Here is a 288,358-nt window from a genome sequence, read left to right on the forward strand (position 1 = left end):
TATGCAAGTTTGAGTTTGGAGAGGAAGGGCTCTGATTAGTTTTGTATCTATTCAGTATCTATTCAGTCTGCCAAGTGGGAACCCTACTTACTAGACACAACCAATGTCAGTGTGTATTGAGAGTCCTGAAGCAATGGTGCACATCAAACAAATGAGGTATTTGACTATCGTAAACAAAACACGAAAATATATTTTTTGCAAATACAGCAGAGCAAGATGGGCCAGAAAGAGTTGGGTACATGCGCGAGTAAGTTCTGTATTTTAGATGATTTTATCCTCGCTTATGACTGCCTCATTTCCATAGTTTATTGTTTTCCTTCGTGGTTGTGCTTTGGATCGACTCGCTCTCGACGGGAACGTGGAATTCCCACCATTGTCCCAGGGCTATGTTCGAGCGATTGAGCAGCACCTCTGCTCATTTTGACTTGTTTCACACGTGGTCTATAATTAATGTAAAATAATCGATTACCAATATCACGGGTCCGTGCTTACCGCTCGCTTAATAATCAATGTAATCGATTGATCGGTGTTTATCGAGTGGTTGGTTGACTGTTGTACCGGCAGTCCCCGTCGACCGCGTTGCTTTCCAGGGTTTTGGGTTCAATTAATGGGGTCGGGGGGGGGGGGGTCAAGAGGGGCGGGGCTGTAGCAGGGGGGCGGGGCGTGTGGGGTTAGTGGGCGGGGCGTGTGGGTTGGTGGGCGGGGCGTGGGGTTAGTGGGCGGGGCTGTGGTAGATGTCGACGATTCGAGGGGTGGGGGCGGGGTGTGTACAAGGGGGCACCGGGGTGAGTGGGGGGGGGTGTTGGAGGCGGGGGGGGTGGCGGTTTATTTTTGGCGGGATTTTGTTGCGCACGAGACCCGACGGTTTGTTGCGCCGCAACGTCGCTGAGCGAGCGACGCGCGTGACGTGACGCGGCTCACCAGAAGAAGCCCCTCCCCCATCACCCCCTCCCCTCCCCCATACGACAGTAAGCGGGCGGACCGCTACGGCGCGCAAGGGGGAGGGTGGTTGGTGAGGGGGGAGGGTGGTTGGTGAGAAGGGGGAGGGTGAGGGGGGAGGGGTGGTTGGTGAGGAGGGGGTGGAGGGTGGTTGCTGAGGGGGGAGGGGTGGTGGAGGAGAGGGGAGGGGTGGAGGAGGGTGGTTGCTGAGGGGGGAGGGGTGGAGGAGGGGAGAGGTGGGAGCACAGCGGGGGATGGGGGGGGGCTAAAAATCTGAGAGCGACGACGACGACGGTTGCGGCGGCGCGCGCGCGTGGCCAAAGCGAGCGAGAGAGGAGGAGGAGGACGAGGGGAGGGGGGAGGGAGGGAGAAGGGTGGGGGCGAGGGCGGTGTGAGGGGGGGGTGAGAAAGACGAGGAGGCCCCGCCCCTCGGCCCCTGCCGCGATGGCGAGGAAACCCCTTGGACGAGGCACGCGAACTACATGACGACGGTGAGTCCCTCACAGCGGCCCGATTATAATTTTGTGATAAAATTTTCAAGGAGGAGGAGGAGGGGAAAAAAAGGGCTGGGTTCTCTCTCTCTCTCTTATGTGTTGCACACGTACGAGGGAGAAGCGGCGGGAGGAGGAGGAGGAGAGGAACGATGAGGACTGACGAAGAGAAGCGGCGTTTTAACAACAACAAAAAATAATATAATTATATAAACGATGGGGGAGGCTGCTGGCCGTGGTGTGGTTGGTGTGGGGGGGGAGGAGGAGGCGGTGGTGGTGGTCGTGAAGAGAGCCCCATAGACGGCTTCTGTTTAAAATAATTATAATAGCGGTGTGGTGTAGACGAGGTAGCGAGAGGGGCGGGCAGATGACGGCAAATAAAAATAAACTTAAAGGGAAGGCTTCCCACGCAGAACACACTCTTTAAACGCGACCCCCCCTCTCATCGTATATACACGTTAAGAATTATCGTGGAGTTAATTAAATAAAGCGTCTCCTACGAGGCGAATTGTAACGTGAATTTTTTTTCAACGCTGTTTAAATGTTTTACATGACGTGTGTGTGTTAGTGTGTGATGTTGAGCAAAAGTGTACGTTTTGTGTAATTTTCACGGTGTTTAAAAAAAAATCGTTTTAAAAACGCAACGAGGGCCTCGTCTTATGGAGTCTCGCCGACTGCTCGGGTTCGTTTCCTTGTTTGTTTAAATCGACAAAAAAAGGCTTTTGATGCACGTCATTAGCCGTGACAAACGTACGAGAATGTAGTTTTATAAATCGTTTCGTGTTTAGCAGAACCAACAAAGGTCGCGTCCACAACGCGTCGTGGTCGTGATCGCCTCCATTAAATGTCGGCTGCGAACGACGAGGCAGGCGACAAACGCACAAGACGTGAAACACAACACGACACGTAAACATTCACCTTTTAACAATTCGTTACCACTATGACACGAGCCGTAACGTCTCGTGAGCTGTAATCGCATTTAAGGCGCGTTATGTAACCGAGCTGCCGCAAGCTCTCAAGTCCAAAGTTATTGAGCTAAAAACGCGTTTTTTTGGTGCGTGCTTGTGAAGAAATGCCTAAACAGTCGGATCCGTCCCATGGTTTTAAATAAAGATAATAGAGGAAGAGTTGACTTGTTTAATGTTTTGAAACGATAAAGTTGCGCTTGTAAATGCGTCTTAAGTTTTTGGTTAAGCAGCGAATGCGGTTGCGGGTGGAGGCCATCTTTGGCTGCTGTGGCAGTGAATATCGAGAGGGCCTTTGTCTGCGTTCCTCTTAACTCTTATTAAAGCCTTGTGTTGTTCTGTTTGACTTTGCGTGTGATTAAAGCCATTCAACAGCGAGGGGATCTTTCCTTTTAGGGAGATAGCGCTGTCCATTTCATGCAGGATGTTTCTTTGGTGCTGTGAGTGCATGGCCAAACAATATTTTGCAAACGTGTTAAGGGGAAATCCCATTTATTTTGTGTGTGGTGCATGAATTTATGTGAAACGCATCAATGTTTAAACAAAAATGTAGGTGACTTTCAAGTTGTTAGGAATGGAACGTTGAACATAAAATGCAGCGACTGTACTGAGGGTCCAGACCTGCATTAAAGCACCCTAACATTTGCTGAAGAAATCCTGTTAAGTGTTAGTTATTTTGGTCATATACAATATAGTCAAAATGTTTTGGTGCAACAGAGTGAATTTTGTGGTTATTGGCTCTTCAATATGTGCCAAAATGGATAGGTCTGATTTTTACATTTATGCATGATATGAGGCTACGTGAAATTGTAGCCGGTTTTAACAGTATGGTTCTCGGGATGGGAATGTTTGGTTGCAATTTCACCTGTTAGTAGATGCTCTGATAGGAGAGGACCTATGGATTCCTCAGACTTCCACATAAGCATATATTGCATGGGGGAAAAAACATCCGGCAGTTTTCTTTAATTTTAAGGTCATGTCCAACTTTTTGTAAAGTATGACTCCTTTGGAAAGAGTGCTGCTAGGTGCATGTACAGTATTCACATTACTGTATGTGGTATGAGCCCATTTTAGATGTAGAATGGCCCACGGCTTCCTGCTGCCACTTGCGACATACCACGATGGAATACCCTACGTATCTGGCACTGCAAGCATTTAAGCAGCACATTTCAGGTACTGGACTCGTGGATATTTTCAACCTCTGTCTATTTAAGGCCACCCCACAGAAACGATCACCCCTCTCTGTACCTGGGTTGCTCTCTCTATGTATCTTGGTGATATCTGTCTGTTTATATGTCTGTCTATAGTTTTCTGGTTAGATTCTATGTCGCTATTTCATTATATCTGATGATGATTGCTTGTGTTGCAATCGAAACGTCGTTTGCTATTATTTAATTTATTATTTTATCTTTATACATGACTTTACCGAAAAAACCAAAGAATAATTCCTGCAGTCACGAAAGCTCCAAAATTAAGATATTTTCAACCTACTAATGTGCTTCTAATTTTAGCACACTCACTAATGGCGACTGTTGTTTTTGGATATCAAGGTGTGTTATTGTGTTACCTGCCATATTTGCCCCTCAGCAATGGGTTTCCCAACCCTGATGTAGAAAAATGTATCTAATTTTTGTTTTATTTAACCACCAATAAAACATTTTAAGTCCACAAAGCTCCCATTGTCATTGAGAAGTGACCATACAAAACCTAATAAAGTATTTGTGTTAGGCCCTCAACAACCACAAGATAGCAAATGCGTATTAGCATATCTCATTCTATCGTGTATACAGTATTTAGTATTGTATTTATCTTAATTTAAGTAAAAATTGGTTAGGCCAGTTATAGGTGAGCTGATTAAAACTACACACAACATACGTGGTAACATGGATTCATACAATTTGGATGCCTTGGTTTCAAACCCATGATCTCAAGGGAGCTTGCTCAGTACTCATAATGAGGTCATTATCCCGCTGTGTGAGCTATCCACCTTGATGGGCGCACAAAGTTGCATTTTTAAAACAGTGTGTGAATGTGGTCCGGGTTACAAACTGAAATTTATAGCACTGGCTTCCCAAGTGTGACCTGTGTTTCACTAACGAAAAAGTTGTCGGTGAATGTTCTTTAAAAATGGTAATTTGGTGGCTGAATGGAACACTGAAGTGCACTTGCTGCAGAGATAGTTTTCATTGGGTCATTTTCAGTGCTGAGCTTATGCTAGTAGAATTTTTTTGACAAGGCCATACAGTTCTTATCATGTTAATTTTAGAAAGCTCACTTATGAAGCACTTTCTCTTAAATGTGTAAGAATACGACTTTGTTCTTTAGCTTTCTAACTCATAAACATACTTGATTTTAATAGCAAAATAACTTCATCTTTTTTATTTTAAAGCTGAGATTACAGTCCGCATAAATTTGTGGCAAGAAAATAATGATTGCGTAATATTTTACATAATCCTAACCTCTAAACCTTTGCCTCTAATCCTAAACCTCCAACCATAACCTTAAACACCCTAACCCAGTGGTCGTCAAACTTTTGGGTATGGCAACAACCTTGCCACCTGACCCCCAAGCCGCTTTATGACTTGCATATGTTTCACGAGCATATTGATCAAACTACAGTGGACATTATTTGAGTTTTTTTTCCTCTGGCTACAACTCTAAAATTTGTCTCGATTGCTGGCAATGTGACCTACTCAACCCCACTTTTTTATTATTATCGTTCAATATTAACATCCCTTTATGTCCACTATACTAGCTTAAGATGATACCAAATAATATTTTTAAAGAAGTTAACTTTTGGAAGGAGGCACCTCTGCCATTTATTGCTTTGAGGCAGTATTTACCAAGAGCCAACTATCATATATGAAAACTTATACTATAGGTATTATTCATAAAGTCCATACATTATATTACAATAGTGACGCAGGCTGTATACAGAACTACAAGTGTTGAGATGTCCCTCTGATAAACTCCACATGCTGCTCAATTTTGATCTAGTGTAGCTGTAATCTCGTGACACACCATTAACCTAAAGAAGGCTATGCCGTGCCCTTGATTATTATATTCTCTCGCACGGCATCCATTCTGCAGTATGCTCACCCCATTCCTGAGAGACGTTTGTGTCCTGGGTGGGCATGATGCGTGGGTTGAGAACTGCTGTCCTAACCATTTTCCCGAACCTCTTAACCCCAAAGCAATAACCTTTTTTTTATCAACCCTAACCCCGTAAACCGAACGATGACTGCTAACTCTAAATCCTAACCATAACCTATAAACTAATTCCCTGAATCCTACACAAAAATCAAAGAAGTGTCTAAATATTTTATAAACTGAAATCTCAGGAAGGTGAGATTTTAACGAAAACCACTTGATCTATGATGGGATACGAATAAGCAGAAACAGTAGTTCCAGAGACTTCTTTTTTTTCTCCCCCATCTGCAGGGTCAGGTAGTCATTTCCCTATTTAATACCTGTGATGTCTTGAGCACCACGAGTGTGGTTTTCAAAATTTAAACCCTGGAAGCTCTTTTTTTGAAAACATGAACTCCTCGTATCAAGCTTAAAACATTTATTTTGCTACACTTTAAAGTATACTCAACGATGCAAATTGGCTCTTAAACGTACATTGTAAAGTTGTCACCATTTGGCATATTAATTAAGGTGGGTCAGGTGACACGATTTTTCTGACTGGATTGTATGCTGTCCTTGATGGATTTTTCCAAGTGCTTGGCATAGTTTCAAGCTCAAGGTCATATCTAATTTCTAAACCGGTGAACCGAAACAATAATAATTGGCACTTTAATTGCTTATACATCTGACAAATTAATGTTTTTCGCTATGTCGGGTGGTGAAGGGTCTATTGGGACAAATCTGGCCACATCAGCTTGTGGCCTAACGCAGTAATTATGAATCAATAGGGATGTTCTTGGGTGTTTGGCATTTAGGGCCTTTGGGTCGTTTGCTCAATAACCATGATATGAATACTCTGACAAATAACACAATGAAAACTATTGCCGTTTATTATTAAATATCCTCTGTTTAAATGTATGGTTATAAATAAAGGCTAGGTGATGGTGACTATATTTTAAATGTACATTGCGGTACTGGAGAGTTTTGAGAGGTGTTTTGAAAGACAGCACGTTATTTAGATGTCTAATTATTATTGAAGTCATCTATTAATTTGGCAACTAGCAGCGGTTCCTTTTGGTGCCATTGTGAGGGCTAAGATTGCCACTTTTAGTATATCAAGCAATTTGCCTAATATTGGCCCAGTTAATATTTTTCCTTGTAATAGAGGCCTCTCAAGCATAATGCACTTTTCAACAAAAGTCTACTTCTAACTGCATATGACTGAATGACATGGAAAACTGTTATAGATAGAGGGAAAACAACCAACCTCGGAACAGGATAGACTTGTTTACATCTTGTGTATTTTCCGAAGAATATATTTTGACCAACTTATTTCCCATTATTTTCATGAGCAACTTAATGTGTTTTGAGAGAAACTTTCAATTTGGATCTACAGATGGATTTAAAAATATAACATTGTCAAGATTAAATTGTGTTTATTCAGCAAGCATGATCAAATTATGCATAAAGACCAATACCTCATCAAATCCATAAAAGTACTCCACATCTAATTACGTCTCGTGTTGGAATAGCAACAGTAATTAAGCCTTGTAAGTGAAAAGCTTGCTGAATTCAAATGAACCTTTATCTTTGTTAAAAGTTGTTTTTAATTGATGGATTCCCATGGGCAGGATTTTTTTTATGAAGGTACTGAATGCTGCTGCCCCTCAGCCTACATTAAAAAAGTTGGCATCCCTGTGGGTATGATATCTTAAATGGTGTGCATTTTCGAAATTGGGTTTTAAAACATCACACCCGCAACATGTTAACGTGTAATGCATTCCATATGGCTTATGGTAGACATTGATGGATTTTTGGGAAACTCGACGAGACATTATTTGCGTACACTGCACAGTTTGAAAATAAACAATTTTCTGGTTGTTTGAAATTGCAAGCCATACATGGATGCTAAAGCCCCAATAGTAAATAGAATTTCACAATATTAACGTTTGTGTTTATTATAATTTGCAGATATTTAGAGGTTTGGCAGTCTATTGAGGGCATGGCAAGAAATGTAATCTGTGGACATATCTAGAACCAGTAATTTTACAAAACTGCTCAAGTTTGAGCAATTTTCGATTTTCTGTGCAGTAGTGTTTGAAAGTAAGATATTATGACTAACACTTTCGTGAGATGTGACAGTCCTCGATTGAGAGAGTCGTGTCTCAGGCAAAATGAGTAATAGGTTAATTAAGACAGTGGCAACGAGACTGAAACCTCTGTCATCTGCTTGTTGACATTTTTCAATACGCCTTTTCGCTGGCCTTGGCAATATGGGTAGCTTAACGAGCATGGACAATTCTTAAAATGTGTTGGGCAATATTTCTTGGATATGCATGCCGTCTCATGTTCCGCTATAGAGTTTTCATTGGCCCTTTGATGCACTTCATGAAAATTGTTTGTCGAAACCATTATGCAATCAGCTTTTTTGTCTAAAGCTAGATAAGCTGTGTGTCTCTCCCAATAGGACAGTTTATTGTTGTGCGCATGATAATGTACATCATCACCTATTTCTCTGGTAGCATCCTTTAAATATTGCACGATCTGTTGACTTACTTTCAACATGCTCTTGCTAAATATACGTGGTGTGTGTGATCCTTTTTTTTACTCAACTTTGAGACCGTTGACAGTTTTGTGTTGTTTCTTCATGCTTTATAAGCACCAAGCACAATTAAATTGTAATGGTTACAAAGTCACAATGTAAGCGTTGGCAGGTAGTGAATGAGCCACAGAATTCACAAGTGTATTTGGAGTGTTACGTTCTCTCTCTATTGGTGCATCTATACGCCAAGTGAGCTTCACCAAACTGGAACTTGTATCCTGGCTGTAGCACCAATGTAATGGATGAGGCCCCTAACATGATGTTGGCTTGGGATATGGTAACTGTAAAACATTGTTGGGCATGCTAAACATGCAAAAGCCACATTGTTGATCCTGTCATATATCCTGATTTTGAGCCTTAAATTTTCATGAATGAGCAAGATCTAAGACTTAACAAAACTAGGAATGCAGTCTATTAACTGGATAAACTGCATTTTTGTAAAGTCTGGCTATTCTGCTCATACGTCACGGAAAGTTAGCTCTGTTATCGGTTGATTTTAGAAAGACAGAATTTAAAAAAATCCCTTGTCTGTTCATGAACACGTCTTTTAAAATTAAAAGATGGTAGTCAAACAAGTCATAATTTTGTCATGAAAGTGATATTTGGTATTAATGCCTGAGTGTATAAATAATACAGTAATGTAAATGTACATTGCCAAGTGAGTTTTCAGCTGTGTGGCAAAATATTGACATTTTTGGACTGACAATGGCATTTCATTAGAATTTTATTTGAGTAATCATGAACATGAGTTGTTAATGAAACAGCGAGGTCTTGTTCTGCAGGGTAAGAGCTTGATGATTTTAAAATCAGAGCTTTTTTTCCCGACTGGACTTTAGAAGTTTTGCCATTTTTCTATTGGGCCATATCGCTTTATTTTTTACTCTAACCCACGCCAATGCATTTAACAACAGCACAGTAAGCTCATTCACTCCAGCGGACCTTTAAGCCGTCGCTAAAAGTGAACGTAAAAATAGTGAGCGTCCGTGGCAATCTTAATCTTTGCACGCAAAACGAGTCAAAAAAAAATTCCCACGACCGACTTTGTCAAAGAGAGAGAGGACCCCCCCCTTGCAAGCAACCGGGTTAATGGCCGCCGCAGGATTTTTATTCGGCGCAAGCTTCGGGTCTTGCTCGCCGTGTCGTCCACGCCGCGCTGTGGCTCAGGCCAAGTCACGATCACGCAGAGACCGCCCTCCTCGTTGTTCCCCCTCCCTCCCTCCCTCCCCTCTAAGCCCATCCCCCACGACCCCCCTTCCCCACTCCACCATCACCACCACCATACCGAACCAGTCACCCACCCCACCTCCTCTACCCTCTCCCCATCCCCCCCCACCCGCACGGATTGTGACGTCTCCACCTGACCCCTCCCTCTTCCCTTTCGCAGTTGTCATGGATGATGACGATGGGCGGTGTCTGCTCGACGTGATCGGGTAAGTAACCAGAAATAAAACGACTCTGCGACTGTGCCTATGTTTAGTGTTACGGGGTTGCGCACTTTGCGTGATGTATTGCGACATGCAGCGTGCGAGGCAGCTGCATCGGCCGTCTTTTCGGGTTTTTTTAAAGTACTGTACAGTAACTTGAGCTTGCCTTGACCCTCTTGTTTGGCCATTTGTAAGCTCTTGTTTTTTTTATTGCTGCTCACGCGCAAACATCCGTATACATTGTTGTCTACTCGGCACTGCACACTGGGGGGAGGGTGGGGGGATTTATTTATGAACTTTCACCGCTTGAGGTTTAACGTGGGGGGTGGGGGGGGGAGGTGTTGAGCGAGTGGTTACGGGGAAAAGAAACGCATTTTGCCTCTTCCAGTGCGGAGTGAGAAAATGTCAGTCGGCAACGTCCAGACCCCGTGCCTCTTTTATTCCCACCGCGGTTGGACCCTCTCGAACCTCGCACAATGATGACCCCCAGCGTCACGACGCGGGCTCGGCGTAGGCGCGGGGGGTGGTGTGTGCCGAGGTGGCGGCGACGTAGCGCGGGGGGGGGGGGGGATGGAAGAGTTGTGGGCTGTGTGAGCATTAATTCGCTTGACCCGAATGAGCCAAAGTGCGTTTGGCGGAGGATTCTTTTTTATTCCTGCTGCTGCTGCTGCGAATGGCGGTGCCGTGTGGGGGGGCTGCAGTGTGCGCAGTGACATGAGGTGGTGTGACGTCATCGAGGCGTACAGTCCACGGCGAGGCCTGGAGGCTTGCCAAGCCAGATCCGCACCCAGGCTGCGTTTGCCTTGGCCTCGACTAATTTTTACCTCTTTTCCGCCGCCCCACACTCCCTCCCACTTCCTGTTTTTTATTTCAATTTTTTTTTCAAATCTGGATACATTCGGTTCTGTTTGTGGCTCGGTGCCTGGATATTGGTTACGCGAGGGATGTGTCGTGCGGTGTTTAGAGGGCACAAGAAAGCTCTTGCCTGGCTTAAACAGTCCTGATGGTACATACAGTGCAGTGCTGTAATGGCCCTTGTAAGAACCCCCATTACAAGCTACGTATACGGCATTCTAACAAGGCAGAGTGGAACTTTAACATGTGATTTTTTTATCTGGACTTCCCCAGCCTGGATTGACAGCTTTTTATTTCAAATATTTTTCCTGATTGACACACCATCAATATTGTTCATAATTTCATAATAATGTCTGCATTTAGGGTCTCTTGTGTTGGGGTAAATGCTGTTAGTGATTACCTATTAAGACTGGCATAGGGTATAGAGGGGGTGGTGTGGCCAATACCAAACGTACCCCCTTTGTCTCCCCAGTATTGATGTTTATACACCGCACCAGATAATCATTTGAGTCTGAGTCAACCTAGGGAAGGCCCAGGACTGGTTCTGATGTCACTTCGTCACTGATTATTTGGCACAGCCAGAAGTTCTAACATTGGACATTGTGTTTAGAGTGGAGTTTGCTCACTACTGTGCCTATTGCTTCCGGGTCACATACAGTACACGATACAAGTATGCCCGTATTTTATAAATTAACCATACAGCTTGAAACTAGACGGCTCGTGAAAATGTTATCATATCCTTTCGTCATATAACAACACAAAACACCTTATTAATGTGCACAATGATTTACCGTTAAAGTTATGCCTGGTAGATGATTACTATAATGTATTGTTTCAGTCTGGAAGCCTTGTATTTTCATGTACTGTATGAAATAAAATATCTGAATGGAACATTGCATTCATGTATGCATATAACATATAGAACAGATTGGGTCTGTTTTTCAGCTCGTAGTTGATAGTGTTTGGTCTAAAACTGCACATTGGCATATTTTTTTCTTAACAGTATCCCATATGTATAATTATTTTAACACAAAGGAATATTTTTTTCATCGGCCGGTGACAGCAGCTGTTGTGTGTGATAAAATAATTAAACACGACCTGCTAATTGAAATAAAAATAGTTTTCAAGTATAAATCGTAGTCCAGGCCTGAAGTCGAGTTACAAATGTCAATCTCGTTTTGCCTGGATAGATCAAAGAGACGTAACCTAATGATCAGGCTCAATCGTTCCTGGTGGCTAGGAGATCGCCCCAGATTTTGAACATTGCATAACGTAAGTAAGAGTATTGTTTCCACCATCTTGTTGGCCATTTCTACCATTTTATTCGCCATCATTTAGAGAGAAAAAAAATCCTCTTTCAGTTCAAACTTTGTTTAGTGTAATACATCAATGCAATCGACACTGAGTGCTAATTGTATCGTTACTAATCCGAAGTCATGAGTTGTTAAAGTTGATTGCTAATATAGTGCATGTGGTGATATCTCTTTGGAAATGTGTTTTGATACAACAGCATGCAGTTTTCCCGGTGTGTCACTTTCTCCATTACAAATGTTCTGAAGCCTTTACTCGGTACCCATCTCTCCATGTAACTAGTGTGACAACATCCAACAATGTCAAAGTGCAGTTTAGATTGCACTGGGTTATAGATTTGTAAACAAGGCAGGTTTCACATCGCAGTTTTTTGTAGTTCTCTGACAGAAGCAATACATGTCTAGGCTTTATCTGCTACTTCTACCATATACGCAAACACCTACAAAATTGTGCATATAATAAGTAAACCCGTAAAAACAAAGTTTTTCACTATAAATGATTTATATGCGTGGCGGCTAGAGTCCTCTCGTCCTCTGGCTTGAGATGGCTGCCACCTATGGGTCAGATGATTGTCTGCCAGTATTAAGCAATTGGTAATTAAATATTTAATTTGTTTTCCCTAAACAGTGTAAAATTTTGGAAAAAAAAATTTCACGAAGATTAATTGTCTCGCACAACGAGTCTGTGCAAAATGTCAGCTCGATTGGATCACGGGAAGTGGGTTAAAAAACGACCGAAAGATTTGCACTGTCGTAAGCACGCAAGCACGCAAGCACGCAAGCAAGCGCACTTAATATAAAGGATTTAAAAATGCTATGTTGTTTTACATGTCACTCATATGGATATATGTTGAACTTGTTTGCACCGTACGTAGTCAACTGTGCTAATTGAAGGTGCGGGGGAAGGACAACAAACTAAACATAAAAATCAGTTCTAAAGAAATTAGTTTTCAAACAGGATGGTTTAAAAGTGCATAGCTCCAGTGGCTTCCTAATATCAGAAGGAAGAGCGTTCCAGACGGCCGCAGAAGCACATCTGAAAGCATGCGATGAAGTGACTGTCTTTGTTCGATGGTTAGCTAAAAGCCACTGTGAGGGTGTTCAGTGACAACACATAACTGAGGCCTATGGACATTACTTACACTTTACTTTTTTTTTCCACTTAAACTTTGGTACCAGCACATTTCACCTTACCTGATTAATTTTTGTTCCTTTGATTTCTCTTGCAGGGATCCACAGGCCCTGAATGACTTTTTGCACGGCTCTGAACACCCGGTGAGTTTCAGTACTTTGCTCAGCAGGAGCGTCTTTAACTCGCATTGCCCTGTTAAAGGATCGCCAACTCTGCACTTCTTACACCTTAAACAGGAGTGTAGTGCGCTTGGCAGGGTAGTGAATCATGGAATCTGGGGAAATGGCAAACACAGTCAAGTTGATACTGTAAAGCCTTGTTTCTGTAGTCGTCAGCTTGATAACCACATTTCCAAACAATTTTCTACATTTGTCACGTTCATTGCAATTTGCATTCGCCTGTGCACTGGCATTGGTGTGACATTTGCATGAACTTAGCAGAATTGACTTTGATTTTTTAATTTGAAGCTAGCTGTCTGGTGAGAATATGGAGAACTACCCACCCATGAGTGGGGGATCCAACTGGAAGCAGTTGAAGTCGTAGCGAAGCAGTTTACAGTGGAAGTCGCAATCCCATGATCTCGCACGTGTATTTCACTTGTTCTTTTGACGTCTGACATATAATTCACTCGGCTATAAATTGTGTCATGTAAATCGCAGATGTGGTTAAATTTGGCTAGGACATATGTTCTGTTGACCTAAAATGGGATATTAACTCCGTATATGAAAGTATGAGTGTTAATGTGCGTATTATAAACCACACTTTGATTCAAGTGTCGGCAAATACCCATTTGTTAGATTTTTTTTGATGTCTTCATTCCAAAAGGTGGGGCAAACACCCAAGTTATGTTTTTTTGAAGATTTCCTTTATTTACATTTACGATGCATGGTACATTCAAGTAATAAACATATTGTCCGGCGTTACAGGTCGTACGCATCCTTATTTACAAAGACTCATTGTTGGGATTTGACAGGGTTGGCCGTTCTTTTCTCAAAATAAACATGGGTGGGGAAAAAGGGGTGTTGGAGCGGTGTGAGGAGTAGCTAATATGGGAAGGCAAGGAGCTGAGCATGTTGGCTCGGGTGGTGGTGGAGGGGGATCTCACACAATTAACAAGGTAACTGTCCTAGTGACCCTGGGCCCGATGGGCTCAGACGTGAGGGGTGCTTAAAATGGTTATTTAAGAATGGGTCCCATGTTCTTTTTAAGTCTACCTTTTTTACCTTTGAGGATGTATGCCACCCAAGTGATATGTTTTTGATCATTTTTGTAAAGGTATGGAATTGTATCTATCTATCTTCCCACGTAGAATAGAAGTTCCCTCTGGAGAATGATGGACAACCTGTCAATGAGAATGCATCCTGTGACAGCCACCTATAAGGCCACCTCGTTACATTATTTGTAGGAAGAGTTTCCACTGGCCAGACTGTACCACGTTTAGTCCCGAAGGTTTCTTTGGGGGGTGGGCGGCAGGACTATTTCAGATATTATTAGCCAATGATGTTAGCTGTGGCCGAGAATCAAGCTCGGGTCGTTTGTTCATAGCGTAGGGCGCTAATCATTGCTCCACCCTACATTCATGAGAATTGTCAAGTTGTAGCAGGTAGTGTTGTGTCCCTTTGTGTACTTTTGTGTAACAAGCAATGCCGCAGTTAAATAAATTGACTATTTTTTCCATTCTGGATTTTGCGATTTGTGGACGAGATTCGTTTCTCATAAATAAAATGATTTTAACCCCCTTGTGGATGTCATATATAGAACAGTATGTACCTATAGTGGTATAAATATTATCGACATGATTGGGAAATAACCAATTCTTACATTCGCTTTATAAGTGTGCGTACTGGTAGCCTCGGAATTTATGTAGCATTACAACTCTACAGCAATCTACTGCTGCTCTGCTGCTGCAACAGGTAGTGCTTTGTTTCCGAATATACTTGTCTAAAACGACCCTAATGGGCAATGCCTTTAGTATTGACAGTTCACTCTGCATCCCAGCGTGTGCTCATTTGACAGACAACGCCACAGCACAATGGGTGGCACCGCGCGCCCCGCGACGTTACGCACGTACGGTAGAGCGGAGTAAGCGGCGTGTGTAACGGACAACATTGCTGCTGTGTTTCGGCAGGAGCTGGACCATGATGATCTGCTAGGGGGCGACGGGGCCGGTCTTTTCGCCGAACTCGTGAGTGCGCCCGGCCTCGTTTACTCCATTTAGCACATTAGGTGGATTGCCTCGCGCGCGCGCGCGCGGAGAGCGCTTTTGTCCCCTGTAACGCCATTAATGATTTTTCCTATTCTGACCTGACGACCGTTTAAATGACACAAACACTTGCGCTTGTGCATTTATACATTTTGCAGGCTGTTAGCATCGCGTTTCACGCAGTCTTGTTCCTCGCCTCACAAAGCTAATGCGGCCCCATCAAGGAGATGCGTTGCTCAGTGTATGCTGTACTATTCAAATAGTTAGTTTTTTGTACCTTTTTCATTTTAGCCGAATGATTCTCTTAGTGCTCATTGAGTTAAAGTCTTGTCGCAATTATGGGACTGAGTGATAGGGGCAGTGTCTGTCTAAACCGTCTTTTATAGGTTGAGGTGCTTTATTCTATGGAGGTGTTTGTTGTGCCTCCCTTTACATCGATTCTGGCGGCTTTTCGGATCAACTTGATTTTTTTTATTTGAATAGAATCCCACGCTCGTTGTCTTGGGAATTTTCAAATTTAGGTATATGCCTTCAATTGAGACAAAAAATGCAAATGTGGTGATTGTAGTAATTTGATGTGCTCCAGCAGCAAGGAACATAGAAAACATTCGCAATAGGTAAACGTTTACCACAATGGTAACAATTGAAATATTGTAAAACTCATATACTGTAAATAAAGAAACTGAAATAACCTCCCTTTCATCTTGTTGAAAATATGGGTGTGACTACCAGATGAAATATACATATGTATGTTGAACTTCTGTCACACCGTACATACCCAACCGTGCTTATCAGAGGTGCGATGTCACTGCTGTTGTTGTGTAATGTCTAGTAAATGTGGCCACTGTAAAAGGGAATTTGTACTTGCGATAGAGGTTAAAGTGACTACGTACAAAAAACCATGGCTGACCTTATATCAAACCAGTATCCTCCACTCACCTCTGCGGCTGCGCACCATATACACAGACTCTATCGTGATGTTTTTTTCTCTCTTTTTCTGTTTCGTCAAACACAGACGTCGGGCTCCCCTGGGAACCACGTGAACAATGGGCTGGGGGAGGCGGCGGGAGGCGGGGGAGAGGACCCCTTCGCCAGCACCCTGCGCTTCCTCGAGGATTCCGACGACGACTTTGACCCCAGCTCCGTGCCGCTGGCGCAGCACACGTCCGGCCAGCCGTGCGACATCCTGCAGCAATCCCTGCAGGAGGCCAACATCACCCAGCAGACGCTGCAGGTGCACACACGCGTGCCGACTCTTGCACTGTGTGGCTCGCCAGTTTGGTTGTGTTGATGTGAACGGACTTTGTACTTTGGTTGACTGTCCCACTTCACTAAAAATGTAACGATTTGATGAATTCTAATGAAATTTACGAATTAATTAACAAATTTATATTTGTTGTTTGGCCTTGTAATGCATGTCGACTCTTGTAGTATCTGCAAAGGTTTCCATGAAGCAAATCCCACATGAATTGGAAATAATCCATTCTTCAATATAATTGAATTGGTGCTGAAATGAATAAAAAACATCTATTGATCGGCACCCATTTTAAACTGGAAGATGCTGGAAATCGTCTCCCCGACGTGGAAATGTCAGCACAGTGCATGGCCAGCGTGACACGATAGTGACAACGGTGGCACTGTCAAGGCTTGCCCACATTGACCTTGGGTCTGGTTCTGTTGTATTGTGCTTCTAATAGCCAATTTACATCAGCCTTACAGAAATAGTTGTCACCGACCTATCAACTCGAACAAAAAGTAGAAAATTGTTGTTAGTTTCAGAGTGCATTATTTCAACAATCTTTCGGTATTTTACAAGGTCAACAACATTTCGGGTAATGTACTCGTAGTTAATGTGGCAGTTGGTAAAATTACCAGTGGTACAAATTTTCATTAAACTTTATGCTAAAAGCCCATTTTGAGCCTTGTGTGTGAATCATGTTTATTATGCAAATGATATCCATCTTGTGCCCGAATGTTTTGAGCTATAATAGAATAATGAATTAGGTAGTCAATAGTTGCAGCTCTTCATTGAAGTCTGTATCCTCCGCATAAGCATTTTAATGAGCGAATCATATCCTTATAGTTCACCTTAAAGTTGGTTCATTATTGTAGAGAGAAACCTATATTTACATGCACCTGTCTTGAAATTATTATAAAATTTTACGAGATACTAATAAAGAACAGTAAAAAAATGAAAGCTTCTTGCTGCTCAGATGAGTAGTGGGGAGTTGCACTCATACCCCTAGGCTGCCTTGAACCAGGTGTAGAAATTGCACATTTTCGTGGCAGGGGCTGGTCTCTTCATGGGACAACTACTTTGGGCTTGCTACAAAGCCACACATATTTACTTGCGCTGATAGTTAACAAATGATAATCTGTAATCAACTCGGGCTGTCTCGCTATTTATGAAGCCCATGCAGTGTTTATTGTCTATATCATGCTGCAGACGCCATTTTCTTTTGACAGCTTGGCTGACAAGACGGTGGTATGATCGCATTTGGACACGATGAACCCACACTGTTTTGAAAATTACATTGTATCTGGCTAAGTTGTGGAATTTCATTGGCCAATATGTGAAAGTCTACTGGTGAATCTTTTGACATAAAAAAAATATTTCTTTGGGACATGTTTATTCACAATTATGGCCAGTAAATATCTTTCCTGGTCTTCTGAATGAATCGTTACATGCCTCTAAATATATATAAACATTTTAACACGCATGTAAAGCATTTGTATTACACAGACCTTACTTGGTCGCATGCTTTTATCACATCTGGGATTCTGCTGTGTTGAAATTTATTTGTGCCTTTATTGCATGTGCAGTATTTTTTGCTATTTCTGTTTCAGCAACATATACCCAAAGGGGCATATATTTAATAAACAGGCTTGGATGGCTTCCTTTTTGAATAATTCATAGTGTGGCCATACAGATATCCATTACCACTTACGACAGCTCTTTGTTGGAAAGGGCTCATGGGTCGCTGGTTGGGTCTACATTGACAACGTTACACATCACTGGCCTTGGTGCAACATATACACGCACATCGTTAAATATACCAACCCTTTGATAACTGAAAAAAATTCTCACAATTATGCTCATTGAATTTTCTGTGACGTATATACACGTCATTTTGAGTAACATTTAAAAGTTAAGTTTTCAGTGGAAACACGAGTTAAGGGAAATGGATTAACTCCCACTGCAATTAATGTAATAGGCCTGCTGAGGTGTTACATAGCATTCAGCAGCCCATTACGCTACAAATAAATAATCCATTTCCCCTTGCTCACACAAGCAGTGGGTAGTGCTTGCTTCTCTTGGTGTTTCTGAGTTGGTGGTGGAGAGTCCATATATGGTAGGGAAGAGCCTCTCCATAGGATAACTACTGATGACTTTCCCACAATGTGATACTAATTTTGTAGCCTCCATCAGAACAAACGTCTGAGGAGAATTCTAACTGGGACTAAACTCTCAGCCTTTTAATGTATGTATGTTGAACTTCTTTCGCACCGTGCGTCGCCATCCATGCTAATCGGAGGTGCGGCGGGGGGGAAGGACAACAAACTAAACACAAAAATCTTGAAAGGATCGTACTAAATGTCCAGAAGATAGAAAAACATAAAATAAAAAAGGATACAAGGTGTTTCTGAAGTGTCAGTACCAAGGCATTATTTTTTATCAGAAAAATAACCTGCAAATCGCCAAAAATATGACTCACTGTTTCAATACCCTTCACACCCACTCGCCATGCTCTTTGAGTTTGCAGCATTTACACGACTGCAGTTCATTTGCTTGACATGCCTGAAAAATACGCGCCCTTCAAAGCCAGCCACATTTCATTGTCGTGCTTTTGAGTTAAAACTTTGCTTTCCTGCCCCGCTCAGGAAGCAACGCTGGCGCCGTCCGCTTCGTTGGAGAGCCAGGGCGATGGGGTTGTGGCCGGCGGCGGGGACCCAGCAGGGATGGCACCACACACGCCCGCAGCCGCCGCCGCCGCTGCTGCCGTGCCACCCGTGCAGCCGTTTGTTGCCACGGCGCACCCTCCCGCTGACGGCGCTCAGATCTTTGCTCCGGGTGCAGCTGTTGACCTGGGCGGGCTTGGACAGCAGGCGACCATCAGCCTGGTGCAGCAGCAGCAACCCCAGCCCGGCGCGTTCACAGGTGCAACACAATTACCCTACTGAATTCCTCGTATTATTTATACGTCTCTCCGGAGAGTAAAACTTGTCCTCGGCGTCAATAAAGTTATACAAATCTGGTCACACACTCGCCGAATTTACAAGATGCACCGCCAACTTTTGCTGTAAAATGACACGTGGGGAAATAAATGTGTTGATAGTTACTTTTAGCTATAAAAGAAGAGCAGTTAGAATTGGTTGACTTCTCCAGTGATGAACTGTGTCCTCAAAATATTAGGCCAACTCAGCGGTGGTGGGGGGGCTTCCCAGGTGGTCCGTTTTCTATACAAAATCAAACGTTATTTCCATGAGACTCGTTGAAGCTCCATTTGGAGCTTATATTGCGTGTGTTTTTTATACAACAGAAATATAAAAATGCGATAAGGGTAAAAAAAACATCAACTGCCAAAAATCATAATCCAATTCTCGAAGGTGCAATCGATAGCTGATCAACAGTAGTTGATATGTAGTACGCTACTAAACTGGGACTGGCTTACAAGTAACATTGTTGCGCAGCGTGGAGATGCAAATAACAAGTCGACATTGCTTTCCACTCATCTTGGTTCTTTCGGTAAAGTCACGTAGAAGGGAAATAATAAAATAATAAAAATATTGCATAATAAAATAATTCTCACGACGTTTCGGCCACAACGCAAGCAGCCGCCCTTTCCACTGTTGAGCTTTGCGAGTGCAGTTTTCAAAATTCTTGAATTTCTTCTGACATTTTTAGTTGTCCCAGCCAAAAGCATCCCCCCCACCCCATGATATTTGCCCACATTTCAAGGACCCAAGATACAAGGTGTCCCAACAGTCAGTGTTCAGGGTTATTTCATTATTTTAACACTGGCATTACATAATTGAATTATTTGTTGTTTAAGTGAATAGTTTATCTATTATTAATATCTATTTTTCTTCGTCCTGTGGGGTTACCTTACATCTGTCAATAATGAACCTCAAGCAAGAACACTTAATTAATTGAGACTAAATATTATTAATGAATGTTCAAAGAAAACGCTTCTAATATAATTCATACATACAGTGATGTTCATGGAACATTGACAATGTGATGAATCGTGGACAATGTGATGACTCATTTAGAGTCTCCTGTGCATTAATCTATAAATCGTCACAGCTTTCACCTGTTCACTTGTTTCTGCGTATTTCTGCATCTTGTCTGCCTGTGCTTCACCTGTACATTGCCTTGTCTGACCCTGCCTTTTCCAGGTGGTGTACCTCAGTTCATCCATCAGCTGGGCATAGGCAACGTGGCCCTGCAGGCTGGTGCTTCGCCCGCTGCGCCCATCCAGGTGCTGGGTCCCTCTGTGGTGGCGCTGGGCCAACCGGCTGTCCCACCTGTACCGCCACCCTGTGCCAGCCCCCAGCAAGCACAGCAACAGGTGGGTCTCCCTGTCAAAGAATTTGGAGGGGGGTAGGTAGGAATTTCCCACTAGAATCTGTTCGTCGTAGCACACGCCTGTATGTATGTATGTTGAACTTTCGCGCCGTACGTGTTAATCGGATTCGCGATTTGGAGTCACTGGTTCATGAATCGTGTCGATTTGGGAAACTCATGAACTCGTTTGGCTGTGAGCTGGCTGGACAATATTGGTTCATAAAATTAGTTTGCAAACCTGCCCTTCTTGCTGTGTTACTGCATTGTCATCGGCTTGTCAGGCGGAGCTTTGCTCTTCCGTCACAGACACAAACTCGCCAGTGCTTACGGTTTCCACCTGTCCTGGTTTTCACAGGATTTTCATAATTTAGGGGTTTTTGTCCTGGGACATCTTTAAGTCTTCCCTAGACATGAATAGTCCTGGTTTTTGTCAATTATAAAATAATGCACCACTCAAGACAATACTATACTCTTATGCCCATGATATTTCCTGTGTTTTTTACATGGGGGGGTGGGGGTTTGCTAATGATGTGGACTTGCCTAATGTTAAATGATGTTTCTACTAAATTTTGGCATGAGCATTTCACATTTTTTGTTTTATTGCTATGTGATTAATGATTAACACCTTGATAACCGGGCATATGAGAGAAATACCCCTTATGCGATGAAGCAAATGAAAATATATAATTTCTGTGTGACCTCATGACTTAGCTTGGGCCTCCCATAGGTGACTCATCTTATAATCCATCTCTGCTTCAGAGGCCGAATAATACTGATTACATATGCAACTATATTTAAATTCAGGAAAGCCTTAGTCTCAAGACTAATCTTTCTATATTTGAATGTTTGGCGAATTCCTGTTAAGCAGTATTTGAATGTTGGAGAAAAATAGTGTTCAGCGGAAAAAAAACCTAAGTATGGGATAACACTCTAATAGTCCAAACACAGACAGGTTCTTGAACCTGGCTTCTGAATTGCAGTTTGGCTATGTCGCAGGTCATCAGGTCTGGGAGCATCACTCAATGTTGAGCCACTGACCCTTGCCTCAAACGTACTGGTTGAAGGCAGCCAAGTGGCATTCCAGGTTCAACCACCTCATTTACCATGTTGGTTTCAAGAGGTGATTATGCGCTCACCCTTATTGTTTCTCTGCATACCAAATGAGGGACCTTTGTCTCCGTGTGTCCTGTGTGCAGGGGGGCCTGGTGATTCAGAAGGGCCTGTCGGTGCAGATCCCCACCGTGAATGGCAGCCCAGCGTTGTTTGGAACCAGCCCTTGGCCCGGTGGGCGCCCCCGGTGGCCACCAGGCTGCTGCCACGGCGGCGACTGCAGGGGCTGTGCGCCCAGCATTCGGCGGGCACGTCGCGGTCGTGCCCACTTCTGCGGCACCCCAGGCTGTGGTTTTGCAAAGGCCGCAGACGCCCATCCAGCCCAAGCCGGGACCCGTCACCATCCAACCAAAGCTGGTGCAGATCAGTCCCAAGAGACCACCGGTGCCAGGCAGCCCTGCGCTACAGATGCCCGGCAAGGGTCAGAAGGATGTGACTGTTCAGCAGCAGCAACAACAGCAGCATCAACAGCAACAACAACAGCAGCAGCAGCAGCAGTTCTTGCAAACAAAGGCCGGGCAGAGTACTGTGCTGCAAAATCACCAGAGTACCACTCAACAGCAACAACAGCAGCAGCAACAGCAGCAGCAGCAAGCATCAGCCATCCGTCCCCCCATTAGTCTTCAGATTGTGAACCAGGCAGGCAGTTTTGTCATCCAGCAGCCTGGTGGTACCCAGGGCCAATTCCTCATGCCCGTGTCAGCTGCGGGGCAGACACTTGGTGTTAACGGGCAGCTGTTCAACACGCAAGCCATGAACCAGCTGCTCAGCCAGACCACTGTGAGCCAGCTACTCGGCAACCCCACCGTTTCGCAGTTACTCTCCAACCCAGCAGCGCTGTCGGGGGCACCGATGGCGGCCGGGCAACTCATCTCGGCGCACGGCGGTCTTGGCCAGGTGCTTGGTGGGCACATCTTGACGCAGCAGGGGGCGGCGCAGTTGCTGGCTACCAGCTCGATACAGCTGCAGCATGGCCAGGTGGCCTTCCAGATCCCTGCTCATCAGCCTGGCATGGTGGGTGCTGTGTCCCAGTTCACCACACTGCCTACGTTTTCAGCGCAGCAAACGGTGGTTTCAGGCATCGGTGGTGGGTGTACGAGCGTGCCTGGGCAGCTGACTTTGCTGGGCGGTGGCAACCTTGCCACTGGAGGCCCCCAAATAACCGTGCCCACTGTAGCGTCGTCACAAGCGCAAGCATTGGTTTCGCCACAGCAGCAGCAACTGTCAGTGCCCATAGCTAATCAGGCTCCTGTTTCTATGGCTACAACTGGACCTGTTGGCAGTGACGGGATGTTGGGATCGCCTGCATCGTTATCTCAGCAACAGCATCCAGGACTAACACCGGTGGCATCGGTGGGCTTGAGGCAAGTCTCCATGTCCCCGGTGGGGATGTCCCAGAGCTCGGGCCGGATTACTCCTGTGTCGGATCGAATGACTCCAGCGCAGGAGAGGATGACCCCTCAGGGCGGCTCCTTAGCTGGGTCCGTTCCCCCGGCTCCAAGCCCAGACTCTGTCCAGCATCGATACGAACAGGTAAGGGATAATCTTACATGTATGCAGGAAAGCATTCTTGCAAACTCAAATCTTGGCGGGTGTTGACATCATGAATTTTTGTCTGAAGGTGATACACTTTAGGGTCCCCTTTTTTCAGAGGCTTGTGTGGTTTTAATGTGGTTACCATTTGTAATGTGGAAAATGTATGTTATATTTAATTAAATATGAGTAAGGTGTTGCTAAATACTTGTGGGAATTGTCGTTATGAATGAGTTCTGTGTCGTGTACATGACAGCAGTGGCACCTGAACTCAAAACCGCGCTTATTTTTAGCCCGACCTGTGCATGAATGAGTCTGAATTTGGTATAGTAGCCTGTCTTAGCATTTACACAGGCTTTGAAGCCCTTTCATGTTTGTTTCAAGAGAGTACAGCTCATGAGGTTATTCTGTTACGTTTTGAATATTTAATTAAAATATGGAGCCTTAGGAGACTATAAAGTGTCAGGTGATTACTCCAAAAGAAGCCAAGGATTGGTGTGAACTGGCAGGCACCTCTTGGTAGCCCCATGTTGGCCCTTTAGAGCAGGGGTCACCAACCCCCGGGCCGCGGACCGCTACCGGCCTGTTAGGAATCGAGCCGCACAGCAGGAGGTGAGCGGTGAGTCTGCACGTGGCCCGCCCCCATTGTTTTATTTACCACTTCCGTTCGCGCCTCTTTCCCACACTTCCGCACTTGTCACAGTTTTGGTAAGCCCGCAAGCTAACCCCAAGCCAAGATGAGTAAAAAACAAACGTTGCTGGAGAGCTTCTTTGAAAAGGGGGAACGACCCAATGATGAACCCCCCCCCCCCCCCCCCCGGTCTATGAATAAATTGTCTTCCACGAAAACGGTCCCTTGTGCCAAAAAGGTTGGGGACCGCTGCTTTAGAGGGAAAGGCTCCACGAGCATCGAACAGCCTTTCTTTTTCTTGAGCAGGCAATGCTGTCGTGAGGAGCAAACCTTTCTGGGACTGACCTGGCGGGTAGGGACAGAATCAAAAATATTAATTTAAACTGGAGGAATCCGATGAGCTATAACGCTTTTTTGCGCAGATGTCCGGTGGTGGCTGATAAGAGCGTTAAAACAACACAATACAATAACACGATAGTTGTACAAAGTACAAGTAAGGTAAACAAATCACCCAAAAACATTCAAATGAAACTAAACCATCCCCATTCGACCAGGCAAAGCCTGCTGAGGTATTAACTTATTTTTCAGAAGTGATCTGGCCGCAAATGATAGCTCAATAAAGTGCCTTGTGGAAATTTATAGAAGCACAATAAAATAAAATAACCTCAATTCATGAGACGAGAGTGTCCTTCCAAGAGTGATTCCCGCTTCACAGACTGAATATAGGTGTGACCTGCTCCCTCCACGTCCTTTCCACTGTGCAGGGCTGAAATAAAGGTAGGAGGGGGCGCATAATGTTATTTTGAGACTGCCTGAAGGGTGACCAGCATACTCGAGAGAAGCTGGGCACAGGTCCTCTTGTTTGAGAGGCCCTTGCTGTAGTCTTGGATGAGTTATGTCTCTTATACCACATTCACTAATGGAATTGCAAAGGGTTCTATACCTGGAAGTGGGTGCAGGAGGTTTTCGAGACACAGACAGGTACAGGAGCAACTGGAGGGGGAGGGACAGCATCATGATGTACAGAACATGCGGACGGCTGCCTCACATTAGAAAAACTATTTTCACTTGCCTGGATTGGCCTAACATGGTTTGCGAAGGGGGATGAGCCGATATGTGGGCTCACCCTCCCTTCCCTTCCTCCATTTTATCTGCAACTGGAGAAAAGCGATCATATAATACGCTTATATTAGTTAGAACAATTTACTCGCTCGTGCATACATAACGAGGTGGTCACATTGCGTTTTCATTTCGATGCGTTTCCACAGACTGTGACCAGCCAGCAGAAGCCGGTGATTGTGACATCGCAGGGTTCATCTCTACCTCAACAGGGGGGGCAACCTCTGGCACCACCGCAACCGGTCTCCGGCCAGACACTCTGCCAGCCCCAGGCCGTGGTGACGCAGGCCATGATGGGCCCAGCTTCTGCCGCCCCAATGATGGGAGGCCAGCCTCCGTCGCAGGGAGTGTTGTGTCAGCCAGGCCTCCAGTCGGCCACCGAGCAGAGCCTGCACGCTCAAGCTGCCATTGCTCAGCAGCTGCAGTTGCAACAGCAGCAGCAACAGCAGCAGCACATGATGGTACAATCACACACGATGGTGGCACAAGTGGCTGGTGGGCAGCCTCAGTTGATGGTGCAACAACAACAGCAGCAGCAGCAAGTGATGGGACAGCAATCTCAGGTGATGGCCCAACAGCAGCAGGTTCTGAGTCAATCTCAAGTGTTGGGACAGCAACAACAGGTGCAGCAGCAGCAGCAACAAATCTTGGGACAATCGCATGTGATGGGCCAGCAGCACGTAATAGCACAGCAGCAGGTGATAAGTCATCCGCCGCAGGCGCAAGCCACGCTGCAGCTAAGGTTGACGCCAGAGCAGCAGCAGAGACTGCAAAACTTGATACTGCAGCTGAAGAATCTGAGTGGCGTGCCCAACCCGAACCAACAGCAGAAGATGCTCATGCAGCACATTCAGCAGGTCAGTATGTGGCGTCACTTGGAGGCACGAGGTCCACATTTAAGTGGCTTGTAGCAGGGTTTTTTTTCTGGTTATGCACAGTAATGAGACGAGAGCTTGCAGGAAGCAACCCATTGGCTAATAGTAGATCGTCTATATAGTATTGGGCTGATTGGGATTGGGGCTACTTCCTGCCTGCAACTGAAGCATAGATGTTGAACAATACTTGTCTTGGAAAATAATATCATTTCGGGAATATAAAAAAATGTGGCTTTAAAGCTGGAAGGTGGCCTTAAAATTACATAAAGCTGCTTCCAGTTAAAAATATACTACTTTGTATTCCCGAATGTTGCTCTCTTGATTAGTATCCATTATGTGATTGTGTGACAAGTGAATGTATCAAGGAATTAAATGTGGAAAAATTATATAAAGCTTGAAAATTTGGGAATTTTGCCGACTGCATTGATTTGGTCTAGTGTGCCTAACCTTAGTAGGACTGCATTCACACCACTGGCGGAGCCAATGGGGGGGGGGTGGCACGTGACCCCCCAATGATCATTGGGGTTTATTAGTAATTAATCCGCATTTTGCGACCCCCACTGCCACTGTGTAGCATATTATCATGTGCCAGGGACTCTATGAGATGATAGGACAATAGTCTGAGTCCATAAATGGCAGTAAGTAATGGCAGAGCAGTTATAAGTGACTCACAAAATTGTGCGCAGTTGCGTATATAGTAAACGACTTCCCTGAAGGTATTCACCTTCAGCGAGCACGATGCTGATCGCACAACGTGGTTCGAATTCGACCCTCGATCGATGGCTGCGCCATCGCCGCACACGCGTCGAATAAAAAGCAAGGGACAAGTCCTTACTAACAACTATCATTTTTAATTGCTGGAGGGGTTACTCCCCCTACCTGAAAATCCTGGCTCTTGCCATTGATTCACACTGTCCACTTATGGGGTCATGCTTTTGTGTTATGTGGCCTTGTGGTTTATATATATATTTATGTCGGCATTAAAAGTATTTTTTTATTTAAGCTATGTAGTTAAAAGTTATGTTTGCAATGCTTTTCACAAGGTTGTGGCGCAACCATTGCTTTTCTTACGATGGCTGTCGGCATGTTTCTCACAGTCTTGAATACCATGCCGTAACCAGCACACCATAGAGCATTCGAATTAAAACGAGAGCACCAAGAAATTTACTTCGAGGCCCTTTACTCTACCACACTGGGGCCCTGGCATCATGTCTATGCACGTCACCCGCAGCCCTGAGTTTCTCGGTACTTTATCATACTAGGGCATGGTGGTGGTTTTTTCACGCTGCTTGTGTCCTGGGCCCATGGAATGTAGTTACTTCAAGGGAGCTGTGGTGGTGCTCTTGGGGGGAACTACCTTTCCCGATTGGGTTATTTTACGTGACAACCTCTGAGGCAGCAGTTGTTCTGTCACAAAAAATCTCGAGTACATAAAATACTGAGGTGCTCTTGACTAGTGGATCACATGAATGGATGTGATGCTGGGGCGACCCCATTATAGTAGAGCACAGGGCCCAGAAAGGGCCATCTTCTGAACGATGAGAACATTTTATTTGGTTACTATGGCGTGCTGGTTATGGGATGGTGTTCAAGACTTTGAGGAACTGCTATTGGGCACCTACACAAACCAGGTTTAAGAAAAACAAAATTTGTTATTTATGCAGTTTTGCCCAAGTATGTTTGTGAATCCCTTGGATATTTCACAAATCCACTTTCATGTCACCCCTCCTGCAGCAGCATAATGAGACATCTCTCCACCTAATCCTCCCCTCCCCTCTGATACTCCAGGAACAACAAAAGATAATTCTTCAGGGGCGGCAACAGGCCCTGCTGCAGCCTACGCCGGGGATGATGAACCCAGGCATGGCTGCCCAGACCAACGCACAGCCCCACCAACAGACTATCATCCTCAGCAGCCCAATGGCACATCAGCATCAGCAGGCACCTACCATCATGTCGGGTGGTCAGATGCAGGCGATCGCACAGGCCCCCACTGCGCCTGGGCTGGCTGTCAGGCCAGAGATGCAGCAGGGAACACAAATCGGCAAAACTGTTATCATGGGTAAGATACTCATGTGGTGGAGGGGGGAAGGAATTTTATTTTTTACGTGTTTTTTTACCTGAAAATGTATTCCATGTGCGTTACTGGTATAATTTAATCCGACAAATACACTTAAATTCACAGCTCATTGAGCAGTGTTAATTGAGCAGTGAATCATCCAGTGTGAGAGAATGGTATTGGATAAGAAAAACAGTCTGACCATATTAGACGAAAGAGTGCTCTACTAAGCAAACAAACAATTTGTCTTGCATACTCTGGCACATTGGAAAATACCCTACCGCTTCAGCTGTGTGCCTTCAAACAATATGAATACTTTTTTTCCTAATGTAACCCAAGTGCTGAAAGAACCACTGCTTCAGAATGTGTACTTGCATGTTTTAAACATGATGTTTCAGTCATTGGATGTGATACAGCAGCGTGATGGTGCTGTGCGTTGCCTTGTGTACAGCAACCCAGCCTGGCCAGATGTCCATGGATGGCAAAACGATGCTGCTGGGGACTTTGGGGACGAGCCAGTCGGGAAAGGGCCAGCCCATGCTGCTCAAGCCTCTGGCTCCACAGCAGACATCTCAGGATGTGAGCCATACTTAGCTGCATTCAACTTGCGCTCAGACAAAGCACCTGTGATCAGTACTTAATGGTAAAGTAGCGTATTTGTATAAGGGATTTAACTTTTCTGAAAAAAATTTGCACAATAATTACTCGTTGATGTAATGTCATTCATTTATTTGAGATTTATATTTTAAGATCTTGTAATTTTCTTTCAAAAAGTATTTTGCTTGTGGGAGAGCTAAGGTACCCAGAGAAAATCCATGCATATAGAGAGTAACTGACTTTATTGCTCTCAGCTGCCCTACTTTTTGGCCCCGTATGTTTGAGAGTTTAAAAAAATGCACGTGTTCTATCCACCCATGATTTTAGATCACTTTATTTTATGTACTGCCATTGTGTTAAAGAGCAGCATAGTTTAGCATTTTGCCATTATTAGTAGAAACTGTTTTTTGCCGATACAATTAATTAGGACCCTTGTTTTTGACTTAAAAGTGTATTTGTTATATATAAATGTCCTTTCGCACTGTATGTAGCCAAACGTGATAATCGGAGGTGCGGGGGAAGAACGACAAACTAAACACAACAAATAGTTGTAAAGAAATTCGTTTTCAATTTAGATTTAAAAGTGCATCGCTCCAGTGGCTTCCTAACTTGAGTGTATATTTGATTTGCCAGAATGGGCCAACATGGCACCATGCTTTGTGAAATTCAGTATCCAGAATAAAATGTATGTATGTACGTTGTATTTCTTTCGCACCGCAAGTAGCCAACTGTGCTAATCGGCGGTGCGGGTGAAGGACGGCAAACTAAACGCCAAAAGCAAAATGTTGTTATTGCGATCTAATGTGGTGCACTTCACTATTAGAGTGCATGGTTTAAGTGCTTTGTTGTAATTTATTACAATTTGCATTGCAATACGTATTGCACTAAAAATCAACACCTGAATTACATTAAACACCTTGAATTACAGTTTCCTCTCGATTTTACTGCTACACTTATGATTATGCAATATGCTATGTTGCATTATTCTGTTACTCAAGAAGTAGTATCCTTCCAATAAACTACAAACTGCTCACGTTTGTTGGGCATATTCCCAGCTGAGCATTTCAACTTGGGTGTGAGAACTGGCCAGGCCACTTGTGAAAGCTGACTCTGGTGTTGACACGATGGACAGGTGAAATCTGGCACTATTGCCCGGCTGCCCCCAGGGCTGAGGAAGGGACCCATACAGATCCACATGTTGAGCAAGGGTGTGGCTCAGTTCAGTGCTTCTGCCACCCTTTGCACAGCCCATGAATCCTGGAACACCTTTAAAGCAGTCAGTGGACTTGCGCATTGTGCTCCATTTCCCTCCACCTCGGAAAGATCTGTTAGTTGTAAATAAGAAGGTCGTTTGTAGCTCGATCGGTTGAGACCCACTTGTTGGTTGTCATCGTCATGTACTGAATCGTGTCTGTCTGCGGCAGGAGGTTCACATGGGAGGAGTGAAGCGGACAGCCCCTGTACAGCTCACCAAAGAGAGCCTGTACGTATTCACTTTCAGGCTCAATATACTTCACGTCAATATACACGTCTTGCACTTATACAGCAGAATGTTATACATCACAAAGAGAATACAGATGGTTATCTGTCGGCTTAACTCATACTAATCCCGTGCACGTCCACACTGCTTTGGTGCTTGCCACAGGCCCCCCTAACACCCTATATAAACACGTTGTCTCGTAATAACTCTCTTCAGACGCCTCAGTAATTTTGCTGGAGCAGTCAACATCTGATGACGGTTGCTTGTGTTGCTTCCGAAACGTCGTGATTTAATTTAATTAATTTTAATTTTTTACCTACGTGACTTTACCGAAAAAAACAGTGAATCCTTGCAGGCACGAAAACTTCAAATCTAGAATATTATACAATTTTGCTTGTTGAAGCATCTAAATATTTTGGGGTAACAATACTTGGGGGAACGACTTAATTACGAGGGAGGGAGTGACAAAGAAAGAGGAGTGGTTTTTTTTCTTTGATTTTGGGGAGAACAAAAAAAGTATGAAACTAAATAGCGAAATGTACCACAGAGACACAAAGTCATAATTGTAGACGAAAATAAAGACTACATTTTGGATTTGAACTTAAGGGAGTCGACAGTTCCAACGTTTAACAGTGTATGGATAATTTTATTTGATGTCGCAACAGAAATTGATTATTGCTGGACAATTTTTTTGTGATCCATAAATGTGCTTTATATAACCCACTATTTTGAAAAGGTTATCTTCTAACTACTTTTATTGGCCGTATAAAGAGAGTTTAGTACCGAATAAAATGTTACTACCTCAGGTGGTAACGACAAGTGATATATCTGGTCTGGCCCCACTATAACAAAAAAATATTGCCGGAGCAGAGGGCACAGGAAGGAGAGTAAATCAAGAAGAGATAGGAAAGCAGGTGGCACAACGTTGTAACGTTTTCCTGGCCCTCTGTCTCTTCACGGCTCGTTGACTGACATTGCTGGGCACACTTTCCCACAGCTTCCTGGAGCAGCTGCGTAAAGACCAGGAGGCTGTGCTGCAACCCGAGTACCGGCGGCCATTCGGCTCGTACCACGACGCCGTGCGCCGCCTGCTGCCCTACCACCTGTACCGTGGCACCATGCCCTCCATGCATGAGTTCAGCAAAGGTGAGGCACGAGTTTAGTGTGTGTGTGTGCATTGGCACTGGGGAGCGGTAGTGTAGCGGTTAGCGCGCTGCGCTATAAACCTGGCGACCCGAGTTCGATTCCCATTCAAGGCCAACACCAGTGAGGATTATCTGAACCGGTCCTGGGCCTCTCCTAGGTCGAATCGGCCTCAAAGGAATACCTTTGAGGCCATGGTGCTGGCCACCCACCCCTGGTGTACCATGTCGCAAACAGCACTTGCCCTAACTGTCTGTTATGCCTGTACGGGAGATATTTGTCTATTGCATTGGCACTGGCGAGACAAAGGCGGCTAGATATGGTGCTGGTTACACGATACCCTTGTGTGCTGTCTTCACGTACAGCACCTTCCTAAATAGTCTGTATAGGCTGTGCACGGGCGTGGTCTTTGTCTTTATGGGTAGGTTATACTAACACACACACAGCTGAAGGGTAGTGGGGACTTGGTCTTGCTGTGGTTCACGCATTGTACTTTGAATCTTAATTCATCTCTCGGTCACATAATATTGGGTGGTAAGTGGTATCAGAACCTCGTCTGTTCTTGCCTTCGGTTTATTTGGCCTTAAAGGATATGATCAACATAAGTATTGGGGAGACAGATTGCCAAGAATATTTAATATTTGGAATCCCCTCTTGTGCCTTGTTAACCTAAATAATTGCTCACCGCCTTCAGTAGTCCATCAAGCTGACAACGGGAATATTTGTGTTCATATTTGTACATTTAATTTTGCTTTGTAATTATTGACTGTCAATGTTCGAACCGCAGTGGACGAGGAATTTGAGACGGTCTCCACTGAACTGCTGCATCGTACACAGACCATGCTCAACAAGTACCGGCTGCTGCTGTTCGAGGAAGCACGGGTAAGAGCTTCAGGATTAACAAGGACCCAGTGTGTAGCTAGGATCTGTTTCTCAAATGAGGACTTCTTAATTAGGGGTTTGCAGGCTCTTCGGTGAATGGTTGTGAAATTTACACAGAAGAGTTTCGGTGGAAAAATCCTGCATTTGTGCATGACTTATTGGCATGATGGCACCACTCTAGTTGTCCACTAGTCTTGCATTAATGATAATACTGGTAGGAACCTCCTGGTTACACCAACCCACAGGAGATTATTGTGTCCGTCGTGCAGGGAGGGGCTGGGTGGGGAGGGGAGGGTGGGGAGGGGCTGGGTGGGATGGTGGGGCTGGGTGGGGAGGGGAGAGTGGGGAGGGGTTGGGTGGGAGGGGTGGGGCTGGGTGGGGAGGGGCTGGTCACCCCGTGGTGCCCTTATAAAACTCAACGTTTAACCTACTCACGCCGGCTTGTGCCCGCCCTCACAGTCGGGCATATTTGCGGAATACACCACGCCGCCGGTGACCCTGACCATTGACCGAGCAACCCAACGTTCCTACCAGCTCCCTCCGCAGGAATGTGTTAGTCATCACATTGCAGTACATCGCTGGAAGTGTCTACACACAAAACCTATATTAAAGCATGCTGCAGATAGCAAAAATATTGAAAATCCTGTCTCGCACAATCGTATTTGGTGTCGGCTAGGTTGGTGGTTGGTTATCATCCTGTTTGTTTTACTTTCCTTTGAGCTTCTGCACTACATCCATGGTTTAGAATGCTTTAATGCTTTGCCAATATATTTTTTTACGTCATTTATGAATTAATAATGAATTGCATGCTGGTGCCATGGCCTACATCCCAATTCGGAAAAAAAAGAACTGCAAGCAAATTATTATTTTACAAACGTAATACTCGCTTTGTAATCTTGGCTTGTCGACAGTTGCCACCGATTTCCTTGCAAAAGAATGCGTGCGTGAAAAAAGAATATTTTGAAGTAACTTTGCCTCTCTGTGTTTTCCTCACTAGTAGAGTAGAATACACTGAGGAAGCTGCTCCTCAGTACAATGGTTGTTCACATTCTAGCATGTTATAGAATGCATCGCGTCTCATCGAGTTCTTGTGTTGCCCTGACAGAGAGAGAGCCCGTCTGCAGAGATGGTCATGATGGACCGAATGTTCATCCAGGAGGAGAAGGCCGAGCTCATGAGCGACAAGCGGCTGGCCCTGGATAACCCTGGTATGTACGGTAGTAGAGGAGAGGAGGGATTGCTTCCCGCACCTCCGATTAGCGTGGTTGTCTATGTACGGTGCGAAAGAAGTTCAACATACGTACATATAGCCCAGATCGTGTTTGCATCATGGTAGCCAAACGGGATTTGGAAAGTTTTGGGTAAGATTTTCATGTTGGGAACAGAGGTTTTTTTAGTCTCTACATGTATTGTCAATTTTGTGTGGTGTGTGTTTAGTATGGTGGTTTGAATGTATATGGGTAAGTTATGTATATATTGGTGTGTATATTTTGAATGTTAGTTGTATGTATGCTTGTTCAAATCCTCCATGTAAGTCTGTACAAGACGCCTCGCTGATTATTTGGACACGTTGAACTGTTGTCTCCACAGCTGCATACCTGGCCTCTCTCTCACGCACTACGAGTTCGACCACGACGACGACGACGACAACCCCATCAACCCCATCAACCCCGTCGCAAGCCCCGTCGCAAGCCCCGTCGCAAGCCCCGTCGCAGGCCCCGGCGCAGGCCCCGGCGCAGGCCACGTCGCAGGTCCCCAGCGTGGCCAGCGCCGTCACCTCAGCGAGTACTGTTACGGAGCGAAGCTCCACTCAAGTGACACCCATTCGCATTGTCATCAAGCAAGAGCGCATGGTGGGCTCGCCTGATCGGGCTGTCGCCAGTGCAGCCGATCGAGCCTCCACATCCGTGCCAGCATCCAACCGGACGTACGTAGCCAGCAGTAGCGGCGGCCTCAAGCTGAAGATAAAACAAGGCGACGGATATGGGGTGGTGATCAAAAACACCGCAATAAAAGCAGAGACAACAGCCACGGCACAACCACCACTGCCTCCGCCGCCGCCACAACAACAGCAGTCGATGGCAGCCCCAGCCCTGCCCTCTCTTCAACCAACACCACCCGCAAAGAGGCCGTCCGAACCGATTCTGCCCATAGCAAGTAGTGGGCAGGTGAACGGCTCGGCAGACCTCTCCCCACTGTTGTTGCCTGAGGTACGGCTAGGGGCGAGGGGCGCAAGCGGGCATAAGCTGGCTCGCCTGTCCTTGCCGTCCGAGGAGGGGCGCGGCCGCCTTGGCCAGACCGACACGCTGCTGAAGGTGGCGAGCGGGCAGAGGGGAGGCGTCATTAACTCAACGTTCACTTCCTCCTCCGAGACGGCCAAGGGTAGCATTGCCAGTCTGCCTGCTGGCGCCTTCAACTCTGCTATGGGCGGCGCCAAGGACGGCCTGGCCGTCGTCAAACCCGTCGGAGTGTTTCACGCTTTGCCAGCGACCGTCGACTCCTCCAAACCAACCCTCGGAAGTGGCAGCAGTGCAAGCAGTATGCTGACATTCAAGCCCGGCAATGGCATGAACACTGACCACACACCACCCGCGGTGGCCAAGCCCAAGCCGGACACGGTACCTGAACGCTCTTTGGAGCGCACAGTGCTGCAGCTCCCATGGGAGTTGCCAGCACGCCTCCGCCTTAAAGTGGCGGACGAGGCCGTGAAGATGGCGGCCGTGGCGGCCGTTGCACCGAGCCTGGGCGACGAGGACGATGGTGACGCCAGCTTTTCGAGCGACAGCTCGCAGGACGATGGACTGACAGAGCACCTGCAGAGTGCAATCAACAGCATCCTCGACCTGCAGAGGCCACAGGACCGAGGCGGAGGTGGGCCCACCGGTGTTGGTGGTGGCGTAAGCGGCGGGGGTGGTGTGCCCAGGCCGCCCCCGCACTTACGGCCACTGCCAGCCATCGTGCCCAAACCGCCGCACGGGCTGCCCCACAAACCCTTCCCCGTGGACTTCCCACAATTTTCGCCAGGCCCCGCACCCGGTGGACCCTTGGACTCGGCACTGGAAGAGGCTGTTAACAGCATTCTGGACAGCTGACGAATCCCACCAACCGAGGTTGGTGAGAAATGTTTTGTGCAGCCACCGCCGTCCGCCCGGTGCCGCAGAGCCCGTCGAGAAATGGGGCGGAATGCGCGGCATACAGGCAGTAGGGGGTGGCACACGTGGTCAAATTTCAACACTCGTGTCCGTCGGTCTCGTTCTCTCTTCGCAATCACGTAAAAACCAGCCTGCGAGTTTTTCTTCGGGAGGTGGTGGTGGTGAGGGGCTGGGCCCTTGCAATGGTCAACCGAGAGATGGGAAGGCGGGAGGTGCAGCAGCGTCGCGAGGTCGTTGAGTTACTTGTCGTGGTGCCCAATGATGATTTGTTGTAACGTGTAATGCGGTTGCAAGATAAATAGAGTAGAACTTGAGCAGACGATTTGCCATGAGCCACTTTTACTCTACTTCTTTTGTGTGCGCAATGGTGCGTGAGTGTGCATGAGTGCTCATTTGGATGTTTATAAACTATGGGAGTCTAGGCAATAGGAAAGTGTCTTTTAAGAAAACAGATCTGACCTTAAGTCAGCTTATCCATACATTTTCTTATGAATGTCAAGTATCATAAAAGCTGTAAGTTTTATTTCTTAATAAAGTTGCATTTATTTTTCAGTTTTATTCACAGCAAATCATGCCAAGGTGGCGGCACAGGGTTGGCACGTAGTACATTTCCATGATGCCAATATAATTAGGAATTGTCTGTTTTTTGCGTGTTTTCAATGTTCTTATTTCTCATTGCACATTCCAAATTCCCATGTTTAAAACATCATGCAAAAATATTTATGTAACAAAAGCAGGTCCGGTTATGAAACAATGTAAACATCCCATTTGATGAGAGATTACGAGAAGGTTGTGAATTTGCCTCTGTGTTGCGATTTTTTTGCCTGCTAACATTTTTTGCCCATGTGATGCATACCATCTCTAGGCTTCCTGGAACATTACACATCTTGACCACAAAACTAAACGCATTGGCAAGACATTTGGTTTAAGCAAATTAACATTTACTCCTGTGTGTGCACACATTTGTGCCTTACACAGTATTGTGTGCACAAGTTTCCTTTTACAGAAATAGAAATGACATTTAACGTAATCTATAATATGGCTCTTCAGAATGTACTGACTTTTTTCCAACCACAAGGTGTTTGTAAAAGTACCATGTGATAAAAACTTTATTTGAAGCTTTTGTGACTGCAGGAATTACTCTTTGGTCCTTTAGGTAAAGTCAAGTAGAAAGAAACTAAATTAAATAATAGAATACGACGTTTCGATTGCAACACAAGCAGTCGTCATCAGGTACAACTAAATTTGAGAGAGAGACAAAACACAGACACGAAGACACACAGACAGTCTATGTTATGTGTCTCTCAGAGTCTCTGTGTTGTCTCTCTTTGCTTGTGTGTCTCCGTGTCTGTGTTTTGTCTCTCTCAAATTTAGTTCTACCTGATGATGACTGCTTGTGTTGCAATCGAAACGTCGTATTCTATTTAATTTATTTTCTTTCTACGTGAATTTACCGAAAGAACCGAAGAGTACCATGTGATAACTAACGTAATCTATAATATGGCTCTTCAGAATGTACTGATTTTTTCTCCCAACCACATGGTGTGTAAAAGTACCATGACATTACAATTCCTAAATTCACTAATACACTCTCCCAGGTTAAAAAGTTTCCCATTTACCACCAACAAACCAAACAAGTTTAGAAACTAAAATGTAGAAACATGCGTATTAATATAGAAAAAGGCAAATTTTAGTAGCTAAAATGGTAATCGTTTCGCTACAATACCAGTAGGTGAATAATTCTGCAGCTTACTCTCACGTGTGATACACTCTTGCGTGCCTGTGCACTTATCTGAGGAGCATCAAGTAATTCTAACACTAGTATGTGATCTAATTCTAGATTTGAAGCTTTAGTATGTGATCTGTAGTTTCTCAGATGCCTGCAGCATTTTGTTGAGGAGGCCATGGAGTGTGCAGTTGATTCGTATAAACATGTGTCACTGTAAAAATTTCGAGGTTTTAATTTAAGCAGGCATAATTGTTCAAGAGCACCAGATAGCATGTATGGTCTAATTTCATCTGCTGAAGGGACAGACTGGGCATGTAAGCATTTATGGAAATAGCTTATGTTCACCTTGGTAAGCATGGATTTTTTCGATTCATGAAAATTAAATGCACTTGTTATAAGTGCAATTGTGCAGATAAGACGGAGGTTAATGAGATTGCAAACCAGACGAAAGATCTTTTGCAAATTAATGACCTAGTGCAGATATGTTAAGGTGGTAGCTTTGACTCCAAACCCCCAAAAAGCCTTTTATATGGCACCTGTGTGAGATTATTACGACCACAAGCAACTAGGTGATGCTCTATTTTGGTTAATTGTACGTATCATTTAGCAATGACACGTACAAATTCAATTGTTTCTTTCGAATTAACTTATAGTATCTTACAATTTAAGTGTTGTTGAGGCACTACCAGAGTATACATATGGCTAAAATGGTTATGAATAAGATTAATGTATAAATACAGTGTAATCTTACATTGTTACTTACAATGTAATGCAGTAATCAGGTATAATACCAAAAGCTAGACATTCGTTTTGAAATTGCATTTCTGTTTGCTGACCGCGTGGTGGAGCCGAACACTTTCCTCATGGACGTCCACGTAGGGTTGGGTTTTTTGTTCATCACTCGCCAGTGGGGGGGGGTCCAGTACCGCCTGCATCTTGTTTTATTTGCAATGTGCTCCAACCGTTGCTGAACGCGCTGGACGATCTTGGGTGGTAGCCCTCGCATGCTTGTGGACAATAAAGCACGGGGCAGAAAATACCGTCTTCCCAGACGAGAACTGGCTTTGAACGGAAAATTTGCCAGTGCATTGACCATGATATCTCATATACAACATCTGCTCGTGCTACTGTGCTTCTCTCGTTGAAGCAGATCTGAAGCAATGTGTATTGGCCAAAATTTACGAGAAAATGTTTGTATTTTGTTATGCGCCTGCCCCACTGGGTATCTCTTCACTGTGCTCTGAGTGTATGTGTATCTGTTTCTGGTGGTTGTTTTTGCACGGCTCCACATGGGTACTTCACTTTCTTGGACTGTCGGGGATTCCACATCATCAGAGAAATATATTGGTGAAATGGTTTCAAATGATCAGCTCCCTCAAATGTGCTTCTTTAAAGCAACTTAGAAATGTAGGAGCTATGAAGTATTGTCAAGAGCATTGATTGTGAATGAGCGTGGAGTGTAACGAAAGTGTCGCTGTTAGCGTAACTTATGGACAGTATCGGATCGGTGTATGCTTTGGTGTAGGTTGTCGAGTGAGTGACTCGAAGATGACCGATATAAGTCCTTACCCCTATCAATCGTCATCCTCAAAAAGTTTGGGCACCTCTTGTCTCCGTCATTTACAATTTGGGCTTGAAAGCCTACGTCAGTGGCTGTTGAAGAATAACTTGAAGGTTTTCCTGAAGTGAAATATCTGCAGCTGAAAATATATTTACCTGGTAGTGTCTTGTGTTGGTGGAAAAGTTTACATAAACACTTTTTTAGAAGCTGCATAAAACAAGCAACAATTAAATATACTATATTGTATGACAGATTAATATTTGCCAATTAACTGTGTCTTGCTTTTAAAAAATGCATAAGTTAAAATATTTGTTGACACTTGCAAGGATTTTGGCAGATTTTGGCAAACCTCGGCGGTGATGCCACAGAAAAAGTTAATTGACGATTACAGTTCAAATTTATATATCAATTTAATGCTAAATAATCTCAATATTTACAGAAGCTTATTAAGAGACGTTGAATAAGCAAAAGTGTAATGTGAAAAAGACGTCAAAGGACAACTCACCAATGTTCTGTTTAACCACATTTGTAATACGTGGCGTCCTCCAGTGCCGAGATGTTCTGTAAATGGGAAATTGATGGTCATGAAGTCGTGTTCATAAACTTGGCTTGCAAACTAAAGCCAGCATTTGTTTAATCCTGTGCTGCATGCCCATCACAGCCTTGCTTACCCCCCTCTCCCCCGTAGCAAATTCATACATTTGGGCCTTTGTTATTGTGACATCCTGAATTGTCCTGTTTAGTTATATCCGCTGTATATGCAGAATATATAGGAAATCTATGTCTTGCTGCCACAATGGGAGGTTGGATAATTGGAAGCTATGTTAAGTAATATTATTTCAAGAAATTCCTCAATTATAAGTTAGTCCCCCCCCCCATAATAGGTTTCTACATTGGGCTATTTGGCCAGTTCTATTTTTTTAGTATTTTGAATGTGTAAGGAAACTGGAGTTCCCAGAGAAATTAATCAAATACGAGGAGAAAGCAAAGTATCGCACAGATGGGTTAACAAAATCTAGTTTAACTGCCATCTTATGGCCTTTTAGCACAGCAGGATTAAGAATCTTACAATTATACGTGATCCACCAATCCTCGCCTCCAAATTGCAGAAATATAGGCATGCATTGTAATAATGTTGGTCCCTTTAGAAGAAGCCTGCATCTGATGTAATCTAAACCACAAATCCCAAGTCCTAATCTTAAATCTATTTGTCACTCTTCAATCTCTAATCCCTACCCTTCGGAGCAAAGAACAGAAATGTATTCTTTAATGGATGAATGTAAACATTTGGACTTTACCTATCAAAATTGTTGAATTGAATTGTGACCAAAATTATCCTACTTCATGCCTCAGAACAGGAAACGCTATGATTGTAGCTGTGGCGAGGTGTGACTAGTTAAGGTCTCATTGTTTGATTTTTCACCTAGACTCCATTATTTCTTGTGCACGTTAACAGTTGATTCAATCAAGAAGCCACCACTGTAACCCGGAAATATTGGGGTTGCACATCACTGTTGAATTGTGCTCATTACACCTGTAAAAATTAATAGGATTAGCTTGTCACTACAGCTGCTGTAACATTAAATAATCCACTTTTAGTCTGTGTAGCTGCTGTTTCCACGAGAGTTAAAGCTTATATTGTCAAGTGGCTTCATTGAACTTGTACAATGAATAACGGGTTAGTTAAAATAATAAAACATTTGCAACTGGGAGGAAAAACATCTCAATGTTTTGGCTGCCTGGCCTTCAGACAATGATATTGAAAGCTCAGTTATGTATAACCTTTATCCGAGAGTTAAGACTGCCTACGCCACCAATCGGTGTTTTAACCAGTTCCTTTTTCGAGACAACCTCAGTGCAGAAGCACAAGTGATGGTGGGAGACTCATTCTCACGTAAAAAAAAAAATGGTCGATATAAAATTAACGTGAAAAGCCATTTTTGTTGGTCATAGAATTATGAAAACTGGATGTTCAAGGGAACGGAAGGGGCTGTTGGGACATAGTCATATTTAGTTATTTTTAGCCCCCCAAAAAAGATGTATATGGTAATATATTTGCGTGACCACTTTTGCTCTTGTTTAAAATAACTTAGGTTCGCAAAAAAAATTCAGTCACTAACCGTTATTCCGCCATAGTGAATGCCAAATCGGATTATAACATTTAACGTCCTGATGTGTATATATATATTTTTAAAGAAATAACAAGATTCAAATACGTTTAAGGATTCAAGTTGTGGTCAACTATCATTAGCATTGATCGATTGCAAACATTGTAATTGTTTTACGTAAAATTGCTTAATTGGATTGTCCTGAGAAGCCGTGCATTTGGTTGTAGTTTCCAGAATGTGCTGCATTCTTTGGAATCTACATAGAGCCGACTTTATGGGGCTATGGTTGTGTCCATCACTCCAGTCTATTGGGCATCTTCACTATTGTCTCGGGAGAATCTCACCGAATGGCTTCATTTATGAATCTGGTTTAACTGGCCCCCAATGCACATTGTGAGCATTCACTTTTATTTTGGCTGAATTGTGCCATATTTGTATCTTTTTGTCTTTGAATGTTTTTGTTTCGTTTTACCCGATGTTTTTTTAGCAATGCTTTTTTGTTACCTTAATTTAATTTGCCAGAGTTTGATACTAATGTGCAGTAATATCAGCTGTTCTCATCATTACACCTGCTTCAATTCACAGATCATTTATACGTATAGTCGTTCTCACAGGAGCCTAGTGCTTATCCCACCACTCAACCACAGTCATCGATAAATTAACATGAAAGAGTAAGCTGAAACATTGCTGAAAACACAAATGAACAAACAAGCAATGGTGGGCTTAAAGAGTGACATTAACTGTACTTGTGTTCTAAATCTTGCACCCATGATGATGGTGATGGTTAGCGACGACAGCGGATGACCTCGTGGAAGTGACGCGACTTGAGGCGTTGAGGTGTAGGTTCATTGAGACGGTACGGTTTTTCTGGCCTACTTGACGAGCGTGTACAGGCAAGCGCTGTGTAAACTCTTTATTTTCTCCGGTTAGATTGTACTTGATTGTCGTAGCTACGAAACACTAAAAAAAATGTTTGTTTCACCGTTCTCTTAAAATGCTGGCTACTGAGCCCATTTTCCGTTGAACGTCCGAGGGGCGGCAGGAAAATAGAAAAATAGAAAAGAAAAAGAAAAAAGCGCGCTTTTCGTGCGTGTTTTAAGCCATCAGCTAAAAGTGTGTGTCGTTGCGTCTGAACTGTCAAGCCTGTGGCAATGCTGTACATAACTAGGTTGACTTAGAGCCTGCTTGTACATAGCAGGTCTGCCTGGTGATAGCTTTCATTTTTGAGGCCTTTTGTTGTGTCTGTGTTTTAAATTGTTCATATGCGAAGCGTCTCATTATAGTTCTACAGAGGGTTAATCTATATGTTTGTAACATTACTTGTGACCGTTCACTTCTCTGGGCAGATCAAACATGTTTTGTACACATTTTTACTGAGACCAGTATTTATGAGAAGACATGTTTTTGTAATAAAAATGACTTTTTTATTTATGCTGTACTATGAAATAAGATTTAATTCTTGATGGATGCGATTGCTCGTTGTGCCTTTTTTTGGTTTGTGGGATGCACCAACCAACCAAACACATGACATCATTGGAAAGACAAACACTAATTTTGGGAGTTAACAAATTTTTGTTCACTTTAATTGAACTCTCGCGGCAATTACCATTCACTATCATTGAGTACTTTGTAAGTTACATGTCTTCCAAAGAAGTGGTACAATTCAATAGAGTTGGAATTATATAGCGTGTCAACGCGACCAAATATCAAAACGCTGTATAGAATCTGGGCGTGTTTCTATACAGCACGTTTGTTTTATACCGGCAGAGGGGAAAATGAACAGTTACGGAGAGTCAAGAACACGGGTGCCTCGGAGAAAGGGACCTTTCAGACAATGGGGGCAGCAGAGGAGAATGAGCGAAGCCATTTACAACCGTCGTTCATTGGGACGAGTGTGGAGGGGAGTCGAGTGAGATGAGCAGGGTGTGAATCTATCGATTATCTTAAATATGGTACGTAATTGGATTTGGGGCCAGGAGAGGGTTCAGAGTATTGTATTCGGGTGATGTATAATGCACAGGCATGGACTAGAAGTTGCATTTTGGATCGTGCTGTCGAGGAGAGCTTTTGCAGTTTGTTGAATAGTGATGCAATGAAGACATTGATGAACGTCCCGGCCGCTGGGGTTGGGAGATGTTGTGTAGAAGGAGGCACGAGCACCTGTTGAATTGAGAAATGTGAAGAGAGGAGCAATAACACTTCAAGCTTTCACACACTGTCAGTATGTCAGTTTAGAAGGTGCACGGAGTTTGCCGAGAATGGACTTTCCAATGAGGAGTACGGGTACTTCTGTTTTGGTAACAGGACGCTCGCCTGTTATCCAGCACTATGGAGGCGAGGGTTGGCGGATCGTTCGAAAGTTGTGAAACTTCCCCCGAGGTGTCGAGGTGCCATACCCTCGCTTGCCAGGAGAAGGCTCTACAATACAGCAAAGTACTGCTCAGACCTGTGGTCGGCAACCAAAATAACGAGCCATTTTTTTCAAATTTTGTTTAAAAAAACCCTCAATTTGAAGAGCCGCAATGTGAATACGAGACGACGTGGTTATTATTTTGTCGAGAATAAGTCTGCATGATAGACTGCCAGTACGCTCACTCAGTTTAATAACCATTGCTACAGTCTACATCATAGACTGCAAATACGCACACCAGCTTAAAAGCCAGGCTGCATTCTACATTATAGACTGGCAGTACACTCACTCCGATTAAGAACCAGGCTACAGTGTACATTCGTTTTTTTTGTTTTTTCATTAAAACTTTTTTATTCACTTTCATTTTTACTATTTTTCTATCTACGTGACTTTACCGAAAGAACCAAAGAATATGGACCCCTGGACTGTTGTGGAATTACTCTCCAACACACCGGTGGGCTGAAGTAACTACTTGGTGCGTTGTTAACGTGACAACCCATACTGGCTGTGTCGGGTGGTGGAGGGTTACGACGCAATCGTGATTCACCCAAAAACCTTCATTATGAAGACTTAACTATCTGCATCCCCGATTCTTATCACGGTTGGTTACGTATGATGCGAAAGACGTTCAACATACAGTACATACCTTCTGTATTGGATAGCGTTGCTCGTGTGCGTGGATTTTCTCTGGGTGCTCTGGCTTCCACTTAAGCAATAATTTGCAGAAAACATCCTAATATATAGAGGAGTGCAGAGCTCGGACAATTGTTGGCGCTGCCTCACTGCTCGGCTGTCTTCCAGCTTGTGAATTCTCAGCAATTGTGAGATGCGATTTGCATTAATGACGATATATAAAAACTAAAACTATGTATATTATTTATATTCTTTGGGTCTTTCGGTAAAGTCACGTAGATAGAACAATAAAATAAATCAATAATGTGATCGAAACGTGATATTTTCTTATTTTTTATTCACTTTATTTTCATTGTATTATTTTATTGTTCTTACCTTCGTGACTTTACCGAAAGACCCAAATAATATTATAAGACCCAGTTCAACACATCGTAGGCTTTCGCGACCAATATCCATAATAGAGGGTTTTTTTGGTTAAATGTGGCGGGTTTAACGACACATTTACGCGATCTAATCCCAAAAAAAACTCACAAATATAAGATCCAATCCAAGATGATACCGCATCAGGGCAGAAAGAAAGTGGACAGCGAGGAGGTTGGGCTATTGTGTGTCGATGGTGATGTGGATCTCGGAGTCGTGAACATTATCATTTGATGGTCGACATCAAAAGCGGAGGTGATTTTGCCAAGTGGGAGGATCTTGTGGGATTGCCCCCAGAGCACAAGTTTCTTCTTTCATTCCAAATTACACTGTAACCTCCCAATTTGGATTGTAAGAACAAAAAAAATGTACAAAATCTTTGCAGCTTGTTCCAGAGGTCCGTAAAAGTGAAAGTCCGTGAATGAGCACGTGGTTCGAGACCCTGACTTTGACGTGATTCCTCTAAGACGATTCGAACGATTGTCAGCCCCCACGAATGTGATGTTCAAGGCGCAAGCCGCAATGCAGTTGTGGCATGCCCGCTCTGGACCATGCAGTTGTAATGGGTTCGAGAAACACTTGTAGAGGGCACGTCTTTATTTCCACACAGCACGTGCTTCCTGACACTTCTTATACAGTTACCCTAGCCTACTCCCCGAGGTCTTTCTGCTTTGCCTATCTACGTAGCGTGCCTAGCCTCGTCTCCGTTCCCAGGTCCTCCGGCTATGGTTACCCTAGGGGAGGCTATCTGACCCGACCCAGCCAAGGTGCGGGTTTAGACCACTGGCTTCCTCGGACCTCGCCCTTACAAGGGCGTAGAGCCGGGAGTCCGAGAGTCTCACCATTGGCCCGCACAGCGACCCGGCCCTTGCAAGGACAAGCGGGGCGAGGGGGTCCAGGGTCCGAAGCTGGTTGGGCTTCTGGCTTCTGTCTGCGACTTGCCCAGATCGGCTGGGGAGAGGGTGCCCTTTTATGCCCCATGTCCATGTTGGGAGGGCCGAAGGGCTGAGCTGTGTGGGATCCTGAGCCCCCAGCAGCCCCTCCCCTCTTGGGCTGGCACTGTAGCCCCTCCTTTCGCGGTACGAGGTACCGCCCTTGATGGGCCCCGTCCACCATTGCAGGTAAGTGCGGCCCATCTACGGCACTACACAGTAAACACGTTCCTCCTGCGGAGGGAGCTGGTAGGAACGTTGGGTTGCTCGGTCAATGGCCAGGGTCAACGGCGGCGTGGTGTATTCCGCAAATATGGCCGACTGCGAGGGCGGGCACAAGCCGGCGTGAGTAGGTTAAACGTTGAGTTTTATAAGGGCACCACGGGGTGACCAGCCCCTCCCCACCCAGCCCCACCCCTCCCCAGCCCTCCCCACCCAGCCCCTCCCCACCCTTTCCACCCAGCCCCACCCCTCCCATTTTTGGATGTACGACGGACGGACGGACACAATAATCCCCTGTGGGCTGGTGGAACCAGGAGGTTCCTACCAGTACTAAGCAACTGTAGTCTGCGCCCCTTTTGAGGGAGGAGCATTCGCAAACAATTAACACGCTTCCCGGAGCCCTCTTCGTGGCGAGCAGAGCTCGACATCGGCATAGAGATCCCACGGCGGCAGCGCCATACGTCAGAATAGAATTGCTAAATTAATTAGGGGCCGCCCATAAATGACGTCACGAGATTTTGGACGATTTTTTACCCCCCCCCCCTTCGTCACACGGCTTTACAAAAAGTCAGACCCCCCCCCCCTCAAATATGACGTCACAAAGCTCTGCCCTCCCCCCCAGGAGCGGTTTCATCATTAGGGCGATTGGGCGAAGCACCACCAATCACATTCAAAATCTCATTCAACCACAGAGTCACGCTAGCCGTCACTGTGCCTCTGGATATAGTCCAATCAGCGTCATGTCACGTTCTGTGGAGTACCGCCTCTTTTTGGGCGATTTCCCTCCGGCTGAGAATCGCCCCGAGTGGCCCCATAGACTTACATTCTAAGATGTTTTTTTTTCGAACGGCGGGCGCTGCAATGCATTTTCTATGGCTTCCGGGAGGGCTCGCACTAACGTGCTTACGTCATCATACGTAAGCACGTTTCAGTCAACAATATTATTTGTCGCCACCTAGTGTAATCTTTAATAAAATAAACTGAGTGGATTGTAATAATAGTGAGTATAGAAACAAACAAGGAGATGTATTGTAAGAGTCACCTTATTTTTCATTAATATTAAAGTAGTGAAGTTGCCTTTACATGCTTAAGCTGTTAATTTATCCATTGCATGGGTGGACCTTATCCTTATCAATCATCTAGACATTTGCCCCCCCTGAGAGATTTTGCAGGAGCCGCCACTGCTCCCCCCCCCAAAATAAAACATGCTTCAAATCGCTTTAAACTATTGTCATTGTTGTGCGTATTTAATGTGGCGCTGCACTCTGATGTTGTAGGAGAAAACAATTATTATAAAGTCTATTTAATTTAGTAGAACGTGTTGTCTATATTTATTTAAAGTTGCGCATTTTGATGTGACGTCACATTTTTAAAACCCCCCCACATCGTCACACATCGTCTCAAATGTCTAACCCCCCCCCCCCCTCTACTAGGTGCGTGACGTCATTTATGGACGGCCCCTTATTCTGCACTTTATCTGCTACCTACTACCCGCCTTTCACCAGACCGCGCTGGCCAGCCTGGTGCAGTATGATGGTTCAACAGCTCCTCGTGGTCTCGCACAGAGGGCCTTCATCCAGTCGTCGCAGTGGTGGGGAACGTCCGGCCCGCGGGCCGTGTGAGGCCCTCGAAATCATTTGGTGTGGCCCTGCCAAGGCAAACGCAGGCGGGACTCGAAATTCAATAAGTCTAGGAGCAAACCTGGACAAGCAGTTGCGAGCAGCAACATCATCAATACCAGCTAACATCACACGCCTCGCCAAAGAGAAGCAGTTCCAGCCGTCGCGTTAGGGGCGAGTTAATTAAATGTTTGACCAAATTTCACGGGCTAAAGTTTTAAGTTGATAATTTTGTATGGCCAGCGAATGTCGCTATAAATATCCAAATGGCCCTTGGCAGACAAAAGGTTCCCCGCCCCTGCAGTGAGCAGTGGATTGCCGCAATGAGTTTCTGCAAACGGAATTGTCGCGCTGTGGCACGGCAGGTGGCGCTGTTGGCCAACACAATCCCAACACAGACGCCACTCGGAGTTGGCCTACTCTTCCACGATGACCGTACGGCTCGGAAGAGGCGGGAGGTCCCCACACTTTGCCCCACCACGCGTGGCTTGCCGATCTTCGGCCTCGTGCCAAGTTACATTATTTGGTGACGCTGCTTGCTGCGTTATCGGTGGTGCACATTTTGTAACACACTCGTCAATAGCAGGAGGCTTCATCTTAAAAGCGAAAATAAACAACTGGCGACGTTTCGGACAATGACCCTTAATGTATTTGCTATGAAGAAGGGCCATCGCCCGAACCGTCACCTATTAACATAGTGCAGTATCAAGTTGAACGCGTGCTCGGCTCGCCTAATTAATAAACATGAGCCAGCCTCGAACGGTCGGTTCCGATTGGCCGATTTCACACGACCTACTTAATAAACACGAGGCTCTCACTTGGAGCTGTCATCCCATTGGTGTACAACGCGTAACGGGCGCCCCCCCCCCCCCCCCCCCCATGCAATATGTTAATAGCTATCTGAAAACCAGCGCTCCTATTGGCTGGCGGTCTCCTTGTAGGCGGGGCTACAGCCTTGGTGGGCGGTGACAATTTTTATTGCGCAATATTGTCGATTTCTCGTGAGACGTCTTTATTCTTGCACAGGGAAATTCAGTTTTCAGGTCCATACGGCGTACAACCGTTTCAATACGTGTGTAACGGATTCCGGAGACACTTGTAGAGGTAACTTCTTTATTACAATACAACACTCCAACCTTTCAACTCTCCAACAGTCCTGATACTCTGTTACAGCCTAGGTACACAGCCTAGCTACTCTACTCTGGCTACGCTCTGGAACTCGCCCTCACAAGGTCGTAGAGTCGGGAGTTCCAGAGTCCCAGCGCTGGCTCTCACAGCATCCCAGGGTCTTCAGATGGCTGGTCGTGGGTCTTGGGTCTTGAGTTACAACTGGGCCCCGATCGTCCAGGGAGCTCTCCTTTTATGCCTGGTCCAACGAGGGGTGGGGCCGTGTGCGCCACCAGACATCCCACAGAGCACACACAGCCCCCCCCGTTGGCGGCGCCCAGGGGATTAAGCGCCTGGGAACTCAACGCCTGGCGCCCAGAGGCTTAAGCGTCTGGACCCCATGGGAACCCAGCGCCTGGCGCCCAGAGGCTTAAGCGTCTGGACTCGCCTGGGATCCCAGAGCCCCCAGCAGCCCCTCCCTTCTTATGTCACTACATTACCCCCCTCTACGTAGCCTCCAGCCGTCCCGGCTGTCAATAATTAGAAAGTTTAGATTAACGAAAGGGAGAGAGAGAAAAAAATATGCGAGCCTCAACAGGAAAAGAAAAGAGAACAAGAAAGCAACCATAAAAACCATAACCAACCTGTACAACTCTACACTATATACAAGCATCAATCAACAAGAAGGTGAAGCAATGACACGTGAACAAACGACCCGCGGCACACCTAGCCCTCCTCGGGATCCGCATAGAAAACGGGGAATTAACAACAACAAATATACAGATTCCGACGCGTTGGATGCACAACCAACACCGGTAATCGAACTGAAATCACACAACCACCGCATGGATGGCAGGGATCCACACCACTCTGCCAACCTCCCATCAGTCAGGTGGAGAGAAGGCGAAGACCAACATGTCGAGCATCCCTCTACACACACTTATCCGGACGTCTGTCTACGTCCCGGGTCGAGAAGTCGTACTTCAGGGCCGACCCATGTACTGGGCAAAGAAGTCGCACTTCAGGGCTGCTCCAGTATCTACATTTTTAAATATATATATAAAATTTACATGACAACCAAAATAAATCTGCCTGCTCCTGTCCATAAATGGTGGCCGCACACGCGAACCGCATCTCCAAGGCATCCCGTGTTTGCGTCCCAGCAGCCCTCAATGAGGACCACCACCGACATTACATGTCAACCGTTTGCACCCCCCGCCTTTCCAACGTGGCGTCTCCATCCTAAAACCGCGCACGTCGGCCATATCGGGGGGGACTTCAACCCAGTCTCTCTCCAAGACTCGCATCGCAGCATATAGCTGTACCGACCGATCTGAGACCCAACCTCTCTCCAAGACTCGCATCGCAGCATATAGCTGTACCGACCGATCTGCGACGCAACCTCTCTCCAAGACTCGCATCGCAGCATATAGCTGTACCGACCGATCTGCGACCCAACTTCTCTCCAAGACTCGCATCGCAGCATATAGCTGTACCGACCGATCTGAGACCCAACCTCTCTCCAAGACTCGCATCGCAGCATATAGCTGTACCGACCGATCTGAGACCCAACCTGTCTCCAAGACTCGCATCGCAGCATATAGCTGTACCGACCGATCTGAGATGACCCATTGTTCACTCCCTGCACAACATGCACCCTAACAACTGAGGGATACAGTCCCAACGTAACGGGACAACTACACCTGAACACCACGAATCTCCAGCCCACTGTTTCAACGCGCCTCGGAGTGTTTCAATCTCCGGGCCGTCAGGGCGAGCCTACTGCTCCAGACGTACCACGGAGGGTCTCAACCTCCGGGCCGTCAGGTCAAGCCGTCAGCTATTCCATGACGGGACCACACTCTCCGAGCCATGTGAGCACACAGCCCACTAGGCTAGACATGCCACGGAGTGTCTCTATCTCCGGGCTGTCAGGTCAAGCCGTCAGCCATAGCATGACGGGACCACAACTCTCGTGTTAGACACGCAACACCCGCTGGGCCATTGTCACCATCTCAAGATAAATGCCCCATACAGTATATACATCGTTAACAATGACAGCACAAGCTATACATTAACAATCACGAACAAAGCTCAATACAAACCACATTGTTAACAATCACAAGCAAGTTTCGCACACACATTGACAACACTCACGAGCGAAGCTCCACACAGTTTACCCAACAACAGTCACGACTCCCCGACGACAACGAAGAAAATATCAACAAAAAAATCATTAATCCGGAGCGCGTAAAATGTACGAAGTGTCAGGGGCCTGGTCTCCCGACCTCCAACCTTTGGCCAGAGCAGCAAAGGCGGCGACCTGCGTGTCGGTCCATGTGCCGGCCCCGGCGCTGGTTACAGTAAGAATGGCGCCCTCACTGTCCGGTCGCAGCGCTGATGACGCGGTATGCTAGGTTGCCAACAGCTGTCGTCCGGCGGTGAGGGATGCAGCGCTGATGACGCGGTGTCGTCGGGTTGGCACACGCTGGGCCCGGAAGTGACGTCGCTCCCAGCGGTCACTGCTCCTCTGGTGGCAGTGATGTCATTCCCGGAAGTATCCCTCACATCCGTGGGGGGAATGGCGGCGGCGGCGGGCTCGAGCGAGCGCCGCGCCTCCTCTCTCCCTCCCGCCATCGGCCGCGAGCACCGCAGCTCGCCCAGGAGGGAGGCGGTGGCGCAGAGCAGCTCTGCGAGGCGAAGCAGCGCCTCCTCCATCTCTGCTCCCGACGCTGGAAAGGGGACGGTCGGCGGAGCAGACAGCTGCTCAGCCGGCGGTGCGGCGTTGTTGTCGGGCGGCGGTGCAGCGTCGCTGTCGGCCGGCGTTGGCCGCCCCATCGCTGCCTGCTCCTCTTCATCGCCGTCAGGACTGAAGGTGCGTGGCTTACTTCTTGTCTCCATAGCCACTTCTGACGCCAAATGTAACGGATTCCGGAGACACTTGTAGAGGTAACTTCTTTATTACAATACAACACTCCAACCTTTCAACTCTCCAACAGTCCTGATACTCTGTTACAGCCTAGGTACACAGCCTAGCTACTCTACTCTGGCTACGCTCTGGAACTCGCCCTCACAAGGTCGTAGAGTCGGGAGTTCCAGAGTCCCAGCGCTGGCTCTCACAGCATCCCAGGGTCTTCAGATGGCTGGTCGTGGGTCTTGGGTCTTGAGTTACAACTGGGCCCCGATCGTCCAGGGAGCTCTCCTTTTATGCCTGGTCCAACGAGGGGTGGGGCCGTGTGCGCCACCAGACATCCCACAGAGCACACACAGCCCCCCCCCCCCCCCCCCCCCGTTGGCGGCGCCCAGGGGATTAAGCGCCTGGGAACTCAACGCCTGGTGCCCAGAGGCTTAAGCATCTGGACCCCCTGGGAACCCAGCGCCTGGCGCCCAGAGGCTTAAGCGTCTGGACCCCCTGGGAACCCAACGCCTGGCGCCCAGAGGCTTAAGCGTCTGGACCCCCTGGGAACCCAGCGCCTGGCGCCCAGAGGCTTAAGCGTCTGGACTCGCCTGGGATCCCAGAGCCCCCAGCAGCCCCTCCCTTCTTATGTCACTACACGTGTACGGGCAAAAAAATATCTATTTGTTTGTGTTTCTGCCTTGCGATGAGACGTTGCAGGATGAACGTTAAGATTTTTTAAGGGGCACGGGGTGACCAATACGGTCTGAATTGGTCTGTAATAAAGTGTGGCACTGATAAGGGGTTGACAGGCATGCGCTATCTCGTGTGCTATGTTCTCATTTCTATTCGCTTCCTTGCTGTTTGGGTCCTGACACCGGAACGACCACCACCATCGATTTGCGCGGCGGTTTGAACATACGACGGCTCGAGGTTCCGACAAGGCAACTCGAGATACAGACAGGTTTGTACTGGTAGGAACCACCTGGTTCTACCAGCCCACAGGGGATTATTGTCCGTTCGTCGTGCAGGGAGGGGCTGGGTGGGGAGGGGAGGGTGGGGAGGGGCTGGGTGGGGAGGGTGGGGCTGGGTGGGGGGTGAGAGGGGTGGGTCTGGGTGGGGAGGGGCTGGTCACCCCGTGGTGCCCTGATAACACTCAACGTTTAACCTACTCACGCCGGCTTGTGCCCGCCCTCACAGTCGGGAATATTTGCGGAATACACCACGCCGCCGTTGACCCTGGCCATTGACCGAGCAACCCAACGTTACTACCAGCTCCCTCCGCAGGAATGTGTTTATGTTTCTAGGAAAGGGGGCGGCAACAAAGCGAAACCGCACGAGGAGACAGCTGCCTGCCGATAAACGCACTCGGCACACACGCGGTACACACACAAGCGGTACACACACAGTACACACGTGGAAGTTCGTAAGTCGGGCGTTCGTAAGTCGAGGAGTCCCGTATTTATTGTGCTTTTGCGGTTTCGGTGGCCCGGGTGAATCTTTCTCGATTCGGATTGTAACATAGCAGCAGTCTTTGCTCCCTGGCAGACAAATGCCCCCACCTCCAGGTGACTCTTGCAAACGACACTCGACCTGGTCTCTTGAGTTTTCTCACCTGGTGAACACAATCAGACTTGGGGCTATTGTCATCGACGGGACAACACGTGTGACGAGATGTTAACTCCCTCGCCTGGCATGCAGGAGGTCCTGTGAGTTGTTTGCGTGGTCTCCCCGTGGTCTCCCCCGTTGTCGCGTGGATTTTTCTTCGCGTCCTCCGGTTTTCCCCCTCCACATTTAGAATCAACATCACGCGTTCAGTTGATTTGGCTGCTGTAAATGTCGACGTGGTGATAAGCCGCCACATCGTTGAGCAATCAAATTGTGGCCAGGTCGCTTCTGAAAAAAGGAGGTAGATAGCTCCAGCGGACCTTACCTGGTAAAAAAAAAAAAAACAAGTTGTTTATAGTTTTTCTTCGGGTCTTTCGGTAAAGTCACGTAGATAGCTTCAAAGAAAATAACAAAAAAAACAACAAAAAATACGACGTTTCGGTGGCAACACAAGCGGTCGTCATCAGGACGTCATCAGGACGACTACTTGTCCTGAAGACGTCCTGATGACGAACGCTTGTGTTGCGACCGAAACGTCGTCGTCGTTTTGTTATTTTCTTTGAACCTATCTACGTGACTTTACCGAAACACCCAAAGAATATGAATTCCTGCAGTCACAAAGCTTTAAGTCAAGATTTTATTGTTTATAGCTTGAGTAAATGCAGACAGGATCGCAAGGTGGCGCAGTGGTGACACGTGTGCCTTGTAGCAAGTCAACCTTTGTTCCACACCCTACTCGGCCTTAAATAAAAAACGAAATATAGGTGACGTTCAGGGCAAATTGCCCTTTTGCACAGCACATCAATGTTACCGTAGGTATGTTGAACTTCTTTCGCACCGTACGTCGCACAACCGTGCTGATCGGAGGTGCGGGGGAAGGACAACAAACTAAACACAACAACAAGCAGTTCTAAAGACATGAGTTTGCCAATCTAGACGATGATGATTTAAAAGTGAATAGCTCCAGTGGCTTTCTAATATTGGATGGAAGAGCGTTCCAGACGGCCGCAGAAGCGCATCTGAGAGCGCCACGCGACGCGGTGAGACCGTCTTGGTTCGATGGCCAGCCAGAATCCGCTGCTGCGAGGATGACCGCAGTTCGCGTGACGATGGTTTCTTCTTGATTTGAAGCTTTCGTGACTGCAGGAATCCATACTCTTTGGTTCTTTCGGTAAAGTCATGTAGGTAGAACATAAATCAAAATAAATCACGACGTTTCGGGCGCAACACAAGCGTCCGTCATCAGGTGGGACAGCATGGTCTGCTGATTTATTTTGATGATTTATTTTGTTTTATTTTATACTTACGTGACTTTAACGATGGTGTATGCTCCTTGACGAGATCAGCAGCGATGTTTTGTGGCGAGCACTTTGTGTGTCACGAGTGCGACCTCGTTATAATGTATTGGGTTCGACAGCCGCAAGGCAACACAGCACGACAATGTACTCAACATTTCACATCAATCCCAAGGCTAAAGGGTCGTCCATAAATGACGTCACGCGATTTTGGACGATTTTTGACCCCCCCCCCTCGTCACACGGCGTCACAAAAAGTCAGACCCCACCCTCAAATATGACGTCACAAAGCTCTGCCCCCCCCCCCAAATAAAACATTCTTCAAATCTCTTCAAACTATTGACATTGTAGTGCGTATTTAATATGGCGCTGCACTCTGATGTTGTAGGAGAAAACATTTATTAAAAAGTTTATTTAATTGAGTAGAACGTGTTGTCTATATTTATTTAAAGTTTCGCATTTTGATGTGACGTCACATTTCTCACCCCCCCCCCCCCCCCTCGTCACACATCGTCACAAATGTCTGACCCCCCCCCCCCCTAGGTGCGTGACGTCATTTATGGACGGCTCCAAAGCAAACATTCCTGCAAATCACTCAAATGGCATTATACACAGCAGAAGCAGCGACATCATCCGCCACTGGAAAACAACAACAACTTAGGATCCGATTGAAATACAAAAAATATAGTTTTGTGACTCGCATACCTGTGAACCCCTTATCAGTGCCCTACCTTATTACAGACCAACTCAGACCGTATTGGTCACCCCGTGGTGCCCTTATAAATCTCAACGCTCATCATACAAAGCCCCATCGCAAGGGAGAAACACAAATCGAAAAAAACACATTTGCCCGTATTTAAAAGTGTGTATGGACCTAAAAAAACTCAATTTCCCTGCACAACAATAGGGGTGATCAAACCGAATGGGTTGACACGTTATTACGGACCAGTTAAGACGTTTCCCGGACACATAATCGAATTGGTAGCGACGATTTAAAGTAAAAAAAAAATTATTTAAATGATAGTAATAGGCTTTGACCCTTTCAACTGGTACAAAAACTGGCACCTTTATACAAGGCATCATGTTTGCAATAACCACAACACAAGCAGTCAAAATGCAAACAAAAAGAAACAACTCTGATAATGATTCATTATCAGAGTTGTTTCTTTTGTTTGCAAATCTGAGTCTGTCTGTGTGAGTCTGTATACAGCTGTCAGTTTTTGTACCAGTTGAAAGGGTAAAAACCAATCAGTTTCAAAGACAGTGCATAAATTATCAGAGTATTGTTTTTTGTTTGCATTTGACTGCAAGTATTGTGGTCAATGTAGGCATGATTCCTTGCAAAAGGTATCAGTTTTGTTGCCAGAAAAAAGAGGAAAATCCCTATTAGTATATTTTGGTACTGGCAAAGGAGGTCCCATGATGTAGCTGCTCACCCCGAGCTCTCATTACTCTGATAATGCGCTGTCTTTGAACTGTGCGCCTTTTGGCGTCATCTGGTCGAACACCATATGAGACTAGGCTCTAAAGAAAGCTGTCTCTGGTGTGGACCAATCAGTTTCAAAGACAATGCATAAATGATCAGAGTATTGTTTTTTGTTTGCATTTGACTGCAAGTATTGTGGTTAATGTAAGCATGATTCCTTGCAAAAGGTATCAGTTTTGTTGCCAAAAAAAGGGGGGAAAAACCTATTACTATATTTTGCCACTGGTAAAGGAGGTGTCTCATAGTGTAAATCTTTAAATGATCCCTTACACCCCCCCCCCCCCCCGGAGTGAGGAGGGCGTGGTCACGAGACCGCGGGGGGAAGGGGTCGTGGGTCCTCATCCGCCCGTGCGGGATGAGGAGGAGGAGGGAGGAGGAGGAGGTAGAGGGAGGGAGGGAGGAGGAGGGGAGAGGGAGGGAGGGAGGAGGAGGGGAGAGGCAGCGGAGACTCCCGGAGCAGGCGAGCCCGGAGGAGCGACCGGGTCCTGCGACCCCGGGCGCTGTCCCCTTCTTCGTTGTGGGGGGAGGAGGAGGGGGGGACACGACCGGGGACATGAACCAGGTTGGGTGCAGCCCGGCACGGCCATGACGAGCGTCAGGGTGGTCGTCAGGGTGAGGCCTCGCAGCAAGAAGTGAGTTGTGGAAAAACACGTGCGTGTGTGTGAGTGTCTTGTGCGTGTGTGTGAGTCTGTGTGTGTGTCTGTGTGAGTCTGTGTGGGTCTGTGTCTCGTGCGTGTGTGTGTGAGTCTCGTGTCTGTGTGAGTGTGAGTGTCTGTGAGTCTGTGTCTGTATGTGTCTCGTGTCTGTGTGTGTGTCTGTGCGTCTGTGTGTCTGTGTGAGTGTGTGTCTGTGTAAGTGTCTGTAAGTCTGTGTGTGTCTGTGTGAGTGTCTGTGTGAGTCTGTGTGTCTGTGTGTCTCGTGTCTGTGTGTCTGTGCGTGTGTGTGAGAGAGTCTGTGTCTGTGTGAGTGAGTCTGTGTCTGTGCGAGTCTGTGTGAGTGTGTCTGTGTGAGTGAGTCTGTGTCTGCGTGAGTCTGTGTGTCTGTGTCTGTGGGGGTCTTTGTGTGAGTCTGTGTCTGTGTGAGTCTGTGTCTGTGGGGGTCTTTGTGTAGTTATGTGTCTGTGTGATTCTGTGTCTGTGTGAGTCTGTGTCTGTGTGTGTCTGTGGGGGTCTTTGTCTGTGTGAGTCTGTGTCGCGTGATTCTGAGTATGTGTGAGTCTGTGTGATTCTGTGTCTGTGTGAGTCTGTCTGAGTCTGTGTGATTCTGTGTCTGTGTGGGTCTGTGTCTGTGTGAGTCTGTGTGATTCTGTGTCTGTGTGGGTCTGTCTGTGTGAGTCTGTGTGATTCTGTGTCTGTGTGAGTCTGTGTCTGTGTGAGCCTGTGTGAGTCTGTGTCTGTGTGAGTTTGTGTCTGTGTCTGTGTGAGTCTGTGTCTATGTGAGTGTGTGTGTCTTTGTGAGTTTGTGTCTGTGTGAGTCTGTGTGAGTCTGTGTCTGTGTGAGTCTGTGTGAGTCTGTGTCTGTGTGAGTATGTGTCTGTGTGAGTCTGTGAGTCTATGTCTGTGTGAGTCTGTGTCTGTGTGAGTCTGTGTCTGAGTCTGTGCGAGTGTGTCTGTGTGAGTCTGTGTCTGTGTGGGTCTGTGTCTGTGTGGGTCTGTGTCTGTGTGAGTCTGTGACAGTGTGTCTGTGTGAGTCTGTGTGGGTCTGTGTCTGTGTGAGTCTGTGTGAGTCTGTGTCTGTGTGAGTCGGTGTCTGTGTGAGTCTGTGTGAGTCTGTGAGTCTGTGTCTGTGTGAGTCTGTGTGTCTGTGTGAGTCTGTGTCTGTGTGAGTCTGTGTCTGTGTGAGTCTGTGTCTGTGTGTGTGTGTGAGTCTGTGTGTGTGTGAGTCTGTGTGTGTGCGAGTCTGTGTGTGTGTGAGTCTGTGTGTGTGCGAGTCTGTGTCTGTGCGAGTCTGTGTGTGTGTGAGTCTGTGTATGTGTGAGTTTGTGTGTGAGTCTGTGTGAGTCTGTGTGTGTGTGAGTCTGTGTGTGAGTCTGTGCGAGTCTGTGTGTGCGAGTCTGTGTGTGGTGTGAGTCTGTGTGTGTGCGAGTCTGTGTCTGTGCGAGTCTGTGTGTGTGTGAGTCTGTGTGTGTGTGTGTGAGTCTGTGTGTGTGTGTGAGTCTGTGTGTGTGAGTTTGTGTGTGAGTCTGTGTGAGTCTGTGTGTGTGTGAGTCTGTGTGTGTGAGTCTGTGTGTGTGAGTCTGTGTGTGTGAGTCTGTGTGTGTGAGTCTGTGTGTGTGAGTCTGTGTGTGTGAGTCTGTGTGTGTGAGAGTCTGTGTGTGTGTGAGTTTGTGTGTGTGTGTAAGTTTGTGTGTGAGTCTGTGTGAGTCTGTGTGTGTGTGAGTCTGTGTGTGTGAGTCTGTGTGTGTGTGAGTTTGTGTGTGTGTGAGTCTGTGTCTGTGTGAGTTTGATGCGCGGGGAGCGGCGGTCGCAGCGGTTAGCAGCGCTGCGAACCCGGCACCCGAGTTCGATTCCCGCTCACGGCCAACACCGGTGACGATTACATCTGAGGCTGCCCCTGCTAGGTCGTACCTGGTGTAGCGGTGTGTACAAACATCGCCACCGGGGAGACAAAGGCGGCCGGGCGTGCTGCTGGCCACCCACCCTCTTCGTGTGCCTTGCCGATCTTCATAGATGATCGCTAAAGAGCACCTGCCCCTGCAGTCCGTTAAGGCTATACGGGGGATCTTTATATTCTTTGGGTCTTTCGCTAAAGTCACGTCGGTAGGTTCAAATCTTTGTCTTTTGTGTGAGTTCGTGATTGTTGGAGTGCCGTCACAGTTGAATCTGAGTTGATCGCTTTTCACTCATTGCAGCGGTCAATCGTCGTCAGCGTCGCACTTGAAGCCGCGTGGTGAGAGAAATCGTGGTTCCGAAATTGATCATTGTCATCATCATCATAAAGCGCCATCGCATGCTCGAGCAGCAACAATTTGGGTTGAATTGATTGTTCGAAATTTCACGCTCGTCACCGTCACCCGTTTGCCATCACCATCTTCTGTCGGTTGTTGTAACCAACACAGTTGAGCTGAAATAATGATGATGATCATCATCATCATCCCATGTTCCAGACCGCACCATTCATCAGCCTGAATTGACTGTGTTCCAAACTTTATAAGTCACCGTTGTCATCATCATCCTGAAAATGCTAATTGCTTAATTATGAACAATTTTGCTGGGTTGATGAGAATGTTTCAAAGTTCCAGACATCACCATGCAGGCTTGGTACCTCGTGATAGGTGTCTGGTGTTTGAACATCTTTCCGGGAGGGGAAGAAAAAACAGATTACATTTCATCACACCATCATCGGTTTGCTCAAGCGGTGCAGATGAGCTGAGACGATCAGGTTCCAAACTTCGTAATCAGCAACGGCATCATCCAGTTGCCATCATAATTTGTCTAACCAACAGAGTTGAGCTCAATTCATAACTATCATGATCTAATCATCAGTTGTTTCAACAGCACGGATGAGTTGAATCATCATCATCATCGTAGTCGTGGCCATCTGCACGGTTAGTGGTTTGTGTGATTCGCACGGTTGGTTACGTACGGTGCGAAAGAAGTTCATCATACATACGCGTGTGCGTATCGTGAGAAGCTTTGCAAGTTAACATTGCAGCGATTTAAAACTGTCGGGCGTTGACTCAGCCCATCATCGTCATTCCTCCAGGGCCGATAAAATACTGCCATAAGCATCACTTAGTGATGGGGGGAGTGGTTGTGTTGTTCTGTGGATAGCCTGGTACCCGCCACGGGAACGTGAAATTTCCACCACTGGCTAAGGGCTATTCAGTGATGATGAGCGCCTCCCCAATACTCGCTTGGGCATTTATAATCTGGTATTTGCCCTGCGTTATGGTGCCGCGTCCTATGTATGCCCCCCGCCTTCATCAACGCGCGCTGTGACACCAGCGTGGTGAAGTATGGTCGGATAACCCCCACGAGTCGTCGGGCGCGGGGAGGCCCTCATTCAGCAGTGGATTGACAAAGGTGCCCGGCATGTTTGTGGAGTGTGCACGATTTCTGTAATATGACATTGGGTCAACATCAAGATCAGGCGAGTTAAACATCATCGTGTCGATGTTTAGATGTTATTGCTTTGCTCGGTGCCGTGCGCAGTTCCGATGCCGGTTCTGTGGCAGTTGTGGAAATTCCACGTTGCTATGACGGGGGACTAGGCATGCCACAGAACCACTTTTGACTGAATTCTCACAAGGTGATGCTCTCGGTATTTTATGCGCCCTGGAGAGATGATGAGATGAGGCGACCGCTGATGCCGATTTGAACTTAACAAAGACAAAAGATCCCCCCTCTAGACGTTGTCACACTGTTGGGGCAAGTGCTTGTTGTACCGTGTGTACGTTAAACTTCTTTCGCACCGTACGTAGCCAACCGTGCGGGGGAGGTGCGGGGGAAGGACAACAAACTGAACACAACACGCACTTCTAAAGAAATGACTTTTTAATATAGAATGAGTTTTCAAACTAATTGGTTGTTCCATACATGTAAGCATGTCATACAGTGGCGAGCTGTTGACTGCCTTTCCTGGTATGCAGGAGGTCGTGGGGTTTGATCCCGGCCCTGACGGCTGTATATTTGCAGTTTGCATGTTCTCCCCGTGGTCGCGTGGATATTTCTCTGGGTCCTCCAGTTTTTCCCTCCACGTTTAGAATCTACATGAGTTTCGAGTATTTTGCGGTTGTAAATGTACACGGGATAAGCCACTCTATTGGGCTATCATTTGTGATAGCCAGGTCGCTTCTTAAAAATAGCTATATAGCTCAGTGTGCCTTACCTGGTCAAATAAAAAATTGCTTACTTTTTTGTTTAGTGTAAATGTGGAGTTTTTACTAAAAAAAATAGTTTAGTTTAAATGTTTTTTTTTACTTTTTAGTTTAGTTGAAATGTGTGTTTTTAACTTTTTAGTTTAGTTTAAATGTGTTTTGTTTATTTTTTTTTACTTTTTAGTTTAGTTTAAATGTGTTTTGTTTACTTTTTTTTACTTTTTAGTTTAGTTTAAATGTGGTTTTTTTTCTTTTTGTTTAGTTTAGATTTTTGTTAACTTTTTTTTACTTTTTAGTTTAGTTTAAATGTGTTTTTTGTACTTTTTTGCTTAGTTTAAACTTGTTTTTTTGTACTTATCCCTGAGAGATGCTGCTGTTGTCCCTTCCCTGTTGACAGGGAGGTGCAGTGCACAGAGGAGGTGATCGTGGACGTGAAAGAGAACGTGCTGTCCATCAGAAATGTCAAGGTACGCCACACTGCTCGCCGACAGTGCGAAGGAGCGGCCCACCACTGCTCGTATCACCGCATCTTTCTCCACCATCTTTCAACGTGACAAAGGTCGCACTCGGTACACGCAAAGTGCTTGCCGCAAATGAACCGCAGCACCTCGCTGATCTCGTCAAGGAGCGTAAAGCATCATCACGCGAACTCCTGGTCATCCTCACAGCAGCGGCGTCTGGCTGACCGTCGCCGCATCGCGTCCTTTCAGATGCGCTTCTGTGGCCGTCTGGAACGCTCTTCTGATATTAGGAAGCCCCTGGAGCTATGCACTTTTACATCGTCCAGATGGAAAACTCATTTGTTCGGAACTGCCTTTTTTTGTTTAGTTTGTTGTCCTTACTCCGCACCCCGATTAGCACAGGTTGGCTACGTATGGTGCGAAAGAAATTCATCATACATATGTATCATCGTCACCATCGGTCATGATCTATCCACTGCTGCATGAAGGCCTCCCCAAGCTGTCGGCCATCTCGGTCCTGCGATGTGAATAGCTCCCCCACTCCGTATAGCCTTAAACAGACTGCGAGGTAATAATCCATCCTGCACGGGTTGAATTCATCGCTCCAGCTCCACGATGGACGTGCTGCCACGTGCGTTCACGAGCTGGAATCATTGCTCCATCTCCACGGTGGACATTGTCTCGGCGTGTTCCGTCCTTTGGCTACCACTACATCATTTGTCGCCACGGTGGCGAGATGTTAACTACCTCGCCTGGTACGCAGGAGGTCGTGCGTTCGATGCCGACCCTGACGCCTGTTGCATATTTGGAGTGTGCGTGTTCTCCCCGTGGTCGTGTGGATTTTTCTCCGGGTCATCCGGTTTTTCTCTCTACATTTAGAATCAACGTGCATTTAGAGTATTTTGCTGCTATAAATTCCCACGTGATAAGCCACTTTTTCGAGCTATCAAGACCTATATAGCTCGGTGGGCCTTACCTGGTAACATTAAAAAAGTTTAATTTCGTCTCGGCCTTTGTGGGGTCATGCGTTGTGCTTACGCTGCTTCAGCGAGAAGTAAAAAAATGTCGCTCAAACGAGCAATGCGGCGGCACTTGAGCCAGTGGTGGAAATTCCACGTTCTCATCGCGAGGACCAGTACATCCACACAGCACCCGCTGTTTCCTTTTGGGATAGCACAAAAAGTAAGCCCTCGATATAAACAAAGCATTGTATTTGATTTTGAAATCTTGAAGATGCTGGGGATTGTTTTAAGTATTTATTTGGGCACTCGCCGTTGATGATTTGTGTTTGACATTCAGACTTGGAGCAACGGCGCAAAAGTAAACTCCTCGATATGAGCTCAGTTTTATTTGAATATGTTGTGAAGAAGGCATATTAAAAAATGTATGTAAAATCAGCGACATTACCAAAAATGTCGCTGATTTTTCATACATATATTGTCTTTTAAGGCCACAGTATTATTGACTCGTGTGTTCAGATTTTTTTTGTCAATTGTGCTTGTGCACCACTTACAAGGCAGCAACAGCAGGAGCATCACTGACCGATTTGTTCAGCTTTTGTTATGATGTAAAAATTCCGAGATTCCCGCGGTTTATCCTCGTGTTCTTTGCTCTCCCCGCCCGGCGCGTTGCGACCGCCGGCGACCGTGGCTCAGCCTTCCCGGTGGAGCGGCGTCGGCAACGGTGGGAGCCGAGACCTCGTCACGGAGTTCCCCTTCGACCGCTGCTTCTGGTCCGTGGAACCGGCGGCGCCGGACTTCGCCTCCCAGCAAACGGTAATGATCGGCGGGCGCGCGAGATCGGCACGCGGGTTCCCTCGTGGTGCCGGACCAGGGAAGTTTCCTCTGCTCCCTTTCGCGCCGCTGTACTGCGACGCCCTCTTTGCCTGCGATGTCTCGAGTGCCGCGATGGGTTTACCCTCGCGCTCGTCACCTGCCCGTCTCGTCGCGCCCTCCGCAGTTATTTGACAGATCTCTTCTATGAAGGGACTCTCTCCTCCACGCTGGAGGCAGGAGCTTGACTTGAAACCCGTCTCTCTTGAACAAAGTAAGCTGTTGGTCACGCGGATTGGTCCGCTGGATCATAATGCGGACTTTTTATTTTCAGCGCCACGGTTGGAATGTTAAGCTGTCCAACCAATATTTTGGTTTTCTGAAATCACCGTTCATTCATTGAAAATAAGCCGTGTGAGCCCCTGTGTGCCGAGCATCGTTCATTCTGCCTGTGCACACCTGCGAGTGTTATCCCCTGGTGTTGTTTTAGGACTTGTTCTCCGGTTTCCTCCTGCATACGACAGGCGCCTTACAAAGGGATTGGCCAAACATTGCAGTGCAGGATCCTCTTCAAAATGGGGTTTTAAAAAAAAAAATCACCGCAGCTTTTCTGGAAAAACACAGGACGGTTTGAACTGCTATTTATTGTTAAAATGTAGTTTTAAACGTAGAAGCGAGGGGGTATGCTGTAAGTTTTTTACTTGCTGTGTTTCGTTTGCCACGCGCGATGCGGCCACCAAGGGCAGTGAGGACAGAGCCTCTGTCAGTCGAACTGTAAAGCTGTTCCCACGCTGAATAGTGCCTTCCACATTCCCACGACAAGGCCCAGTCTCATCTTCAGAGCCACGCGGTTTATTCCCACGCTCACCTATCGCAGTTGCGTCGTATGGAATGAGAATCAGCGTCTTTATTTAGACTGGAGGAGGAATCCGATGAGCCGTGAAGCTCTTTACCCACAGATGTCCAGTATGGACGGGACAAAAAGGTTACAACAGCGAACGAATACAAAAACAACGATAGGAGTGCGAAATAGAGAAAATGTTAAGCAAGTCACTAAATATGAACAAAAAATCTATTTATTAAATAGGATTGAGCAAGGTAGCAAAAACAACAACAAAACAGTCCCAGACGACACTTTTAAAAGTTACGTTGTGTGTATGTACAGTTTACATTCGGCGTTCTTTCGCACAACACAGCGGTAAATAACAATGGCAGGCGACGAGCAGCGCCTGGACGCGTGCCACGTTCCCACAATGCTCCCCCGCAGCCCCCACCCCCTCCGCACGACCCTTCTCCCGAGCGGCTTCACCTTTGGAATGGTTGTTGGCCACCGGGCCTGGTCAGGTGGTGGCCGAGTTTCTGACCGATGGCGCCGGCCGGCAGTTCTTCGTGTCGGCGATCGGCTGGCGGGTGGTGGGAGTCGGGGTAACTACCCCTGAGGTGCCACAACAACAACAAAATACCTGGGACATTAAAGTAAACAATTTATTTTTATTTTTTACCCGTTAAGCCCCACTGAGCTACACTGTATAGCTCCTTTGTCAGCTCGCAGAAGTGGCTCGCCACGTGGCCAAATACTCCGGAGAAAAATGCCACGCGACCACGGGGAGAGAGACACTCAAACTCCAAATATACAGGGTCATCGCGGCGAGGAAGAATGAGTCGAACATCTCGACACCGCCGGATGAGGGCACGACGGTCATTTGACAGTGGGCAAGGCGGCATCATCGTGAGCACGCCCCGTCTCAGTCGTCGCTTGATGGTCACCGACTGCACGGCGTCGTTTGGCTGAAGTAAAATAATGTACATGGGCCACATCGTGGGATGAAGAAGACCATCTGACGATCGATACCGGAAGAGGGAAGGAGCTGCATGTAAACGCGTCGTCCGCGGAGTGCTTTATATGCTTTGCACAACTTGCAACAACAACGAGAAAAAAACAACCGGTGATCTGTGAATGTCCCGGGACAACTCGCAGACGATGCTGGGTAAAGCAGAGACACAGGTGGCAAGCTCAAGGTCTCCGGAGCCAAGCGCCGGGGCTTTTATTGATGTTTAGTGTGGGCCGGGAGGGGAGGGGGTGGAAGAGGGGGGGGAGAATGCACCGCTGGGATGAGATTTGTGACGGTTGAGTCCCAGAAGGGGACCGGTCCGTGCCCGGGTTTGAAAAGTGCTTTGTGGTGTTTCCGTTGCCGTTGGAGACGACCATGTGGCCGCGGCGGCTGCCGCTGCTGCGCGGATTCCGGCGTGCAACTGCAAAAAAACAGAGAATTACGCCAGTGTTGCTGCGAATTACATTGAGAGACCAAAAAACCAACCGCACTTTCAGAGACGTCACGTGGACGAGTTGGGATTTGTAAGCGGGCGACGGCGACGCGTGCGGCGGGGCGTCCACCGCGGAGACGGAGCGATGAAATCAGCTCGTGCCGGATGGATTATTTATTACATCGCAGTCTATACCGGGCGGGGGTGGGGGTGGAACTATTCACATCGTAGGAGTGAGAGAGATGGCGACAGCTGTTTGGGAGGCCTTCATCCAGCAGTGGATGGTTCATGGCTAATGCTCAGAATCATAATATTTATTGACACTGGAGTAATACGTCGAGCTATAGGAGCGGGTAAGAACGTTACGACAACAAACAATACGAAAACACGATAGGAGTGCAAAGTATGGGAAAGGTCAACAACTGATCTTATTTTGTATCTTACCAGGTAAAGTCCACTGAGGTATTAACTTATTTTTCAGAAGTGACCACAAATGATAGCTCAACAAAGTGGCTTATCACGTGGAAATTAACCTCAATGCGTGTTTCTAAATGTGGAGGGAAAAAAACCGGAGGACCCGGAGGAAAAAAATCCACGTGACCACGTGGAGAGAGACACGCAAACTCCAAATGCGATGATGACGATGGCGTTGCTCGGGATGACCTGGAGCTTAGTGCCACCTTGCCCCGGTCTGCGAGCAGCAGCGGTGGCCGTGTCGGCCCTCTGCGCCGTACACGCGGTTTGTTGCGAGTGGCAGCTGCTGCTTGTCGCCCTCCGACGTCAACGTGAAACTTGAACTTCGACGGGCGACGCGACTGCCCTGCACGTGACCTTGTTGCAACCGTCGAATGTTGCGTAACATCCTCCTCCATTCGACACTTCAACTCTCTGGCTGTCGCCTGATGAGGCTGGTTGTAATTACCGGCGAAACGTCGCGGCGCTCGAATTGTAAATGTTGTGGGTTTACTCTCCAAAGCAGAACTAGTAACTGTTTTGGCATGTTTTGTCTACATAACAAACCATACTAAATAGCTGTGTCGGCTGATGGCGGACTTAAAGACACAGTTATATTCATGCGATCTAACCCAAAAAAAACGTATATTATGGATAATATTGGTCATGAACGCCTTCTTGTTAAACTGCAACTTTGTTGCTTGTTTTACAGTGCAGTTGTACATTTATCGGGGCGTTAATACTCAGTCGCAGCCCGTGTTAACGTCTAATATAATATATTTTCCACGCGTACTGGCGTTAAGCGGCGAGTCGATTGTCGTCGGTGTTTCGGTTCGCCGCCGAGTTGAACGGCAAATTATCACGGCCAAGTTTAGCACTCGGATACGCGACGTTCCGCTTGCAACTGCGCCAAGCATCTTCAGGACAGAACCCAGGCAGTAGGAATTCAAATCCAGGAAGTCGGAATAAAATCCAGGAAGCCAGATCATTTCACGGCCGAACCCTACAATCTACTACGAGTCGATAAAATATTGTCTGCAAAAACCTACTCGTTAACTTAGGATTGTGTGTGCGTGTACAAGCGCATGCCAAGACTCTCTGTACACCAACCCTGTCATAGACACAGCCTAGGGATGTCACCATGCATTTACATCAAAATTAAAAACATTTCTTTAGAACTTGCTTATTGTGTTTCGTTTGTTGTCCTTTCGTCGCACCTCCGATTAGCACGGTTGGCTACGTATGGTGCGAAAGAAGTTCAACACACATACACATTATTCACGAGAGATGTTTATATTTATAACCAGGTGAGATTGCACAGGAGCAGCGCGGTGGTGTCACCGCTTGCTTCTTGTTGACGATCAATACCTCCATTTATATATAACCGCGCTTCAGCTCCAATGAGTCTCTTCTTCTCTAGGGAGACCCGGAGTAAATTACAGGCAGATGGAACATATTACAGAGGGGGAGAGAAAAAAACAATCTGATTTAGCAGTGGTGAATGACAACAATGAACACGGGGAACAGAGTCCAGTGCGGATCATAAGCGATCACACCGCCCGAGGTGAAGCGATGTCGGAGTTGAAAAGCAGCTGCCGGCTTGCCAGCTGTGAGATGGTCGATGTTTCGCTCGGCATTGCTCCGGAAGAATTGAATGATTCCCCCTTGAGATTTGGATTTTTAAAACATGTTGGGGCTCCTGTTGCAATAGAGGAATGCGTTCCTTTTTTAAAATCAAAATTTTGTCATTTAATTTGTATTTTTTGTATGGAGTTTGTTTCATTTATACAGTTTTGTTAGCCTGAATACATACGGTATCACATCACATCATTAGCAACAGTTCCAGCCCTCTTGTTAATCTAGTTTGGATGAAGACCTGCCTCGTGTCAATTCATTCAGCTGTACTTCACTAGGCCCGTCAGTGTGAGTTGGTGAGTTGGCGAAGGGGGGGGGGGTACTCATGACAAGTACAGACAGATGTCACTTGCCACTGATGTGTTAGCCCTGGCAGGGAGTCAAATTTGGGCTTGTATGTTTGTCTGTATGTATGTTGAACTTCTTTCGCACCGTACGTAGCCAAGCGTGCTAATTGGAGGTGCGGGGGAAGGACAACAAATTAAACACAAAAAGCTTTTCGAAAGAAAATAGTTTTCAATCTCGATGATTTAAAAGTGTTTAAGCTCCAGTGGCTTCCTCATGTCGGAAGGAGCGTTACCAGACGGCCGCAGAAGCGCATCTGAACGTGCCAGATGCAGTGACTGTCTTTGTTCAATAGCCACTGCTGCAAGGATGACCGGAGTTCACGTGATGGTTTATGCTCCTTGGCATAGCGCAGTGGATGTCTGTTGAACTTCTTTCGCACCGTACGTAGCCAACCAAGTCTGCGCTAACTACTGTGCCACCGTCCCTCCCTCGGTGAACATCTCGTTCTAACAAGCAAGCGATTCTCGTGTACACGTTACTCTCCTGCATATCGTGAGCATCTTATTTTCTGAGCCACAATTCCCGCTTTTGCCGACTTCCGTTATATATTAGAGTATAGCCCCGTCTTTTAAGCCTGGCTGCTTCGGCCCTGACGTCAGGGTCATGCGCGTAATAATTGTTGTCCTGCCACCACGGTCCAAATGTGTATCCAGTATTGGGCACGTGATGATCACAAGGCCCGGTCTGTGTCCCTGGCGACGTCCACGAGGTTTTGCCTGGCGGCGCTGGCTCGCTATGCACGCGAGATGCTGCAACCCTCTGGGTTTCCCCCCTACACATTTAGAATCAAGGGGCCGCCCATAAATGACGTCACGCACTTGGGGGGGGGGGGGGGGGGTCAGACATTTGTGACGATGTGTGACGAGGGCGGGGTTTGAGAAATGTGACGTCACATCAAAATAAGCAACTTTAAATATAGACAACACGTTCTACTTATGATAATTGGTTTTTTACCCTTCTATCTGGCAACAAAACTGACACCTTTTTTTACAAGGAGTCATGTTTGCATAGACCACAATACCTGCAGCCATAATCTAGAAATTAAATAGAAATGACGTTCTACTGAATTAAATAGACTTTTTAATAAATGTTTTCTCCTATAACATCAGAGTGCAGCGCCACATTAAATACGCACTATAATGACGATAGTTTAAAGCGATTCGAAGCATGTTTTTTAGAATGCGGCGGACAGCGAGTGTGGACTCGTCTTCACGTTCGTTCACTCCGCACGGGATAGAGTGTTGCACCCTCGCACGGGATAGAGTGTTGCACCCTCGCACGGGATAGAGTGTTGCACCCTCGCACGGGATAGAGTGTTGCACCCTCGCACGGGATAGAGTGTTGCACCCTCGCACGTGCGGATTTTCTCCGCTGCGCTTCATTTTCCTCCACGCAAGTTGTTTTCGTCAGTTAGACGCCGCTGCCGCCTGTCCCACTTCGTTGTCCCTCGCCGCCCGCACCTGCGATGAGCACGGCGGGCCACGTTGCTCGTGCCTCTGAATCGCCCCCCCCCCCTCTCTCTCTGTGTGCGGGTTAGGGGGAGGGAGATAGAGGGGGGATAAAGGAGAGGGGGGGCATGGGGGGGTCGGGCTGGACCAGGAGTCTTGTGCCGCAGCTGTGATGGTTCGTCGCAGCAGCGGCAGCTGCTTCACGAGCACGCCACTGAGCAACGGGCGGCACTTGTGGTGGTTGATGGTGGTTGGTGGTGGTGGTGGTAGTTGGTGTTTGGTGGTGGTTGGTGGTGGTGGTGGTAGTTGGTGGTGGTGGTGGTGATGTTTGGTGGTGGTTGGTGGTGGTAGTTGGTGGTGGTGGTGTTTGGTGGTGGTGGTTGGTGGTGGTGATGTGTTGTGGTGATGTGTGGTGGTGGTTGGTGGTGGTGATTGGTGGTGGTTGGTGGTGGTGATGTTTGGTGGTGGTTGGTGGTGGTGATGTTTGGTGGTGGTTGGTAGTGGTGATGTTTGGTGGTGTTTGGTGGTGGTGATGTTTGGTGGTTTTGGTTGGTGGTGGTGGTTGTGGTTGGTGGTGGTGGTGGTGTTTGGTGGTGGTGTTTGATGGTGGTGGTTGGTGGTGATGTTTGGTGGTGGTTGGTGGTGGTAGTTGGTGGTGGTTGGTGGTGGTTGGTGGTGGTGATGTTTGGTGGTTGTGGTTGGTGGTGGTGGTTGTGGTTGGTGGTGGTGGTGTTTGATGGTGGTGGTTGGTGGTGATGTTTGGTGGTGGTTGGTGGTGGTGGTGGTGGTTGGTGGTGGTGATGTTTGGTGGTGGTGATGTTTGGTGGTGGTTGGTGGTGGTGATGTTTGGTGGTGGTTGGTGGTGGTTGGTGGTGGTGATGTTTGGTGGTTGTGGTTGGTGGTGGTGGTTGTGGTTGGTGGTGGTGGTGGTGTTTGGTGGTGGTGTTTGATGGTGGTGGTTGGTGGTGATGTTGGTGGTGGTTGGTGGTGGTAGTTGGTGGTGGTTGGTGGTGGTTGGTGGTGGTGATGTTTGGTGGTGGTGATGTTTGGTGGTGGTTGGTGGTGGTGATGTTTGGTGGTGGTTGGTGGTGGTTGGTGGTGGTGATGTTTGGTGGTTGTGGTTGGTGGTGGTGGTTGTGGTTGGTGGTGGTGGTGGTGTTTGGTGGTGGTGTTTGATGGTGGTGGTTGGTGGTGATGTTTGGTGGTGGTTGGTGGTGGTAGTTGGTGGTGGTTGGTGGTGGTTGGTGGTGGTGATGTTTGGTGGTGGTGATGTTTGGTGGTGGTTGGTGGTGGTGATGTTGGTGGTGGTTGGTGGTGGTGGTGGTGGTGATGTTTGGTGGTTGTGGTTGGTGGTGGTGGTTGTGGTTGGTGGTGGTGGTGTTTGGTGGTGGTGTTTGATGGTGGTGGTTGGTGGTGATGTTTGGTGGTGGTTGGTGGTGGTAGTTGGTGGTGGTTGGTGGTGGTTGTTGGTGGTGGTTGGTGGTGGTGGTGTGTGGTGGTGGTTGGTGGTGGTAGTTGGTGGTGGTTGGTGGTGGTAGTTGGTGGTGGTTGGTGGTGGTTGGTGGTGGTGATGTTTGGTGGTGGTTGGTGGTGGTGATGTTTGGTGGTGGTTGGTGGTGGTTGGTGGTGGTGATGTTTGGTGGTTGTGGTTGGTGGTGGTGGTTGTGGTTGGTGGTGGTGGTGGTGTTTGGTGGTGGTGTTTGATGGTGGTGGTTGGTGGTGATGTTTGGTGGTGGTTGGTGGTGGTAGTTGGTGGTGGTTGGTGGTGGTTGGTGGTGGTGATGTTTGGTGGTGGTGATGTTTGGTGGTGGTGGTTGGTGGTGGTGATGTTTGGTGGTGGTTTGTGGGGTTGGTGGTGTTGATGGTTTGGTGGTTGTGGTGGTGGTGGTTGTGGTGGTTGGTGTGGTGGTGGTGTTTGGTGTTGGTGTTGATGGTGGTGATGTTTGTTTGGGTGGTGGTGGTAGTGGTGGTGGTTGGTGTGGTGGTGGTGGTTATGTTTAGTGGTGGTTTGGTGGTGGTGATGTTGGTGTGTTGGTGGTGGTTATTTGGTGGTGGTTGGTGGTGGTAGTGGTGGTGGTTGGTGGTGGTGGTTGGTCTGGTTGTAGTGGTGGGGTTTGGTGGGGTGGGTGGTGGTAGTTGGTGTGCCTGGTGGTGTGTTGGTGTGTTAGTTGGGGTGGTTGGTGGTGGTTGTGGTGGTTGGTGGTAGTTGGTGGTGGTTGGTGGTGTAGTTTGGGGTGGTGGTGGTGGTGGGTGTAGTGGTGGTGGTTGGTGGTGGTTGTTGTGGTGGTTGGTGCTAGTTGGGGGGTTGGTGGTGGTTGGTGGTGGTGGTTGGTGGTAGTTGGTGGTGGTTGGTGGTGGTGGGTGGTGGTGATGTTTGTTGGTGGTGCCGCGTCGCTGGCAATGCGGGGCGACAACGCCGTCTTTGTCTGCCCGTGTCGAGGTCGAGGCGGCGATGTTGACTTGGCGCGGGGCGCAGCGGGTGGCGACCGCTCAAGGTGTCGAACCCCCCCCCCTCTAGACCCCCCCCCCCTCTAACCCCCCCTCTAACCCCCCCCTAGACCCCCTCTCCCCGCCTCTCCTCCCTCCTCCCTCTCCCCCCCTCCAAGCGTCCGTCTCCAGGTGTGGTGGTGGTGGTGGCGGTGCACTCTGCTGCAAACCCCGTCTTCTTCTAACTTACGGCAGCTGATGTTGACGATGTTAGACGCAGAGCGGCGACGACTCCAATTTGACGTCCAGGGTGGTCAAGCCGAGATAGCCGCGTCAGGAGCGGCTGAGTGGCATCGCTGCGATGTCTCCTTTCGCGTTTGCGGATCAATTCCTGACGACGGCGAACATCAGTGGCGATCATCTGAACTGGTTCTGCCCCCCCCCCCCCACCCCGTAGGTCAGATCAGTCTCAAATGAGTAGCCCGATGTAAACTGCACCAGATACTCATTCAATCACAGCAAACAGAGTGGTTTAGATGGCCTACAATGAGCTCTTCATGTCGTCAAACACGCAGGACAGCGGCCCTCTTCATGATCTCCGTGAAGGAATTCACACAAAGACAAAGATACACACACAAAGACAAAGATCCCCCGTATAGCCTTAACTGTTGGCGCAAGTGCTGTTAGCGAGCAGCACCTGTGAATGCCGGAACGGTACACGAGGGGGTAGGTGGCCAGCACCACGCCCGGCCGCCTTTGTCTCCCCAGTGGCGATGTTTACACACCGCACCAGGTAGTCATTTGAGGCTGAGTCGACCTAGGGGAGGCTCAGGACCGGTTCAGATATTCGTCACTGGTGTTGGCCGTGAGTGGGAATTGAACTCCGGTCGCCAGGTTCGTAGCGTAGCGCTCAAACCGCTACAATACCGCTCCCCCCGCACACAACCACATACACAACCCCCGCACATACATACAGACACACATTGCACACAAGTCGACGTAGATCCACATTCTGTCTTGGAGACTGTGAAAGTGATTGCCGTTAGCGAGCACCGGGCGAGGCCTCTGGCACGACGCGTGGTGTGGGTGGTGGGGTGGTTAGCAACACGCCTTTGGCCGCCTTTGTCTCCCACAATGATCATGTGTACACGCCACACCCAATACTCATTTGAGGCTAAGTTGACCTAGAAGCGGCGTGACCTGAAAAGGCTCAACAAACACCACTTGCCAATGATGTTGCAGAGTTTGCAGTGAACTCTATACACACACAAAGACAAGGATCGCCTGGTATTATAGCCTTTACAGACCGTTGGGGCAAGTGCTGTTAGCAAGTCTCTATGAAGGCTGATAAGGCACACGAGGGGGAGGGTGGCCAGCACCACGCACGACCAGGCTCTGCAAAAATAGCCAGGAGGAAACTACCCATCTCCGTGTTGGCCCCGTGCTTGGGTGGCTCTGTTGTGCCAGTGGAAAACCACCCATCTCCGTTTTGGCCCCGTGCTGGCGTGGCTCTGTTGTGCCAGTGGAAAACCACCCATCTCCGTGATAGCCCCGTGCTGGTGTGGTTCTGTTGTGCCAGTGGAAAACCACCCATCTCCATGTTGGCCCCGTGCTGGTGTGGCTCTGTTGTGCCAGTGGAAAACCACCCATCTCCGTGTTGGCCCCGTGCTGGTGTGGTCTGTTGTGCCAGTGGAAAACCACCCATCTCCATGTTGGCCCCGTGCTGGCGTGGCTCTGTTGTGCCAGTGGAAAGGGGAATATTTGACATCATATCGAGAACCTATCGAAGAACCGGTGCAAGCTGGTTCGTGTGTCTCGCGTTCATATTTTTTCTTTTTGAAAGTGCGTTTGTTCGCTGCGGCGGCGTGCGGCTGTGAACGAACCCGGTCGACTTCTCCGAGAGCGAATGTAGGGCAAAGAAAAATATATAATTAAGGGCTCCCCTTGCTTATGCTCATTCACCACCCCTCCCCCGCCAACTCTGTTTCCCAGCCAAGACGACAGCCTTCCTTGGACCCCAACCAGCGCAGGTTTACGCTGTGCGTGGCCGCCTCGCTCCCCCCAACAACACAGGCGACGAAGCAGCGCCCGCGAGCCAGCTCGCTTGAGCTCAGTGCAAACGTTTATTTCGCTTTACGCAGTGGAGACTCGGAGAGGTTTCCTTGTCTCCCGCCTGCAAGTGAGACATCGCAAAGCAACGTCGGGTAAACTGTGGGAGTGTTGTTATTATTGTTCTGGTCTTGCTGAAGTTCAAGGTGCGCCACGGTGGCGAGATGTTAACTGCCTCGCCTGGTGTGCAGGAGGCTGTGGGTTCGATCCTGACCATTTATGCCTGCATATTTGGAGTTTGCATGTTCTCCCCGTGGTCGCATGAATTTTTCTCCAGGTCCTCTGGTTTTGTCCCTCCACCTTTAGAATTAACGTGCATTGAGTATTTGGCTGCTATAAATTTCCACGTGATAAGTCGCTTCGTTGAATTATCATTTGTGATAGCCAGGCCACTTCTGAAAAAGAGCTATATAGCCCAGTGAGGCCTTACTCGGTCAAATAAAACATTTTAAAGCTTTCGTGACTGCAGACGTCTTTCCGACAGACCTGTTCTTCACCTGAGGACGGCTGCTTGCATTGTGGCCGAAACGTCGTGAGAATTGTATTTTATTATGTTTTATTTTTATTATTTTATTATTTCCCTTCTACGTGACTTTACCGAAAGAACTAAGAAGACAAGTAAAGCTTGTTTAGTTTATCCTATAAAATTGTTTCTATTTTGTTAAACCAAGTGAGACCTCTAAGACACCAGGATGAGTCTCATTGACAACAATGGGGCATTAGTTTGCCAGCAGTAGTAGGGGAGGGGAGGGGGTGATTGCTGCTATGCACAATCCCAATTTAGTAATTTGCGGTGTAATTTTTAGAATTTGGCAAAAATGTGGACTCTGACGCCGGCACCCAGTATCCGTCTCGCTCGAATGACATCAGCGGATCTTTAAAGTTCGCTGTGCAGCAGGCGGTGAGTGAGCATTAAGAGCGGCATTACGAGCCGTATTGCGTGCCATATTGCGCGCGGTATTACGCGTGGTATTAGGCGCGGCATTATCGCGGCTGTAACGACCGTGGTAGTAATCTGGGTGGCCGCTGACTTTTTCGTTGGAGTTGAGTTTCTCAGCCTGATTTCGATTTAAAGCTTTCGTGACTGCAGGGATTCATCTTCTTGGTTCTTTCGGTAAAGTCACGGAGAATGGAAATAATAAAATAATAAAAATAAAACATAATAAAATAATGATCACGACGTTTCGGCCACAACGCAAGCAGCCGTCCTCAGGTGAAGAACAGGTCTGTCGGGAAGACAGCGTCTGAATGAAACATCCCAGGCTTGGAGCGTATATTTAAGCTGGGTTGGAGGGGGAACGTCGTGAGAATTATTTTATTATGTTTAAATTTTATTATTTTATTATTTCCATTCTACATGACTTTACCGAAAGAAACAAGAAGATTTCTCAGCCTGGTTCGCGATGGCGGTTCACGATGACCCTACCTAATTTTCACGGGGTCAGAGGTGTTCATTTGTGAAGGGGGTGGTTGGTTGGTCGTTAACGGCCTTGCCCAATGAGAGTCTTGGTCGGTTCTTATGCTTCTGGGTCGCGATATGATTCTGGAGTTGATTCTCTTCAAACCTGCCCCCCCCATCTTTACTCCACCAGTCTAGATGTCACATCAGCATCTCATTTGCATGTTATGATCACGAATCGTAAATAAATCGTCGATTCTCACATGCACGATGCAGCGCACATATCGTGAACGTGACCCAATGTTTGCACCCTACTATGCTGCCTCGCCTATGTTGTCCACCCTCACAAACCCACCATGACCAGAACGGGGAAGTATAGTCAAACGACCCCCACAGACCAGCACGGTGTGTACGTCGTGAGTAGGCATCGCGTGTACGTTGCTGTTTGTACATCGCGTGCCTCGCCATCACAAGGACACCGGGCCGTGGACTTTGCTATCACCTCTCTCTCTGTGCGGCGTGTAAGTGGCGGTTATTTAGTTTCATCGTCGGGAATTGTGGAAACCTGTGCAGGGAGTTGAGTCTGCTCGTCTCAGGTTCTGTGTGCGGCCGTTTGTTTCGGCCTCTGCTGGTTCTTTATTCTGCTTCTTGTCTCCCCGTGCCCCGTAAAACGCCGTGTCTGTAATCTCACAAATTGGCTTGCGAGTCTGCACAGCTGCGGATGCTTCTTCTGGTCAGGGGGAGAACCAATAGGGGAGCACTGTGTTACGTGTGTGTGTGTATCTGTGTGTGTGTTACGTGTGCACGTGTGTATCTGTGTGTGTGTGTGGGGAGCGGTGGTGTAGCGGTTAGCGCGCTGCGCTACGAACATGGCGAATGCGGGTTCGATTCCCGCTCACGATTCCCGCTCATGGCCAACAGCGGTGACGGTTATCTGAACCGGTCCTGGGCCTCCCCTAGGTAGACTCAGCCTCAATTGATTACCTGGTGCGGTGTGTAAACATCGCCACTTGGGAGACAAAGGCAGCCGGACGTGGTGCTGGCCACCCACCCCCTCGTGTGCTGTTCTGGCCTTCATCGGTGCTCGCTAACAGCACTTGCCCCAACAGTCTATTACAGGCTATACGGGGGTTCTTTGTCTTTTTATGCTTGCACGGAGGAGTGGTGGCGCAGCGGTTCAGCTCAGTTCAGCTGGATTAAGGCCTCTCCAAGCCATCGCCACCCCTCACATTCCATCTTCTATTAGCAGCCGGTTGGTTTAATCGTGGCTGATGTGATTCCTAGCCTAGGGCCAGACTCAGGATCGGTTCCAATATCACTCACCACTGATGTGTTACCCATGGCCAGGAATCGAACTCAAGGCTCACGTGCGCGTGTTGATATCCCGCTACGCCACCACTTCCCAACCAACACACAACAGAGACTAATACAAAGATGACAAACACTGTTGGGGCAAGTGCTGTTGGCGAGTTCCAAACACCGCACCCGCACAGAACACAATCGCACACAAACTAAAATAGATTTGTTTCCAATCAAGCCCCGAGTGCAATGGCCCAGTGCCCTAATTCTGTGACGCGGCCTCTCCACCACGCGCCCGCCTATGGAACGGCTGGAGGCAGCTGTTTCCTGTTAGTATCAGTGAAGTCTGGGCCCCCCACTCCTCCCGACCTCTCTCATTTTCACCTCCCATTTCACCCCCCTCCTCTCACCTCCCCCCCCACCTCCCCCACCCAGCTTGCCCAAGCCAGGCGTGGATTTGATCTTCTAACCCAGAGACAACCACACGACCCCGGATGAATCAACTGAGCATCACACTTAGACTTGAACCTCCATCCGAACTGAACCTCGCCGAATTATCACCGCTGGTGTCGGCGTGTGGTTACAGCACACGGGGGGCGGGGGGGGGCAGGCGTGGCACAATTTGTCCGCTAATCATTTTCAGATGGTCTCCGCCGCGCCGACGGCCGGCGCCGTTTGTTTGGAGGCGCAAAACAAAGGGCGTCTTTTGTGATTCCCTCCCCCGTCGGCAGCAGAGGCGATGGACGGTATCTTGTTGCCGAAGGTCGGGCAGCAAAATGAAATGGGGCGGCGGCGTGCGCGCTAGGTCTGCGGTCGGCACGCTCGCCGATGAGCGGTCAGCGGTTCGATCCCCGCAACTGGCAGCCGATGAAATTTCGACGGACGTTGCTGGCTGCGATGTAGCTCTCACCATCGATTCAGATTTTTTTTTCGTGCGCTCGTGAAACATTCGCCCGATTGTCCTCGCGAGAAATAGTTTCGTCCGGGTTAGGATGCTCATTATTCACAGGGTCCGGAGCAGCGAAGCGTCGTGTAAACTTATGTACATTTTGCTCGCTTTTCTGCAGAAGTGTTTTTTTGCTGTTAAACTAAAATCCGGTGGAACATTTTCCCACGAGACGACTCGGTTGTTTGGCCGTGTCGGGTTGTGGAGGGCACATCGCTGCCATTGGCATTGTACCCACACGATGATCTAACCCGAACAGAAACTAATGTTGAACCACGAGGAGGCAATGAATGAATGGATTCATGAATCGAATCGTGACCTCGGGGGAGGGATGACCTCGAGAGCTGGGAGACTGTCAAGCGAGATCATGGAGGTTACTGTGTGTGTCTACTCGGCAGCAGCTGTGGGATCTGGCGGAGGGTGGGAAGCGTTGGCGGTGAGGTGTGGTGGTGGTGGTGGCATCAACGGCGTTGGAAACGGTGACATTGTGATCTTGACTGCTTTCTTGTTTAATTGTCGAATGTTTTGTTTTGATTGGAGGGTATTTTGATGTTGTGAGTCTATTGGATTCCGTGTGATACTATCTATCTCTAAGTGGTTGCGTTTCGAGTATTTTGCTGCATTAAATTTCCACGGGGATAAGCCACTTCGTTGAGCAATCGTCTGTGGCCAGGTGGCTTCCGAAAAGAGCTGCATAGCTCAGTGGGCCCTCTGCGTGCGAAGCCACCGCCCGGCGCGTTCCAGTGGGTTAGACCTGCGGCTGAGTTTGTGGCCTCCTCGACCCCCGTAGCCGCGGACCCGAGCCGCCACCGGTGACGGCGAGCGTTGTTTACGCTCCGTCAAGATCGTGAGACGTCTCCAAGTGGCGCGTTGTCCGACTTGAGCGATGGCCCCACGCCGATTGTGTGCCGCGAGGTCCGGTGGCTTTGCGCACGGCCAAAATATTTATTTTAAAACACACCTGGCGGCCAGCGTTGGGGGGGGGGGGGGTGTAAACACAAGAATATCGGTTTAGAGTTTGACATCTCTCTCTGAGGTCGGGGAGCTCGTCTCGTGAGTCTGGCTTCCTGCGCGTGTTTGGGTTGAGGGGAGGGGGATTCCTGGCGGAGAGGGAGAGAGAGAGAGCACGAGAGAGGAGGGAAGGGACGTGGGAACGAAGGAGAAGCAGAGAGGAAGATGAGGTGTAAAACAGGGATGGTGTGGATGGAGGGATAGCGAGGATGAGAAGCGAGAACGAGAGAGAAAGAGAGAGATGTGGAGAGTGATGGGGAGAGGGATGGAGGAATGGAGAGCGCGAGTGAGATATGTGGAGAAGAATGGGGAACAACAAGGGAGGGATGTAGAAAGGAGGGAAGGATGGAGGGAGCAGGCAGGGAGGGAGAAATGGAGAGGGAGTGGATGGAGGGAGCAGGCAGGGAGGGAGAGACGTGGAGGGAATGGAGGGAGCAGGGAGGGAGGGACAGACGTGGAGTGGATGGAGGGAGCAGGGAGGGAGGGAGAGACGTGGAGTGGATGGAGGGAGCAGGGAGGGAGGGAGAGACGTGGAGTGGATGGAGGGAGCAGGGAGGGAGGGAGAGACGTGGAGTGGATGGAGGGAGCAGGGAGGGAGGGAGAGGCGTGGAGTGGATGGAGGGAGCAGGCAGGGAGGGACAGACGTGGAGTGGATGGAGGGAGTAGGGAGGGAGGGACAGACGTGGAGTGGATGGAGGGAGCAGGGAGGGAGGGAGAGGCGTGGAGTGGATGGAGGGAGTAGGGAGGGAGGGACAGACGTGGAGTGGATGGAGGGAGCAGGGAGGGAGGGAGAGACGTGGAGTGGATGGAGGGAGCAGGGAGGGAGGGAGAGGCGTGGAGTGGATGGAGGGAGCAGGCAGGGAGGGACAGACGTGGAGTGGATGGAGGGAGTAGGAGGGAGGGAGAGACGTGGAATGGATGGAGGGAGCAGGGAGGGAGGGAGAGACGTGGAGTGGATGGAGGAGCAGGGAGGAGGGAGACGTGGATGGATGGAGAGCAGGGAGGGAGGGAGAGGCGTGGAGTGGATGGGGAGCAGCAGGGAGGGACAGACGTGGAGTGGATGGAGGGAGTAGGGAGGAGGGACAGACGTGGAGTGGATGGAGGGAGCAGGGAGGGAGGGAGAGGCGTGGAGTGGATGGATGGAGCAGGGAGGGAGGGAGAGGCGTGGAGTGGATGGAGGGAGTAGGGAGGGAGGGACAGACGTGGAGTGGATGGAGGGAGCAGGGAGGGAGGGAAGACGTGGAGTGGATGGAGGGAGCAGGGAGGGAGGGAGAGGCGTGGAGTGGATGGAGGGAGCAGGCAGGGAGGGACAGACGTGGAGTGGATGGAGGGAGTAGGGAGGGAGGGAGAGACGTGGAATGGATGGAGGGAGCAGGGAGGGAGGGAGAGACGTGGAGTGGATGGAGGGAGCAGGGAGGGAGGGAGATGATGGAGGGATAGAGAGAGGGAGTGAGCCAGGGAGGGAGTGGGGAGCGTCAGTGCTCGGGGGAGGCCGTTACACAATGGCCGCTTTTTGGCTGGGGGTATCCGGCTTGGAGAGCCCGGAATTTAAACGGCAGCAACCCGCCAGCCAGCGCCCAACGGGGGAGAGCGAGAAAATGTAACGAAATCCAGGCTTCGCACACACTCACACATACGCACACACATACACACGGTCACACGCACACACACTCACACGCACACACACGGTCACACGTACACTCACACGCACTCACACATATGCTCACACACACACACTTACACACGCACACACACACGGTCACACGCACGCTCACTCACACACACGGTCACACACACACACACGCGTGCTCACCTGGGAGTCACACAGACCACATCACAACAGATGGCATTGTGACATTCCCATAATTGAGCCGGTGCAAGGTCACGCCCGGTGGAACCACGCCTCGCGGTTTCCGGTTGGGGAATGAACTTAAAATAATTTTACGTGGTAATTTTTTTTTTTCCCCCTTGATAATGTTTATCCAAGGAGGGGTGAGCGGTGGCGCAGCGGTTAGCGCGATGGGCTGTGATCCCGGGACCGGTTCAGATGTCACTCGCCACTGACGTTAGCCGTGAGGCGTTGGCCGGTGATCGAACGTCCTCGGATCGACGGATTCAGGAGCGCAGCGTGGTAACCACCCCTTGCCCCGCATCACGCGGTGGCATTGCCAGATCAATCGTTGTGGCACTTTCACAAGAGACCTTGATGATTATTTGACGCGACTGCGGTTTTTTTTCGGAATGTTTACAAAGTCGGCGGCTCGTAATTCTTTTTGGAAATGTATTCAAGTTATGGTGTGCCTTGCGATGAGAGCGGATATGGGACTTGTAACCCTGACACGCTCCCAGGCTGCTGTATGAGCACAGAAGTTATTTCCTGTTCACATTTTTCAGGCTGGGTTTGTGACGACCCCCCCCCCCCCCCATCATTTCAACTCACTCTCTTCCCCCTCTCTTTCTCGAAGTCGACTTGGCGCTCGAGAAAAAGAAAACGACCGTCATTCTCTTTTTGCGAAATTATTAAGAGCACGCAAAGACCCCCCCCCGACCCCCGTGTAGCCTTAACAGACTGTTGGGGCAAGTGCTGTTAGCGAGCAGCTACGAAGGCCGGAATGGTACACGAGGGGTGGGTGGCCAGCACCACGCCTGACCGCCTTTGTCTCCCCAGTGGCGATGTTTACACACCGCACCAGGTACTCATTTAAGGCTGAGTGGACCTAGGGGAGGCCCAGGACTGGTTCGGATTACCGTCACCGGTGTTGGCCGTGTGAGCGGAAATCGAACCCGGGTCGTTGTGTTCATAGCGCAGCGCACTAACCGCTGCACTACCGCTCCCCACACACATTTACACACACACACACGCGCACCCACCCACACTACCGCACACACATTCACGTGCACACACACGCGCTGACCCACCCACACTACCGCACACACATTCACGTGCACACTGCCTCTCACGAGGTCTCTCCTCTTGCATCTGCTGCCTACACGCTCACAAAGCGCGAGCTTGTTAAACGCTGCGAGGCCCTCGCTCGCCCGAGCGGCCGATTCGATCCGCGCGGAGCCAGGGACCCCCGGCTGGTTCGGCTGGGCTGGGTGGGGGGGTGACCGTGGGTGACCATTCGGCCGCACGTCCACTCCACTCCACCCCCCACCACCACCCCCTTGGACTTGGACTAAACAAAGCGGGTGGCTGTGAACTGGGGCGGCACGAAGCCATGTGCAGTGGTGGTGCTGCAGCTATGGGGGGGGGGGGGGGGGGTCGGGGGGGGGGAGCTGCTTCAACTTTTAAATCGAAGGCTGCGTTTGTGGAACGTTCAGAGGCGTGGAGTCCCTCGCCCGCTCTCTCTCTCTCTCACACAGGAGGCGAGCGATGGTGGCAGTGCTCATCGGCTTTAACGCGCGGCCCTGAGACGGTGGTCGAAACAAAATTCCACATTCCCATCATGGGGTGGGGGAGGGGGTGCAGTCCTCCCCTCTGTAAGATGAGCGCTGTTGGCTGCCCGAGGTAGAGGAAAGTGGTCGCAGTGGAAGTCGTTTTTGATGCCTTCCAAGGAAGGGGGCGGCAACGAAGCACAGCCGCACGAGGAGACAGCTGCTGAGTAACGCACTCGGTACACACGTGTGTGCCACGTGGTACACACACAGTACACACAAGTGGTACACACACAGTACACACAGTCCACACATAGTACACACACGGTACACATGTGTGTACTGTGTGTGTACCATGTGGTACACACACAGTACCACGTGGTACACACACAGTACACACGTGGTACACACACAGTACAAACACGGTACACACGTGGTACACACACAATGTTGTACCACGTCCGACTACATAGCCGCACCTCCGATTAGCACGGTTGCCTACGTACGGTGCCAAAGAAGTCCAGCATACTTACTTAGCCGCGTGTGGAGTGAATTCAAACCGCATCGTCGAGTGAATTTTGGGTAGAATTAGGTGAGCCCGAAATGGCACAAACCGCACCGGCATAGAGCGAGGGAAAGCTGTACCAATTATATTGGCGCCTAGAGCAGAGGCACTATGAACTTGAGTCGGCTCTTGACTGGGATTGAACTTGTATCCAACCGACTGAGTGCAGTTTATTTTTACGCGATCTCACCCAAAAAAAACCTTTATTATGAGTGCAGTGTTCCGCCAACAGTAGTATTGTGTCATGCAGGTTTTTTTGTTTAAACTTGTATTTCCCGAATGCCGGTTTAAAATATTGAACCGTGTAAAATTAAATACCAGTTATCTGGCCTTGTGGTTACTGCCTTGAGTTCAAATCCCAGTGTGTGTGGGGCTACTCAGCCCATCATCACCATCATCACCATCATCAGCTCTCCAGGCTTGATAAAAACAAGGGAGTACCGCCTTTGTGCGACATCGACAGACAGCGGTGGTCTCATCGGAGGCTCCATCGCCGGAAGAATGTGGAGACCGCCGCGGTGGGTTGTGGGAAAAAAAAAGACTGTCTCAAGCCCCACAAGTCACTGACAATTTAGTTGCCGCAACGTTTTCTCTCTTCAAACAAAACAAAAGTGTGTGTGGGGTGAGCGGCCCCTTCTTCATCTTCTCGTACGCTGGGGCCCAAAGGCTTGGAACTCAATTCCCAGCAAACTGCGTGCCGTGCAAAAAAATCAAATATCTTTAGGGAAAAAAAAGTCTGAAATGTTACCTTTTCAACCTGGCTTTGAATTCTCAGAATGAATAAAGTGGCGCGCTGCTGCTGCTGCTCTGTATTGTGAACAGCGCAATGTAAGCGGTGACCGTTGCATTTCCTGTTTCTCGACCCGCAGTCGTGGTTTTCAACGCGGGTGAAGGGGGCGGGGGAGGGGGGAGCAGAGGCCGCGGCGTGGACACTGTGCAGGAGAATCTGTTTTGAACACGCGCTACGGGGAACGTCAGCGCTACGTCGGACAGCGCGACCACGCAACGCGAAACGAATGCCCCCTACTAACGCGGAACACGCATCGCGCGCGCGCACGAGATCAAACAAAATGCCTGACTAACACAAAACGTGCACAGCACGAAACGAATTCCTTTGCCAACGCCGCATTGACTGGAGGTGGAGACGCGTGACTTTCTCCCTGTGGATTGCGGCCTTCTTAACTTGGGATTGGGGGTGTGGGGTGCGGGGGAGGTGCGTGGGGAGGCACCTTCACAACAAGGTCGAGAATCACTGCCCCATGTTCTCGACACACAACTCTTGTCATTTCATACCGCTCGTGCGACACGCCGCTGACGGCGCGTTGCCGCCTATCGCTGCCCTCACGTCTTCCCGAGCGCATCGTGAGCCCCCTGGGCTTTGTTTCAGATGTTTCACGCCGTCGCTTTGGCTGTGCTTTGGCTGTGCAGGGAGTGTGCGCGCGTGTGCGTGGAGTGTTTACGCCTCTCTCGGTGGCCGCACATCACGATGAATCCGGCGACGCGTTCCCTTTAAACTCGGCGCATCTCTCCGCGTTCCCAAAAATGGACGCGCCGATGATTGTTTCTCGTGTGGAAGTCGCCGTTTCCGCCGATTTCTCTCAGCCGCCCCCCCGACCGATCCCCCCCGCTTCTGAGATCCCAAGAGGGCCCAATTCGTCTATTTGGGAACACAACTCCGGGCAGGACAAATAAAAACACACGAGCTGGAGGCGGGGGCGGAGGTGGACCCGCGGAGTTTGGGAGCAGGAGCCGTGTCGTGTTGTGAGGTCGCCCGAGTGCTCACCTCCGATTAGAGCGGTCGCCCACGTACGGTGCGAAAGAAGTTCAGCACACGTGCGGTGGATTTATACGGCGTATAAGTACAACCGCATGTACCAGATTTCGATCATCGGTGTCGCCACCATCCGTTGCGATTCATTAACAGCTGACATTTTGAAATTCCCTTTGGGGCGAAAGCTGAATGTTCAAGGAGTCCAGCGGAAGGCGATGCTGACGACAAGAAGAAGAAAACAAGCTTTCTACCGAGGTTTACGGAGCCTGATGTTTACGGAGCCTGATGTTTACGGGCATCTTGGGAGATGGGGAAGGCGGCGATGTTGTGTTGGGGAGGAGGTATAGTTACGGAGTGTGCAGGCAGTACAACTGCACCGAGACCCTCGAGCCGAACGGTTACGAAGAGAGAGAGGGGTGGGGGGGGGAAATTGAACAGGGCGATGCCCATTTCATTCCTTGCAAGCAGGATCCGTGCCAAACACGCTGCGCCCCAGGGTATGGGGTGTGAGGGCGCGCGACAAGACGGGGAGAAGAAAAGCCGGCGGTGCTGGGGAGAATGATGCCTCGCGTTGCGCAGTGCAGTCACAGGCGGAGGAGCAGAGGAGGAGGGTCTTGGGCCTGGCCTTAAGTAGGGCGAGTGAGTCGACTGTGAACGACCACGATGAAGGGAGTTCCAGACGAGAGACGGAACGACTTCCCTTCCTTGGGCAGAGGCTGGCAGTTGCGTGTCACGTGCGCACCGCCCTGCTGCTGTGCGCGCGGAGGGATTGCGGTTAGGAGTTGGCTGACAGAGACAACCTTTCTTGAAATAATTGGATCGGCGAGATTGTGTGAAAACCACGGAGGTCTGGCCACGAGCGTTGGTTGGAGTTTGAAGCAGTGAGTGTCAGGGTGAGGGGGTGGGTTTAGTAGTTAACATCTCACCACAGTGGAAAGATGTTAACTGCCTTGCCTGGTATACAGGAAGTCGTGGGTTCGATCCTGCATGTTCTTCCCCGTGATCGCGTGGATTTTTCTCCGGGTCCTCCGGTTTTTCCCCTACACATTTAGAATCAACATGCGATCAGAGTATTCGGCTGCTATACATTTCCACGTGATCATAAGCCACTTCGTTAAGCTATCGTTTGTGACAGCCACGTCGCTTCTGAAGCACGGTCAAACAATTCCCCCAAGTGACCCCAGGCGGCGCCCGGGAGGCCTTTGGGTCCACACGACGGGAGCCTGCGTCGTGTAGAAGCGACGGGAGCGTGCGTCGTGAAGAAGCGACGGGAGCGTGCGTCGTGAAGAAGCGACGGGAGCCTGCGTCGTGAAGAAGCGACGGGAGCGTGAGTCGTGAAGAAGCGACGGGAGCGTGCGTCGTGTAGAAGCGACGGGAGCGTGCGTCGTGTAGAAGCGACGGGAGCGTGCGTCGTGAAGAAGCGACGGGAGCCTGCGTCGTGAAGAAGCGACGGGAGCGTGCGTCGTGAAGAAGCGACGGGAGCGTGCGTCGTGAAGAAGCGACGGGACTTCGTGAAGAAGCGACGGAGCGTGCGTCGTGAAGAAGCGACGGGAGCGTGCGTCGTGAAGAAGCGACGGGAGCGTGAGTCGTGAAGAAGCGACGGGAGCGTGCGTCGTGAAGAAGCGACGGGAGCGTGCGTCGTGAAGAAGCGACGGGAGCGTGCGTCGTGAAGAAGCGACGGGAGCGTGCGTCGTGAAGAAGCGACGGGAGCGTGCGTCGTGAAGAAGCGACGGGAGCGTGCGTCGTGAAGAAGCGACGGGAGCGTGCGTCGTGAAGAAGCGACGGGAGCGTGCGTCGTGAAGAAGCGACGGGAGCGTGAGTCGTGAAGAAGCGACGGGAGCGTGCGTCGTGAAGAAGCGCGGTCGCCACGGCGCGGGCAGTCCGCTCCGTGCCGCACCAGCATCGCCAGCATCGCCACCACCGCGGGGAGTTTCAGCAGCAGCGGTGGCGATGGCTTTTGGAAAACTTTGTCTAGTGGTGGATTGAACATGGCTGATTGATTATGATGTGTGTTGGACTTCTTTCGCACCGTACATAGCCAACCGCGTTAATCGGAGGCGCGGATGACGAGGATGATGATGTGAAGTGACCTCGAATGGACGGACAGGTGGACATAATATTACCCGAGCTTAATAATAATCGCCTCTGGAGTCCGTGAAAAAAATGAAACGATAGCATTTTAGGGTGGTGTTTTTTTTTGTTCCTTTAATCAAAACGACGTTTACCAGGTAAACCTATAGCCAGGGGCGGTTTCTTCATTAGGGCGATTGGGCGACGCACCACCAATGTCATTCAACCACAGAGTCACGCTAGCCGTCACAGTGCCTCTGGATATAGTCCAATCAGCGTCATGTCACGTTCTGTGAAGTACCGCCTCTTTTTGGGCGATTTCACTCCGGCTGAGAATCGCCCCGAGTGGCCCCATAGACTTACATTCAAAGATGTTTTTTTTCGAACGGCGGGCGCTCCAATGCATTCTCTATGACTTCCGGGAGGGCTCGCCCTAACGTGCTTACGTCATCATACGTAAGCATGTTTCATCCAACAATATAATTTGTCGCCACCTAGTGGAATCTTTCATAAAAGAAACTTGAGTGGATTCTATTAATAGTGAGTATAGAAACAAACAAGGAGATGTATTGTAAGAGTCACTTTATTTTTCATTAATATTAAAGAAGTGAAGTTGCCTTTACATGCTTAAGCTGTTAATGTATCCATTGCATGGGTGGACCTTATCCATATCAATCATCCAGACATTTGCCCCCCCTGAGAGATTTTGCAGGAGCCGCCACTGCCTATAGCTTCAGCCGGCCACCGTACAAACGGGCGGACTTTTGTGTGCCTTGCCGTGACAATTTGTGTTCAAACGCAGCCTTCCCCCCCCCACCACCCCCGATCCTTTTAAAAACAAACAGGTTCCCTGCGCGCCAGGCCGCCGTGGCGTTCAGCTCACCGTCACCGCGTGCCCGCGCGCTAATCCCGAGGTTTACAAGAGAAAGAAATAAACCCCGTCCGCGTGCGGCGTTCAATCGGTCGTGGAAAACCCTTTTGGGCGGCAAACGCAAACGAGCGGAGTTGCTTGTGTGTCAACGACTGCGGGCCGAGCAAATCCGCCCTGCGTTTAATTCCATCGTTGAAACTTTTTTGTTTTTTTTGTTCGGGGGCTCGGGTCACGCACATTTACAGAAGCGCCCTCGACGACGTTACGAAAGGGAAGAAACAATGTTACGGAGGTGCCGTGTGTACTTAGAAGCTGCGGTTGTTATCGTTGCGTGCACGTTCACGGAGATTTGGATTTCAGCTCGTACGGGCTTGTGCTCGTGATCACGCGTTTAGGTCAACACAAGCCATACGAATGGGGGTGGTGGGGCGTTCGCAACGCACATACAGATTTTGACTTACAACTTTCGTGACTGCAGGAATTCATATTCTTTGGTTCTTTCGGTAAAGCCACGTAGATACAAAAATGATAATAAAAATAAAGTGCTACAGTCTACATTATAGACTTCCAGTACACTCACCTAGCTTAATAACCAGGCTACAGTCTACATTATAGACTGCCAGTACACTCACCAAACTTAATAACCAGGCTACAATCTACATTATAGACTGCCAGTACACTCACCAAACTTAATAACCAGGCTACAGTCTACATTATAGATTGCCAGTACACTCACTCCGATTAAGAACCAGGCTACAGTCTACATTAGTGTTTTATTATTTTTAATTTTTTATTTTTATTCACTTTTGTTAAATTATAACTTTTCTATCTACGTGACTTTACCGAAAGAACCAAAGAGCACACACACACAGATCTACAGAATCATTGTTCCCTGTGTTTAAAGAGACCTGTGGACATGTGTGCATCTCTTTAATATGTATATAGGGATATGTTCAGAGATATTGGCCTGTATTTGCAAGCTTGTCTGCCTCTGTATGTGCCCGTATGTCAGGGTGTGTATGTATGTGGGTGTGTGCGTGTGGGGAGCGGTAGTGTAGTGGTTAGCGTGCTGCGCTATGAACCTGGCGACCCGGGTTCGAATCCCGCTCACGGCCAACACCAGTGACGATTGTCTGAACCGGTCCTGGGCCTCCCCTAGATCGACTCAGCCTCAAATGAGTACCTGGTGTGGTGTGTAAACATCGCCATCAGGGAGACAAAGGCGGCCGGGCGTGGTGTTGACCGCCCACCCCCTCGTGTACCGTGCCGGCTTTTATAGCTGCTCGCTAACAGCACTTGCCCCTACAGTTTGTTAAGGCTATATGGGGGATCTTTGTCTTTGTGTGCGTGTGGGGAGCGGTGGCGGAGCGGTTAGCGCGCTGCACCTCGAACCCAGGGATGACTACCTGAAGCTGTCCTGTGCCTCCCCTAGGTCAACTCAGCCTCAAATGAACACCTGGTTCAATGTGTAAATATCGCCACTCGGGAGACAAAAGGCCGAGTGTGGTGCTGGCCACCTACTACCCCCTCGTGTGCCGTGTCGGCTTTCATAGGTGCTGCTCGCTAACAGCGCTTGTCCCAACAGCCTGTTGAGGCGAGAAGGGGGATCTTTGTATTTGCTGCGTGCTCATGGTTGGTGCTCTATGGTAACATCCTGGCGACATGGGTTCAATTCCCGGCCATGCACCGGCAAAGTGGCGTCCAAACGTGCCGTTTGGTGAATGCCGGGCGCGGCGTGCAAACATCAAGCGCCGGGGAGACAAAGGCAGCCGTGGGTGTTGTGCGGCGTTGCCCTCAGTCGGCTGCTCGCTAACAGCACCTGCCCGTACCTGCCCACGTGGCGATCGACGGGGGGAGCGTCGTCTGTGTGCGCGTGCACCGTTTGTCCACGCTCCGCTCCCCAGCCCAGCGACACGAGATCGATAATATGATTATTACCAGACAAGCACTCGGGGAGACAAAACGTGGCTGGTGGCTGTTCCGGGGGGGGAGGTCGGCAAGCCTAAAAACCTAAATATTTATTTCGAACTTAATTTTTCAAGAGCGGCACTGCTTTATTCAGAACCACCGAGACGGTGGTGGCCCTTAGGGAGCTGCAAGTTGCCGAAACCTCCTGGGCTACGCCATCTCCGTCGTGTGCCTCGTCGGCGTTAATCGGTGCTCGCCCCAGCGGGGGGGTCTCTGCGATGGCTACATGGGGGATCGTCGGCTTCATGCGGAGCGGGGCGTTTGATCGACGGTTGTAGTGTCTGAAGGTCTTCACTCAGCAGTGGATGGCCGACGACGACGACGATGGTGGTGGTGGCGAGTGGCAGAGCGTTGAATGCACCGTGCCACCTTCCTGGCCAGCTGGGTTCAATTCCGGACCCGTGTTTGCGTGTGCATTTTCCGCGGTGGCAACGGCTATCCGAGTCTGATCTGAAGTTTGCCAGTTCAACTATGCCTTTGTACGAGTGCGGCAGAAATAATTAATAATTTCAGATAATACAGTATAGGGCCTTTCATAAAATCTCAAGGCGCTTTATATCAATGACAATGGGGGTGTGGGGTTGGGTAAGAAGAAGTGGCTCTGAGTTAAAATATCAAACGCCGACTGACAGAGAAATGTCTTTAGGTGGAAGGAGTTCCACAGTGCGGGTGACAAGGGAGAGAAGGCCCAGAGACTCCCACAGTGCGGGTGACAAGGGAGAGAAGGCCCAGAGACTCCCACAGTGCGGGTGACAAGGGAGAGAAGGCCCAGAGACTCCCACAGTGCGGGTGACAAGGGAGAGAAGGCCCAGAGACTCCCACAGTGCGGGTGACAAGGGAGAGAAGGCCCAGAGACTCCCACAGTGCGGATGACAAGGGAGAGAAGGCCCAGGCAGTCCCACAGTGCGGGTGACAAGGGAGAGAAGGCCCAGAGACTCTCACAGTGCGGGTGACAAGGGAGAGAAGGCCCAGAGACTCCCACAGTGCGGGTGACAAGGGAGAGAAGGCCCAGAGAGTCCCACAGTGCGGGTGACAAGGGAGAGAAGGCCCAGAGAGTCCGACAGTGTGGGTGACAAGGGAGAGAAGGCCCAGAGACTCCCACAGTGCGGGTGACAAGGGAGAGAAGGCCCAGAGAGTCCGACAGTGTGGGTGACAAGGGAGAGAAGGCCCAGAGACTCCCACAGTGTGGGTGACAAGGGAGAGAAGGCCCAGAGACTCCCACAGTGCGGGTGACAAGGGAGAGAAGGCCCAGAGACTCCCACAGTGCGGGTGACAAGGGAGTGAAGGCCCAGAGACTCCCACAGTGTGGGTGACAAGGGAGTGAAGGCCCAGAGACTCCCACAGTGCGGGTGACAAGGGAGTGAAGGCCCAGAGACTCCCACAGTTCGGGTGACAAGGGAGCGAAGGCCCAGAGACTCCCACAGTTCGGGTGACAAGGGAGCGAAGGCCCAGAGATCGCGTATGAACTTGAGCTTCAGCGTGGGTGCGAAGATCAGCTCTGGGGAGACAAAGACGGCTGAGCGTGTTTGGCGTTAGCTGTAGCTCGCCACCCCCTGCTGCTGTTGCTGCTGTGGCGGCAGCAGCAGCAGTAGCAGCGGGCGCTCTCCAACGCGCCCCGGCCGCGTGCGCTTGCTGAAAGTGAGGCTCTTTGTTTTCTAGTTTTCACAACTGCGTAAAGTACGGACAGCCCGTGGTGCGGCTCCCGTGAAACCCGAACGAAAAGGAGCTGCCGCGTTTTCTCTCGCTTAAACAAAAAAGACAAGAAAGAGGGTCGGTAGTTGAACTGATTCAGAATCAGAATCTTTATTTTATTCCGGAGAAATCGATGAGCTGTGAAGCTCTTTATCACAGATGTCTGGCAAGCGGCGGGGGCAGAAAGTTACGACAGCGAAACAGTGCGAAGAAGAAAAAAAACGATCGCAGTGCAAAGTACAGGAAAGGAAAGAAAATCGGTCAAAATAAATCCGTGTGGCCCCCGAGGTGTGGAATTCACTCCCATCCAATATAATATTGAAATCCCACCCTAGGAATTTTTTTCTCAAAGGCCCTTTCTTCATGTTAATTTGGTTATGGGGTTTGGGAGTGTGTCTGTGGAGGGGGTGGGGGGTGTTATTTGTATCCGTGCTTAAATCATGAGCCCTGCGTGCTTATGTTAGGTTTGAGAATTGCTTTTAGTTATATACTTGCTTGCTTTTAGCTCTGTGCAGCGCCTTGCGACCTCTGGGTGAAACGCGCTTTATAAGTGTAAATTATTATTATTAAAGTAGATAAAGCACGCGGGCTTTAAGTACACCCCATTCACAAGCTTGGGTAAGGCAGCAAAACAACAGCAAGAACATACTCTTTGTTTTTTCGGTAAAGTCACATAGGTGAAAACAAAATAAAATAAAACTAAATTAAATCACGACGTTTCAGGTGACGGATGCTTGTGTTGCTTCCGAAACGTCGTGATTTAATTTAGTTGTTGAAATTTTATTTTATTTCGTTTTCACCTACGTGACTTTACCGAAAAAAACAAAGAATATGGATCCCTTGCAGTCACGAAAACTTCAAATCTAGAACAGCAAGAACAGTCCCAGACCACACCAAGACACCACACCAGTCAGGACAGGTTGGCCAGGAGGGCCGAGGGGAGACAGACTAGTTTAGATGTCACTCGCCACGGACGTGACAGCTGTGGCCGGGAATCGAACTCGGGGTCGCCGGATTCATAGCAGCGCAGTGTGCTAACCACTGCACCACCGCTCCGCAGACCCGTCGGTGCTATCCTGTACAGTACAGATCGTGACAAGTCCACGTGACCGACACCCAGGGTCTCCTGGAGCTGCTGACCTATAAAAGAAGCCAAGCATCTCTCCCACCAAGTGTTGTATTCAAGTGTCGTGAAGTGCCTGCCAGGCTAATGCACATGCCCTTTGACTTGAGTGTCAGACATTGGTCCTCGGTAGCAGTTCTACACAAGAGGCCTCGTCAAGTGCCTTATCTTCAATGTATCAAACGCAACGGCGTCCTATGTGTGAGGTTTAAGCACAATTGCTTTATATCGCGGGCAGGTTGTAATTGCTGTCGATAGCCCGGTAGTAAACGCTGCCCAAACGGTCTGTCCCGATCACGTAGAGTAAGTCGTCGCTTGACGCGTGTTCACACAAAGCGTTGTCGCTACAACAACGCGGTTCTTCTATTCGGGAACACTTTTTGTTATAACGGGGAACGCGCGCCGTTATAATGGGGATACTGGACGGAGTGTACCCTCACCTTAGTTCTTCATCCCGCCATCTCGCTGCATGCGCGTACTTCTTCGTATCTTGCAACCCCCACTTTTTACATTCTTTCTCACGGGGAAATAGCTTTCGCTTAACGCGACACTCTTTCAGGAACGCATCTCCCGCCTTAAGCAAGGAATTACGGTGTTTAGCCTGCCGTAGATACCACTTGGGATGTGCATAACTGAGTTATTTTCTTTCATGTACAATTTAACAATTAACGTGACGTATGTATGCGATAACTTCCGAACAGGTAGCCTCATCCTAATGGAAGGAAATCAGGACCAGTGACGTCTTGCCATCGCAGGTTATATTCGTTGTTTGTGTGGCCCAGTGGCAGATCCAGTGAGCAAAGCTCGTGCTGCAGCACGGAAACTGTTCGCACACTTTTGAAACGAAACCGATGCATTGCGCCTCATTGACTTCCTTACAATGTCATTTTGGGGAAAACCGTTGTTAATGTTCAATGAAAATGAGCAACCGCTCGAGGTCAAGGTCGAGAGGGCGCCCACTGGAAAGGTGCAGCGGTGAGGCCAAGTTGAGCGCGAGCTGTGCTCCGTCTTCCTGTGTCACGCTGGACTAGGATAACGTCTCCCCGTCGTGGGCCTGGCCAGCGCGGGTTCCACGCTCCGCACGCGCCACAGGCGGGCTCCTGTGTGGGCGATGATGCGGGCGAAGTGGGGAGGCAGCCGTGCTGTGAAGTGATAGGGCCCTGTCCTACACAGAGCCGGATTGTCTTCTGAATGTCAGCCATTCCTATGGCGTGGGTTGGCGTTGATTTTTTTTGCAAATTTTAATGATTTGTTTCATAGGCCAGGTTCTCTCCGTTGAGCTTGCACGCAGCTCATTCACAAGGATGTCCTTGTGTCGGCCGCAGCGTGCGTGGAAACCAAATTACATTTATTCCATGAGGTTACGGTCACCTTAAAGGATAATGTTTTGCAATTGACTTGTTTATTAACCCTTTCCCGTTCCGAGACGTTCGCAAGCTACAGGGTGGATGTCCCGTTTACCAGCTGAATATCGGTACGCACAAGCGTTTGGCGTGAATTTTATTTAAAGAGGCTGTACTGCTGTTGTTTTGAAAGACGTTGTACTCACAGCAGAGAAGTGTAGCGATACAACCGCACTCTACGATAGCTGGCGACAGACTGAGCCACACGGCCTCCTGCGCGTGGCCTCTTGTGAGCCTCGGTACTTCTTCCGACGTGAAGACGTACGGATAAAGTTATTTTAGTTTAGCGGGACGGAATCGGAAGAAAAACCGTTGACGTACACGTCCGTCATCAGACTGGGAAAGGATTAAGAAAGACAACGGTGGGCTGGTTTTGGTCTACTAAGTTTCATCAGCAAGGTGTGTTCTTATAAATAATTTCTACAAGGTAGGTGAATATTCGTGGTTCTTGCGGTAAAGTCGTGTAGAAGGGAAATTATAAAATAATAAAAATTTAAATAAAAAATAAAATGCTCATGACGTTTCGATGGCAACACAAGCAATCATCATCAGGTGTGAAAACCACACCTAATGATGATTGCTTGTGTTGTTATTTTATTATTTCCCTTCTACGTGACTTTACCGAAAGAACCAAGAATATGAATCCCTGCAGTCACGAAAGCTTTAAATCGAAATTTAAGGTTGCTGAATGTTACGGATAGGAGGGGTCATAACAATGGCAGATAGCTCTTTACATGCACTTGTGAAGGGTGTTTTAACGAGCAATAAATGAATAAGTGGGTTGGAGTGGTGATGTGGTTGTTCGAGCATTACACTATAAACCCGGTGACCTAAGTTCGATAGCTGACATCAATGGCGAGTGGTGTCTGAACCGTTTCTGACCTCATCCCTCGCGTCAAACTGCACTCACCAGTGTGGTGAAGTATGGTCAAAACTCCCCCATGCCTTAAAGGTGTAGGGAAGGCCTGCATCCTTGAGTTACGATGATGATTATGATCGAGATTAATACAGGTATGGGTCTATCTTTATCAGTAAAGATTAAATACGTTATAGTCCATCAGCCCATGATGCCTCTGGACCAAAGTTTTACAACCGCGTTATTTCAAGTTGCCAAACTCTGAATCGGTTTAGACTTTGAGTCTCATCGGCAGAGGCAGGCCTGTTACACTAATAATAATGCAATGCAATGATAATAAAGCACACTATTTCACAGACATAATTTACCCAGGAGCCAAGCTCAGTGTCACTCGAAAGCTTAGGGCGAAAGAGATGCACGCTGAACTTCTTTCGCACCGTACGTAGCCAACCGTGGCTAATCGGAGGTGCGGCGGACAGGACAAACAAACTAAACACAAGAAGCAGTTCTGAAGAAATTCGTTCCCAATCGAGATTTGAATGTGGATCGCTCCAATGGCTTCCTAATATCGGAAGGAAGAAGAGCGTTCCAGACGGCTGCAGAAGCGCATCTGAAAGCGCGCGGTGTGGATTGAACGCTGCTGCTGCTGCTGCTGCACATTTGGACCATGGCCGGGGGCTGCCACGGAGAAACGACGCCCGGCAGTGACGGGTCCCCGGCCCTTGGTGTGGAGAGGCGGTGGAAAGCGGGTTGTGCGAGCCGCACTGCGACGTTGCCTGCTGCCACGGGCAGGAACCCTCCGCGAAAACCCCGCGGGGCCCTTCACGGAGCAGTTGCCGCACGGCACCTTCCACAAACCGCACGGCCCCGTGGTCGCGGCAAGTCGCGCATCGCCGTCACGGCCGTGGCTGGAGGAAGCTGTCCGACTTGCAGGCACTGTGCCTGCCTGGCTGCACAGTGTCCCACGACCCCCCGTGGGACTTGTGGCATTTGTCATGCGATGCGCGATGACCTCGTCGCGGTTGTGTTGCCGCCGTGTGGGATCTAGCGGATGCGCCGTGCAGCTCTCCGGCGTGTTGTCGGGGCAGTGGCCGTCGTGCGGTGTTCAGCACGATGTCCGACGTTTCGCTCCCAAGTGATGGGAGCTTCTTCAGGAATTGAATCGAGCAGCTCGCTTTCCCACCCCCCCCGATTGCTTGCCTCCAACGTTGGGAGTCTCTCCGGGTAGAAATCCGCAACGTTCCATGAACCTCATCCTGTAAACCGCAAAAACCCCAGGGCCACCACGATCGTGAGCGCACGCGCGCGCTCAAGCGGCGACAACCCTCGACAGGGGAAACAGAACAAACAAAAAAACTCCCTAAACGTTTGCAATTTCCTTAATTTTTTTTATCTAAATCTTATTTACCTCTCCAGACATCTACTCTTCAGTTTACTTTCGGCGTGGCCCACGAAGCCCTCGGCAGTCCACAAGGCACGGGCGGCGGGGTGCGGCGGGGGGGGCGAGTGCGGCGGACTTTTTCGAAATGGCCGCTACCGGTGTCAGCGGCGCCACTAAATGTCACGGCGGCGATTGTGAGCGGCGATTCACGAGCGGCAGATTTGCGGCGCAAGGAGGAGGGAGGGAGGGTTTGGCCACGGCGGGGTCAGCGCAACCGCGAATCGATCTCCCGCTATCCGCCGCCACAAAAACTTTCGCCTCGGGCCACGCTCCCCGCCCACCGCGTTCGCCCGTAAATTAGCCACCGACGCGCACCCCCAGACCCCGCCGCAGAATCCCAGCCCCTCGTTTGTGTTTTTGTTTGGGTCCCGGTCGTTGTGGGCGCATAGCCCGGAGTTGTCGAGGCGACCCCCCCCCCCTCCCGCCCCCCCACCCCTGATATTCAGGGGTTGACGTCAATTTGTTGAAAGGAATAACGCGGGCGCGGCAACGCACGGGAACACATACACATCTATGCGCACGCGTAAATAGAAAACAAATATTTCCAGAAGAAAGATAAAACCGTTTTGGAAAAGTGAATATGAGATGATCCCCGGGGCTATCGCGTGAAGGGCACAATCGAGTAACGCGCAGCGTGTTGAGTTTTAATCGGTTTTGTTTGCGATATTTTTGTTTAAGTGAGAAAAGTTTTCATGTTCACTGTTAAAGACATGAAATCTAGAAATTGTAAAAAAAAATGTTTACAGCTCTCGGTGAATCCACTGCCGGATGAAGGCTTCCCCACGTCACGTTCGGGTGGTGGGGGGTTTTATGACCATACTTCACCACTCGGGCCATGGCGAGTTGGGAAGGCGGTGGGTGGGGATTGGGGTGCCCAAGACTGGTTCGGATATCGATCGCTGCTCGCTGGAAATTGAACTCGGGTCACCGGGTTCACAGCACATCGCGCCAACCGCTGCAGTACCGCCACGAGTCTATCTTACGCTCTTGATTTTGCCGTAACTAGATTTAGATAAAGTGAAAACTATTTGGTGGTGCAGCCTTTGGCAGTGGTGCACAAACCCAACCTACAAAAAACTCGAGCAAAAAACCCTTGTCCACAGCGCCACCACTCCCCCCACATACTTAGACGTACGTAAGCAAGTCGTGTAGCTACGAACCTTCCCAGTTGGATTATAATGCGGTTCTGTTCTTGCGTGTGGCAGCAGCAATACGGCTCGGGAGCTCGATGCCACCAATGTCGAGGTCTGCTGCTGCTGCTGGCCGCGATGAGAGAGCTTCAGCAGAGAGGGAGAGAGAGTTCGTGTCGTTTTGCTATTTCTCCTCCGTTGAAGGGGCACAGACTACAGCGGTATTCACGAATGTGTTGACGTTTTTAGATGTTCATAGAAATGTACGAAACAAGCTTGTGAGATTGCCACATGCAATTTTTATTATTATTATCCTGCAGTAAATGTGAAATTTGTGCCCATTTTTTTGATTGCCAAGATGTTTACACCGGGTTCACAGCACATCTTGGCAAGATGTTTAAATTCACTCGCCGAAGCCCTGGCTGTCCTGAGTTAACTTCCGCCGGTTCTGAATATCAGACCCCCCCCCCCGCTCCCTATTCGCTTCATTGAATTTACTTAGCAGCATCCTCATACCTTTGTGTGCACATGTCGTGCTATAAAACCACAGCGCGTTCCATTTGAGAACAATTTCGGGCTCAATAGGTTCCCCTTAATGCGCCCGCACGCGCGCATGTGCGGGCGTGCGCGTGTGTGTGTGTGTGCGCGTGCGGGCGTGTGCGTGTGTGTGCTCGCAACTCCTGCGCGCGGATATCGAGGAATGTGGCAGGAAAACGTTATCGACAAATTCGTCCCTTTTGTTGTGTGAATTTGTCACGGGGCAGAGGTCCCATCGTGATTTTAAATCACCGAGTCGGGGCCGGCAAAGAGAAAGATTGGTGTGGCACTTGAATGCATCGGGGTGGAGCGGTGGCGCAGTGGTTAGCGTGTCGCCACTCGTGAACCCTGACGAGCCGAGTTCGATTCCCGGGTCGCCAGCTGACGCGAGTGGCGGGGGATATCCGAGCTGGTCCCGAGCCACCCATTCACAAATCCACACCCAGTGTGGTGAAGTACGGTCAGATAACCCTCCATGGGAATGCCTTCATCCAGCAGTGGACTAAGAAAATACAAAGTTAGCGACATGCTTTTCAAAATGTTTTAACTCCCGGTGGGGAAAAAAAAAAATTGCTCATTTTATTCGATTTAAAGCTTTCGTGACTGCATGGATTCATATTATTGGTTCTTTCGGTAAAGTCACATAGAAGGGAAATAATAAAATATGTTTTATTTTTATTATTTTATTATTTCCCTTCTACGTGACTTTACCGAAAGAACCAAGAATATACCTCATTTTATTCAATTAAATGCCATTCGGTGTTCTTCCGCCGCAAACCGTGGTAGACTCGGACGCTTGATGCGTAAATGGAAAGTTAGGAACTCTGTGGCGTCACCCAGAACCCACCGCGAGACGTGGAACGACTCGGTGCCCGATTCACAAGCACGGAGGAGGCATCGTCGCGGCAAATACACTCCGGCTGAGCCACCTCGGTGTATACCTAGAGTTAGTTTAACGCGTCGTAGTAGTAGTGGTAGTGGGGCTTTCGCGACCGATATTCTCTGTAATAGACTTTTTTTTGGGTTAGATCGTGAAAATATAAATGTGTCGTGAAACCCGCCACCACCCGACACAGCTGATTCGTAAGGTTTGTCATGTAAATTAAACGTGCCAATTGGATACTAGTACAGCACACCGGTGTGTTGGAGAGTAAACCCACAACATGTACTCGAATTGTAAATGTGGGTTTACTGCCCAACACACCCCTGTGCTGAACTCGTAACGAATCGGCATATTTCATTTACGTGACAAATCTTACCAATCGGCTGTGTTAGGTGGCGGCGGGTTTAACGACACATTTATATATTTACGCGATCTAACCCAAAAAACCCTCTATTGTGGATAAAAAGATAGTTGTTGCGGTACATCAACATTAGCCATACGACGAAGAGGTGTTCCTGTATTCAAGGATTGTGGGCTTCACAATTGAACGTGGGATCTCATAAATTAGAGGCTGTTAAAAGTAACGGCCAGACAATTTGTTACAAAACAGCCACCTGCTATGGAACCTGCGCTTTAACTCGATTCCTCACAATGGCTGCACGCCCTCTGCGGCGAATGGCATTTAAGGTATGGCTGTGGGGCTATTCTCTCTCTCTGTCTCTCTCTCCCCCCCTCTCTTTTGTTAGGATGACATTTTAGGAGCAGGATTCCACCTCAGCTATGAGCCCTTGAAAAACCGGATCCGTTGGAATGTCGGATTAGGAGGGAGATTTTTTCCTCTGGGATATGCGTCCAGCCGTCTGTTCGTTCTGTCCGTCCATCTGTCCATCTGTCCGTCTGTCTCTCCGTCCGTCTGTCCGTCCGTCTGTCCGTCCGTCTGTCCGTCCGTGTGTCCGTCCATCCGTTTGTCCGTTCGTCTGTCCGTCTGTTCGTTCTGTCCGTCCATCCGTGTGATCGTCCATCCGTTCGGCCGTACGTTTCGTCCATCCATCCATCCGTGTGTGCGTCTGTCCGTCCGTCCGTGCGTCTTCCCCGCCTTTGTGTTTCTTGCTCGTGAAAGCGCTGGGGCTGGAGGAATGAGACACCGGCCAGCCGAGCCTGTTGAGCCACCTTCATCAATAGCTGACGCACTTTGTAGGGGGGACCACACGAGGAGAAGAAGGAGGAGGTGGTGGTGGTGGTAGTGAGGAATCTAACAAAAGGAGGAAGAATAGCGATATAATCCTCCGAGCGTTCACCTTTATAGCGGCTCTGGAGCTCCTCGCTGTGTGTACGTGAACGCCAATCGATCTGTCCACACGTTTAGTTCGTCGATAATCGCGCGAATAAATGCTCTCAAGTCGATTGTAAATACAAGGCATAACCTGCAAGCCACAGCACCACGTTTGATTCCTGGTAAAGGGCATTTAAAACAAATTACTGATTCCCTTTACCATGGAAATCATCAGCGAGTCTCAACGCGCTCTGTGAGTAAATCGAAGACTCTCTTCCTGTGTGCGACCGAGGGCTATGAACTCCAAACCACGGACCGCATAACCTCGCACTGCCCCAAATATACACGTGTGAAGGTGGTGAGTGGGTGGGTGGGTTGGCACATCTGCCATTCAAAACTCTCAGACAGAGCAAATTTAATTGCTCAATCGCTGCCAACTCTGTCTCTCGTAGTTGCTCTTCGTTGGCTGTACTCAAGGAATAAGCTAAACGGTCCGGCATTCGGAATGCTTGTCCAATACCCGGAGAAAGCCCACACATCTTTGTATGTACGTATGTACATGTTGAACTTCTTTCGCGCCGTACGTAGCCAGCCATGCTAACCGGGGGTGCAGGGAAAGGACAACAAACTAAACATAAAAAGCAGTTCTAAAGAAACGAGTTTTCAATCTGGATTTAAAAGTGCATAGCTCCAGTGCATGTTTCAGTGTGGGTGGAGCAGTGGTATAGTGGTTAGCACGCTGTGCTCTGAACCCAGCGCATACAAGTTCGATTCCTGGCCATGGCGCACCACCTCCTTCACCGAATACGAGTGGATATATTGTGTGATCTGCACGGATAGGATCAATAATCCATTGATGTATTACCATCTCCTGGTGACCTTTCATCCCAAATACATGTAAGAGTTATGGGCTGAATTCTACTTTGCCACTTCCACTTTGCCTGCTAGCCATCGAACAAAGACGGTCACGGCATCGCACGCTTTCAGATGCGCTTCTGCGGCCGTCTGCAATATCCAGATTGAAAAACTAATTTCTGAAGAACCGCTTTTAGTGTTTAGTTTGCTGTCCTTCCACCCGCACCTCCGATTAGCACGGTTGGCTCCGTATGGTGCGAAATAAGTTCAACATCCATACTCGCTGCCTTCACCAACCGGCACTAACCAGGGAAGTATGATAAAAAAATAACCTCCACCATCCATACGGCATGGGCAGGCCCTCATCCAGCAGTGATCTGGCACAGCGGGCTGTATGTACGTGTGCACGTCTGATGTACGTAACTTGCAACGTTGTACCCGTGGCACCACCACCACGGGATGGGGAGTAGAGTCAAGGATGGGGGAAAAGAGAAAATGGGAAAGGGAAGAGAGAAAAGAACGATTGTGAAATGAGAGGCAAAGGACGGAAAATGAATGGGATAACGGAAGCAAAGGGTCACGAGAGGTGAGGATGGGGAGGAAGAGGCTCCACAAGCGCCTCGACGCTGCTGCACGGAGGAGTAGCGGCGTCTGTTTTCACAGCGGGCGGCGGGGGGAGGGGGGAGGAGGGGGAGGGGTTTGGAGTGGGGGTGGCCTCGCACAAGCCACGTGGTTTACGGGAGGCTCCAGCTGGTTCAAGTGCAGAGATGGACGCACGTCAGCAGCAAGATATTTCAGAGAATGATGGATTCTTGAATGTAATTGCAATGCTGAACTGTGACGATTCGCCAAAATCCTCGTGGAGGCAATGGAATAATTCCACCGTTACTAGCAACACTTGGCCCTGCGGCTACAAGGCTTAAAGTGCGCGCGCGCGTGTGTGTTTTAGGTCAACTCAACCTTAAATGGTCGACTCAGCCCTTAAATGGGTACCTGGTGCGGTGTGCGAACGTCAGCACTTGAGGAGGCAAAGGTGGCCAAGATGTTCCAGGAGCTGGGCCTGCCCGTGGTGGAGTGTTGGCCACCGACCCCCCTCTCGTGTGACATTGCGGCCTGCACTTGCCACCAACATTGTGTTAACGTCCACCTGGGGGATCTTTGTCTGCGTGTTCGGTGTGCGGGGCAGATGTTCCAGGAGCTGGGCCTGCCGGTGGTGGAGGCCGCCGTGACCGGCTACAACGCCAGCCTCTTTGCCTACGGGCAGACGGGTTCCGGGAAGACCTACACCATGATGGGAACACCGGTGAGGTCATCCCTCCAGTCATTCCTCCATTATATTCATTCACACGAAATAATTATCATCATGATCGTGATCAACAAGCATAACCAAGGCTGCGATTTTGGCATGGTCATTATTTGGTGAGGATTTTCGGCCGATGTGTGTGGAAAAAACAATAATAATAATCTCGTAATAATGGAATGATTTGTATCGTGTGCAAATTTCGCGAGACAGACACATCGCTGTTTGATAGCTGGATTGCTTAATTACCTCGGCAACTCGAAGTGGCTTACAACTCACCTCCTCTCAAACATATTAAGGGTGCCCGGTGTGTGTAGGGACAGCCCTAGGCCCCTCCCAGCCTCATCCCCCCCCCCTCACCCCCCACCATCCCCGAGGCGCTCACACTGTCCCACATCATGACCTACGGAATGTTTGAAAGGAAGTAAAGAAAGCGCCCACATTTAATGCTTTTCCTAAGCCAGTTCCAAGATTTCCCCGGCAGACTTGATTCAAATCCACGATTTCCGTGACCGTGACCTCCGTTGCGATTTCGTAGCCTCAGCCGTGACGTGATCCATCCACTGCTGGACGAAGGACTCGCTGAGCCCTCGCCCGTGACACACTTCTGCGATGCGGCAATTGCGCCCTGCACTCGCGCACTAGCTGATTCAATCGCTCCGTCTCCGCGGAGGACGGAACCCTCCCCCACGCGGGCACGTTCTCTCTCGCTTGGCTGCGGCTCCATCGTAAATTTGTCGCGCTCCGGCCGCTGTCCCCTTGGGTGGGTAGCCGTGACGTGTCCCCGCCCGAGCCCCCACACGGAGTTTTCTTGACGGTCAATAATTGTCGTCTCTGACCTGTGTGCGCTCCCTGCATCCACGCATTCATCTTCCTGCCTCGCATAAATTAACGTAATTGCGTTATGTCCCGAAAGTAGATACTGAATGTTTGGAAATTGTTTGCTGTTACTCGGATGTTCCTCGTACGTGGTAACAATATTGAACGTGTCGAATATTTAAAAACAATCCCTGCCCAGTGAGGTTGTAATGTGAAAGTTTGGTTTGTTGCTGGGCCATTATGATTGTATTTGCTATTTCATCAGTGAAAATGATCTTCCTGGAAATTAAGTTTTTTTTTTTATTCACGCTTTGTTATTGTAAAGGCCCACTCGTGGTTATTTTCACGTCAAAAGTTTTTGTGTCGCTAGTTTTGTTTCGGGACAGAAAAGGATTGCGGATGTTTTATTCATCCATTTTGTGCTCCGTTTATTTTACAGGAGTCGCTGGGCCTGATTCCACGCATTTGCGAGGTGATTGTTTCAATTGTCGAAATTCAACAAAGCACTTTATTCGGTCTGACGCGTGCGGCTTGAAACGTGGGGCAGCGCGTTCATTGTTGGAGTGTGCCACACGCCGGAAAAGATGAATGAGGAAACTCAACGAAAACAAATTATTTGGTGACGCTGCTGCTGCTGCGTTGGTAGTGGTCGTGCACAAGGAACAATTAACAAACAACATCAAACAATTTCTAACAGGCAACGTATTTGGGCAATCGGCCTTCTTCATAGCACATGGGAAGGGTCATTGCCTAAAACGTTGCCCATTATATGCTTGTCCTTTCAAGCCACACGCTGTGTTATTGACGAATGTGTTGGGTTTAAAAAAAAATCTAAGAGTTCAGTTTGCTCACAATATTCAGAAAAACGTCAATGCCGAAGGTATAATAAACCTGGATTTATAATTCCCGTAAGCAAATGCTATGAATAACAATCGATTATTGTGAAACTTAACACTGCTCCTGCAGTTATATTGAGCACGAATCTATTAATTAGAATAATAATAATGCCATTTTCGAAAGCACCGTAGCAATGCAAGCCATTGCAAGACCCCTGATCTCATACTGGCCCTATGCATTGAACTACTTAAATAACTGCTATTGGTAATATCGTAACTACCGCTACTACCGCTGATGATGATGGGAATACACCTTCCATGGCTATTATTCACATCACTGTGCGATGATATTGCTTCTAAAACTACAGCAATGATAATTATTGTGGGGAGCTGTTTCGTCGGGCCTATGAGGAACCCTGAGCCTAGCTGCGCGGAGCCTCCGAATCGTGACTGGGTATTTGATGATTTGTGAAAATGTGCACGTTATAAATAGTGGCGAGATGTAAACTGCCTCGCCTGGTATACAGGAGGTCATGGGTTCGAGCCTGACCCTGATGCCTGTATATTGGAATTTGCATGTTTCTTCCAGTGGTCGCATGCATTTTTCTCCGGGTCCTCCGATTTTTTCTTTCCACATTTGGAAACATGCCTTTAGAGAATTTGGCTGCTATACATTTCCGCACGGTGATAAGCCACTTGGTTGAGCTACCATTTGTGGCCAGGTGGGTTCGGAAAAAGAGCTACATAGCTCAGTGGGCTTTGCCTGGTAAAATAAAAAAATAGTTTATACATTATAGCTTATGCATTGTACGGCTTCGAATCGATCTCAGAGCATCTTCCTGTTCCATTGCATTCTGGGCCGTGTTTGTGTCTGTTGACTGCGACCGTCGGTTTAATCGGCATCTGTGATCCCCATGTAGGGCCTCTTCACTCGCATCGAGCGCGACACCAGAGCCACAACCACCTACAAAGTGGAAGTGAGGTACTGGGTTTTGTAAATACCGTATGTGCACACACGCACTCGCACGTATCTAAACGAGACGTAAATTTGCCGTAGAGCCTTATGCGACTGTAAACTATGTTTATTTTACCAGGTAAGCCCTGCTGAGCTATGTAGCTATTCTTCAGAAGTGACCTGTCCACAAATGAAAGCTCAACGAAGTGGCTTATCGTCATGTGGAAATTTCTAGCAGCCTAATTCTCTATACGCATGATTCTAAATGTGGACGGAAAAACCGGAGAAATCCACGCGACCACGGGGAGAACATGCAAACTCCAAATATACATGTCGGGATTGAACCCACAACTTCTTGCATACCAGACGAGGGAGTTAACATCTCGCCACCGTGGCGTCCCCAATAACAACAATAACAACTGGCGCGTTAAGCGCTCGTACGTGTGACGGTGTTAGTTGTTCGTGCTATGTCGGGTCAAAGGATCTCGCGACAGAACTTTGGCCAGATCACTGCGTGGCCTAATCCAGAAGCTCAGCAATGGATCGCAACGCCGGGCCGCCCTGTTGCGCGAGCGTTGACCGCACGCGTTCTCCCCCCGCCTGCATCCTCCCCCCGCCCGCGTCTGCGCAACCGCCCCTCAGCTTCGTGGAGATCTACAACGAGGCCGTGCGCGACCTCCTCAAGCGGCCGACGCGGCGGAGAGCCGGGTCGAACCTGCGCGTGCGCGAGCACCCCGAGCGAGGGCCCTACGTGCAGGGTGAGCAGGCCCAGCGGCCTCACGCCCCTCTCACCTCTCGTCTCTGGCCTCCCGTGTCTGCTAATCATCCTGTCTCCCATCTCATCTCATCATCAGCAGGTCGCCCATTTTCTGTCTCTGACATATTCTTCTGCCCCCCTCCCCTTCTGTCTCCACCTCCCGTCTCCCGTTTCCTCTCACCCATGGTTTTGTCTCCTGTGTCTGCCCCTGTCTGCTGTGTTTGTATACGTCTTCATTCCTTATTTCCTGTCCCCCATCTCTCGTCACTCCAAGCTCCTGGGTGGCGTCGCCTTGTCTTTGGCTGTCCGTCGCCCGTCTCCCATCGCCCGTCTCCCATCGCCCGTCTTCCGTTCCGCTCTCTATGGCCCCCACGCAGCCTTCTGAGCGGTCGCCCGCAGTGGCGCCACGCACCGCTGACTCGGTCGAAACACGTCGAGTTCTCGGCGATTGTCACCGCTGAGGCTCCTCGCGGTTGATCTCCACGGTGTTGAGGATGTTCCACGGCCGGCACGAAGGATCCTCACTCACGCTGTTAGTTGGTTTTCCTGTCGTAGACATTTCGCAGTTGATTGCAGCGCCTCGCAGGCAGTTGCTGACGGTGCTTCAGGTCTTAGCTCATGGTCGACACTAAACCGCATCCGCTGCACAAACCGTAGCAGATGCGGATACCCGATGCACAAATGGGAAATTAAAAACTCTCCGGCAGTAGTGGTGCGACTGTGGTCGTCCAGAACGGAGACCGCACGACGTGTAACGAGGCAATGCCCCGACCCGCTGCTTGGAAGCTCCCGAGGGGTTGACGCTGTCCCCCTTGCCTCGCTGTGTGCGTGCTGCTCCCTCGCCAGGTCTCTCGCGTCACCTCGTGTCCTCTTACGACCCCGTGGCCAAACTCATCGGCGACGGCAACGCCAACAGGTCAGAGGTCGCTCTCCCACGCCTGCCGGTAGTAACCTACAGCAGCTGTTATTGTTATTTAAAAAAAAAAAATTTTGTACGGTATTGCTAAACGCAAGCAACGGACGGCACAATCGAAGTTAGAAGTGACAAGGAGTGTAGCACGTGCATTGAATCGAGTGCGGTTATTACTATTACTATTGTAAGAGATTGGGGAATGAGAACGATGGGGGCAGCGAATTCCAAAGTGGGGCAGTGTGAGCCAAGAAGCAGAATAGGGAGGTGTTGTGATCTGCGGAGTGGCGAGTGAGTGGAGGAGCGGGATGAGTGAGTAGGTGAGGACTGTGTGGTTGCGACCCACTGTGTACGTGGTCGAAAGCGGTGTGGATGTTGTGGCATGGTGGTCGTCCACCCAACCATTGTTAACTTTTTATTTTACCATTTTTATTTGACCAGGTAAGGCCCACTGAGCTGTACGGCTCTTTTTTAAGAAGTCACCCGTCAACAGATGACAGCTCAACAAAGCGGCTTATCACCGTGTGGAAATGTATAGCGGTGGCCAAATAAACGCGTGACGTCCATTCTAAATGTGGAGGGGAAAAACCGGAGGACCCGGAGACAAATCCACACGACCACGGGGGGCCAACACGCCAAATATAGATCGTGCAGACTCGTTCTCGCTCGGCTTCCGAGGTGTGGCGAGCTCGGGGGCAATCAAGGGTGGGTTGCTCGCAGGTGGGTTGCACGTGAATCAAATAATAAATTTGATGCCCCCGAGAGAGCGAAACCATGGACCATGCACACTGTACACCACGTAGAGCACCTAACGTGCTGCAGGACCGAACGGCATGGACCGTGAGTGTCACACCACGCGCTGTAGAGGAAGGTTATTGAGTGCGTGTGTTTGCTTGTGTGCGCGTGTGGTGCAAGCCACCCACCCCCTCGTGTGCCGTGCCGACCTTCCTAATTTGATGCTCGCCAACAGTACTTCTTTCCCCAAGAAGTCTGCTATGGCTATATGCCTTTGTGTGCGCATGGGGAGCGGTAGTGTAGTGGTTAGCGGTAGTGTAGTGGTTAGCGGTAGTGTAGTGGGGAGCGGTAGTGTAGTGGTTAGCGCGCGCTGCGCTATGAACCCAGCCACACTAAGTTTTATTCCTGGTCCTGGGCATCCCCCAGGTCGACTTGGCCTCAAATGAGTACCTGGGCTTGATGTGTAAACATCACAACTCAGGATACAAACACAGCCACGCATGATATGGTACCGGTCACCCATACCAACAGTCTGTTAAGGCTATACGGGGGATCTTTGTGTGTGTGTGTGTATATATGGGGAGTGGTAGCGTAATGGTTAGCGCGCTGCGCTACGAACTTGGTGACCCGAGTTCAATTCCCGCTCACATCCACCACCAAGGACGATTATCTGAACTGGTCCTGGACCTCACCTACGTTGGCTCAGCCTCAAATGAGTACCCAGTGCAGTGTGTAAATATAACAACTAGGGAGACAAAGGCGACTGAGTGTGGTGTTGGCCACCCACCCCCTCGTGTTGCCGTGCCGGCCCTCATAGGTGCTCGCTAACAGCACTTGCCCCAACAGTCTGTCAAGGCTATACGGGGGATATTTGTCTTTGTGTGCGTGCGTCTGCCTCAGGATGATCGCGAGCACCCACGTGCACGAAGCCAGCAGCCGCTCCCACGCCATCTTCACCCTCCACTTCACCCAGGTTAGCGCGGTTGGCTGTGTACGGTGCGAAAGAAGTTCAGCGTAGGCACAGGCGCGCTCGCTCCTCCCGGGAAGCCTCTGGCGGTGGCTGTCGAGTGCGCAGGCGGCGCAACTGCACCGGGGCCCAACGCTTTGGAGGCACCCAGGCGCCGGGGCTACGAAGTGCAGGGAAGGCCGCAGGGCGAGCGCTGTCGGTGGGGGCCGGAGGTGCCGGCTTTGGCGTAGGCGGCGTAGGAATCTGCCGAGTCCGGTGGCAGGCGAAAGTTGAAACTCGGGAGGGTCGAGTCCTGCGGTCGGGTGGCCGCGATTGGAGGGCGCGCGTCACGCGACTTGCTCACGTGACACAGAGACGCCTCGGCCGTGCGCGCGTGCAGAACGCGCCATCGGCGGTACGCGGAGCCGAGCGGTGAGAGGGGGGCAGCTGTGGACCATGGTTGGGGGGGGGGCTGGAGGCCCCCTTTAATTCCTGGCAGCAGGGCCCATGCCAACCGCGCCACCTCCGCGGGTGGCGCTGGGAGACTCTCACGGCGTGGCTTTGTTGCAGCGGCGGTTGAAAGGGTGCCACTGGGACGCGGGCAAATCTTAGCGGCGGGGACGGATTTGACGATGATGCTGTATCCGTGTCTGCCCCTCCCCGCCTCCGCCTCGTGTGCTGCTTTAGTTTTTCCCATTGTAAGTGGAGACCGCCGATCACCCCGGCTTCTCGCTCGGGCACGTTCACTCGGTCGATGGTCTCAGCCAAGCAGCCAATGACTCCACTAAGCAAACCGTCAAATTTTACAAATTATTTTATAGGCTTGGCAAAGATTAAAGCAGACAAATCAGATGCGTCGTGGGATTCTTATAGGAGTTTGTTAGAAATTTCCAGAACTCGAACAGCAAACTTAAGCCATGTATAGATAGTATCCTTGGAATTCTGTCGAAATACCCAAAACTCAAGATAACTGAAGTGACATTTTCAACGTTCTTAGGATGCAGTGGAAACACCCGGGACTCTGATAACCAAAGTGACACCTATAGGATGTCATGATTCAATTATTTTTATTTGACTTTTATTAATTTAAATTTTTTACCTACGTGACTTTACCGAAAAACCCTAAGAATATGAACAAGCAACCACATTTAAAGAAGCCCGATGATTCTACTGGGCGAGTGGGAGGAACGGCGTGCACCAGCTTCCACGGCTGCCTTGTTTTCCTCGCCTCAGACACAAATAAAACAAAATGGTAAACTAAATAATTTTCATATACCAGGTAAGGCCCACTGACCTGGCTGCCACAAATGATAGCTCAACGAGGTGGCTTATCGCATGGAAATTTACAGCGGCCAAAATACTCTTAAACACGTGATGTTGATTTAAAATGTGGAGGGAAAAACCGGAGGACCCAGAGAAAAATCCACACGACCACGGAGAGAACGACATCAGGGCCGGAATCTAACCCACGACCTCTTGCATACCAGGCGAGGTAGTTAACATCTCGCCACCGTGGTGCCCCTGACTTGCCCAGGATTCATGAAATGTCCAAGTTTCGAGCAATCAAAACGCAACTGAATAACATCATCAAGGAATTAGGGGGGGGGGAGGGGTGGGAGAAAGGCTTCCGCCGGACCCCGCAGGATGCCTTGCTTCTCCTCTCCTGGCCGCTGAAGCGCCAGCACGCGGAGCCACGTGAGGTGCGCGGGGGCCTGCCGAGTGCCTGTAGCTGGAGGGGCGCCCTCAACGGCGCCGGCGGCCGCGGCTGTTGAGCTCGCGCCAGGACGGGCGCAATCGCCCGCAGCTGAGGATTCGTTGCGCTGAGTGGCAACTCGATAAGCGGCCGGCTGCTCCCTCTTATCAGTGCCGCCCCACGGCCCCTGACAAGCCCGGGCTTGCACTTCGGGCTTGCGCTACGCGCGCGAGAGAGGGGGGTAGAGCCCCTTCCTCCCTACCCCCGCTGTTGACCGGGCGCCACTTGCGGGAAACAAGCGTGGGGGTTCGAGGGGGCAGTTAAGGTGTGATTCGTGCGTCGAATCGCCGCGCGTTACAATTGATTGTAATTTGTGTAAAGGTTATCGCTTATGTGGAGAAGTCACCTTTTGAGGCTACTGCAACGAACAGGCCGGAGTACAAAAGATGAGAATATATGACACTCTGTTTGGCATTTGACTTGTTTATGGTATTTAAAGCTGGTGAACTGCCATTAGTTAATAAATGAACAACTTAATAAACAGATAATGGGTTGCTTCATTGCTAAACATAATTATGCTTTAGTTCATCGACTTCTGGGCCGTCTGGACCAATGCTTTCCTGTAGCATTTCCTTATTAAGCAGCAAAAAAACCCTGCACCGGTTTCAACCTTCTAGGTCTCATGGGATCGGTGTTTTTTTGTTTGTTATTGTACTCAAGAATTTTCACTTCGAGCTTTCATCTGGCCCTGTCAGACCCCCTCCATCCCCTTGGGAATGGTCCCATTGCCCTTGTTCGCAATGTACGTGCCGGCCTCAGAGGCAGATTGGAAGAGGCACCTGTTGCCAGTAGCCCGAGGCCCTCCGTGTCGGCGCGTAAAGAAGCATGGATTCGGAGTACCACACGCAGGATGGATGCAAACAGGACTGACCGTTAAGGAATCGTAGGCGGGTCTGCGGCAAGACACGGCCACAGAGAAGGGATTATGACCAGTGGGTGAGACTCTGAATCGGAATCGGAATCTTTATTTCTCCTGGAGAAATCCGATCGGACGTCCAGTTGGGGCAGGTCAGAAGGTTACAAGAACAAACAGTACAACAACAACAACAACGAGAACGATCGGAGTGCAAAGTGTAGGAAAGGAAAAAGCAAATCGCATCCTTAAAATAATGACGGAGTGGTGGCCAAAGAGAGGGTGGAGCGATGAGCTCAGGCCATGAGTGCAGGACCGTTCGCTGGTGGCGACACCTCGGTTGAGGCCTTCATTCAGCAGGGGATAGACCATGGCCCCGTGGCGATGACGACGATGACGACGATGAAGATCGGTGACCGCCGTCGCTGACTGCCCGTTGCCCTTGCCTGGGACGATGCTGCTGTTGAGCGTAAATGACAATTTGTCAAAGTAGGGAAATGAGACAGCGGGAGGCACACGGGGCCCCACCCTGTCGGCACACAATGAGGGCGGCCTCAGCAGCGGAGGCACCTGGCACTGGGGCGCCGATAGCCGCCACCCTCGTGCTTTAAAGGGCCCCTGAGAACAAAAGGGCCCACGCCCAGAGGTGTTCACTGCGGTGAATGAGCACATTCCTCCGTACATCCCGATGGCTAGAGTTGCTTAATATTCTAGGCCGTCTTATCAGTCCATGTGTCCATCAGTCGGTCGGTCTCACGGTCTTCAAGATCCTCCACGGACTCGCCCCTGCCTGCCTCTCATCCCGCTCTGTTCTCCCCTCTACACTCTGTCCGCTCCAGCAGCTAAGGTTTTCTCTGTCGGAGTTCCCAGTCAACCTTCATTCAGTGGGGGGTCACTTGTGCTCTTATGCTGCCCCCATGGTCTGGAACATCTTTTCTCTCCGGCCATCCATTCTGCTCCTCCACCGCCCTCCTCTCCCCTGCCCGTAAGGATCGTGAATCTAAGAACCGTACAGTGCCGCAACCTACCCGACTCAATCCGAGATGCATCGTAGAGTTTGGCACCGAGCATTTGAAGGAATCATCCCGTACTTTATGGTAACAATTTAAGACTAAACTATCGAGTGTCCCTAAGGGCGGCGGAAGTGAACACGACGACCCAGCGTGCCGGGCTGCTTTGTGTCCCATCCCTCGGGCTCATTAAACCGGGCCTTGCCAGACTAATCCCGAACTCCGTGGAATACCTCCGTAGCCCCGTTGTGCCCCGCTGTGCAATGGGGTCTCAAGCCAAAGGAGCCGTTGCTGCCGCAGGTTCCTTTATTTCCTGGGCTGCACGTGAGTGGGGGGCCCCACCCGGCTGGGTGGCCGATGTACGGAGCCAATTGGATTGTTAATGAGCGGGGAGTTGGCGACCCTCGGGCTTGGGTGGAGATCCTCTTCATCTGAGCCTAAACGATGGGGATCAGGGAAGTAATGAGCCGAGTGCCTCCCCCCCACCCCCGCCCCCCCACCACCCCACTACCGCCCCCACCCCACCACCCCCCCCACCACCGCCCCCCCACACCCCACTACCACCCCACCACCCCACCACCCCCCCTATCCCCCACCACCGACCCCCACACCACCAACCCCCCACCGCTCTCCTCCACCCCACCACCCCCCCACCCCACCTCCGCCCCCACCACCCAACCAATACCCCCCCCCGTTTGCCCTAATGACAGGATGCGTGGACCAAAACAAAACAGTTACAGGGCCTCGGCCGAAACCTCGCTAATAGCGGACGTGCGGCGAGTAGCCGAGTAAAAACCGATCCTCGACGCGAACGCTGCAGTACGTGCAGTCGTATCGGGGCTGTGAGAATCGAGTATATCTCCGTGCAAAATCGATGCGACCGTTTTCATTCAGACCAATGTTCGGGATGAATGAGACGACGCAACTTGGGGCAAATGAGATGGTCCAGATGAGACGGCGCTTACAAGACGGAATCGATGATGAGGTTTCTGGACTATAGACGAGACGTACCGGTGTCTGATGGAGTCTTCAAGATCTATCACTCCTGCCGTCGAGTTCCAGTGGCTATTCCCCACGTCTCTGTGTGTGCGGCACAGGCGCCGTGGCGATGTCACCGTCACTTAGCGGCGAATGGCGCCGGGTATTGGTATGGGTCGCTGTCGATACGACGGAGAGGCCAGGACTTCGGGTCTCGCTTTACGTACCTTCGGTCTTCATGCTTGGGGTCGGCAAGGACCTTCACGAGGGTGTGTGCAGGCCTCCGTAAGGCTACGTGTGCAAGGAGCTAAATCCGTTACCCGTGCGCCTTTATCGTGTGTTAAGTTTGTCTTTAAACTCACGGAGCTTCAGTTTAACAGGGACAATAATCAAGCCAGGCAGTGTGACCTTCAAAATAGCTTGAATGTTGAGTGGCACCCAATGTGCGTGTGTATTCAACAAGCATTTCCCATGTCGCCTCTATGGACCGTGGGGGCAAGCGCCGGTAACGAGCGCCTCCTAAGGCCGGCGTGGTGCGGCAACATCGGCTACACCACCACCACCACCACCAGCCCCTTGGCTAACGGTGCTTCTCCCCCAGAGTTGCTTAAACGCTGTGCGAGGGGGGGGGGGTCGTTGTCTTGGTTGTTAAGTGTGCACGTGTCGACTTGTGAGTGTGTAATTGCAACGGGAAGCGGTTGCGCAATGGTTAGCGCGCTGCGCTACGAACCCAGCGACCCGAGTTCGATTCCCGCTCACGGCCAACACCGGTGACGATTATCTGAACGGGTCCTGGGCCTCCCCTAGGTTGACTCAGCCTCAAATGAGTACCTGGTGCGATGTGTAAACATCGCCACTGGCGAGATGAAGGCGGCCAGGCGTGGTGCTGGCCACCCACCCCCTCGTGTGCCGGCCTCCATAGTCGCTCGCTAACAGCACTTGCCCCAACGATCTGTTAAGGTTATACGGGGGGGGGGACCTTTGTCTTTTGTTCGTGTGTAAATGCAGGCAAGCCTGCACAACAACCTGCCTTCGGAGATCGTCAGCAAGATCAACCTCATTGACCTGGCCGGAAGGTGAGTAAACGGCGTCAAATTCCGATTCCCCTTGCTAGATATGCGACTCATACTCGCGATTGCCGCCTTTCTTACAGGGAACATTTTATTTTTATTCCTTTGTTCCGGTCCTTTTAGGCCGTTGGGCCACAATCGTTTTTTTTTCTCTCCGCTTGTTTACCCAGGACAACCTCACTTTTCGGGAGGGTCCTGCCAAGTTTTCACAGTGGGGGAGAGATGGTTGCTGGGTAAACTCCAGTGGAGTAAATTTGCGGCGTCGTTTTCGAATTTGGAGAATGTGGACCCCGACGCCGGCGGCGCGTTGCCCGACTCCCGCGACTTACGTCCGGGGATTGCCAGAAAGGGTAAAACCTATTTCTTATATTTGATACTGGCGAGGGAGTTCCCATGATACGTCAGGGGATCTCTAACGCCAGTGGTTATTATTAATATTACGGTATTAATCGGGGTGGTCCCTGGATTCGAACCGTGAACCTCTGCAGCCAGCGGCGTACGTGCTTCCGCCGGGGAGCTTCACGTTCCCTTCACTGCCGTCCCCTGCCAGTGGTCGTCCCACGTCCGATTGTCCGTCCCACGTCCGATTTGTCCGTCGCTGCGTCTATCAACGAGACAGCTGTAACGATACGAACCCGGCGACCCAAGTTAAATTCCTGCTCGCGGGCAAGTCTCAGTGACGATTATCTGAACCGGTTCTGGGCCTCCCCGAAGTCGAATCGGCCTCAAATGAGTACCTGGTGCGGTGTGTAAACATCGTCACCAGGGAGATGAAGGCGACCGGACCTGGTGCTGGCCACCCACCCCCTAGTATGCCGTGCCGGCCTTCATAGGTGCTCGCTAACAGCACTTGCCCCAACAGTCTGTTAAGGCAACACGGACGCTACATATTAAGCATCCGCTTTGTCTGCTGCTTTGACCGTCGCTACGTCTGTCAACTGAGACGACTGCAACATTACGTCGCTTCCATGGAAAATGTTCCGCATTGCGAAGACCATGAAGAAGCTGGAAGTCCCGTAGCTCGCGAATCCGCCAAGGACATTGCGCCGGCAGAACTCCTCCACCAGCAAAATGCAGTGCCCAGAAGACGACGGCAAGCGCAAGCCTGCGGTTGATTGATCCTCACGCTGGGGCACACCGCTGGCCTTGGTTCAACGTTGCCACAAGCACGATAGGAAACAAATGCCACATCCAGACTTATGTTTTCAGAACGGAAAAATATTTATCGGCATCGTCATTCGCAGGCATCGTCATTTTCAGCAGCAGCAGCAGCTCCACCACCAGTGTCGTGAGCAGTAGTAGTAGGAGAATCATAGTCATCATAGTCATCATCATCAGCAGCAGCAGCAGCAGAATCATCAGCAGTGACAGGATTATAGCAAGTAGGTCATAAGCGGCAGCAGCAGAATTCTCTTCATCCTCATCATCTGCAGCAGCAACAGCGTCATCAGTAGATGCAGCAGCAGCAGCAGCATCTCAGCAACAGAATAATCAGCAGCAAAATAATCAGCAGCAGCATCATCCCTTTCAGAGATGATTCCGAAGAGCGATTCCCAGTTCACGCAGCCGAATCACCGCAGTCGCTTGTCCCAGGGGCAAGACGTTTCGGAGCGGACAAACCACAGCAATTTAGCAAATCGTGAAATACTTTTCAGAGGTGACAAGAACCCCCCCCCCACCGCCCGAACAACAGAAAGGGCTCTGAAGGCAATGGATGGGCGTGCCTTTGCCAGCGTCCCGGTTGTTATGTGGGATGCATGCCGGTGGGGGAGTGCATCGTAAATTACATCGGCCGACTGGCGTAACAATCAATATTGGTTTGCTTCTTGTTTGTCGAAGGCATTTGCTTACAGACTCGGTAGCGTCCCCCCCACCACCACCACCTCCTCCTCCTCCACACATCGCGCCTTAGCAACCGAAAGTTTCGACCCCCAATCGCCGGCACCCACAAACTGTGCAAACAGACGCGGTAATTCTGTTAGGTGCCGGGGCAGTAAAACTTGCCTGGAGTTGAAAGTTCTGGGAGGAGGAGAGGGAGGGGAGGGATGAGGAGGAGGAGGGTGGCTTGGGTTGAGCAATTACTTGTGTTGGAGAGCTGTACCTGCACTCACTGCCAAGGGGGCCTAGGTTTGAGTCCGGGTTTTTGGCCAGCTGTGGCTGGACCCGGTTCTCTTGCGCGTTCGCGAGGTGGCGATTTCTACCCCCGCCACGAGGCTTGCACGGGTAGTCAAGCGTCGATTGGGTCGTCGGTCCAAATGGATTGCCACATTCACAGACACATGCGTCTATTACATCTCCCGCTTGGGACAATCGTACACTTCGTGGGTTGTGCAAACGAGACGTGAATGTTCCTGTCAGGCTACTGGAATAATGCCTGTACAGACAAGATTAAACAAGAAACACTGCAAATGAGACGATCAAAGCGAGACAGGAGCTGAATCTTGAATGACAATGAATCCAGGCCACAGCTGACGTGGAGAGGGATACCTGTGATCTGGTCTTAAGATGCCCCCTTCGGTAAACCCCCACACTAGCCAGCGTGGTGAAGTATGGTCGAATAACCAAAGTGACTTATCTTGATTTGAAGTTTTTGTGACTGCAGGGATCCATACTCTTTGGTTCTTTCGGTAAAGTCACGTAGGTAGAAAATAAAACAAAATAAATAAAAGCACGACGTTTCAGGCGCCTGAAATGTCGTGATTTAATTTATTTAATTTATTTTGTTTTATTTTATACCTCCGTGACTTTACCAAAATAACCAAAGTGACTGTAATGCACTACAAACCCGGGCACCGCGGTGGTGAGATGCAAACTCCCTCGCCTGGTACACAGGAGGTCGTGGATTCGATCCCAACCCTGATGCCTGCTGTATATTTGGAGTTTGCATGTCTCCCCGTGGTTGCGTAGATCTTTTCCAGGTCCTCCAGTTTTTCTCTCCACATTTAGAATCCAAGTGCGTTTAGAGAGTATTTGACTGCTCTACATTTTCACGTGATAAGCCACTTCGTTGAGCTATCATTTGTGGCCAGGTCACTTCTGAAAAAGAGCTAAAAGCTGAGTGGGTCTTATCCGGCAAAATTAACATAGCAGTAGTTAGTACCTCAGTTTGATCCCTGCTCACGGCCAACACCAGTGACGATTATCTGAACCATTCCTGGGCCTCCCCTAGGTCGACTCAACCTCAAGTTAGCACCTGCACATTTGTGATGGACAGGACGCATTTGTGATGGACGAGTGAGATGTGTAAACATCGCCACGAGGGAGACAAAAGTGGTCCTCCTCATCCCGTGCCGACCTTCAGCGGCACTTGCCCCAACAGTCTATTGAGGCTGAACGGGTGATCTTTGTCTTTGGAGGCCTTCGTCCAGCAGTGGATTGACAAAGAGATGTGAATCAATGTTTATTTTGTGCTGTATATTCGGAATATAACGGCTCGCTCCCCAGCGGTTTCGATTGCCATGTGTTCGGAAAGCCGCGATAACAACCCGGCGATCTGTTCTTGCTTCGATGGTTGCCATCTCATTTGTATAATTTGTCATTATTTACATCTCGTTTCTACATTTTATTTGCTCCTTTTAAGCGGAAAATTTCCACAAAAGCGTGGAATCCGAAGCGTCTGTCGCGAGTGCGGGAATCGATGATATTTAACAATCGACGTGTCCATGCATCGTTGCGTGCCAGATACATAGCCGGTGTACAAGTAGGCACGCAGCGTACACGTAAACTTAACGCACGCGTGCCAGCTCACCAAACCAGCATTTAACACACATTAATTTACCTTTTAGTGTCAACGATTAATAAACGTTGAGGGTTCGACCGTCTTTACATTGAAATCTGCCGAGAGATGCGACCACCAACCGACCCCCCCCCATTGCAAACGCGGCATCGCCACCACTCCATTGGCATCCGCTCTCAGGGATCCGTCGAGTGTTTGTTGAAAGTACGCGTTCGATCCAGCGTGTCGTTGGAAGAAACTTGCGCAGATTAAAAAAAAACAAATTATTTTGTGCTGCTGTTGCTTTGACAGTGGTGCACAATCACCGATTAATGATAATAAAAAAAACTCAACACATTCATCGCTAACGCTGTGTGGCCTTGACATAAGAATATATAATAGGCGACGTTTTGGGTAATGGCTCTTCTTCGTAGCACTTGAATTATCTGCTAAATGAATCATGTATGCACTATGTAGAAGGTACATTTCCCGAAACGTCGCGTATTATATATTTATTGTTCCTTTTCATGCCACACACGGTGTTATTTCCCAATGCGTTGAGTGTTTTTTTTCTCCCCTTTCACAGAGTTAAGGCGCTTTGAGTTGACGATCCCTGTGTTGCACTGGCCCCTAGTGGTCAATGCTGGGAATTGGTACCAATACCAACACGTGGGTTCAGGTGGCTCCGTTGTCACAACTTGCCTTGCGAGTCTCAGCGGTGACAGAGTCGCTCATCAGCTGGTCCAAGTGTCGCTCAATTAATATGCACTCGGAGTGGCCTCTGCGCTGCACGTGGCCTCTCAATGAGACGAGACAAGGGTTCTCTACCGTATCGCGGGGGCCATATTCACAAAGCTGAACTGGCCTCCTGGAGATTGCCCCCCCCCCCTCCCCCGTTCAACTCGTGACAATGCCTGCACCGGCACATAGCATAAACACCGTGCTGGCCACCCACCACCTCGTGTGCCGTTCCGGCCTTCGTAGGTGCTGCTCGCTAACAGCACTTGCCCCAACAGTCGGTTAAGGCTACACGGGGGATCTTTGTCTTTGTGTGTTGGTGTGCATTGACAGCGAGAGAGCGGACCCCAACTACAACAAGGAGCGCATCACCGAGGGCAGCAACATCAACCGCTCGCTCGTCACCCTGGGCAGCGTCATCTCTGCCCTGGGTCAGCGACTTGTCGCAGCACGCACAACGAGCGCGGAGCCAGCTCCCAAGCACCATGCACCTTCAAGCAGCAGCTCCAGGCCCTCACCTGATCAGTCTCTCACCCATCCAGACTCTCACCTGTCCAGACTCTCACCCATCCAGACTCTCACCTGTCCAGACTCTCACCTGTCCAGGCCCTCACCCATCCAGGCTCTCACCTGTCCAGGCCTTCTCACCTGTCCAGGCATCAGTCTCTCACTCACCTAGGCTCTCGCCTGTGCAAGCTCTCGCCCGTCCTGACCCTCACCTGTCGAGGCTGTCACCTGTTCAGGCCTTCACCTGTTCAGTCATCAGTCTCTCACCCATCCAGGCCTTCAGCCATCCACGCTCTCACCTGTCCAGGCTCTCACCTGTTCAGGCCCTCACCCATCCAGACTCTCACCTGTCGAGGCCCTCATCTGTCGAGGCTGTCACCTGTTCAGGCCCTTACCTGTTCAGTCATCAGTTTCTCGCCCATCCAGTCCCTCACCCGTCCACGCTCTCACCTGTCCAGGCTCTCATCTGTTCAGGTCCTCACCTGTTCAGGCCAGCACACGGATGACGTTGAGCTCTGGCTCCGCAACTCCGAATTCTCGATTGGACATTGCGTCTGCATCGTGAAACTTTGGGCGCTTTGTAAATGGTGTTTATCGTCATTAGCATTAATTGTGCATGGCAATAACGGGGATTGAGTTAGGGAAGCAGGTGCACGGTACGTCACGGGCAAGCGGCCTTTTCGAGGACATGCTGTGTGCGGGCTGATTCGGGTGTGATGTTATCCTCCTCGGCTGGTATGCAGGAGGTCGGGGGTTCAATCCTGACCCTGACTCCTGCTGTATATTTGGAATTTAAATGTTCTCCCGGTGGTCGCGTGCATTTTTTCTCCGGGACCTCCAGTTTTTCCCTCTACATTTAGAAACGTGTATTGAGATTATTTAGATTATTTTGCTGCTATACATGTCCAAATGATGCGCCACTTTATTGAGCTATCATTTGTGGCCAGGTCGCTTCTGAAATATAAGTTGGGGATGGTTTAGTTTCATTTGATGTGATTTCTTTACCTTTCTTGTACTGTGCACTATTATCGTGTTTTTGTCTTGTTGTTGTTGTTGTTGTAACGTTCTTACCCACCCCTCCTGGACATCTGTGAAAAAGAGCTTCATAGCTCATCGGATTCCTCCAGCATAAACAAATATCCTGATTCTAACAGCCCCGCCGCTGCCTCCGTCTCCCCCCACATGCCCTCCCGGCACAGCGGAGAACGCAGCTCTGGGTGGCGGCGGCGCCGCAGCAGCAGCAGCCGACGCGTGGGGGGCGGCGCTGAGCGAGCCGGAGTCGGGCAAGCTGAGGGGGCCGTCCGCTGGTGGGGGGCGGTCCAGGCCGGGGGGCCCCGCGCGGAGGGGGGGCCGCCTGTGCCACGTGCCCTACCGGGACTCGGTGCTCACGCGGCTGCTCAAGGACAGCCTCGGCGGGAACTCGCGCACCGTCATGATCGCCAGTGAGTGGTCGTGGTGTGGCAGTGGTGTGAGTGTGTGTGTGTAGTAGTGGTGTGTGTGTGTGGTAGTGGTGTGTGTGTGTGTGTTCATGACGGTGCCAGCAGTGATCCTGGCGGTGGAGGTAGCTGCAGCAGCGGTAGTGGTTTTGTTGCTGTGGTGGCCGTGGCGGTGTTGGTGGTGGCGGTGTTCATGGTGGTGGCGGCGGTGTTGGTTGTGGTGGTGTTGGTGGTGGTGGAGGCAGCGGTGGTAGCGTTGATGGTGGTGTTGGTAGTGGTGGTGGCGGTCGTGTTGGTTGTGGCAGTGGTGTTGGTGGTGGCGGCGGCGGCAGTGGTGGTGGTGGTGGCAGCGGCGGTGGCAGTGGTGGTTGTGCACTCCCAGGGCCTCAGTGTCCACCTCTGCTCCTTGCAGCTGTGTCCCCGGCGTGCAGCTCGTACGGGGAGACGATGAGCGTGCTGCGCTACGCAGCCCGCGCCAAGAACATCGTCAACCGACCCAAGATCAACGAGGTGCGATCCCTCTCACCGTGCCAAGCCGGCAACACCGAGATCCTGGGTTCCATTACGGCGATTCGGCCGCTGCCCATGGCTGAACCGGGTTCTCGCGTGACCCGAGTTGGTGCCAGCCCGGTCGTCAACGATGGCACGAACAACCCACGGCATTCAGTTTGGAGCATTCCTTCATTGAGATAAATTCCATCTCTGAGTAATCGCAGTGGCTGAGTGGGCGGGTGAGAAAGTGTCGCTGCTGCTGCTTGCTGTGTGGACCAGTGCTCACTTGAAGGGACCTCAAGAGGTGGCTCTGTGGTGTCCACTTGTGCAGGCCGTGACATGACACCGGTCACACAATTGGGATAAAATTCAGGAAAAAAACTACGAAAAAACGTGGAAAAAAGATTTCCTGCCCGCTATTACCTACCTGGCTGCTATGGTGGCGAGTGCTTAACTGCCTCGCCTGGTGTACAGGAGGTCGTGGGTTTGATCCCGACTCTGACGCCTGCTGCTGTATATTTGGAGTTTGCAAGTTCTCCCCGTGGCCACGTGGATTTTTCTCTGGTTCCTCCGGTTATTCCCTCCACATTGATCAACACGCGTTTAGAGTATTTGGCTCCTGCCATACATTTCCACGTGATAAGCCACTTTGTTGAGCTATCATCTCCTGCTGTGAAGTGAACATTTGTTTAGCCCCTCCCCGTGCGGTACATCAGTCGTGGGTGTGTAAGCTCACCATCGGAAGCGGCGATTTCAAGTTCTGCTTGGCGGTTGATTTGGTGCCCCATTACCCACCTGTCCAAGTGACACTGGTTTGCGGGGAAGTCAGTGGCAGTTGTCCTATGGAAAGAACTTGTATTGGTTCACCGGCCCCTTGAGCCATCATCCAGTCAAGCCCTTGGACCTGAATTTGTGTATGTGCGTGCGTGTGCATGGGGACCGGTGGTATAGCGGTTCGGCACACTGCGCTATGAACCTGGCGACCCGAGTTCGATTCCCGCTTGCGGCCAACACCAGAGACCGTTATCTGAACCGTCCGTGGGCCTCCCCTAGGTCGACTCGGCCTTAAATCAGTACCTGGTGCAGTGTGTAAATATCACCACTGGTGGCTGGGGATGGTGTTGGCTACCCCCACCCCCTTTGTGTGCCGTCCCGGCCTTCATAGGTGCTACTCGCGAACAGCACTTGCCCCAACAGTCTGTTAAGGCTTTACAGGGGATCTTTGTCTTTGTGCGTGTGTGAACGTACGTGGCTGTTACGCGCGTGTGCCCTCACGCTGTGTAGGACCCCAACGTGCGCATCATCCGCGAGCTCCGACAGGAGGTGGACCGGCTCAAGGCCATGCTGCTGAGTGTGGAACCGGTCAGTGCGCGGTTTGGGCACGCATCACCATCATCATTGTCATTGGCGACAGCAGTATGTATGTATGTTGAACTTCTTTCGTACCGTACGTAGCCAACTGTGCTAATCGGAGGTGCGGGGGAAGGTCAACAAACTAAACACAACAAGCAGTTCTAAAGAAATTAGTTTTCAATCTAAATTATTTAAAAGTGCATAGCTCCAGTGGCTTCCTAATATCGGAGAGAAGAGCGTTCCAGATGGCCGCAGAAGTGTATCTGAAAGTGTGCGACGCAGCATCATCAATATTATAACTATGATAATAACGTTTTATTTAAATATTGCCACGCTCATTGACGCCGGTGGCATCTCGGAGGGCTTCGCACGCGATGAGCGACTCGCATCACATCTCGGCACACTTGAAAGGGCCACCCCCAGTGGCAGCTGTCCCTGTGTGGCCCAAGGCGACCCAGCGCCTGGCCTGTGACTGGCCATTAGCCTGCCACTCGTGGGCGATGGTTGCTGTCTGTAATCCGGAATTCAGTCATTTGTGGTATACAGTATTCCATCGTTATTCTTGAGGGATACGTTCAGGAAATTCTCACAGATAATGATATTTGCCTATGAAAAGCTATGTTTTAAAAAATAATTACCTTAAATAAATACGTAAAGAATCACTTGATCGCATCACTTTCTTTCTCTCTCGATGCAGTCGTGTGCAGTTCTCCAGATGTTATTCGCAGATAGCCAAAATCGCGGATCTCAAGTTCTTGACTAACGAGGGAATACTGTGACGTTACGAATTGGGAAAGTATGGCCCATGGCACTGGCCCACGGTGGCCTACCTGGCTCGAATGACGTCATGGGATCTTTAACGTCCACGTTGACGCAGACGACGCAAAGTATTTCACTTGATAATACACACTGCAGTAATAACCAGGGCAGCTTGTTGGATTAGAACCGCGAACCTGTGCAATAAGCGGTGAGCGCGCTACTGCCACCACTTCTAGCAGCTGCGTTGTTATTGTCATCATCAGCAGTAGCACTGCCATCATCGCTATCACGAGCAACGGCGGCAAGATCACCATCATGATGATGAGCAGCAGTAGCCATAGTAACTGCATTATCATCATTGGCAACAGCAGCAGCATAATCATCATTATCACCAGTTGCCGCAGTAAATGTTGTCTCTTCTTTATTGGCAACAGCAATACAATCATCATCGGTATCACCATCATCACCATCATCATCAGCTACCGCAGCAGTAGCAGCACGCTGCAGCGTCACGATCGTCTTCACGATCGTCGTCGCGGTCGTCGTCACGATCGTCGTCGCGGTCGTCGTCACGATCGTCGTCGTCACCTGATCAGAGTGAGAGTTTAGACCCGGGCCCAGCGGGCTGCCTCTCACTCCCACCGTAGCCCAAGGCTCGGCAACCTGCGGCAACCCGGAGCCGCACGCGGCGACTCTGGGGCTGCGTGACCCCATTATTTATTAAGGGGCACCACCATCACGTGTCCCCCACAGTGCATTGCGGCTCTTGAAATGTGTTCTTACCGAACGCGGCTCCCCTCGCGACTTTGGTTTTGCCGACCCCCTTTGCCCTTAGAGGGACCTGGCGCCGTTGCTGAGCGAGGAGCGCGACAGCAGCCTGGCCGAGATGCTGCACGAGAACGAGATGAAGGTGAGCGGGAATGGGGTCCACCATCCCCCCTCCTCCCCCCTCCTCCCCCCTGTCTGTCTCTCCCGACGAGCCCCAACCACCCCCCCCCCCCTTGTCACCAGCTCGCCCCATGCGCATGGGGCCCAGTCTGTTTCTGTGCCGCAGCCCCGAATGGAGCTGCGTTGCAACGAGTGAACGGAAGCTTCGTTCAGGCTTCTCGCCAGGGTGCCGCGGTGGCTATGAGATGTTAACTGCCTCGCCTGGTATACAAGAGGTCGTTCGTGGGTTCGAACCCAATCCTGACGCTGCCTCTTTAGTTGGAATTTGGGCGTCTCTCTCTCTCCTCGTGGTCGCGTGGATTTTCTCTCCGTATCCTCAGGGTTTTCCCTCCACATTTAGAATCAACATCACGCGTCTAGAGTATTTGGCTGCTATAAATTTCCACGCGATGAGCCGCTTCGCTGAGCTCTCATTCGTGATAGTCGGGTAACTTCTAAAAAATAGCTTCATAGCTCAGTGGGTCTTACCGGGTTAAAATAAAAAATAGTTGAATAGTTTCTAGGACAGACTGCCACCGGCTTGCATTAGATTTGTAAACGGTTAAAACGTATGCTGCTCCTGCCCTCTAGCGGTGATCTAATAATAGTAGTAAATTATTAGCCCCTTTGGTAATCCACTTGTGGATGAAGGCCTGGCCCTGTGCACGCCGTTCTGTGCGGTTTTGTGAAGAGGGGAGCACAGGACCGGTCCAGATATCGCCAGATATCGCGCACCGCTGGGGTTAGCCGTGGCCAGGAATGGAGCTAAATTATTTGGGTTCTTCGCGCAGTGTGATCACCGCCGATATAATGATACTTTCTGTCCAGTATAATTTTTTTTAACCTAGGTCAAACGTTATTGGACGTACATAGTTTACCATCAACACCATAGGTGGTTTGTTCCACCGATCAGAATGAGCCCTCACGACGAAAATGACAAAAATGCCATTATCTATATTTATTTTATAATTTCGCAGCAACCTCGCGTCCACTTATGGACGAAGGCCTCTGATTAGCACGGGGTTGGCTACGTATGGTGCGAAAGAAGTTCAACATACAAAAAACACAAAGATCCCCCGTGTAGCCTTAACAGACTGTTGGGGCAAGTGATGTTAGCGAGCACCTATGAAGGTCGGCACAGCACACGAGGGGGTGGGTGGCCAGCACCACGCCTGGCCGCCTTTGTCTCCCCAGTGGCGATGTTTACACGCCGCACCAGGTACTCATTTGAGGCTGAGTCGATATAAGGGAGGCCCAGAACCGGCTCAGATAATCGTCATTGATGTTGGCCGTGAGTGGGAATCGAACTCGTATCTCCGGCTTCGTAGCACAACGCGTTAATCACTACACTACCGTTCACCATACACAACAACAACCGCCATTCGCCACCAAGTGGCGGTGACGTCACTACGGCGCCTGTGCCAGGCCATGTGCACCTTGAGGCCACGCGAAGTGTCGAACACCCGCTGGCAGGAGGTCACGGGACAGACCCAGGTGCCACGGGTCGACTGACTGAGATGACTGCCCAGAGCTCCCCACGCACGCACGCACATTCAGAAGCCGACGTCATGGAACTATACTCTTAGGTTTTTTTTGGTAAAGTCACGTAGGTAAAAAATAAAATTAAAATTAATAAAAGTAATAATAGAAAAAAAGAATAATAATAAAACACGACGTTTCGGAGGCAACACAAGTCTCCGTCATCAGGTGGGACCGTCACAGCTAGATTTACTGTATCAAGTGTATCAAGTAGCTGTGACGGTCCCACATAATGAAGGAGACTTGTGTTGCCTCCGAAACGTCGTGATTTATCATTTCATTTCTATTATTGCTTTTATGAATTTCATTTTTTACCTACGTGACTTTACCGAAAAAAAACCTAAGCGTATGAATCCTTGCAGTCACGAAAGCTTCAAATCTAGAGTCATGGAACTACTTTTCAAAGTCGAATCACCCCCCTCCGGGGCCGTGCGCAGGTGGAGCGGCTGACGCGCGACTGGTCGGACGGCTGGCGCGACACGCGGGCGCTGCTCGAGGAGCACACGCTGGGGATCAACCGCCTCCGCGCCGGCGTCGAGGTGGCGTCCCAGCTGCCGCACCTCCTCTCCACGGACGGGGACGTGCTGAGCACGGGCGTCACCATCAACCGACTGCGGGTGCTCGCACGCACGCACGCTCGCACGCACGCTCGCTCGCACGCACGCACACACGCACGCACGCGGAAACGCTGAGATAACCCCCCGCGTGTAGCCTCGACGTGCTTCTCGGGTGCACGTGCTGTTAGCGAGCACCTATGAAGGCCGGAATGGCACACGAGGGGGTGGGGTGGCCAGCACCACGCCCCGCCAACTTTGTCTCCCAAGTGGCGATGTTTACACATCCCACCGGGTACTCATTTGAGGCTGAGTCGACCTATGGGAGGCCCGGGATTGGTTCAGATAATTGTCACTGATATTGGCCTTACATACACACACGCGTGTGCAAGTGTACACACACGCGCACACGCAGACACGTGTACGTATGCGCACATGGGTACTCGGGCACAAACATGACAGGGCACGGTCGGCTACGTACGGTGCGAAAGAAGTTCGCCTACTATACATACATACGCCAACAACTGCAGGCGAAATTCGTCACCACAGCGCTCGTCACCGCTGATGTCAGCCGAGGCTGTGAGTCGAACCTCAGATTGCTGGGGTTCAGAGCGCACTGTGCGAATGACTCCACTGTCGCCCTGCCCGTAGTACGCATGCCTGTGTGCCAGCGTGCGCGAGTTCGTTGCCCTCCTGTCGGCGTCAGGCGTACGGCACCACCGCGCAAGTCCCTATCCTGTGCATCTCCGATGAGCACCGTTGGCTACGTCGGGAGCGAAAGAAGTTCAACAGACGTACATTACATCTGACCGGCTCGTCGTTGTTGTTTCAGGAGGGAAGGACAACGATCGGGAGGAGCGATGCGCCCACCTGAGCAGGACATTGGTAAGACGATGCGTGCAGATGGGATGCACACGTAGCGGCCCGCTAGCACTATTCGAGAAGATTGCCCGCCTTGGGAAGGACTGCTCATTCAAAATAGGATATGCCAGTTGTGGTTCGTGCTCCGTTTAAAGGCCAAATGCGAGTTCCCCTCACTCGTGGTCATGCACAACTGGCCATATTGCTGGTTTGCTTATTTGCCAATGCTTATACTATTTCCCTTGCTGTTGTTCTCTGCAGCCCCTGTAAAACCCTCCCTTCCCATGTCGCGTGCTGGCTACCGTCGTACCAGACGTCCTATGCGGCCCCTGTAAACCCTTCCCATGTAGCGTGCTGGCTACTGCATCAACCGTTTTGGCCGGGTCGCCATTGAAAAAGAGCGTTTTAGCTCCGTGGGTCCTGCCTGATATCAACTGATGGACTGACTGACTACGCTATGATGCTATCGTTGCATTCCATAGATATTTGTAGTGCAACCTGGGCAGCTGTGGGAGTCTTACTGGAGTGCTAACTCTTGGGCTACTTTAGATAGATTGTAGAGCGCTTGTTCCAACAATGTGTGCACGTGCATATAGATTCGATTCCTGGCCACAGGTGAAATTTCTGAAACTGTCCTGGCCATTTCGTCGGACGACTCAGCCTGAAATGGGTAACAGTTGCGTTATGCAAACCTCAGGACTGGTGAGACAACGGTGGGGCCACTCATGGTCCCGGCCACACCACACCCTTGTGCGCCATTCCGGCCTTAACCGGTTCTCATTCACCTCAGCAGTCCCAACAGTCTGTGGGAGTGGCAGTGTAGCGGTTAGCGGGTTGCACCACGAACCCGGCGGCCCTACTTCGATTCCTGCTCACGGCCAACACTCGTGACAATGATTTGAATTGGTCCAGGGCCTTCCCTCGGTCGACTGGTGCGGTGTGTGCCACGGAGGGCGTGGTGCTGGCCACCCACCCCCTGTGTACCGTGCCGGCCTTCATTGGTACTCACTAACAGTCTGTTAAGGCTACATGGGGGATCTTTGTCTTTGTGTGTGCGTGTGCCACGCAGTGCTGTGCGGGCCCTGGATGGAGCGGGAGCACTGTGTGATCGAGAACACGGGCGGCGATGTGACCCTGCTCCCCATGGCTGGCGCCACGTGCTGCGTCAACGGCCGCGACGTCTCCCAGCCCTGCCGCCTGCACCAGGGTGCGCAACGTCGCTCGGCCCTGCTGGGCCCCAACCCCGCCCTGCTGCATTGCGCCCCGTCACCTTGCCTTGCCTGGTGGTGCTGTGTTGCATTGTGTGGTGCGCTGTGTTGCCTTGCCTGGTGGTGCTGTGTTGCATTGTGTGGTGCGCTGTGTTGCCTTGCCTGGTGGTGCCGTGTTGCATTGTGTGGTGCGCTGTGTTGCCTTGCCTGGTGGTGCTGTGTTGCATTGTGTGGTGCGCTGTGTTGCCTTGCCTGGTGGTGCCGTGTTGCATTGTGTGGTGCGCTGTGTTGCCTTGCCTGGTGGTGCTGCGTTGCATTGTGTGGTGCGCTGTGTTGCCTTGCCTGGTGGTGCCGTGTTGCATTGTGTGGTGCGCTGTGTTGCCTTGCCTGGTGGTGCTGTGTTGCATTGTATGGTGCGCTGTGTTGCGTTGTGTGGTGTGCTGTGTTGTGTGGTGTGGTGTGCTGTGTTGTGCGGTGCGCTGTGTTGTGTTGTGTGGTGCGCTGTGTTGTGTTGTGTGGTGCGCTGTGTTGCGCTGTGTAGTGCGCTGTGTTGTGTGGTGCGCTGTGTTGTGTTGTGTGGTGCGCTGTGTTGCGCTGCGTAGTGCGCTGTGTTGTGCTGTGTGGTGCGCTGTGTTGTGCTGTGTGGTGCGCTGTGTTGTGCTGTGTGGTGCGCTGTGTTGTGCTGTGTGGTGCGCTGTGTTGTGCGGTGTGGTGCGCTGTGTTGTGTTGTGTGATGCGCTGTGTTACATTGTGTGGTGCGCTGTGTTGCGTTGTGTGGTGCGCTGTGTTGCGCTGTGTGGTGCGCTGTGTTGCATTGTGTGGTGGTGCTGTGTTGCATTGTGTGATGCGCTGTGTTGTGTTGTGAGGTGCGCTGTGTTGCATTGTGTGGTGAGCTGTGTTGTGTTGTGTGGTGCGCTGTGGTGCGCTGTGTTGTGTGCTGTGGTGCGCTGTGTGGTGCGCTGTGTTGCGTTGTGTGCTGTGTTGTGTTGTGTGGTGGGCTGTGGTGCGCTGTGTTGTGTTGTGTGGTGCGCTGTGGTGCGCTGTGTTGTGTGCTGTGGTGCGCTGTGTGGTGCGCTGTGTTGTGTTGTGTGCTGTGTTGCGCTGTGTGGTGCGCTGTGTTGCATTGTGTGGTGCGCTGTGTTGCATTGTGTGGTGGTGCTGTGTTGCATTGTGTGATGCGCTGTGTTGTGTTGTGAGGTGCGCTGTGTTGCATTGTGTGGTGAGCTGTGTTGTGTTGTGTGGTGCGCTGTGGTGCGCTGTGTTGTGTGCTGTGGTGCGCTGTGTGGTGCGCTGTGTTGTGTTGTGTGCTGTGTTGTGTTGTGTGGTGCGCTGTGTTGCATTGTGTGGTGCGCTGTGTTGCCTTGCCTGGTGGTGCTGTGTTGCATTGTGTGGTGCGCTGTGTTGCCTTGCCTGGTGGTGCCGTGTTGCATTGTGTGGTGCGCTGTGTTGCCTTGCCTGGTGGTGCTGCGTTGCATTGTGTGGTGCGCTGTGTTGCCTTGCCTGGTGGTGCCATGTTGCATTGTGTGGTGCGCTGTGTTGCCTTGCCTGGTGGTGCTGTGTTGCATTGTATGGTGCGCTGTGTTGCGTTGTGTGGTGTGCTGTGTTGTGTGGTGTGGTGTGCTGTGTTGTGCGGTGCGCTGTGTTGTGTTGTGTGGTGCGCTGTGTTGTGTTGTGTGGTGCGCTGTGTTGCGCTGTGTAGTGCGCTGTGTTGTGTGGTGCGCTGTGTTGTGTTGTGTGGTGCGCTGTGTTGCGCTGCGTAGTGCGCTGTGGTGCGCTGTGTGGTGCGCTGTGTTGTGTTGTGTGCTGTGTTGCGCTGTGTGGTGCGCTGTGTTGCATTGTGTGGTGCGCTGTGTTGCATTGTGTGGTGGTGCTGTGTTGCATTGTGTGATGCGCTGTGTTGTGTTGTGAGGTGCGCTGTGTTGCATTGTGTGGTGAGCTGTGTTGTGTTGTGTGGTGCGCTGTGGTGCGCTGTGTTGTGTGCTGTGGTGCGCTGTGTGGTGCGCTGTGTTGTGTTGTGTGCTGTGTTGTGTTGTGTGGTGCGCTGTGTTGCATTGTGTGGTGCGCTGTGTTGCCTTGCCTGGTGGTGCTGTGTTGCATTGTGTGGTGCGCTGTGTTGCCTTGCCTGGTGGTGCCGTGTTGCATTGTGTGGTGCGCTGTGTTGCCTTGCCTGGTGGTGCTGCGTTGCATTGTGTGGTGCGCTGTGTTGCCTTGCCTGGTGGTGCCGTGTTGCATTGTGTGGTGCGCTGTGTTGCCTTGCCTGGTGGTGCTGTGTTGCATTGTATGGTGCGCTGTGTTGCGTTGTGTGGTGTGCTGTGTTGTGTGGTGTGGTGTGCTGTGTTGCGTGGTGTGGTGCGCTGTGTTGTGTTGTGTGGTGCGCTGTGTTGTGTGTTGTGTGGTGCGCTGTGTTGCGCTGTGTAGTGCGCTGTGTTGTGTGGTGCGCTGTGTTGTGTTGTGTGGTGCGCTGTGTTGCGCTGCGTAGTGCGCTGTGTTGTGCTGTGTGGTGCGCTGTGTTGTGCTGTGTGGTGCGCTGTGTTGTGCTGTGTGGTGCGCTGTGTTGTGCTGTGTGGTGCGCTGTGTTGTGCGGTGTGGTGCGCTGTGTTGTGTTGTGTGATGCGCTGTGTTACATTGTGTGGTGCGCTGTGTTGCGTTGTGTGGTGCGCTGTGTTGCGCTGTGTGGTGCGCTGTGTTGCATTGTGTGGTGGTGCTGTGTTGCATTGTGTGATGCGCTGTGTTGTGTTGTGAGGTGCGCTGTGTTGCATTGTGTGGTGAGCTGTGTTGTGTTGTGTGGTGCGCTGTGGTGCGCTGTGTTGTGTGCTGTGGTGCGCTGTGTGGTGCGCTGTGTTGCGTTGTGTGCTGTGTTGTGTTGTGTGGTGGGCTGTGGTGCGCTGTGTTGTGTTGTGTGGTGCGCTGTGGTGCGCTGTGTTGTGTGCTGTGGTGCGCTGTGTGGTGCGCTGTGTTGTGTTGTGTGCTGTGTTGCGCTGTGTGGTGCGCTGTGTTGCATTGTGTGGTGCGCTGTGTTGCATTGTGTGGTGGTGCTGTGTTGCATTGTGTGATGCGCTGTGTTGTGTTGTGAGGTGCGCTGTGTTGCATTGTGTGGTGAGCTGTGTTGTGTTGTGTGGTGCGCTGTGGTGCGCTGTGTTGTGTGCTGTGGTGCGCTGTGTGGTGCGCTGTGTTGCGTTGTGTGCTGTGTTGTGTTGTGTGGTGGGCTGTGGTGCGCTGTGTTGTGTTGTGTGGTGCGCTGTGGTGCGCTGTGTTGTGTGCTGTGGTGCGCTGTGTGGTGCGCTGTGTTGTGTTGTGTGCTGTGTTGCGCTGTGTGGTGCGCTGTGTTGCATTGTGTGGTGCGCTGTGTTGCATTGTGTGGTGGGCTGTGTTGCGCTGCGTAGTGCGCTGTGTTGCGTTGTGTGCCGCTGCGAATCGTGCCGCATTGCGTCGCGTCATCTCGTGTCCTTGCTTCGTAATGTCTTGTTGTTGTTGTTGACTCAGGCTCCGTGATCCTGCTGGGCAGGACCCACATGTTCCGCTTCAATCACCCGGCACAAGCGGCCAAGCTACGGCAGCGTCGCAGCGTGAGCCTCCCACCCCCCACAGCCGCCCCCCCCCCCACCACACTCCTCGCGGGGGCTGCCGTGGGCCCCAGGTCCAATGAGTGAACTGTTGGGCCCCGACTCAAATTCCCCTCCTCTACCTCTTTGTAGCGCGGTGCCTGGGCCCCTCCATCCCGTGGGACCCCCGCTGCATTTGGGCCCAGCGGTGGTGCTGGTTCCTTCTGTGTGTGTTGAACTTCTTTCGCGCTGTACGTAGCCAACCGTGCGAATCGGAGGTGCGGTCAGAACTCGCAGTACCTGTCACCACAAGTGCCATTCCTCGGGGGCCCTGAGCAGAAATACACTTTTAGTGGCTCTTCTTTCACTTCGTAAAGTCCAGTGGTGACTCTGCTGCTGCACGTGGCCTGTAGTCCAGCATTGAGGGCATCGAGGTGTCACGTACCATGGCGTGCCAGCAGAGGGCAGTAGAGCAAACAAAAGTGGATTCCACCTGTCCCATCTGTGTGCGTGGATTTTTTTCCGGTTTCCTCCCACATTCATCATCAAGGTTTTTGGGTTTGATCGCGTGAGAACAAATGTGTCGTAACCCTCCACCACTGGACACAGCCAGTAAGGTTTGTCATTAATTGGCCAAACACGTTACTTCGGAGTGGGCAGATAGGAACTTGGTTGGACAGCGCAGCGTTCAGGTGGGGGGGGGGGGGCAGTTGGATGAGTGGGCATTTTTACCCTCCCCGACATCGTCAACCAATCGCGGCGTAGCTCGGTGTTCGGTGGGGAGGTGCATGGGTGGGCGGAATTCCGGAATATGCACGACAGACAGACAAATAATCCCTGGTGAGCAGTGTGGAACCTGTTGTTCCTACCTGTATAACACCCCAATATATAGGGGACTGCAGAGCTTGGACGAGTGTCGATAGCGCCGGCTCCTCGCGCCTCCTGAGCCGTCGTCTCCCTGCGAGAGGGAAAGAAATGCTGTGCTCATTTCAAGTTGAAATTATCATTGCATAGTCTAGAAGATAGGAGATGTGGTGAGACTGAGTGACAAGAGAGATGCAGACAATATAGATATGAGAGACGTTCATTGTTTTTTGATGACTATCAGCTTATTTTTTGCGGGATTTGAATTTGAGCCGACGTTTGATGATGCACCCACACATTTGTTTCACGAATCCCCGGGGCCCCCTTGAGCTGCTAGGGAAGGGGGGTGCCCTGCTGCGCTTGGTTCACTTACGCGTGGCGCTGCCACCGGTCACGCACCGCCTGCACCCTCGATAGCCACCCCACTGACCCCCCGTCCCCCCGCCAGCTTTAAATGCCATGAATAAGTCACGAAGACAAAGATCCCCCAGTAGAGGTTCACAGACTGTTGGGGCAAGTGCTGTTAGCGAGTAACACTGATGAAGCCCGGCACGGCACACGAGGGGGTGGGTGGCTAGCACCACGCCGGGCCGCCTTTGTCTCCCCAGTCGGGATGTTTATACACCGCACCAGGTACTCATTTGAGGCCAAGTCGACCGAGGGGAGGCCCAGGACCGGTTCAGATAATCGTCAGCTGGTGTCGGCTGTCAGCGGGAATCGAACTCGGGTCGCCGGGATCGTAGCTCAACAAGCTAACTGCGACACCACCGCTCCCCACAATAAACAAATCACCACTCGCCTACCCCACTGCGAAGGCTGGGCAGGGAGGGGGCTGCGATCGTCCGTGAGGGTGTGTGGCCGGGTCTACAGCAGCATCACTCACTCGCCCACTCACCTACGCACTTAACCCCTCCGATTAGCACGCCTGATTGTTGCAGTGGCCTCAAATGGCGACATCTGCTTAGCAGCGATATCCCTGACACGAATTACAGTCAATTGTGACGTGAGGCGATTCGACGCACGCATCGCACGCATCAATCTTTACGAGCCCCCCCACCCCCCCGGCCCCCTCCCCACACCGCTTGGCTCACATGGCCACCGCTTTGTTTTTATTTAACAGCCGCGTGCAAGCGACACGCGGGTAGTGTTCCACAGTGGATCGCGATCCCAGCCCTCGGGGGGTGACCTGTCGCTCCGAGAGCTCAGGCCCAGCATCCGAAAGGGGGGGGGGGGGTTTGCAGGTTCACATCTCGGGCCGACTCGGGTCCATCTTACATTCCGCGGTTGATATTTGATGACTACCGTTCCATGGACTGTGGTAGGGTCACGATAGTTTTAGAAGCTTCGAGAGAAAAAAACATTTTCTGCTCACGCTATTGGCTTTTCTGGAATTTGCTGTCTCGGAAGGCGCCAGGAGCCCCGCCGACTAAACATGTTTTTACGCGGAGAAACTAACGTTTGCCTCGCTACCATTATTTCATTAGCCATAGTTCTTCATGATGGGTGGAGCATTGGTGCACTGTGAACTTGCTGGCCTTGAGTTCAGATTCCCAGCCACGGCTAACACCATTGTCCAATGATATCTGAACCGGTCCGGGGAACTTCCCTTCACAAATCCACGCTGGCCAGTGTGGTGAAGTACGGTCAAACAACCAACCAGCGACCCAGACGGAGGTCCTGGTCCAGCAGTGGATTGGCAGTGAGATTGCTGCTGGACACGGTGGTGTGTATGCTGTTGCCCACCCCCTGTAGCGCTGTGCCGGCCTTCAGAGGTGCTCGCAAACAGCACTTGCCCCAACAGTCTGTTAAGGCTACACGGAGGGACTTTGTTGTGTGTGTGTGTGTCGTGGGGAGCGGCAGTGCAGTGGTTTAGCGCAATCCGGTCAGAAACCTGTCAACCCGAATTGGATTCCGGCTCAGAGCCAAAATCGGGAACGAATATCTTTGAACCATTCCTGGGTCCCTCCCCTCGTTGGACTAAATATTGTACCTGGTGCGGTGTGTAAACATCGCCAGTGGAGGAAACACGGGCGACAGGGCGTGGATCTGGCGACCCACCCTGTCGCGTGCCGTGCCACCCTGCATATGTGCAACTCGCGAACAACACTTGCCCCAACAGTCTGTTAAGGCTTACAGGGGAATCTTTGTCTTGGTGTGCAGGTGGGAGAGTTCCCGCAAGGCAGCTGGCTCTCGCTCATCAGCTCGGGCTCCGGAGACACCTGGGACGGGGGGGACTGGTGGCCGGGTAGCCCCGCTCAGACTCCAACTTGTCTTCCCCGAGCCTCATCGCCAGGTGTGTGGTGCACGGTGCGCACGCGTGGCTGTGTGTGTGTGTAGTAGGGGGGCACAGGTGGTGCATCAGCCAGTCGTCTAAGTCATCTCAGTCAGTCGACCTGTGGCACCTGGGTCTGCCCCGTGACCTCCTGCCAGCGGGCGTTCGACACTTCACGTGGCCTCAAGGTGCACATGGCCTGGCACAAGCGTCGTGGTGACGTCACCACCACTTAGTGGCGAATGGCGGTTGTTGTTGTTGTAGTAGTGTAGCGGTTGGCATGCTGCGCTACTGAACCTGGCGACACGGGTTCGATTCCCGCTCACGGCCAACACCAGTGACGATTATTTGAACCGGTCCTGGGCTTCCCCTCGGTCGACTCAGCCTCAATTGAGTACTTGGTGTGGTGTGTAAACATCGCCACTGGGGAGACAAAGGTGGACGGGCGTGGTGTTGGCCACGCACCCCCATCATGTGCCGTGCTCGCCTTCATAGGTGCTCGCTGATCAACACTTGCTCTTGTGTGTTCAATGCTATATGGGGAATCTTTGTACTTTGTGCACGCCAATGTTTTAGGGGGAGCAGGTCGCGTGGCGCTTAGCACGCTGCGCGATGGGTCCGGCACCGCAAGTTCTCTTCCCGGATGCCGTTAACATCTGTGGTGGATATCCGAACCCGTTCTGTGCTTCCCTTAGGTCGACTCGGCCCTAAGCGAGTACCTGGTGCGGTGTGTAAACACGAGCACTGGGGAGACAAAGGTGGCCGGCCTGGGATTGGTGCTGGCCAACATCGCCCGCCTGTTTGCCGTGCGCCCTTCATAGGCGCTTGCGAACAGCACTTGTCCCAACAGCCTGTTAAAGGCTACACGGAGGATCTTAGTCTGTGTTGGCGTAGGGTTACTGGATGTGAAGTGTGCTATAGAATGTGGTGTCTAGTGCTTCGGCCGGTTACGGTTGTGTCGGTTCATCGATTACGACCGATTGGCACGCTCGCGAAACGCGTACCCATCGACTCGTGTGCGTGAGTGTCAGTGGCCCGTGCCCGACGATTCGGGCAATGTCCCTTCTTCATAGCACATAAACAGGCTTCAAGGCAACTCGTCTCCCTGAAGGGGCGTAATCGCTGAGTCATTCGGCTGCTTGCTTCGTTTTTCGTTGCCCAAATGCGCACTGCGGCAGTGCCCAAATCCTGGTTACAGCCTTTGAGCCCATGGGTGGAAATTCCACATTCCTATGATGGGGGGGGAGGTAAAATGTATCCGTGGGACAACCACCGTTGACGTCACCCACAAAGCGGTACCTATTTTTATCAGCCCCGCAGGGATGATGGGCTGAGCCAAACCGCTGAGCCACCCGGCCGGATCAATTACCCCGAGTTACGATAAAAGGGTAAAAGAGATGAAAAACGGCTAAATGAAGCACAGCTCTCCGCTGCCAAAGTTTAAGGTTGTTACATAATCTTTGGTTCTTTCGGTAAAGTCACGTAGGTATAAAAATGAAATTAAAGAAAAATATAATAAATTAAATCACGACGTTTCGGGCGCAACACAAGCGTCCGTCATCAGGTGTGACAACCACAGCAAGAAACAATTGCTGAAGTGGGTAAAAAGGGTGCTTGTATCAAGAGGCTATATAGGTCAGAGAGGGGGGGGGGGGCGGAGCCAGGGAGAAGAGATAGAGAGAAACTTAAAATCTAGGTAAAAAGTTGTAAAATGCCACTTCGAATGCCGAACGCGTCTCTCCGGCGTGACTCAAACGTACATCTGGGCAAATCTTCCCGAGGGCGGCGAGGAGTTCCCAACGTGCGGTTGCGTGATGCAGGAAGGTTGAAACCGCACGTCTCCGTTGTCTCCGTGCATGGAGCGGGCAGAAGAGCTCGGGCTCGTTCAGAGAGGCCGCGAGCAAAGAAGCCTCCCTCGTAAGCCGACGGCGGCCGCGTCCAAATCACCCGGAATACGCCCAGGTCTCATCGCATCTCCAAAGCCGACGTGGGACTGAGCCTGGGTGGCTTCCGGTGTGTACAGCCGGCGGGCATGAACGGGTGTCGCGGGCTCGCCAGGCTCGGCGGGCTCCGTGTGGTGGATAGCAGAGGCCAGTGCAGCCAAATCCTTTGTTGCATTGCGACTGCCAATGCCTGCTGTGTCTCCTGCAACCCAGCCTTCAACCGAGCGACGCGTTGCCAGCGTGGTTTAATTATGGTCAAGCAAGCACACGTGGCATGGCGAGGCGAAACCCCGATCCAGGCAGTGTGTTGGACAAAGGGGGGCTGTGTGGTACAGTATGCGGATAAGGTGAAAGCAATAACCTTGAAATGCGCACAAATGTTGAGCTCGGAGGCAGCACGGCTAGACCAGGGCTGGAATAACCTTGGCACCTCTCTTAGAGTTTTTGTTCGAGGTCCGGCATCGGCATTTGCACGACTCGGCACAAAGCCTTGGCAGAGATTGCAATAAGAAGAGCTTCATGGGGGGGAGGCGGCTGGGTGGCTCAGAGTGTCGAGCAGCCCACGCTGAGGCCCCGGGGTCGTATCCAGGCAGCCGCCTGGGAGTAAAATCGGGGTCTCCGGTGCACTGGGTGGAATAGGTCTAGGCTCTCGTCACCAATGATTGTACAGCAAATCCCCCCCCCCCAAACCCCCGTCACATTAAGCTTGTTTTTGCGCTCAATTTGGCCATATTCCAGCGCTGAGGCTTACAATATCAGTTTGGCAGTCATGCGACAGATATTGCTGTCCTACGCAGAGCGGGTTGCGGGAAAGTGTTGACCTCTAACTGTGCGGAGCAGGGGTCGCTGTAAGGGATCTCAGCGGTAGCTCTTTGACATCCGCTGCTGTGGGCCACTGTCGAAGACGAAGCATTGTGCTGCTGTGCGAGAGATCCGAGTGGATACTCTGTCCCGTTGTGCGATTGATGGCGATAGGCACAACGGGGTAAAAGCGAGCAGAAATTATTTAAAAAACTAAAAACCCATAAACTTATAAAAAAAACTATTTTTTATTTTACCAGGTAAGGCCCACTGAGCTATATAGGTCTTTTTCAGAAGCAACTTTCACCCCAAATTATAGCTCAACGGAGAGTGGTTTATCATGTCAAGATTATAGCAGCCAAACACCCTGTGCGCATGTTTCTTTATGGGGAGGGAAAAACCAGAGGACCTGGGGAAAAATCCATGCCAGCACAGGGATAGAGACACCACAAACTCCAAAATATTCAGTCATCCTCAGGGTCGGGATAGAACCCACGCCCTCCTCTTTACCAGGCGAGGGAGTTAACATCTCCTAGCCACCGACACGAGCGTCCCACCTGATCAATTAGCGGCGATGCGTGCCGTGCCCTCGTAACGCCACGGCGTTCTCAGCAACAGGCACCACGCCAGCATGGCCGCGTTCATGCCCAGTGAGCGGCAGGACACCCCCCACCGGAGCAGGGGGCCCTATTCCGGCCCCAGATTAAACGCACCGTTTGCTGGCGAAGCGTTCGCAATGCCAAACGGTTGAACTCCCCCCCTCCCCTCCGCTCCCCTCCCCCCAGCCCTTCCCGATTTTAATTTGGCCTTTGGACTTTGCGTTGCGTTCACGAATGGGGGAGGTTGCTCTAGCCCGCCGCGGTGGGGGAGCGGCTGTCGTCAGCTTTCATACCGGGGCTGTTTTAATATCCCCCCCCCCCCCCCCCGTTGCCGCTGCTTCCTCCCCCGAAGCCCACTGCGGCAATTTTTGCCGAGCTGGTGGCTGCACTAGAAACCTGGCTACCTGATTTGAAGCTTTCGTGACTGTAGGAATCCATACTCTTTGGTTCTTTCGGTAAAGTGACGTAGGTAGAAAATAAAATAAATCACGACGTTTCGGGCGCAACACAAGCGTCCCACCTGATGAGTCTGGCTACCTGAGTTCGATTCCTGGCCACGGCGAACAGTGTACCAACAAGGGATATCTGAACGGGTCCTCGTATCTGCCATCACCAACGCACACTGACCGGCGTGGTGAAGTATGGTCAAACAACCCCCAATAACCCACGCGGTGCTGGGAGGCCTCCATCTAGCAGGGGATTGGTAACGGGCAGTACGTACAAATGTGACCTTACGCATTCGCAGAGCGGCGACCCCCAGAGCTACTGAATCGCGGTACGAGCGCGCGGGGGTTTAGCCGCGCGGCATTAACCAGGTAATGTGATGGGCAGAGCCACTGAGCCTCTTAGCGATAAACACCGAGCCACTTTAATTACGACACTGGGAGGCCGACGGCACACACGCCTTCGCCGCGCGTGTTTCTACGCGCCGAGCTCCCGCTCGCATTTTAACTAATTTCGCCGACGGTGAAAAACGCGCGCCGTTTATAGACCGATTGAAGCCCTCGCCTGGGAGTACTTTGCCAACCCGCACTGGCCAGCACGGTGAAGTATGGTCAAACAACCCCCCCAGGCTTTCATCCGGCCACGAATTTCCACACGACGATAAGCCGCTTCGTTGAAGCCATCGTTTGTGACAGCCAGCAGGTCGCTTGTGGAAAAACAGAGCGATCCAGCTCGGCGGGCGCTTACCTGGTAAAACGAAAAGAGTTGAATTTTAATCTAAAGTTTTCGTGACTGCAGGGATTCATATTCTTGGTTCTTTCGGTAAAGTCACGTAGAAGGGAAACAATAAAATAATAAAAATATAAAACAATAAAATTCTCACGACGTTTCGACTGCAACACAAGCAATCATCTTCTACGTGACTTTACCGAAAGAACCAAAAATAGTTTAATTCAGTTTTAGTTTAATCATCCGGAGCTGGTCACGTAAAGGGGACGTGAAAAGGCAACGCGCCTTGGGTGGAGCTCATCTCCGTTGAAGGTCTCCGTGCCGTTGGTGTGAAATTCCACATTCTCTCCAGAGGACACCCCCCCCCCCCCCCACTGTTGGGTTTGCATCGACCCCAGAAGAATAAATGGTCGAGTGAACCTTCCCATCGGGGTTCAACAAATTATTCGGCGACGTTGCTACCATTGGCGGGTGCTGCGTGAACGTAAATAACAAAAACAACTCAACACGATCGTCAACAGCCCTTAAGATGATTTTTTTTCTCTTAGGTGACGTTTCGGGTAATGGCCCTTGTTCATAGCACATATAAATCCTTCAAAGCAGATTGTAACGTGTGTCTCTGAAGGAGCACCATTGCTTAAACATACAGCCGGTGTGTTGGAGAGCAAATCCACAACATTTACAATCTGAGTACAACGTTTCGCCAGTAATTGATTGTAAATGTTGTGGATTTGTGCTGTACTAGTAACGAACTGGCATGTTCTGTTTACGTGACAAACCTTACTAATTGGCTGTGTTGGGTGGTGGAGGGTTTAACGACGCATTTATATTTACGCGATCTGATCTAACACACAAAAACCTATTATGGATACAGCTGATTGCTTCGTTTCTTGCTCAAACGAGCACTGAGGCAGTGCTCATATTTCATTTTCAGGCAGTGTTATTGACGAATGTGAGTTTTTTTGTCGGGATTAGTCGAAGCATTAATTGATCTTTCATTTGTAAATCAAGAGGAGCGGTGGCACAGAAGCTCATGCACGGCACTTTAGCCCTGGCGACTTGAGTTCTATTCCCGGTTGGTGATCCACAAAGTATCAAGCCGTGATCTGAACCAAGTGACCTGTATCTCTGAACGTGATTAAGACGTAAAAATCAAAATCAATACACGTTCAGGGCATGCCGCCGTGGCGTAACGGTGAGCCCTCTTGACTTGCAATTCAGAGGTAGCCAGGTCCATTTGATCTTCCGGCGTGGTAGTGGAAACAATTGTGCAAGTTTCTTCAATCCACTCCGCTACCGCTTCTGTCCACCCAGCGGTGTGGTTTCACCACAGTCGATCAGCAGGTCGCGTTCAGTGCAGGTGTGAGGACTTCCACCTGCTCCAAGACTAACGAGTTGCTAATTTAGATTTTTTATTTTACCAGGTAAGGCCGACTCAGCTCTACAAGCTTTTTTTCAGAAGCGACCTGGCCACCCCAAATGATGGCTCAACGAAGTGGCTTATCACGTGGAAATTTATAGCAGCCAAACACTCGAAACGCACGCGTCTAAATGTGGCGTGAAAAACCCGAGGACCCGGAGAAAAATTTGCACGACCATGGGGAGAACATGCAAGCTCCAAATATACAGCAGGCGTCAGGGTCAGGATCGAACCCACGACCTCCTTCATACCAGGCGAGGCAGTTAACATCTCGCCAGCGTGGAAGAGTAGGCCCAATACTCTTAGAGGGGGGACTCTAATAGCTCCCTCACCCTCCCGCCAGCGGTAGCGTGAGCAATCAATCGCAGGTCTGCACCTTTATCTTTAAAACACAAGTATATATTTACAATTGGTAATGGCGAACCTCTCTTTCTGTCGGGACTCTGACCTGGACGTGCGAGTGCCGATTGTCCCGTGTGCCGGCGAGTGGGAGTGAGGTCACTACGGTTTTGCCTGTGATCCCCTGTGATGCTGCCCTCTCGCTATTTTAAAGAGAGGATGAAGTTGGTGGAGGGGATAAAGGGGAGGTGGCCAGGGCCCTGTGGGAGGGGTGGACGCCCCAGGACTTAACGCTTCTCAGCGCCGCGAAGCCGAAACCGTTCTCCCCAAGCGCAACGGCCAGGTCACCCTGAACGCGCCCGATGTCATCGGATCGCCGAAGCGTGGCAGGGTTGAGCCTCGTTGGTACGTAGGTTGGAGATCAGAATCTTTATTTAGACTGGAGGAATCTGATGAGCTATGAAGCTATTTGTATGTTTGTACGTAGCCAATCGTACTAATCGGAGGTGTGAGGGAAGTACAACAAACTAAACACAAAAAGCAGTTCTGAATAAATTAATTTAAATTTAGATTGAAAAGCGCATAGCTCAAGTGGCTTCCTAATATCGGAAGGAAGAGAGTTCCAGATGGCCACAGAAGCGCTTCTGAAAGCGCGCGATGCAGTGACCGTCTTTGTTCGATGGCCAGCCAAAAGTCACTGCGAGGATGACCGGAGTTCGCGTGATGGTTTATGCTCCTTGACGAGATCAGCAAGGTATTGTGGTTCATTAGGGGCAAGCACTTTGTGTGTAATGAGTGCGACCTTACAATGGGTTTGTTCGGCAACCCAAAGCCAAAGCAGCTTGGCGGGCACTGGACGGACATGGTCAGATCTTGCAGTAAAATATCTTTCACATATTTTTTCGCAGATGTCTAGTCGGGGCGAGATGGCCTTAGGGGATATCAGGGTGCGAGCTGGCCAGGAGATTAGAGTATACAAAATGGTTCATGATTATGGTGCAGAACTTGAGAAACGTTTGAGTGTCACCCTCACACGTGAGGGTTTTCTCTGGGTATTCTGTTTCCTCGTTCATGGCAATAGCCAAACATCCCAATACAGGGCCCTCCTGAAAAAAAAACAGTCCTGAGACTTTGTCAACTTTATTCCATCCTATGAAGTCGGAGAAGGCAACACGTGGACACAGTGGGTGTGAGACATCAATCTGCTGGGCAGTGAGATGAGATGATTCACGTGGCAGTCAGTACAGCAAGTAGGTTGCTAACAAGGCATCTGTGTGAGTGAGGGGTCGAGTGTTCTCTCTTTGCACGCCTGGGGCATCGCAGTTTTCTTCCACATTCAAAACGTCACAATCGGGAATTGGGCCCAACTTCCCAAGCACGACTCGCTCCCTTCTAGTGGTACATAGGGTTACCACTTCTATGGTACATAAAACTGGGACGTATCGTAGAAAGATATCGCACAATACCGGAATTGGAGACTGCATGTCAATGCGTCGTCTTGAGTGCTGTATTTTCATGCAAGTGACAAAAACAAACGGGACATTTGATGTCCAGTGGAAGATTTACATATTTCTCAGAACAATCCTGGAAAAAGCAGGACAGGCGGAAACCCGTAGTTGTACACACGTCCAGATTCTTGTAGAGTGCAATATGAAGTTGCATTGATCCGCTCTGTAAAATCAAATGGAGTTGTAATTTGTGCATTTGGGTTCGATTCGCATTGTGGGTGCATGCAATTCAATGCAGATTCGCATTGCAGGTGCAATTGCAAGTGCAATTGCAGGTGCAATTGCACTTGCAATTGCAAGTGCAATTGCAGATGCAAATGCAATTGTAGGTGCATTGCAGGTGTAATTTGCTCATTGCATTGCAAGTGCAATGCAGATCGCATTCCAGGTGCAGTTCCGTCTGATGTTTTGTGAATATTACTAAAGCCCCCCCACCTCCCCCCTTGACATTACTGTTACGCGTCATCTGTTCTTTTTAATTATATCATATTAAAAAAACTAAAACAATAATCCTCCGCGTGTCTCCGACGGTAGTCCAGGTTACCTTTCACAGAGTGGGGCTCCGTTCGGTTTTTTGTTCGTTTCCAGGGAGGGGGGGGGGGGGGCGGGTTTGTGTTCACGGCAAAATGCTCCGCTCGTCGTACGACTCGCCGATTTGTTTTCCCCGAGTGATTTCACGGCCTAGTGGGCGGCGCGCTTTACCTTGCCTGTGGGGGTGCGGAGGTCGGTGTGCTCGGATACAACCTGGGGAGCGCACGAATAATGGTCGGCGGCTGTGCGCCGCCGGTGTTAGTTGCCGCAAGATTGTTGATGTTTGCGTGCAACGTGCGCGGGAGACGCCGGATTTACTCAGCGGCCGAGTGCGATCGCGCCCCGAGAAGCTGCACAGCAACTGTGAGCGGATATATTTTGTGGAAAAGAGGCAGTCGCTCGTAGGCAGAGGAGAAGAGGAGGCAGGGGGTCGGTAGCACGCACGGCTGGGGAGGTGACAGTTCCAGGCCACGGGGGCAGCACCGTCGAACGAGCGACGTCGCGCGGACCTCCCGCCGAGGTCGTTCACTCGGGTTTTAACTCGGAACGGTTGAACCCGGTATTGGCGCGTCGGATTAGACGGAACAAACACGCGACCGGGCTGACGGACGCGGGCAAATCTGGCGGCCGTGAATGCGGATCCCGCGCGGGGGAGGGTTAAGCCCGATGCCCCGGGAGGGAGGGCGGCGAGACTCCCGCGGCAGCTGCCACGGCAGCCACGGCACTCGCGGCGGCGGCGGCGGCGTGCCGCACTCGGTTCGATGAATAACTCGCCGCTGTGTTGTCCCATCGCCCCGGACGACAGCGCGGGGGCCGAGAGGGGAGGAGGAGGCGGAGGAGGAGGAGAGCGTGGGCCGGCGTGCGCGCGGAGCGGAGTGGAGGGCGGGGAAGAGGAGGAGCGGCCGGAGCAGCGAGCGCTGAACGGCGGTGGCAGGTGAGAGAGGGGGAGGAGAGGGCCTCCTCCCGGGGCAGGGGGCTTCTCCGTGCTGCGGGCCCCTTGTTTGTCTCTTGCGTGCGCGGCCCCATGCCGTCATTTCCCCCTGCGTTGCCGTAGAGAATCTCTGTCGCGTTGCGCGTGAATGCCGAGCTGCCGTTAGCGGTTGCTCTGTTGTCGTTTACTTTTCCCCCTCGGCCCAGGTGTTTATATCGTGTTGAGTGATAGCTTAGTGATCGCCCGCCTGTCGATGTCGATCCATTAAAACTGTCCTTTATTTAGCCTAGGTGTTATTGGTTTTCTTTTCGATGATTAGCATAGGTGTGTTATGTTTTTTTAAGTAAAGCTAATTTCACGGCTTTCGTATAAAACCAAAGTTTTACGACTCGTATAAGTTTGCGATACGTTGCAGCGACAACTTGGTGAGTTGGTTCATCGCTTGAGAAAGGACGGATTAAGCGCAGGAGGCATACGCCTCTCAAGAGAAACAGAATGCGGTGCGGAGCGAGTGACAATGAGTTGCAGGCCTAGCGGGGGGGGGGGGGGGCAGTGGGGGGCCAGAGCGCTAAACGGAGAGAATGCAAATGATGCGGAGCAGTGTAAGGCGCCGACACGGATAGCGACACAAAGACCCGAGCGACGAGAGGGAAAGGCTGCTCAGCGTCGCAGAGCGTGGCACGGAGAGATCGCGACCGCGACGAGAGTTTGACGCGTGGACGATCGGGGACACGGCGTGGGGTCGGACAAGGAGAGAGAGGCGGGGGAAGGAGACTGCGGGCACCACTGACGAGCTGCCGACTTAGGGGGGGATGTTCTCGGCCGCGGATGTGACCATGTCTTCTCCGCGGCGGTTCGTAAAGTTGGGATCCAAGTGGCTCATCCCAGGAATGCTGCACTTTCAGGACTGGCTGTCACACTTCAGGTGAATGATCCCCCTTGACCTTCGCGATGCCGCCGCAACGCACGTCGCTGCGGCCTCTCTGCGCGCAGTTGTTCGCTAGCCGCCGGATTTTATCGTGAGCTTTGTTTAAACTTATGATCATCAAAATAATTGTTTCGCCAAACAGTTCAAAGGTCTTTGCCCTTATGCATTGTTTTAATAATTTATTCAGTGTGAGATTCTTATTTTTTATTTATTTAACTTGCCCAGATTGTCACTGCCGCCTTGCTATTTGCTTTTACTTGTATTGATCAGAAGCACAAGGGAGGTTGATTGGTCGATGCGCGGTCGTGTTCAGCCAATCGTGAGCAAGAGTTATTGATGATCTTGTCGACTTTGTTCAGTCTGTTCTTGCGCGTGGCAATCTGTTCTGGAGCTAAATTCCAATGCCCGAGGTCTTCAGGCCACGACGAGAGGGCTTCGGGGGAGAGTTCCCGCAGTTGCTGCTATTCTGTGACTTTCAGATGTTGGGGGAAATGGTTTTCGGTCACATCGTCAGATTGTTGGCCACTACAAATAACTGATTTGTTTTAAGGTCACGGGCTGCTAGTCCGGAGCTATGCAGTGTTGGGTGATCGGCTCTGAAAAGCACGCGGACTCCACGCACACTCGCACGCTCACTCGCTCATGCTCCCAGGACATGCACTGGAGGATTTATTGGTATCCAAGTTGCCCTTTTTTTTTTAGGGAGACCTGTGCTTGTATGTATGTGTGTTGAAGCTCCGTGGGATGCGGAGCTTATCCGTTGGTCACTAGCGTGAGAAAGCAGGGTAGATAGAGCCTTTTGAGGCAGCGAGGAGTCCATCTTTCAAGGGAGATGAACTTGTGAGTGGGAATAAAACGGTGATCTAATGTGTTATTCTAAAATGTACGAGGATTATTTGGCATGTTATGAAACGAACAGCCCTAGCGGTTCTCTCCTTAGCCTGTGTTGGTTCCCAATTGAGCCTTTTCCACGTAAAGGTTTCGCTGCATGAGTCACTGCACAAAAAGCAGTTCTAAAGAAATGAGTATTCAATCTCGATTATTTAAAAATGTCGAGTGACTTCCTTATATCGGAAGAGCGTTCCAGACGGCCGCGGAAGCGCACCCGAGAGCAGCGCGCGACGCTGTGACCGTCTGTGTTCGATGGTGAGCCAAAAGCTGCTGCTGCGAGGATGACCGGCGTAGATGTTTACAGGAGCGGTGGCGCAGTGGTTCACGCACAGCGCTGCGAAACCGACGACCCGAGCTCGATTCCCGCTCAGTGGCAGCGAATATTTAAATCTGTACGAGGCCTTCTCTTGGCCGACTGCTATAAATGAGTAGCCACTTTTGTTTACGACTGTTTAACACCTCGTTTGTTAGTTATGCAATGCCTCTGAAGGACCCTGCTGTACTCGTGCTCTGCAATGTTGATGTTTTTGTCTTTGTGTTGCTGTGCTCACGCACACCAGGGATCTCCCGTGTAGAAGAGCCGTTTAACAAATCAAAATGAACTAAAGCTCGCGTGTTTCGTAAACATCAGCACTGGGGAGACAAAGGTGGCCGGGCGTGGTGCTTGCCACCGTGCTGGGCTTCATAGGTGCTCGCTGAACAGCGCTGGCCCCAACCATCTGTTGAACGCTATCCAGCCGATCTTTGTGTTTGTGCCGCATTTCATGTCATTCGAGGCTTAAGAATTTAAATTTCAAGATTATTAAGTTAAAAAAAACTGGCAAATGTTCAAGGTGGCCCGCGAGCTCAACGCACCCCGTTTACGAAAGCACTTTGAAAAGTCAGGTGACTTTGCATCGTAATGAAGAGGTTGTTGGTGACGGACCGTGCCAAGTTCTTGTTATTTTATGCGCTCGTGGCGCCGCGCTGCCAACGCAGTTTGACGACAGAAATTCGTTGCGTTCGTTTATACAACGAAGGCCGTGGCGTTGCCGCCTTTCTCCAGCACAGGTTCAGCGCGGGGCACACGTGGCGGCCAGGTTTGATCGATTCTCTTGCTCCCGTCACGAGGCCGAGTTCTGGTGGCGAGTGCGATGCACGCCAGGGAATCTCGTGGCCTCCACCGCTCATCCCCTCGTGCTTGCTGCGGCAGGCGCTGTGAGCGAACGCCTTTTCTAGACCAGCGCAGCGCATCCGAGTAAACGTTGGTTGACGTTGGGCCGATGTTGTTGTTTTTTTGGCGAGCCATCAAACAAAGACGGCTACTGCATTACGCTTTGAGGTGCGCTTCTGTGGCCGTCTGGAACGCTCTTCCTTCCGATATTAGGAAGCCACTGGAGCTATGCACTTTTAAATCATCATCTCGATTGACAACTCATTTCTGTAGAACAGCTTTTTGTGTTCGTTCTCCTTCCCCTGCACCTCTGATGAGCACGGTTGGCTACGTATGGTGCGAAAGAAGTTGAAGGGTTGTTGTGGTCGGCAGAATTCCTGGCCATCTGTGTCTCCCCCGGTGGTTATAGTGACACGTACCGCCCTCTATGAATCCACTGCTGCATGAAGGCCTCCCCCACGCCGTGTCGTTTATCGTGCGGGTTGATCCTACTTGACCGCGCTGGTCAGTGCGGGTTGAAGGAGGGGAGCATAGAATTACAGTAAAGCAATGGGTTTGGCCGAACTTCTCAAAACGTAGCAGCCTGTAACATGATAGTCGCCCATCCGAGCATTATCCAGGCTCTAACCTGCTTAGCATTCGAGATCTGATGCGGTCGCACGCATTCCGATATGCAGTTCATAATTATTTAAGGCTGAGTTGACCTAGAAAAGGCCCAGTACAGGTTTAAATACCACTTGCCATTGATGCTCTCGGTGGCTGGAAGTCGTATTCTGGTTGCCGGGTTTGTAGTGGGATGTTGTTAATGCACAAACCTCTCTCCACAACTACACAAACACAACAAAGATCCCCCACATAGCCTCAACAGACTGTTGGGGCAAGTGCTGTTAGCGAGCAACTCTGATAGCCGGAATGGCACACGAGGGGATGAGAAGCCAGCACCACGCCCGGCCGCCTTTGTCTCCCCATTGCTGATGTTCACACACTGCACCAGGTACTCATTTGAGGCTAAGTCGACTTAGGGGAGGCCCAGGACTGGTTCAGATAATTGTCACCGATGTTGGCCGTGAGTGGCAATCGAATTGGGGTCTCTGAATCAGAATCTGTATTTATACTGGAGGAATCCGATGAGCTATAAAGCTCTTTTTTAAAAATAGATGTCCAGTTGGGACGGGTCAAAACGTTACAATAATATAAAAACAGGATAGGAGTGCTAAGTATAGGAAAGGTAAACAAATCACTGATAAATATATCAATAAAACTGAACAATGTTTTATCTTAGCAGGTAAAGCCTGCTGAGCTATTAGCGTATTTGTCAGAAGCCACCTGCCCACAAATGATGATAGCTCAACAAAGTTGGCTTCATCACGTGGAAATGTTGAGCAGCAAATGAATCGCACGAATCTGTACGCATGCTTCTGCCGGTTTCGTAAGCGCAGCACGCGAACCACTTCACTACCGCTCACACACACACATACAACCAGAACACACACAACAACAATGAGCATTTTTTTTATAAAGGTCTCTCTTGACTATGCGTTCCAAACCCTGGGGGAGAAACTTCCTCACTTTGTAACCCATTCGTCGGTTCGTGAGCAACGCACCTCTCTGCCGAGACAATAATCTCGGTTGCCAATAGCCCCACGACCCTATCACCCCCCACGGAACCAGAACTAAAACGGGTACACGAACACTCTTTTTTTTCTTCTAGATTTGAAGCGTTCGTGACTGCAAGGATTCATACTCTTAGTTTTTTTCGGTAAAGTCACGTAGGTAAAAAATTAAATTAATATTAATAAAAGTAAAATAAAAAATCACGACGTTTCGGAGGCAACACAAGCTTCCGTCTTCAGGTGGAACCGTCACAGCACGATTGCTGTATCAAGTAAAGAGTGATTTTTTTTATTTTACTTTATTTTACTTTTATTTTACTTTATTTTTTTTACCTACGTGACTTTACCGAAAAAACCTAAGAGTAACACTCTTTTTGTTCAACGCCGGACATACAACCGGGCCTCCATAATACGGGTGTTTTTTTTTTGGGGGGGGGGTTAAGTGAATATACATGTGTCGTTAAACCCGCCACCAACCCAAGCAGCCCATTAGTAAGGTTTGTCGCGTAAACAGAACGTGCCAATTCGTCACGAGTAGAGCAGAGATCACAGCATTTACAATCTGAGTGCGAAGTTTCGCCAGTAATTACAACAGTTTCATTGGGAAGAAAAGTATCCTCCCCATCGAGGTTCGTCAGTTTAACACGCAGTCGGCTTTCGCGACCAATATCATCCATGATAGAGGTTTTTTGGGTTCGATCGCGTTATTTTTAATATATAATTGTGTCGTTAAACCCGCCACAGACGATTAGTAAGGTTTGTCGCGTAAACAGAACGTGCCAATTCGTCACTCGTACAGCAACACCTGTGCGTTGGAGAGCAAAGCCACAACATTTACAATCTGAACTCTTTGATTCTTTCGGTAAAGTCCCGTAGGTGTAAAATAAAATAAGTGACTTTACCGAAAGAACCAAAGAGTATAGATTCCTGTAGTCACGAAAGCTTCAAATCAACATTCACAATCTAAGTACGACGTTTCGCCAGTCATACCTGTCCACCCATACAGGTTACCCGTATTCTTGTCCAGGGGAATTGAACAGGGAAGTTGAGTTGACAGGTCCACGCGGCAATTTTTTGGTGTTTCTCCCTTGTGATGGGACTTTGTAGGATGAACGTTGAGATTTATAAGGGACACGGGGTGACCAATAAGATCTGAATTGGTCTGTAATAAGGTAGGGCACTGATAAGGGATTGACAGGTTTGATAAAAAAAAAAGACAAATACAAAGATCCCCGTGTAGCCTTAACAGACTGTTGGGGCAAGTGCTGTTAGCGAGCACCTACGAAAGCCGGCACGGCACACGAGGGAGTGGGTAGCCAACACCACGCCCGGCCGCCTTTGTGTTCCAAGTTCTCATTTGAGGCCGAGTAGACCTAGGGGGGAGGCCCCAGGACCCGTTCAGACGATCGTACCCCTTGGTGTTGTTTTGGGCCGCGGGCGCGCTAACCACTACGCCCACCGCATCCCCGGAGCGCACCGCAAGTCGAGACGCCTCCGCGCATTTTTATTGTGTCCTGAGGGGTCGAATGCTTCCGCGGTTTTCTATTGTGCCCTGTGAGGGGGGGGGGGGGTCGAACACTTCCGCGGATTTTTATTGTCCTGTGAGGATGTTTCCGCGGATCTCTATTGTGCCTTGGGCGAGGGGGGGGGGGCTCTGGGGGGGGGGGGGGGCTCTCCCCCTCCTCCGGCCGTGACGACGGGTGCCTGCGTTTGTTTTGAGCGCTGTTATCGGGGCAGCCTTCATCATCACCTTGTGATATCGGCCACTCTGCCCCCCCCCCGCACCGATGGCCCTTGTTGAAAGGGCGCGGCTGTTGGCATGGCTGCGGTCGCCGACAAAAGCGCCTTATCGCCCGCACGCCCGAGCGCGCCGTCCACAGCCAAGCCGGTGGCCGCCGCTCGCTGCTGCTGCTGTGCAGTGATTAGCGTCGGCAGTGGTGGGGGGTGGCGAAGTGAAATCTGCGGAAACTCCCCGCACCCCCCACCCCATCCGCACCCCCCACCCCATCCGCACCCCCCACCCCATCCGCACCCTTCCACCCCCCCTACCCCCTCCAACTCCCCCACTCCCTCCCCCCCGCCCGCTCCCTCCCTCCCACTCCCTCCCACCTTATCCGCCTCCTCCGCTATCCCCCCCACCCCTCCCCCCTATACCCCCACCACTATCTCCCCCCATCCCTTTGCCTCCGTCCCCTCCCGAAGCAAGCGCAGGTGACCCGCCCCTCCCCCCGTGTTATTTCTGCCACCCCCTCCCCTCCCCCTCTGTAGAAATAACGCGGGAAATTGTAAAAAGGGAAGAAAAAAACCAACTCCCATTAGGGGCCATCCATTGAGTAGGCACGCAAACAGCTGCTTGACCCCCCCCTCCCTCCCTGTACGCACGCGAACTTTTTACACCCCCCCCCCACCTGCGTACGTCAATATGACTCCCCCTCGAATCCTATAGAACGGCCGATATTTAATACACGCAGAAACGATCAATGATTAATAATAATACTAACGTGTTTAAGCAAAGTCCACCGCCGGACGATCTGACTCATTCGAAGGCCCATGTCGACACATTATTGTCGAGGCTCCATCCCCCCCGCCCCCCGTTTCCCATGCGCACATTGTCAGTAGATCCCCATAGCAAGCTACGCATTTGGGTTAGGGGCCGTCCATAAATGACGTCACGCACTTGGGGGGGGGGGGGGTCAGACATTTGTGACGATGTGTGACGAGGGAGGGGGGGTATAAGAATTGTGACGTCACATCAATATACGCAACTTTAAATAAATATAGACAACACGTTCTACTTAATGAAATATATTGTTTAATAAATGTTTTCTCCTACAACATCAGAGTGCAGCGCCACATTAAATACGCACTACAATGACAATAGTTTAAAGCGATTTGAAGAATGTTTTATTTGGGGGGGGGGGCAGAGCTTTGTGACGTCATATTTGAGGGGGGGTCTGACTTTTTGTGACGCCGTGTGATGAAGGGATGGGGGGGGGGTTAAAATCGTCCAAAATCGCGTGACGTCATTTATGGACGGCCCCTTAATCCCCCCTCCATGGATGTCCCCTTAGTTGAGGACAATAATTCCTCGGTCAACGAAGTGGATGCGTTACTGGAGCTGCGTTTTCTACATTGAGGCTTCGTCCATTGAATCACTTTTCGCGTTGGCACTATGAGGATCCCTTCCCTGGCTTACCATGTAATAGTACTCTAAGCACTTAATGACTTTACAATTCATATTGTCAACAAAGACAATTGATGTTGAAATTGCTGTATTTTATACTGCACGGTATTTAAAACTGACGTGAATAAAAGAAACACAGTGAAGAAAGTAAATGTTATTCTTATTTATATTCTTTATCAATATGAATGTCATTATTTATTCTTTTACTTACTTTTTTGCTTTCAGTGTTAGAATAATGATACAAATATAATCCAAAGTCTGTTATTTCGCACCAACTATTAGCACGGTTGGCTACGTACGGTGCGAAAGAAGTTCAACATGCACACACAGTCATACCGAAACTTCGTTTATTGAATATACGCATATCGAGGTATTCCTGTATATTAAAGGAATTCAATTCGGAGGAGAATCTAGACTTTTATATTGAACAGAAGAATGTAACAATATCTCGAGTGAGCTATTGAGTGGTCTTTTTCGTGATTATTGTGCTACGCCTAGATTGGCCTCCTGCCATAGAAACGTGGAATTTCCTTCACTCTTCCAGGACCAGCAATGCTGCTGAGCGCTAAGCATGGCTTGGAAAGGGAAGTTACACAGATTTATGAATCTGCATGTCCATGATCATATTTGAAAGACAAACTGCCCATCACTGCCCTAGTGTGCTGTCAACCCATACGGTTTACCCCGTATTCTTGTGCAGGAAAATTCAGTTTCAGGTTCATACAGCGTCCAGACGTTTCAATACGGAGGGGGAGGGGTGGATTGTCTATTTGTTTGTGTTTCTCCCTTGTGATGGGACCAATACGGTCTAAATTGGTCTGTAATAAGGTAGGGCACCAATAAGGGGTGGATAGGTATGGCAAGATCAAGATGTCATCGTGGGTGAGTGAGTGAATGAGTGGGTGAGTGAGCAAGTTAAAAGTTTCACGTTCATCTTATTTAACCAGGTGAACGTTCAAGAGACCAGGATAGTCTCACTATCAAGAGTGACCTGGGGCATTCGTCTGCTTGTAGGGGGTGTAATTTTTTTGATTTGTATTATTTAGACCCTAACGCCGGCACACAACTGGCACGTAGTAGTAGTGGTATCATCGGTATAACACACCGCAGTATTAACCAGGGCGGCCACCGGAATTGAACCGTGAGCCTCCGCAAACAAGCGGTGAACGCGCTACCGGCTGTGTCACCGTTGATGTCGCCGCACTTTGCCAGAGCTCCGTACCTTCCGCCAGATCCTCCAAACTCTGCCCCAACAGTGTCTCACCGGACTTGTGGAGACCACTCTAATTCTGGTCTCGGCAACGTGTATGTATGTATGTTGAACTTCTTTCAGACCGTGCGTAGCAAACCGTGCTAATCGGAGGTGCGGGGGGAAGGGTAAGACACGAAACAAAAAGCAGTTCTAAATAAATGCGTTTTCCATCTTGATGATTTAAAAGTGCATAGCTCCAGTGGTTTCCGAATATCGGAAGGAAGAGCATTCCAGACGGTCACAGAAGCGCATCTGAAAGTGCGCAATTCAGTGACCTTCTGTATGTGCCCTCCTGCATTTTGCACACTTGTCCCAATCCGCAAGCGCCGCCGTTTTTTGCCAATCGTATCTACAACATCACACATACAACGCTTACCTGGCCGACTAAAGAGCACTCGATTTTTATTTATTTATATACACGTTTTTCACTTGTTCATGCTTAGTGCGCAGCAGAGAGACGAGCAGCAGCTGTGCTAGTGCCACTCGGGGAAACACGAGGGCCCTCGCTGTGGAGAGCTCTCTGTTCTCCCCGCTGCGTTTGGCCGTCAACTTGACCCCGCCGCGACCTGTCACCGGAGTGATTTCTCGCGTCGCCGGCCGAACTGCCGCTTCTGTCCGGTCGGCACAGCTCGAATACTGATGATGATAATAACAGTGAATACATTTGGTGACCGTGCCGTTCTCGTTGCCGCGAGGCTATATCACGAAGGCGCTGTATTTTTCCAGGCGATGTTGCCGGTATGGCTTTTAGAAATTTTTTGTCACGCGCGTGCTTTCTCAAATTTGGAAATTTTGGACTGTGACACTCACGCACGTGGCCTGCCCTTTAATAACAGCCACTTGAAGCAGACGGCTCGTGGCCTTTTTCGGTTTATACACGCGCAGTATTAACCACGGCGGCCGCCGAGCTCGAACCACAAACCCCTACAACGAACGAGCGGCAAATCTCGCTACCGCTCGGCCGTGTCAAACTTCCAGATCGTCGTCGGTCAGCGGCTTCCCGCGGTTCGCTGGGTTCCTAGCGATGAGGCTCGCTCTCGGGCGAATGCTGTCGTCACTCACCTCTTCACCTCCGTGAGCCGGAGGGGGGCAGGGGAGGGGGGTAAATACTACAGCTCAGGGAGCCCTTGGCACGAGCGAGTCCTCCGGAGGCTCGAGGGTTTGGACGAGCGGAGAGGGCTGGCAAGCCCGGGCTTGCGCAGGCCGTGCCAGCGAGCGTGTCGGGGCACGGCGCTCGTGTGTGTGCACAGCACCGATCCCTCTCTGGGCAAGCACCATGGACGGGTTGACGAGCGCTGCGACTTGGTGTGTTTTGTACGGTCGGCAAATGTTTTAGTTTTGGGGGGGGGGAACGCAAGGTTGAATTTGCGTGGAATGCGCGTGCCGTCACCGTGCGTGCCTTCCGATTGTGACAGGTTGTCAAAGAGGGTTTTGAACGCGGCGTTGCCGCGGTACGGCGACACTACGTTACATCGGACAAAGTTAGGTCCACGATAGCCGTATCGTCCGTTTTGATAAATACCATTCTATGTTAGTTATTTGTCGCTCGTTATATTTCTCTTACGCATTTTATCCCTCGTCCTGTGGATAAACTGCCCCCCCCCCCCTTGTTCCCGCGATACAAATGTGGAATTTACACCACTAACTCAGAACCAGCACTGATGAGATGAGTGGCACTTCAGTAGTCATCCGAGGAGGAAGACTTTGACTTTTGTATGTTCTATTTCTGGCGGGAGGGACAGGTTCTTTCGATAAAGTCACGTAGGTATAAAATAAAATAAATCACGACGTTTCGATCGCAACACAAGCGGTCGTCTTCAGGCGGAAAAAATATAATCCAGCAGTAGGAACTGCTGAACTAGCGAGAGAGCAGCTACAACAAGAGGTTATTTACGTGGCGATGGGCAAGCAGGCGGGGTCTGAGCTGGAAAGGAATTCCACCCCCGGACGCAAGCACGTCAGTTGTGTTAATGGGGGAGATTTCATTTCTTGTTTTAACATTGTGGTGAGTGTAGCGGTCTCTCCGAGCTGCAAGGCGCAATGTGAACCTGTGACAGACAAGAACGCTGCGACCCACATTCTGGCAGACAGGGTGCCACGCTGGTAGCCTTTGTGCCTCTCATCGGGTTTGATTCCCTCCTCCTGCACATTACTGCGGTGGAGTTTGTATATTCACGCGCCCTCTTAGGCATGGGTTTATTCCCGTAGATGAAAAAACAACAACAACAATGTGCAATGTCACCGGATTTGACCAAACATCCCAATGCCACAAAATCACTGGCAAATTACCCAATTGGGATTACACGTCACTCCCTTACTGCAAAAAAAAAATCTCTCCGTCTGAAACTGAATTTTCCTGCACACATTGCTCACGACTGCAAAAGCTTGGCAGGACCCTCCCGAAAAATAGTCTTGAGACTCAGTGATGCTTTTCTGGATAAACGAGCTTAATAATAATAATTATGAAAAAAACATCCATTTTACACGTGTAATTTTCGGTACATTGGTTGGACGTAATTTCCGATCAGCACGGCTGGCTACGTACGGTACGAAAGAAGTTCAACACACATAGTTGGCGATGGCTTGGGAGGCCTTCAGCTGAAGAATCGCTATTCATCAATGAGCCCATATTTCATCGCTGCACCCCTAATGACTGTGTTACCATCGTAATGAAGAACAAGTCCAGGTGCTCAGGTTAAAATTGCTTGAGAGGCGGTGGCTGTCGCAGGGCTCCCGGTCACTCGGAGGTTTACGCCCAGGTGTTTTGTTGTTTACAGGCGAAGACTTCCAGCAGAGACTTCCGGCAACGAACAAGGTCCGGACCGGAGCCGGAATCCAGATCGAACGGCCGCACAGGATCGCTTGCGCACGGATCGTAGTCGCGCCCCGGAGCAGGTATTGTCGCTGCAACGTGAGCCGGTGGGGTCGTGTTTGTTTTGCGTGTGCGTTCACCCGGCGTTGGTGCTTATTATTAAATCTTTCTCGGTTGTCTTTAGAATCAAACATTATTTGGCGATGCTGCTGCTGCGTTGGCAGTGGCGCACACAACAACAACAAACTCTATAAATTATTTAAACTAAACTATGTTTTATTTTACCAGGTAGTCCCCACTGAGCTGTTTAGCTCATTTTCAGAAGCGACCTGGCCGCAAACGATAGCTCAACGAAGTGGCTTTTATCACGTGGAAGTCTGTAGCAGCTAAATACTCTAAAACGCACGTTGTTTCTTAATGTGGCGGGAAAAAGCTGGAGGACCCGGAGAAAAATCCACACGTCCACGGGGAGAGAGAGGGACACGCAAACTCCAAATATACAGCAGGCGCAGGGCTGGGATTGAAACCCTGTTTGTCAATAACACCGCCCCAATCGGAAAATGAATAAAAACTCCTTAATAGACGATTTCTCAGGTAATGGACGAACCCTCATTCATCATGGCATTTTTTCACTTCCCAACAAACTCCTCCCCCCCCCAAACATATTAGAACTCTAAGAACACTTTTCTTGACTGAACATGTAACATACATTTTAAAAAAATATATATAGGACCACGTATTATGATGCGATACAAATAAATATTCAGCAAACACGCAACCGCAATGTGATCAGCAGTCATCTTTCCGATATTAGGAAGCCACTGGAGCTATGTACTTTACATCAAGATTGAAAACGAATTTCTCGAGAACTAGTTTGTTTGTCCTTACACCGCACCTCCGATTAGCACATTGTGCTACATACGGTGCTAAATAAGTTCAACATCATACATACATACATAACCGCGACTCATATCATCCTTCTGGGGTAGTTAAAGCCGGCGTGCCATGCCGCCCGCATGCAGCAGCAGCAGCAGGAGACGTTGGGTTCGGCGACGGGGCTGCCGGAGGGGTTGGTGGACGCGGTGGGGATGGAGGAGGAGGAAGAGGCGGCCCTGCGCGCATACGAGCAGGAGGTGGCTCGCCAGCGGCGGCTGCTGGAGCGCCTGCGCCGCGAGAGCGAGGAGGCCGGGCGCCGCGCCGCACGCCAACTCCGCATTGACGAGGAGCTGCTCCACACGCAGCTGCGCGAGAGTGAGCGGCACGCACGCACGCACGAACATATACACGCACGCACACATGCACACACGCACGCGGCCACGATGATCGTGACGGTGGCAGCGACAATGGTCAAGATCAGAATCTGAAATCTTTATTTAGACTGGAGAAATCCGATGAGCAATGAAGCTCATTTTCACGGATGTCCAGTCGGGGCGGGTCAGCAAGTTACACTCAGGATGCACCTGATCTCATCATCAATTGGAAGCTAAGCAGGGTTGACCCTGGATGACCAACGCTGCCGTGGGGCTGCGTTGTGAGCAGCGGAGGCCAGTGATCCAAACTCCGTTATTGTGCTGTATTTGTTTGCTCCCACATCCTGCCTTCAGCAACCCGCACGGCGCTGGCAGAATCCTCGTCCAGCAGTCAGACTCACATGTACAGTGTTGATGACAGTGACGATGATCACGATTATGACAACAAAAATAACGACGACGATGACGACGACGATTGATTCGTTGCTCCCCCTAGGCCAGCGCTGCATTGAGGATGAGTCTCATCACCTGCAGCAGCTTGGCTCGCCGGACCGGCGCGAGTCGGCCATCCAGACGGAGCCGCTCACCGACGCGGCCGAGGCCTCCGTGCAGGCCGCGGCGGGCACGGGCGGCCACGGGCGACGCGTGACGACGACGGGGGGAGCGGCGACGACGGGGGCGTGCGGCGTCACGGCCGCGGGGACCGGGCCAGCGCTGTACGGAGGGCAGCGGCTCGCAGAGGGCGGCGACGAATCGACAGAGGTCACTACCGGCACGCACGCAGATTTTTTCAATCGAAATTTTCTGATGTGGGCGCGAACAGCCCAGTCGGTGTGCAGTTGTATCCATTTGTCCGGTCGAATTCAAAGGACTTGAAAAAAATGTGAAGGCGAGCGTTCCTGTGTGTTGTCAGCAACGGGGGGGGGGGGGGGGGGGGGCAAAGGAGCAGGGCGATGCGTTTCGGCCGTTTAGCCAATACGCCAATCCGGCTCTCACAGAGTGTCCTCCATGCTCCGATGTGTGTGGCGTGTTGCGCCGTCGCTCAGGCTAAGCTATGATGTCTCGTGTGTTTTTTCTCTGCCATTTTACGCTTAACTCTGGTCATCCTCGCAGCAGCGGCTTCTCGCTGCTGGCCATCGAACAAAGACGGTCGCCGCATCGCGCGTTTTCAAATGCACTTCTGCGGCCGTCTGGAACGCTTTTCCTACCGATATTAGGAAATGCACTTTCAAATCATCCAAATTTAAACCTCATTTCTTTAGATCTGCTTTTTGTATTTAGTTTGTTGTCCTTCCCTGCACCTCCGATTAACACGGTTGGCTACGTACGGTGCGAAAAAAGTTCAACATACATACAGCAAGGAATTCACTTATTCCTTTCATCATTATCAATAACCACTGTAGTCTATGCTCCTTCAAAGGAGGGAACAGAAAAACTACAGGAACTCTCTCTCTCTCCTGAAGCCCTCTCGCAGTGGCACATCAGACCACGGCATTGGATTTTAGTGGCTGATCATCATTGCTGCCATTTGCAATAATGGAACGGAATCATAATACAAGGGAGCAAAACGTTTAAAAATCATTGAGAAAGCGAATTCTTCATGAAGAGCGGTCGAATTGAATGGGGTAAGCCTGGTGGAGTGGGGTGGGCGGGATCGGGGCGGGGGGGGAGATCAGGGGGTGGGGGATGGTCAGTAGAAGGTGCAGACACTACCTCTTAACATCTCACCCAGCGCACTCCCACTGCAGTCATGCACTGGATAAAAAAGTAATTTGTTAAAAATGCTTTTTGTGTTTATTTTATTGTCTTTCCCCTGCTGCTCCGATTAACACGGTTGGGTTACGTGCGGTGCGAAAGAAGTTCAACATACATAAATACATCATGTAACAGCCCTTTGACAATATGCTTCTGGATGAAGTGTTCGCAATGCTACGTGAGTCAGAGGGGTTGGTTGATCGTTCTTCTTCCATCACATTGGTCAGCGTGGGTCGATGAATGAGGGGAACCAGTTCGTGTATCGCTCGATTGGTTAGCCGTAGCCGGGAATCGAACTCCGGTTGCTCGTTTGGAAGCGCAGTGCACACGCCACAGCATTACCGCTCCACCTTCATGGGCATATTCGGTAAATGCGTTTTTAATAATAATAATGATGATGATGATACCTGAAGGACACATTTGTTCTCAATTCGTATAATTTCATTCAATATTCTTGAACTAGCCTTTTGCCCGTCCAAGGACGGGTGTATTTCAGTAAATCTGAAACTTGCAAGCGAAAAGCAGACCGCGACGTGATATTCATTGCATGAATGCGCGGTGACACAGACCTATTTCATTTAAAGCTGATAATCCCTTGTTCATCATGACGTCCTTTTTACTTTGATGTGTCAACAGCGTTACGGAGATCGCGTGACGTGAGGGTTCTGCCTTTGTAGTGAGGGTTGTAAGTTGACGCCGAGGAGGGGGGAGGAGGCGCCTCGCCCCCCAATGTGGAGTGACGTCAGCCGCTAATTATTATGAATGGGGAGGTTGTCAATTTGGAGGACGTCACCTGCTCATGATTATGAATGAGGGGGGCTGTTCGATGTGGAGTGACGTCACTTGTGCATGATTATTAGTGAGGGGGGGGAGTACTCCATCTTGAGTGACATCACCCGCTCATGATTATTAATGAGGAGGGGTGGGGGGGTGTCCATTTGGAGGACGTCACTTGCTTATGATTATTAATGAGAGGGGGGGTTGGTCGATGTAGAGTGACATCACGAGCGCTAAAGACAGACATTCCTGGTTGATTACAGGAGGCATGTTTCCACTGTTTGCACGCGCAGCATGCAATGGCCGGTCAGGGTGGGGCGGACGATGCTTGCACCGACTTCGGCTCAGCCACGACGGAGATTCCTGACGAGGACGCCGACACCGCGATGGGGACAAACGCGGCCGACCGCTCTCAAGCTCGCGGCGGCAGCCTCGCCCCTCCAGCCCTTGGAGGTGGCACCGTGGCGGCGGCAGCAGCGGCGGCCGCTCACCCTCTGGCTTTGGCCCATGGAGAATGCCGGATGGTTCGCGAGGGGACCGCACGCGACGAGCGAGAAGGGGCGACCGTTCTCGGTGGCGACGGCATCGCGGCAACGGCCGAGCGGGCCGTTGGGCCGGCGGACAGCGATGAGGCATGCGAGCCGGATGTGATGGCGAGGTCGGACGGGGAGGCCCGGCCTGCCGCCGTCTGTGCCACTGTCGGCGCCCGCACGTCGTCCCTAGCGCCACCGAACAAGGAGCGGCAGAGGATGGTGCACCTGGAGGTGCTGCAGCTCGACTCGGCGCAGTGCGTCAAGAGGACCATTGCTCACAGGTGCTGGGTTCGAGTGATTGCGCTCAAAACGAAAACGAAGGTGGCTCGAAATGCCTCCGTCGCCCGTGTCGAACGAGCGATGGGGTCGGCCGTTCGTCGCCGTCGGCAGTTCTGAGTCAGTGGTGGAAATTCCACATTGCCAAGGCAGATGTCAGCCGAATTCATAGGATGACCACTTGTTCACTTACCAACTTGTTGAGCTTCGAGTAATTGGCTGTTATAAATTTCCACGTCATAAACCACTTCGTTGAGCTATCATTTATGGCCAGGTTGCTTGTGAAAAAGAGCTATACAACTCAGCGGGGCCTTACCTTGGTAAAATAAAAATTGTTTAGTTTTAGTTTTTACATAGTGCTACTAATTTTAATGAGCCTGGAGGGAGGATTGGCTGAGTTACTAGAAGTGCCAACCAACCATGTAAAAATAGTATTTAGTTTATAAAATATAATAACAAAAATAAGTTGAAATTATGGGTTTGAATGTGGGCAGCTGCTTGTGTGTGGGGAGTTTATGGTATCAGCCTGGTCACCGATGACTGCACAAAAAAACATCATTAAATTAGTTCTGCATATAATTTGAGCTTCGTCCTTGCCATGCGACAACAAACCTCAAAGGAGAGTGTAAGGGATTATAAGCGGCCCCACCTCTTCAAAGGAGCAAGAGGCCACGTGAAGGATTTTTTAAAAGTCCCGTGCAAAATATCTTTCGCTGGTGACTGGCGTTTCAGAATCTACCATCGTCATTCGGCTCCGCGCTTTCCGCGTATAAACACGACGAATCGTCGTTGACGTCCTCCACATTTGCCGCACAGACGGGTGCAGTACCGGCTGGACCGCCTGGCCGAGCGCCAGCACATCCTGGAGGAGGAGAAGAAGCTGCGGCGGCTGGAGGCGGCGGGGCGGCTCGCACGCAACCGCCTGGCCCGCGCCGCCCGCAGGGGCTCCCCGTGCCGGCCCTCGGGACCCGCTGGTGCCTCCAAGGGCACGCGGGGCGCTGGCCGCGCGGCCGAAGTGACGGCCCGGCTGTATCCGCACAACTCGCCGCTGCACAGGTATGGAGGGAGGGCGGGTGGGCGCCTGCGCTCGTCTGTAAAAACAAAAAATGATGGAGCGCTTTTGACAATGACAATATTAAAAGGGGTGAACCACAGTTGTATCGATCGGCAGGTCACGTGCGCTGGGGTAACGTGGTGGTGGGTACTCTCTTTCAAGTCGCCTGGTCAGCATGTTAAAGGAGGCTGAATTCCCTCTAGAGAGGCTCGCTTGAGCTCCCTCTGGGAGGCCCTTGCGCCAGCAGTGACTTGGGGAAGTAATCACAGGGCTACACCTTTACTGTTGCTGTTTTTCGATTGACTTTGTGGCTTAAGAAGCGCATGAGTTGAACTAAAGTGCAGTTTTGTGCTGCTATTTTCCCGCTCTGTGCTCACAGCTATTTGAAGAGGAAGTTGCCTCCGGATGCAGCACGCCCGAGCCCACACTTCACGACTCTCCCGCGAAAAGCTCGCTCCGAGGAATTCCTCCCGAGAGCGGTGTCGCCCGTCCGCGGCCCCAAGGGAAGGCCAGATTCACGGGTGGCGAAGTCCTGGTCCGGCGGACGGGAGCACAGCTTGAAGGAGCGCGGCGAGAGAGAGGCAGAGGCGCCGGCCGACGGCGTGCCAAAGAGCCCGTGCGAAGCTCTGGGCAGGGCGCCACTCGTGCCGACGGTCAATCCCAAAATGAGGCCCATGAAGGGCTCGATGAAATCCAGCGAACAAAGGGCCGCGCAGCCACTTAGGGCCGGTGGTTTGGGGAAAGCCCCCGAGCCGAGCAAAGATGACCTTGCGGAGCAGAAGCCGCAAGGGAAGAAGAAGGGGGACACGCGCAAGCTGCTGCCGGGCGAGCGCAGGGGCGGCGACGGGAAGGCCTCCGCGGGGCCCTCCTTGCACAGGAAGCCTCCGTCGGGGAGAAGTGGCCGACTGGTGGGGGTGTCGCCCGCCAGGCCGCCGCGACCGTTTTCACAGAGCGTGGACAGGCTGTGGGACGGCGGGTGTCGCAGCGAGTCCCGTGGCCCGACCGCCCGCGCCGACGCCTTCGCCAAGTTAATGTCCACGGGAAACCTGGCGGAGCCGATTGCCTCGTCGCCCCGCCGTGGGGCGAAGGTCGCCGGATCGCACGTCATGGCGGCGGCGGTGTCGCTGACAGAGCTGCGCGACCTGGCGAGGAGCGAGCGGCTCATGGAGCCGGCGCGCGCGCTCACCGGCACAGCACAGCTGTGCGCGCTCAAGGCAGCCATCTCCCTGGTGGAGCTGTCGAGTCTCCGCGACACCCGTGCTTCCCAAGAAGACCTCCGCCCCGTCGAGGATTTGGTACCGAGGCCGAGGCGGTGGCAGAGCGCCGATCCGCTGGAGAGCGACGTCCGATCGTCGGTCCTTCTGGAGGACGAGGAGGCACCTGACGACGGCACGGACGACGACAACGACGATGACGAATGTGATTTCTCCGACGACAGCCTCAACTCGGTGGACTCGCTGTCCTCGGCCTACTTGAGGGTGCTAGAGGAGCGGCTGCACGAAGAGGAGAGCGCCCTGTGCGCGGCCGAGCGCCACTCGTGGTCGTGCGACAGAGGCAGCGACAGCGACGGGCCGTTGTCGCCGGATTCGCTGCGTCATTCGAGCCGGGCGGTGCTGCCGCCCCAGATGCGGGAGGGGCCGCGGGTGCGCACCTCATCCCTTCCGGACTGCTTCACGGAGATGGTCGATTTTGAAGTCCCTCGCTCGCCGTACGCCCCTCTGGCTGGGGACGGTGCCGATGGACAGCACGGAGATGTGCCCACAGAGTTTTACTGGACGCCGAAGCCGACGGAAGGACAAACGCCTCCGTCCAGCTCGCTTGGCGACCGCGAGCATAACGCCGAGGTCACTGATCGAGCGGCTCAAAGTCCCTCTTTGCTGGCTTTGGCGGCACGGCAACATCTCTATGACCATGACGACGTGGGTGTGAAGGAAGGAGAGGATGGCTCGTCATGTGCGGAATCTGAAATAGTTCGACAGCTGCTTGCAGATGCTGCGGAGTCGGAAATAATTGAGCCGTCCCCTTCAGTGCTTTACGGGCAGACTGACGGCAGCTCTCGTGAAGGTGTAGCGGCCGTAGGCTCTGAGGCCAGTCTCACTGAGCCAGCTTCAGTAGAGGACATCTCAGTTGCCGTAGATGCCATAGAAGATGCAGATGTCGACGCCGACCCACCACGTGTAACGGTTGAGGTCCATGACCACCAAAGCCCTATTGCCGAGTCATCTGAGACCATTTCGTTAGACTTACTTGAAACCAGCATGCCTCAATCAGACCCACCTAAAGGAAGTGACGCTTGTCGTTCTGCTCGAGCAGGGAATGGCGCGCTTCCAGGAGGTGGCACAGGAAGTAGTGAAAGTTCAAAAGACAGCCTGCAAGGAGATATTCCACTTGGCCTCGACGCGACGGCAGATGAGGTTGAAGCAGCAGAATGGGCACACGAAGAATCCAACGCAGGTGCCCGACGTGCCACGTCATCGCCAGGGCGTGTAGAACAAGGTGTGATTGAGAGTGACAAATCTACCAAGTGTGTTGCTTCAGGTGGTGGCGATACTGCAACAGGAGGAGTTAACGTCACTGTACAGGAAGCAGATGTTCACGAGCCTGGGCCTAGGTTGGGCGATCTGCGTTTGAATGCGGACTCTGGTGAAGCCGCCGTGCTGCCTGCAAATCAATCAAGCATACTCACAGACGACGGGGAAGGGGCATCGAATATCCCGCCGCCTTCAGATGAGACAGCACAAGGAGGTGAAGACTCAGCTGTGGCCGTGAGAGGAGAGGTGAGACCGGGCCAGAAAGAAGTTGACAGCACAGCCCTGCCAAGCGCAGACTTGGATGTTCCCCACCACAACATATCTCCCAAAGAATTGAGTGAAATTGACTCGTCTCCTGCAACTTCGCAACAAACAATTGATTTGGGGTCTGCTGAAGTGGCGTGTTTTGTACTCTCAGAAACTATAGCCGAGGCTGATAGTCCAAGACCGGAATCGGCAGTTGTTGCGGAGGTGATAGAAGAGTCAACTGCAATGGCGAAAGGTGAAGAAGAAAAAGAAGGGGAAGAGGGGACGGTGAATTATCAGCATCTGGTCTCAGAAGTGAGTCTTCCACAGCAGTGTAAGTCTGATGGAGGTGACGATGCTGGGCTGGCAGTAAAAGAAACGGATACTGCTGTTACCCACTCGGTGGCAGAAGTAGAGAAGGCTCAGCAGGAGGAGGCCGGTGAGGAAGCTCACGGAGACTTAAAGTGTTCACCTGAGTTGAGTAATCTCACAGATTCAGGAGACGTCGGCCCAGACCATCCGAGTGAATTGCGAACGTGCGTGCCTTCACCTGGAAGCAAATCTGTGTTTTGCCTGGATCCTGAGCAAAATGTTACACCTCGAGGAGACGTGACAGATGTCCAGGTGGCAGGCTCTGACCTCGGAGGTGTTTCCCCAACTCATCGCATACGATCTGTTGACAACCCTTCACAGGCCGAGAGCAATTTAAATTTTCAGGAGCCTTCTGAAAGCAGAGCACCACTCTGCACTGAAATCGAAAGTGAACTAATCAAGCTCGGCGAAGAAGCTGGAGGGTTTATAAGCAGTTCAGATGTGACCGTAGGCCAAGAGCTATCGTTGTCTGGCCAGGAATGTGTTACGAATAGTTATCAGGATGTGGCTGAGGATGTTGCCATGCAAGAAACTGGTCGAGATGATATAAACGTTCTGCCCAACAGTCCTGTGGGAATTAGTGAAGGGCAGTGTAGCATGCAGCGTGATGAGATGAGTAATACTCATTACGATGCAGAGAGAAGCATGCACGTGGAAATCGCTAACCCTGAGGTTGAGGAAGCAGTTTTGGACAATAAATCAATTGCGGTCGGCAGTGAATTTAAAGAGGTTGCCCCTCTGCGCAGTCTGCCTGAGCTCGATGAGACTTCGAATGCATCATCAGATAAAGTGGACACCACGGAAAGCAGCATTAGTGACACACAAGCTGCAGGGAGTTTTGATCTGCCAGCATTGGAAGCAGAGGATGTTCAGAACAACCGGAGATTTGCTCTTGATTTAGGTGTCCCACAATTTCAGCCAAGATCTCCTGATATTGTCTCTGCCCGCGATAACACAACACGAACCCTTGACTCCGACGTCTCAGACATTGGACACAATGTTCCCTTAGAATGGGCAATGGGTGGCTTTGAAGACCCAGCAGTAGCAGCAGTTCCATCAGAGGAAATTACTGTTGGTGGCACCATTACAACAGAGCCATCATGCGACATCACACATGAGAAGACCGCAGAGGATCTTCATGGTCTCCTACCATCAGGACTTGATTTGAGTTCCCAAGAGCATCACGAGAGCAGTGATGCTGAAGTGCAAACATCCCGTACAGCAGCACCTCAAGCAAATGAATCTGATCCTGGTGAATGCAGCCATGCCATACCTTCAGAGCTGAACGCCGATGATTATAAAGACACGGACACTTTTCTATCTTGGAAATCTCTCGTTGAAACTGCTGCAGTAGTAGTAGAGGGACCTAAAGTGACAGAGGATGGGTTCCACGATGCTGTGGGTGGCGTCTCAGGAATTATCAGTCTCGTGTGTCACGCTGCACTTTCGGAAAAGGCGATGGAAGCAGTTTCATCGGCGGCAATGATCGATAGTGATGCCATTACAGAGGAGGAATCGCACGACACCACTCCGTGCATGGGGTTCGATGCGAGCTGCCAAGGACATAAAGAAAGTTGCATTGGCGTACACACACCCGACGGTAGAGACGCACACACGCCCTTCTCTGGAGAAATTCTCAGTGAGGCCGCTGCAGTAGAGGAAGCTAAAGTGGCAAAGGGGGAGATTGACGATGCTTCGGGTGGCGTCTCAGGGATGATTCATCTGGAGGATCGAGGAACTCTTAAAGATGATCACGGCAGGCTGGCGTCAACAGAGGGTGTTACAGATGCCACAGGTGCGGGAGCACGAGATGTCGCAAATAAGCCAATGTCACTGCCACAAACTCTTTACATCTACACGTGCCGCGAGAGTGAATGCCAGCTACGTGAACCTGGCGATTCGCAAGACTCGGCTCTGAAATCTGAGACGAGGGTTGTGCATGATGAGGAGGCCCCAATCGACGCTGGTGCAACGGAACAAGAAACCAAAGCAACAGCTGAGCAAGTGATCGCGTGTGATTTGGGTATCGGTGAGGAATCGGCTATATTGCGACGAATTGAAGCCAACGGAGGTGAGCTCCCGGCGTCAGGTCCAGTAGGTGAAGTGCTTGTCCGTGCCCGTGCAGTAACGGAAGCGGACGTTGCCCACCAGACGGCGAAGAGAGAAATTAACTCGGGACAGAGGTTGGGTCTCGAATTGACGAACGCGTCATTGTCGACGGAATTCATCAGCTCATGTCACGCGGATAACTCGCAGATTGGCGAGCGTGTTTCCTTGCGAGTAGGCCGCATGTCACCTTTAGAATGCGCGACGGAAGATGGAGAGAAAATAAATGATACTGTACAAGAGAAACCATCAACTGAGTCAGCTTCAATAAAACACACTCACGAACCGGCAGATGAGGAGGGCGTATGTGACACTGGCTCAGCGGCAGTTCATTCGGAACATCACGCAGAGCACCGAAGCGATGAGGATTCTGGAAAGATGTTAATGGAAGACCCTGTTGTTGGGAGCAACATGATAGCACAAACAGATGACGATGCGCAACTTGAAACAGCGGAAGACACTGATGTCAACCAAAGTCTTGACCTTGACACAGGCAGCCCCCAACTTCAGGAAGAGCCCCTTGAACTTTGGCCGACAACTCAATCAGATGAATCTCAACTGCTTGCAGTTGCTACTTCTGAAGAAATGCCTTCTCTGTCTTTAGCAACCACGGCAGAAGCTTTAAAAGAAAATTACACTTCAAAAGAAGATGTCATGGCTACCACCATAGGTGTAGCAGAAGCAAGTGAGATATCAGACACGGAGATGGTAATAGCAAATGTAGACGTGGACACAGTAACGACACGTTCAGAACATCTCACTGCTGATCAAGATGAAGATGCTGGCACGGTTCCAACAGAGGATGACATTCCTGCTAATGGTTCATTTTCAGAATCAAACAGTATTCCTCAACATGAGGCATCCGAAGGATTTCACAACTACCAGAACCAAGATCATGAGCCAAATTCATCACCGGCAGGATGTGTATCATTTGTAGCATCTGCAACAGAAGATGAAGAGAAAATAAAAGAGGAACTACTCATTTATGCTGTCTCAGTGAAACATGCTCACAAATCAACTGACAAGGAGAAGATATTTAATACTGCTGTAAAAGCAGTATATTCAGAACAACACGCAGAACACTGTAGCGATGAGGATTCTGGGACGGTCTTAACGGAAGACCATGTTGTTGTTAGCAACGTGATGACAATAATAGACGACGCAACGCAACTTGGGACAAAAGATGACACCAATTTCAACCAAAGCATTGGCCTTGACACAGGCAACCCCCAACTTCAGATAGAGCCCTTTGGAATATGCTCGACTTCTCAATCAGATGGATCTCAACTGCTTGCAGCTGATACTTCTGAAGAAATGCCTTCTATGTCTTTAGCAGCTATGACAGAAGCTTTAAAAGAAAATTACGCTTCAAAAGAAGATGTGATGGCTACCATCGTAGGTGTAGCAGAAGCAAGTGAGACATCAGACATTGAGGTGGTAACAGCTGATGTAGACATGGGCAGCGCAACCACATGTTCAGAACATCTTACCACTGATAAAGATGAAGATACTGGGATGGTTCGGACAGAGGATGACATTCTTGCTAATGATGCACTTTCAGAATTAGACAGTATTCCTCAATGTGAGGCATCCGAAGGACTTCAGAACTACCAGAATGAAGAACAGGAGCTAATGTATTCATTATCTGCAACAGAAGATACAGAGAATATACAAGAGATTATGAAAGATGAACCACCAATTGATTATGTGGGAACAATATATTCAGAACAAAACTCTGAACACCATAGTGATGAGGGTTCTAGGACATTAACAGAAGACCATGTTGTTGGGAGCAACGTGATAACACAAACAGATGATGTCACAACAGAATACACTAATTTCAACCAACGACTTGGCCTTGACACAGGCAGCCCACAACTTCTGGAAGAGCTCCTTGGAATTTGCCCGACATCTCAATCAGATGGATCTCAACTGCTTGCAGCTGCTACTTCCGAGGAAACATATTTGCTGTCTTTAGCAGCCACGACAGAAGCTTTGAAAGAAAACGCCGCTTCAAAAGAAGACGTCACGGCTACCACCAAAGGTGTCGCAGAAGCAAGTGAGACATTAAAGATGGAGGTGGCAACAGCTGATATAGACGTGGACACAGAAACGACACATTCAGAACATCTCACCGCTGATAAAGATGAAGACATTGGGATGGTTCAGACAGAGGATGACATTCCTGATCATGGTGAACTTTCAAAATCAGACAGTATTCTTCAACGTGAGATATCTGAAGGACTTGAGAACTTCCAGAACGAAAATCGTGAGTTAATTCTTTCACCAGTAGGGCGTGTGTCATTTGTATCATTTGTAGATTCTGCAACAGAAGATGAAGAGATTATGAAAGAGGAATCAGCAACTGATTTTGTTTCAGTGAAGCACACTCATGAATCAGCAGATGAGGAGAAAACATATAATACTGCCGTGGAAGCAGTATATTCAGAACAACACGCAGAACACCATGGCAATAAGGATTCTCGAACGGTGTTCACGGAAGACCCTGTTGTTGTTAGGAGGAACGTGATAACACTAACAGACGATGCCACACAACTTGGGACAGTGGAAGACACCGACGTCAAGAAAAGCCTTGGGCTTGACACCGGCATCCCCCAACTTCAGAAAGAGCCTCTAAGAAGTTTTCTGATATCTCAATCAGATGAATCTCAATCAGATGAACCTCAATCAGATGAACCTCAACTGCTTGCAGTTGCTCCTTGTGAAAAAACGGCTTCTTTGTTGTCGCCCATGGCAGGTATAGCAGAAGCAAGTGAGACATCAGACAGTGAGGTGGCAACAGCTGATGTAGACATGGACAGCGTAACCACATGTTCAGAACATCTCACCGCTGATAAAGACACTGGGATGGTTCAGACAGAGGATGATATTTCTGTTCATGGTGCACTTTCCGAATTGGACAGTATTCCTCAACGTGAGGCATCCGAAGTTCTTCAGAACTACCAGAACCTGCATCGCGAGCTAATTTCATCACTGGCAGGGTGTGTGTCATTTGTAGCAGCTGTAACAGAAGATGAAGAGATAATAAAAGAGGAACCACCAATTGATTCTGTCTCAGTGAAACCTGCTCACGAATCAGCTGACAAGGAGAAGCTATTTAATACTGCTGTGGAAACAGCATATTCAGAACAACACACCGAACTCCGTAGCGATGAGGATTCTGGAATGGTTTTAACGGAAGACCCTGAGGCATCTGAAGGACTTCAGAACTACGAAAACAATGGTCTTCACTTCGACAACCCACAATCTCAGACCCACCCCGTTGAAACCTGCCAGCCCCGCTGCAGTGAATCGCCAGCACCAGATTTTCATTCGGCGGAAAGAGCAAAGGCTCCATCATCGGAAGGTGCAATGGAGGATGACGAAAACGCGAAGGCGATCGTTGGCATTGGCGTCGAGGTGTTTGGCGATGGCACAACATCAACCGGCGACGTGAACAATCGTGAGACAGCGCGTGGCAATCGTGGCTATGGTGTAGAGTGCGGCGGGCTACCGCCGCACTCTACAGATTCTCTTGGGTTTTCCGTGCTGCGTTCATCGGCGCGTCAAACGCGAGATGGCGACGTTGCACGCAGTCTGACTGAAGACGCCATCACTGGAAACGAAGAAGCAGAGCCGCTCGCCGGCGGCGAGGTTCGAGTCGGCTTCACCGCAGAAGCAAATGTAGCGGTAGACGGTGAGCGAGGCGCACGCCTGATACTTGTGTACGCGACCGAGTGTGAGAACGCAGAGGTTAAGGAGTGTGAGGAAATAGTGATCCAGCATGGGATGGCGACGAGAGTGATGCCCGGCCAGGAGGGTGTTTCTTCGCTCCACCACGCAGAATCTGTCACCGTCCTGCTTCAGCCCGAGAGCACTGCGGGTCATCCGCCTGCTCCTTTTGAAGGCAATACACAATCTCTTGGGCTTTCAGTAGCGCTTTCACCAGAATGCCAATCACAAGACCGCGGTGCTGTGCATGGCGCGAGCCCGGAACTTACTGCCGAAGACAATGGGGAAGCTGAGCTGCTCGCTCCTGGCATTTTCACCGCCGTCGCGAAAGAAAATGCGTCGACGGACGATGAGTCACACGCACGCTCGGCACTCATGCTCGCTGCCGAGTGTGAGAACGCGGGAGTCGAAGAGCGTGGGGAAATAGTGGTCCAGGGTGGCACTGCGATGAGAGCGACGTCCGACCCGGAGACCGCGCGACAGTCTGCAACCCGACCTCAGCCTGAGATCACAAACATTTGCTCACCTGCTCCTCCCGAAGGCAAAACACAATCCCCCGTTGAAATTACGATCCACATTGAGGCGCCTGCCTCATCACGGCGGGAAGCGGGGAGGCCAGGGAGTTCTTCAGGCTTGACCGTGAATGCACAGCTACCATTGCCTAATGAGGACAGTGGAGTCTGCGATGAGTTCGGTGTGATCGGTGTGGGGAGCACTGAGATGCAAAGTGACCAAAGTGGGCGCGTGGATCATCGAACAGACGTTGAAGTAAAGGTCGGCAAGAGCTCGCAGTCATCGAGGAAGGCTCGGTACCACCTTGCTGTCCATCACAAGCTGGAGACAACGCAGAGCCGTAAGGACAGTGGGTACACCTCGTCTGAAACGCTGCTGGAGAGCCCAGAATGTGGGCCTCACCGAGCCCTCATTGGCACCGGCGAACACAAACATGGGTCAAAGGGCGGAGGCGAGGACGAGGAATCGAGACATCTGGACCAAAAACTGTCGCTGCCCGCGGTCGGCCCGGAAGTGTTGTCGCTCGACAGCACCAAACAATCCGAGTGCAGCATCTACGTTGTCGCGGTTCCACCCGAGCCTCGTGGCGTTTATTGCGCCCACTTCGACGATCCCCGCAAAGGGACGAGCGTTGCGGCAGAGCTGCCGCACGTCGTCGTGAGGGGAGTGCTCAAAAAGGCCCCCTCCATGCACGAGCCGCAGGTGGCCTCCAGCGCAGCCGCGGGGGACTGCGTTTGGGAGCGCGGTCTGCAGACGGTGCCAGAGGAGTTCGAGCACATGGCGGACAGCATGGACGGGGATGGCGGTGGCGGCTACGAAGAAGACTATGCAGCCACCCCCCTTTTTTCCCAGTGCTCGTTCGACCTGAACGACGACTGCGGGCTTTCGTTGTCGTCCGCGAGTGACCTCCGGGGCGGACATCACGCGTTCGCCGCGGGGTACGACCTCGCAGAAGAGAGCGACCATGGACACGGGTTCGCGGCGGTGAGCGGAGACGGGGAAGACACACCGAGAGGTTCCGAATACTCGGTGGATTCCTTTCACACGGCGTCCTCGATGGCGGCGGGTGGCGACGGGGCCAGCGAACGAGAGGAGGAGGCGGGGGGGGGAAGCGATTTTCTGGACGAGAGACTCTCGCCGGCGATGACGGCCGCCTTCAAGAAAGCTTTCCATGCCATGTTCGGGATGCCGAGAATCTCGTTTGACGACGGCGCCGAGGAAGTAGACAGCGCGAGAGTCGCCGGCGATGCGGTCCTCGCGAGTAAACGGGCCAAAGGGACGGACTCCTCAGGCGACGATAAACGACTGAGGCCCGAAGAGGAAGAGGGCTCTGTTGCCGTTGTTGACACGGAGGGCAGCGCCGAGTTCTTGGACGAAGGGGTAGATACGCAGACCGTGACCGTCGGTGTAGAAACGCAGCACATTTACTCAGCAGAGAGTGAAAAACGCATTTCTTCAGAGCGAGTCGAACTTAAGCGTGATAATTCGGTGGAAGTTATTGAATATCCATACGATGGGGAAGATGACCTAGATACAACAGCCGGATCAGATTTTGGATTTTCCCATCGCGAAGCAAGGCACCCATCAGGGATGGATCTCCATGTGGAATACTGCACTGATTATTCTGAGCAAATCCACACAGAAGCAGCACAATTTCATGATGGCGTCAGTGAAGAGCATGTTGATAAATCAAGCTTCTCACTGGACCTCAGCCTGCTCCAACCTCAGGGTAGTGAAGATGAGAATGTATCAGATGGAACAGAAGATGATGCGACCTCGACATCTTCAGTGCAAGCTCTTAATTTGAGCGGCCTCAAAGACGACACTCCCCGCGTTCCCAAGCCCCACGAAGTCGCTGGTGGAGATCTTGAATGTAGCCAAAAGCAGAATTCTGCAGGAGGCGAAAACGTACATCGTGCAGATTTCACCGGCGCAGATGGCCAACGCTATGTCAGCCGTGAATCCCGTCGGCAGGAAAACGTGGCAATGATCGGCACCGCTGAAGCGCGAGGGGCCCAGCATTTACCATCGCCGGTCTCGGTGGACCAGCAGGAAGGAGTCCAGTTCTCACGACAATTCCCATGCTCCGAGGACCCCGGCGATAAAAGTCCCGATGCGGGTGGGGAAGTTACGCCAGTGGACAACTTGCCGAGCGGCGAAAATGTTGACGCGCTTCCAAAGAGCCCACCCTTGTCTCCCGAGAAGAGTGAAGATAGTTTGATAATTTGCGATGACAGTGCCGACGGTGAAACCGCGAGTTGCGGGTGTGAAGCGGTCGCAGGAGAACTCTGTTTTCTGTTTGAGAATGCCGAGGTACACGTCAGCGAAGGGCAGCAGCAGAGAACGGAAGAGCTTGTCGTTTATGTGGCCGGGGCAGATTCAGATCGTCCACCGTCCAGTGAAGCTCAATCGCGACCAGACGCAGTGCAGCTGGCAGAGATCACCGAAGTGGTCAGAAGCTTGGCCGGTGCTGTTGACGATGCAGATGGCAGCGGTAGCAGAAACGACACCGCCATTCCATCGCAAGGGCCTGCAGGAATCGAAGGCAAGGATGACGGTGGTCTCAGAGAGGGGGAAACGTCTGCTCTGGCGTTCAGCGATGAAGCTCAGGGTGGCCGTGCCCCCGATGGTGTTGCAGTGCAGGCGGATGAAGAGTTTAATGCTGCTTCCGACGGGGGTCCTGGATCGGCCTTTGTGTTTACAGATGGCGGGGTCAAGCCTGCGAGTCCACACCTTTCACCGATGGCAAAACAAGAGCAGTGTCGTACAATTAACATTTCTCCAGAGGAATCAGCCTTGGAGAGAGTGCAGGAGGCCGATGATCAATCCATCAACACAGCCCGACAGCAGCCATTGTCAGATCCCGAAGCAGAGGCTAATGCTAATGGGGAGAGGCAGCGAGAGATGTTGCCCTTCAAAGGAACTCGGGGTGTCTTGATGGAATCCATCATCACGAGCTCAGAGCGTGCGGATCAGCAATGCACCGACGTGAAGCAAGAGCTGGGGGAAGTTCTGCATGTTCATCCAAGGGACGAGAAAACAACGTTGGCGCTGAGCGACGGCCCTGCTCGGACACTGGCGGCGGAACGGAGCTCGGACGTGGCGACGATCTCCACGCAAGCGTCGTTCACGTTCACGCCGGCCACGGCTACACGATCTTGCGCTGCCGAAGATCCTGCCGAAGACGCTGTTGGTGAAGAAGAGCACCGAGGCCCCAAGGCCGAACGGCGGCTCGACATCATGGCGGACCCGCAGGACGAGGACTTCGCGTCGTCCTCAGGGGAGCTCACGCCCGCCAAGCAAGAGCAGCTGCGCCACCTACTGGAGCAGGCCATCGGGCACCACCAAGGGAGGGCCATCGACCGTGATGAAAGCCCGGCCAGGAAGGAGGAGGAAGATGACGAAGGATGCAGCTTCTCCCTTTCCCTCGCACGCCGGACGGGTGGGCGGTTGTCAAGCAACCGCAGTGTGACGATCGACTCGTCGATCGACGTCTTAAGCGACGTCGAGATGGTCCCTGATTTGGTCAGCGCGCCGGAAGACGTCGCGGCGAATGCGGGCGGTGGTGAGGGTGCGAATGCGGGCGCTTCGACAGTCGAAGTTGGGGGCCCCCGCCCTGAAGGGTGTGCGACAGGCAGAGACTCGGACAGCGAGACCACGCGGAGCTCAGCGGCGAGCCGAAGCGGTGGCCTCCTTTCCGCAGAAAGCAGCGAGAACGATGGAGGGGTGCGGGGGCCGTTGGTGGGATGCCACCGTCTTCTGGACGATGATGCTGGCGGCATGGCCTCGCCCGTCAAGCAGGCGAGGTGGCACCGCGCCTCCGAGTCGACGTCGTCCAGCGAGGAGGCCAGGGAGGAGCCGCAAGTCCACAGGAGAAGGCCGTTCTCCGGGCCTCACCACAGGCCCTCCCACGCGGAGTCGTCGCCGGTGGCACGGCCGCGCGCAGACGCAGTGCTCGCGGGCAACGCGGGCCGGGCCGGCGGCGACCGTGAAATCGCCGCGCCCATCGCTGCGGCTCACGCGCCATATGACACTGCGATGGAGCATCCGAGATTCGGCAAGAGGCATCGGGACGAGTCAAAGCCGCCTTTGGTGCTGAAACAGCGACCGAGGTCAGCCGACGCAAAGGGCAAAGGGAAATTCTTTATCAAGAGCTCCAGACCGAGATCTGCCGAGGCATCCAGGTGCTGCGTTCTACCCGACGGACACGATGAACGAGCACTGGACATCGGGCATCCTCTCGACTACCTTCTGTCGGCGTATCCCCAGGTGTCCGAGGGCTCACCCGCGGGCAGCGAACACTCGAAACGGAGGTCGTACTTGTTTTCAGAGAGTGGGGACGAGATGATCGTGACGCCAGTGTTTGAGCCGAGACTCCACTCGGTGGTGTCCAGCGCCTCGGAAGAAGAAGCAGACGGCAGGACAGAGGCTTTCTGCCAACAGGCGCAACCAAAGTTCGACACAGGGCCAAGGTCTTGTCAAACAAATGCTACGGCAGATATGAGTCTGACAAGCGAATCCTGCCTCGAGGAGATGAGCCCAGTACTTCCCAACCAAGAGTCACAGGGAGAGAACGGAAATCAGCAGCAGCAGCTTGTTGAAGGTAGTGCCACGCAGAGTCAGACAGCAGGAGATGGTCACATGACACAGAGTCAGGCGACTATACCAGTGAAAGAGCAATCGCCTGCGGAAGCAACCGGCGGCGCTAACGGCCAAACGGCTGTGGGCGGCGCGGCTTCGAGCGGCGGCGTTGATGATGCCCAGCGCTCTGCAGGCGACGATCTCGGCGAGGAATGCGGCCAGCAAGCCGTAACCTTCGTGCCGAGCGACGTCAACCCGTTCGGCCAGCGGTGGCAGAAGGAGCAGCACGGAAGGCGCAGCGCCGGTCGCAGGCGCGCGTTGTTCGGCAGCTCCTCGGAGGTCACCGCGGCAGGCTGGGACCTCGGTGAGGGAGCCGTGCAACGCTACCGCAGTTCCAGTGTGGACAACGACCTTAACGGCGCAGGCCTGCCCTTTGATTCCCACCTGAGCTCGTACGCCATGAACCGGGGTGAGCCGTCGAGCAGTTCGGCGGGCAGCACGAGCTCCGGCTCAGGGGAGGTTTCCCGGGAACTGCTGAAAACCTTCGGGAGCGGTGACGAGGGGAGCTCGTATGGCGCCTCTTCGCGGCTTTGCAGCCACGACGAGTTGCCCGACGATCGTGGCCGCCGCAAGCACAAGTCTCGCTACGGGTTCTACGACCTCACCGCACCATCACGGCATGGCGTGTTGTCGACCGACGTGGTGACGCCGGCAGCGGACGCCGAGACCTCGGACTTCGTCGTCACGGTGGAGAGGTGCACGCAGACGAGGATCGCCGGTGCTGGCGTCACCGACGTCGGACCAGGAGGAGGTCGGGAGAGCGGGCCGTCACCTGCCGAACTCCTGGGCCGCCATCAGTGGAGAAGCCTTCACAATTTATCTCTCCACCTGTCACAGCTTCTGATCAACACCACTCAACTTCTGGGCAACATTGGCCTTCAGTCACCCCTGTTCAGCCCGTCCGAGTTAGTGGTGAATTCTGCTGACGCCTCGTCTCTCCGTCGCCCACCCAGAGCGAGCGACGTTGGTGCGACAACTCACGAGGATGTCAGTACACAGACGGACAAGTGCACTTCGCTTGGCAGTCATGGAGACAGTGGTGGTGGTGGTGGTAGCGGCAGCAGCAGCATGTATGTGGGGGACCGACAGCTGATGCTCGCCGAGACGTCTCAGAACCAAACCTTCAGTGTCGTCATCAAGGTGACGGGATCGGACGCGGCAGCAGAGCCCCGTGACCCCACGACCTTCAGCGTGCGAGGCCGGGACTGGGTGAGCCGCCCACGAACGCCCGCGAGGGGAGAGGCGGAAAACGTGCAGGCGCCCGACCCCCGCGCGTGGACGCATGCGGACGCCATCGCAACCAAAGTCCTCGTCGACCGCGCCACGTCGCCCATCTTGGTGGTCAGCACAAACCAGCGGGGCTGCCCGGTTTCTCGAGAGCGGCAGGGACCAGGGAACCCCGGGGAGACCGACGGCTCCGCGGCCGCGCCCGCAGCGGATCCACGCCGGCAGCGGAGGCAGAGCGAGCCCGACGTGTCGCTGACCGAGCGTGTTTCGTCAGGCCGAAAGCCGAGGCAGTCTTTATCGCGCAGTAAATCTGCTTCGCCCAACAACGAGACAGAATGGGATGCCTTGAGCCAAGACGTCGACGGCAGGCCTGCCCGTGGCACGGGCCACGTTTGTCAGCCGGACGCATTTGGTCTGGAGCAGGAGGAGTCGCAGGTGACGAGGACGGAAATCGGAGCAGAAGACGGCGGCTTCGAAGCGCGGCTTGAATTTCCTGCAGCGGGTGACGGACGCTCTTCGGCTGCTGCTGCCGTCGACGGAGGGCCGGGTCGAACGCGTCGTCACAGCGGGGCACCACCGCTCGCCGTCCCACCGCGGCCGCCAGACGAGGAGGCGGAGAGGATGGCTGAAAGCGTTCTTTCCACGGGGTCTTGCGACACCGACGAGCTCCTCAACGCTCGGCCAATCGGCGCCTCTCCACCGCAGGAGCACGAGGCCACAGACGCCGTGGAAGGGGGCGGCGCGAGCAGAGCCGAATCATTCAGCCCGTTACCGTCAGATCTGCCACAGCACGACAAGTTCCACGGTTGGTCGGGCATCCAGGCGAGCCTGCTAGCAGGGCCGGCACAGTCGCCGGATGATGATGATGCGAATCCCATGATTGCGGAAGTGTACCGTGCTGAAAATGTTGAAGAAGAGGCTCTGGGAAAGCCCGTTCCCCACGAGACTTCGTTGCATCTCAGCGAGCTTTCGTTGGCAACAAAGGTCACAGTCGGGTCAGCTTTAGGTGCCAACGCTGATGCGACAATTCGTGTTGATTCAGGCGAGCCACGTTGGGTGATCTGGACACCAGTTCCTCGGCACTCTGGCGGCGAAGACAAGCGTGCGCAGTCGAATTTTAAACTGGAAGGTGATTCTGCAAACCCTGTCATTTTAACTTGTCACAAACAAGAGACACGCTCCTCCGATTCACCAAGTCCCATTCAGAGGGTGCCTCTGTCAGCCGGTGAAGAACCACGGCTCGTGAACACAGAGCTCACGTGGTCGAGAACTGGCAGTGACGACGCAGGATCAAGTCCAGGATTCGAAATCTCACAGCCCCCGTCCTACAAATCTACCGACAAATCCGTCCAGAAGTTAAACGTGCCCGACGACAATCCGTCCAGTCAGCCAACCGCAGGGAACATTGACGCTGTGCTTGAACGCGATGCGACACACCAGACGACATTGAGCACCGACCAACGCAACCACCATCAGCAGCAGCAGCACCACCAAGACAACCAATCGGCAACAGCGGAGAGGACGGAAGGCAGGGCCAAAGGGCTGGCGACACGGGGGGCGGACGTGGCCTGCGGGAAGCCGGCGGGCGGCGACGGGGGTGACGATGAGATGGTGGCGCGAGCCATGGAGCTGGAGGAACTGAGGCGCGAGCGGAAGATGGTGCTGGCCACGCTGCTCTCGGCGGGGGGCGGCAGCCGTCGGCCGCTCAGCGTCGAGCTGGCCGAGGCGAAACTCAACTACGGCCTGGGCGAGACGGACGCCATGCTGCGCGCGCTGGACGACGGTTCCCCCTCCGAGCGGGCGACGCGGCCCCCAACGGCGTCGGAGGAGCTCCTGCGCAGGCACGCCGCCCGAGTGTCTGTTAACTATCTCGCCCGGTGTGCAGGAGGATATGGGTTCAATCCCAACCCCTGACGCCTGCTGTATATTTGGAGTTTGCCTGTTCTCCCCGCGGTCCGCTTTTTCCCTCCACAATTAGAAACAGCATCACGCATTTGGCTTTTGCTGATATTCATTCCCACGGGATGATAAGCCACTTTCGTTGAGCTATGATTTGTGGCCAGGGCGATTTTGAATAAGAGTGGTATTAGCTCAGTGGGCCTCACCTGGTTAAAATAAAAATAGTTGAGTTTTATAGTTTAGCTTTTGCCCGTGATGTTTTACGCTTTCCAGCCAAGGTAAAATGTGTTGCAGTATTTGCGAGGAATAGTTCCGGAGATGCTCGTGAATTGCAAATTTCGCGGATAATGTTTCTAAAGCTTCGAGAAGTTCTTTCTCTGTATCTATCTCATCTCTTCATCTCATTACTTTATCTCTCATCCCTTTCTTTCTCTGCCTCTCTCTCTCTCGATGCAGTCGTGTAGAATTCCAGATGCAATTCGCGGATAGCCGAAATAGCGGATTGCAAGTTTGTAAATAAGGTGGGAATACTGTAATGCGTTACCTCTGCCAGCCTGACGACTGCATGTTTGTCTATCTGTCTGTAACAAGTGGGCATGGTGACTTTCAGGATGGCGTAATGTGAACGACATTTTTGTATAAAGTCTTGTTGCTATCTAGGACTAACTCTATAGAAAACTGAGCAAGTTCATCAAAGCGCTGCCTCAAACCTGGAGGCATAACCTCGTACCAAATGGACCCTTGGTGTCCCGTCTCTGCCGGCTGAGGCGGCAAAGCCCTCTCAGACTGGGCCGCTATCCGAGCGCCGTGGTCTCATTGTGGCCTATAGGCATTACTGGCTCGGGAGGTGGCTTAGAGATTGCGGTATAGCAATGGATCTATCCGTCGGAGTTATGACTATTATTGCCTCGTGTGCGTGGGTTTTCTCCAGGTGCTCTGGATATCTCGCAAAAGCCAAATACGCATTCATGGAAATGGCCACACATGCCAATGTAGAGCAAAAGTCTCGGGACCGACCGTGGGTTTTATGGGCAAATCAATAATATTATATTACATGCATTTACTCTTAATAATACAGTTTACCTCGACTGCGGAAACGGGGCAACGAGATTAGCTCATGCGCATGATCTGGGTGGATCGTTATTGACTGTCAAGAAACGTAAACTTGCCCGGGCAGGACCCATCGCTGGAGGAGTCGATGGCCGATGGGGGCGAGACTCATGTCACGGAATGGAATGGTCAGCCAGAGGAGGGGAACGCGGAGATGTAGTGGCAAGATCGGCCCGTGCGCCGGAGCGAGACGGACGTGCGGCATCGTGGCAGCCTGACGGATGGCGACATCTCAGTTGGGGAGGTCTTCGTCCAACAGCCGACCCTTCGGTGGCTGCTGCCACCGCCGCTGCTGCTGGTGATGACGACGATGACGACGACGATTAACGTAGCGTGGTAAAATAATGGCGGTCGCTCGTGACCCCCCTCCCCCCCCTCCTCCACCGCAGGCATGCGAGCGTCATCGAGGGGCTGCGCTGGGAGCGTGAGGAGCGCCTCCGCCGTTTCCGCCGCTCGCGGAGCCTGAGCCCCCGCAAGCCGAGCCCGCCGCTGGCGCTGCCTCGGCCCGTCACGGCGGAGACCCCGTCCGGCGGTCGCGGCTCTGACGCCGATCGCGCCCAACGCTGGAGCCCGCCCACGAGGATGCCGTCGCCGATCCCCGGGTTGGGCGGCGCAAGCGGTGGCGGCACCGGCGACGACGAGATGGTGCCACGCCTTGAAGCCGATGCCTACAGCTCAGCCTGGTAGAGGATGCTCTCTTCACTAGGGCGCCGCAGTGGCGAGATGTTATTTGCCTTGGCTGGTATACAGGAGGTCATGAGTTTGATCCCGACCGTGACGCCTGCTGTATATTTGGAGTTTGCGGTGTCTCTCTCCCCGTGGTCGCGTGGATTTTTTACGGATCCTCCGGTTTTTCCCTCCACATTTAGACTTAACATCACGCGTTACTTCATTGGGCTATCATTTGTGGCCAGCCCACTTTTGAGAAAGAGCTGTATAGCTCAGTGGGCTTTACCTGATAAAACTAAATAGTTCTAGTTTAAATTCGCTGCCTATTGCCCGGCAATGACTTTTATGCCAGAAGTGGCGCTCTGTAGCTGCCTTCTCGTCTTTGCCGCGCTTCTTCCCAGCCCGCCCCTCTTCCTCCCCATCTCTTCATTTGTTTTTCAACCCATCTTTGTCTGAAGAGGCCTTCGCTTGTAGCACCGGCCCCAACAGTCAGTTTAGGCTACAAGGGGAATGTATTTCCTGCCACGTGATCGTACGCTGGCTGCAATAGGTGCTCGCTAACAGCACAGGTCTGTACAGTGAATTAAATAGTTGTCTGCCCAAGTAAAAAAAAGTGTTTTTTTTTTATACGACCCTTTGGCTGTATGGCCTTCCGGGAGTGCACATTATCAGCAGCATTGGTTCAATGCAAGCAAACTGTGGGGCAGTTTTGATATTGACTGTCCACGATGTGGGCTTGTATGAGGCATCTGTGTCTGTTGTCGTTGTCCTGCGATTGCCCGCTCGCTCGTTCTGGTGCGTAATCCTCTCCGCGCTCCGCTTTTGCTGCGCGGTCCGGCGTGGTGCAGCGGCGTGGCCGGCGGGCGAGGCTGGCGCCGATCGTCGCGTGGCACGGCCGAGGTGGAGCAGCTGCTGCGGGGCTACCAGCGCGCGCGCGACGAGGCCTGTGCCCAGATCGAGCGCGCACGCCACCGCCTCCGCGAACGCGCCCTGCAGGAACGCCGCCGGCTGCTGAGCCACCACCGCGCCTCCACGCCCTCCGCCACGGTGAGGGGTGGGTGGGTGGGGCGCGCGCTCGAATGGGCGAGCGGCCGACCGGGCGAGCGGGTGAGCGAGTTAGCGGGCGTCCTGGGCGAGTGGTCGGATGGGCAATTGGGTGATCGGTCAGGTGGGCGAGCGGGTGAGTGGGCGATCGATCGGGTGGGTGGGCGGGTGAGTGGGCGATCGGTCATGTGGGCGACCGGACAGAAATGATAGGTGTGCAACAGTGCTCAGAGTCGGCGGTTAAAATCACTTCTGATGCCCATGATACACGTATTGAATTATTTAGGTGGGAATTGTTTTTTCACCGGTTGTCAAACTTGCACGCATAATACAACCGAGATACGATGTGAATGAGACAAAGGGTTTAACAGGCACTGCTCACCGCAAGCGTTCCAATCCATTTTGTTGTCCCTATGACGTGACACCCTGTATCACAATTATAATATATTACTACGCCAGTGACATCACCGCCCGTTGCAGAAGTTTCACGTTTAGAATCCAGCCGGCCGCCCTGGTGAATACCACGGTTCTATTAACCGAAATAATATGCGGTGTGCGCTTCACGATGGACGTTAAAGTTCCCGTGACGTCATTCGCAAGAGTAGGCCATTGTGTGCCGGTGTGATGGTGCAAATTACTCAATTGGCATTATACATAAACTAACTAAACTATTTACATTTTAACAATATTTTACCAGGCAAGGCCCACTGGGCTATGTAGCTCTTTTTCAGAAGTGACCTGGCCACAAATGATAGCTCAACGTAGTGGCTTATCGCGAGTAAATTTATTGCAGCCAAATACTCTAAACTCCAAATATCACCGCACACCCCCTGCGGCAGCCTTAATACCTCCCGGTCACTCTCGCAAACGAGACTCTATCCTGGACCCTTGAGTTCTCGCTTGGTTAAACAAAATAAACTTGAAACTTGAGCTTGCTCACTCACCCACTCATTCACTTGCCCACTCACTCACTCACCCACTTGCTCACCCACTCACCCACTTGCTCACTCACCCACTCACCCACTTTCTCACTCATCCACTCACCCACTTGCTCACTTACCCACTCACCCACTTGCTCACTCACTCACTCACCCACTTGCTCACCCACTTGCTCACTCACCCACTTGCTCACTCACTCACTCACTCTTGCAAATGAGACTCTATCCTGGACCACTGAGTCCTTGCCTGGCCGAACAAAATAAACTCGGAACTTGGGGGAAAAAAGCTCAGCAATTGTTTACAAAAAATGTGCTCGCTCGGCCCGACCGATCCGGCACCGATCGTCGCCGTTCTCGCAGGATCACCACCGCGCGGCGCTCGCCGGCGGCGCCGACGTCAGCGCCAGCACCGCCAGCCTGTGCACCAGCTGCAGCCGCAGCCTCGCCTCGCTGCCCACGTCCGGCTACAGCAGCCGCAGTCCCCCACTGCAGCACCGTGGCCTCGGCGTGGCGGTGAGTGGCGCCGCGGCTCGGGCCGTCCTTGGCGATCGGCGCCGTGGTGCAGGCGAGGGGGGTTGGCGGAGCGTGGAGCCGGTGGCGGGATGTTAACTACCTCGCCTGGTATACAGGAGGTTGTGGGTTGAATCCAGATCCGGACGCCTGTATATTTGGTGTTTGCGTGTTCTCCCCGTGGTCGTGTGGATATTTCACCGGGTCCTCCTGTTTTTTCCCTCCACATTTCAAATCAACATCACGTGTTTCCAGTATTTGGCTGCTGCTTTAGATTGCCACGTGATGAGCCACTTTGTTGAGCTATCATTTGTGGCCATGTCACTTCTGAAAAAGAGCTACATAGCTCAGTGGGCCTTGCCTGGTAAAATAACAGTAGTTTCGTTTAGTTGTAGGTGGAGACTCGCTCAGACCGCACATTGGTGTGATGCCTTTGGGCGGCCGGGTGGCAGGGCAGTCGCTGACGCGTTCGCCTCACGGCTAGAAGAGCCTGTGTTCGATTCTTGACTCGGGCGCCTTTCTGTGTTTTATGCGTTTGGTTGTCCCCCCCCCCCTCCCGTTCTAAATGGGTATGCTCACGTGAAATGTGGGCTTATGCAGTGAACTATATAAAATTCGACCGAAAAAATAACAAGATGACAAAACCCCGGCTGATTCTTCGCATCGAATTGACAATTAATTTAATTGCTGGTGGTGGGTGGGGGGGGGGGTGCCTGAATTGTTGCATGCCTAATCTTGACCTCTGAACTATGAACCCGCAGAGTTCCCCATCGCCATGGCGACGGAGCTACGAGCGGCTGGCGCTGCCGACATCGCCGCCGCCGCCCACGGACGTTGCCGAATACCAAGCGATCGCTCGCGGCGTCCTGAGCACCACCAGGGCGGAGGTCAGCCCTCTCCTGACTGCCCGTGTGATTTGTGAAATGTAGCGTTGCACGCCAACGCGCGCTAAGTAATGTAATGATGCATACCCGTGTGAATTGTGAAATCTAGCACTGCACGCCAATGTACACTGTGTAATGTAATGATGCACTGCATGTCTATGTGACTTGTGAAATATAGCGGTGCATGCTTAGGTGCACCGTGTAATGTGTTATGTAATGCGCTGAAGTGCATTATTTAATTTCTGTGCTTATTACCAACTTTTGTACCCATAGAAACTCCACGGGAAGGTGAGTAGAGTTAAGGTTATGATGTAAAAGCACTTGGTCCAACAGCCTGTTAAGGCTATAACGGGCGATATTTGTCTTTATTCCGAACAGCACTTGTCCCAAACAGTCTGTTAAGGCGATACGGGGGATCTATGTCTTTTGCGCAGGTTCTGGCGGCTTCAGCCGGAGATGTGGACTGCCTCTTGGAGGGAGTCGCCTCTGCAGGATGGCAGTAAGTCCCACGCACTCGTACTTGTGCTCGCCACTGGAATCGCACTGCAGAGGGCTGCGTGGGCCACTTCACACACAAAGTGCTTGCCACAAATGGACCACAAGACATGAAACAATAATAATAGATTGTACCCTTTCTGGAAATACAACAGGTGGTTAAGATATTCTTGGTTCTTTCGGTAAAGCCACGTAGAAGGGGTGGATTTCACACCTGATGATGATTGCTTGTGTTGCAGTCGAAACGTCGTGAGAATTTTTATTGTTTTATATTGATTATATTTTATTATTTCCCTTCTACGTGACTTTACCGAAAGAACCAAGAATATGAATCCCTGCAGTCACGAAAGCTTTAAATCAGGTGGTTAAGATGTTCAAACACCAAATAGACACCTTTCAGTTTCAATCAGTTTCAAAGACAATGCATTTTTTTATAATTATCAGAGCATGTTTGTTTGCATGTTCACCACCAGTACGTCTGGTTAATGCAGACTTGGTTCCTTGAAAAAGGTGTCCATTTGGTGTTTGAACATCTTAGCACCTGTTGTATTGCCAGAAAGGGTAAAACCTATTCTTATTTTTCATACTTTGAAACTGACAAAAGAGGTCCGATAGAACCGGAAGACCTTGCTGATCTCGTCAAGGAGCACCTCCCATGAGCACGGTTGGCTACGTACGGTGCGAAAGAAGTTCAACGTACATACGTAACTACGGTCATCCTCCGGTCATTCTCAGAGCGACTTTTGGCAAGCCATCATACAAAGACGGTCACCGCATCGTGCACTTTCAGATGCACTTCTGCGGCCGTCTGGAACGCTCTTCCGATATTATTAAGCCATTCGAGCTATGAACTTTTATATAACTGCTTTTTGTGTTTAGTTTGGTGTCCTTCCCCCGCACCTCCGATTAGCCAGCCGTGCAAATCGGCGGTGCGGGGGTTGTTGTGACCTCGGAGGCATCTGAAGTTTGTAATTGCTGGCTGGTGATGCGAGTCCCGTTTTTTGACCTCCACCGTCCTCCCCATCTTCATAATAAATTACCTGGTGATGTTGACGACACGCATTCTCTTCTTATAAATTTAGAACGGTAAATCTACTGCCACAGTGTGGAATTAAACAATTATTTGGTGATGCTGTTGCTTTTGCGTTGACAGTGGTGCACAAGCACAATTAACAAAAAAACTCAACATATTCGTCAATAACGCTGCTTTAAAATTTTAATATCTATATTAAATAGGTCACATTTTTGGCAATGGCCCTTCAGCGTAAAGAAGACTCATTTATGTCCGATGAAAAAGGGCAATTGTCTGAAACGTCCCCTATTATGCATCTTCATAATAGAAATTAGCATATGCTCATGGTGTCTTGTGCAATTGCCTCGAGTCCACTTCGTGCTACTATGGCGACGAACATTTTTCAATATTTAAATTTAGCTTTTTTGTATTGTGTCGAAATTTTGGCATGATGCAGGAATTCATGATCATCATCGATCATCATCGTCATCTTGACTTTTATTTATCAAGCACCTTTTACAATGCACTTCCAAGCAACGCGAGGCAGCGATTTCATTCAAGAATCTACGACAGAGCAGAACCGTACATCGCAACGCGGACTCAGTGCCTCTACCAGTCGTTATTTATACTGGAGGAATCTGATGACCTATACAGCTCTTTTTCACAGATGTCCAGTAGGGGCAGGTCAGAATATTATAACAAGTAATGCAAAAACACTATAGCAGTGCAAAGTATAAGAAGCGTAAACAAATCAATGAAAAGCAAAAAACAAACATTTTTGTTTTACCAGCTAAAGCCCACTGAGCTTTTAGCTTCTTTTTCAGAAGCAACCTGGCCACAAACGTCAGCTCAACGAAGTGGCTTATCATCACGTGGACATTTATAGCAACCAAATAATATAAATAATGACTGTGGCGAGGAATCACTGGCAACTTCACGAATCCCCACGGGACTGATGAAGATGATGAAGGTGACGACGATGATGATGATGCACGTGACGTTTGCCACAGGCGGGCGAGCGTGGAGTCGGGCGTCCTCGTGTTCGTGAAGCCACTGGCCTCGGCGACGCGTTGGGGCTTCCTGGTGGCCGCCGTGGTGCCACGGCCGGCCGACGCCGTGTGGGAGGTGGTGCGCGACCCGGGACGGCGCAGTTTGTACGACGGGGGAGCGACGCGCGTCACGGTCTGCCGGGACCTGGGTGACGGTTCCCAGCTCGGTAAGGGGAACCAGATTCGTGTTTTTTTTATATATATGTATAATGTAATAATAATCAAACTTTATTTTAATATCGCTTCTTGACCTACGCCTTGAACTGTGGAGGGTAGGGGGGGAGTTTACACAAATTCTTGCCAATGATAACCTCCCCATGAAACAAGAACTCAACGGTGCACCTCGCCGTTGCCTCGAGTGCTGATCACCCCCCCCCACCACCATCCTAGAATCCCACTCAGGTCCGGAAGAACGCTGGCGAACGGAGTGGAGCGACGCAGACGTCCAGAATAAACGCCTTATTCGAGACCCAAACACTGCACCTCCTGGCTTTGAAAATTACTCCCGCATGAGACACTGATGTGCCGTCAACTGCGTAAAAGCATCGACAGACCCGATGCGCCCATCTCCTTCGTGAATGGAAAATTAAAGACACAAGCCACAGGAGTGCGATCACGGCAACGCAATCCAAACTCTGGACCGTATCGTAAACCACTGTAGCCTGTGCTCCGTCAATGGAGAAAGAACAGCAAACTATACCAACTCTTTCCTGAAGCCCTCTCGTCATGACGAGCAGACCTCGACGTTGGCATCCAGCTCCTGAACGTATTGCCATCATTGGCAAGGATAGAATAGATGAAGGAGTTGTCAGGAGCGTACAGAGTGCCTGGGCTTAGCTTAAGAGGCTCACGGCTTGCGTAGCGTGGGCACATGGACCCAGGCTGCACCTCTGGTTAGCATGGTTGGCTACGTACGGTGCGAAAGAAGTTCAACTTACATACATACACGCCCTGTTGCTGATCCTAGCCTAGAACTGGGCCATTCTTGATCCATCAGAATCTGCTTCCGAGTGATTTAGGATAATGAGGCGAAAGGCACGGTTTTATTTTGTTACAGCTCGACACGCAGTATTTTATTACCTGGTTTACGGTCGCAGAGACGCAACATTTACTGCATCGAAAGTTAACAATGCTTAGGAGTATCCTCTTGGTTATTTGGACATTTAAAAGTGGGTGTCTGTGCTGTGTGTTGTTTGAGTATGCCTCGTTGTTTTGTTTTTACTTTGTTTTCAGTTCACGTTGTTCACGATTCATCCGCCTGCTACTTGAAGCAGCCGCGTGATTTCTGTTGCCTGGCAGCTGATTTCAAAGAGGTAAAGGAACAATACATTAAGTTTGTGCATTTAATTACTGATATATACCGATATATACTGCGTTTCAAAATCACTATTGGCTGGCTTTAAAATTGTCATTGTTCCTGGAATGTCGTGACACCCACTTTAGAAGCTGGGTCAGCTGACACATTGACTCCAACTTCCTAGGTGCTGTCCTGAAGTTGCTTGGCGCAGTTTCAAGTGAAACGCCGTCATCTACACACGAGCTAAAATTGGTTGCGAGAATTCTTATTGTCAATAATCGTAATACGCACGGATCTGTAACCTCACCCTCTGTATTCTTGGTTCTTTCCGTAAAGTTACGTAGAAGGGAAATAATAAAATACAAATATAAAACAATAAAAATTCTCACGACGTTTCGACTGCAAGAAAATTTGAAAAATGTTGTGGATTTCACACCTGATGATGATTGCTTGTGTTGCAGTCGAAACGTCGGGAGAATTTATATTGTTCTATATTAGTATTATTTTATGATTTCCCTTCTACGTGACTTTACCGAAAGAACCAAGAATATGAATCCCTGCAGGCACGAAAGCTTTAAATCAAAACTCGCCCTCTGTGTTTGGCTTCCGTGCGCGCGCCCTTCACGCGATGCCCTGCGGTGCAGGAGAGCGGCTACGCGAAGGTGGCGCAGTCCGTGTACAACGAGGCGTTCCCCCTCCCGGCGCGTGAGATGGTACGGGCTGAGCTGCTTCCCAGTGCGTGCTTCGTTCAGCCGTGCAGCAGGCAGGGCCAGGAGCTCACGAGGATCATCACCCTCACACAGGTATCTCACGAGACGACAAGCCTGGGTTATGTTTGCCGACATTGTGTTTGACACAGTGACCCTCCAGGCTGTCAGGGAGCTTATAGATCTGTCGGTGACTCCAATAGCCTCATGTATGACAGGTGCCATGATCTGAGGATTCTGCCTTTGTTCAATCTCGTTGTTCCACAAGTCCGGCAACCCGAGTCCGGTTCCCAGCCACGACTTAGGGGCCGTCCATAAATGACGTCACACACCTAGGGGGGGAGGGGGGTCAGACATTTGTGACGATGTGTGATGTGGGGGGGAGGGGGAGATTTGAGAAATGTGACGTCACATCAAAATGCGCAACTTTAAATAAATATAAACAATAAAATTGTTATAACAACACTAATTTTGATAAATTTTCTATTTGATTATTTAAATTTATTTATTTCATTAAGGAGCATTTTGCTTCTCCATGGGAGAATGGAGAAGCATACATTTTGTACAATTTTCTAATGATTGTTATGAAACATTTTTATTTTAATGATTCTACCAGGGCTTTTCATTCTGTGGAATGAATATGTGATTGTTATAATTGTACTCTCCATTTTGCTTCGTTCTACTACAAAGTTTCAAGTATTTTTTATAGTTATAATTACTTTTTATATTTTATAATTATAAGATCATTTCAATATAATATTCTGAACATCTGCAGTTTTAGTTAGACGTTGAATATTTTCAAGTGAATTTTATGCAAAATTTCAGCTTTCCAACGCCTCCTTTTTAATACGTGTTTCTCCTACAACATCAGAGTGCAAATACGCACGACAATAGTTTAAAGTGATTTGAAGCATGTTTTATTTTCAAAATGGAAATATGCTTTTGGGGGGGGCGGGGGGGGCAGAGCTTTGTGACGTCATATTTGAGGGGGGTCTGACTTTTTGTGACGCCGTGTGACGAGGGGGGGCGGGGGTAAAAAATCGGCCCAAATCGCGTGACGTCATTTATGGACGGCCCCTTACATCAGTGGCGATTATCTGAACCATTGCTGAGCCTCGCCTAGGTCGCCCTTCAATGAGTACCAGGGCACAATGTATAAATACCAGCATGGGGAAGACAAAGACAGCTAGGAGCAGTGCCGGCCACACCACCTCCATCGCGCACCGTCCTGCTAATGAGTAGGTGTTCCCCAACAGCTCTTGCCCCATCAGTCTGCATGACTATTATGGGGGTCTTTGTCTTTGTGTGCGTGCGTGTGTGTTCAGGTGGACTTGGGCGCCCCTGCTCTCCCGGCTCACGTCATCAGCCTGGCAGCCAAAGAGCAAGCGGCGTGCATCAGCCGCCTGGCCAGGCTGCTCGGCTGTTAGTCCTGGGGTGGCACCAGCACCTTGTGGAATACATACCAAGATGCACAAAGACAAAGATCTCCCATATAGCCTTGACAAACTTTTGGGGCATGTGCTGTTAGCGTGTCGCTCCTATGAAGGCTGACATGGCACACGAGGGGGTGGGTGGCCAGCATCACGCCCGGCTTGCCTTCGTCTCCCGAGTGGCGATGTTTACACACCGCACCAGGTACTCATTTGAGGCTGAGTCGACCTAGGGGAGGCCCAGGACCGGTTCAGATAATCGTCACCGGTCTTGGCTGTCGCTGGGTTTGTAGCGCACTCACCACTACACTTCCGCTCGCCACACCAAGATTCACGTACATATACACACCCACTCACAAAGACTTATGCACGCACTCTTGCACAAGAGTGAGGATCTCCCTTTGAGACTGTCAGGACAGTCATCACGTGACAGTGTGGCCAGTACTGTTCACAATTGACCGCCTTTGTCTTCCCTGTGCTCGTGATGATGATACACCACTGCAGGTCGCCACTTTAGGCCGAGTCAAACCAGTGGAGATGGCGGCTGCTTTCAGACACACATTGGGGGCCGTCCATAAATGACGTCACGCACCTGGGGGGGGGTCAGACATTTGTGATGATGTGTGACGAGGGCGGGGGGTTGAGAAATGTGACGTCACATCAAAAATGCGTAACTTTAAATAAATATAGACAACACGTTCTACTTAATTAAATAGACTTTTTAATAAATGTTTTCTCCTACAACATCAGAGTGCAGCGCCACATTAAATACACACTACAATGACAATAGTTTAAAGCGATTTGAAGCATGTTTTTTTTGGGGGGGGGCAGAGCTTTGTGACGTCATATTTGAGGGGGGCTGACTTTTTGTGACGCCGTGTGACGATTGGGGTAAAAAATTATCCCAAAATCGCGTGACGTCATTTATGGACGGCCCCTTGCCGCACGCGCGCACATACGCACGCCCGTGCACACGCACGCGCACACGCACGTGAATTACATTCCAGCTTTAGTTTTCACCGCTCCGTCAGAGGACCACACGCTGCCGCTACGTCGCAGTTGGTCCCGAATTGCGAACACCCGCGAAGGTGACTTAAAGAGTTAGAGCTCAGGGGATTTATGGGTAAGGACGCAGGGAGACGCGCAAAGGCGTTCGCTCTGCCGCCGTTTGCGCTGCCTTGAACCCTACTCGGGTTGCGTGCCGTTTTCAAAACACTCCTAGAGGTGTCATGCCTGCAGTGCTCAAACGTCCACGCGTATAAATGTTTACCAACCATCACTGTCATTCCTCTTTGCTTCCAGCAGTCGATAAGTTATTCTTATCATATCCCATCAGCCTGTCATCCCTCCGGTGCCGATAACACGAGAGCCGCGATGTGAGAAGTCACCGGTGCTTGTCTTAAGGGGATGCTGGGCCCCCCTGCTATGTGAATGTGGAATTTCCACCATTGGCTCAGGGCCGCAGACAAATACGAGTGCCAGCCCCGTTGCTCGTTTCAGCCGGGAGACTTTTTGAGATCATCATCATCAACTCCCAGACCAAGACGTCATCATTGGCTAAGCCGTTGGTAAGCCACCACACATTACCATTGCTTTCAAATCCTTGGCCAGATTCCCGCAGCTGCTGATGCTGCTGCACAGTAGTCATACAACCTCGGAGACCTGCCCATATAGTCTCCCACCATCTGCTGTTAGGTCTTCCCCCCTTAGTCACTGGACTCGTGGAGACGACCACTCCAATGCCTGGCTCAGTAACCGACCCTACTCCGTCCTTCATCTGTCAGAAGTGGCGTGAAATTAAAGCACAACTGCATGCCGAGTGGCCCCAATAGGTGAGCACAGCGTCTGATCTGCCAAACGGCTGAATAAACTGTTAATGTCTCATCCGCTTGAGACCTGTAGCTTAACACTCTTCGACATACCTGAAGAACGGCAATTTTTCAGTGACCTTTTGAAAAAAAACTACCTCTATTAAAGGGACATTTGGGAGGTCAAAAAGTCCCTATAGCGACTTTAAAATAAAGCCACGCAGATACTGAAGCTCGGCGTTGTTTTTTATACGCTCGCATTGTGGATTTTACTTGTGTGCGTTATGACAACTGTAATAGGTGTAATCCAGTTATGACCAGGCTGGAGCCGATTGATGCCACAAGTTGTATTTTCAACACAGGGCCCGGGTTAAAATAAAATGACCATGAGACATTGAATCACTTAACAAAGAATAAAATGTAAACATTTAAATTCACTATTTATATTATTTCATGGACACGTTTGGACGTCCCTCTCCTATTGAACCAGATTTTAACATGATCCGTTCCAACTTTTGGCAGGCATGACACCTCTAGTTTTATTGTGAGCTGAAGTGGCCCAGTTTATTGCACTGGGTTTTCTATCTTCTAGCTTTGTCTCTCTGCAACTACTGACTGCGGGGAGCTCTCTCCATCCTCGTTTCTGTCCACAAATACCTACGCTTTCGTTTTTATATTTAATGATGATTATTTACATTTTGGCAGATTGCACCTGCTGTGATTTTGTGTACGGTGTAAAGCACTTATTGTTTTTTTTTTACGAATTAACTTTACGGGGTTTTTATTTTTTTAAAGCAGCTGGCATTGTTTTGCATTCAAACCTTTTTTGTGAAAGACAATCTACTGTAGTTGCGTTACCGACATTTAGTGGGCGATTTAATGAACAACACAAGTTGCACAACTCACTTCAAACTTTGCCCGCTAAACCCAGAAAAACTTGTCAAAAGATTCATTGGATGAATGCTGACTGCTGAGCCTTTGTCAGTGGTTCATTTAAGTGGACATGCTGGGACGTGTCACCATGGCATATGAGCTTCCATGGGGAGGGGGGAAGGATCCATTTGATTAAGAGGTTACATTGGAGGAAACCACTCGTGGATAAGGGTAGATGGAGTTCACGAAAGTAGTCATTCCATGGGTTCATATTTGATTATTACCAAATTTCTGTCACAAGACCTTCCACCACCTGACACAGCCAAACGAATGAAATTGTCACGTGGTGTACGAACGTTTAGCACTCCACTTATATAATTGTTTCAGGTCACTGGTGAGTTGAATAGAAATCCTCACAATGCAAATGTTGTGATTAAATACAACGTTTCATTTGAAACTATGCCAAGTATTTTCAGGGCAAAATGCAGGACGTCAGAATAAAATCCAGGAAGTCATGAGAATTTTATGGACGGGCATGAGTGCATCCCCGATTATCACGGTTGGCTACGTATGGTGCGAAAGAAGTTCAACAAATACACACAGTGGGGAGGTGCTTTGTTATATGTGCCTCAAATGAAGACCAGAGGTACTATCTTACGTACGTGTGGATAAATGCATGCAACCTTGCTCATAGATTGAATCCATAAGTTGAAAATTAGAATAATTTTAAATACGTAAATGTTATGTTATTTTTATGTACCCTCAGGCGATATTTTGCTAAGCATTCCAAGATATGTTTTTATTGTTACAATTTATACAATTGAAAAAAAACCCAGCACCAGCAATGTAAAGATACAGCATGAATTGGTCAAGGTCTTTTCCAGATAGTGAGGAGACAGTTTGCATTTGCAATGCAATAAATGTAGAGTTCCTGCTACCTGTGTTAACCAACGAATTTTGTTTTTATTACAAATGCGGTGCGTTTGAAGTTTTTAGCAGTATGTAGCAATTGTGTGTTTATCTATCGTAGTAATATGACCAAAAATATTTTCATTTACTGTATAAACATGCACACTCACATCCATGGGTGTCAATATCATTGACGCAGAATGTTTCGAGGATTTGTGTTAAGCTTGGCTATTTTTAAAGCAATCGTAGCATTTTTTTTAAATTGCCTGCAAGCCACACTATCCTGCTTCACGTGTATTATTACTATGGTCTCCTGGGAAATCTGCAGCCCCTGACGACCAGTTATACATAGTGGAACGCTGATCAATCAATCTTTATTTTATGCGCCAATATCGCCCTCAATGAAGTAGGCATCATTATCAGTGCTAATGAGGTCAGACTCGCCGTAATACCTGGCACAATGTTAATTGTATAGAACATGATCATGTGGCAAAGTGTGAGTCCAACTTGGGAAGACATTTCCAGGTGGTCGATCAAAGTCAGGGAGTGTCCTCATGCTCAACTGAGCTCGACCAAGTTGTGCGCCACTGATGGAAATGTCAAATTCCTGTGGCGGGTCTAAGTCTGCACTTGGCCTCAACCATGGTTGACTTCCCACCAAATGGTGCCTCTCTTTTTCAAATAAAATAGTGTGATGATGGGGCTGAGGTACAACCCTGGCTGGGATTTGAACTCTCGTTGCTCATCTTTGGGAGACCTGCCACGCGACTACGTACACCAAGACGAGATGTTGTTTATAGCAAGGTGGCCACTGTCTCCCTCAATCAAATGTCACGCCTCGCATAAACCCCTGGCTGTGAGTGTGCGCGTGTGTCGATGCAGTGAATACTGAGGTGTGTGTTCAAGTGTTCTTAGGCGAGTTAAATGTAAATCAAGTTATTGTTACATATTTGTTTGCCAATGACTGAGCGTGGTGCCCAAGCCACTGAATCAAATTATAAAATAAATGTTTTTGTACATAAATTATTTTTTTATACTTGCTGAGTTTTCCCTTCTGTAGATTTGTATCATATTTAAATATTGTTTATTCAAATTCGGATGGGCTGTGTGACGTGTTAACGCCTCTTACTGTTTGTGTTTTAATTTTATTCTGAATGAGCGATGCCGTCCTCGTGAGTAAAGGTCTGTGTCCTACACGGAGTGTCAAAAAAAGTTTTAAATAAAAACTTAAACATTGTGTACTTCATTGGCACAACATTGATGATTCATGACGTTTACTGTTGATACCTCGGAAGGCTAAACTTAATTGTCAAAAGCAACGCATCTAAACAAGAACGCCTTCATATCTGTAGGATCTTGTATTTGTACTCTCCACCCTTGAGGCGTTCTCTGGTGCATCACTGGTGAGACGAGGCCATATATAAGGCTGTCTCTGCGGTAGGCCAATCAGTTTCAAAGAGAATGCATCATATATTATCAGAGCATGTTCACCATAAGTGGTTCATGCAGACTTGATTCCTTGCAAAAGGTTTCTATTTGGTGCTTGAACATCTTAACATCTGTTTTATTGCCAGACATAGGCAAACTTATTCTTAGTTTTCATAAGCCTTTAATCGGGTTACATACAGTGCCTGCTATAACATCGATCAGAACCATTAGACACGTGGACATTAACAAAGAGAATGGAAGAAAATCTGAAAAGTCCCCACATGAGTATGGGAGTGGTGCGTACTTGAAAGTGCAATTAGAGATAATGAAGAGGAACACGTGGATCAGAAAACATGACGCATGTAGTTGGGTAGACATAACATGACTTGAGCATAACAGAGGTCATTATTCAAGTCTGGTCACACGAAAACGCACTGCAATGCCACACATCAATGTGACATTTTACATGTGATGGAGGTCAATAGATGAGGCATCATGCTCATTGCTGACATCTTTTTAATGCATCTTCCCCAATGGCAGTTAGGGGCATTTATTGAAAGGGACTTTTATTTCGGAGGGACAGAATTTCGTCCAGATGTCGTTTCACTCCCCCCTACCGTTGGCTGTAACGCAAGCAGGCTGAGGGCAGCTTGGCAGAGTTGCCCACTCTCAGCTGTGGGCAACCGTGTTGAGATATCAGTCATACTGGTAGGAACCACCTGGTTCCACCAGCCCACAGGGGATTATTGTGTCCGTCCGTCCATCGTGCATCCAAAAATGGGAGGGGTGGGGCTGGATGGAGAGGGTGGGGAGGGGCTGGGTGGGGAGGCGAGGGTGGGGAGGGGCTGGGTGGGGAGGGTGGGGCTGGGTGGGGGGTGGGAGGGGTGGGCTGGGTGGGGAGGGGCTGGTCACCCCGTGGTGCCCTTATAAAACTCAACGTTTAACGTACTCACGCCGGCTTGTGCCCGCCCTCACAGTCGGGCATATTTGCGGAATACACCACGCCGCCGTTGACCCTGGCCATTTACCGAGCAACCCAACGTTCCTACCAGCTCCTTCCGCAGGAATGTGTTACTGTATTACAATATTTAATGCTCGCTTTAGAGGTCCTTTCAGTTTAATATTAACATTTTCAATCGTGCTTTGGCTTAGCTAATTGTGTCTAAATATTGCGGGTTCTGATAGGCATGATGGATGTTAATACCGTATATAACAATTGGCTTATTTTCGGTATCGTGTACGCTTGTAGGGAAATGCGGACAGTGTATAGGTCTGGTAGGGGGGGTGGGCACACGACCGGCAAAATGTTCGGAATTACTTCTCTCGGGCTCATGCTAGCAATTAAGCTGCCTGCCTAACCAGTCTCGTGTCTCTGTAATCCCAGATTTCAGCTTTTGTTCAACTTTTTTCTACGTCAATCTCCAAGTTTCTGATTCAAGTTCAATTACTCGGGTTTCCTCCCACACGCCCAACTATTATTATCATCTGAGTCCCGAGTGAAAGCCCCTGTTATTACGGCATTAAACACGTGTCGTGGCGATGCTGCTGTTATAGTTGCTGTGTAGGCAGTGGTGCACAAGCGAAATTAACATTTAACACATTTGTCAATTCCAGTGCGGCCTTAAAGGAAAACAATATATACCAGGCGACGTTTTAGGCAATGGTCCTTCTTCACAGCACCTCGAAATCAGTTTTGTTCAGGACCATTGCCTAAAACGTCACACTTTCCCTTTAAGGGCCACTCTACTCTTAGGTTTTTTTGGTAAAGTCACGTAGGTAAAAAATAAAAAATATATAATAAATGAAAATCAATCAATTTAAATAGTGATTTAATTGATTTATTTAAAATTTGTATTATTATTTTATTATTTTTTACCTACGTGACTTTACCGAAAAAACCTAAGAGTATGAATCCTTGCAGTCACGAAAGCTTCAAATCTAGAATTAAGGGTCACTGTTTATTGACGAATGTGTTGAGTTTTATGAATAAGATGTTTTAGTCGTTATTCTCAGTTATTTCCTCATTGCCAAACCGCTCTGAGCTGCGTGGTGAAGTATGGTCAACAAGAGCCCCCACGACCAACAAAACCATGGAAATGACCTCAGTGCAGCAGTGTATTAATATAGGACTGTGTATGATTCTTGATATTATGTTATATTATTAACTCGCGTATTCACGTGCGGTATACGGAGACGAGCTTCAATTCTAAATGGTGAGGCGAGGCTTGAGTGGGAAGGCGGAGAGAGAGATTCAACAATTTGGAGAAGCTATTCCGCGAAGGTGAAATGGTGCACAGGAACAATTCAACAACAACATTCAACACATCTGACATTAATGCTGTGGGTCTGAAAAATATACAAATGTATATTTGGGCGACGTTTTTCGGCAATAGCCCTTCATAGCCAGTGATTGGAGAAAATACATTTCTTTAAATATATTTGAAATCTACATTTTCAAACGCACTATTTGTAATTCTTGAAAATTATTAAATGAGTTGTCAATAATTGAGGCTATATTAAATCACTTTATTAAATGTTATAATTTTGTGTAAACAAATATAATCAAACATAATAACAAATATGCCAAGTAAATGCCATCGCCCTGTGCTCGATCCGGACCATACCACTACCACCCGCCACTCGAGGGGGGTCATACCACTACCACCCCCACGAGAGGGGAGTCATACCACTACCACCCTCACTAGAGGGGGGTCATACCAACTGAGCTTGAGCATAAGTGGGAGCAGACGGCACGGGTGACGGAAAAAATCTTATTTTATCGTCTGGTTCAGAACGCGTATGTTTGGGAGATCCACAGCGTGAACGGCCGTACACTTGCGAAGGTGTGTATACTGTATGTATATAAATATATGTATTGACTACCTGCCGCTACACTTTGTTGTTGGTTCGTTTTGGGGTTACGCAGTCGGGTTCAAATTTCCACTGCCGACCACCGACCGCTGCGTTGCGGCCCATTGACCTCACGGCGCGTGAACGTCAGAGCTCTGGGCAAAGTGAGTGACAAGGGGGGCGGGGCACAGTGATGGGAAGGCGGGGCTTCGATAGTTGGGGGGCGGGGCTTGCAGAGTAAACGGGGTCGCTGCGTCCAATGAGCCGGGGCTATAGACTTGGGGGCGGTGCTTAGCTGAGAACAGATGGGGGTGGGATTTCGCCTCTAGGGGCGGGGCTTAGTAAACGAGGGGCGGGGCTAATGAGGGGCGGGGTTAACGTTGCGCGAGATGCAGAGATTGGCTTGGGGGGTGTGGGCGGGGCTTAGCTGTGGAGAGGGCGGGGCTAATGAGGGGCGGGGTTAACGTTGCGCGAGATGCAGAGATTGGCTTGGGGGGGTGTGGGCGGGGCTTAGCGGTGGAGAGGGCGGGGCTTGTTATGCTAAGGGGCGTGGCTTGATTGGGGAGGCGCGAGATAGGGGCGGGGCTTAAAGGGCGAGGGGGCGGGGCTTGCGGGTCCCGGGGTCACGTGGGTCAGAGTACGCGCGTAATGGCGGCATCGCGGCGGTGTGTGGGGGTGCGTGAGGCGGCCGATGCGAGGCGGAGTTGAGAGCCGCGGGCCCCGGAGAAAGCGCGGCTGCGACTACAGAGGAGAACGACGACGAAGAGGACCCAGGCGGCAGCAGCAGCAGCAACCAGCAGCAGCAAGAGAGGCAGCGGCAACACAAGAGTCGATCGAGCCCGCAGTCTTTACAAGTCGTGTGTGGTTGCCTTACTGCTTGTGGCTGTGGACGTGAAAGAATAAAACGCCACCGTCGTCGTTAGCATCGTCTTATCAGTAACACCATCACGGCATCCTCATCTCTGTCATCACCTCGCATCACCTCCATTGGCATCATCTCCGCCTCGAATCAACCCGACCGTTGTCTCTTCATTCTCTCAATCACCGCCGCTGCTGTTGTCATCTCCTCCATATCCCCTCTTATCATCATCGTCGTCATCATCTTTTCCATCGTCCTCCACATCGTCGCCTCCTACTGCTTGGACCTACGGCAAGGTTCTGGGCTGCAAGGGGAGGTTGAAGGAGGAGGTGGAGGCGGTGTTTGCCACGGGGCCATGTACGCCGGCTGCGATCTATGGACTGGGGATTCCTCATAACCCTTTAGTCATCACCGCCGTCATCACCGTCGTCCTCTGGACGTCTTTGGGCAACTCTTCTCTCATCACTTTGAAGTCCGTCACCCTTCCCCGTTAATTGTCGTCCTCGCGAGTTTCCGCGTGTCCCCGAGTCGCCGCTAACATCAGCAGCCCCCAAGCGCCAGAGACTCCAACCCTCGCCACATCACCGATTGTCTCTCCAACATCTCAGATCAGCAACGTTCCACAACCTTCTTATTTGCTCCCCGTCATAGACGAACAACAACAAGAATCTTCAAAGGAGATATCGCGTCCCAATCCACTTCAGACCCTCCTCCGTACTTCCTCCTCGGTCCACACCACCTCACCCCCCAGCCAGCCAGCCACTGGTTCCTCCACCAGCGCACATTGCCTCTCTCTACCCGCACCTCTCTCCTCCATCCCCCCCCCCCATCCCCATTTCTCCACCCTCCTCCATCTCGTCCCCTCCTCCATCTCGTCCCCTCTTCCTTTGATGCCGCGGCCGGGCCGGGTGGCGAGGCCTCCTGGGCGCCCCCCATGCAGGAGGAGGAGGACGACGCGGCGGGGCCCGCGGGGATCCAGGCCGAGTCCCCGAGCCGGGCCGAGGGCTCCGTGAGACCCCGTGGTGGCACCAACCCCTTCCTGTGGACCGCGGTCTTCGACTACGAGGCGAGCGCCGATGATGAGCTCACCTTGCGGCGGGGAGACCAGGTTGAAGTCCTCTCCAAGGTGGGCCCTCAACCTTCACCCACCCTCCCCCCAGCAACAACAACATCGTTAGGGTTTTTACTGAGTTATTGAGATGACTGCAATGGTGTGTGTGGGGGGGGGGGGTCATGTCCAATTGCAGGTCGGTCTCCGGCAACATCAGCTGGGTTTGGTGTGGCCGTGGTCACACGCAGCAGATGGGAGACCAGGTGATTGGCCGCTGTTTGGTGGGGCCGAATATTGAGGTAGCAGTGCAATGGTGAGAGCAAGAAGGCCCTCTGCAGGTTGGATCTCTAGAGTCATTAAAGGCACACATCAGCTAGGAGACAGGGTGAAAGAATGCCTTGAAGGTTTATTTTTTATCTACAAGGGGGGCCCAGCATTGCAGCTCGTCGTAGTGTTATTACGTTGTCACTGCAGTGTGGTTAGCTGGTGAAGGTGTTTTCTTCCAACGTGGCCCCATCAACATCGTCGGATTTTTGTTACATTGTGTTCTATGGTGATCAGTGCATTTGGATAGACCCGTGTGTGAATGTGCTGCCGGTGAAATGTTCCCGGCGTCATAAGCAGCGGTGTATTCGTGTGGTTGGCATGGGTGACCCACACTTCACCCCCTGTTCAATTTCACTTCTTTAAGTCGCCTGGCAACTGGACCATTCTCAGCCCCGGTGCAGTTTCACCGCCTACACACCCGGCAGCTACCGCCACTCGTCCCGTCTTGCGTTTCGCACTGCGGTTCGAGAGGAGCCCCTTCTCTATTGTGGGCCCCCAGTATAAGTCGGTAGAGTTGTATTTGTTTTGTATTCCTCTTGTTTGTTGAGATGACAATGGCGTTCACAGACCCAAGTCAGGTTCCTCCTGGAGTTGGGGCCGGGCAATGTCAGCCTGGTTTATGTTTACAGTTTCGTGAGTATGGTGCTGTGGCTCTGCCGTTGGCATCAGGACAATTATTTGCCATTTGCGTCGTACAATCTCGTTCGTGGGAATGGCAGTGTCATCGTAATTATCATTAACTGTATAGACATTGAGAGCGTTATTTGACGTATTAGTGCTTATTGAGTTTAATATATATTTAAACAAATTTAGTTTTCATAAATACATTTCAAACCAACCACACTAAAAGGATGGTCGTATTTTGATAATATTTTAAAAAAAATTCTATGTTATGTTTTGCCTTTATATTTGATATTTCATATGCAGGAACATATGATATTGAGTAGAGGTTATAATTTGAACTGTTCTCTTATTTCAGCCGTCTTCTTTCTCATACAAGGCGCAACTCCCTTGCACTAAATTAACTGAGAGAAAAACTCACCTGAAGACGATTGCCTGTGTTGCGATCGAAACGTCGTGATCTATTATGTTTCTATCTACGTGACTTTACCGAAAGACCCAAAGAGTATTCCACTTGCCTTTCTGTCCGAAAAAAGGAGCCGAGAGATCTTGGCAATTACAATGTTGAATTGGACCTAAGCTGTAGCACTGCAGCTTCCTGTAAAAATAGAGAAACCAAATTGGTAACAGGAGTAAGCTTACTTAACATTTTGACCTTAACCTGACCCCCAGATCACGGTTTGACCATTATGCCTTAGCTCCTATCACGAAGTATATTGTGTGCAGTAAATGTGCTCAAAATATACTTTAATTACCAATATTTGGCACCTTTTCATTGTCTTGTTTTTTCGCTTTTTCCCCTTTGTGTCTCACCCAGGTGTCACATGCCACTACTAGTTTAAAGTGTTATTTCACAGTAATATCAATTGTACGTGCTCTCCCGCAACATGTGTGTGTTTATTACAGCTTCCCGCCATAGCCAGTTATAAATCTTCCCCCACATGACTGTTACTGTTGTATGCCACATCTAGCATTGCCTCTTATCTTTTAAACGCCGAACGCAAAAGGTCAATTTGCAGTGCAGTACACGAGGAAGTTATGGGTTCTGATATTTTGCAAGACGTACGTTGTCTGCCGCTCTTGGGCTTGCTTGCAAGAAAAAAAACACGACAAAAATATCAAGGTTAGAGGTACATTGACAATTGTATTTGGACAGCTATAGAATTGTTGCATATTAGCTGGCCACGTATCAGCAGTGCCATTACATGTACATTTAATAAAGTAATGTACTGTATTGTAAAAACAAATTCCTATAATTGTATATTCAGCAATATACAAGAAACAAGGGTTATGTACTGGAAAGACTGGAATTGTACACAAAGTCATGGAGCCAGCGTTCATGCCTGGACACCTTTAGCCATTTCTGGTGTTCACTTACTGATGTTCGGTTGAGTCAATTTGTGGAAGGCACGGGATCGGTTCAGAGGTTAAGAATTAGTGGTGTCGTACATTTTGGCCCCGAAATGAAACAAGGTTATCGGCAGTGTGATAACCGCTACCCATCATTCCCCTGACACTCGGATAAAAGCACACAGATGCATGCACATGTAGGCACAAAGGCAAAGAACCCCGCATGTAGCTACATCGGCTGTTGAGACAATTGCTGCACTTGCAAAGCCGGCACTGTGCACAAGTCGGTGGTGTGGCTAGCACCATGCCTGGCCATCTTGGTTTTCCCAGTGCTGATGCTATCATCACACTGCGCCAGGTAGTACTTTAAGGCTGAGTCGGCCAGAACAAATCAAGATACTACCACACAAAGACAAACACGTGGTCCGTGACAAACGTGTGTTCTGGAGAGAGCACACTCAAAGGATATTACGATAGGTGTGGGCAACGCCTGCTGTCCACTCAGTCCCAACAGGATACCTTCTTGTGTCAACCAGCCATTAGCGGAGTCCATCACAGTGACTGCTGTCACAGATTGTGACAGGCAGTTGGTTGACTCGAGAGACGGAGTCATCTGTTTTGGGCGCACAGCATTACTGGCAGTATTTGCCACGGCTGCATCGGCTAGTGAAGACGACTACTGTAGAACACGTCGATACCTTCATATTTTACAACCAATTCCCATGGTAATCATTCAGATGTGATTGCATTTCAGGGCTCGACAAATCCAAATTGTGTTAGTGATTTTGACTCCGTATATAATAAGCCTTTGCTCAATATAGACAGGTTGAAAGGTATGGATTTGTTTAAAAATAAATGGTTGATATTAGAATAATACCTGTGCGAGCTATAGGTGCCATTTGTCACAATAGGCCTTAAACCCCGGGATTAAGATCGTTTAGGACGAGCTGTGTGTAATATAGGTATTTCTCAACTCCTGATTCCACAATTTTGTTTCCTTTTAAAACCATCTAAATTAGTTTTTACATGTTTCAATGAATACACGTGCAATAATCCTTGTTATATTATTAAAGGGCCTTGTCATTTTGAAATTATACATTATTGGCGAATATGGGAAGCTGGACAATGATAAGGATATCATGAAGGCTGTAGAAATTACTGTCATGCCCTGTCTGCCAATGGTAATAACTCTTAAGTTGGTTTTCACAATATTGAGTTTTGTCGGTTTATGTATGTGGGCATCCTGTATTGGACATGTCTATTCCTCTGGAGAATTGGAATTGTGATGGCAAGCCCTCTGTTCGGCCACACACTTGTCGATAAAGACTGTGCGATATAATTTGCAAGACATTATCATTGTGGGCTTATGTCGTTACCAAAATCCCAAATATAAATTTCTACTTGGAACTAAATTGTAAAAACAACTGTCCCTGCTATTGCTTATCTGTGTGTGATTTTGTAATCTATTTCTTCCTTGTAAAATCTATAATGAAACCTATTCGGCTTTTATATGAGAAATTGCAGAAATAAGAGATTCCTGGAATCAAAATTGCATCAACAGTAGCCATAATCTAGCCACTGGTGGATGAAGAGCTGTAGCCATCATTTATCTTCCCAGGATGCAACATTCCATCTAACTCCCGTACACTAACCAATCTCATCGCTCCATCTCAGTCGGGTGTGCTCCCTCTTTCAGCTGCCACTCCCTCATTAGTCTTGTCCATCAGCCATCACCCCTTGTGGCGGCATGACCTGCCCGAGGCCACACACTCCTTCTGAGCAGTCAAGTTTTTCTCTTGATCCATGAGTTCCTCTTTCTGTCTCAGTGTGATTCCAAGCATGTATATCTTCACGCTAATCTGTGTACTTTCAGCTTCTGTTCTTTTATCTTCATCCATTTCAAGCTATCTGCCATTGCAGGAAACATACACTGATGAAAAACTTTATAGCAAAAAGCGATATACTGTTGTGCCTAAAGAGGAAAGTTTTAAATAATATTACATAAAATGTATGTTGTTAACATGTAACATTAATGCTGGAGGATCATTTCAGATAATTCTTACTATTTATCCAGAAAAGCCTTCATGAAATTAACATTTTAAGAAATACATATATTTTTGGTTTTGTTCAGCATTGGGATATTTGGCCAATTCCAAATTCATCAGCCATGATCTAGCCAGCACTACAAATAAAAAAAACTCAACACATTTATCAGTAGCACTGCTGTAAAAGGGAAAAAATGTAGATGAGGTTTTGGACAACAGCCGTTCTTCCTTGCGCATAAACTGAGGAGATCCTCAAAGATTGGTTCGTGAACGTGGTTGCTATACTGCTGTCATAGTGGATTGGGTTTGAGAATTATACAAATGTGCGTGTGATCCACCAACTCTTGCATTCAGAGTATTTGTTTAGAGGCATGAACCACCACAGTCCTGTTAAACAGTGACGCGGCCAAATTTACCCACTGCTTCTAGCCGTGTATGGGGCAGTGACTCACCTTGGCATATTTTACCACCGATTAAAATTCAGCAGGATTTCGTTTTCTTGTGGCGCGTTGTGGTCAGCCGGCTCTGTGGTGAGAGTGATTGACTCACAATCGGAAGGTTGCGAGTTCAATCCCGGTCAGTGGTTCACTGAGTCCATCGTCCCTTTCGGGTCTTTGAAGTGAGTACCGCTTTGTTGGACGTCATCAGTGATCATCCAGTGAATAGGTTTGCCTCTGCCATGCGAAAGTGGAATGTCCACCGCTGACTGGTTCAAGGCAGCTCTTGGAGATAAGCACCATATTCCATGCTCATTTGAAATGTTAAACATTTTGTTAGTTTCTCTTATGGCATGCACCTCGTGCTTATTTATAAATGAGGGGGAACGTTGGTACCTCTGCTCAAAAGAATCATGTGCAATTTGCAGTGCCCCTGTTGGCAACCCAGAGGACATTGGTATAAATTCCACATTCTCATGGCGGGGACCTGCTACATAACTTGATGACCACTTGATTTTCAACGAATTTCCATTGGCTCCCTTGGATGTAACAGGCCGAGCGGTTGGAGGAGAGTACGGAGATGGTTTAATTTATCCACGAAATCCTGAATGGTCTGATTCAAACCACAGTAACATTTTGAAGCCTGACAGGACTAAACTAGTTGGTCAACTTTTGACCTTAAAGATATAAAGTTTGTGTGAGTGCTTGGCATTAACTAACTGCAAAAGTTTTAACAAAACCCCCACCAATTTTAAGTTATTTATCTGTTTAATAAGGCGGGTAACAACGGATCATTTGATCAATTCGAATGAATAATTACACTCAACGATAGATGCGCATTGTATTGTACTTGTTAGAATCAAGCACCTGTATTTTTGATTTACTAGAATGTGCATATTGGCATCACGTGGTCCCTGTAGCTGCTGATGACTATTCACCACAAATACATAATCGATTCTTCAATCAATTTGCAACCCTGACATTTGGCCATGAAGTTTTTTTTTTGGGGTTCGATCACAAAAATATAAATGTGTTGTTAAACCTGCCACCACCCGACACAGCCAATTATTAAGGTTTATCACGTAAACAAAACGTGCCAATTAGTTACGACAGCACACCAGTGTGTTGGAGAGAACCCACAACATTTACAATTCGAGTACAACATTTTTCTGGTGCTTACAACCAGCTTCATCAGGCAATTAGCCGGAATTGTGAAATAGTCTTCCTGATTATGGTCTTAAATAGAATAAAGGTGAGGTCATCACTGTGAGCCTATCAGGTGCGAAAACCACAGGGGGGTTAATGTAACCCAAAAACACCTTTATCATGGCTAATATTGGTCACAGAAGCCTGACAATTTGGACAGTTTATATAATCGCAAGGACGAGTGTAATGGCTTCATGTGACCCCGAAATAACTAAAGGCCACTACGCGACCGCCAAATATAGAATCGATTCTTGCATCGCATCGTGACCCTGAATCGGGAAAGTTTATTGGATCGTGCGAGCGGCAGGTTGATTCTTAACAGGCCTGCTCGCTACCCCCTGATTATGACTGTTTCAGTTTTTCAGATTCATTTATTTGGTATAGCCCTGTGAGCCATTTGGCTCTTGAATCGGGTGCAACCGCAACAAACAAAAACATGAACAAGAAACATCTTAAAGTGACTAGGCGCAAACAGAAAAATCCAGGAAAAAACAGCAAAGTCTTCCAGAAAAAGCACCGTATATCAATACCGTGTGCAAAAATCTCAGTGGGATGCAAGTCACTGGAGGGTGGGAGGGGGGTTTTGGACACTTTTTGCCGTGACTCCGCCGCTGTCACGGCCGGATGTCTTGTGGCAGCATTGCCAGGTGATGCGCGTGTCTGCCGCCGGCGCCAGGTGATGCGCTGGCTGGCTTGCTCGTCCGTGCGTGCCCGTGCACCCGGTAACACATTAACCAGGGTGTGATAAATGGGACACGGTATATAGGCGAGTTTTGCTGCACAGGAATGTAGAATGATGCCGCTAGGAGTGTCCGGCACCCACGCCTTCACTTATATGTTTATTTTAGTGTTCCGCTTACTCGCTTTGTTGCCTTCCACCAAGGTCGCAGCTAGAAAGTTAATTGGTCAGTCTTTGTTTCAGTCAAAGTAAAGGGGAGCAAAAACGCAGATGAACCTGCCGCGAGTTTTTTTTTTGTCATTAAACAGAACGAGAGCCCCGTGGTTGTTGAATTGTGACACCGTGTAACTTATTACGTCCTGTACTTTTTACGTGTGCGTGTGCATATTTAAACAGTATATCGCTGTATAATATACTGTGTGCTGTGTGGCTCAAGTTATTGCATACCTTGGAATGTGTAATATAGCTTGTATTGCTTGGGGAGTAATGCTCTTTCATATCTGTCAAGGTCATAGCTGTGAGGGCACGCGCGCACGTTTGCTGTACGTGTCAATGTACACTCCACGATGTGTACTTTACGATTATGCTACGCCTTTCAAACTGCGTAATAGGTACAATACAGAAATGATCCAATCAGAATATCTTGACATGCTGACGGATGTATGTTACGTGTAGTCGGATACGTGGGTGTCATGATCATAAAATTTGTGGGCGTTGAGGTCCTGGAATCGAGACTCCTTCCTTTCCTGTGAGTTTTACTTTGTAAATATCTGGAAATGTAGTGATTGACAAGATTCATTTCCACAGAAGACAATCATTCAAAATAATATAACTCACAGGGAAGGAAAGAGTCTGCAGATGCCAGGAATTCAATGTCCACAACTTTTATGGCCATGCCGCCACCAGTATAGTTGGCTATTACTTAAATATAGCTGTCGGTGTGTGCCAGACATGATGACGGATTTAACATCTTTTACAAGTAAAACCTGGGTTAAAATGTAATGATACTTTACAACCCTTCTTTAATGCACTGGTGAATCTAAGACTTCCCACTGTGTCATTGTGGTTGGTGGAGCATTTTCCATAATGCTGCTCGGTAAGGTATACTTAGAGTGCAAAAAAAGTATGGTACGAAACATCTCATCTACCGAGGAAGTACATTGTATAAGCACACAATGGCATTATCTTGTGAATGATCATATCATAAGTTCTTTTGCGACCACTTTACCACAGATGCCATGCACTGATCATTCCAAGCTCAAATGACCAGGTGACTGCAGGAATGTATTTTTTTATACGTTGTTAGCCTCAGGTGCTGTTGAACACAAATGCACGATGTTAGCTCAATGCACAGTGTAACAGGAAGCACTTAAGGCTGGTGTGTTTTAATACAGGGCCTTCCTGAATTTCGTGAAAGCGACAGTGAATTTAACGTGGCATTTTTGCGTAAATAGAAAAAAACGGTCGCTGTTTAGAGCAGTCCACAATTCAACTTGCCTTCGTTAAACACAATCGCTGCTCGCTGCTATGATGCACAGGGCCCTTGTGGGAAACTGGTGGAGGGGGGGAGATACTTTAGTTGTTCCCATGGCACTGACAAACGAGTCGACAAACCGCACACGCCACCACAGGCCAGGATAGTTTGCAAAGATATATTGCTCGAAGGTGCCACGCTGGCTGTCGGGGGAAATGTATAATTGCGCGATGTGGACTGCGGGGGCTTATCATGTGGCTTCTCTCGCCAACCGCGTTTAGTGCTTAAAAAAAACAACTGCAGAAAGAGAGTCCATCTCTTTCCGTTGCAATTCCGAGCGGCCCTGTGAAACATGGCCCTTCCTTGAAGTGCACTTTGTGGCATGGCGTATCTGGCCAAACTGGACCGACTGAAGAGACAGAGAAAGTGACAATGGAGTTGCCACCTTTCGACACTTCTTATTTAAACGCACAGCGCATTCCTAGGGATGTGACAGGTTGTGGAACACAATACTATAGCTGCAAGGCACGGAGGACTAACCCCCCCTCTGCTATTCAACCGTTAGGGTCACTGCCACAATGAAGATCGTGGGGAAGGTGTGGCCGTCATTGTACTTGGCTACACGAGTTACATTTTTGCAACTGTTGACGATGATACATTTTACATTGATCGGTAATTTCCCCCTATTTTTTTTTATAGATAAGTGGTAAACGCTAAAAAAGGGGTTAATAATTTCTGCTGAGTCACGATCAAGTAATAGCAAATGAGTATAATTTGTTAAAGTGTTCTACTTCCATTCATATTGGAAATTATTTGATGATGCTACATTAGCAGGTGGTGCACAAGCACAATTAACAAACAGCACTCTTCATTGCACATGAGCCTCGAAGAAGGACAATTGCCTGAAACATCGCCGATTATCCATTTATGTTGCAGGAGTGTATGCACCCAACAGAGTATTCTAATTTTTGAGTTTTACTAAAGACATACTCTTTGGTTCTTTCGAAAAAATTAATAAATAAATCTATGTAAATTTAATCACGACGTTTCGATTGCAACACAAGCAATATCATCAGGTGTGAAAATCACAGCTAGAAAATTTCTAGCCCCGCCCACTTTCCCCCTTCCCCCCGCACAGTCTCATGTCCCAGTCCCTGATGTCCACACTTATATAAACTCCTTAGCCCCGGCATTTCTCCCACTTTAGTAAACATTTTCTAGCTGTGATTTTCACACCTGATGATGGTTGCTTGTTGTTGCAATCGAAACGTCGGGATTTAATTTACTTTTTCTATTTTTATCTCGTATTTTTATTTTATTTTTTACCTATGTGACTTTACCGAAAGAACAAAAGAGTATGGATTCTTGCAGTCACGAAAACTTCTAATCTAGAATTTTATTATAGACAGCAACCAAATGTCAACGCACACCATGGAGCCCTATACCTGACATCTCTTCATCGTTTATCTTCCTGTGATCTTGCAACTGCATTGTTTGGCTCTATAAGTGAGTGATTGGTGGCCTATTTACAATATAATTTATATTTACATCGTGTCTAAATTCAACCAATTCTCAAAATTCTGGACGAAATACAATGTTCTGATGAACAAAATACAGTGAACTGAACTGAATGCAAATACATCATTAACTTAGCGCAAATACAGCATGCATATGGACAACGCATGTCTTTAATAGCATGCAGCATTCAAAAAATGGTTGGCACACAACCCTCCCTTAGGTAGCAGAACCAGGCTCCTGGATGTGAAATTGTGAATTCACATCCTAGCCAAGGCTATTTTATGCGTAATTGTTCGTATAGGGGTTGGTAAAATGACCACAGGCTGGTGATTAGGCACGCAGTGATTCGCCCGCGTCACATTTTGATGAATTGTCACTATTGGGGGGTCACAATTTGATGGGAAAAAATTATTTGGCTCTGGCAGCTGTCCCTTACTAAAATCTTGGGTTTGAATCTGGCAGCTCTCTGTGATTAAGCTGGGTTCTCAAGTGCAGTGAGTTGATGGTCACCATTGACTGCATACAAGAAACCCAACCTATATTAAAATTGGCTGAATTCTCTCCGAGAATGTGAAACTATCTGCTGTTGTGTGACAAGCAATTTAAAAGCAGAGTGTGTGAAGGATTAAAAGGCCACTTGAGTGATTTTTCAGGAGTAGTGTAAACATATCCTCTGTAGCCATTCTGACACGTGGGGGCTGCCGTGCGAGGTTTCCGAATGGAATTGCTCCTCTTGACGTGATGCCGACAGCACAATTGGAATACATTGAGGGGGGGGGGGGGGGGGTTAAAGACCAAAAAAAAGTAAGTTGAATAAAAATAGCTTTTTGTTACATTGTGGTGTTGGCAGCACTTCGAGTGACTCCAGTGGTCACGTCGAAAAAATTGCAATAAATACCACACACACACACACCGAAAATAATCGATTGTAATACGTACCATTCAAGAGTGTAAGAATCAACTTGGCCAGATATATCGATGTATATTTTACACGCGTTCCGACGAGGCTGCGTTATTATTTGCTGTGTGAAGTAGGAAAAGACTTGGTCCTGCCATGAGAATGTGAAATTCCCACACGTGGCTCAGAGCCAGCTACAGAGATGGACACCGCCCAGTGTCGTGCGTGGGGGCACTAGGACTTTTTAAAATAATTTACAAGCAAACGCCAAGTGCATATAAACTTTTGCTGGGAACTTTTATTGCACCTTTATTTCAGGGTGGGGGGCTTGTTTGGTGGTGCTCATTTTGTTCTGCAGTTGTACATTCTTGACATTCGTCAGATGTGCGATTCGTGTGTGTGTTTTCATTTTCACCTTTCGGTGTTTTTTCTCCTGTTTTAATCTGATCTGCAAAGGGACTGCATGTCCCATCGAAGTTCCACCTTCCGGTCCACAACCAATATCGAAACTTCGTGCTGCTCGTTGGCATGAACGATAATCACGAATATAATCGCTCGCAAAGCATGCGTGGAAGAATCGAATATTTGCTATGGATGCGAGTTATAGGCACATGATATACTATTTACATTTTTGGCTCGTGGAGTAAATGAGATGAAAAATTACAAACAATATAAACGAGGCACTAAAATGTAGCCATTGGGTTGCATAGCGATGCTTGCCTCGTCCCCAGCACCGTTAACGATCTCCTTGTTAAATCAATCCAGAACAAATGGGTGTGTTTGTGTGTGACATTTTATTGTCACTTGTGGCGAACCATGTTTATCCGTGGTTCATACGTCACGTGTTGGTGAAGTGGAGGGGCGCAGAAGTATGATGAGTTCAGATATCACTTGCCACTAATATTTTAGACTGAGCTGGGAATCGGAACTCAAGTCGCCGAGTCTATAGCGCAGCGCATTAACCGCTGCGCCACCGCTCCCCTTTATTTATAATTTCAGAAGCGACCTGGCCACAAATGATAACTCAACGAAGTGGCTTATCACATGGAAATTTATAGCAGCCAAATACTCTATTAACGGATGTTTCTAAATGTGGAGGAAAAACCTCCATGGAGAAAAATCCACGCGACCACGGGCAGAACATGCATACTTCAAATATACAGATGTCAGAGTTGGGATCGAACCCGTGACCTCCTGTATACCAGGCAAGGTTGTGAACATCTTGCCACCGTGGCGAGATGTTGTTTAAATAACACGGATGTCTGATTGTGGATATGGTTGTGCCGCTGAAGGCATGGTCCGAAAATTGCTGACGCACATCTGTGATGCAGTGCTCTGGAGGCAAGGATTAATAAATCACGTGGAGTTGTGAATCTCCTAAACTGGTAGGCTGTCAGGTGGCCAGGAGATTGCATTACAGCAAGTGGATTCATGAACGTATCTGTGTGGAACATTTTTGGATGTGGTCACTGTTTTTTTTGGAGTAGACTTGTTTCCTCTCACAAGTGAAAAACTCATTCAACAAGAAATGGCCTGAACTTCCTTTCTAATGAGAGTTTGGCGACCATGAGGACTTATTTGGACAGATAAATAACATTACCCTTCGAGGTTGTGGTGACTTCGTTGCTGGTGACGATTATGTTGAATAGCCTGTTGTTGAAGTGAGTCCTGCAGTAAAGTGGTGTCTTCCAACTGTAGCAGTACAATCGGGGATGTTAATTTTCACACATTTTCCTAAAATAATATCCAACATATCCTCATAGGTCGTGATTTTGGTGAAAATCTTCGGCATAGTGAAAATAATTGTCATTGTTTGGCAACTACGCAGAGCACCTCTTTCATTGAAGTAGTCGTGTGTTTCCATCATACAGTGCCATTTCCAAATGCAAGACAATGCGCTTGCTGATTGCAGGACATCTGATAGCACAACTGGAGTATCAATGCCAAGATGAAGTCCTTAGGTTATCAGGTTATCGCTGCCAATTGATGATGCCACCTCAGCATCAGTTCCTTATGCACAGTTGACATGACCTACAAAGATTCCTTCTTAACCCTTTCCCGTTCTGAGACTTCTGCAAGTTACAGGGTGTGTCCCGTTCACCGCTCAATCTCGGAACGCTCAAGTGGTTAGGTGTTCATCCTATTTAGAGGCATAGTGCTGCTGTTTTTGAAGACATTCTGTTGTGCTCACCGCAGAGAACTATCGTGACACTATCACACTCTACAATAGGTACCGGCAAACTGTGCCATACGCCCTGCCCCATGGTCTTTTACTTCCGCTTCCGTTCGGAATCGATACGATTCCCATTTGATTGCGATGACCTAAACATATGTAATCCAAACTGGAATCAGAAAAAAAACTGATGATGCACGCATACGTCATTGGAACGGGAGAGGGCTTAAGGTATTGTAGTATTCCACTATCTGGCCCCCTCGATCACCCACCTCTTGCCACTGAAACAGCTGTCTCTGAAACCCACCGTCCGCCTATGCTGTGTGTGTCCCACTCATCACAAACCGTTTTTTTCTGATTCGTTAATCGATTAGGAATAATGCTTGCAAGGGGGGGGGGGGCATGAGCAAATACGAGGTTGACGAGCTTTTTATGAGAATGTATCATTGCGTAACGTTGTTGAATGTATGTCACACAGCCATATGGACACATGATTAATGGATAACAAATTGATGACTGATTTATGACTAATTCGCCAATAACAATGTGTGTACCTTTATGTAACCCCAAAAAAATCATAATACTTGGGGACACGATTTGCTGATGCAGCTCATTTTTTAGATATCATGATAATTATAATGACAGCCCTTTGGCAGTCTTAAGGGGATGATGACCTTCCAGCAATATGTCAATAATTTAAGTTTCTTGACCATACTTTACCATGCTGGTCATTGCAAGCTGGTGAAGGAGAGAGGACCCCAAGACTAGTTTAGACTCTGGTTGTTGGGATCATGGCAAATGGTGGTAACCACTGGGCCATTGCCACCCCCCCATGATTATGCTTTCATATTTCTGCACACAATTAGCTTTTACCAAAATCCAACGTAAAATGTGTGATTCGAAATATTTCCAAATAGTTGCCGTTTGAATCGACGAGGTTTTACCGTGCACTGCGCTTTCTTTAAGAGTTATATTCTAAACGTCAACGTTGCTTATCTGATACTCTTATAAATGTTGCTAGTTCCCCTGCTGCCCCCATAGTCTGGAACTCCCTTCCCCTACCTGTTGAACTCCCTGCCCTTGTTTAACTCCAGGGTGAAGACTCTCACTTTTTCTCTGGCTGTGGCTGAATTACTCTTTTTCTATATTAAAACATACATACTTACTGTCGTCCTGTACAATGTCATGAAATGTGCTTGCATTTAGGAGCTATATTAAACCAAATTGTTTTGCGTAAATTAAACAAACAAACACATTGTTTCGTGCAAAATTAAAAATGAAAAGCACTGAACGTAAACGCACGCCATGCCCTGTGCCACTTTCAGGATGCGAAGGTGTCGGGCGACGAGGGCTGGTGGACGGGAAAGATCGAGGATCGAGTTGGCATCTTCCCCAGCAACTACGTCACACGGAAGCCCAGCTTCAACAGGCTGCAGAGGACGAAGCCCTTGCGACTACGTGCCCCCCGTGGAGATTCCCTTCACGCAGCTTCTCCTCGAGGAGATCATTGGCGTTGGCGGATTTGGGAAGGTGCCTCCCTCCCTCCTGTATCCACACTACGCCTTCATTCTGATGTATTTCTTCTTTCACCCGTGTTGGGTTTGGTCTGCCTTCCTTTATCCACTAATTCCTGTCCTGGCCCATTTCCGTGTACACTTGAGTCCTTCACAACCTGGTTGACCACTACAAACCACCTCTCGGCCTGACTCTCCATCTCCACCGATATTTCCACTTTCATCGCCTTTTTTCCGCGGTGCTGTTTTCCTTTTGCTTTCAGCCTGTCCGCAATGGTTACCACCGCTCTTATCTTTTTGCTCACATCTTCGGTTTTTTACCCGATCCAGCCTTGTGATCACTGGAAACCAGTTCGTGTTCCTCATTTCTGCACGGCATCTGCTCCTCTGCACCACAATTGTACTCACTGGGTCAGATTGTAATCTTGACCAAATGACCAAAAACTTAGTTTTTGGCAATTTTCTCCAGTGTTGGTAATGGTGACGTTGGCAATGGCTTTGCCTTAAATTAGATGCACAGACAAATTTGAGGTTTTCGGCTGCTCAATCAGGAGTCTGCAGGTGTTATTTGGAGGGGTCTGCAAAGTGGCACTGATACATTAAAGCATGGAGGAGGAGGAGGATTTCCATCGGTTGCTTGTCGCATCAAATACCTGAAAGGAAGACACAACCATCAATAACTATTCAGTTACACTTGGATGTTTGGCCGAAGAGTGTCACTGAATCTCAAGGTTATTTTCAGGAGGGTCCTGATGGGGACTTTTGACTGATATGAATGAAGAATGTTCAAACTCTTTCTACTTAGACGAGTAACCTGCTTTTGATGCACTGCTACCTGCAGACTCCTCCGTGCCCATATAAATGATCAATTAGTCATCCACCAACTCTGTTCCTAAATCACAGTGCTATGGGCATGTTTTCATACCGCACTGTTTGCTGTGATGGGCTTTACTGGGGAGTCTCAAGGGGACTTGGACAAGGAGTCATGGTGGCGTGATTTTAACTTCCTTGTCTGGTATGTCGGGATTCTTGGGTTCGATTCCTGACCCTGACGTTTGAATATTTTGGGTTTCCATGTTCTCACGGTGGTCGTGTGGATTTTTCTCCGGGTCCTTCAGTTTTCCCTTCACATTTAGAAACAACGTCCGTTTAGAATATTTGCCTGCTTTTAATTTCCACATGATAAGCGACTTTATTGGGCTATCATTTGTGGTCAGGTTGCTTCTGAAAAAGAGCTATGTAACTCCGTGGGCCTTACCTGGTAAAATAAAAATCGTTTAGCTTAGTTTTAGGTTCCTCGAAACCTTGGTGTACACGAGTAGAACTCAGCCCATTAGAGATTGTGGGTCACTGCTTTAACCTGGCGAAAGCTCGGTGAGAGTGATTATACTTTTTCAAGGGAGTGCCGAATAGTTGTAGTTTCATAGGCATCAATTGTGTAATGATGGATTGATTAACGATGATACTTATGTTCATATTACATGTATCAAATTGTGAGTGTTTGGATGTGTAATTAACGCGATATGCAGATTATATGCCATCTATTCTTTATGTTACATTTAGGCTAATGAAGTGAACGATGCTCTACAGACGTGATTCAATAAACGAGATCTAATTCAAATGAGACAGTGAGATTGGAGGTGAATATATCTTCATCTAAAACGGAGTCATCTTTTTAAAGAGTCCTTTATGGATAATTGTTTACATTTATAATACAGGTAGTCCTCTACTTACGATGGAGATGCGTTACGACGCCCCCATCGTAAGTCAAAAATATTGTAAGTCGAAGATGGCCTAGCCTCTACCCAGGAGTCTTAAAGAATGGTGATAATTTAGCAAAAAAGAGCAATTTACAGTACCATACTATATAAACTATATACTGTATGTATTTATTAATTACAATACTGTATTGCTAACACTGAGACAACTTAACTCCGTCGACCGCTGGTGAGAGTGAGGCATCACCACACAAGGCGGGAGATGCGTACATCCCGGCAGCGTCCCAACGTACAGTATCGTACCTCGTACGCTGCTGCGTTTGCCTGCCGCGCGAAATGTAAAATATTTTACAATTTTGTCGTATCGCTATCGCTATCGTAAGATCGAAATATCGTAAGTCGGAGCATCGTAACTCGGGTACTATCTGTACAGGCATTGCCGAAGGTACACATGTCTCTCCTAAAAATGGCACTCCCTGTCACGGCTCCATCAATATAACTCATGTCTCGAGCCAGTGACGGTTAACCCAAAATTGTACTTGTTTTGAATTGGCCCACATATGTAACGTGCAACATTTGTTCGGGTAAAAAAACAATAGAACTTTTTTTTTGCAAGTGTCAGGCACTTTGTTCCAGCCGTACGCCTGAATCGAAGGACGTTTGTATGTATCTATTTTCAACTTCTTTCGCACCGTATGTAGCCAACCGCGCTCATCGGATGTGCAATTCGAACAGGTGTAGCTTATAAGCTGGTGATGATTCGTGGATTGATCAGTTAAAATCAATATGTACATTCACAATCCATGCACATAACTGCGTGGGAGGATTCTGTTGGGGATTTTTGCATATTTCATATATGTGTTTAGCAAGTATGTAGTGAGTAATGAAGAACAAACGGACAAGGCAGACTACAAATGAGAGAGAAATTAATAGAACTTCACTTTGAAGAATCATAGGGAGGGTGAATCATCCTTTGCCTCGGTTCTATCTTTCACTGAGCCTGCTTTAAAAAGAAGGCGCCAAGCTTTTATTTCGGTGATATCTTTGGGTCAAACTGCCACAGGACAGCACTTGACAATGGTGGCGTCGATTTGAACGGTGACTTCTCTGCTGAGTAACCTTGTAATTCAATGCCGCTGTGTATTCCGCTGGCATTGATTACCATTCGCCAAAACTCATCACAGCTGCCGGGTGAACAAAGCATTTGTTAGCGGGGATATGATGAAAAGTGACTACCAAGTCCCTTCCGTCTTGTCACTGCAGTGAGGCTGAGCCCAAGAGTTACAGCACCCATCGTGCGCACCTCCCTGTAGGGATGTGGCATTATTTACTTCTGAATACTTTTCCGTAATCACTCACTTGTTACGGCAGGACTACGGACGCTCTCTACCCATTTTGACACTTTCCAATCTGTTGTTTTTTAGCACATACTGGCACACAGTGCACACCACAGTTCCAACTGGTGCTTTGGATTAAAGTGCAAAACGCTCGCTTTGGTGACCAATATCATCCATAATAGAGGTTTTTGGGTTCGATCGCGTAAATATATAAATGTGTCGTTAAAACCCGCCACCACCCGACACAGCCAACTAGTAAGGGTTGTCACATAAACAGAACATGCCAATTCGTCACTAGTACAGCACTAACCGGTCTGTTGGAGAGCCAACCCACAACATTTACAAACTGAGCACAACGTTTCTCCAGTAATTGCAACTAGCTTCATCAGGCGACAGCCAGATTAGTGGAGAAGTCTTACTGTTTCGTTCCTTATATAGAGTTTGAGATGTGTTAACCACCCTTCTGCGCTCTTGCACAATGTGGGGGGGGGGGGGGGTTACTAAAGCAACGTATATTATGCATGTGCATTCTGCGAGCCCTTTGAACTTGTCCTTCCTGTCTATTGTGTTATTAAAATAGCCCTACCAATGGTAATCCCAATTAAAGTACGCTGCCCTTTGTAGGCATGCATTTAAATGATGTATTATGTGATGATTCACTTCCACGCAACACTAGTAGCTATAAGAACATTAAAGTTATTTTGATTTCTTTCAATTTCGATAGATTCTCTAATTAGTCTTGGCCAGTAGTAGCTAGTTTGGCACACAACTTTAACATCAAAATCAATTGAGTGTCCTTGTTGGCACGCTTGTTCTGCTACTGCTGACAGTTGCATTTTGGAGAATTTTATATTTCTCTGTTCTTTTCGTCTCGTGCTGATCATTCGTCCTGTTTGCCGAACATAACATTTACCACACGTGCAGTTAATCCTGCACACCTTCTGTTGACAGTTTCGGTAATACATCTTTTGTAGCAGATATTAAATTCTGTATATTATGTACCGTGCCAAATCTGACTTGGATGTTTTGTTTTTCCAACCATCTGGCGACTCTTTGGTTCTTTCTGTAAAGTCACGTAGAAAGAGATTAAATAAAATAATAATTGAATACGACGTTTCAATTGCAACACAAGTAACCATCATCAGGTACAATCTGCCTAATTTATCAGTTACTCCTGCAATTATCGTTTTAATTGCTTGGGCAGTTTCAATGCTTGTGTTACTTGATTTGGTTTTGGCATTCAATGCCCTGTTGATTTCTGCATCATTGTAACCATTCATTTGCAGCACTTATTTAACATGCACGTGTTCACGAATGGAAAATTAGAGACGAGCCACAACACACAGCAGCAGTAGTGTGACTGTTGCCATGATGTATGATATCTCGCTCCACGTGCCGGGAGCTTTTACAGGAGGTGATTTTTCTGCCGTGTGCTGGAAGGAAAATGTTGCTAACGAAACGCCCGGCACGTGGAGACTTTCATTCGGAACAACAATTGCGATAGAACCCGAAAACACATCGGAAAACTAACAGCACAACCACAAACATTTACATAGCAGTACAGCCTGTTCTCCGTTAACGCGGTTGTTGCATTCCTGAAGAACACAACGTTATAATATAAGAAATAATATATAATATAGGGTGAAGCACAGTCCACGATAACACGTGAGATTTGTATGCAGGCTGAACAAAGACTGAAGCGCGTGGGTAGCATCTAGAAGCATCCATCAGCATCCCGCCGTGTGTGATGTTGCCCCGAGGCAGCCGTACAACGGCTTATTCCTACTCGTGCAACGTAGTTCTCTTCACTCGAATCGCGTTACATCCAATTCTCGTTGTGACAACACGTCATAGCAGAACCCACTGTACTAGGAGGCCATGCTATTGAAGCAGATGATGGGGTGGCACCCTGAGGTTGGTGGCCAACGAAAAGCCCTAAAGCCACATGGTGTGGGACGATGTAATAGTGATCCTAGGAGGTCTAGTGTCACCTTCACACAACGACTGCGAGAAGGAGGAGGAGGGATGCACTGGTGGTTAGCAGTGACCAAATGGCCCCGCATGTGCTCGATCTCTTTGACTCTCAGAAGCTAAGTAGGGATTTCAGCCTGGGTTAGTACTTGGATTGGAGACTTCCTGTGGATATACCAGATGTTGTATGCATGGGCTGCGAGGTAGCCAGGAGATGGAAATATGGCAATGGCATTTTGTATTTATCTATGTGGAGCTTTCAGTATTATCTCCTCGAAAGTGTGGGTTCTTGAACTAATCGTCGAAGAACTTGTGAGTATTGCATCTTCTCCCATGTTCTAAACATGAATGTAAATTTATTTGGTCAAACATCCCAATGCAGGAGCCTCACTCTTGACTCCATTGAAGCCTCATGTAAACAATTAATATCTGTATTATTTAAATTATTGTTATGCAATTGACTCTTGATGACCTTTGACAGTCAACCTGAATTTCATGATTACCTCAATGACTGCTTGCAAAAAAAAAATGACTTAGATGTGGCACTCCAAAGCAGTTCGGTTTACGACCCATCTGCATGCGTCAAAAACGGATAATCTTTTCACTGTGCCGTGTGTGCGTGCACGCGAGAGGCAATACGGGCCGTTCGTAATGACCCTAACTAATACACTGTGGTCGGCAAATGCAGCAGAGACCAAAAAGAGGGGCAGGCATGAGGTTATACACGTGGGAGGAAGATCGCAGAAGCCGACGGGGAGAGTATACTGATGTGCCGTACAGGACATGGTTTTGCACGACCTTTGGAAAAAGGGCTCCTTTCTGGGCATTTCTTTTGTCGCCCGCATTGAAAGAGGAGGAGGAGGCGCCCTCAGTACTGTAAAGTGATTATGCTATTTTTAGAGCTGCCAGCCTTCCCTGAAATGTCTTAATGAGTAAGCTGGCCCGTCCTCCCTTGCTTTATTGCCACAACAGCCAGGAATGTTCAGTGTGTGCGGGTCGCGGTTTAACGGGCGTGCCCGCATGTCGGCAATTACTTTTTTTGTTTTTAATTTCTCGTTAGATATTGTTTCTCATTCTCTTTCTCTCTCTCGTGTTGTGCACACACTGTCTCGTTCGGTCCTTCAGCCCTTAAACGTAACATCAGAATATAATTCGCACAAATTGTTAATAATTGAAACTTGAACGCACGATGCAGTGCATGTATCGTGATTGTAAGAATCTTGGTTGAGTTGATAAATCATTGGGTGCCAAGCATATACAAATATTAATTCCTGCAACCTTGCTCTTTTACTGGACGAAGTTTATCAGTTAAAGCCACATCAGGGGTAGGCACGTTATCCTTCTGGGTTCGAGTAAAATGATTATTTTTACGTGAAAAGTAAACAATCGTGGTTCCCAGGAATACTGGCCCCTACCATGGGAAGATCAAAGTTTTGTCTCTGCTCACCGGAGCAGCAGTCGACAGAACTGCTATCACGTTGTCTGTGTAAGCAATAGGAAATCACATAATGTTATTCGAATGTTTTCTTATTTAAGATGTTTTGTTTGCACTTTTTGTGCTTAATTACTTAAATGTGAATTATGTCATTTTGTTTACATATATATTATGCCTGTGATCAAATCACCTGGAATGTGTTCAATATCAGCAGATCTTGGAAGCTAAGCAAGGTTTTTTAGATTGGTGACCACCATGCAAAACAGATATTACAAGCTATAGGATTGTGTGCTGGGCAGCAGAGGCCTTGTTCAGCAAAGTACATATTTGTATGGTGCTACCATGCTCCCACACCGGTATTCTCTCAGCTTTTACCAACCGCACTGAGCAGCATGTTAAAGTATGGTCAATTAATATCAGCGAAGCTAATAATTATCAACCTGGGGTCTGCTGACCACTGGTGGTTTGCAAGGCTATGGGAAGTGGTCCACAAAACTGTTGCAATTATCACAAAATACCATATTTTCTACCGCATGGTTGTCCACAAAATATTTTTAAGCACTTGTCAATGGTCGGCGGGCCCAGAGACAGTTTGGAAACCGTTGATCTAAGCCAGCCAGATATTTCCAGTAGTCTTGAGCGGGCAGCTTGGGAATTGGGCAGCATCTCCTGACATTGCATGCGATTCCCCCTGTGCCAGGTTTACCGAGGCCTCTGGCAGGAGGAGGAGGTGGCAGTGAAGGCAGCGCGGCAAGACCCAGACGAGGAAATCAGCGCCACGGCCGAGAGTGTGCGGCAGGAGGCAAAACTCTTCTCCATGCTGCGGCATGACAACATCATCGCGCTGCGCGGGGTCTGCCTGCAGGCATGTCCTGTCCCTGCCGTAGCCTTGCCACCACCGTCACTACAAGCTTGCAGCATTATCATCATCGTCATTGTTGCCACAGTATCATAATCAAGTTAATTTTATGTATGTATGTTGAACTTATTTTGCACTGTACGTAGCCAACCGTACTAACTGCCAATCATTGTCATCACCACCACCCTCACTACCAATAGCGTTGGTGTCGTTATCATTACATTATCATCGTCAGCACCGCCACCATGTAAAAACATCACTGTCTTTGCCATCATCATGATTGTCATCACCTCATTGTCTTCATCACATCCACAACTATCAACCAAAGTCATCATCATCGCACTGTCATTATCGTTGCCATCATTAATATCACCATCACAACCACTACCACCCTCATCATTAGCATCATCATCGCCACCACCACCATCATCATTGCCACCATCATGACCATTATCAAACAATATTTGTTAAATGAAGGCCCCGTACCTATCTCCGTCTTCACCTGTACCTAATTTCACTCATAAGCTCATGTTTTACTCTACTTCCTTTAAATAATAAAACAAAAGTTAACATATCTTCTTGGTTCTTTCGGTAAAGTCACGTAGAATGGAAATAATAAAATAATAAAAATTATTTGTTTTGTTTTTATTATTTTATTATTTCCATTCTACGTGACTTTACCGAAAGAACCAAGAAGATAAATCCCTGCAGTCACGAAAGCTTTAAATCGAAAAGTTAACATAGTTTGGTGGCACTCTGTGTGTGTGGGGACCCGCAGGAGCCCAACTTGTGCCTGATCATGGAGTACGCGCGCGGCGGGCCGCTGAACCGTGCTCTGGCAGGGCGGCGCATCCCGCCGCACATCCTCGTCGACTGGGCGGTGCAGATCGCTCGCGGCATGCTCTACCTGCACGACGAGGCCATTGTCTCCATCATCCACCGCGACCTCAAGTCCAGCAACAGTGAGTGTTTGTGCTCGGGCAGGCACGGCGGGTAGCAAGCAGTCTTCTGCTATGTAAAGTTCCCGACCCAAACCAAGGCACCCCCCCCCCACCCCGCCACCTTTGTGTCTCCTCTGCGTTCACTGTGTAAGGTGTCCACGCAGTGCGCATATGGATTCGTTAGGCGTGCGACTTTCTGAGCGAGAGAGCGAGGAAGCGAGCGACTGCAGGTCCCATGAAGGCAAATCGAGCTCTCTTTTTTTTGTTGGTAACTTTATCCAGCCTTTTTGGGGATTTTCTTTTCTTTAAACGCAGATGCCTTGGGACCAGCCGGTCTTTAAAAGTGTCACGGCAGCCAACCGTGACCGCCAATCCGCCAATGCTTGGTTGCCCCGGCATGCAATGGCCTTTACTGGGATGGTCGGTAGCCTGTCTCTCTCTCGTATATTTATTTGGCATGGTAAGTTTATTTAAGTGTGAGTGTAATCCACGCATTTGTCGCGTGACCAGGTTGTGTCTATGTGAAGGAGGGCTTTTACCCTGAGCGTTTGGCTATGCGTGCACGGCGTGTGCCACTGTGTCCTGGGACGCTCTTAGTGTTGACCACGTTGTTGACCTCTCGTTTTAATGCGTCACATTATGTATTTATGGAATAGTACTCTTCTCACTCTGTACGCAGATTGCTTCCGCAATGGTTCTTGGCAAGGGTCATTGACTTTCTTGATTGAATTGATTTTGTTGTAACATCTGCTTGAATGTGTTTCAGCCGCATGCTAATTTGTAATGAACTATTGTAGGAATCTTGAAATGCCTACAATCTTTACAACAAGCCAGTCAAACTGGCTGGCTCAAAATTTGCCCGTGAGCAGTTAATTTTTAGGTCGCCTTTTTAAAATAGAGTTTTGAATGTTTTCAATGCCCCCACTAATTATCCTGCTTAGGCAGTGATCAATGGCTCTCAATCCCACTGGTGATGAAAGTATTGTCTTGTTATTATTAAATATAAACTGCGGTTGTTGTGCTCAAATACCAGAAACTGTTCGTTAGCGTAGCGTGCAGTTCGCATATTCTTAGCCCCTGCCTTGTGACCCCTTCATTTGTAAAGGGCTTCATATGGGGAATTTAAATAATTGTTTCATAAAATTCTAGATTTGAAGTTTTCGTGACTGCAAGGATCCATACTCTTTGGTTTTTTCGGTAGAGTCACGTAGGTGAAAAATAAGAATAAGAAAAAAAAATGAAATAACTAAATTAAATCACGACGTTTCGGAAGCAACACAAGCTTCCGTCATCAGGTGGGACAATCACAGCAGTAATTTTGTTTTTTGCTGTGGTTGTCCCACCTGATGACGGAAGCTTGTGTTGTTTCCGAAACGTCGTGATTTAATTTATTTATTTCTATTTTTTCTTTTTATTCTCATTTTTATTTTCACCTACGTGACTTTACCGAAAGAACCAAAGAGTATGTTTCATAAAAGTTCTTCATGCGGTCATTTAATTCCGCATTTATAGCTTAATGCCTTTTCGTTATAATTGACCGTACTCGTAAACACTTGGGTAGACCCTCCCATGCATCAGTAATCGCAGGGTTTGCCCGTAGCGTATATTACTATATTTATCAGTATTATCAACCGGTGAACCCCAAGGTGTGCAACATTCCATGGATACCATCCATCACGTACATGCGGTGTGCTATGAATTACTTTGCATATGAATAGAAAATGATTGGCAATTGCGAAAAGGCGGGCATGGATGGTGAGGACTGGAGTTAAGAAACACTGCTGTGTGTGATGTGCTGATTATTGCCTTGTGGCAGTTTGGCCCAAAGTAACCCCATAGCGTGGTGTAGCAGTGAAGCATCAGACCTTTGCAAGCATTTATTAAAAGTTGGCTGTGTTCCAAACACTGGCACACAATTGGTCACTCTTACTCGGAGCAGCATGGGACACCGAATGGCTATGCTGTTCATAACGAGGTTGAGTTCACAGTGGAAGCGAGGTTGTGGTGGAAGACAACTCCCAAACAATGGACCATGCAACTTCGTACAGCCCCAAATATAAATTTGAAAGCGGTTGGTGTGTCTGTGATGCACCAACTCTCAAGGCAAAGCAATTGAATGACTAATTAACTTAAAACTGAATTTATAATCGTTGCTCATTATTGGCCACACACACGAATAGAAGAAGACTCATTACACACATTTTTATCTCATATCTGTACCCATGGCTATAGTTAATGAGCTGCACCAACAATGCTCCACCAGCACATTTTGGGAATGGTCCGTAGGGGGGTGGGGGTGAATAAGCATGCAAGTCTAAATCTTGCGATGGCATGTAGAAAATGTCACGTAATAAGCAGGCTTATCCTTGCGAAAGTCCCGGGGGCTTAAGGCAGCAGTCGCCAGTGACAGTGATGTGAAATGGAAAGGGGTGGGGTTTTGTACAAACGCTGGACGGTAACCCAGTTCATCATTATCATTATTATTTGCTGTTTGTCACTGACAAACGTGTGCCTTGAAACGAAATGTAATTGATTGAATTTAGACCTGTGAAGTGCATTGATATGCTGAAGTAATAGCGATTTGGCATGTTTAGTTTACGTGAGGAACCTTGCTAATTGGCTGTGTCCCGTGGTGGCGGGTTTAGCGACACATTTATATTTACGCGATCTAACCCCCCAAAAAAACCTCTTATGGATACATTGCTATATTTACATGTTATCTTCTGAAATAGTTTTCGGAAGCGCTGCCGTGTTGCAAATGCTTACCCGACTGGCCTTCCTGACTTTGATTCATAAATGTAGGGAAAAAGAGTTACCCTGGCCTCTTGCCCCTGTTTGCTCTTTTGGGAATGTTAAGTAGGTGTGGTGCAGGACAAGCCACATGCGAATAAGGAAACGAGAGGAAAAAACCTATCTCAGTTGTACTCTGATGCGCAGAGTCTTGGCAGAAGGAACGAATGGGCAAACAGCTCGTGCAAACACACGGCAATTCTCTTATGCAAACAGAGCCCCTGTGATTTTCACTGCACACACAAACACAATGATGGCCCGTTTTTAGCCTAAGCTGGCAGCTGAGGCAAGTATTTTGTTGGTGAGCACCTATTAAGGCCTGTTTGGCACATGTGACGTGGCATTGTAACCAGCAGCTTGTCCTCCCCAGTCACCTTTGACATCCTGTTATTGTTTTTGGCACACGGTTTAGGCTGTGTAAACTGAAGCAAAGCCTCAGTCCAAGGTGGTTTAGATTGCAGTTATTAGTTTGTATGCCGAGGAATCTAGCCTCGGTCTGTTTACTTGCTACGGAGTGTAGCGCTAATCGCTATTCTGCTGTTGCTCAGAACATACGCCCACGCTCATTATATTCCTGCTTTCACACTTGCCGATGCGTTTGGAAAGGTGGCCTTATCCACAGTCAGCTTTGGCATCCATGTCGATTTTATCGCAAAAAGTGTGTTTGAAACATGCAGGGTACACTCTCTGTTCCCAGGCCACCTTGACTCCTTCAGTTCGGGTCCAAGCTTCACTATAACTATTTACCGTCTCAAGCAGTTACATTCGGAAAGGTTGTTTGGGAGAATTTGTTTTTTTTCCTTTTAATATGTTTGTAGGCCCTTGTTTCACAAACCAGATCACATCGGAATACCGAGGCTGGTATAATGAGGACTTGTGAAGTTTGTGTGCAGAAGAGATGTGCGTATAAAATGATTACTCTGCACTTAGCCAAAGGTGTACATTCCATGCAGACAGTGTGTGTTCCGTATTTGCACTGTAGTTCATTATAATGAATTGATTACTATAATATCAAAAGCATATGGCCAAAATGCCTCAGCCAATATAGGGCTAAAAGCATAAAATACCCTTGTATTTTATGCTTTTATGTTTTCATAGACATTGTGGAGTTCATTTGTACCACTAAAAATTTAACTGAATGGTATCTTTGCCAGTGGTAATATTAGCAAGAATAAACAATAATAGGTGTCAATCAAGACGCTAAAATACGTAAACAGCACACAGCCATTTGTGCATATGCAAAAGCCGTAAATGTTTACTGTGGAGGTGCATTAACATTAATGGAGATCTCAGATGAGGACCACAATGCACTTTAGGATTTGCTGAGGGTTTTTGCATAATGCACAAATGGCCGTGTGGTTTTTACAAATGTTTGCGTCTTGATTTTTGTCGTGGTAGGCCTATCCACTATGCAACACTTACCTTTGACTAAAGCACTGCTGAATAAACCACTCGCACTAAAATTGCACATGTTATCACGTGTTAAATTATTCGAATTGTTTGTACAATGAAACGACATTGTTTGAAGTGGGCGCACTTTGTTTACCGTAATACTTTCAGTGGCTGTAGGGGGGTGCGAAAGTTGCAGCTGAGGTGATGAATTGCACAATGGGAAGGGCCTGAACAAGCGTCTATCAGACGCGGAATCATAATTGCTGAGTCCCTTAGGCCGCTGCTATTGGCTGAGCACTATACAATTGCGACCATGAGCTTTGTTTCAAACTTCCAATGGCTTTGTTTCCAGGAGGCAATGACGTTACCGTAGTGCCACGATTGTCTGCGCAGTGCGCAATCTACCAGTGCTAAAACTGTACAGGGGTAACTACCGGTCCAGTAGCTGTAATATGATGAGGTCGAATGCTGGTAAGCCTAACGGTATGCTTACTTACTTATCCACCAGTTACGTGTTACTTATTTATTGGATATTTACTTTTGTTACTTATTTACTGCTTTAAGTTCACTCGTTTCCAGTTAGTTTGTTTTCTTTGTGCACGTTCTGATTTTAATGTTAACAATTGATAGTGGACTGTATTACAAATGTAAACTTTGTATTAATATGATGGGATTAAGCTGCGGTAACGACGTTAAAGATTTGAATGCATGTGGGGTATATGGAGGTGCAGGCTATCTGAAATTTGTTTTACACAAAACACTATTTTTGCGGGTTATATGCGTATGCGGGTTATATGCGTATGCGGGCTATATGCGGGAAAATGCGGTACAGATTTGAATAATAACAATGTAATTTATTAAAGCACGTTTTTGCTGAACACTTATTCAGGAGGGGTTTGCATTGGGATGTTTGGCTAGTTCCTTATTAAGGGAATGGATTTCCGGTGGAAGAAAACCTCGTGCATATTAGGGACTATCCGCACACATGTGTTCGCACACCCATTTGGTATAGTGCAGCCCAGTGTGCTTGGGTTATTCACAAGGTCTGCACCATTTACCATACCTCCAAATAACTTGTATACATGCATGGGTTGCGATGAAAATAATAATAAATAAATAAAAACTTGGAACAGCAATCAAATTTACAATTAGAATTGTGCTGTGGCGCACGTGATGCTGATCACTATTGGCAAACTGTAACCGAGGCAGGCACGTAAGTTTTACGTGTCCCTGGAGGGAATCAATAGCGCTAGTGTGTTGACTTATCCCATCCAGCCCCAGCAACCCAGCCGGCCTGATTTAGTGGCGTGCGGCTCTGCCAAGTGCACAGCATTAGTGCTCGGGTGCACTCCCGGAGATGAGCGGCACATGCCAGCGCTCAAGTCGACTTCGTGAAAGGGAGGCGTCGCCCCAAGAGAGCCGCGGCATAGACGGCGGCGTTGGCGACGCTCGCCCCTGAATGGCACGAATTTACGCCGTGTTATTGCTGAAGCAGCGTTTGAGCATGGTTGGTGGCGGTGGTGGCGGCGGCGGTGGTGGCGGCGTTGGCGATAGTGAGGGTGGGGGGAAGGGAGCGAGGGGTGCAGCGATGCGTGCGTTTTCCGCAGCAAGCGCTTTATCTGGTGCGGGAGTGATGGGTCCCTGGTGGTGTCGTGCTTGAGCCCCAAAAGGGAGAGGGGGGGGAGCAGGGTATAGGTCAAGGTGTCTCGGTGTGTCTCGCTGATGTTTTAAAAGGCCGTGACTCACCTGGGTAATGTGCCGCTCACGGGGGGACTGGTTGCTCACTTACATGTCACGCATTGCATCCCCCAGCATAGATATCGCGCTCGCTCACGCGGACTCTTTGTCAGTGCTGAAGTGCACTGCAACAGCAAGCATGTGGGCATAATCGCGTGCCATCCCATTACTAACCCGGTTGCTGTGATTATGGTCTCATCTTGCACTTACTCAACGTGGTAATTAAAGGTATTTCTCAAGGAGAACCTTGTTGCATCTCAACTCTCTTTTTTTTCAGGACAGACTTGCATTGAGATGTTTGGTCAATTCCATGAGTGAGTGTTTGGATTGTGGGGATGAAACAATGCACTTTGCATACAAGCGGTGACAGTGCTGCCATCTCTAGGCTACATTGTTTCTCTTTGTCGAAAACACCTGGCAAACCCTAAAGCAGGCTCTCTACCCTGATTCACATCTGAGATCTGACCAGATCAGGTACATTTATAATCATTTCAGTTGCAGTAATTTCCCCGCTGACTAAAATACAATTTGTATGCCACCTGAATGCAATCGCAAGATGTTTTACAGAACATTTTGGCACTGGCGTCCTGGGACCCTGTGTTAAGTTCTGCAGTACTCGTGTATTCTTGTTATAAAATGCGCATGACCCTACCCCCCTCACATTAATCCCTCCTTTAATCAGAACTAATTAATCAGTATACAGACATGACTTGCCATAGGAAAAACCTTCAGAGATTGCAGTCGGAACTTGACAGATGGCGGGCAGGATTCGTTGCGCAATACCCATGTCTGTGCAATTGCTTTTTGCCAGAAGAGCTCTCTACAATTTTACAACTGGGAGCAATGAAGTGACTCGTGGATGATCCAAGAATGCCATCACTAAGTGTAGTGGCCATCACTTATCACTCAAGTGTGGATTGTATTTAAGATGAACAGCAATACATGACTCAACAGCGTGGCAGGCGGGCGGACAGGCGGACAGGGGCATGACGGCAGAGAGGTAGGCAGGCAACAAGACAAGGAGGCAACCAGACGGGCAGGCAAGTGGATTGGCTAGCAAGCACGGTGGCGAGATGTTAACTACCTCGCCTGGTATACCAGAGGTTGTGGGTTCGATCCCGAGCCTGACATCTGTATACTTGGAATTTGTATGTCTCTCTCCCCGTGGTTGTGTAGATTTTTATCCGGGTCCTGCGGTTTTTCCCTCCACATTTTTAAACATGCGTTTATAGTATTTGGCTGCTATACATTTGCACATGATAAGCCACTTTGTTGATCTATCATTTTTGATCAGGTAGCTTCTAAAAAAAGAGCTATATAGCTCAGTGGGCCTTACCTGGTAATATAAAAAATTGTATAGTTTATTCAAAGATGAAAGGCCACAAATGTACAGCAACACCCATGTGGATATACTCATTTGTACTCCTTTCAGCATGTGTGCAAAACTCTCAATAAACTTCAGTAATGATAATGACATTAAGAATGCGTGTGGGATGGATTCATTGATCAATCTTCCCTGCTGCAGTGTTATTTGTGGATTATCTTTGTGTTGAGCAGCTTGGTTAAGTCTCAAACTGCTCACTTTTCTGACTGGGGCGTTTACATTGCAAAGCTGAGAAGGCATCATGTAACATGATGTATGCCCCACCAATGCTCTTGGAGTGGCATGCTGATAGATATGGCTCACCGAGAGATAAATAGATACATATTGGTGAGATAAAAGCAAGATTAAGAAGGCAGAGAGGAAAGATATGGGAACGAGGTACACATTTGTGGTAACATGTATAGTCTTTAAGACATCATGACAGTGTAACATCGTAACATCTGTACACGTAACATGTTACGTAATATGATTCACCAGAACACGCTAATTTTATAATGTGGCATGCCGGAAAACATGATTGAAGATCCATGATGGATGTGAAAGAGAGGGTTTGTGTTTTGAGGTCTTGTCCCATTAATAAAGTGTCGCTGGAACTGTCAAATAAACATTGTGTCGTGTGCATCAGACACTGCTGACTTGTGGATGCACAAGTGCCTTTGACACTATTTGCAAGGGAGGGGCTTTGAGTGCCAGGTTTGTGGTCAATACTCAGGTTGCTGCTCTTGCAAATGAGGCTATTCCTACTCTTTCTAGTTCTCACCTGATTGAACAAAATCAAGTTGAATGTGAAATATTGTATTTGGAAAATACGAATGCTTGCTCAACGATGGACAGACGTAGTCGATCCAAATTGTGGCGCTTCTTATGGATACAGACTCTTTGAAGGAATGACAGTCTTAACAACAGCCCAAATGCATATCGGTATTTTATTGCTACTTTGCCTGAATATCGCAGTCGGGTATTGGGGTCATTTGTATTGTTCAACAGTACAGCACTTGGACAGAAGTAAGCATCGGCACCTCGGATATTGAGTGCCTGTAATCTGTAAGGTTAATGCGCCCCAGTGTTACAACGCTGAGTGACGCAAATTACAGAAAGCGCACAGCTGGGCCATAAAAAGGTCAAATGTCCTGGATCCAGAGCATCTGCTGCCGTGCACATCAATTTGTAATACTTTTGAGAGCGGCGGTGGGGTATGGAGAGGTCTTAAACACGCGAGTGTGTGTCTGCATGCAAGTATACATATACACACACGTGTATATATATCGGACACCTATGCAGTTTTGGCCTTCCCGCTACGGCTGTGGCAAGGACATTGAACTTGTGTAGTAAAACTAGCCTGGGGAACTTGTCAATTTTGGCACGTACGCAAAGACTGAGAATGACCTACCCATATGTATGGAAATGACTTGAATTAAATTCTGCAGTAACGGAACAAAATTGTTGATGATGTTTGGGAAAATGTGGGATCTGCACATAAATGAAATCTAAACTGATGAAAAGTGAAGTATTTTTTCTTATATTTTAATGCTTGAGAATCAAATGAGATTTATGATCGACTTTGCAAGTGAGACCTGGGATGTGGTGGCTGTATAAGGATATGTTTTTAGTGTGATTTAGATATGGGTATACATTTTAGTGGGCACATTGGCCATGATACATTTTAAGCAAAAATACATTATTTAGCAAATTACGTTTAAAGTTCACTTTACCGGCATTGGCAATTCCCTGCACAATAATTAACTTGTGGATGCGTGAATTTAATCGGCAATCTCGTGATTAAAAAACGAAGTTCTAAATCTGAACGCAGAGGGATAGATAAATACATTCTTGCGGAGGGAGCTGGTAGGAACGTTGGGTTGCTTGGTCAATGGGCCAGGGTCAACGGCAGCATGGTGTATTCCGCAAATATGCCCAACTGTGAGGGCGGGCACAAGCCGGCGTGAGTAGGTTAAACATTGAGTTTTGTAAGGGCACCACGGGGTGACCAGCCCCTCCCCACCCAGCCCACCCCTCCCACCCCCCACCCAGCCCCACCCTCCCCACACTCCCCACCCAGCCCCTCCCCACCCTCCCCTCCCCACCCAGCCCCACCCTCCCCACCCAGCCCCTTCCCACCCTCCCCTCCCCACCCAGTCCCTCCTCACCCAGCCCCTCCATGCACGACGGACGGACACAATAATCCCCTGTGGGCTGGTGTAACCAGGAGGTTCCTACCAGTATAACATAGCAATACCTAGAAAATAGTGATACTGGTGGTTCTGAAATAACGTATTTCTTTTGCATGTTGGAGGAAACTGGAGTGCACAAAAAATACGGATAGTATTCGTTAAGGAAGGTCCCCAACATTTCACAAACAGGGCTGCACCTTCAGCCACAATCGGCTTATCTCTCTGTATGTCATGCAGATGATTGGACTTGTACCAGCAAAAGGAAAGCGTTAGCGGTGAACCGTGCCAGAACTGGGCTTGTTGGAATTCCACTGGGGGTATTTTGTTTTCACAATGTCAGACTAAAGCTGCTGCCCCAGCATAATAAAGTAGCATAGCTGTTATCATCAGGAGTATTTCAAGCCCTTCTTGAAATGTTTGGCATTGTGAGTTTTGCTGCTACTTTACAAGGGAGGTTTTCAAAGCAGCCGGTGTCTTTCTTTGTTGACCATTTATGCATGGCCTTCCGAGCAGTCTTTCATAACACAGCGACCCGTGCAGCTTCACGCAAATGGCGCGACCATTCAGTCGTTTCTTTTTCAAGCAGGTGATTTTCAAGATCTTTGCAGCAAGGGAGACCTGGGGAACTGTACAGTTGAGGATCGCAATTTGTTTTGTTTATAAAGGGCCAGGTGTAATGGCAGACGTTTGTTGTCCAGCACTTTGGATGCAAAGGTTTTTGTATCGTGCTTGTTTATAAAATGAGCTTGTAAGGTGGTTGGATAATAGTATTACAGCAAGTGGGTTCATGAATTAATCTGTGCGGTGCTTTGAGTGTTATGCATTCGCATGGACTTGGTAAGTTACTTTGGTATTCTTCGACATGCAAAATCACTTCCTTAAACAGAACTGGCTCCTGAAAAAGTATTTAGACTCCAATACTCTTTAGTGGAATAGATCAATGCTATTTTAGTAAATTCATATAATAATTGTTGGCAGATAAATGTCCCACATATGATGAGTGTACAGCATTTTCTGCCACTCATCATGCAAGTACTCGTATAATCCCTTAAGATTTGTTGATTAAACCATGTCAGCCATTATTATTCCACTTTATTATGCAGATGTGCACAATATGAATACGCATATGCGGTTCTACCTCTGTGTGTAAGCGTGATGGCATACACGTGGGTGCAAAGTCAAGTGGTGACTCGTGTACCTTTTATCTTGACACTGCAAGGGTCAGAAGAACCGTGGGCGATGTATGAACCCTGCCTCCATTCAGGTATCGGCTTCCGCAAATCCAAACATAGAAGGTGGGGGGGCCATTTTGCCCAGGCTCGGAACACCAACTGCGTCTGGTAAAGAGCAGACAATGCCTCGTTAATCTGGTCTAGCGTCATCCTCTCGAGGAGCCATGCAGAGCTGATGATTTTTGCACCTTCTTGGTTCTTTCGGTAAAGTCACGTAGAAGGGAAGTAATAAAATAATAAAAATGTTTTATTTTTATTATTTTATTACATCCCTTCTACGTGACTTTGATGATGAATCCCTGCAGTCACGAAAGCTTTAAATCGAGATTTTTGCACCGTTCCCGACCTTCCGGGAGCCCTATGCCCACCCACCCCATGCTGCTCCCCTGCCACCCCCGTGTCACCCCCCACAAATGGTCATCATTGATCTAAGTTGGTACGATGGACACGAAATCAATGCACCTTGCAGGCTTGCGTAAACACGTTCGCTTGTCAGCTGCAATGATAAACATAAATCTAATAAAATTGTCCTGACCTTATGTTTGTTTACGCAACGCATACATTAATGCATTTGCTCTAAAATAACCACACTATCAACCCACCACGTTGCATTGCATTATACTTAAAATACAAAGATCAAAGATTTTCCATATAGTCTTAAAGACTGTTGGAGCACGTCCTGTTACCGAGCTAAGGGGTGGTGTCGCTAGCATTGCATCCAGCTGTCTTTGTCTCCCCAGTTCTGATGTCAACACACCATATCAGGTTCTCATTTAAGGCTGAGCCGAACACGGGATGTCCAGAACAGATTATCCATGGCAATGGTATGGATCTCAGCTCACCAGATTCATAATGCATTGCACAGACTACTGCACGACCGCTCCCCACAAAGCCTGTCTGAACTGTTGTCAAGTACTTTTAGCTAGCACCATGCTTTCTGACATTGGATAAATTTAATGCCAAATCTAAGGCTGATTTAACCTCGAGCAATATCTACAGATACCGACTGCCTCTGACCTGTTGTGACCCAGGAATGAACCCCTGCTCTTGGTGCTATCGGTATGCACCGGCCACCATGCTGCCCACTCCTTGTGCATGCCTGACACGAATGGGGAATTGCATTTCACCTCCAGTAAAGTCCGCAAGCAGTTGTATAACCACACTCGCGGTGGAGTCGCATTTCAAGGGCATTGGTGTGAGGCGGTGCCAGCTATCTCGTATGCAGACGTTTACAAGGCCCGTGGCTTGCTCTCTCCTCCCTGGATCTGTTATCTGGAGAGTCCCCGCCGCTGCTGTGTGGGAACTGTGAGCAGCATCGTCTCCCAGTGCACACGGCACGGTGGCCCCCCTGCGTTTGCTGTTGAAAAAAAAAACTCGTTGAGTTTAGCACCTCGTGGCTGCAGGGGGATCATGTCAATCCATGATCTGAAATATCTTCTTTGACAGTTCATTGGCTGCCATCTTCTCCATCCTACATTCTCTGCCCTTTCCTTCATTTCACAATTGCCCTTTCATTCATCACCTCCAGCATCCCAATACTTCGCCTTCCTCTTGATCTTTTCCTTTCCACCCTACACGATATATGAATGAGAAATCATTGATTGTTCGACCGACCATTCGGTGCATGCACTGTCAGCAAAAGAATCTGCGATCACTGATGAATCGGTTTATCATCACACGCGTGACATACGAGCACATTGCTCTTTAAATGAGCAATGGGATGGTGGAGCTAACATCTGTTGGTAACCGAGATGTAAATTCCACGTTCCTGTGGTCGGGAACCAGTTTTGCTATTCCATTTAATATCGTGCAGCTGTAGTTTATAGTAGAGGAAAAAAAGTGAAATTTAAAGTGTAAACTTGTAAAACTTTACATCCTCCATTCATTCACGTATAAGCTACGGCTCTGTCGCTTTTCGGCGTGCCTTATCCCGTGTTGGCCTCATTCTAAAGCTCGGCCGATGGTGCACGCTTGGCTTCCGCAAGATCCGGAGAGAATGGCTCGTAAAGTCACCGTGTAAGAAGGGAGTATTTATGGCATCTAGCGCGCGCTTGCCCCGTGCTCGCACCATGCTCGAACGTGAATAGAGATTCTTTTGGGGAAGGAACGCCGTCGCGACAAAAGCGAGGGAAGTGGAAGCCGTGGCCGTTGCGCCGTTTCACACGCGTTTGTGCGAGTTGTTTGCGAGACCGTGCAGCTGGCAGAGAGAGGGTTTCTGCGCAGGTTTCGGAGAAGAGTCAACTCCAGCGTAGCTGTTACCTTGTAGATATATACCTCGACCGAACATTCCGGGCTGTTCTACAAAGCGTGAAGCTTCCGTTAGGAAAGAAGAACTCTATATATTTTTTAAAAATCGTGGTCACTTGCTCTTTCATCGCAGTGTAGTAACGTCTCCGCATTGACGTGTTATAATGTTGATTTAGAGCTTTCGTGACTGCAGGGATTCATATTCTTGGTTCTTTCGTGACTTTACCGAAAGAACCAAAAATGTGTTTAAATGTATTGGAGAGACGTTGCAGTAACGTTACCAAAGTGTCATGTTAATTCGCACGACATTCACCAATCTTCAAACTCATGTTGACACAGTTTGGGATGTGCAGCTTGTGTATTTGTTTGGTTGCATCTTCATGTTTGTTAGCAATGCAAAACCCTGCAAAGAGAGACGTTGCAGTAACGTTACCAAAGTGTCATGTTAATTCGCACGACATTCACCAATCTTCAAACTCATGTTGACACAGTTTGGGATGTGCAGCTTGTGTATTTGTTTGGTTGCATCTTCATGTTTGTTAGCAATGCAAAACCCTGCAAAAAGCATGTGCCCTAAAGCCCTTGCTTAATCTCTGTCTCGGAACAGAATATTGTAAAATCAAAACAGGAAATTGAAACTGACTACAATCTGTTTTCAACTTTTGTTTATGCCCATGAATAAATTGTTTTCCTTTATTGCGTCACATTTACATACGAGATGTTAACTACTTCGCCTGGTATCCAGGAGGTCGTGGGTTCGATCCTGACCCTGACACCTGTATATTTGGAGTTTGTATGTTTTTCCTGTGGTCACGTGGATTTTTCTCCAGGTCTTTTCCTCCATATTTACTCACATACATTTTAAGTATTTGGCTGCTATACATTTACACATGATAAGCCAGTTTGTTGAGCTATCTTTTGTGGCCAGGTCGCTTCTGAAAAAGAGATATATATTTCTCAGTGGTGCCTTGTCTGGTAATATAAAACAATAGTTTAGTTCATAACCTTCCTACACAAAACACTAAATATTTTCATCATTTGGTGGAATGTTCTAACTTATTAAGACTAGCCGATTCCATTGCCTTTTGTTTCCCATTTCATAATATTGTTTTTGTCTGCATTCAAAGCATTTAGTTCCATTCACAAATTCATAATATGCACATAGTTTTAAATGTATTTGGAAATAGCATAGTGTAATTACTGTTCACGGCACCATTGTAATGTTTGCTGTGGGTACATGGGTGGAAGCGGTTTTGCAATAGTTAGTGTACTACACTGTGAACTTGGTGACCTGAATTCAATTCCTGGCCATGGCTAACATCAGTGGCTACTGCGATCTGAGCCAGTGCTAGGTGTGGCCCCTTCAAAGAGCAGCGTGGGTGAAGCATCATCAAAACAACCCCCTGTGCTCGACTTGGCTTGAGGAACCCTTCAACAGTGGATTGATAAAGAGATGAGAAGAAAAAATGTGTCCTCGAAGGTAGTAGCTCCTCTGGTAGGCCACCCGACATAAAAAGGGCTCAAGTGAAAACTGTATTTGCACATATATGCATAGCTCCGAAGAACACACAATGGAGGAAACTTTCCCAGCATCACAGGTGATATCCCACGGACCCAGGGCAAACTGGAAAGCAATCTTACTTTATTGCGCTGCTCGTAAACTATGCCTCAGCGACTCCAAATCGTTGGATGTGTGAAGGTGCCGAGTGCTCATTTGTCTTGGGGCTTTTGAAAAGCTGTCGGAACACTTGGGGATGCAAATGGTCGGTAAGCAGGAATGAAAATGCTTCTGGTTAAGACGGAACAGGGCATCCATAAGAGCTCCGTAAATATAACTAATTCACACTCACGTTTAGTATGAAAATTGTGTTGTGCGAGCCTCATCCCTCTCAACCTCCACATGTTCACCATGGCATTGGCAACATGTGTTGAACTGAGGTACAAGAGAGTCCCAGGTGGTCACCAACATGTCTTGGTTGCCATTGTATCGAATGTTTCTGGTATTTGCTGGAGAAGATCACTCAAGATTTTGGGTTATTCGGCAATATATTTGATATTACACATCACCCCAACATTCAACAACACAGTTAAAATATCCGTATAATTATATGTCTTTAATAATGGATGGTATCTTTGTGGACGCTCTGTACATGTACACATTAAACAAACAAGTTGATAATAAACTCCTTTAAAAAAAGTTTTTTTTTTAAACAACGGTTTTAATAACAACTTCATTTAACTCACGGTCGAGAAGTACGTCAATGGCGCCTGAGACACGCGGCGCCTGCTTTTTGTGCGAGCCGATTCCACAGTTTAGGGACCGCGGCGGTTTTGACCTACACAAAAATATATATCTTCTTACCAATAAAAGGCATTTTTTGTCTCTCTGTGTGCATACGCGCGCTTGCGAAGGATTTTGCTCGCGAACTGTGGGGTTCACGTTTAAAAAAAAGTAGCCGGGTACCACGCCGCAAGCCCCGTGGTGAGCCAGCGCTATTCCGTTTTGCCATCCGTTACCTTTAAATTGGTTAAAAGAGCGTTTTGTTAGTGATTTATTTTTATTTATTTATATTATTTTGTCGCCCGGCGCAGGACAAAGCACGCAATTGCGCATGCGCGAAACGCTGACAGGAGTTGCCCCGTGCAACGCACACACTATCGCTAAAAAATTTCATTCGCGTTAACAATGCTTAAAAAATATACACACAATGCTGATATTGTTTCTTCACAGTCTTATGTCCTCCCCCCCACCCCAATGCGTGCAGTTACTGATATAAAGTCCGTAGATATTAATATTATAGTGCTTGTATAGCATTTTTGCAGTGCGGGTGGGGAGAGCGGCCCAGTCCCCAGCCTGGCAATGTGTCACCTCCTCCAGGCTGGGCAATCTAGGCGAAGCCGCGGGTTTTGCACAGGACTAGGCCTCACCACAGCAATGTAAAGTACAATTTTATTTAATCTTTCGCTAAGGACTCGGGTTCATTGTTTACAATTATGAAACAAATAAGTTGGCAAATATTACAATAATAATATTGTGTTCAGAAAACAAATTTTTCATTATTAGGTTGCTAAATATTTCCTTTTTTAGGTGTGTTTTTATGATGCTGCGATGGTGTACTGCCAGTCTGTGCTGTGGCCTGCTGCCTGCTCATTAATTTACGTCAGTGCACTGGCACTCTATTATCTACACTGCTGATTTAGCTTTTGGCCATTGAGTGTATGCCAGTTTATAATCTGTTGCCGGCTTCTTTACCTCACTCAGTGTACTGCCAGCCTTTCATGTCGACTGTATCCTGCTTTTTCAGCTGCTGACTGTATTGCCAGATTTTTGTCGACTGTTGCAATGCTTATGTCATTGATTCGGCATACTGGCAGTCTATAATCTAGACTGTAGCCTGCTTCTCAACTTACCTGTGCATACTGCTGCTCTTTAATGTACACTTAATTCAGCTTATTTCTTCAATGCATTTCTATTGTTTCGATTGCTCACGGCATGCTATTTACTGATACGTAGTACTGTGATGCTGATAGCTGTGCCATCATTTGGGATTGCTGTGCACGTCGATGTGTGTGTGTGAGTCGATGTGTGTTTGTGTGCGAGTCTATGTGTGTCAGTCGATGTGTGTACGGCAATGTGTGTGTGACAGTCCGTGTGTGCGTCCATATATGTGTGTGTAGGTCCATGTGTGTGTGAGTCTTTGTCTTTGTATGTGAGTCGATGTGTGTGTTTAAGTGGATCTGTGTGCGTAAGTCGATATGTGTGTCTTTGTAAGTTCATATGTGTGTGTAGGTCAATGTGTGTGTGAGTCTATGTTTGTGTTTATGAGTCGCTATGTGTGTGTAAGTTTGTGTGTGTGTGAGTTGATGTGTGTGTCTAACTCCATGTGTGTGTGTCTAAAGTCGATGTCTGTCTGTGTGAGTCCATGTGTGTGTGCGTGTAAGTCTGTGTTTCTATGTGTGTGGGTCGATGTCTGTGTAAGTCGATGTGTGTGTCTGTCTTTTTCGCCCAGACAACGCCGGGCACTTACCGCTAGTAATCTATAATACGTTGACTTTAGGCATACTTTAATCTTGATGTGGATCCTGAAGTTCAGTCAAATAACTTTGGAGGAGATATTTCACGCGGTGTATTTCCCCTGTGGGGGTGTGAGTGTGTCAATGAATCTGTCAGTTTCTATGCACGATTCACATACATGCAGCACAAGACTTGACTGCTGGCCATGTTGGTTGATTTGGACGTTGCTGAGGAAAGATGGATTCCATGGAGACAATTCATGTTTTTTTGTCGCTCACTGTCACCTCTTTCTGATACAATGGGGTGCACTGCATTGGGAGATTTTCGCACGGATTCTTTGTCTTGATTAAAAGACGAAACAAGTGTCGTGTAAAGATGGAGACCCAGTCTTCTCTGGAGGCAACACGTTTATTTATAATAACTAACGGTAACACAAGCTCCCTGAAACAAAGGGGTATCGGCCCCTTCCACCCGATACCCTGGGGAGGTATAGCCTCCAGGCTAGCGTGTCCTAAGCACTGGGATTACTTCCTCGATATCAGCCCTCCAGCTACGGGGGACCTAGGGGAGGCTCGCTGACCCGACCCATCCAAGGTCCTTGGGTCTCGGCCACTGGCCCACTCGGTCCCGGCCCTTAGAAGGACGTCGGGTCCGGGGGTTCCCAGGGTGCTAGTAAATAATAAGGTGTCCATACAAAATGTTAATTGCTTTAAAGTAGCGAATTAATTGCTTTAAAGTAGCGAATTAATTTATGCCGATTTTGATACAGGCATGCATTGTCTCCGGATCGGAGTACGTGTGCAAAATGTGGAATTGATTGGACAGCGGGCGAAATTTTGATTACAAGACTTAACCACGACAAACAGAGGACTCAAGTTAAGTAAAACCGTTGAAAAAAAAAACCCACACCCCTCATTGGAGGGGAATATTCAGCCCATGTCATCCCTCTGTGGTTGATACAATTCGTACTGCTGTCCAACAGGCCAATAGTGGCTGTGCTACAGAGAGTCTGGCTCCCGCCACAGAAATGTGGAGTTTACACCGCTGGCTCAGGGACATCCTGTGGAGATGAGCGTGAAGACAAATGTTATATTCGAACATCACAAGAGTGTCATGTGAGTTGCGTGCGATTGCCTTCGCTCCCGGTTGAGCGGACTCATTCACCTTTCAATCGGGCATGCGCCAGGAATTAAGCTCGGTTAAAGTCTGGTTCCTCATACAGCCCAGCCAACAGCACTGGCCAGATGGCTTGGGGGGAATTGACACAGTAATCTCTGAGCATTGCTTTGTGTTAGACTTAAGCGCCGTATGATGTCTGCTCCACTGAAACACCATTATAGGTGCACGCGAGAGATTCGCTGAGTTTCAGTGGAACGGAGGTATATTGTTGGCGTTCTCTGAATTGTCGCCGTACTTAAAGCCATTGCTCCCTCATTTACCCCCCCCCCCCTTATGTTCTGGTCTCTCCTCCATTACTATCCAAAAAAATATACATCCACCCTCTTCTCTCTGGTCTCATAATGCCCATGTCTCACTTCACGGGCAGCCGCTTGAGGTGCGGTTGTGTTTAGGCACATTTGTAAGCACATTGTGTCGTAACTTTATTTAAATTTGACCGGGAATCCATCCTTCAACTCCGAGCCAAGGCCTGAGACTGCTTGGCTCCTACTGCCGCATGCGAAGCTTTATTGTACCTCCAAAAAGGGGGCACGCCTGCTCAGGGTTTGCGTAATCAGATGCAAGTTTTCATTGCACATTGGTGGGTGATCCTTGCCTTTTTTTTTGCTTCAACCTATCTTGTGATAGCATCATAAAAGTATTGAAGCATAATGTCAGTAATCTTTGCCCCCGGTGGGTTATGAAGGTTTTATTAAGATGTTGGCACGGCAAACTAACGTGGCACACCGTCCTTTGGTCGAGGCAACCCTTTCCCTCGTGACGTTGATTATTTCGTTATAGTTTTGAAAGTTGGAGGAGGGGCACCCTTGGTATATATATATAAAAACAAAACACATTTGCTCTGGCTAGTGAAGTGAGCTGCCCCGTGCGGCCGTTGCGGCGCCGTGCGTGTGCGCGATTGCTCTTGCCAGCTGCGGCACACTGTCCGCATTTGGCGCACGCACGCGGGCACACGCTTGTGAAAAAAAAGCGCCGGGTGGTAAGCTCTGTGCATGCAAAAAGCACTTTCTGCAAGCACGCAAGCTCCTTGGGCCCAAATGAATAAATGCATTTTTGTTTTATACTTAATTGATTCAAAATTGCAACGTCGCAGGATGGCGAGATATTGACGATCGCTTTGGGGAGACCTTCATCCAGATGTGGATTCCATTGGTCATGGTTGGTGGTGATGGTTCACAAGTAAATGTCCCTAACACAAGTGAGTGTGTGCGGGAGTAGTTGCTCATGTTTTTTGACAGTTTAGAGTCGGTGGTAGAAATTCCACATTCCCATGGTGGAAGTGAGTTGCTCTGTTAGGCTATTACAGTTTCCTTCAATAGGCTCTCATTTTATTGACCCCAAAGGGATGTTGGGCTGAGCTGACATCCAGCCAGGGTTTGCTGTTCTTCTTATGAGCAACTGACAGCAAACTGAGATCCATTGAGTTGGTATACATTATTGACATAGATTTTCCAAGGTTAGGAATATTGGATACAGCACCCTCAAGAAAAATTACCCTTTCTGGCAAATGTTGATGTCCCTCTTTAATCCCACTTGACAATTTGGTGGACTCCTGCATAAATGACTGCGCATCTACAGTGGGAATCAAACCTTCAACTCCATAAAAAGAATTTGGCTCAGTCGTCAATGTGCTAACTACTAAGTGACTTGGCTGCTATGTCGCTGGAATTCCCTTTTTGTGGTGTTTGAGAGCCATTCAAAATTACTAGCGTTACCTTCAAAGCAGCCAAATGCAATTCTAGCACACGAGAAAAACACACACACACACTCGAGTGCTGTGGCTTTGAATCGTGGAATGCCTGGAGGTTTTTGTGTGATTACAGCATAATTTACTGTTTAAATGTTTACATTTTCTTTGCAACCTTTCAGTGAGCCCACTCACAACTCTCAGAGAAATATGATCTGTAATGGGGGATAGGTGTGTGGTTAATGGTTAATGGGATGTATGGAGAACTACAGGAACACAGCTTGCAACCTCTCTTCGCTTCCGCCCCTTGTTTAAACACCACAACTCTTTAAGTCAAACATCTCACTCGTGGGGCGAGGAGGGATGTATCGCTCCAGAATATTTGAGCAGTGAGTTAATGGGAGTGACAATTTCAAGAGGTCTTGAGGGTGCTGTTGGTGCAGCTCTTGATTGGGGTGGTATTCCCTCCACTTGCTGGAATGAATGCCACGTGGTGACATGTAGAAGACTTTAATTTACCATTCGCGAAACACACATGAACATAAACCTGAGCGTTATTCAATTAAAATGTGAAAAATAACATGTGCGGGAGGTTGTGGGTTCGATCGCGACCCTGTCGTCTGTATATTTGGAGTTTGCATGTTCTTTCTCCCTGTGGTCGCATGGATTTTTTTATCTGGGTCCTTTCGGTTTTCCCCTTCACGTTTAGAAACATGTTTAGATTATTTGGCTGCGATAGATTTGCACATGATAAGGCAGTTAATTCAGCTATTATTTGTGGTAAGGTCACTTTTTAAAAGAGCTATATATCTCAGTGGGCTTTACCTGATGAATAAAATTGTTTTAGTTTAGTTCGTGTGTACTGAGCGTGAAGAGACACTTGCAGTGACAGTGACTGAGCGCACTGACGTTAGAAACATAGCATTGCAGGGTCGAAATGCCTCCCCCTGTGTACCCGTTACGCAGCTGAGATGCTTGTGGTGACGGATAAGTAATGTTTGTGAGCCATTTAAAATTGGTAGGCTTCATCGTTCTTCCTTTGTTATGGCAAGGTGACATTTGCAACATTCTGTCTGTGTGTATTGAGGTTATTAATCCATGCATTAGCCTCTGTGGAGGCCTGGTGGATGTCGGTGATAATTCCCGCGAATCGGAGGTGCAGGCAGTATGGGAACGTGTGATCCATGGTGTGTGAATCGGCAGTGCGGGCAATGCTGGCTCTGAATCGATGCACTTGCTTTCAGTGAATTGGCTGTGCAGGGGGCAGTCAGACTGCGATTGATGGTCTGCCTCTCGCGACCGCAGCAGTCACATTGCAGAGGGCTCTTCATTTGCCATGGATTAAGGAGGTGACTGTGTCTGCCATGTCTCATAGTGGCACGATGAAATTAAACGGATGTAACCAGCCTTGGGGCATAGATCCCCCCCACACCCCGAGTGTGTGCACTGACTCAACCCATGCAAACACACTTCCTCCCCCACGCCTTTTTTCACAGCCTGCTCCTGTTATTGTTGCGGATTTTTGTTGTTGTTTATAGCCCTGCAAGGACATTAGCCTGACCCTGACCCCCAAGACCCATGTGTTTTTACCAGCTCATGAGGCTGACTTGCATGAGGCGCATTCACTTTGCAAGCATAGGTGGTGTACTGTCTTCTTTCGTACGGCCTATTTAGAGCAACAATGAGAGATTCAGTTGTTTACGATTAAGCCATTCAACTTATTTCGTCTGAGAATTGCAGGTCCACCCAACCACCGCGTTCACATGTGTGTTTGGGGCATTGCGAGATTGTGTGATCCATGTTTTGGAGTTTGTAGCCACAGCTCCATATAGGAGAGATAATATTCATTTTACACTTTGTGAATTAAGTGTTTGCATCTTCCGTTGTCTGTGCACATTAGTGCTGCCTATTGTTCCCATGAGAGGTCGAAGCCAGGCAGTCTGGGAGTGGGGTCTCTACCGATCGGGTAAGAGGCACTGATGGGAAAAGAGTTGCTGGGAAAGTTAGCGCACAAAGTGTTGTGGGTGGTGCTGCACGGTTGTTTGTTGTATACTTGCTTAGTGTGGCGATCAATACCAAATGGGAATAGTTCCTAGAGGATCATTGTAATCTGTTAGGGTTAGCTTTGTGACAGGATGTAGTTATTGGGCATGCGGCGATTAAGGATTGTATAGCGTGTGGGATGTGTTACATATTATTTGTTAATGCTGGTGATAACCAAACTAAAACAAGGAGCCATTTCATTAGGCAGGCCTAACAGGACAACACGAGTGGTGAAAAACAACATAACAGGATAACGGGGCAGGCAGGGGCTGTATGTATGCATGTACGTTGCACTTTTTCCACACGGTACGTAGCCAACCGTGCTTTTTATTGGGCTCCGGATCATGCATGTCCCACACTGCGGCACTGGGGGGGAGGGGGGTGCTGGCGGGCATAGCGCAGAACTGCGGGTCCGGAATGATGGCTTTGTCTCTGGATTTATTGTTTGACCCGAGTCGCCATAGAGCCAACAATGCATTTGCATCAAGTGTGGCAGAGCCAGCAGCACTGCGTTTGGCAGGATGTTGCATTGCAGTGCTTTTTAATATTTATTGCTTAGTCAGGTGACATCCCGTTGACTTCATTGTCTTATCGGCAAAAGAGGCTGAATATATGTAAAGTATATAATAAGTTATTGTATTGTGTATTTTTTCTCTCAATTTCATTAATGCATACATTTGTAAGTTTGCTATTTGCAGGTTTGGTAATTGTATTTAGTGGTCTTCCTTGAGACTGCTGATGTTACATGGTCTTTAACGTCTGCTTTATTCAGACAGATGGTCTGTTTTGGCAATTTCCATCAGTCTAAAGACCTCAATTTTGTGCAATAAAATTACTTGACACCATGCGTGAATCACTGGGTCGGGTATCATGGTTAGAGCACTTAACTTGCAATGAGAAGGTTCCAAGTTCAAATCCTGGTTGGGGGCTGACGCAGCCCTCAATTGCTCCACAGGCAATAAAATTTAGTGCAGTTTCAGGGAAGTCAATAGTGGCCATCTCATGGATTGACTTTCCTCCACCATCGTAATGTGGAATTTCTGCCACTGGTTCAGGGCTGTAGACAAGAGATGAGCACCACTGCATGCTCGTTTGGCCACTTGAACTTTATGACGAAAGCTACCTCGCCAGGTATACAGGAGGTTGTGGGTTCGATGGCGACCCTGACACCTGTTGTATAATTCGAGTTTGCATGTTCTCCCCATGGTCGAGTGGATTTTTATCAGGGTCCTCCGGTTTTTCCCTCCACATTTAGAACCGTGCGTTTAGAGTATTTGGCTGCTATCAATTTCAAATTATAAGCAACTTCATTGAACTTTAATTTGTTGCGAGGTCGCTTCTGAAAAATAGCTATATAGCTCAGTTGGCCTTACCTGGTAAACTAAGAATAGTTTATAGTTTAGTTTTAAACATGAAGATAAATCTTGCAGCTTTCCTCGAAATAACTTTGTTGCTGTCTTTGAATGTTACGCAACATCCTACGTGAAGCAACACAAATGTATTATTCGGCTGCACTTTACCGAGTCGTTGGAGTCTGTTACCGTTCGTGTCTAATTATTAATATATCATAGGCTGGTAGGCCTGAGGCTTGTGGCTCCGTTGGTCTACCCTCTTGCCCTGCCTGGATGGTTCTTGTGGAGATCAGATTGAGAAAATGTGCCTGTTTTTGTTAAAACAAGAACAAAAAATGACAATGCATTTTCGGGAAACTAAAGTGTAAATCAGAAGATACATGTGATATAACAAAGGTGACATTCACACGCAGAAATCTGTTGCGTTGAATATTCAGCGTCAGGTTGTTTTATGACGGCTATGAATAAATCGGCTGGAATGTTGCAGCCCATAATAAGCTAAAAAAACGGACAATTGTTGTTTTAGGTGGTCAAAGCATAACAGGAAGTCCCAGAATGCTGTGCATGTCAAGGTGACAACATATTCCTGTATATGTTCTGCACACAGCATATGATATCCACCATTGCAAGAGGAGAAGTGATAGCTGTTCTCTAACGATGAGTTCTAAACACGTTCCTTCGGAGTGGGCAGGTAGGAACAGCGCATTCGTGCGATCCGTGTCACGCGGCGCAAGCTGCGTGGGGCGGCGGGTCACGTGGTGCTGAGCCCGCCCGAAGCGCTCTATGAAATACAAATCGAGGGCGTGGCTATGCACGACAGACAGACAAATAATCCCTGGTGGGCAGTCAGTGTGGAACTGTTGTGCCTACCTGTATAAGAGTTAAATCAGTCCATAGGTGGCTTTCTTATCCTATTGTTGCCTAAAATAAAAGCGCCGCACGTTTAGCTCTTGTGCTCGTAGCCATCACAATCTATGCTGTGCAGGATATGATGCTGTCATCTTGACTTGAAAAGCATGCTGGGGCTTCCCATTCGGCTTTTGCCATCTAAAATTTATTTTTGTCATGTACAGTCATTCCCCGATTTACGTCTCCCCCTTCTATGTCGTCACTTTTATTATTAATACCGCTACCTGTTTAGCGTCGCCTCAACCCCATATTTATGTCCTGGGCACGTCTCTTCACCAATCATAAACTGCCCAGTGTGGTGACGTGATCAAGCAACCCCCCCCCCCCCAATCCATGACTGAAACGGCGTGGGGAGGCCTTCAGCCAACAGTGGATTAACAAAGGGCTAGGAAAATATATGTTATGTGTAATGAATTCATTGTGACCTTTGCCCACCACTAATATCCACGTTCAACAAACATCGATTCTTTAATCAAAATTACAACAACAGCATTTCGTCAAATCGCCAGCTAGTGAATAATTACGTGTCTGATACAAAGGGGCACGTTTGTGCCTTTAGAAAGTTGTGCCTGCTTGGGCATTTTTTTGGGGGTGGTTGGTTGCACCTTCCTGTAAGCGCCGATGTGCACAAGCGCTGCTGGCGTGAGACTCGTCGCACTCTTTGTTGTGTACAAAGTGGGTGCAGGTCACTGCCGGGACAGGTCATTTCAAACATTGCATCACTGGCACCACTGTTCATCGTGTCACGGTGACCGTTATTGTTGGTGTTCCTTGTTAAGATTTCTTCCTTGTGGGTCATTGTATTTATGAAAGATATCATCCTATATTAGAAAAAACAAGTTTTGCCGGCTGGCTGACCTTCCCTGGCTGGCCTGGATGGCTGGCGTGTGGGCAAGTGCGAGTTTGGCGGTGGTGATGTTACCGCGCCTACATCTCAGAGCATTGAGCCGGGTTCGTGCGTCGTGCCGACGTCACGCCTCCCTCTACTCACCCTCCAATCCCAGCTGTGGATCCCGTGCAAATGTACCGGATAAGCTATCGTACGATCATCCTATATCAGAAAAAAGTTTTGTTAGCTGGATGTAGGGAGGGACAGACGGACAGACGGTCACGTGCGGGCTGCTAGTTCTAGTAATTATAATGGCCCTTTGTTGATTAAAATTCATTGATTAAAATAAAATCTTGGCCCACGATATATGCTTCAAATCGTGCATTTAAAAAAGCATTAACGATTTGTGCAAATTATTTGTATAAGCTACCTTCAGGCTCATGGGCCAAATGAGATGGCACTTGTAAGGCAGACAATACAAATGAACAGTACAAACATAATGTAGAAGAACCAACTGTTGGCTTGCATCTTGACCCGCATTGCACCAGTTGGCCATTTATGTTTTGTGTGATGTACTGACAAGCAATGGAAAGCATTCTCAATGAGTATTTGGCCATCCTAGCGAGAGTCAACTTACCCAACCATTGTGATCTTCACTCCTTCAAAGTCTGTGAAAGGAACCGCCACAACTACTGTGGCTGCACCACTTGGTGTGACATAAATATTGATTGGACCGGTCTCTGCCATAGAAATGTGGAGTTTCCACCAGTGTATTTAGCCTCGTAACTGTAGTTGCCACTGCCGAATACTCGTTCAAGCATTAGTGCACTTTGAGATTTGAATTTTATAGATCACTGTAGATCTCTGAAAACATCACAGGAATGCCATCTGTTGTTATAAAGCCACGTTCATCACGGTCGTTTTTTGCAGTGCGATAAAAAAGTCCCTGGCCTTCCAAAGCAGTGGTGCTAGAACAGAGGGAAAGTGAATTTTTGGAACGATGTTATTTTTAAACATGACCCAATATCATATTTGTACATTTACACGTGTTGTAAATAATTGTTAACTGAAAAAAATGTATGTCTGAAAACCCTAAGAAATCTAGAGAACAAAAATATGATAACATTCAGAGAAATGTGGATAAAACCCATACTAACCAGGTCTGCCTGCCACTGACTTATGTATTCAGATGCATTGCAATGTATATCCTCTTGGGTTATTTCGGTAAAGTCACGAAGAAAAAAATTAAATTTAATAATAATAATAAAATACAATTTAATTTATTTCTACGTGACTTTACCGAAAGAACCAAAGAGTAATTCCTACAGTCACGAAAGCTTCGAATCTAGTTTTAATGTATATCCTTCCAACAAACCTAACCATGGTAAAACTGTTCACATTCTTTATGTTTTAGATTGAATGCGGTTGTGACACAGTGAATGGGAAAGGAGGAAAATATTATTGCACGTGAATATTTCGTCCTATCGGCAGCGCACCCGCTCTAATCAAGATGCCGCCTGCAAATACAATGCTTTATTCAACACATTAAACCCCTGCGAGCTGCCATACAAATAAACAGAAACGTGAGCATTTCGATTCAGCGCGGTGGTGATGGCTGTAGTTGAACGCCCTTCGTGTCTCCCCCCCCCCGCGCACGCAGTCCTGCTGCTGGAGCGCATCGAGAACGACGACATCAGCAAGAAGACGCTGAAGATCACAGACTTTGGGCTGGCGCGAGAGTGGCACCGCACCACCAAGATGAGCCAGGCCGGCACGTACGCGTGGATGGCGCCCGAGGTCATAAAGTTTTCAATGTTCTCCAAGGGCAGCGACATTTGGAGGTGAGCACGTGCACTACTGCTCGCTGAGAATGGCAAGCTTAATTTTTTTATATTTTACCAGGTAAGGCACACTGAGCTATATAGCTTTTTTCAGAAGCGACTTGGCCCCAGACGATAGCTCAACGAAGTGGCTTATCCCATGGAAATGTATAGCAGTCAAATACTCTTAAACGTATGTTTGTAAATGTGTGGAGGGAGAAACCGGAGGACCCGGAGAAAATTTCACACGACCACTGGGAGAATATGCAAACTCCAAATGTCGAGGCATCAGGGTTGGGATTGAACCCATGACCTCCGGTTTTGCCAGGCGAGGTAGTTAACATCTCACTACTACTGGGTCTCACTGATGTTCAAGACTATTTTTGAGGCGGGTGCTGTATTGACATGTTGAGTGAATCCCAATAACGAGGGTTTTGCTTGTGGGATACAGAGAGAGTACCTGGTGAATTTCCGTGCGTACAAGAGGATAGCACTCAAAACCCCATATAGACGGATTAATAATTAATTGGTTTACTGTCCTTTCACCACCCTGATGCAGTGTGTACATTATGTACGGTGAGTGCTGTTTTCAAGATTGAATGTGAGTTGAAGAATGAGCAAGGATGAATGAGTGCGAATGAGTGTTAACTTGTGAGTAAAAAAGTGTGTACAAGTTGGCACGTGACTGAATGAGAGTCATCTTGTGAGTCAGTTTATGAGTCAGACTTCTTATCGAGTCAATAATTGACTGAACGTGTGAGTGTTCAAGTTTGTTCAAGGAATGTGCGAGTGCAGGGAGCGGTTGTGATAATGGTTAGCGCATTGCGCCAGTGTCTGATTATCCTAGTAGCAAAAGTAGCATATGCTACGGGCCCTGCACTTTCAAGGGCCCCGCGCTAAATGCTTTCGAGCTATCAAATCCGGTTCAGTGATTCTGCACTTGCTCTATTAGCGATTTGTCGTATTATCCGGTTGTATAGCAAATGAAAACATACAATTGCTTTACGATGCGTTTTATTCTTTTTAATATTTGTGTTTTATTTCTTTATTTAGGGCCCCTTTATAACATATGCTACAGGCCCTGCACTAGCTTAATCCGGCACTGCGTTAAGCTACGAATCAGGTGACCCAAGTTTGATTCACACCCATGGTCAACACCAGTGACGAATATTTGAACCGGTCCTGGCCCTCCCTTTGGTCGACTCGGCCTCAAATGAGTACCTGGTGCAGTGTGTAAACATTGCCACCGGGAACACAAAGGCGGCTGGGTGTGGTGCTGACCACACACCCCCTCTTGTGCCCTACTGGCCTTTATAGGTGCTCGCGAATAGCGCTCGCCCCAAAAAGTCTCTAAAGACTCTACGGGGGGATCATTGTCTTGTCAAGGAATGTGTGTGAGTGCGAAAGCAAGCAAGCAAGTTGGTGAGCATGCGTATGAGTAAGCGAGGCGATTGTATGTATGGGCGAATGAGCAGCTCCTAACGCATGCCCGACTGCCCCACCTACCCTTCGTCTGCCCGCCTACTCGCGTCACTCCCCCAAGCTACGGTGTGCTGCTGTGGGAGCTGCTGACCGGCGAGGTGCCGTACCGCGGCATCGACGGCCTCACCGTGGCTTACGGCGTCGCCGTGAACAAGCTCACCCTGCCCATCCCCTCCACCTGCCCAGAGCCATTTGCCAAGCTCATGGCCGGTAAAGATGGCATTGCAACACAGTACAACACGGCACGTCACTTGGTCACAATACAGATTTTTTTCTGTCCGTATCAGCTCCCGCACAACTTTTTTATCCGGTCATTGGATCGGATGCTTTCAGATGCACTCCTGCTGCCGTCTTGAATGGTGTTTCTTTCAGTATTAGGAAGCCACTGGAGCTGTATGCACTTTAAAATAATCTAGATTTAAAATGTATTTCTTTAGAACTGCGTTTTCTTTTTAGTTTGTTGTATTTCCCCCGCACCTCCGATTAACACGGTTGGCTACGTACGGTGCGAAAAAAGTTTATACGTACATACATACATTTTAAATTCCTTGCAAGCATGGGCACTGAGTGAAGAGAAGAGTTTATTTTGAAATACCTACTCTGCCCACCAGCTATCTCCGCTGTAACCCTCGATTGATTATTCACTTCTCTTCACCTGGACTGCAGTGCAGGGCAGCCTTAGCCACCTAAGAATAATTATAAAGATTATAAATTTCACTCTCAAAGCGCTGAACATATCCAAGTGCACATGCGTATGTCGGGAAACAAAGGAGGTGGCTTTGAGTTGGAAATGTAGCTTCGAAGTAGGAGGACCTAAGGCAGTATGGGTGACAAACAAAGATCCCCCTAAACAGACTTTTGAAGCAAGTGCTGTTAGCGATCACCTATGAAGGCTGGCACGGCACACGAGCAGATGGGTGGCCAACACCACGCCCGGCCACCTGTGTCTCCCAAGTGGCGATGTTAACGCACTGCACCAGGTACTCATTTGAGGTCGAGTCCTATACACGTACGTACATAGACACACACACTGAATCCAGAGGCTATAGGCACATTTAAAGCCACTCATGCATATAACCCTTTCACCCACATTTCTTACCACATTTCATATCTTCCATTTAATACCTTTAATTGCATTAACTTATTGTGTCATAAATTCCCTTGTTCCTTCTGTGTAATGAGGTAGTTCATTGAGTTGACGATGGCCTGGGCTGCACAGTCTGTCCCATAGGTTATGATGGAGCTTGGCAATAGTTCACATTTTGTACATTACTGTTTTAAGTTGTGCAATGTGTGTACGTGCATTAAGCCAGAAAAACACTCAGAATTCAATGGAAACACGATTGTCTGTCAGCCCTCAATGTTCACCATCAGAGCCATGCCATTAAAATGAGTAACCTTCTAATTTGGCAAAGACCACCAATAACTGCGCAAAAGACTACACAATAAAAAAAAAATTCTATAATTCGTCATATTACAGGTTCTGAATATGGTCAAACATTTGTTTAAAAAAAAAGATTTTCAGAGCTGAAACCTAGCCGAATGGAGTGCAGAACCAAATTTAAAGTGTGTTTTTTTTGTGCGCTGGTTGATTCCGTCTAAAATCACTCGACTTGAGCACCCAGTTTAATTGCAGGTGGCTGCCTGCATTGTTGTGCCCGTCGCTCTCATCTCTGAGCCAAACAGGTGGGCACCCAGTTGGAGGACATCTCAAAGTAAAAGACAAACGAGGACATTGACGCATCCGATACAAATGATGGCCATTTATTTGTAACACACCCACGGCAGACTGCTGGAAGGCGGACCCACACGCACGGCCCTCCTTCGCCTCCATCCTGGAGCAGCTCACAGCCATCGAGGAGTCCATTCTGCTCGAGATGCCCCCGGAGTCGTTCCACTCCATGCAGGAGGACTGGAAGGTGGAGATCCAGCACATGTTCGACGACCTCCGAGCCAAAGAGAAGGTGGCTTCCCTGTTCCATTTAATCCCATCGCTTAACTTGTCTGCATGCCTGCCTTCCTCGTGTGGTAACCGAATTTACCCATTTGGTTATTTTGACTGAAAGCTATTCATTTTTCCTGATGGGCCGAGGACAAAAAAAAAAAATTCTTCAATATATATTTTCCACTGGCATCGAGTCAAACTCAATAGGTCCTCACGGCCAGTTCTGCGTCTGCCATCCCACTTCACTTTGTCATCGCTTTTTGCCAGACAACTGATTTTCTGAGCCAATATCCAAGTTTGAAGGTCGACTTTTATCATGTACCGCACGTACTGGCGAAGCTGTACTGCCATCTCCCGCCAGGCGTCCACGTATCATAACGTAGCCGTATTTTTCACTCCCGCTGTACACTATGCATTGTGACATAGTTGTAGCGCTGACTTACACCTTGTCATGACATGGGACATGGCTGTAGTGCGACTCGCAGCATGTGCTGCAGTTCGTGATGTTGCTGTGATGCCAGTTCTTGTCGTGCCCTGCGTGTCACAAAAATAAGCATCGTGCCAGCTCCGTGACATGGCTGTGTTTCCAGCTCCCGGCAGTCATGGCAATAGTGTTAACAATAAAGCTGAGATGTCTGGCAAAATCGATGACAAAGCGAGGTAGGATGGCATAAATAGAACTGGCCATTCTCTTTGGTTCTTTCGGTAAAGTCACGTAGGTATAAAATAAAATAAATCACGACGTTTGGGACGCAACACAAGCGCATGTCTTCAGGTGAAAATCGCGATAGCCGCGATGTCTGCTGCGAGCAGCACGATGTCTGCGGCAGACATTGTTTCGGGCGCTTGTGTTGCGTCCGAAACGTCGTGATCCACCTTGTTCCACTTCTACCTACGTGACTTTACCGAAAACCGAAGAGTATAGATATTCTAATACTGTCCCTCCGTTTATGGTGTGGCCATTGTAACCTCTTGAGTTTGACCTCTTGAGTTTTGACCCGTACAGTGTTCGCTCAGTATTCGCTCACTGCCGTAAGGAGGAACTACAGCAGCGACGTGGCGAGGCAGCGCCAACAATTGGCCAATTTCTGCGGTTCTCTATATAGGAAGGAGTTGTCGGACGATTAATGAGTGTTCATACTTGTGGGAGGTAACAGGAGCGCCCTGAAAAAAACCCACACATGCGAGGGGGCAACATACAGATGGAATAGGTGAAGTCCACATGTTTCTGTCCTGCCTTCTGGCAAGCCGTAGGGTATGGCACCTCGTCGACGCCCACAGGATGGGAGTTTCACAACATTCGTGCGATCCACTGACCCTCGCTGCCTCCGCGGTGGATTACAGGATCTTTATTTTTACTGGAAGAATCTGATGAGCAATAAAGCTCTTTCACAGATGTCCAGTAAATGGAGGAACGGGAGCAGGGCAGGGCACAACTGGCCACCGCCTGCTGCCGCCGTGCACCACGTGAACGTAGTCGCGACGCCGGATCCCACCATTCACAGCCGCTTGCTCGCGCGCCCTCAGGAGCTTCGCAGCTGGGAGGAGGAGCTGACGCGCGCGGCCGTGCAGCAAAAGACGCAGGAGGAGTGCCTGCGTCGGCGCGAGCAGGAGCTGGCGGAGCGCGAGATCGACGTGCTGGAGCGCGAGCTCAACATCCTCATCCACCAGCTTAACCAGGAGAAGCCGCGTGTCAAGAAGCGCAAGGGCAAGTTCAAGCGCAGTCGCCTCAAGCTCAAGGACTGCAACCGCATCAGCCTGCCGTCCGACTTCCAGCACAAGATCACGGTGCAGGCATCGCCCACCGTCGAGAAGCGCCGCAGCCTCATCAACAGCAGCTCGTCGAGCCCGCCAGCCAGCCCCACCATCAAGCCGCGGCTCAGGGCCATACAGCGTGAGTAGTACCCTTGCTTCCACGAACGCATTTTTGTCCTGTCGGGATTCGGTAAGATTCGTGAAGCACATTGTTTTCGTCTCTTACTCTGCGATGTAAGTCCCTTGTTTGCACGCCGGGCCTTGCATCCGGAAGCCGCCAGTTGGATTTGATCTGCCGGATTGTGATCGTTAAAAGGAGTGGGATGGCTTCTCTCCCAAAAACTGTTATCGCGGTGAAATCGATCGATAGGTCGTGAGTGGTGGGGTAAAGTGTGGGTACTCCTAAGTCTTCCAAGACGACTGGTCATTGTGGAAGGGTAGGCCCTTCCACCAGCAGTAATTTAAGGACTGCACCTTTACTTTTTCACTGTCTCTATTGTATTGTTTCATTATTTGCTCAGTCTCATTTTCACCTTGGTTCGCTCCATGAGCCTATGATCTGCGAAAATGTAAAAGCGGCGATTCTTTCATACGCGATTCGCTGCTTGTATCAATATGAATCGATGAACATCAGTACATCCATACATTTCAAGCATATGCATCAATTAACTTGCATTGCGTGTACTTTTTTTCTCTTCGTGTCTAATTCCGCACCATTCCCTTCTGCTTTCTCAAGTCACGGGATCCGAGGGGCAGTCAGGGTTCCCCAGCCCCCAGCGCAACAGCTACGTGTACCAGCAGGACGTTGACATCACCAGCGAGTGCGCTCTGTCTGATGGCGCTGCCAAAGGTGAGCTCCCCCGCACAGCCATTGGCATGCTGTCCATACCTTAACCTTTTACCGTTCCAAGATGTCTGCAAGTTGCAGGGTGGGTCCCTGAATCTCGGAACGCGCAAGCAGTTTGCTTCAATTTTTTTTGGAGAGGCGTAGCACTGCTGTTTTTAAAGACAGGATACTCTACTCACCGCAGAGAACTGTAGCGACATGATCACACTCGATGATAGCTGGCGCCAAGCTGTGCCACACACCCTCCCACATGACCTTTTACTTACGATTTTGTTCAGAATCGATTTGATTTCGTTCTGATGGCGTAAATGTTCGTAATCAGAACGGAATCGGAAGAAAAACTGATCGGAACGGGAAATGATTAATTATCGCCAGCTGCGGCATCTCAGGCATCGTGTCTCGCACCTCCTTAGTTGATCGTGCTCACCATGTGAATTCTGTGACGGTTGCATCTTCCCCCCCCCCCCCCCCCCCCGCTCTGGCCACTTCTGTGCAGGCATCTCATATTTGAGTCCTAACGACATCAAGTAGAGTCGGTGTGTAGGGCACGTCAGTTCATTAATGATTGGGCTATACAAAAACAAAACTCACTGCAAACAGGTAGGGAAAATGTATTTTTAGTCGAAGAAATAGTCACGAGTCTATCAATGAGCGAGTCTTCTGGACCAATGTGTTTTTTTTCCAGCAGCATTTGTTTAATAGAAGATGCAACACAAATAACAAACAGGACTTAGGTACCTTGGCTCTGCGTCTGGAGAAAATAGACTCCAGAGTTCAATTCAAGCATGTCAGTGGCACTAGTGACATAATTCTGATAGCTTTTATTTAAACTTAATTGCACTCGGGTCAAGAAGGAAACGTTGGATTGACTTTTATCCAGTAGTGAAATGACAAAAGTTCTGCATAGAATGAAACACTCCTTCCCCATGTAGTGATTGATATATTCCTTGATTACCCAACAATTCAATAAAATTGGACAATGACAGTTGTCAGTATATTTTTGGTCACGGAAAAAAATATACCAGCACCATTAAACCCGCACCCCCATCTGTGACATACAGCGATACACCACCTCCTAGTGTGTATGTGTGTGAGAGTGGTAGTGTAGCGGTTAACGCGCTGTGCTACGAACCTGGTGACCCGAGTTTGATTCCCGCTCACGGCCAACACCAGTGACGATTATCTGAACCGTTCCTGTGCTTCCCCTAGGTCAACTCAGTCTCAAATGAGTACCTGGTGTGGTGTGTAAAAATATCGCCACTGGGGGGAAAAAAGCGGTTGTGCGTGTCGCTGGCCACCCACCCCCTCGTGTACCGTGCCGTCCTTTATAGGTGCTGCTCGCTAACAGCACTTGCTCCAAACGTCTGTTAAGGCTACACGGGGGATCTCTGTCTGGATGTTAGTGGCCACGCACAGCAGAATCATAGGTGCCTAGCAGCTCAGGAGTGGGCCCCTGACTCATGTGAAAGAATGAGGCCGTATCAAATATCAGCTCGACTTGAAATTTCCATCAACATCACGTGATACGGAGGGGGATCTTTGTCTTTTTGCGTGCATGCGTACGGACGACACAGCCGCGGTGGAGAAGCGCGAGGGGACCAGGACGTGGGCGCGCGGGTCAGTGTGCTCGCGCCCTCGCTCGCAGCATGAGGAGGATGAGGCGGAGCGCAAGGGCCAGCGCAAGAAGGGTCGCACGTGGGGGCCCAGCACCATGCAGCAGCCACGCGAGAGGGGCTCCTGGGAGGACAGGTAAACTATTAAAAATAAACTTTTTTATTTTTATTTAACCAGGTTAAGGCCTCACTGAGCGAGGCAGCTCTTTTTCAGAAGCAACCTGGCTATCACAAATTATAGCTCACACGGAGTGGCTTATTGTCGTGTGGAAATTTTTAACGGCTAAACACTCTAAACGTGTGTTTTTATAAATGTGGAGGGGAAAACCCGGAGGACCCGGGGGAAAATTCACGCGACCACGGGGAGAGAACATGCAAACTTCAAATATACAGCAGGCGTTAGGGTTGGGATCCAACCCACGACCTCCTGCATACCAGGCGAGGTAGTTGACATCTCACCACCGTGGCACCCCAAACGGCGAGACAGGCATTAATCCAGCTTCGAGGTGTGCTGATTTACCCCCTCCACGATTCCATGATTTTTCGTGATTCGGGGTCATGACCTTGTTCACGAATCGATCGTTGTTTTTCTTTATATTTCCATGGCTTTCTGTGCTGGTGAATGTAGAATCGACAGTTGTAGCGTAAATCTCTTCTCCTGGTCCGAGCTCGCCCGGATTTTATCTCACAATGGTTTAACCCATCATGTGATTCCCTTGACCCGTCATGATTGTTTATAAAGCCGATAAATAGGGACCCTGTCTCAATCCCTGCGAAAGGTAGCAAGATGTTACAGGCCCCTGCCCAAACCAGTCTGAATTATTAGCAAGTCTGACGCTGGCATTGTGTGCTTCTGTAGTGCCAAGAAGCAGCATACTTTATCATGTTTATATGAACATATATACATTCATTGATTATCCATAACAGGTTTTTTTGGGTTAGATCGCATGAATATAAATGTCGTTAAACCCGCCACCACCTGTCAGCCAATTAGTAAGGTTTGTCAAAAAAACAAAACATGCCGATTAGTTACTAGTTCAGCACTCCGGTGTGTTGGAGAGTAAACCCATAACATTTACAATTCGAGTACGACATTTCGCTGGTAATTGCAACCAGCTTGATTAGGTGATAGCCAGAATTGTGAATAAGTTTTCCTCTTTTGGTCTTAAATAGAATAAAGACGATGTCATCACTGAACCTATCAGGTGCGAAGACCAAAGTGGGGTTAATGTAACCCAAAATACACCTTTATTATGGATAATATTGGTTACGAAAGCCTGACAATTTTGACAGTTTAAAGAATCATAAGGACGAGTGTAATGGCTTTGTGTGACCCCTGTAATAACTCAAGGTCACTATGTTACCACCAACAATAGAATAGATTTTTGCATTGCATCGTGACCCTGAATCAGGAAAGTAAGAATATATTTCAATCAGTGAACAGTTACATCCCTAGCTGGAACATATTTGGAGGTATTGATCTTGACGAAATTAAAGTACTATCGACAGGGGCATTCAGACTTATTTCAATGGGAAAAAAGTAGTTCGAGTCTCATCAGGCTTGCCCATTTTACTCACCCCTATGTGGTGATGAAGGGCAAGCTGGGATTTTAATTCCATGTACGACATTGAATTGGAAGCCCTGCTAAGCTATCAACTAACCTGCAGCATATCGTGCCCCATTTCATGTTTAGTTTCCTGTTATAATTTTATGATTTAATTGCAATAGAAGCAATAAATGGTTAACTTGTAGTGAAAGTACGATTAGTCGATAGACTGAAATTCCAAAGAATTCCTACACCATAATGATGCCATTATCAGTATTCATCTTCATTGACCGTATATATTTGGCTTTATTTTTTTCTTTTGCAGTCTTTATTGCATTGTCGTTTTGCGTGTGTGTTGTACTGTTGTACGGGTCGTGTGCGTCGGTGCCGGTCGCCATGTGTTTGTAATTCACGTTTGCTCTGCGTTGTCGTCGTGGTTGCTGCCTTGCCCCGGGCTCGCCCCACCATAGGTTTGTTCCGGCTGCCGAACCCCTCATGGTGTCGCCCGAGCCCCAACGCCTGAATGGCAGTGACGAAAGGTTGGCCCTGTTAATGTTTTTTTTTACAATTTTTTTTCCTCCTTTTCACCTTTATTCTTGCTTCTCTCTGCAGCGGGCGCTTTCCTTTCTGATGCTGCCGTGCTGAGTTGAACAGCTGGCGCGGCCTCCTCACCGAACTTGATTTTGTTGCTTTGTTCCTGCCTCTTATTTCCGGATGGTGTCTCATGTATGTCCTGGTATGTGTCTTTGTGTCTTTGTGACTTAGTGTGTTTGTGTTCGACTTGGCCTCAAATGAGTACCTGGTGTGCGGTGTGTAAACACTGAAGAGATAAAGGCGGCCGGGCATGGTAATGGCCACCCAACCCTGTCGTGTGTCGTGCAGGCATTCATAGGTGTTCACGAACGGTGCTTGCCCCAACAGTCTGTTAAGGTTATGTGGGGGTTTTTTGTCTTTTGTGTGTGCGGTTAATGTGGGGTGAGATGGCGCATTGGTTATCGATTGCGTTTAGGAGCTCAACAATCTGGGTTCAGTTTCCACCCGTAGACTACATCCATGGCACATGGTATCCAAATCTGACTTGGGTCCCGTTTTGGTGAATTTAGCTTTAAATTAGCACCTTTTACAATGTATGAACGTTATCGCAGGGATATCTGTCTTGGTGCACGCCGCACCACTCACTCTTTTGTGTCTTGTTCGCCTTACAAGATGCTCCATCGCAGACCTTCCCCCAATAGTCTTGTTTAGCTTAAATAAGAATAATTTGTCTGCTTCTGCATTCTTGTGTATTTTCCTAAGTCTGACAAGCACAGATGGGAAACACCTCGACACCACGTTGTGCATTCTGGGTGGAAACTGGTGTATGCCTGAATGATATATTTTATGTACTTAGAGTCTGCAGATAAGCAACAAACTGAATGCAAAGTATTTTTCTTGCTGCTTCTTCACTCGCTAATATTATATTGGGCGGCAGCGTGGCCTTTCATCTTGAGTTTGTAAGTTCTCCCTCTTTTCTGCATGGGTATGCTCCGAGCTCTTCGGTTTCCTCCTATAGCTTAAAAAACACACGCATGCACTACGCGACTGATATTAGGCAAACATCTTAATGCTGAAAAATGACCTGCAAATGACTCAATTAAGATCACACTTGGCAGGACCCTCCTACAAAAGATGCTTGAGACTGAATTTGAATGTGGACTTGGGCTATTGTTTTCAGGGACACCCCTCTACAGGACGTATGACTACCGGTGCTATCACCAGTCTGCTTTTACACATATTATATTTGGATTCCTTCAAAATGTATTAATTCGCAATTGTGTATTCTGCAAATGTATTAACCTATCCATGCGTGCCCCTTTGGCCCGTGACCATCTCCACTGTTTGTCCCGCACACCCCCCTCCGGTCGCCCCTCCATTGCCACCCACCCACAGGCTGACGCCGTTGTCGGATGAGAACAAGCAGTGGTCGTCGAGCACCCCCAACCTGGGAAAGACGCCGCAGCGAGCCGGTCTGCCCGCGGCTGTGGGCTTCTCCTGCCTGCACGAGACGGGTGCGTGCCTCCTCCCCCACCCCTCTCCCCCCCCCCCCCCCCCCCCCGTTCCAGGTGTGGAACTGGGCCTTGATTTCGCGTGGCTGAGTGGGACGCGGCTCCCCAATCTCTCCGCCTTCTGCAAATTAACACATCCAGATTTCGTGTAAAATTCTAGATGATTGTATATGCCAGGTGGCGCGGTGGTTGAGCGAGCAGCTTACAATAGGAAGGTTGCGAGTTCAAATTCTGGTCGGGGGGGTTGACTCAGCGAATCACTCCTCCTGGGCACATTGTTTGGCCCTGAAGATGGCCGTTGGCGTGGCTTGTGTTGTTGCTCTGGAGACCAGCAGATCGATGATCGGAAATTGTAGTTGTTGAAATTGTAGTTGTTGCCCTGCATCTACATTAGCCATACAAGAGAAGAAGACTTCTCCTGTGTTGATCAAATAAGTGTGACCTTGTGGGGTAGTCAACAGTTGTTGTCCTTTGCCTCGACCTATCCCCACCATAGAAATGTGGAATTTCCCCCACTGGCTCAGGTGTGTAAACTGGAGACAAGCACTGCCTTTGAATAAGAATATAGATCGGTTTTTGAGAGAGCATCACTGTGTCTGGATATATGTTTAAGAGGCTTGTGTGCCAAATTCTTGTTGATTTATTTTTTATTTTTGATAACACTGTAAGGTCCATACAGTAGGATCACACATTCACTTGCTTGTACTGCCATCTTCTGGCCATCTTTCAGGTCCAGTAGGTTTAGGTATGTCAAATCTACGTGGCTCAATCGAGGGTCCCAGAGGATCCATTCACTTACAAGTCCAGCGAATTCAGGGGATTGGATGTTTATCCGAATTCCAGTCGTAAGTGTTTTGCCTGCGACAGGAAACTGGAGTACCCAGAGAATACCTACTTATGTGAGTGGGTCGGACTCAAATCAATGCACAGATATATTCAAGAGTCCATTGCTGTTCTGCCATAGCCTGGTCATCTCACAGCTGGAGCCTACAAACTGTATTATTCCCACAGTTTTCTTCTTTCGTAGGTGGTCAAGCCAGATAACCATGTCAGGAGCAGTGGAGTGTATGGCTGTGATGTCTCCGTCGTAATTGTGTATCGGGCATTTCGTTGTTGTAAGTTGTACGGTCTGTTGTGGATGACCACAGTCGCACACAACTGGAGATTTGTTAATTTTCCATTTGTGCATCAGGTATCTGCATCTGTTGCCATGGTTTGTGAAGTGGATTCGATTTAGAGTTCGATCATGAGCTTCATGGAAGATCAAACCCAGGGAGACAGGTTTGATCTTCAAGAGTCCCGGTTACAAGTATTTACCACGCTCAACTCTGTTTAGCCTTTTGAGATCTGACAAACTCTGGCGCGCGCTGTGTGGGCGACGCGACGTGCTGGGACCACAGGCGAGAGTGGCGACGCCGGGCCCTCGCCCGAGCCCCAGGCCAGCTCGGACCCCACGCCTCAAGCGACGGGTGCACAGCTCGAGCTCCCGCTCACGGGCGCACGCAACTCGTGGCCTGGGAACGGCGCCATCGCAGCCGTCGCCGCCGCCGCTGTCACCACCGCCTCCCCCGCCATGGCGTGCGGACAAGGGAGCGACACCACCGAGGAGCCCACGCCCGTCAACTCGGCCTCCAGCACGCCGCAGGTTCCCGCTTGGCCTCTCGAAACAAACGTGGCGTGCAGAATTGTTGTGTCACGCATTCCGTCAAGCGTTTGTCTGCAAAAGTGTATTCAATCAGCGGGACGTAAGTCGATGGGAAGCTGTTGGCCAAAGGCATCTGCGTATTTGCAATTAGTTCCATCATGCTCTGGTTAGCGTCTCGTTTTGGGAAACCATTGGGTCGGGTTAGACAGTGTTCGATAGGGTAAGGCTCTAAACACCAAGACGTCGTCCTAAAGTACCGTTCCTCTTGGATTTTGATTTGTGGACAGAGTCGTGCATAAACGTTTACAACCTTAGTTGCCAGGGTGCGGCTGAAACAGCATACTAATTTTAAGTGGCATATTTATTAGTCTCAAATCGTAATAGCACGGCTGGGATATGGTTGTTTACTTAAAAATGCTAATTATAACCTCACCATCTCTCTCTACTGTAATGAATACTCAGTGTCCAAACGAAGCTTGGATCACACACCAAGTCTTTCATATTGTTCACCGACACTTTTCTTTGTGTCAATTCACAGGTGACCCCGACAAACAGCCTGAAGCGGCAGCCTACCCAGCGCAAGCGCTGCGAACTGGCGCTGCTGGACTGCACCGCCGTGCTGGCATCGGTGGTGCTGGGCGTGGACATACGTGACGTGTGGAAGCAGCAGGTGCTGGGCGGGCTTTCCGATGACCTTGAACCGGCGGAACGGGACCGCTCGGCGGACCGCGGCGTCGGGGTCGGTGTTGGGGTCGGCGTAGGCTCCACCAAAAAGAAGGAGGGCCTCTTCCAGCGCACGGGCCGCTTCCGCCGCAGCTCCAGCCCGCCGAGCCGCAAGCCCACCAAGAAGGAGGAGGCGGCGGCAGCGGCGCTGGCGGCGGCCGCGTTGGGGGCCGGCGGCGAGCCGCACGCGTCGGTCACGCTCGACTCGCTGTCGTCCATCTCCGAGTGCAACTCGACGCGCTCGCTGCTGCGCTCGGACAGCGACGAGATCGAGACTCCGCCGAGCGTCGACTCTCCGCCGACGCCGGGCGGCGGCGTGGTGCTGCGCGTGACGGCAGCGGTCCCCCACTCGCCGTCTTCCTCGTCGTCGTCGTACGAGGAAGCCGGGATGGCCGCGTCGGCGGTGTCGCGCACGCGTAATCCGCTCGTGGACTGCCGCGTGGAGAGCTTCAAGCGCCAGCCTGGCCAGTCGCTCACGCCCACGCATGTGCTGCTCCCCGTGGCGGCCGGCGCCGTGACCAGGAGGCACCGGAGGACTCCGTCGGACGGCGCGCTGCCGGGGCAGAACGGGCCGGCGCACCAGCGCACGCCATCGGACGGCAGCGATGGCGGTTTCCCTCCGACGAGTTAGTGTTGCCCCCTTCCTCCACTCCTTCATCCACAATTCCATTTCCTCTTGCCCACGATCATTTCCAACCTCCCACCAACCCACAATTTCTCTGTCCTGGTAACTTTTTATGCAGTTCCCTGAATATAAATAATTTATTGGCCACTGAAATCCCTCCCTCATCTTAGAATCCTCTCCCTCCTCTCTCACAAGGAGAGTGTGACCCACAATCCCACGCTCTTTGTAACTCTCAGATCCGTTCGTGCTCCGTTAAATGAGATGTGCGTATCTCTTGTCAGCAGGATGTCTCGAGTGAAGGAACAGAGATTTCTTTGTGATGTCAATTGTGCAAATTTGAAGAAAAACCTTGAAAGGACAATTACAGAATCACCCATGAGATGTGGAATTCCGTAGTATTGGTGCACAGCACAGTGACATAGCAAATGAAAGCAAATTTGCGCGAGTTTAATTGAAACCATTGCTGTGTAATTTCAGCAGTACAAAGCATTCAGCAAATTTTAACTGCTTAATTCAGGCAATAATTAATGTGATATTCTTTAGTCGTAATACTATTCTTGGTGTTGTTTTTAAATAAAGTTAAAAGTGACTCCCATAACGGTCACGCAATTTAGGTTCGGCTCGATGAGGCCCGTGCTGGAAATTCCACATTCCCATGGTTGAGCGCACTCTTTGTTCAAAACATTTATCCCCTCGCAGCAGAAATCCCCCTCCGGCGTCACCGGCACGGTAGCGATCCAGCTCTTTTCGCCGCCCCTTTCCCTGTAGCCAACGGCGTGGGTGAGGGCCCATGCCACGGCCTCCCGCGCCTGCCGGATCCACGGTCGCTGCTGGCGCTGACCCCGCGGCGCCCCCCATCAGACGACGCTTCTCACGACCCTGCGCTGGAGCGCCCCCGCACGCTCGAGTTCACACCGCGGCCCCGACCCTCGCCCGGCGGCGGCACCGGCGGCTCGGCATCGGGCGGCGCCGGCCCCGCGGCGGCGGGGACGGCGCGCAGCCGCATCGACCCCTGGCGCTTCATGTCTCCGGGTGGCCGCCACGACGGCGGCACCGACTCCCCGGCCAGCAACTCCGGGACGGCCACACCGACGGGCAGTGCCGGCGACTTCGGCGCGCCCGTTCACCTCCGCGCCAGCTACTCTTCGCCGGCACACCACGCGCTGCCGCCCACGTTTCGGCAGTCGAGCTTTGACGGCGACGCGCAGCACCACTGCCATCACCAGCAGCACCAGCCGCATTGGCAGTTGGGTGTCGTCGCCGGCAGTGATCACCACTTGGGCGTGGTGTTGCGCCAGCAGCATCATCGCGGGGTAGCGGGCGAAACGGAGGCAGAGGCGCACTCTCCATTCCGTGCGTTTGGCGCCGTGTCTCCGCAACACCTGCTGCTGGCGCGTCGCTCCACCGAGCCGGCGTTTAGTGGCGGCGGTCGTGGTGGCGCCTTATCGCCTGCCGCCGGAGACCCCTTCTGCACGTCGAGCAGCGTGGGCACCCTGCTCGACATGGACGTGGAAGGGCAGAGCCAGGACGGGACGGTGCCGCTGTGCGAGCCGAATTTGTGACTTTTCCCCGCCGGGTGGGGCGAAGCGGCGGGAGGAGGGGCCGTCGGGCAAGAACCGTTTGCGCGTGAGTTGCGGTCGCTGTGGGGTGAGGGCGAAGTGAGCGGTGAGGTTTTGCCGGCCATGGGGCCGCATCCTGCTAGCATCCCTTGGAAAACTGTGACAGGAACTAAAAACAAAACAAGCGACAAACTCCCCCTGCCGACCCACACGGAAATTACGGAATCGCTCAGTTGCCGCGTTGCCAATGACGCAAAAAATAAAATGATGATAAACCTGATAATACGTCAGTGATATTGATCGCAACTCCATGATAAGCAATGCGCGTGTTTAGTCAATTCTGCAAGAGTGGGTTACGTTATGGCCACAACGTTGGACTGCACTGCCATTCTTTTTGCCTTGAAAGTGCTGCTGCGGCGCCCGCGATCTTTCCGCCCGCGTGGAACGCGGCGAGCGGACCCCCCTCCCGCTTGTCTCGTGTGATGGCGCTTTCTCGCACGCTCACCCCGGGCTAGCTGGCGCAAGCTGCGCTCACAGGTAGCTTGATTTGCACTGCTGTTTTGGGTTTTATCCCCTTTTTATTTCTATAAACATAGGGGGAGCATTTTAGCCGTGGCCATTTTAGAGTTAGCTAAACGTTTTAAATTAAAGTTGCCGAGACCGCTTTCAATGGTAGCATTCCTTGACAGGTTGAGGGGGATAGTTTGCAATTTCTTTAAGCCCCATGAACCACTCGGGCAATTGCAGGGCGATCGTTGCCAGCAATCATCGCCGGCAATACATTAACCATGAGCGACGATGGAAACTTGGGTGGGCAATGGAATGGAGTGACAGAGTTTTCTCTAGCCAATCAAAACAAGCCTAGATAATAAGTGTGTACGCTGAACAATGATTGATCTGCTGACTGTAAATGAAATTGTTGATTGTGTATGGGGTAGGCCTAGTACTAGTCGCTAGTTATGTAAACTGGTTTTTCAGTAGTTTATGCAGTCCATTATTACTAGTCAGTCAGTCATTTCGTCAATACAATACAATGCATTACTTACCAGATCAAATCATTTGGTCAGAAAGCGTTCTCTTTCATCTGTCCAAGATCCCACTCATGCTGGGAATTGGAAGCCCCCACCATGTTTTGTCAGGCAAAGAAAGCACGACACTCTTCGGCAGTCACGTGTGCTCTCTCTCTGATCTGGATGGACATTGCCGCTGCGAAATGATTCGGCAACCAGTGCCGGTGGCGATTGCCGGCATCGATTGCCCGAGTGGATCACGGCCTTTAGGCTTTACACCAGACAAAAATCGGGCTATAAATGTTTTTGTTATTATCAATGGACCCATTGCTCAAAGATAAAGTGAAGGTTTCCTCCCATGCAAGGCACAAGGCTTTTCCCACGAATGCCAGAAAAGCCTTGCTTCCACACGTGCATTCACGGTGACACTGCTCACCCAGTCCCCCCAACTCATTCCAGCACAGCTCCCTTCTAAAGTCTTAAACTGCTCCCCTGGTCGATGCTGAAGGTTTTAAGTTCAAGTGTTAAGTGTTTGTTTTGGGTGGCTTCAGTTTGAATAATTGTCGCATATGTTCTCGGATCGTCCTTGTCCCCAACCGCTCCACCCTCCTGTTTTGGTCACGAACGTAGCAGCACCGTCGTTGGTGGGCCTACAAAACGTCACGTGTCTAACTTTGCACTTGACTGCAGCAGCGTGGACTGTGGATTTATATCTGCTGCCTCGAACCGGACTTGATTGAGCTGAATTATAACACACGCTCTCTCACCATTCAAAGAGGTCACTGTAGCAAAAAGATAGTGAATCTGAACGGGCCCATTTTCGTTGTTGAATGGAACTGTTTGAAATACTAACTTTCGCGATGGGTGATTTGCCTACAACTGTGAACTGTTCCTCTGTGCTTCCCAGATCCCATCAATAGAGTGGTCATTTACAAACTCATGTGTTGAAATGTCTGTTGAGGTAGTTTTCAGCGTTTTGTTATTGTCTTTTATCATTTAATCTGTCCGGCAGTGAGATGTAATGCATAGTCGTGTGGCATAGGACAGCGTGTTAAGAAATGGGGCAATGTTTGAACCAACATCGTCACCCATGCTACTCAAGAGTTCTTAAACTGGCCTGAGTCACATCTATGCACTTTGTAGCAGCTTGCGTTCAATTTAATTTAATTTTCTCCTGCTCAGATTTTAAACTACTGAAACACTAAATTATTCCTAAAAAGGAACCTGACTGGGTCTGTAGCCTGTGACAAAACGTGTTTGTGCGTAAGATCCTGTCGTAAAAGATAATGTTATTTATTTTTCGTTTTTATTTAATTCCCTTCCCCGCCCGCCTATTGGGCCCGTTCAATCCCCCAATGGGTAATGTTTTAACAAGTAAGCGATGGAGTACACCTTGCTGAGAATGCGGAAGAGAGTTTACACCTTCCCGTTAGGAATGCAGCCTCCCTCCCTCCTTCGCAATCCCCGCACTCCGTTGCTTCAGGTGTTGTTGTTCTGAAGGCAAATTTAAAATTGTCACTACTTGCTCGTTTTGCTTGCGTCAAAATTACATTTTCACGTCTTAATGGGTACGACATGAGTTAAAGTAAATATTATGATGCCCACTGATAATTAATAGCTTCACAAGTAGGTTAAGTTTTACGTATTTCTCTGATAGGCGATGATAATTTTACGAATAAGAGTTGAAGCATGCAAAGGCATTCGTTAAAGGAGACGATAGGCGACCCACGGGGAATGTGATGTAATACCTTTGTAAGAATGCCGGTTAATTCTGACAGTATCTTTCCTATCGTCGATGTGTTTTTCCGATGGCACTGACTGATGGCTTGATGAACGGGGGTTCTGAAAGACATGGAGCGTAGCACAACTCCGTGTGGTGCGTTTACAGCAGCTCTCTTGCACCCACATGTCTGTCCACGTGTTCCACTTTGACCGTCTGCTTGCCCCCTCCTTACACACCACTCTCACACTGGACAAAACACGCACACTCCACGACAATTCATGCAGGGAACGCGACGGAGACCTTTCGGGCGGTTTAAGGACGAGCGTTTGTATGTCCCGTCGTAATAATCTGTGCCGTCTCCCTTCCAGAAACCCATCGCATCTTAATCACTTGGTTGCCTGTGAATAGCGCGGGGATCGTATGTAGTATTATGGATGGACATTGTGGATCCTGTGGCATCGTTTGTGAGAGTAGTCGGCTGTGTAGTTTACAGGCTTTAATCGCACTGCCGTCATTTGGTTTTGTTACTGCATTGCGTTCCTTTGCAACTACATTTTGCTGAGGTGTCTTTCACAAAATAAGTTGCAAATCTCGGAGGGCTTTTTCACCTGGTGAAATTAAGGAACGAATTGAACTTTGAATTGAATTTCGTGTAATTAATTGCATTACAAATAGATCACATTGATGTGATTTGGAAAAGTTGAACAAATGAGCAGATTAGAATTTCTTGCCATTGCTCATAACCCCCAGATAGCCCCAAATAGGACATTTTATAACCCTGAACTCTCTCCCCTTTGTTGAGCAAATCACACACCACTCATAGCACGGCATTACACGTGGCCAAATCCGCTTAAGCTGTATTGTTCCTGCGTAGCGCCGTCTGAATTCACTCTACTCAGTGGGATACATCGCAGTATTATCGCACGCAGTACGGCTTGTGAGCTACCGTCCCAGGACGTTCTGTTAGAGTTGTTGTTTAGAACCTGGCTTGACCCACTTTGCAGTGTGTGATCGTGTTGACAGTTTCAATTGGGGACAGGGGCAGACTACAGTCGAAGACCCATTTAAGCAACCATGAACGTGGCAGTGACCTTCCCAGGTGGTCGCACCCGTCACGTCATATTTTACACATTACAATCCCTTGCCTCATTGACAGATTTACAAAACGTAGTAAAAACCACAATTGCAGCTGTTTGTAAGTGCAGTATTACACAGCATTTAAATGAGAGAATAGGTTTTTTTTCCTTTTTTATGGCAGCAAAACAGCTGTGTTAAGATGTTAAAACACCAAACTGAAACCTTTTACAAGGAACCATGTCTGCATAAACCACTGCTTGTGGTCAGAATGCAAACAAAAAACATTGATAGTATATGCATTGTCCTTGAAACTGATTGGTCCACACCAGACAGCTTTCTTTTGAGCCTCGTCTCAAACGGTGTTAGACCAGAGGATGTCTTTTGACGCCTTTAGGCGTCTTTTGGCGTCCTCTGGTCTGACACCGTTTGAGACGAGGCTCAAAAGAAAGCTGTCTCTGGTGTGGACCAATCAGTTTCAAAGACTGCATATATTATCAGAGTGGTTTTTGTTTGCATTCTGACCACAAGAATTGTGGTTAATGCACACATGATTCCTTGCAAAAAGGTTTCAGTTTGGTGTTTTAACATCTTAACACAGCTGTTTTGTTGCCAGAAAAAAGGGGAAAACCTATTATATTTTGGTACTGGCAAAGGAGGTCCCATGAGGCATTTAAATGATTTCTCTCAAGGGGGGAAATATTTTGTCACCAGCTGGTGGCAATGGTGTTGGTTTTGGGTTTTTTTAAGATCCCAGAGGGTATGGACTTGCGATGACGAGTTTGGGAAAATATCAAGTGTCGTGTTCATTTTTGCTGCATCAGCACATTTTAAGCATTATATATTCAAATACGGTTTATGCCAAAAGAAAACGAGACAAATTCCAACAACAAACAACTCGCATTTACATTGCACTCTGAGATATTTGCCATGGGCACAATGTGAATGAATGGTGCTTGCATGTATGTCGCGCTGTCCCTATATCACGTAATGAAACATCTCGGTGCCCGGAACCCCCTTTTGACAGCTGCCCCTGTGCGGTAAAATGTGACTAAGCACCTGGGCTCAGAGATGGGTGTGAGTCAAGCCCAGTCGGGGGTGGTGGGGGAAAACTATTGGTATGAGAGTCGTTTTTGTCAGTTTTTGCAAGTTTGATTGACATTGCTAGCCGAGAGCCAGTGATGCAGTACTGCTCCTTTGACATTTGCCTGCAGTCATTGACCACACGGGCTGTAAAATGTAATTTTAATGTGGCTCATTAAAATAGTATTGTTTGTGGAATAATTTCAGACGAGTGGATCTAAGGTGTGTTCAGCGGAATTATCTTTTGAATGTCATAGTTGTTTCCCCCATAGTTATTTTTTTTAATGTGAACCGATGCCCTTCATAATGAGGCTCAAGTACACTTAATGGTTCGTCTCAGGCTGGCAGACTAAAGATTTTAACTCTCACTCTGAGCTCTCTCTCAGCTGGATTAACGAGTGACAGCTGACAGTGCGCGCTGTGTGTATACGTCCCGTATGTTGGAACCTGATTTGTATCTTGGCATAAATAATTTTCATTCCAATTTGTGGCTTAAAAACTTCCGAATGTAGTAACGCAGTGGAGATTGACCATTTTCCACGAAACACATTCCTGCGCAGGGAGCTGGTAGGAACGTTGGGTTGCTCGGTCAATGGCCAGGGTCAACGGCGGCGTGGTGTATTCCGCAAATATGCCCGACTGTGAGGGGCGGGCACAAGCCTGCATGAGTAGATTAAACGTTGAGTTTTATAAGGGCACCACTGGGTGACCAGCCTCTCCCCACCCAGCCCCACCCCTCCCACCCCCCACCCAGCCCCACACTCCCCACCCAGCCCCTCTCCACCCTCCCCACCCAGCCCCTCCCCACCCAGCCCCTCCCCACCCAGCCCTCCACACCCTCCCCTCTCCACCCAGCCCCACCCCTCCCATTTTTGGATGCACGACGGACAGACACAATAATCCCCTGTGGGCTGGTGGAACCAGGTGGTTCCTACCAGTATTATTCGTGGGAAACTGCCTATTCTGCCACAATAAACTAGGGTCCATCTGTGTGCCATAAATATTCCAGACATGCACGGTTTAATAGTAAAAAAAAACTAATGTATTATCTTAGGATGTTCCATGACAGTGAAATTGTTATCATGCCTGATGTTGCCAAAAAATAATCCTGGTTTTTCAGCTTAAAAAAAGAGATGTGTAAGGTATCGGAGTGTACCCTTGCCCGTACATTGTCGCTTAACACTACTATGCAGACCTATTGTGTTGAATGTTTTTTTGTCGTCGCTGCCAGCGTCAACAGCATTTTCCTTATCTTATACGTTAGCATTACTGCACAGGGTCACATTTCCATTTGTTAATTTGTCTTCATTCCTTTTGAACTCACCGAGTTACCGATTTGGGTCCAACCAATTGCTAGTTTGCAGGCAGGACCTCGCTTAGCGTGATTCTGGAGAACGCCGATTCGTTTTGGTGCTCTTTGTTCTGGAGAAATTTTGTCAAGAAACAACAATACGTGGAAAATAAAAAAATTCGAAAAAGCCCTTTTGCGAGTGAGAACATGCAGCGCTGGCTGAGGAAACGTACCCGCCCCCCGTCATTCACTCAGCCGAAAAAAGCGACGTACGGCTTTGAACTATCCAAACCGCCCCTCCCCCCCAGCGATTCAATTATCACGATTCGTCATCACGATTGCGTAAGTAAAATAACAATTTTGTTAGCTCGGTGAAAGCTCACGAGACCAGGATAGAGTCTCGGGCTCCACGTAAATTAACCTCACCACAGAAATTGAGACCGAGGGCATCGCTAAGATCACTGAGGTTCTAGAGCTTTTCGGTGAGAGTGACCCGGATTTGGAGTGCAGCAGCAGCTCCTCCAACCTCATCTGCCACCGCTGCCTTGTCGGAGGAGTACAATAGAATGCACTCGTCAGTACAGCTACGTAATACTGATGTTATAAATTATTCTTATTTATTAAATAATGGTTACTATCTGTATTCCTATTAGCGCTATTACTGATACCCCAACGAAGCCCACATATATTGCTCATACAAAATAAATAATGCTGCCGGGAACGCATCCCCATATATGCAATGGTATAATGACCCCTTTTAGTGCTGATTCGATTAGCGTTCACTTCTCCAGAAACGCATCTTGAGCTCTAAGCGAGGTCTGCCCTGTACTGTGTGCCAGACAAAACAGTAGATGTTGTGCCCTTTCTAGGAATCGCCCTACAATTTCCAATGGACACCCTTTCAAGCGGAGATGTTCCATCTGAAGGGGATTTCCCAGGTGAAAATACATTTTGGTAAAAAAAATACGAATTAAATTGAACATTCCAAGCCCACTGCGTTTGGGACGCCAGGCTTGAAAGTTGCCACTTGGCGCGGCGATACTAAAACACCCACCACAAAAACTATACCCAATTGCATTCCTATACTTCGTATCACCCGCATATTGCTCCATAGAATTTTGGAAACGTACGCGTAAGCATTTTAAATGTTGCTCGAGGTTTTTAAAGATGCAAGCCAACACGTGTTCCCCGAACTATTTTTCGCATGGAACAACACCTTATGTCAACTTTTAATTTAGCAGTGGTTGTGCATGTGCACATGTACAACTGTATATTTCAGTTGTGTGTATATGTATATACTGTATATACGTACATGCGGAGTATACATGCGTATGCTTCTGCATGTAATATATCGACACAGACAGCAAAGGGGGTGTCCTCTATATAATCTTAACATTCATACAGCTCTCTTAAAAAGCAAACAATGGTACATATGGTATACAAGTATGGTATATAGGTGTGCGTACATCTGTACACAAGCACGTATGCATTGTATCGATGTTTGGTTGTGTTCTTATTTGTTATCGGATGTAACGATTCACCTCTTACACAAGTCGAGGAATTGTGGATAACGCAACTCCACAGTTTTATTTTTGCGTTGATTATATTTTGATGAATCTACGCTCTATGGCGGTTCAGCTATAACAGCGGTATGACATTCCAGAATCTGTAATGGTACGAAGGACGGCACCATTGCAGATTGACATGGCCGAGCGGGGTGTGTGTTGGTAGCTCATAGCAGAGGTTTGTAGTTCAAGACTGACAGACTGCCCTGGTTAATACCGCGGGTGTGTTAACCGTACAATACATGGCGTCTGCTTCTCAGTGGATGTTAAAGATCCCGTAACGTCATTTAAATAGAGGAGGCCATTGTGTGCCGGCATCACGGTCCAAATTTTCCGATAAAAAAAAATGACAGAGCAAATTACTCAATCGGGATCGCGCGTAGCGGCATCGCCCCCTACTGTGAAACTACTGTTAAACATAGCACCTTCGTGACTGCCTTGCTCTAGGAGAATGGCACGAACACCAAACGTTCTAAAATATTACCTTTGCAAATCTTTGGTTGGATCAAAATTTGAATAGAACATTATACAAATCCTTATACGCAGGATTTGTTGTGTGTAATGTGAGAATAAGCTTCACCTTTAATCTTTTGAGTCGTTGCATTCGTATGATTTATGCAGTCAATACACACTAGTTTACAGCCCATGCGGTCACACCGCAGAGTGATAGCCTTCCTACAATTGAACACTTCTTATACGTTTGCCAAATGTATGCTTTCGTGTAAAAAGCCCTGTAATGCTGAGGCAAAGTACATTTTAACATTGGCGCAAATGTTTTGTTCTATCGTTTCATCTCGTTTCACTGGTTGACGTGCGGGTTGCCCAATTGACCCCGTGCGATGTCAGCAGGCCTGGCCTCGGCGTTCGCCGTTTTACACCACATGGTGGTCAGGCGTTCCCGTTGTCTCGTGCACGCAATACGCAAGCCACTATTTGAACACGCGACGTTTCGTCTCGGCCAACAAATTTTGAGCAAGTCCGACAGACGAGGAGGCCGGATGTTGTAATCTCAGTAAATGTGTTTAAATTGTTTTGATTAATTTACAGCATACTGTGCTCAAGGTTACGATGCACGCAATGTATGAATTTGTTACAATCAGAAGTGTGCAGGAGAATGATTTGAACATGACCATTGTCTTAACTACACATGGGTATTTAAATAAAGTCCAACTGGTAGCCAATCAGTTTGGTGGGGCAGGTGTTTCAGGACGCTAAATAAATATATTATAAATATAACATTTTACTGAGCGGTTTCTCGTTCAGAAACGTAGCTCCTTGCAAGAGTTGGCTACTCTTCAATCATTCCCAATTTGACCGTATAGGACCAACAGTGATACGTTCGCGATTTGGTATTTTCGTTGCCACCGATTTAATAAATGTGTGTGTCTATTTGTGTACGTTCTGATTTACCATATAACTCAAATTGTTTATTTGTTTTCATCATGAGCGTTATCCAGGACATGCTACAGGAGCCATATTTTGTTTGGCAGGCCTACGTTGTTAATACACCCATAGGCAGAACCATTAGCGGGGGAGCGGTTAAGACGGGGAATTATACGGAGTGGTGGCGGGGTGGGTGGGGTGCATCAAGAGTGGGTTATCAACGTAAACCTTGAAAAAGCAATAAACGTCTACTTTGTAAAATGTTCACTCGGTTAACTTCAACTCTGCGTTGAAGAGTGGGCTGATTTGCAATCCGTGCGTTTTCCTCCTTAGGGCTGTAATCTTCGTGAAACGGCTGAAGTGGAACGGTTAAATTCCCGTCGCGCTTTTACGTTACCCAGAACGGTTCAAGCTCACGCCAAATTTCAGAATACTCTTAATATAAGGCACAGCTGTAGGACTGTACTTTGTGTGTTCCTCGTTGTATATATATAAAACGGAAGCAGTATATGGAGTATGGTATTTAACTGTATATTGTTGTATATAGTGTGTTTAACATGCGGTTTAGTTGGAAAGTTACATTTTTTTACGCACTGCGGGTCTTTGAACTGTGCTTTTTTTCCCGCCAGAGGATAAAAAAAGTTAACCTCATGTTTATTGTTTCAAAGTTAGAAAGATGCTGTTATCTGTGGGAAACTGGTATTTAAACAGTGGAGTGTGATTGTATGTCACTGGTAACTGGATCCACCTTTAAGCTGTCATCTCAAGTCTGGCATCTGAAACTTTTGGACCGTGATGCGCTCGGGAAATGTCGTGGCAGTTAATGCGAGAAATATTGACCTTGCAATACATTGACTGGCAATTATGGCAACTTGATATGACAACAGCACAGAGTCATGAAAGTTGTGTCTGGCCAATGAAGACAGTTTGTAGATATTCAGTGAACAATCTTGGGTTGTCACGTGATTCCCCCCCCCCCCCCCATCTCTAAGATCTAATTGGAATTTGCCATCCTGTTTGCTTCTAGAGAAAGCAGCAATCTGATTTATTCAGATTTGCAAAACACATTAAAAAAATTCTAATTTTGCGGCAACTATACCACGTGATAAATGCTGGCCGACGATTGCGCTGCCCCAACATTTCCCGAGTGCGCGATGGACTTCGCATAATTGTGTGTTCACGTAGCATTCGAGCAATGCTTCAGTTGATTATATTGCGTAACATTTTTTTGTTCCTGTGTTATTTCCTAAGTGTGCTTATGCCTCAAAAGTACAGAAAATGGCTATTATTCCCCACAAACTTGTCTTTTGTGACCAGGACAGTGATATTTTTGAATTTCACCTATTTTAAATGAGAAAACGGGCGAATTTGTGTCTTTTTGTTTACATAAAGTCAGAAAAAAACCAACATATGAATCAAAATGAACATGTATTTATACTAAAGTAATACAAAAATGACTACAAAATATTTACGCCAAGGCGCACTACCACAGGCGGGACTGGCCACAGCGGAGCGAGTTCTCTGTGGGGAGGAACAATATCAAGTGGGAGTCACTGGTGGACCCCCAGAAATTGCTGATGCCACCACTGCACATCAAATTAATTCCCCAAGAAGCTCACTAGTAAGGAGAAAGCGGCTTGGAACAGCTTTGTCGCAGTGGTTCGTGGCTTCCTGGGAAATCACAAGGTCGAAAACATGATGGGAGACAACATTTGGGGGCTGATTCGTGAAAGTGATTTACAGTATAATCGTTAATCTCGATAAACTATTCCCTTCTAAATCTTTTGTAGTCATTTTTCTATGCCTTTACAAATACATGCTAATTTAGATTCATATGTTTTTTTTCTGACTTTGTGTGAACGAAAAGACACAAATTCGTCCGTTTTCTCATTGAAGATACGTACATTTCAAAATATCACTGTCCTGGTCACAGAAGCAAAGTTTTTGGGGAATAATAGCCATTTTCGATACTTTTTAGGCATAAGCAATTACGAAATAACACTACCCAGGAACAAAAATTGTGTTACATAGTGTTATGACTGCGTATGGCTAGGCCTACGTGTAACCGAATGCGTCTAATACACGTAGTTGGCTGCTATTACAAATCTCCGCAGCGGTGTAGCTCCATTAAGCTGCGTACAGCTCGTTTACAATGAGGAGGAGGAATGGGGGAGGGTTGGGGGGTCCTATTGCACGCGTTGAGTTGACTGAGGCTGGAAGGACAGTTGCAAGCGGTACTGCAGTTGTTTAGCACGCGCGCCTGCGATTGCAAAGAGCTCTCTGTGTGTGTTGCGTTGGCCACGTTAGGTTTTGCTTTTTATTTTCAGCGGGTTGCGACGACGGTAACGACGAGAACGAAGATCGCGTTGCGTGCGCTCCCATGCGGGATCGCTGTCTGTTTCCATTGGGAATTTTTGCTTTTGGTGTCTCTGCGTTACGGGTCGTGGTGCTCGTCTATCCAACAACCGTGTTTGGATATTTTGGGGCAAGCCACAGTTGCTGCTGCTGCCGAGCAGACATTAAAGAACACACATCCTCATTGGTATATGTAGGCTACCAAGGTAACGGTGTCCGAGTGACATTTTCTCGAGTTAGAAAACAATTACTAGGATTACTCTACATACAGCAGCAGCACCACATTTTGTCGAGTTGCAGTGTATGAACTATTTCGCTTTGCAGGTCTGCAGGCCCTCACCTGAAGCAGATCTCCCAAGCAAAATAGTGCCTCGATGGTGGGCTGTCACCTGGTTTTCAGCTCGTCGTCAATTTTTAAAGAGAATTATGATTGTGAATGATGATTATAATGATAATGCCCATTATCTATCCAAGAATGCCTGATTTTAGTCTTAAAGTTCAGGGTCCAGCATTTACATTTTTTGGCCAATTCCATTGATGTGTTATTTGGCACGTGTGCTGAAAAAACGGAAGTGCTCGGAAAACATGCACACTGACGAGGGTGACACTCAACACTCCCCTCTCCTGGCCGCCACACGCCACAGCTCCACACCTCCAACACGTGGCACAAGCCACCCAACCAATTACTAACCAGGCTCTCGCTCCTGACATCTGATGAGAGCGGGTACAATTATTGGTTGATTTGGTTGGAGTTTCGATTTACAGCTTTCGTGACTGCAGGGATTCATCTTCTTGGTGCTTTCGGTAAAGTCACGTAAAAGGGAAATAATAAAATAATAAAAATTAAACATTTTATTATGTTATAATAAAACATATTTTATTATTTTATTATTTCCCTTCTACGTGACTTTACCGAAAGAACCAAGAAGTTGGTTGGAGTTATCACGTACGTTGAAGCCTTCATCACCATGCCATGGACTGTTTTGCAAATGGCACAATAAAATACATTCCTTTGATTTAAACTTTAGAAATATTTATGGCACTGTACGGTATAAGTCTTAATCAGCAGATACACTATCGACCGATTCTGCGTTAAAGATGCTTTGAGCCCTGCTACGAGATTTCATCAACAAAGTTGATCAACATCCAACAAATGCTAACCTCGGCCAGAATATTGCTGAGTTTTTTTACATTTCTGAAACTCTCTGCTGTCACTTTTCAGCCCTGCTCATCTTGTGGCTCTCTCTCCATACTGCCCGGCTGCTGCTACTCCCAATCCTCTCTCCTTCCACCAATTTCCTTAAAATCTCCGCTGCACGATGCTATACAACAATATGCATGCCGCGTGTTCCTTTTCGATGGGGGAAGTACGATCAAAGTCCTACAACCTGAGTACGTCATGGCGTGTCGTGGTTACTACCCAACGGGTCCAAGCTCGGCCAGCGACCGTGCGTGTGTCGCGACTCGATGTGCGCGCTCAGTTTAGGCTTCCGTGAATTTTTGGCAAGCAGCACGCATGGATGCACGCACTTAGGAACGCACGCTCGTACGCACGGACACACGCGCGTACGCATCGGCTCGTCTCGTTTTACCGCTGCTTGCGCGCGATCACCGGCGTTCCGAAGAACTCGTCCCCTGGTCGTAGTTCTCCAGCCGCCAGCGGAATTTGGCGCCCTGTTCGAATGCCCCCGAGTGTTTATCCTACATGGGTTGGTAGGGGACCCTTGAATGGTGCTGTATGATGAGCTGGGGCGGTGGTTGGGCGGTGATGCGACATGATGTCATGTGTACAATTTCACTTCTACCACCAGAGACGAGTGAAATTACGAGGGTGCGTTTTTTGTTGCTGCACTGTTAATGCAAATGAGTTACACTGGACTGTCTGCAGTCACTTGTTATTGTGTGCAACGTTATTGTCTTGTTGCCAACGTCAAAGTTACGACTTCCCTTGGGGCCGCGTCGATGTTGTGCGCGCACTGGAAAAAATCGCGTTGAAGGTGCTTCCATGCCTGTGTGACTTGTCTCTTCCAATGCGATGGCCACTCTCACGAGCTTGTCCAAAAAGGGACATGCGGGGACGGGCTGAAAGCACCACCCCCCCCCCCCCCCAATTGTCGCTTGGTATGAGCCATCGGGTATTCCAGAAGCGCACCCATACGCACTTGGTGCTTATTGTTGTGGAACGATCCTTTTGCAAAAAACATATTTAGGTGTAAGCAAACTAACGGATTTCGTAGTTGAACTGGACTTATTTATTGACGCAAAAATGATGATTATAAATATATATTTACGATATTACAATTGCATGGAGAAAAAAATTGGTTTACAATTTGATGTGGTTTCTCATTACCTCCCCCCCCCCCCCCCCTTTTAAAGCTGACACAAAACTGGAATGTAACTCTGTGTTTACCGCTGATGAAAAGAGAGGGGGGGGGGGGAATTCTTGAAAAGTCGACATCTTGCTTGGACCAATCGGCTCACGCTGGCATGACGGTGATCGGCGAATTAATTGTTTGGGGAATACATAAAAAAAAGCTGATTCTGTCAGATTTTCGAGCCACCGCGGGCATCTGCTCGATCCTGACGATGCCCAATCCCACCGCTCAGTCCCGAGCAGGACTCAACGTTTCCTCGCTTACTCGGTGAGATCTTGTCCAGGGTGCTGATACTACCACTTCACTGTCTTGAATGTTGTCATCACTGCTGTTCTGTTGTTGTTGTTGCAGGTGCAGTTGTAAAACGACGTCAGTTGTGAGAATATTTTTTTCGATCGTTATTTTTTAAATCTCCACCCCCCCTCCACATGCTGTACAAAGTTTTGAATGTGCGCGTCAGTTGTCGTTTCCCGTACGTTGTAAAATCTACTTTCATCCTGTTGTGGTTTAAAAAAAATGAAAGGAAAAAAAAACATTAAAAAGCTATAAGGTGGTGTTCTTTTTTTGTTAACTTCATTTAGTTTCGTTGTTTCAAAAAGAACGCGTCATTTTGTTTTACACTGGAACTCTTGAGCTGATTCGGCTGAACGCGTCAGTTGGCACAATCCGTTTCACTTGACAGCGACAACCACTGGACGGTCATGTGGGTGGTGGGGGATGGGGGTGAAGATCACTGCACAGGTTGTTTCATTGGTTGAACTCTGGCACAATGTCATGATAAATTCTCGCTCACGGACCGGCCAATCGTTTGTTCCAATATATCACGAGAAATGCAAGGAGCGAATTTGTCATTACAAATTAGGCATCCAATTTACCAGTAAATGGCGGTGGTCGTCCTGTTTTTTTTTGTATAAAATGATGCCGTTGCATTAAGTGGCCAAACTCTCGTTATTTTTTGCTCATTGTACTTTTTCGTTCAGTGCTTATTTGAATTATTTCCCTGCACGGCATCCTTGACTTAGATGCTGCATAAATTAAACTTCGAAGTTATTGCATTCAATATCCCAACTCGTGTCCAGTGTGTGCATCACTTGATAGTGCACGGATTTTTCCAGCTGCCACTCGGTTGGTGCTCTTAGTCAAATTGTTCTTTGCACGTAAGCGCCGCGGTAAAAAAAATGTTTTCGGTATAAGTGTAAACATTTTATCTTTTTTTTACGTGACCACTTTTTTTTTTGGAGCTCTTGTCTTGGCATTTCATTCGGCGTGCGCGCGCACGGAGAGAGCATTCAAAGCGATGCCGTTCGCTCGCTCGCTCGTGTGTCCGCACGAGCTAGCGGGGACGTTTGTACAATAGACAGGGCGAGAGAGAGCGAGGGAAAGAGGCGAATAAAATGGACAATTTTCATACAAACCTGGATGGCCGCTTGCATCCTTGTACAATTGCTTGATCATCGCGTCAAAGGTGGTTGCGGTTCATAACGGTTGCATAGATGGCTAACTTACGGATGATGCGTGGTGTGTGTTTGTCGATCGGCCTTATTCATAGTTGTTCACTAACTATCTGTAGGTGCTATTAAAGGAAGATGCAGTGTTAAAATGTTTTTTTTTAATTGTAGATACATGCCTAGGCCGCGAATCCCGGACCGTTGAAACTTCATTATCAAGTATGCTGACAAGTTGACGTCGCAGATTGCTATGATTATTGCATCTCTTCACAATCCCCGCACCCATGTTTGAGGAACCAACCAATCTCGCAGACTGACTGTTGAGTCTCGTCCACACTGTTCAACCGCCACGCTGCCAGTCACCTCACTTCTCTTTCTGCTGATTCCCTCGCACCACTCGACTCCAGAATTCTCTCCCCCTATCTCTACCCCCCCCCCCCCCAAGGTTTATTGTAAGAATAACCGGGATGCAAGAAACCTCCCAACTCTTTTTGACTTAAAACTTTCGTGACTGCAGGAATTCATATTCTTTGGTTCTTTCGGTAAAGCCACGTAAATAGAAAAATAATAACAAATAAAGTGAAAAAAATACAATAACCACAACGTTTCAATCGCAACACAAGTGGTCCTTATCAGGAAAAGGGGGGTTAGCCTCTAAAGGCAAACTGTTTATAAAGGTTTAGAGATGGGCGTAGCCTAAGTGTGTCAGCAGCATGGGCGGGGCAGCTAATGTTAATGTAGGAGAAAACAACGAAACCAGCAGTAGATCGATACCAATCAAAGCATTGCACCTCGCTCCACACATCCACACTGTTGACGGTGGAGGTTGACAAGAAAACACAAGTCAAGTCATGACCCAAAGTGGTTGACGACATCTTTCCAATGATTCCTGAGCTTATTACCATCCTCTCGGTTGAAATTGTGTCTGTGTCTATATATGGATGGCTTCGAGGAATAAATTTCGTGTGAGTCAGCCGCATTAAATCAGCCACGGCAGAAGTATTGGTCCTACCGTGTTTCAAATCTGCCTTATGTTCACGAACACGGTCCGAGACATGTCGCTTAGTTTTCCCAATGTAACTGCTGCCGCAAATACAGCTTAGTTTGTAGACGCCGGGATATTGCATATCAGGAATCTTGTCCTTCACAGATGGGATCAGATCACGAATTTTATGTACTGTGTTAAATCGGACCTGGATCTTGTGTTTGTTCGTGATTTTGGAAATCTTTTTTGTTACCCCTGCTATGTAAGACAAGGTGATGGTTTTGATTTGATCCTCAGATGGCTCCTTTCTCATGGTTGGGGTGGTGGCTTTGCGGATTGTGTAGTCGGAATATCCATTCGCCTTGAGAGCTTGGTGTACGTGTTTGAGTTCACTGGTTAGGTGTTCACGGTCGGAGATACATTGAGCTCTATGGTGTAGCGTTTTGATGAGAGAATTCTTCTGGGATGGATGGTGGTGGGAATCAGGTTTTAGGCAAGCGTCAGTATGGGTTACTTTCCTGTAGACAGAATGGCGCATTGAGCCATCAGGTCTCTTTTTTATTAGGACATCCAAGAAAGGTAGCATGCCATCCTTTTCTATCTTCATGGTGAATTTGATGGCTGGGTGCATGGAATTGATGTGGTTGAGGAATTGGTTCAGAGCCAGTCGGCCATGTGGCCAGATGCCAAACTTGTCATCCACGTATCTCTTCCATTACACGTTCGATAGCAGTGCTGTTTGATGCTGGCCGTTTAATGTTTCGCTCCTTTTGGGCTTTGTGCTCAGCAACTCTGAAAAAACACAATGAGTGCAGCGTCATATTTCTAATTAACGACGCTTCAAACGCACAGCCCAGTTGTGTGTCTACAAGGTATTAAAGCTCTTAGTGTGTTTTCTTTTGGGTAGCGTTTTATTGGATCGCCTGCAGGTAAGGGCCAATCTTGGTAATGTGGGTACGCAGTGTCACTTAAATGGATTGCACATCACTGCCGAGATCACCCTCCCCCCCACAGACAATTGCGATGGGAGGTCGCTTGAGTGATTGGACTGGTAAAAGAAAGATACAAGCAGGGTTCCCGTCCGTGTCCACATGAATAAAAAATGTCTAGTCCATTGGCCTATTGCCTTTTCAGATCAAAATCCGGAGGAATTTGTTTAAGCGGTTAGCAGCGAGATGTTAACTCCCTCGCCTGGTATGCAGGACGTCGTGGGTTCGATACCACCCTGATGCCCGTATATTTGGAGTTTGCATGTTCTCCCCATGGTCTCCGGGTTCTCCGGTTTTTCCCTCCACATTTAGAAAAATACGCGTTTAGAGTATTTGACTGCTATACATTTCCATGCGATAAGCCACTTCGTTGAGCTATCATTTGTAATCTCCAGGTCGCTTCTGAAAAAAAAGAGCTGTCTAGCTCAGTGGGCCTTACGTGGTAAAATTAAAAAATATAGTTTCGTTTTTAAATAGTAAGCAAACAAACTCTCCGGTCCGATTTCGACCTTCCATTCAGTATTCTTCCACTCAGTGTTACGAGCATGGCTTGTCTGCGCTAGGGGGCGCTAAGCAAGCAGGGTTCTTGACAAGGTCTCCTTTGCAAACCACACCACACCGCCGCTACCACGTACATTTTATATATCCCCGGACTTCACAAAACAAATCAACACATTCGTCATAAACACCGTAGCCTTAAAAGGAGGGGGGTAAATGTACATGCTAGTTGGCGTTGGCGTTATGGACAAGGACCATTTTTCGTATGGCAAAGAGAGAGGCGAGAGGAGACGGTGGGTAATCAGGAGCCAAATGAGAATACAGTTTTTTTTTATTTAAAATCCTTTATATTAAGTTTGCTTGCTTGCTTACGACCGTGCAAATCTTTCTGTCGTTTTTTAACCCACTTCCCGTGATCCAATCGAGTTGACATTTTCCACACAGACTCGTGCGTGACAATGTTCGTAAAAAAAATTTCCAAAATGTTACACTTTTTAGGACAAAAATATATTTACCAATTGCTTAATGGTGCCATGTAATCATTTGACCCATAGGTGGCAGCCATCTCAAGCCAGAGGACGAGAGGACTCTAGCCGCCACGCATATAAAGGATTTATAGTGAAAAACTTAGTTTTTACGGGTTATACTTGTTATGATTTCTGACGACCGGTTGTTAAACTGGCGCGTGAATAGTCGCACGAGGAGTCGCGATTGGCTCAAGGACAGACCTTTCCACGACAATTGTATCATCAAGCGGCCGGCAATGAACAGCACTCAGAGTTGTAATCGGCAAGAGGTGACACGTTTCTTGAATCGGGCAGGATTCGACGAGCTTGACGAAAGAAGAGGAGGATGGGGGGGGCGAATGCCAGAGTCGAGCGGTGCGAGGGAAGGGGCAGAACGAGAAAAGTTTTGATTTTGTAAAAAAGGTGTCAGTTTTGTTGCCAGATAAAAGGGTAAAAAAACAATTATCATATTTTCATACTGGCAAAGGAGGTTCCATTGATGTTCAACCAATTACATTTATTTTTTACATCTGGGAGGATACGCATGCGAGGTGGCAACACACTATCCCATACAGATGTGACAGAAATGAGTCCACATTTTTTCCTACCACCTTGACGGCCATGGGAGAAGGGCGTTTACGCAGAATTCGTGCAACCCACCAACCCAGCTCGCTGCCTCCACAGTACAGGATGACAGGCCACGTGTGGAGCCACCGCCACCCCATCCCCTGCCCCTTTGTAAATGAAAATAAACAAGCTCGTTCAGAGAGCGAGAGAGATGCGGTACTGAAAACATTGCAGGAAAAAGATCGTCATAGCTGGGAGAGGGGAGAAAAGGGTGTTTCCAAACATGTGAAACGTCTTCATCACCATTTCCATTAATGACTACTGCTTTATTCTCTAAACGTACAATAAGCTCGTGCATTGGCAATTGCCCTTCTTAAATGCAGAGGTGGCACAATGTCGAAATCGGCCTCCAACGATGTCGCAATCTTCTGCCGGCCCTCTGCTCCGCAGAAGGGCCGTTGTCAGCATTGCAGTCGGTTATTTCAGTTCATTCATTAGGCAATTATCAGCCAGTTCAGCTATTAGGTGGCCATGCCGGCACTGAATTAGAGTTTGTGCAGTGTTTGTTATAAATAGACGGATAACAGACTTAAAGTGGGGTGGCGGGAGACTGTCAGAGTATCCCTGAAGAGGGCTGGTTCCAATTTTGCAATAAGTTCAGAACCTAGCAGAAGGAAGAAAGTGAAGGCGCCGTTTGAAAGCATCTCGCTTTGATGACCTCTTGACCTTTGTAATGATTGAAAGTGCAGTCTCCAACTCTTATAATCCACCCGATCTCGATAGGCTTTGAGCCATGGCCCATACTCTCGCCTATTATATTTGTTTTCTTTTAAGGCCACGGTGTTATTGAAGAATGTGAGTATTTTCTGTGAATTGTACTTGTGCACCACTGCCAATGCAGCAGCATCGCCGAATAATTTGTTTTAATTGGCTGTGGCAGTAATAGTATTTTCAGTCTCGTTTCTCCACCACGGCAAAACACGGCCCGTGAAACGCAACAGCTGTCGTGCGTTATCTCCGTCCCGTGTTGTTGCGTTATCTCGGCTAAGAAACTCGGGGGCAGGGCAACACCCCAATGGGTGTCCCCTGCCGCTTGGTCCTTCCAAATATTTCACGGGGTTCTAATAATAGGGAGGTTTGCGCCGTCTCCCGTGTCATTATTACGCACTCGGAGCGTTGTGAATTGCATCGGATCTCAAAAAACCCATTCCTGGCATCCGTGGCCTGCCGAGGCTCCAGATGTCCATGTTTTGTCTGCAATGATGGCAGCTGACGGGCTTTTTTTTATTGATACATATACCCGGGAAACTTTACAGTACACTGTATCAAATGTGTCTGCCTATCCGAGGACATTGCACTTATATTTTCAATAAATATACAAACCCACTAAACCAATCCCTATGACATCTGCCACTTCAAGTTATTTCCAGATCTGTGCTTGTTGGGGGTGTACGATTTTGGAGGAGTGACACTTGGCAGGTATTTTTTGTTTTTCAACATTTAATGTTCCACTGGAGCGAGCAGTGGATCAGTGGCGAGGGAGCTGCACTCATAAACCCAGCTCGCCTGGTTTCCAGGAGGTCGTGGGTTCGATCCCGATCCTGACGCCTGCTGCTGTATCGTTGGAGTTTGTGTGTCTCTCTCTCCCCGTGCTCGCGTGGATTGATCTCCGGGTCCACCCGTTTTTCCTCTCCACATTTAGAATCAGCATCCGAGTATTTGACTGCTGTACACGATAAGCCACTTCGTCGAGATATAATTTGTGGTCAGGTCGCTTCTGAAAAAGAGCGATATCGCTCAGTGGCCCTTACCTGGTGAAATAAAAATGTGTTTCGTTTTGTTTCAGCTTAGTGTAGATTGATTCCTGGCGATTGCTAACATCAGTGGCGAGCGATGCAAGGAAACCTCCATGTTAACAACAACAACAATCTTATTAGCCAACAACAACAACAATCTTATTAACCAAGTGAGAACTCATTAAGACTTCGAGTCTCCGTTTTCCAGGGAGACCTTCATTACGTAAAGCGAATACAATACATAATTGCCCGATACATACATTTCACAAATACACACGTTAACAATGAGTCATCGGCTGAACGTTTTGACAGTGGGAATGTTTTCACACGTCTGTAACATAACGCAGGTGAGACGGCAAAAGAAATACACACGCGCATTGGTATGTATTTGTGTGCCAAGCAATGCGCACGGGTAAGCCGGCGACCTATTTGCTGTACTGCCTCGTGCAAACGCGTAGGTGGGTGTCTCTAACTCGTGGTCCTGTCCGCCTTGCCCAGCCTCCATGCCACGGCACCCGCGGAAGGCTAAGAACCCTTCGTCTACAATTGTCAACAAATTCACAACCAAGTCCAGTGTTTGGACTTGTGTAAATCATCCGAATGGAACTGCATCTCGAGACCCTGAGGTTGTTTCCATTTTCGCACGGATTTTTGTTTTTCTCTTACGCTTCTCCAGTGCGGGGCTTGGCGGTCTAAGCCGAGTTTGTCCCTGGATACACGGGCTGTCCAGACTGCCTATGTTGTGTGCACTTAGGGACCGACATAAATGACGTCACGCGATTTTGGACGATTTTTGACCCCCCCCCCCGCTCGTCACACGGCGTCACAAAAAGTCAGACCCCCCCCCTCAAATATGACGTCACAAAGCTCTGCCCCCCCCCCAAAAAAAATTAAACATGCTTCAAATCGCTTTAAACTATTGTCATTGTAGTGCGTATTTAATGTGCCGCTGCACTCTGATGTTGTTGGAGAAAACGTTTATTAAAAAGTCTATTTAAGTAGAACGTGTTGTCTATATTTATTTAAAGTTGCGCATTTTGATATGACGTCACCTTTCTCAAACACCCCCCCCCCTAGGTGTGTGACGTCATTTATGGACGGCCCCTTACACACTGTGTGTAAGTGTGGCTATCAAGCTAAATGCCCTGCGTGTGTGGTACAGAACTTTGAATTTAGAAAAATAGATAAGCAGACGGTATCCATAATAGTTTTTTCGGGTTTGATCTCCTAAATATAAATGTATCGTTCAACCGCCACCACCCAATAGCGCCAATCAGTAAGGTTTGTCAAGCAAACAAAACATGCCAATGATTTACTAATTCAGCACATCGGGTGTGTTGGAAATTAAACCCACAATATTGACAAATCAAGTTCGACGTTTCGCCGGCAATTATAACCAGCATCATCAGGCGACATCCAGAATTGTGTAGAAATCATAGAGAGAAATCATAGAGGGGCCAAAAAGTAAGACAGTATATCTCCACAAATCTGTCGCTCCATATATATTAAATAAATAAAAGTATTTCTTACAGCACCCTCAGATGGAGCCCTCCTGGACTGACTCGATGGGATCGTGTCATGAACGAAGACGTTCGGAAGCGACTTGGTGTGGCCCCCATTGCGGACAAGATGCTTGAGGCAAGGCTTCGGTGGTACGGCCATGTGATGCGAAGTGAAGAGTCATCAGTGGCCAAGACTGCCGTGCGTATTGAGCCAGAGGGCCGCCGTTCACGCGGACGTCCGACGGAAGCGATGGATGGATCGAATTAAGGAAGACGTGAAGACGGTCAACGCATCCCCTGAAGATGCCTTGGACCGAGCCAAATGGAGAAGACAATGCCGATAAGCGGACCCTGTGCCACAGCGGGAAAAACGCTAGGAAGAAGAAGACGATTTCTTACAACACCCGTCAGCTCCATGACGATCTGGTAGTTGCTTCTATTCCCCAGAGCTCTCTATTCAAGTCCCCTCGGGGTGCGTCCGATTTGTTCAGGGACTCGAGACAGATCTGGAACGCGAGATGAACACTGCAAAGGGCCACGTGCGTTAGACACATTCTCCCACGTGTTGTGTCCGCGCTGGAACCGGGGCGGGGGAAGAGCGGGGTGATCCTAGTAGCAAGAGTAGCTACATATGTAGTAGCTACGGGCCCCGCACTTTCAAGTGCCCCGCGATAAATGCTTTCAAGCTATCAATTCCGGTTCAGTGATTATGCAATTGCTCTATTACTATAGTACTATACCGCCTTCGACTTTTACGAACGACTGGGTTTAATCTTATTGGTTCTTTCGGTAAAGTCACGTAGAAGGGAAATAATACAAATAAAACAATAAAATAATTCTCACGACGTTTCGGCCACAACGCAAGCAGCCGTCCTCAGGTGAAGAAGAGGGCTGTCGGAAAGACAGCGTCTGAATGAGCAAAAGTAGCTACATATGTAGCTACGGGCCCCGCAGTTTCAAGGGCCCCGCTCTAAATGCTTTCAAGCTATCAATTCCGGTTCAGTGATTATGCACTTGCCGTATTATTATAGTACTATACCGCCTTCGACTTTTGGGAACGACTGGGTGTTTAAGGTTAGCGATTGGTCGTATTAACTGGCTGTATAGCAAATGAAAAAATACAATTACTTTACTATGCAAGTGTAATGCGGGCGTAAACGGCCCTCCGGAGGTGACGTCAGGAGGGGAGGAGTTAGGTCACGTGGGGGGGTGAGGGGTTAGGCTATAGAAGGAGGGGAACCGGAAGAGGACGGGGAGTGACGGGGAACCAGGAACAGAGAGAGGCCACGAAGGGCGAAGCGGAGGGTGGCGAGATCGCCACGAACACGGGGGGAGCGAGGATCGGCACCGTTGGCCAGCGGTGACCGACCCGAAGCAGCGAGGAGGCTGCAGTCAGCAGCGGGGCTGCATACAGAGTCAGCAGCGGGTCTGCATACGGTAGCAGCCAGAGGGTCTGCACATAGGGGTAGCAGCGGGAGTCTGCATAGAGGTAGCAGCGAGTCTGCAGGGAGGAGGTTACAGTAGATGAAGCGGAGAGTCAGAGGGAAGAAGGAGCTATAATAGCAGTGAATAGCCGGGGGCTACAAATACAGAGTTATAACAGAGTGCCGTGTGGGTGAGGACGAGAACCCAATAAAAGACACGAAGATAGAAGGAAGTGTCCGAGTCCTTTCATTACACTGGAGTCAGAAGTGAAACGGCATGGCGAAACAACTGAGGAAAAAGAATATTCCATCCCCGGCGTCGGCTTCATCTTCGGACGACGACGATCTTCCTCCTGAGGTCGGCTTCACTTCGGCGGAGGGAGAGATCCGTGAGGGCCCGGGCGTCGAGGAGGTGGCCCCTTCGTCCGACCCATCTGCGTTGAAGGACGAAGATTTAAGATGGATCCGGATGGCGGAGCAACTGGCAACCCTAAAAACCGTCATCACAGAGTTGTGTGACCTTGTCACGCCAAGGGCGGCGTTGGAAGGTGATGGTGGTGATCGGCAGGAGCCCGGGTCGTCTTCGATGGCGCCGCCATCGGCCACGCGGCGTGAAGACGCCATCTTGGGCGTGGCGCACCACGGAAGGCGGGAAGCCGCCATTTTGGGGCCGCCGCGAGGATCGTCCGCCATTTTGGCGACACAGCGTTGCGACGCCTTGCTGAACTTACCGCCGGAAGAGTCAGCGACGGACGGAAGCAAGCCAAGGAGTCGCAGTCGTCACCTTACAACCGTCAAAGAGTTCTCCATCGGGGGCGATTGGAGTGCGTTCGCCTGCAGATTTTTGGCGGCGGTACGTACGGCAAGGTGGACGGACGCTGAGGCACTGGAGGTGCTCCCGACTCTTCTTGATGATGAGTCCGTTCGTTTTTTTCGCTCTATAAAAGCTGCGAAGAAGAAAACTCTGCGAGGGGTGTTCGAGGAAATGGCGGACGCGTACGAGCCACCGGATGACGCCCATCGCCGATTCGTGCAGCGGCAACGCGCACCTGAGGAGTCACCTGTAGCGTACAGGGGCGCCGTGTTGGAACTCGCTATGGCCGCTTACCCGGAGACGGAGCCTGACCTGCTGGAACCACTCATCTTGGGGAAGATGTTGGAGTTGTCCCGAGATCTCGGCATTCCCATGCAGGCGTGCGGTCACGAAAAACTCACGTCCCGGACCGCGGCCAAGTGTTTGGACGCCCAGTTCAATCTCCGCCGCTGGAAACAGGTGACGGCGTGGACGGGCGGTCCTGTCGTCGATGGGGGGGCCGTAGGGTGGGACCCTACGAAGGCCGTGTACGTGCCGGATGCGACCGGCCCAAAGGAGTTGTCGGCCGCCTCCACTCCGTGGCCGGCTCGAAGCGGGCCAGGGCCGCGGGCTCCGCCGCCGGCGCGGCCGCGTCGGGACGGGGTGCCCGCTGCGCGCCGCCCCGACGTCGACTGCTTCCGCTGCGGCCGTCGGGGCCACTATGCCAGGGACTGCTGGGCCCGGGTTCCGGGGCCGCCCCAGCAGGAGGCCTCGACAGCGGACGCCCCAAAGAAAGACCCTCCGGCACAGGCAAGTCGGTGCGCACCAGACACCCGGCAAGGCCTGACACCTCACTCATCGCCGTTGTTATGCGACGCG

At 49.0% G+C, this 288,358-nt stretch overlaps 5 protein-coding genes across 6 annotated transcripts; all 5 read left to right on the top strand.

Annotated features, from left to right (window-relative positions):
• The first annotated feature begins 1,191 nt into the window (after positions 1–1,191).
• LOC133342262 (BRD4-interacting chromatin-remodeling complex-associated protein-like) lies at positions 1,192–42,029 on the top strand. The gene is given in 17 exon segments (XM_061551307.1): positions 1,192–1,430; positions 9,511–9,556; positions 12,945–12,990; positions 14,976–15,032; positions 16,066–16,284; positions 18,933–19,209; positions 20,451–20,623; positions 21,816–21,896; positions 21,898–23,262; positions 25,162–25,869; positions 27,676–27,949; positions 28,398–28,525; positions 29,968–30,026; positions 31,021–31,169; positions 31,954–32,048; positions 33,154–33,256; positions 33,639–42,029. Coding segments are annotated over 16 exon segments (5,277 nt in total). The 5' UTR covers positions 1,192–1,430; positions 9,511–9,515; the 3' UTR covers positions 35,141–42,029.
• A 13,707-nt stretch (positions 42,030–55,736) lies between these two features.
• On the top strand, positions 55,737–125,250 carry LOC133342166 (stAR-related lipid transfer protein 9-like). Its single transcript, XM_061551134.1, has 17 exons — positions 55,737–55,858; positions 60,443–60,512; positions 62,162–62,281; positions 100,621–100,737; positions 101,993–102,025; positions 103,310–103,371; positions 103,987–104,102; positions 104,948–105,017; positions 106,647–106,719; positions 112,295–112,362; positions 117,143–117,240; positions 118,516–118,758; positions 119,165–119,262; positions 120,529–120,606; positions 122,192–122,266; positions 124,260–124,439; positions 125,209–125,250. Exons 1-17 carry the CDS (start codon positions 55,812–55,814, stop codon positions 125,248–125,250), a joined length of 1,590 nt encoding a protein of 529 aa, XP_061407118.1. The 5' UTR covers positions 55,737–55,811.
• A 271-nt stretch (positions 125,251–125,521) lies between these two features.
• On the top strand, positions 125,522–142,516 carry LOC133342167 (uncharacterized). Its single transcript, XM_061551135.1, has 8 exons — positions 125,522–125,543; positions 126,307–126,444; positions 129,929–130,011; positions 133,012–133,144; positions 133,819–133,922; positions 141,743–141,870; positions 142,243–142,371; positions 142,492–142,516. The coding sequence occupies exons 1-8, from the start codon at positions 125,522–125,524 to the stop codon at positions 142,514–142,516; spliced, it is 762 nt and encodes a 253-aa protein (XP_061407119.1).
• A 672-nt stretch (positions 142,517–143,188) lies between these two features.
• Positions 143,189–192,104, top strand: LOC133342263 (uncharacterized). Of its 2 annotated transcripts, none has more exons than XM_061551309.1 (16): positions 143,189–143,293; positions 154,167–154,284; positions 155,191–155,452; positions 155,948–156,213; positions 158,277–158,797; positions 159,609–159,848; positions 160,226–177,055; positions 178,613–178,906; positions 179,741–179,939; positions 181,235–181,387; positions 182,146–182,271; positions 182,703–182,767; positions 184,786–184,991; positions 186,058–186,137; positions 186,766–186,924; positions 188,154–192,104. In XM_061551309.1, exons 1-16 carry the CDS (start codon positions 143,205–143,207, stop codon positions 188,253–188,255), a joined length of 19,710 nt encoding a protein of 6,569 aa, XP_061407293.1. In that variant the 5' UTR covers positions 143,189–143,204; the 3' UTR covers positions 188,256–192,104. The 2 variants fall into 2 exon arrangements, with proteins under 2 accessions (XP_061407293.1, XP_061407294.1); XM_061551310.1 differs by having other exon boundaries at positions 155,224–155,452.
• Positions 192,105–197,769: 5,665 nt separating this feature from the next.
• On the top strand, positions 197,770–267,156 carry LOC133342264 (mitogen-activated protein kinase kinase kinase 9-like). Its single transcript, XM_061551311.1, is given in 16 exon segments — positions 197,770–198,111; positions 212,090–212,211; positions 212,213–212,294; positions 219,440–219,598; positions 220,371–220,560; positions 247,167–247,347; positions 248,870–249,018; positions 250,597–250,772; positions 252,281–252,647; positions 253,245–253,358; positions 254,930–255,104; positions 256,986–257,054; positions 258,445–258,563; positions 259,961–260,205; positions 260,744–261,554; positions 262,322–267,156. Coding segments are annotated over 16 exon segments (3,945 nt in total). The 5' UTR covers positions 197,770–197,919; the 3' UTR covers positions 263,116–267,156.
• The last annotated feature ends 21,202 nt before the right edge of the window (positions 267,157–288,358 follow it).

Source organism: Lethenteron reissneri, chromosome 14 (genome assembly GCF_015708825.2).
Source record: "Lethenteron reissneri isolate LAM-NWPU_2019-01 chromosome 14, ASM1570882v1, whole genome shotgun sequence".
In the NCBI taxonomy this organism is placed as follows: Eukaryota; Metazoa; Chordata; class Hyperoartia; order Petromyzontiformes; family Petromyzontidae; genus Lethenteron; species Lethenteron reissneri.

Bases quoted from the DNA above. Each gene is read 5' to 3' on its own strand.
- LOC133342167 (XM_061551135.1), top strand. From the start codon at position 125,522: ATGTCGCGTGCTGGCTACCGTC. The intron at 125,544-126,306 runs GTACCAGACGTC...TGTGCCACGCAG, and splicing joins GTCGCGTGCTGGCTACCGTC to TGCTGTGCGGGCCCTGGATG. The intron at 126,445-129,928 runs GTGCGCAACGTC...TTGTTGACTCAG, and splicing joins GCCCTGCCGCCTGCACCAGG to GCTCCGTGATCCTGCTGGGC.
- LOC133342263 (XM_061551309.1), top strand. From the start codon at position 143,205: ATGTCTTCTCCGCGGCGGTTCGTAAAGTTGGGATCCAAGTGGCTCATC. The intron at 181,388-182,145 runs GTGAGTGGCGCC...ATGAACCCGCAG, and splicing joins ACCGTGGCCTCGGCGTGGCG to AGTTCCCCATCGCCATGGCG. The intron at 184,992-186,057 runs GTAAGGGGAACC...CTTTGTTTTCAG, and splicing joins GGGTGACGGTTCCCAGCTCG to TTCACGTTGTTCACGATTCA.
- LOC133342166 (XM_061551134.1), top strand. From the start codon at position 55,812: ATGACGAGCGTCAGGGTGGTCGTCAGGGTGAGGCCTCGCAGCAAGAA. The intron at 55,859-60,442 runs GTGAGTTGTGGA...CCCTGTTGACAG, and splicing joins GTGAGGCCTCGCAGCAAGAA to GGAGGTGCAGTGCACAGAGG. The intron at 124,440-125,208 runs GTGCTCGCACGC...TTGTTGTTTCAG, and splicing joins TCACCATCAACCGACTGCGG to GAGGGAAGGACAACGATCGG.